At 46.0% G+C, this 288,358-nt stretch overlaps 5 protein-coding genes, 1 long non-coding RNA gene and 2 other non-coding genes across 15 annotated transcripts in view; 2 read left to right on the top strand and 6 right to left on the bottom strand.

Moving 5' to 3' along the window:
* Positions 1–34,921: 34,921 nt before the first annotated feature.
* Positions 34,922–38,162, bottom strand: LOC144892521 (uncharacterized). The gene is made up of 3 exons (XM_078779473.1): positions 36,874–38,162; positions 36,497–36,720; positions 34,922–35,599 (listed from the first exon to the last, which is right to left on the bottom strand). Exons 1-3 carry the CDS (start codon positions 38,143–38,145, stop codon positions 35,065–35,067), a joined length of 2,031 nt encoding a protein of 676 aa, XP_078635599.1. The 5' UTR covers positions 38,146–38,162; the 3' UTR covers positions 34,922–35,064.
* A 20,139-nt stretch (positions 38,163–58,301) lies between these two features.
* TSR1 (TSR1 ribosome maturation factor) lies at positions 58,302–90,856 on the bottom strand. 2 transcript variants are annotated; one of them, XM_068120727.2, is made up of 17 exons: positions 90,695–90,848; positions 86,402–86,505; positions 86,095–86,314; positions 85,515–85,649; positions 82,109–82,382; positions 81,768–81,924; positions 79,381–79,528; positions 71,366–71,575; positions 70,251–70,408; positions 64,869–65,071; positions 64,579–64,735; positions 64,261–64,371; positions 63,907–64,039; positions 63,067–63,183; positions 60,968–61,108; positions 59,274–59,348; positions 58,302–58,977 (listed from the first exon to the last, which is right to left on the bottom strand). In XM_068120727.2, the coding sequence occupies exons 1-17, from the start codon at positions 90,801–90,803 to the stop codon at positions 58,796–58,798; spliced, it is 2,634 nt and encodes an 877-aa protein (XP_067976828.2). In that variant the 5' UTR covers positions 90,804–90,848; the 3' UTR covers positions 58,302–58,795. The 2 variants fall into 2 exon arrangements, with proteins under 2 accessions (XP_067976828.2, XP_067976829.2); XM_068120728.2 differs by lacking the exon at positions 71,366–71,575 and having other exon boundaries at positions 90,695–90,856.
* LOC137430421 (small nucleolar RNA R38) lies at positions 61,793–61,863 on the bottom strand. The gene has a single exon (XR_010985063.1). It is a non-coding gene; the product is annotated as a small nucleolar RNA R38 (small nucleolar RNA).
* On the bottom strand, positions 67,885–67,955 carry LOC137430422 (small nucleolar RNA R38). The gene has a single exon (XR_010985064.1). It is a non-coding gene; the product is annotated as a small nucleolar RNA R38 (small nucleolar RNA).
* A 531-nt stretch (positions 90,857–91,387) lies between the features above and the next one.
* Positions 91,388–216,515, top strand: FLOT2 (flotillin 2). 7 transcript variants are annotated; one of them, XM_078780288.1, is made up of 12 exons: positions 135,458–135,632; positions 156,821–156,902; positions 166,366–166,456; positions 166,976–168,070; positions 183,091–183,214; positions 186,007–186,125; positions 200,810–200,923; positions 201,570–201,689; positions 203,716–203,930; positions 204,281–204,464; positions 210,068–210,217; positions 212,859–216,515. In XM_078780288.1, exons 5-12 carry the CDS (start codon positions 183,100–183,102, stop codon positions 212,895–212,897), a joined length of 1,056 nt encoding a protein of 351 aa, XP_078636414.1. In that variant the 5' UTR covers positions 135,458–135,632; positions 156,821–156,902; positions 166,366–166,456; positions 166,976–168,070; positions 183,091–183,099; the 3' UTR covers positions 212,898–216,515. The 7 variants fall into 7 exon arrangements, with proteins under 7 accessions (XP_078636412.1, XP_078636413.1, XP_078636414.1 ...); XM_078780286.1 differs by lacking the exons at positions 135,458–135,632; positions 166,976–168,070 and adding an exon at positions 91,388–91,489; XM_078780287.1 differs by lacking the exons at positions 135,458–135,632; positions 166,366–166,456 and adding an exon at positions 91,401–91,489 and having other exon boundaries at positions 167,980–168,070.
* LOC144892634 (uncharacterized) lies at positions 119,571–135,285 on the bottom strand. The gene is made up of 2 exons (XR_013623836.1): positions 135,225–135,285; positions 119,571–119,616 (listed from the first exon to the last, which is right to left on the bottom strand). It is a non-coding gene; the product is annotated as an uncharacterized LOC144892634 (long non-coding RNA).
* Positions 216,516–262,793: 46,278 nt separating the features above from the next.
* The window catches only part of RPH3AL (rabphilin 3A like (without C2 domains)), a 791,901-nt gene continuing 766,336 nt past the window's right edge, over positions 262,794–288,358 (top strand). Inside the window, exon 1 of the mRNA XM_078780280.1 lies at positions 262,794–263,015. Coding sequence (XP_078636406.1) covers positions 262,912–263,015 — 104 coding nt within the window. The 5' untranslated portion in view covers positions 262,794–262,911. The remainder of the gene's footprint in view (positions 263,016–288,358) is intronic.
* LOC137429237 (T-box transcription factor TBX6-like) lies at positions 272,997–281,065 on the bottom strand. The gene is made up of 7 exons (XM_068119218.2): positions 280,822–281,065; positions 278,684–278,957; positions 278,431–278,577; positions 278,254–278,324; positions 274,603–274,664; positions 273,950–274,121; positions 272,997–273,843 (listed from the first exon to the last, which is right to left on the bottom strand). Exons 1-7 carry the CDS (start codon positions 281,028–281,030, stop codon positions 273,510–273,512), a joined length of 1,269 nt encoding a protein of 422 aa, XP_067975319.2. The 5' UTR covers positions 281,031–281,065; the 3' UTR covers positions 272,997–273,509.

Here is a 288,358-nt window from a genome sequence, read left to right as displayed (position 1 = left end):
CGGTGGTGTATAAGCATAAGGGTGGTGTATACGCATAAGGGTGGTGGAAAGCATAAGGGTGGTGTATAAGCATAAGGGTTGTGTATAAGCATAAGGGTGGTGTATAAGCATAAGGGTGGTGTATAAGCATAAGGGTGGTGTATAAGCATAAGTGTGGTGTATAAGCATAAGGGTGGTGTATAAGCATAAGGGTGGTGGAAAGCATAAGGGTGGTGTATAAGCATAAGGGTGGTGCATAAGCATAAGTGTGATGTATAAGCAAAAGGGTGGTGTATAAGCATAAGCGTGGTGTATAAGCATAAGGGTGGTGTATAAGCATAAGGGTGGTGTATAAGCATAAGGGTGGTGTATAAGCATAATGGTGGTGTATAAGGATAAGGGTGGTGTATAAGGATGTTGGTGGTGTCCAAGGATGTTGGTGGAGTATATGGGTGAGGGTGGTGTATAAGCATAAGGGTGGTGTATAAGCATAAGGGTGGTGTATAAGCATAAGGGTGGTGGAAAGCATAAGGGTGGTGTATAAGCATAAGGGTGGTGTATAAGCATAAGGGTGGTGTATAAGCATAAGGGTGGTGTATAAGCATAAGGGTGGTGCATAAGCATAAGGGTGGTGCACAAGGATAAGGATGGTGTATACGGGTAAGGTTGGTGTACAAGGATGTTGGTGGAGTATATGGGTGAGGGTGGTGTATAAGCATAAGGGTGGTGGAAAGCATACGGGTGGTGTATAAGCATAAGGGTGGTGTATAAGCATAAGGGTGGTGCATAAGCATAAATGTGGTGTATAAGCATAAGGGTGGTGTGTAAGCATAAGGGTGATGCGTAAGCATAAGGGGAGTGCATAAGCTAAGGGTGGTGCATAAGCATACGGGTGGTGCTTAGGCATAAGGGTGGTGTATAAGGATGTTGGTGGAGTATATGGGTGAGGGTGGTGTATAAGCATAAGGGTGGTGTACATGGGAAAGGGTGGTGCATAAGGATGTTGGTGGAGTATATGGGTGAGGGTGGTGTATAAGCATAAGGGTGGTGGAAAGCATACGGGTGGTGTATAAGCATAAGGGTGGTGTATAAGCATAAGGGTGGTGTATAAGCATAAGGGTGGTGCATAAGCATAAGGGTGGTGTATAAGCATAAGTGTGGTGTTTAAGCACAAGGGTGGTGTATAAGCATAAGGGTGGTGTATACGGGTAAGGTTGGTGTACAAGGATGTTGGTGGATTGTGTGGGTGAGGGTGGTGTGTAAGGATAAGGGTGGTGTATAAGGATAAGGGTGGTGTATAAGGATAAGGGTGGTGTATAAGGATATTGGTGGTGTATAAGGATGTTGGTGGTGCATAAGGATGTTGGTGGTGCGTAAGGATGTTGGTGGTGTGTAAGGATGTTGGTGGTGTATAAGGGTAAGGGTGGGGTGTTAGGATAAGGGTGGTGTGTAAGGATAAGGGTGGAGTGTAAGGATAAGGGTGTTGTGTTATCATAAGGGTGGTGTATAAGCATAAGCGTGGTGTATAAGCATAAGGGTGGTGTATAAGCATAAGGGTGGTGTATAAAGCTAAGGGTGGTGTATAAGGATAAGGGTGGTGTATAAGCATACAGGTGGTGTGTAAGCATAAGGGTGGTGTATAATCATAAGGGTGGTGTATAAGCATAAGCGTGGTGTATAAGCATAAGGGTGGTGTATAAGCATAAGGGTGGTGTATGAGGATAAGGGTGGTGTAGAAGGATGTTGGTGGAGTATATGGGTGAGGGTGGTGTATAAGCATAAGGGTGGTGTATGAGGATGTTGGTAGAGTATATGGGTGAGGGTGGTGTATAAGGATAAGGGTGGTGTATAAGGATAAGGGTGGTGTATAAGCATAAGGGTGGTGTATAAGCATAAGGGTGGTGTATAAGCATAAGGGTGGTGTATAAGCATAAGGGTGGTGTATAAGCATAAGGGTGGTGTATAAGCATAAGGGTGGTGGAAAGCATAAGGGTGGTGTATAAGCATAAGGGTGGTGTATAAGCATAAGGGTGGTGTATAAGCATAAGGGTGGTTCATAAGCATAAGGGTGGTGCACAAGGATAAGTGTGGTGTATACGGGTAAGGTTGGTGTACAAGGATGTTGGTGGAGTATATGGGTGAGGGTGGTGTATAAGCATAAGGGTGGTGTATAAGCATAAGGGTGGTGGAAAGCATACGGGTGGTGTATAAGCATAAGGGTGGTGTATAAGCATAAGGGTGGTGCATAAACATAAGGGTGGTGTATAAGCATAAGGGTGGTGTGTAAGCATAAGGGTGCTGCGTAAGCATAAGGGTGGTGTATAAGCTAAGGGTGGTGCATAAGCATACGGGTGGTGCTTAGGCATAAGGGTGGTGTATAAGGATGTTGGTGGACTATATGGGTGAGGGTGGTGTATAAGCATAAGGGTGGTGTACATGGGAAAGGGTGGTGCATAAGGATGTTGGTGGAGTATATGGGTGAGGGTGGTGTATAAGCATAAGGGTGGTGTATATGGGTAAGGGTGGTGTATAAGCATAAGGGTGGTGTATAAGCATAAGGGTGGTGTATAAGCATAAGGGTGGTGCATAAGCACATGTGTGGTGCATAAGCATAATGGTGGTGTATAAGCATAATGGTGGTGTATAAGCATAAGCGTGGTGTATAAGCATAAGGGTGGTGCATAAGCATAAGGGTGGTGTATAAGCATAAGGGTGGTGTATAAGCATGAGGGTGGTGTATAAGCATAAGGGTGGTGTATAAGGATGTTGGTGGTGTATAAGCATAAGGGTGGCGTATAAGGATAAGGGTGATGTATTTGGATAAGGGTGGTGTATAAGGATGTTGTTTGTGTTTAAGCATAAGGGTGGTGTATAAGCATAAGGGTGGTGTATAAGCATAAGGGTGGTGTATAAGCATAAGCGTGGTGTATAAGCATAAGGGTGGTGTATAAGGATAAGGGTGGTGTACAAGGATGTTGGTGGTGTCCAAGGATGTTGGTGGAGTATATGGGTGAGGGTGGTGTATAAGCATAAGGGTGGTATATAAGCAAAAGGGTAGTGTATAAGCATAAGCGTGGTGTATAAGGATGTTGGTGGTGTCCAAGGATGTTAGTGGAGTATATGGGTGAGGGTGGTGTATAAGCATAAGGGTGGTGTATAAGCATAAGGGTGGTGTATAAGCATAAGAGTGGTGTATAAGCATAAGGGTGGTGTATAAGGGTAAGGGTGATGTATAAGGGTAAGGGTGATGTATCGGGATAAGGGTGGTGTATAAGCATAAGGGTGGTGTATAAGCATAAGGGTGGTGGAAAGCATAAGGGTGGTGTATAAGCATAACGGTGGTGTATAAGCATAAGTGTGGTGTTCAAGGATAAGGGTGGTGTATACGGGTAAGGTTTGGTGTACAAGGATGTTGGTGGAGTATATGGGTGAGGGCGGTGTACAAGCATAAGGGTGGTGCATAAGCATAAGGGCGGCGCATAAGCATAAGGGTGGTGCATAAGCATAAGGGTGGTGCATAACCATAAGGGTGGTGCACAAGTATAAGGGTGTTGTACGTGGGTAAGGGTGTTGGACGTGGGTAAGGGTGGTGTATAAGGATGTTGGTGGAGTTTTTGGGTGAGGGTGGTGCACAAGGATATGGTTGGTGTATATGGGTAAGGGTGGTGTATAAGGATGTTGGTGGAGTAAATGGGTGAGGGTGGTGTATAAGCATAAGGGTGGTGTATATGGGTAAGGTTGGTGTGCAAGGATGTTGGTGGAGTTTATGGGTGAGGGTGGTGTAGAAGCATAAGGGTGGTGTATAAGCATAAGGGTGGTGTATAAGCATAAGGGTGGTGTATAGGCATAAGGGTGGTGTATAAGCATAAGGGTGGTGGAAAGCATAAGGGTGGTGTATAAGCATAAGGGTGGTGTATAAGCATAAGGGTGGTGTCTAAGCATAAGGGTGGTGTATAAGCATAAGGGTGGTGTATAAGCATAAGTGTGGTGTTCAAGGATAAGGGTGGTGTATATGGGTAAGGTTTGGTGTACAAGGATGTTGGTGGAGTATATGGGTGAGGACGGTGTACAAGCATAAGGGTGGTGTATAAGGATAAGGGTGGTGTATAAGGATGTTGGTGGTGTATAAGCATAAGGGTGGTGTATAAGCATAAGGGTGGCGTATAAGGATAAGGGTGGTGTATTTGGATAAGGGTGGTGTATAAGGAAGTTGTTTGTGTTTAAGCATAAGGGTGGTGTATAAGCATAAGCGTGGTGTATAAGCATAAGCGTGGTGTACAATGGTACGGGTGGTGTATAAGGATGTTGGTGGTGTCCAAGGATGTTGGTGGAGTATATGGGTGAGGGTGGTGTATAAGCATAAGGGTGGTGTATAAGCATAAGGGTAGTGTATAAGGATAAGCGTGGTGTATAAGGCTAAGGGTGGTATAAGGATGTTGGTGGTGTCCAAGGATGTTGGTGGAGTATATGGGTGAGGGTGGTGTATAAGCATAAGGGTGGTGTATAAGCATAAGGGTGGTGTATAAGGGTAAGGGTGGTGTATAAGCATAAGGGTGGTGTATAAGCATAAGGGTGGTGGAAAGCATAAGGGTGGTGTATAAGCATAACGGTGGTGTATAAGCATAACGGTGGTGTATAAGCATAAGGGTGGTGTATAAGCATAAGGGTGGTGTTTAAGCATAAGGGTGGTGTATAAGCATAAGGGTGGTGTACAATGGTACGGGTGGTGTATAAGCCTAAGGGTGGTGTATAAGCATAAGGGTGGTGTATAAGCATAAGGGTGGTGTATCAGCATAAGGGTGGTGTATAAGGATAAGGGTGGTGTATAAGCATAAGGGTGGCGTGTAAGCATAAGGGTGGTGTATAAGCATAAGGGTGGTGTATAAGCATAAGGGTGGTGTATAAGCATAACGGTGGTGTACAAGGATAAGGGTGGTGTATACGGGTAAGGTTGGTGTACAAGGATGTTGGTGGAGTGTATGGGTGAGGGTGGTGTATAAGCATAAGGGTGGTGTATAAGCATAAGGGTGGTGTATAAGCATAAGGGTGGTGTATAAGCATAAGGGTGGTGTATACGGGTAAGGGTGGTGTATAAGCATAACGGTGGTGTATAAGCATAAGGGTGGTGTATACGCATAAGGGTGGTGGAAAGCATAAGGGTGGTGTATAAGCATAAGGGTTGTGTATAAGCATAAGGGTGGTGTATAAGCATAAGGGTGGTGTATAAGCATAAGGGTGGTGTATAAGCATAAGTGTGGTGTATAAGCATAAGGGTGGTGTATAAGCATAAGGGTGGTGGAAAGCATAAGGGTGGTGTATAAGCATAAGGGTGGTGCATAAGCATAAGTGTGATGTATAAGCAAAAGGGTGGTGTATAAGCATAAGCGTGGTGTATAAGCATAAGGGTGGTGTATAAGCATAAGGGTGGTGTATAAGCATAAGGGTGGTGTATAAGCATAATGGTGGTGTATAAGGATAAGGGTGGTGTATAAGGATGTTGGTGGTGTCCAAGGATGTTGGTGGAGTATATGGGTGAGGGTGGTGTATAAGCATAAGGGTGGTGTATAAGCATAAGGGTGGTGTATAAGCATAAGGGTGGTGGAAAGCATAAGGGTGGTGTATAAGCATAAGGGTGGTGTATAAGCATAAGGGTGGTGTATAAGCATAAGGGTGGTGTATAAGCATAAGGGTGGTGCATAAGCATAAGGGTGGTGCACAAGGATAAGGATGGTGTATACGGGTAAGGTTGGTGTACAAGGATGTTGGTGGAGTATATGGGTGAGGGTGGTGTATAAGCATAAGGGTGGTGGAAAGCATACGGGTGGTGTATAAGCATAAGGGTGGTGTATAAGCATAAGGGTGGTGCATAAGCATAAATGTGGTGTATAAGCATAAGGGTGGTGTGTAAGCATAAGGGTGATGCGTAAGCATAAGGGTAGTGCATAAGCTAAGGGTGGTGCATAAGCATACGGGTGGTGCTTAGGCATAAGGGTGGTGTATAAGGATGTTGGTGGAGTATATGGGTGAGGGTGGTGTATAAGCATAAGGGTGGTGTACATGGGAAAGGGTGGTGCATAAGGATGTTGGTGGAGTATATGGGTGAGGGTGGTGTATAAGCATAAGGGTGGTGGAAAGCATACGGGTGGTGTATAAGCATAAGGGTGGTGTATAAGCATAAGGGTGGTGCATAAGCATAAGGGTGGTGTATAAGCATAAGTGTGGTGTTTAAGCACAAGGGTGGTGTATAAGCATAAGGGTGGTGTATACGGGTAAGGTTGGTGTACAAGGATGTTGGTGGACTGTGTGGGTGAGGGTGGTGTGTAAGGATAAGGGTGGTGTATAAGGATAAGGGTGGTGTATAAGGATAAGGGTGGTGTATAAGGATATTGGTGGTGTATAAGGATGTTGGTGGTGCATAAGGATGTTGGTGGTGCGTAAGGATGTTGGTGGTGTGTAAGGATGTTGGTGGTGTATAAGGGTAAGGGTGGGGTGTTAGGATAAGGGTGGTGTGTAAGGATAAGGGTGGAGTGTAAGGATAAGGGTGTTGTGTTATCATAAGGGTGGTGTATAAGCATAAGCGTGGTGTATAAGCATAAGGGTGGTGTATAAGCATAAGGGTGGTGTATAAAGCTAAGGGTGGTGTATAAGGATAAGGGTGGTGTATAAGCATACAGGTGGTGTGTAAGCATAAGGGTGGTGTATAATCATAAGGGTGGTGTATAAGCATAAGCGTGGTGTATAAGCATAAGGGTGGTGTATAAGCATAAGGGTGGTGTATGAGGATAAGGGTGGTGTAGAAGGATGTTGGTGGAGTATATGGGTGAGGGTGGTGTATAAGCATAAGGGTGGTGTATGAGGATGTTGGTAGAGTATATGGGTGAGGGTGGTGTATAAGGATAAGGGTGGTGTATAAGGATAAGGGTGGTGTATAAGCATAAGGGTGGTGTATAAGCATAAGGGTGGTGTATAAGCATAAGGGTGGTGTATAAGCATAAGGGTGGTGTATAAGCATAAGGGTGGTGTATAAGCATAAGGGTGGTGTATAAGCATAAGGGTGGTGTATAAGCATAAGGGTGGTTCATAAGCATAAGGGTGGTGCACAAGGATAAGTGTGGTGTATACGGGTAAGGTTGGTGTACAAGGATGTTGGTGGAGTATATGGGTGAGGGTGGTGTATAAGCATAAGGGTGGTGTATAAGCATAAGGGTGGTGGAAAGCATACGGGTGGTGTATAAGCATAAGGGTGGTGTATAAGCATAAGGGTGGTGCATAAACATAAGGGTGGTGTATAAGCATAAGGGTGGTGTGTAAGCATAAGGGTGCTGCGTAAGCATAAGGGTGGTGTATAAGCTAAGGGTGGTGCATAAGCATACGGGTGGTGCTTAGGCATAAGGGTGGTGTATAAGGATGTTGGTGGACTATATGGGTGAGGGTGGTGTATAAGCATAAGGGTGGTGTACATGGGAAAGGGTGGTGCATAAGGATGTTGGTGGAGTATATGGGTGAGGGTGGTGTATAAGCATAAGGGTGGTGTATATGGGTAAGGGTGGTGTATAAGCATAAGGGTGGTGTATAAGCATAAGGGTGGTGTATAAGCATAAGGGTGGTGCATAAGCACATGGGTGGTGCATAAGCATAATGGTGGTGTATAAGCATAATGGTGGTGTATAAGCATAAGCGTGGTGTATAAGCATAAGGGTGGTGCATAAGCATAAGGGTGGTGTATAAGCATAAGGGTGGTGTATAAGCATGAGGGTGGTGTATAAGCATAAGGGTGGTGTATAAGCATAAGGGTTGTGTACAAGCATAAGGATGGTGCATAAGCATAAGGGTGGTGCATAAGCATAAGTGTGGTGTTTAAGCACAAGGGTGGTGTATAAGCATAAGGGTGGTGTATAAGCATAAGGGTGGTGCACAAAGATAAGGGTGGTGTATACGGGTAAGGTTGGTGTACAAGGATGTTGGTTGAGTATATGGGTGAGGGTGGTATACAAGCATAAGGGTGGTGTATATGGGTAAGGGTGGTGTATTAGGATAAGGGTGGTGTATAAGCATAAGGGTGGTGTATACGGGTAAGGTTGGTGTACAAGGATGTTGGTGGACTGTGTGGGTGAGGGTGGTGTGTAAGGATAAGGGTGGTGTATAAGGATAAGGGTGGTGTATAAGGATAAGGGTGGTGTATAAGGATAAGGGTGGTGTATAAGGATGTTGGTGGTGCATAAGGATGTTGGTGGTGCGTAAGGATGTTGGTGGTGTGTAGAGATGTTGGTGGTGTATAAGGGTAAGGGTGGGGTGTTAGGATAAGGGTGGTGTGTAAGGATAAGGGTGGTGTGTAAGGATAAGGGTGGTGTGTAATCATAAGCGTGGTGTATAAGCATAAGCGTGGTGTATAAGCATAAGGGTGGTGTATAAGCATAAGGGTGGTGTATAAAGCTAAGGGTGGTGTATAAGGATAAAGCTAAGGGTGGTGTATAAGCATACGGGTGGTGTGTAAGCATAAGGGTGGTGTATAATCATAAGGGTGGTGTATAAGCATAAGCGTGGTGTATAAGCATAAGGGTGGTGTATAAGCATAAGGGTGGTGTATGAGGATAAGGGTGGTGTACAAGGATGTTGGTGGAGTATGTGGGTAAGGGTGGTGTATAAGCATACGGGTGGTGTGTAAGCATAAGGGTGGTGTATAATCATAAGGGTGGTGTATAAGCATAAGCGATTAAGCGTGGTGTATAAGCATAAGGGTGGTGTATAAGCATAAGGGTGGTGTATAAGCATAAGGGTGGTGTATAAGCATAAGGGTGGTGTATAAGCATAAGGGTGGTGTATAAGCATAAGGGTGGTGTATAAGCATAAGGGTGGTGCATAAGCATAATGGTGGTGTATAAGCATAAGGGTGGTGTGTAAGCATAAGGGTGGTGTATAAGCATAAGGGTGGTGCATAAGCATAAGGGTGGTGTTTAAGCATAAAGGTGGTATATAAGCATAAGGGTGGTGTATAAGCATAAGGGTGGTGTATAAGGGTAAGGGTCGTGTTTTGGGATAAGGGTGGTGTAGAAGCATAAGGGTGATGTATATGGGTAAGGGTGGTGTTTAAGGATGTTGGTGGAGTATATGGGTGAGGGTGGTGTATAGGGATAAGGGTGGTGTATAAGGATGTTGGTAGAGTATATGGGTGAGGGTGGTGTATAAGCATAAGGGTGGTGTATATGGGTAAGGGTGGTGTATAAGAATAAGGGTGGTGTATAAGCATAAGGGTGGTGTATAAGCATAAGGGTGGTGTATAAGCATAAGGGTGGTGGAAAGCATAAGGGTGGTGTATAAGCATAAGGGTGGTGTATAAGCATGTGTGGTGTATAAGCATAAGCGTGGTGTATATGGGTAAGGGTGGTGTATAAGGGTAAGGGTGGTGTTTAGGGATAAGGGTGGTGTATAAGGGTAAGGGTGGTGCATGCGCATAAGGGTGGTGCATACGCATAAGGGTGGTGCATACGCATGAGGGTGGTGCATATGCATAAGGGTGGTGCATACGCATAAGGGTGGTGCATACGCATAAGGGTGGTGCATACGCATAAGGGTGGTGCATACGCGTAAGGGTGGTGCATAAGCGTAATGGTGGTGCATAAGCATAAGGGTGGTGCATAAGCACAAGGGTGGTGTATTTGGGAAAGGGTGGTGCATGAGGATGTTGGTGGAGTATATGGGTGAGGGTGGTGTATAAGGATAAGCGTGGTGTATATGGGTGAGGGTGGTGTATAAGCATAAGGGTGGTGTATATGGGTAAGGGTGTTGTATAAGGATGTTGGTGGAGTATATGGGTGAGGGTGGTGTATAAGCATAAGGGTGGTGTATTTGGGAAAATGGTGGTGCATGAGGATGTTGGTGGAGTATATGGGTGAGGGTGGTGTATAAGGATAAGGGTGGTGTATATGGGTAAGGGTGTTGTATAAGGATGTTGGTGGAGTATATGGGTGAGGGTGGTGTATAAGCATAAGGGTGGTGTATTTGGGAAAATGGTGGTGCATGAGGATGTTGGTGGAGTATATGGGTGAGGGTGGTGTATAAGGATGAGTGTGGTGTATAAGGATGTTGGTGGAGTATAAGCATAAGAGTGGTGTATAAGCATTAGGTTGGTGTATAAGCATAAGGGTGGTGTATAAGGATGTTGGTGGAGTATATGGGTAAGGGGGTGCATAAGCATAAGGGTTGTACATAAGCATAAGGGTGGTGCATAAGCACAAGGGTGGTGCATAAGCATAGGGTGGTGCATAAGCATACGGGTGGTGTACAAGGATAAGGGTGTTGTACGTGGGTAAGGGTGGTGTAGAAGGATGTTGGTGGAGTTTTTGGGTAAGGGTGGTGTATAAGGATGTTGGTGGAGTAAATGGGTGAGGGTGGTGTATAAGCATAAGGGTGGTGTATAAGCATAAGGGTGGTGTATAAGCATAAGGGTGGTGTATAAGCATAAGGGAGGTGTCTAGGCATAAGGGTGGTGTATAAGCATAAGGGTGGTGTATAAGCATAAGTGTGGTGTTCAAGGATAAGGGTGGTGTATATGGGTAAGGTTTGGTGGACAAGGATGTTGGTGGAGTATATGGGTGAGGGCGGTGTACAAGCATAAGGGTGGTGTATAAGGATGTTGGTGGTGTATAAGCATAAGGGTGGCGTATAAGGATAAGGGTGATGTATTTGGATAAGGGTGGTGTATAAGGATGTTGTTTGTGTTTAAGCATAAGGGTGGTGTATAAGCATAAGGGTGGTGTATAAGCATAAGGGTGGTGTATAAGCATAAGCGTGGTGTATAAGCATAAGGGTGGTGTATAAGGATAAGGGTGGTGTACAAGGATGTTGGTGGTGTCCAAGGATGTTGGTGGAGTATATGGGTGAGGGTGGTGTATAAGCATAAGGGTGGTGTATAAGCAAAAGGGTAGTGTATAAGCATAAGCGTGGTGTATAAGGATGTTGGTGGTGTCCAAGGATGTTAGTGGAGTATATGGGTGAGGGTGGTGTATAAGCATAAGGGTGGTGTATAAGCATAAGGGTGGTGTATAAGCATAAGAGTGGTGTATAAGCATAAGGGTGGTGTATAAGGGTAAGGGTGATGTATAAGGGTAAGGGTGATGTATCGGGATAAGGGTGGTGTATAAGCATAAGGGTGGTGTATAAGCATAAGGGTGGTGGAAAGCATAAGGGTGGTGTATAAGCATAACGGTGGTGTATAAGCATAAGTGTGGTGTTCAAGGATAAGGGTGGTGTATACGGGTAAGGTTTGGTGTACAAGGATGTTGGTGGAGTATATGGGTGAGGGCGGTGTACAAGCATAAGGGTGGTGCATAAGCATAAGGGCGGCGCATAAGCATAAGGGTGGTGCATAAGCATAAGGGTGGTGCATAACCATAAGGGTGGTGCACAAGTATAAGGGTGTTGTACGTGGGTAAGGGTGTTGGACGTGGGTAAGGGTGGTGTATAAGGATGTTGGTGGAGTTTTTGGGTGAGGGTGGTGCACAAGGATATGGTTGGTGTATATGGGTAAGGGTGGTGTATAAGGATGTTGGTGGAGTAAATGGGTGAGGGTGGTGTATAAGCATAAGGGTGGTGTATATGGGTAAGGTTGGTGTGCAAGGATGTTGGTGGAGTTTATGGGTGAGGGTGGTGTAGAAGCATAAGGGTGGTGTATAAGCATAAGGGTGGTGTATAAGCATAAGGGTGGTGTATAGGCATAAGGGTGGTGTATAAGCATAAGGGTGGTGTATAGGCATAAGGGTGGTGTATAAGCATAAGTGTGGTGTTCAAGGATAAGGGTGGTGTATATGGGTAAGGTTTGGTGTACAAGGATGTTGGTGGAGTATATGGGTGAGGACGGTGTACAAGCATAAGGGTGGTGTATAAGGATAAGGGTGGTGTATAAGGATGTTGGTGGTGTATAAGCATAAGGGTGGTGTATAAGCATAAGGGTGGCATATAAGGATAAGGGTGGTGTATTTGGATAAGGGTGGTGTATAAGGAAGTTGTTTGTGTTTAAGCATAAGGGTGGTGTATAAGCATAAGCGTGGTGTATAAGCATAAGCGTGGTGTACAATGGTACGGGTGGTGTATAAGGATGTTGGTGGTGTCCAAGGATGTTGGTGGAGTATATGGGTGAGGGTGGTGTATAAGCATAAGGGTGGTGTATAAGCATAAGGGTAGTGTATAAGCATAAGCGTGGTGTATAAGGCTAAGGGTGGTATAAGGATGTTGGTGGTGTCCAAGGATGTTGGTGGAGTATATGGGTGAGGGTGGTGTATAAGCATAAGGGTGGTGTATAAGCATAAGGGTGGTGTATAAGGGTAAGGGTGGTGTATAAGCATAAGGGTGGTGTATAAGCATAAGGGTGGTGGAAAGCATAAGGGTGGTGTATAAGCATAACGGTGGTGTATAAGCATAACGGTGGTGTATAAGCATAAGGGTGGTGTATAAGCATAAGGGTGGTGTTTAAGCATAAGGGTGGTGTATAAGCATAAGGGTGGTGTACAATGGTACGGGTGGTGTATAAGCCTAAGGGTGGTGTATAAGCATAAGGGTGGTGTATAAGCATAAGGGTGGTGTATCAGCATAAGGGTGGTGTATAAGGATAAGGGTGGTGTATAAGCATAAGGGTGGCGTGTAAGCATAAGTAGTGCATAAGCATAAGGGTGGTGTATAAGCATAAGGGTGGTGTATAAGCATAAGTGTGGTGTACGAGGATGTTGGTGGTGTATAAGGATGTTGGTGGTGTATATGGGTGAGGGTGGTGTATAAGGATGTTGGTGGTGTATATGGGTGAGGGTGGTGTATAAGCATAAGGGTGGTGTATAAGCATAAGGGTGGTGTATAAGCATAAGGGTGGTGCATAAGCATAAGTGTGATGTATAAGCAAAAGGGTGGTGTATAAGCATAAGCGTGGTGTATAAGCATAAGGGTGGTGTATAAGCATAAGGGTGGTGTATAAGCATAAGGGTGGTGTATAAGCATAATGGTGGTGTATAAGGATAAGGGTGGTGTATAAGGATGTTGGTGGTGTCCAAGGATGTTGGTGGAGTATATGGGTGAGGGTGGTGTATAAGCATAAGGGTGGTGTATAAGCATAAGGGTGGTGTATAAGCATAAGGGTGGTTTATAAGCATAAGGGTGGTGTATAAGCATAATGGTGGTGTACAAGCATAAGGGTGGTGTATAAGGATGTTGGTGGAGTATATGGGTGAGGGTGGTGTATAAGGATAAGGGTGGTGTATAAGCATAAGGGTGGTGTATAAGCATAAGGGTGGTGTATAAGCATAAGGGTGGTGGAAAGCATAAGGGTGGTGTATAAGCATAAGGGTGGTGTATAAGCATAAGGGTGGTGTATAAGCATAAGGGTGGTGTATAAGCATAAGGGTGGTGTATAAGCATAAGGGTGGTGCACAAGGATAAGGATGGTGTATACGGGTAAGGTTGGTGTACAAGGATGTTGGTGGAGTATATGGGTGAGGGTGGTGTATAAGCAGAAGGGTGGTGGAAAGCATACGGGTGGTGTATAAGCATAAGGGTGGTGTATAAGCATAAGGGTGGTGCATAAGCATAAATGTGGTGTATAAGCATAAGGGTGGTGTGTAAGCATAAGGGTGATGCGTAAGCATAAGGGTAGTGCATAAGCTAAGGGTGGTGCATAAGCATACGGGTGGTGCTTAGACATAAGGGTGGTGTATAAGGATGTTGGTGGAGTATATGGGTGAGGGTGGTGTATAAGCATAAGGGTGGTGTACATGGGAAAGGGTGGTGCATAAGGATGTTGGTGGAGTATATGGGTGAGGGTGGTGTATAAGCATAAGGGTGGTGGAAAGCATACGGGTGGTGTATAAGCATAAGGGTGGTGTATAAGCATAAGGGTGGTGTATAAGCATAAGGGTGGTGCATAAGCATAAGGGTGGTGTATAAGCATAAGTGTGGTGTTTAAGCACAAAGGTGGTGTATAAGCATAAGGGTGGTGTATACTGGTAAGGTTGGTGTACAAGGATGTTGGTGGACTGTGTGGGTGAGGGTGGTGTGTAAGGATAAGGGTGGTGTGTAAGGATAAGGGTGGTGTATAAGGATAAGGGTGGTGTATAAGGATATTGGTGGTGTATAAGGATGTTGGTGGTGCATAAGGATGTTGGTGGTGCATAAGGATGTTGGTGGTGCGTAAGGATGTTGGTGGTGTGTAAGGATGTTGGTGGTGTATAAGGGTAAGGGTGGGGTGTTAGGATAAGGGTGGTGTGTAAGGATAAGGGTGGAGTGTAAGGATAAGGGTGTTGTGTTATCATAAGGGTGGTGTATAAGCATAAGGGTGGTGTATAAGCATAAGGGTGGTGCATAAGCATAATGGTGGTGTATAAGCATAAGGGTGGTGCATAAGCATAAGGGTGGTGTATAAGCATAAGGGTGGTGTATAAGCATAAGGGTGGTGTATAAGCATAAGGGTGGTGTATAAGCATAAGGGTTGTGTACAAGCATAAGGATGGTGCATAAGCATAAGGGTGGTGCATAAGCATAAGTGTGGTGTTTAAGCACAAGGGTGGTGTATAAGCATAAGGATGGTGCATAAGCATAAGGGTGGTGTATACGGGTAAGGTTGGTGTACAAGGATGTTGGTTGAGTATATGGGTGAGGGTGGTATACAAGCATAAGGGTGGTGTATATGGGTAAGGGTGGTGTATTAGGATAAGGGTGGTGTATAAGCATAAGGGTGGTGTATACGGGTAACGTTGGTGTACAAGGATGTTGGTGGACTGTGTGGGTGAGGGTGGTGTGTAAGGATAAGGGTGGTGTATAAGGATAAGGGTGGTGTATAAGGATAAGGGTGGTGTATAAGGATAAGGGTGGTGTATAAGGATGTTGGTGGTGCATAAGGATGTTGGTGGTGCGTAAGGATGTTGGTGGTGTGTAAGGATGTTGGTGGTGTATAAGGGTAAGGGTGGGGTGTTAGGATAAGGGTGGTGTGTAAGGATAAGGGTGGTGTGTAAGGATAAGGGTGGTGTGTAATCATAAGGGTGGTGTATAAGCATAAGCGTGGTGTATAAGCATAAGGGTGGTGTATAAGCATAAGGGTGGTGTATAAAGCTAAGGGTGGTGTATAAGGATAAAGCTAAGGGTGGTGTATAAGCATACGGGTGGTGTGTAAGCATAAGGGTGGTGTATAATCATAAGGGTGGTGTATAAGCATAAGCGTGGTGTATAAGCATAAGGGTGGTGTATAAGCATAAGGGTGGTGTACAAGGATGTTGGTGGAGTATGTGGGTAAGGGTGGTGTATAAGCATACGGGTGGTGTGTAAGCATAAGGGTGGTGTATAATCATAAGGGTGGTGTATAAGCATAAGCGATTAAGCGTGGTGTATAAGCATAAGGGTGGTGTATAAGCATAAGGGTGGTGTATAAGCATAAGGGTGGTGTATAAGCATAAGGGTGGTGTATAAGCATAAGGGTGGTGTATAAGCATAAGGGTGGTGTATAAGCATAAGGGTGGTGCATAAGCATAAGGGTGGTGTATAAGCATAAGGGTGGTGTGTAAGCATAAGGGTGGTGTATAAGCATAAGGGTGGTGCATAAGCATAAGGGTGGTGTTTAAGCATAAAGGTGGTATATAAGCATAAGGGTGGTGCATAAGCATAAGGGTGGTGTATAAGCATAAGTGTGGTGTTTAAGCACAAAGGTGGTGTATAAGCATAAGGGTGGTGTATACGGGTAAGGTTGGTGTACAAGGATGTTGGTGGACTGTGTGGGTGAGGGTGGTGTATAAGCATAAGGGTGGTGTATAAGCATAAGGGTAGTGTATAAGCATAAGCGTGGTGTATAAGGCTAAGGGTGGTATAAGGATGTTGGTGGTGTCCAAGGATGTTGGTGGAGTATATGGGTGAGGGTGGTGTATAAGCATAAGGGTGGTGTATAAGCATAAGGGTAGTGTATAAGCATAAGCGTGGTGTATAAGGCTAAGGGTGGTATAAGGATGTTGGTGGTGTCCAAGGATGTTGGTGGAGTATATGGGTGAGGGTGGTGTATAAGCATAAGGGTGGTGTATAAGCATAAGGGTAGTGTATAAGCATAAGCGTGGTGTATAAGGCTAAGGGTGGTATAAGGATGTTGGTGGTGTCCAAGGATGTTGGTGGAGTATATGGGTGAGGGTGGTGTATAAGCATAAGGGTGGTGTATAAGCATAAGGGTGGTGTATAAGGGTAAGGGTGGTGTATAAGCATAAGGGTGGTGTATAAGCATAAGGGTGGTGGAAAGCATAAGGGTGGTGTATAAGCATAACGGTGGTGTATAAGCATAACGGTGGTGTATAAGCATAAGGGTGGTGTATAAGCATAAGGGTGGTGTTTAAGCATAAGGGTGGTGTATAAGCATAAGGGTGGTGTACAATGGTACGGGTGGTGTATAAGCCTAAGGGTGGTGTATAAGCATAAGGGTGGTGTATAAGCATAAGGGTGGTGTATCAGCATAAGGGTGGTGTATAAGGATAAGGGTGGTGTATAAGCATAAGGGTGGCGTGTAAGCATAAGGGTGGTGCATAAGCATAAGGGTGGTGTATAAGCATAATGGTGGTGTATAAGCATAAGTGTGGTGTACGAGGATGTTGGTGGTGTATAAGGATGTTGGTGGTGTATATGGGTGAGGGTGGTGTATAAGGATGTTGGTGGTGTATATGGGTGAGGGTGGTGTATAAGCATAAGGGTGGTGTATAAGCATAAGGGTGGTGTATAAGCATAAGGGTGGTGCATAAGCATAAGTGTGATGTATAAGCAAAAGGGTGGTGTATAAGCATAAGCGTGGTGTATAAGCATAAGGGTGGTGTATAAGCATAAGGGTGGTGTATAAGCATAAGGGTGGTGTATAAGCATAATGGTGGTGTATAAGGATAAGGGTGGTGTATAAGGATGTTGGTGGTGTCCAAGGATGTTGGTGGAGTATATGGGTGAGGGTGGTGTATAAGCATAAGGGTGGTGTATAAGCATAAGGGTGGTGTATAAGCATAAGGGTGGTTTATAAGCATAAGGGTGGTGTATAAGCATAATGGTGGTGTATAAGCATAAGGGTGGTGTATAAGGATGTTGGTGGAGTATATGGGTGAGGGTGGTGTATAAGGATAAGGGTGGTGTATAAGCATAAGGGTGGTGTATAAGCATAAGGGTGGTGTATAAGCATAAGGGTGGTGGAAAGCATAAGGGTGGTGTATAAGCATAAGGGTGGTGTATAAGCATAAGGGTGGTGTATAAGCATAAGGGTGGTGTATAAGCATAAGGGTGGTGTATAAGCATAAGGGTGGTGCACAAGGATAAGGATGGTGTATACGGGTAAGGTTGGTGTACAAGGATGTTGGTGGAGTATATGGGTGAGGGTGGTGTATAAGCAGAAGGGTGGTGGAAAGCATACGGGTGGTTTATAAGCATAAGGGTGGTGTATAAGCATAAGGGTGGTGCATAAGCATAAATGTGGTGTATAAGCATAAGGGTGGTGTGTAAGCATAAGGGTGATGCGTAAGCATAAGGGTAGTGCATAAGCTAAGGGTGGTGCATAAGCATACGGGTGGTGCTTAGACATAAGGGTGGTGTATAAGGATGTTGGTGGAGTATATGGGTGAGGGTGGTGTATAAGCATAAGGGTGGTGTACATGGGAAAGGGTGGTGCATAAGGATGTTGGTGGAGTATATGGGTGAGGGTGGTGTATAAGCATAAGGGTGGTGGAAAGCATACGGGTGGTGTATAAGCATAAGGGTGGTGTATAAGCATAAGGGTGGTGTATAAGCATAAGGGTGGTGCATAAGCATAAGGGTGGTGTATAAGCATAAGTGTGGTGTTTAAGCACAAAGGTGGTGTATAAGCATAAGGGTGGTGTATACGGGTAAGGTTGGTGTACAAGGATGTTGGTGGACTGTGTGGGTGAGGGTGGTGTGTAAGGATAAGGGTGGTGTATAAGGATAAGGGTGGTGTATAAGGATAAGGGTGGTGTATAAGGATAAGGGTGGTGTATAAGGATATTGGTGGTGCATAAGGATGTTGGTGGTGCATAAGGATGTTGGTGGTGCGTAAGGATGTTGGTGGTGTGTAAGGATGTTGGTGGTGTATAAGGGTAAGGGTGGGGTGTTAGGATAAGGGTGGTGTGTAAGGATAAGGGTGGAGTGTAAGGATAAGGGTGTTGTGTTATCATAAGGGTGGTGTATAAGCATAAGCGTGGTGTATAAGCATAAGGGTGGTGTATAAGCATAAGGGTGGTGTATAAAGCTAAGGGTGGTGTATAAGGATAAGGGTGGTGTATAAGCATACAGGTGGTGTGTAAGCATAAGGGTGGTGTATAATCATAAGGGTGGTGTATAAGCATAAGCGTGGTGTATAAGCATAAGGGTGGTGTATAAGCATAAGGGTGGTGTATGAGGATAAGGGTGGTGTAGAAGGATGTTGGTGGAGTATATGGGTGAGGGTGGTGTATAAGGATAAGGGTGGTGTATAAGCATAAGGGTGGTGTATAAGCATAAGGGTGGTGTATAAGCATAAGGGTGGTGTATAAGCATAAGGGTGGTGGAAAGCATAAGGGTGGTGTATAAGCATAAGGGTGGTGTATAAGCATAAGGGTGGTGTATAAGCATAAGGGTGGTGTATAAGCATAAGGGTGGTGTATAAGCATAAGGGTGGTGGAAAGCATAAGGGTGGTGTATAAGCATAAGGGTGGTGTATAAGCATAAGGGTGGTGTATAAGCATAAGGGTGGTGCATAAGCATAAGGGTGGTGCACAAGGATAAGTGTGGTGTATACGGGTAAGGTTGGTGTACAAGGATGTTGGTGGAGTATATGGGTGAGGGTGGTGTATAAGCATAAGGGTGGTGTATAAGCATAAGGGTGGTGGAAAGCATACGGGTGGTGTATAAGCATAAGGGTGGTGTATAAGCATAAGGGTGGTGCATAAGCATAAGGGTGGTGTATAAGCATAAGGGTGGTGTGTAAGCATAAGGGTGCTGCGTAAGCATAAGGGTGGTGTATAAGCTAAGGGTGGTGCATAAGCATACGGGTGGTGCTTAGGCATAAGGGTGGTGTATAAGGATGTTGGTGGACTATATGGGTAAGGGTGGTGTATAAGCATAAGGGTGGTGTACATGGGAAAGTGTGGTGCATAAGGATGTTGGTGGAGTATATGGGTGAGGGTGGTGTATAAGCATAAGGGTGGTGTATATGGGTAAGGGTGGTGTATAAGCATAAGGGTGGTGTATAAGCATAAGGGTGGTGTATAAGCATAAGGGTGGTGTATAAGCATAAGGGTGGTGCATAAGCACATGGGTGGTGCATAAGCATAATGGTGGTGTATAAGCATAATGGTGGTGTATAAGCATAAGCGTGGTGTATAAGCATAAGGGTGGTGCATAAGCATAAGGGTGGTGTATAAGCATAAGGGTGGTGTATAAGCATAAGGGTGGTGTATAAGCATAAGGGTGGTGTATAAGCATAAGGGTTGTGTACAAGCATAAGGATGGTGCATAAGCATAAGGGTGGTGCATAAGCATAAGTGTGGTGTTTAAGCACAAGGGTGGTGTATAAGCATAAGGGTGGTGTATAAGCATAAGGGTGGTGCACAAGGATAAGGGTGGTGTATACGGGTAAGGTTGGTGTACAAGGATGTTGGTTGAGTATATGGGTGAGGGTGGTATACAAGCATAAGGGTGGTGTATATGGGTAAGGGTGGTGTATTAGGATAAGGGTGGTGTATAAGCATAAGGGTGGTGTATACGGGTAAGGTTGGTGTACAAGGATGTTGGTGGACTGTGTGGGTGAGGGTGGTGTGTAAGGATAAGGGTGGTGTATAAGGATAAGGGTGGTGTATAAGGATAAGGGTGGTGTATAAGGATAAGGGTGGTGTATAAGGATGTTGGTGGTGTATAAGGATGTTGGTGGTGTATAAGGATGTTGGTGGTGCATAAGGATGTTGGTGGTGTGTAAGGATGTTGGTGGTGTATAAGGGTAAGGGTGGGGTGTTAGGATAAGGGTGGTGTGTAAGGATAAGGGTGGTGTGTAAGGATAAGGGTGGTGTGTAATCATAAGGGTGGTGTATAAGCATAAGCGTGGTGTATAAGCATAAGGGTGGTGTATAAGCATAAGGGTGGTGTATAAAGCTAAGGGTGGTGTATAAGGATAAAGCTAAGGGTGGTGTATAAGCATACGGGTGGTGTGTAAGCATAAGGGTGGTGTATAATCATAAGGGTGGTGTATAAGCATAAGCGTGGTGTATAAGCATAAGGGTGGTGTATAAGCATAAGGGTGGTGTATGAGGATAAGGGTGGTGTACAAGGATGTTGGTGGAGTATGTGGGTAAGGGTGGTGTATAAGCATACGGGTGGTGTGTAAGCATAAGGGTGGTGTATAAGCATACGGGTGGTGTGTAAGCATAAGGGTGGTGTATAATCATAAGGGTGGTGTATAAGCATAAGCGATTAAGCGTGGTGTATAAGCATAAGGGTGGTGTATAAGCATAAGGGTGGTGTATAAGCATAAGGGTGGTGTATAAGCATAAGGGTGGTGTATAAGCATAAGGGTGGTGCATAAGCATAAGGGTGGTGTATAAGCATAAGGGTGGTGTGTAAGCATAAGGGTGGTGTATAAGCATAAGTGTGGTGCATAAGCCTAAGGGTGGTGTATAAGGGTAACGGTCGTGTTTTGGGATAAGGGTGGTGTAGAAGCATAAGGGTGATGTATATGGGTAAGGGTGGTGTTTAAGGATGTTGGTGGAGTATATGGGTGAGGGTGGTGTATAAGGATGTTGGTAGAGTATATGGGTGAGGGTGGTCTATAAGCATAAGGGTGGTGTATATGGGTAAGGGTGGTGTATAAGAATAAGGGTGGTGTATAAGCATAAGGGTGGTGTATAAGCATAAGGGTGGTGTATAAGCATAAGGGTGGTGGAAAGCATAAGGGTGGTGTATAAGCATAAGTGTGGTGTATAAGCATAAGCGTGGTGTATATGGGTAAGGGTGGTGTATAAGGGTAAGGGTGGTGTTTAGGGATAAGGGTGGTGTATAAGGGTAAGGGTGGTGCATGCGCATAAGGGTGGTGCATACACATAAGGGTGGTGCATACGCATAAGGGTGGTGCATATGCATAAGGGTGGTGCATACGCATAAGGGTGGTGCATACGCATAAGGGTGGTGCATACGCATAAGGGTGGTGCATACGCATAAGGGTGGTGCATACGCATAAGGGTGGTGTATACGCGTAAGGGTGGTGCATAAGCGTAATGGTGGTGCATAAGCATAAGGGTGGTGCATAAGCACAAGGGTGGTGTATTTGGGAAAGGGTGGTGCATGAGGATGTTGGTGGAGTATATGGGTGAGGGTGGTGTATAAGGATAAGCGTGGTGTATATGGGTGAGGGTGGTGTATAAGCATAAGGGTGGTGTATATGGGTAAGGGTGTTGTATAAGGATGTTGGTGGAGTATATGGGTGAGGGTGGTGTATAAGCATAAGGGTGGTGTATTTGGGAAAATGGTGGTGCATGAGGATGTTGGTGGAGTATATGGGTGAGGGTGGTGTATAAGGATAAGGGTGGTGTATATGGGTAAGGGTGTTGTATAAGGATGTTGGTGGAGTATATGGGTGAGGGTGGTGTATAAGCATAAGGGTGGTGTATTTGGGAAAATGGTGGTGCATGAGGATGTTGGTGGAGTATATGGGTGAGGGTGGTGTATAAGGATGAGTGTGGTGTATAAGGATGTTGGTGGAGTATAAGCATAAGAGTGGTGTATAAGCATTAGGTTGGTGTATAAGCATAAGGGTGGTGTATAAGGATGTTGGTGGAGTATATGGGTAAGGGGGTGCATAAGCATAAGGGTAGTACATAAGCATAAGGGTGGTGCATAAGCACAAGGGTGGTGCATAAGCATATGGTGGTGCATAAGCATAAGGGTGGTGTACAAGGATAAGGGTGTTGTACGTGGGTAAGGGTGGTGTAGAAGGATGTTGGTGGAGTTTTTGGGTAAGGGTGGTGTATAAGGATGTTGGTGGTGTATAAGCATAAGGGTGGTGTATAAGCATAAGGTTGGTGTATAAGCATAAGGGAGGTGTCTAGGCATAAGGGTGGTGTATAAGCATAAGGGTGGTGTATAAGCATAAGTGTGGTGTTCAAGGATAAGGGTGGTGTATATGGGTAAGGTTTGGTGGACAAGGATGTTGGTGGAGTATATGGGTGAGGGCGGTGTACAAGCATAAGGGTGGTGTAGAAGGATGTTGGTGGTGTATAAGCATAAGGGTGGCGTATAAGGATAAGGGTGATGTATTTGGATAAGGGTGGTGTATAAGGATGTTGTTTGTGTTTAAGCATAAGGGTGGTGCATAAGCATAAGGGTGGTGTATAAGCATAAGGGTGGTGTATAAGCATAAGGGTGGTGTATAAGCATAAGCGTGGTGTATAAGCATAAGGGTGGTGTATAAGGATAAGGGTGGTGTACAAGGATGTTGGTGGTGTCCAAGGATGTTGGTGGAGTATATGGGTGAGGGTGGTGTATAAGCATAAGGGTGGTGTATAAGCATAAGGGTAGTGTATAAGCATAAGCGTGGTGTATAAGGATGTTGGTGGTGTCCAAGGATGTTAGTGGAGTATATGGGTGAGGGTGGTGTATAAGCATAAGGGTGGTGTATAAGCATAAGGGTGGTGTATAAGCATAAGGGTGGTGTATAAGCATAAGAGTGGTGTATAAGCATAAGGGTGGTGTATAAGGGTAAGGGTGATGTATAAGGGTAAGGGTGATGTATCGGGATAAGGGTGGTGTATAAGCATAAGGGTGGTGTATAAGCATAAGGGTGGTGGAAAGCATAAGGGTGGTGTATAAGCATAACGGTGGTGTATAAGCATAAGTGTGGTGTTCAAGGATAAGGGTGGTGTATACGGGTAAGGTTTGGTGTACAAGGATGTTGGTGGAGTATATGGGTGAGGGCGGTGTACAAGCATAAGGGTGGTGCATAAGCATAAGGGCGGCGCATAAGCATAAGGGTGGTGCATAAGCATAAGGGTGGTGCATAACCATAAGGGTGGTGCACAAGTATAAGGGTGTTGTACGTGGGTAAGGGTGTTGGACGTGGGTAAGGGTGGTGTATAAGGATGTTGGTGGAGTTTTTGGGTGAGGGTGGTGCACAAGGATATGGTTGGTGTATATGGGTAAGGGTGGTGTATAAGGATGTTGGTGGAGTAAATGGGTGAGGGTGGTGTATAAGCATAAGGGTGGTGTATATGGGTAAGGTTGGTGTGCAAGGATGTTGGTGGAGTTTATGGGTGAGGGTGGTGTAGAAGCATAAGGGTGGTGTATAAGCATAAGGGTGGTGTATAGGCATAAGGGTGGTGTATAAGCATAAGGGTGGTGGAAAGCATAAGGGTGGTGTATAAGCATAAGGGTGGTGTATAAGCATAAGGGTGGTGTCTAAGCATAAGGGTGGTGTATAAGCATAAGGGTGGTGTATAAGCATAAGTGTGGTGTTCAAGGATAAGGGTGGTGTATATGGGTAAGGTTTGGTGTACAAGGATGTTGGTGGAGTATATGGGTGAGGGCGGTGTACAAGCATAAGGGTGGTGTATAAGGATAAGGGTGGTGTATAAGGATGTTGGTGGTGTATAAGCATAAGGGTGGTGTATAAGCATAAGGGTGGCGTATAAGGATAAGGGTGGTGTATTTGGATAAGGGTGGTGTATAAGGAAGTTGTTTGTGTTTAAGCATAAGCGTGGTGTATAAGCATAAGCGTGGTGTATAAGCATAAGGGTGGTGTACAATGGTACGGGTGGTGTATAAGGATGTTGGTGGTGTCCAAGGATGTTGGTGGAGTATATGGGTGAGGGTGGTGTATAAGCATAAGGGTGGTGTATAAGCATAAGGGTAGTGTATAAGCATAAGCGTGGTGTATAAGGCTAAGGGTGGTATAAGGATGTTGGTGGTGTCCAAGGATGTTGGTGGAGTATATGGGTGAGGGTGGTGTATAAGCATAAGGGTGGTGTATAAGCATAAGGGTGGTGTATAAGGGTAAGGGTGGTGTATAAGCATAAGGGTGGTGTATAAGCATAAGGGTGGTGGAAAGCATAAGGGTGGTGTATAAGCATAACGGTGGTGTATAAGCATAACGGTGGTGTATAAGCATAACGGTGGTGTATAAGCATAAGGGTGGTGTATAAGCATAAGGGTGGTGTTTAAGCATAAGGGTGGTGTATAAGCATAAGGGTGGTGTATAAGCATAAGGGTGGTGTACAATGGTACGGGTGGTGTATAAGCCTAAGGGTGGTGTATAAGCATAAGGGTGGTGTATAAGCATAAGGGTGGTGTATCAGCATAAGGGTGGTGTATACGGATAAGGGTGGTGTATAAGCATAAGGGTGGCGTGTAAGCATAAGGGTGGTGCATAAGCATAAGGGTGGTGTATAAGCACAAGGGTGGTGTATAAGCATAAGGGTGGTGTACGAGGATGTTGGTGGTGTATAAGGATGTTGGTGGTGTATATGGGTGAGGGTGGTGTATAAGGATGTTGGTGGTGTATATGGGTGAGGGTGGTGTATAAGGATGTTGGTGGTGTATATGGGTGAGGGTGGTGTATAAGGATGTTGGTGGTGTATATGGGTAAGAGCGGTGTATACGAGTAAGAGTGGTGTATAAGCATAAGGGTGGTGTATAAGCATAAGGGTGGTGTATAAGCATAAGGGTGGTGTATAAGCATAAGGGTGGTGTACGAGGATGTTGGTGGTGTATAAGGATGTTGGTGGTGTGTAAGGATGTTGGTGGTGTATGAGGATGTTGGTGGTGTTTAAGGGGAAGGGTGGTGTATACGGGTAAGGGTGGTGTATAAGCATAAGGGTGGTGTATAAGCATAAGGGTGGTGTACGAGGATGTTGGTGGTGTATAAGGATGTTGGTGGTGTATGACGATGTTGGTGGTGTGTAAGGAATTTGGTGGTGTATAAGGATTTTGGTGGTGTGTAAGGATAAGGGTGGTGTATAAGCATAAGGGTGTTGTATGAGGATGTTGGTGGTGTATAAGGATGTTGGTGGTGTATATGGGCGAGGGTGGTGTACAAGGATGTTGGTGGAGAATGAGCCCTATCTTCCAATGGTAAAAAAAAATCCTTCAAAAAATTCCTGGATCCGGAATAATATCCTGAGCTTCACCAAAAACTAATCAATTCTTCCTTATCCCAAGGGCAATCATCCCACCAACTTTCATCCAAATCCGTTCAGAACTTTTCCAAATATATTGTTCACGTACACACACACACACGGACAGACACGATCGAATGCATTACTCCCTGGCGGGAGTAAAAAGGGTATGGTGAAACGAAACGAGACGATTCACCAAAAAACTCCAAGCCGTGAGCTTTTATTCACTTGAATGCAACTGATCTACAAAAGAGAACACAAAGGCTATTAAGCAAGCATCTCTGAGCACTTTCATTACCATTAGCAAATGTAGACCAGGTCTTGCAACAATCTTACCAACTCGAAGACACAGGAGAGCGGAGTGACCCATCCTTACTCACAGGTGGTATATAAATCCTCCCCACGCGGTACCGGTAGGCGTCGGAATCGCATCATAGGTAAAGTGAAGGAGACGGAGGGCATCGCTCGGATGGAACCATGGAACCATTATATTATATTAGCTTCATGACATTCTCCCCCGTTAAAGTTTCAGGTAGCACGCGGACTATCGATACAAGGTATAAATTGAAGATAGTAGATTAATTAAGCAACCCAGTCCGTGATAGAATTCCCTAACATCCTCATCCGGGATAGAATTCCCTAACATTCCCAAAATTCCCAAATTTGGAATTTTTTCTAACATTCCCAAATTTTTCAAAAAAAAAAAATTTGAATTTTTTTGTGTGAAGGTTAACAGGTGTTAACTGATAGTCACCATGGTGTTTGACGCAGAGAAGTTTGCCGCGTCCCCTAATGAGGCACAGTACCAAGCGTTAAAAAGATCTGAACTCTTGATATTGGCCAAATATTTTAACTTGGAGGTCCGAGCTCATCTATCTATAATTCCATTAATCTCTGTGTGTATGTGTGTATGTGTGTTTGTATGTGTGTATGTTTGTCTGTGACCGCTGTTTCTCGACAACTACCGGTCCGATATACTTGAAACTTGCCAGGTATATTGCTGGGGACCCGAGGATGTGCCTTTTCAAGGTTTGAAATTAATCGGACAAGTAGTTACCGAGCTATGGCGATTTCTTTACCAAACACCGCAAGCCGTTCGCTTTGGACCAAACCATTTCATGTAAATAGAGGGGGGGGTTCTGTGGTCGTTGCGAATGGACCAAACCATTCATGTAAATAGAGGGGGGGGGGTTCTGTGGTCGTTACTGCCACGTGGTTTCAAAGTTTTTTTTTGTTGTTGTTGTTTGCACGCATGTTTTTTTGCACCCACGTACGGGCACGCCCTAGGATGTTTACACACACACACCCCTACACAAATTTTTTTTTTTTTTTTTTTTTGGCAAGGAACGGGCACCCACGTACGGGCACGTCCTAGCTTATATATAGTACGGGCATGCCCTAGTCTATCTATAATTCCACTAATCTCTGTGTGTATGTTTGTTTGTATGTTTGTATGTTTGTATGTCTGTAACCGCTGTTTCTCGACAACTACCGGTCCGATATACTTGAAACTTGCCAGGTATATTGCTGGGGACCCGAGGATGTGCCTTTTCAAGGTTTTAAATTAATCGCAGAAGTAGTTACCGAGCTATGTCCAAAAAACGATTCAACCAATCAGAGAGCAGCGAGCTATCACGTGTGCCGAACGTGGCGAACAGACTCTGCCTCGGATGGCACATTTGAGAGCGTATTCATTTATTTCCCGTCGGCAAACTATGTTGCCGTTAAACTATGTTTTACAACTAATTAAAACTAATTTGCGATTCATCGTAACTGCGATTTGCGACCTTCCGGACAGTCAAATGAGGACGTCACTTCCGGACTTACGTAGCGGCGAGCGGGTGCCATTTGGAGGAGCTGGGAGGACTCAGTCGTGATAGAGTGAGCCTGAGTGAGTATATCAAGACAAGAACAAGATCTAGAAGGAGGTATGTACGGTGCGATTCATATAATATATTGTTTAGTTATCGTCGATGAGGAATTTGGGGGCCCGATTAACTGCAGCGCCATCCGAGCTGCGGCGTCGGGACGATACATTCATTGTACGGTAACATCACGCACTTACGGGCACGTCCTATATATATAGTACGGGCATGCCCTAGTATGAAGAAAGCAGAGATGCAGACATTAGTGGTAGAATCTCTGGCGGGACAAGGAAAATGGAAAGAGGTAGCCTTGGATTGGTTACCCGAGGAAAAAGAAAATGTGGAGCTCCGGAAAATGGAGATGCAACTGCAGAGCTAGGAAAGGTTAAAAGCAGAGGAAATGAAAGCAGAAAAGGAGAGAGCAGAACAGGAACGTGACCTCGAGGAGAGAAGAGCCGAGGAAAGGAGAGTTGAAAGGGAACTCGAGGAAAGAAGAGTAGAACAGGAACGAGAACTCGAGGAGAGAAGAACAGAGGAAAGGAGAGCTGAAAGGGAACTCGAGGAAAGAAGAGTAGAACAGGAACGAGAACTCGAGGAGAGAAGAGCAGAGGAAAGGAGAGTTGAAAGGGAACTCGAGGAAAGAAGAGTAGAACAGGAACGAGAACTCGAGGAGAGAAGAGCAGAGGAAAGGAGAGCTGAAAGGGAACTCGAGGAAAGAAGAGTAGAACAGGAACGAGAACTCGAGGAGAGAAGAGCCGAGGAAAGGAGAGTTGAAAGGGAACTCGAGGAAAGAAGAGTAGAACAGGAACGAGAACTCGAGGAGAGAAGAGCCGAGGAAAGGAGAGCTGAAAGGGAACTCGAGGAAAGAAGAGTAGAACAGGAACGAGAACTCGAGGAGAGAAGAGCCGAGGAAAGGAGAGTTGAAAGGGAACTCGAGGAAAGAAGAGTAGAACAGGAACGAGAACTCGAGGAGAGAAGAGTAGAACAGGAACGAGAACTCGAGGAGAGAAGAGCCGAGGAAAGGAGAGTTGAAAGGGAACTCGAGGAAAGAAGAGTAGAACAGGAACGAGAACTCGAGGAGAGAAGAGCAGAGGAACGGAGAGCTGAAAGGGAACTCGAGGAAAGAAGAGTAGAACAGGAACGAGAACTCGAGGAGAGAAGAGCAGAGGAAAGGAGAGCTGAAAGGGAACTCGAGGAAAGAAGAGTAGCACAGGAACGAGAACTCGAGGAGAGAAGAGCAGAGGAAAGGAGAGCTGAAAGGGAACTCGAGGAAAGAAGAGTAGAACAGGAACGAGAACTCGAGGAGAGAAGAGCCGAGGAAAGGAGAGCTGAAAGGGAACTCGAGGAAAGAAGAGTAGAACAGGAACGAGAACTCGAGGAGAGAAGAGCCGAGGAAAGGAGAGTTGAAAGGGAACTCGAGGAAAGAAGAGTAGAACAGGAACGAGAACTCGAGGAGAGAAGAGCCGAGGAAAGGAGAGCTGAAGAAGAAAGAAGAGCAGGGGAAAGAGCAGAGGAAAGGAGAGCTGAAAGGGAGTTAAAGGAACGTGACATGGAGTATCAGAAGGAACTTAAACTCAAGGAGTTGGAATTAATGGGAGAACGGAGAGAAGTAGTATCCATGCCGGCTAGTTCGACAACTAGTCAGAACACTTGGGATGTTGGTAGGCATGTGAGGCTGGTTCCACCCTTCAATCAAAAGGAGGTAGCCAAGTTTTTTTTTACACTTTGAGAAAGTGGCTCAAATGCTAAAATGGCCTGTGGGGTCCTGGACTATGTTAGTGCAAAGTGTTTTGGTGGGTAAAGCTCAAGATATCTATTCGGCTTTACCGATTGACCAATGTGCAGATTATGAGATAGTGAAGAAAACCATTCTCAAAGCCCATGAATTGGTCAGTGAAGCTTACCGGTAAAAATTCAGGAATGCCAGGAAGAGGGAGAGTGAGACCCATGTGGAGTTTGCCAGAATGAAGGAAACCATGTTTGATCGGTGGTGTGACTCGAAGGAGATTGGGAAAGACTTCAACCTGTTACGACAATTGATCTTGGTGGAGGAATTCAAACAGTGTGTCCACGCAGACATTAAAGTACATCTGGATGAAAAGAAAGTACCAGAGTTGCATGAGGCAGCAACCGTGGCAGATGACTATGCCTTGACACACAGGATGGGGTTCCACAAACCTAACTTCCCGCCTCGAGTTATCCAGGGGAGTTTTGGTACATCCGGTGCGGAGAACGAATATTCATGGGGCGGCCTAGAGATGACTATGAGGATAAATCTGATACCGCGACTTTTATGGATCAGAAGACTACAGTTCCAAGACAGACTTATCTTCCGGGGGGCCCGAGGCAGACCTCGAGTTTTTCCTCCGGGCCTACTTGCGCTTTTTGCAAGAAACTTGGGCATTTGATGTCCCAATGTTATGCCCTGAAAAGGAAAAATCAGGAGCGGAGTCAGACTAGTACAACTCCGAATGCATTGGCCAATGCGAGAAATCGTCCTTGGAGGACAGTGCCTTGTGAAGGTTCCCATGCCAAAGTTACGGCATCACAGAACGACCTTGTTCAAGAGGGTTACAAACCTTTTATTTCAGCGGGGTTTGTGTCACTGGATGGAGACTTAACGAACCAGAGACCTGTTGGGGGTATTGAGGGACACAGGAGCACATCAATCTTTGATGCTTGAAGGCATCTTGCCATTGTCAGAGAAGACGGCAACTGGTGTTTGTGTTCTTTTACAGGGGGTTGGTCGCTATGTTAAAGCTCCTCTTCATGTCATCCATTTAAAGTCTGATTTGGTGTCAGGGCCGGTCACTGTGGGGTTACAAGCCACTCTTCCTGTAGAGGGAATCTCTTTTGTTATCGGGAATGATTTGGCCGGTGGTCAAGTTTCTGGTAATCCAATGTTGGTTGAAAAGCCTAGTATGGAAAATAACACCGCACAGTTAGAGCAGGAGATTCCTGGTATCTTTCCATCCTGTGCCGCGACTCGTGCTATGCGTAGGAAGCGCTATGAAGAGAAGGAGAAGGTACTGACGTCACGCTTTGCATAGGCACTTCTTGTCGAGTACCCTGAAACTAAGTGTCAGCACACACAAGTCATGGATGGAGGCAATGTTGGCAAGCTCTTTGTAGGTGGACTGAACTTTGACACAAGTGAAGATGTTCTGGACTCTATCTTTGGCAAATATGGACCACTCTTGGAAGTGCTGCTGATAAAAGACAGGGAGATGCAAAAGTCGAGAGGGTTTGGCTTTGTCACCTTTGGAAACACAAAGGACGCCAAAGATGCAGAAAAAGATTTGAATGGCAAGGATTTGGATGGTCGGACCATAACAGTAGAGAAGGCAGGCCATGGGCGTCGAAGGGGCTACAGAGGAGGAAAACGTGGAGGTAGTTTCAGGGGTGGCTATGGCTCCCGAGGTGGGAGTAGTAGTTTTGGTGGTGGCCGCAGTCGTGATTACTACGGAGGCTCCCAACAGCAGCAGCGCAGTTTTGGCAACTCTCGACGGGATGACTATTACGGTGGTAGCCGAGATGGGGCCCGCTACTCACGTGACTACAGCACCCGACTCGACAACCGTGATTATGATTTTTATGATCAAGAGAAGAGTTGTAAGCACTGAGTGCTCAGGAGCAGCCAAGCCAATCTCTCTTCTCTCAAATTCTCTAATCTCCCCTTTCTGTTCTGGCTGGAGTTCCCCAAGGTAGTGTTCTGGGCCCTGTGCTATTTCTGGTCTTCATCAATGATCTCTCCGACTCTCTGGAAAATCCTCTCTATCTCTTTGCTGATGACTCCACTCTCTGCCGCTCCATTCCTCATCCCTCAAATGGGCAGTCTGCAGCCTCCTCACTCTCTGCAGACCTGGACAAAATCACAGACTGGTCAAACAAGTGGAACATGTCTTTCAATCCTGACAAATCTCACACTCTTACAATGTCTCTCCGAAAGGACCGACTGGAAAACCCTCCCATCTACTTTCTCAACAATCCTCTCCAAGAAGTTCTGTCGCTCAAGCTTTTGGGTCTCACTATCTGCCATGATCTTTCTTGGGAAAACCACATTTCCAAGCTGGCCTCCAAACCCAGTCACCGACTGGGCATCCTCCGTCGTGCGAAGTCCTTCCTTGGCACACCTGAGCTCCTCACCACATACAAGGCTTTCATCCGCAGCTCAATGAAATACTGTTCCCCCCTCTGGGCTGGTGCTCCTGCCTCACACCTAGCTCGGCTTCACGCTGTTGAGGCCAAAGCTTTCAGAATCATTGGAATCTCCTGCGATGAAGTTATCTCCGAGGGCCTTTCACTCACTCACCGCAGGCAGGTTGGTGGTCTTTCTGTCTTCTACCGACTCCTCTCCGGCCTTGCTCCCCCAGCTCTCTCTGTGCTCTGTCCCCCCAATATACCTTCAGGTCGCACAAGATCTGCCTGCAACCCTCTTATGGTTAAACTGCCAAAATCTAGGCTCTCTGCTCACCTTCACTCTTTCATTCCCCTTTTCTCCTGCCTCTGGAACAAACTCCCCCACTCCCTTCAATCCCAGTCCTCCCTTCATTTCTTTAAAACAGCTGTTCACCACCATCTCTTATCTTCCCCCATCCAAAACCTTCATCTTTTCTACCCCTGCTAATTCACCCCAGAGTCCTTGCAGTGTTCATATGTTTTATACCTCTCCCACCTCCCCCCAAGTCCTCCCGATGTCCCTGCTCTCAAATGTTGTGTTTGTGTCCTTCCCCCTCTCTCCCCATCCTGTCTGCCGCGCCCCTTGTTTTTTGTGTTTTTGTGTCGGTTTGACTTTTTGTGTGATTAATGTTAGCTCTTTCACGAGCCTTGATCTTGTATAAAAAAAAGAAAAGAAAAAAAAAAGCCAAGATTCCTACACGGATTTACCCGTGAACTCCACGTTCCTAAATGCGTCTATGCAGTGAATACTTCCAGGCCTCACCACCCAACCACCATGAAACCTGGCTCTCAGCTCAGCCTTCTTCAAAAAGTGCTATAGATTTGCTTTGCTTTGGATTTTTGATCACATCCCCTTAACCTTCATTCAAAAACTGAAAAATAAAAACCAGAGGTTGATAAGATGGAGTTTGGCTTTGCAGGAGTTCAACTTGGAAATTGAGCATGTAAAGGGCAGGGACAATGTCATTGCTGATGCTTTGTCCAGAGTGAACTAACTTTGGAAATCTCTGTAGGTTGTTTGGATGTATTGTTGCTTTATTTTGGGGAATATTAATTATTGTTGCTCACGTGAATTGATAATTTGAGTGTGAGTTTTACTTTTGTTTGTTAAAAGAGTTTTTGCCTGCAAAGAAAGTTTTCACTTTGTTAAAACTTTCTTTCTTGAGGGGGGGAAGTGTTACGGATTCGTCACTTCCGTTGTTGTGGTTTTCATCCACTGTAAACATTTTTGATTCCATGTACTATTATTGTTGTCGTTTAAGGGAGATAGAGGTCACTATTTTCAAAAGGTAAAAAAGTCAATGTTTTAAATGAAACCGGACGACGACGAAGAGGAAGAGAAGGCGGAGTGAGTGAGTCGGAGAAGAGGTCTAGCTGCTTCGAGGTCTGGAGAAAACGTTGACGAACGGAGGTCACTAGTGAACTTCGGGTTTCCCGGGAAAGGGATTCTTGCGACAGAGTTGTTATCGCTGTGACAGATCAACCTGCGTGTCAGGTTTTGCGGTTGATTCCGAGGAGAATCATCGTTGTGCCATTACGCCTCGAGAATGGGCCGTCGGCCATTTTGACTTGTGCGCGTTGCACATTGCGCAAGGTTTTTCGCTTCGCTTCAACCATTTTCACCGCATCCAGACATTTATCTGGTGTGTGTGTGTGTAACGTGGATTATGAAGGTAAATCTGCGGTTCGCCGATTTGGAGCCATGAACGTCCATACCCGAGGGTGTGATTTCCCAGTCGCCTGGAGGACGCCTTTGGATTTCCCAGTCGCCTTGAGGGCGCCTTTGCTCAGCTTTGGCCACGTGACTGTGACTGTCATCCGAATGGGCTTCTGGTCTCGATTCGACATCGTTCTGACGATTACTGGAGCGGATCGACTTTGGCTTGAAGCCGGAAGCAACTTTGGCTTGAAGCCGGGAATAGAGACATTGGGGAATGTTCTTCTTTTCGCTCACTTGGAGCACAGTGAGTTATATTGTACGAACCTGATGGTACCATCATAGGAAATATATATTGGTTGTACAATTGATTACTATTGTTGTTGTACTGTTATTCTTGTGTGATCTTAATACAATATTTGTTTGTTGGTAACAATTGGTGTGGCTACACCATTGATCTTTGACATACAGAATAACACATCTTTCTGCCGTGACTCCTCTCGGGGCTCGGAGGTACACCGTGACCGGAGTTTGGTGAGGAGCACGTAACATATGTCATAGCAGTAATCAACTATTTCGACCCGCCATCGTGCAATTTTGTCGTTTTTAATACGCTGAGGGTGGTCGTGGCCGAACATAAAAGCCACCGACTGTTGGTCAGTCAGGAGATCAAATTTCCTGCCCAGCAGCAGATGGCACCACCTTCTGACCGACTTGACCACCGCGGCCGCCTCCTTTTCCACTGCCGAATGTTTGCGTTCGGTCGAGGTCAATATCCGAGAGAAGAATGCTACAGGTTGCTTGTTTTGCGTTAAGTGTCGCAGCAATCGCACAATCCAAAGCGTCTGTCTCGACGAGTAACGGGAGGTTATCATCAATGGAGGTCACGCAGGCCCTCGCTATGTTCTCCTTCAGAAGTTGAAAAGCGTCTAGCGTGACCTGCGTCAGAGGGAAGACCTTACTGTCCACCAGAGGTCTTATTTTCTCTGAGTAGCCTTGGATCCATCTCGAGTGGTGTGCGAAAAGCCCGAGGCACCGCCTCAGGGATGCTCGATCACAGGGTGCCGCCATTTCGAGCAAAGGTCGGAGGTGCTCGGCGTCAGGTTTTATCTCCCCGCCAGTCACTGTGTGCCCAAGTATATCGATTGTTTTTGCACCGTAGTGGCATTTGTCACGGTTGAAGGTTAAATTATAACGTTGCGCAACCTCCAATAATCGTTTCAAGTTTGCGTCGTGCCCCTCCTGGGTATGTCCGCAGACTGTCACATTATCCACGTAAACGAAGACATCCTGCAAATTCTCTTTAACCAAGATATCGTCCATGGCGCGTTGGAAGCACGCCACCACATTTGTGATTCTGAACGGGATCCGCCGAAATGGATACAGCCGTCGACGCGATTGGAAGCCAGTATAGGGCCTATCCGATTCCTTGATTGGAATCTGCTGATACGTTGATTTAAGGTCCAAAGTGCTGAAGACCCTGAATTTGGCAACCTCCTGAACAAGGTCTTTGGCAACCTCCTGAACCACTTTGCACAAAAAAGGTGCAAAAACAGATCCCAGCAACCACAGACCAATCAGCCTTCTCCCAATTTATCAGCAAAGACATGGAATCCATCATTGCTTCAGATATGAAATCTTTCATCTTCTCCAATGGCTGGATCTCTGATCATCAATTTGGTTTCAGACCTGGTCACTCTACTCTGGACATGCTGCTTCTGCTTTCTCAACAATGGATGGAGGTCCTCAATGCCAAACAGGAAATTAGAGCTGTCTCCCTTGACATATCACGTGCCTTCAATATGGTCTGGCACCCCGCTCTGCTCACCATACCCTCCTCCTTTGGTGTCCATGGAAATCTCCATGCATGGCTGGCGGACTTCCTCTCTATAGTAAGGGCATTTTATGAGATATTTCACAAATCTGTTAACTAAATTGTTACCAAAAAATTTCTTCACCAATATGTTTGTAAAGGTGTGTAATAACATGTGTTAAAATGTTGAAGTTCAACTCCTGTGGGAAACCCAGAAAAAAAGCTGTTGAATTCGGGTACCGAAAAATTATTTTCGAGAATTTTTATTTTTTTTAATCGGCCCTTAAGTAACTTATGAGGGGTCAAATAAGGGTTTTTCATGATTCTGAGTTGATTGTTAACATTTATATTTTCACTTTTACATTTACACACAAAGTAGCTTTTATTTCACATACATATATAATACTCAAGAGTTATTTCTCATTCACAATGTCAGAAGTTTCAACAGTCATTGTCTATGTCTTCTTCAGACTCAACAACATCATGACTGCAGTTTCTGCATGTAATGCCATTACAGACTCCACAGGCCGAGATGCACGTGACCCCATTCTTCTTGCAGCTGCATCGCCGGTTGCTGCAATCTCCATGACAATTACAGCTCGTGAACTGCAATAGCTCCTCAGGAGCCGTGGGGTCCAGTGTTGGAACTGGCTCATACCCATGCACACCTATTGTCCATCCATAGTCACTGGGGTTCAGAGACATGCTCTGTAGAAGGATCCAGTCCCGGGTCTGCAGGTAGGCACGGAGTGAATGTTGTGCAGCTGCACCCTCTGTTGGAGGTAGAGTCTCTGGTTTGATCACTCCTGCCGCTGCCTTCCTTGAGAACATGTTGTACCGAATTTCACCCAATGTAGTATCTCGTCCATGGTAAATGTACTTGAAAATCGCAGTACCAGCCTGAATCACTGTTTCCTTGGTGGCTTCTGTGTCAAGGAAGATGTCGATGTACTCAGCCACGTCCCCTTCGCAAAACCTTTAAAAAAGCACCAGGACTATGTCAAGTAAAGTATAATGTAAAACAGAAATAAAATTATTATTATTTTTAACATTTATACTATGATGACAATGATTATAATTATTATTATTAGTAGTATTAGTATTATTTGCCGACGTAATAGTAGTATTATCATTACTAGGGCATGCCCGTACTATATATATAGGACGTGCCCGTAAGTGCGTGATGTTACCGTACAATGAATGTATCGTCCCGACGCCGCAGCTCGGATGGCGCTGCAGTTAATCGGGCCCCCAAATTCCTCATCGACGATAACTAAACAATATATTATATGAATCGCACCGTACATACCTCCTTCTAGATCTTGTTCTTGTCTTGATATACTCACTCAGGCTCACTCTATCACGACTGAGTCCTCCCAGCTCCTCCAAATGGCGCCCGCTCGCCGCTACGTAAGTCCGGAAGTGACGTCCTCATTTGACTGTCCGGAAGGTCGCATATCGCAGGAAAGCGAAAGAATCGCAAATTAGTTTTAATTAGTTTTAAAACATCGTTTAACGCCAACATAGCGCCAACATAGTTTGCCGACGGGAAATAAATGAATACGCTCTCAAATGTGCCATCCGAGGCAGAGTCTGTTCGCCACGTTCGGCACATGTGATAGCTCGCTGCTCTCTGATTGGTTGAATCGTTTTTTGGACATAGCTCGGTAACTACTTCTGCGATTAATTTCAAACCTTGAAAAGGCACATCCTCGGGTCCCCAGCAATATACCTGGCAAGTTTCAAGTATATCGGACCGGTAGTTGTCGAGAAACAGCGGTCACAGACAAACATACATACAAACATACAAACATACAAACATACAAACATACAAACATACACACAGAGATTGCTGGAATTATAGATAGATTACCTGGCAAATAGAGTTGTTTTCCCATGACCAGCGATTGCAGAAACCGTATCACACCCCGTGAAGGCGTGACAGAAGAGCAGGTAGCTCTTCTGTGTTTCGGAGAGAGATTCTTTGATCTTTCGGATGTCATAAGAGCCGTTTGATGTGGTTAAGAAGAGTGGATGGTGGCTGTCTGAGCTATGGTGCACCAGCATTACCAGCACGTCTGCATCTTCTGCCCGCACCTGAAAATATAACAACATGTACAAAGCATAATGAACCGTTCAAGAACAGATTTAACTTTTCAACAGTGTGAATTCTCTTATTTTTCAATTACCCCATCTCCCCCCGGGCTCCATCCAATAGTTATACTAACTGAAGACACAAATGGTACTGACCTCAACAGAGCCATCTGAAGCAGCAGCCAATGCCTCTCTCACAATTGAAGTGTCAGCATCATTGTCACACTGCTCCACAGTGATGTGATGTTTTCGGAAGGTTGAAGAGAGAAGGTGGATGAGCTCACTCTTGTTATGAGTGTTGTCCAGAAACTTTGCTCTTGGGGTCCAGTTGGACATATCCGGTCGAATCTGGAGATTACAGCAGGAATTCTTGGTACACCGGATGTGGTCGTGATCTTTTGGTGATCTGCTGTAGCCATCAAAGACCACAATGATCTTCTGGGAGCAGCGGCCCAGATACTGCACGTAGCTCAGGTAACTGTTGGCGATCTCCTGCCAGGTCTGACGTTGTTCCCACTTCACCATGTAGACAAGCCATCCGCCATCAATTACGAGGGTGCAGCAGGGTTGGTTAGTCAAGTCAAGTGGATCAGTTAACGCCTTCAGGCTTGTATTTGAAAAGTCTGCCTTGTTTGCCTTGTTCATCTTCTGATCTTTGTTGCTGAACAGGGACAATGGGAAGGGAGTCAGCTCATACTGTAAGCTTGTCTCAACTGTCATATCCCGCTGGGCGAAAATGATCAGTCGGTTGAACAACTTTAGTGAGTCAAGGTGAATCTTTTTCTCGTTGACCAAGGGAAATTTTCTTAGTGATGACAGGGCTTTTATCTTTGACTTGACATCCATGGTCGACGTCACTGACTGTCCATCCAGCTTGATCTGCATCTCCATCCCAACTTCAGCTGCTCTCTCAGCATTGACTGCGTCATCTCCAGTGCTTGTGAATCCTGTTGAGAAAGACACGAGCAACTCCTTGTCTCTATCGTTGTCGAATGGCTTGATCTCCTCAAACCATTTTAGGACAAGTTCAACTGCCTCTGCATCTCGCTTCATCTGTGTCTTGGCAAGGTCTCTGTGGACTGGAACATGTTTACTGACGTCCTCCTCCATCCGCCGGTTGACATCAGACAGGTGACTGAGGGTGAGCACCCAGCATTTGTGGCCAGAAAAACTGTTTCTCATTCTTCCTCTGCTCAGTCCACCTTGTGACTTGGCTGCCTTCATTAATGTCTGCTCAATGCAAATGTCACACCATGTGCCGGACCACTCATGACTTGAGTAACGGACAACGTGGTTCCCGTGGGCAGTGAGACGTTCTAAGGTGTCTTTGTAAGCAGGCAAAGTTTCTAGTTCCTTCATGAGTTGACAGTACAGCCGTGCGCCCTTGGCATACTGATGATGGCCTGCAGTGGCAAAGATGTGAAGCATCTTGGTAACAATGCAGGACAGATGCCCATTGAAGTCTGCAAGTCGCTCGGTTCTGATAAAGACCTTGATCACATCTACCATGTGGTGGTACTCCACCCAGAGTGCAGGTGTTCTTCCTCCTTTTGCGTGTCGTTTGAAGTTTTCTTCAAACCAAACACTGGCACTACTGGGTCTGAGTATCTGGCTCCCATCTTCCCATCAACCACCTTCTCCATGAAGGTCTTCATGTCACCACGCTCCTCCTCAGTGAAGGCAAGTTTCATGATGTGTTGATAGATGGCTGCATCGATGAGGAGGTGAACACGGATTGCCTTGTCAAAACATCCTCCATCCATGATGTGGTTGGCTGTCGTACTTCCAGGATAGATCAACTGGATCACATCTAGTAGTCCAGAATCTTCCATGATGTTACCCATTGATCCAAGATAAGACTTCAGCAGGTGAAAACCACCCAACCTTGGAATGACGGGTAGATTTGCCTGCTTTATTATATTCACAGCCTTCAGCCAAATCGGAAGATCAAAGGTCACTATAGCGACCCCAGCGCGCCGTATGCACTCTTTCAGAGTGGTGAAGATGGTGTTGAGGTCATTAGGGTCTCCTTCAATAACTGGGAGGAACTCGATCTGTGTGCTCTGCTTTGCATCATTAGCATGGATTCTCTTCATCCAGCCATTCCAGTTGGAGTGTGGGAACTCAGGATCGTTGGCTTTGATCACCCACCCCGCTGCCCAGAGTGTGTCACCTGGAGTGAGGAGTGGCTGATCATGAGCCAGGGAGGAGGAAAGCTCAGCGAGGGGGAGAAACATGATCGCGTTCGTTCCTATCTGTTTCCTGTTCGTAAATGGAATAATCTTTACTTCAGTTCCTCTCAGGATCTTAGCTTTGTCGAGTGCCTTCAACTTCACCCGGGGGAAAGCTGCTGTTGTCTGTGGATCTGGCAAAGGTGGTGCCGGAGAGGTGACTTCGATCCAACCCATTGAGTGAAAGGGAGTGTTTCCGTGAATAGAGACAATGTTTAAATCTATATTGTCTCCAACAAACTGAGTGACTGCAGTGTTTGTTTCCCCAACCTCCATAAAGACCACCTGATCATTACTTGACAATTCACTTTCACTGGCTGGCACTTTGGCTGTCATCACTGATTGATCCTCAAGCGCAGCATCAACTGCAACCTCATCATTGATCTGTTCATCGGTTTCCTCCACAATGGTGTCAAGAGTGCCAGAAGTATCTGGAACATCATCTCCACTCCTACTATTAAGGAAGCAGTATTTGTAGTTTTGTGTCTCCGTGTAAGACTCAGTGTATCCCAGCCGGTGGAACTTGTTGAGCATCCATTTTGACCCAAATCTATGATCAAGTTTGGCAAGCCCCATTTGGTGTGGCAATACTCCAGACCGAGGTCGACAGGCCTTAATAAAATTCTGCCCCCAAACGGCAACTCTTTCGTCTGTCTTGACAATCGGTCTCAAGAACATCTGAAGGCTTGCAGGAACAAGTGTCAGCTGACTATCGATGTCAGTCATACTGTGTGTGGTGGGGTATGACTTTGGACCTAAATCAATCAAGGCAATATCATTGGATATGAACTTGAGTGCCGTCTTTATGATCTGAGTCTTCTCATCTCCATGGTCAAGATTAGCATGATGCCCTCGCAGAATATTGTCGGTGCCATCTTTGAGACAGAGTACATCTGCCCTTCTTTCCTGTGTTGTGAAATACAAGGTGTCTTCGTATTTCTCTAGAAGTTTTATCTTTAGCCAATGCTTTGAATAAGAAAGGCTCTTCTCTGGTGACTGATCAAACTCCTGCAGCTTTTCATGGACTTGGTCCATGTTCATTACCCCATGCTCTAATTCTGAGTCTAACCATTCGCAGAATTCAATAAAAACTGCCTCTCGCTCCTCATCAATACTCCTCTGTCCTCTCTTCCTTTTTCCTTCCTCATCAGTCTTGGACAAACTGTCACCTCTCGCAAACATAAGTTTGCATCGCAAATGGTACAGTGTTTCTTCTGCTACCAAGTCGTTGATCCCTTCCAGGCGTCCAGTGACTTCAGTGCCCCAGTCATCCCCGCGACTCCGTGCTGTCTTCAGCAAGCTTGCCTTCAGTGTATCTGCTGTCAAATTATCTGGCACTCTGTATTTCTTTCTAGCTTGTGCTGGATTATTTTTGTAGAGCTGGGCTGGTTGGTTGCAAAGAATGCATACATCCTTATACAGGAGGTCAACTGACTGTGATCTTCTAGAACTGCAGCCAGTTGATGAACTGAACTCACAAGTAGTGCGTCTTCTCTTCAACTTTGATGACTCTTTCTCTGCCTTTGATGCTTGAGCTGACTTCTTGATGGTTGCAACAAAGTTGTTGTACAGATCATTTTTACACTTCTGGTGGTACCTCAGTTTTCCTTCCTTTTGAGCCTCCTTCATACGTTCCACAACAGTAACATTTTCGACAGTTTCTGCTTGTTTCAATAAAGTTGAGTATCCCTTTGGAGTTGCCTGTATGAGCCTTTCAGCTGGTGTATCCGAGCATGCACAGATGAAGCAATTGAGCACAGGTGGAGTAACGTCTTCATCCATATTGCTAGACTCCATGTCCTGCAAAGTAGAAAATGAGATATATTTAGAAATTATTTTTCCACAAAGGAGTGTCTGTGGTGAAATATAAATGTTAACAATCAACTCAGAATCATGAAAAACCCTTATTTGACCCCTCATAAGTTACTTAAGGGCCGATTTTAAAAAATAAAAATTCTCGAAAATAATTTTTCGGTACCCGAATTCAACAGCTTTTTCCCGGGTTTCCCACGGGAGTTGACCTTCAACATTTTAACACATGTTATTACACACCTTTACAAACATATTGGTGAAGAAATTTTTTGGTAACAATTTAGTTAACAGATTTTCATATGTTTCCCTTACTACTAGTCGTAGTCAACGTGTGGCCCTGAATGGGTTTCTCTCATCTCCTCTTCCTGTTCAGGCTGGAGTTCCCCAAGGCAGTGTTCTGGGCCCTATACTTTTTCTGGTCTTCATCAATGATCTCTCTGACTCTCTTGAAAATCCTCTCTATCTCTTTGCTGATGACTCTACTCTCTGTCGCTCCATTCCTCATCCCTCAGATCGGCAGTCTGCAGCCTCCTCACTCTCTGCAGTCCTGGACAAAATCACAGACTGGGCAAACAAGTGGAACATGTCTTTCAATCCTGACAAATCTCACACTCTTACGATGTCTCTCCGAAAAGACCGACTGGACAACCCTCCCATCCACTTTCTGAATAATTCTCTCCAAGAAGTTCTGTCACTCAAGCTTTTGGGTCTCACTATCTGCCATGATCTTTCCTGGGAAAACCACATTTCAAATCTGGCCTCCAAAGCCAGTCGCCGACTGGGCATCCTCGGTCGTGCGAAGTCCTTCCTGGGCACACCTGAGCTCCTCACCACATACAAGGCTTTCATCCACAGCTCAATGGAATACTGCTCTCCCCTCTGGGCTGGTGCTCCTGCCTCATACCTAGCTCGTCTTCACGCTGTTGAAACCAAAGCGTTCAGAATCATTGGAATCTCCCACGATGAAGCTAACTCCAAGGGCCTTTCACTCACTCACCGCAGGCAGGTTGGTGGTCTTTCCGTCTTCTACCGACTCCTCTCTGGCCTTGCCCCCCCCCCCCCAGCTCTCTCTGGGCTCTGTCCCCCAAATATTCCTACAGGTCGCACAAGATCTGCTTGCAACCCTCTTATGGTTAAACTGCCAAAATCAAGACTCTCTGCTCACCTTCACTCCTTCACTCCTCTTTTCTCCCGCCTCTGGAACAAACTCCCTCACTCTCTTCAATCCCACTCCACCCTCTAGGTCTTTAAAACAGCTGTTCACCACCATCTCTTATCTTCCCCCATCCAAAACCTTGCTCTTTTCTACCCCCACTAATTTCACCCCAAATCCACTTTTTGAAATACCAACTTCTGTCCTGGAAGTCCTTGGTGTCCTTGTGTTTCATACTTCTCCCACCCCCCCCCCCCCTTCCCACGCCTCCTCCCCCCCAAGCCCTCTCCCTCCCACACATCTCCCTGCTCTCAAATGTTGTGTTTGTGTGCTTCCCCTTCTCTCCCCATCTTGTCTTCCGCTCCCTCTTTTTATATATTTTGTTTTGTCTGGTTGATTTGTTTGTGAAATAAATGTTGGCTCTTTCACGAGCCTCGATTCAGTATCCCAAAAAAAAAAAAAAAAAGGTCATCTATTTTCGGCAAAGGAAACGCGTCCAGTTGTGTAAATTTATTTATCGTTTGGCTGTAATCCACGACCAGGCGTTTCCTGTGATTGTCAGAGTGTACGACTAGAACCTGCGCTCTCCACGGCGATCTACTCGGCTCTATAATGCCCTCTCGTAGCATACACTCGGTCTCCTCTGCGATATATGCGGCGTCGGCACGAGTATACCGTCGAGATTTCACGGTTACCGGTCGGCAATCGGACGTCAGGCTGGGAAATAGCGCAGGCGGATCTATGGCCATCTCGGCTAAGCCGCAGACCGAAAGAGTATTCTCTCCGTCTCCCACGCGCATCTCCAACCGGCCGTACCGGCTCAGGAAATCATGACCGAGCAGTACGTCGGCGCACAATTCCGGCATCACCGCGAGTTTCACATCCTCATACAGTTTATCATCGATGACAAGTTTAAGAGAGCAAATGCCTTTGGTGCGTACGCTATGTCCGGACGAAGCCAGGTAAATTCGTCGGGTATCCGAGCCCATTGTCCAGCCATGACGTCGTACCAAAGCGTGGCTGACAAAACTGGGGAACTACCTGTATCGATAAGCCCTTCCACGCGGATCCCTTCCACGAGCACAGGTAACACGGCGTGGCGCACGCCTCGCGCCGTCCATGAGGTGCGCGTACCTGAGAGACTCGAGCCCCGGGAAGACTTAGATTTAGCCGCCCGACACATTTTAGCAAAGTGTCCACTTTTCCCACAATTATGACATTCACAATTTTTGGTGGGACACGTGGAGCGAGGGTGTCTCTTATTGCGACAAAAATAACATTTGGCATTCTAGGTAGAGTTTGCAGCTGCGGCGTTCGGATTCCCATCGTCTCCAGCGATCGGTGCCGGAGCGTCGTCTGGAGATTCCGCGAGTGCCCGTTCGGGCGATGCGGTCGACTCCGGCCGTGCCGCGGCAGCGGCCCCTGCTGTGAAATAGGGTCCACCGCGTGCCTCCGCGCGGGCGGCTGCTTGCTGTAGAATGCGTGCTTTGTCGCACGCTTGTTGGAAGGTCAACGTGGTCTCCTCCAGCAACCGGAGTCTGATGGCCGGCGACGAGATCCCCGCAACAAACGCATCACGCATCAAGTCGTCGGTCTCCTCCGCAACGGTTCGAGCCTCCATCAAACAACCTTTCCCCAGGGGTATCAGCTCCTGGATGTAGTGCTCCTGGCTCTCCGAAGCTTCCTGGCATCGTGTAGCCAACATGTGTCATCCGTACAATGCACTTCGTTGCCGGACATATATGCCACGCAACGTCGCCACTGCCGCATCGTAGGTGGCACAGTGGGATATGTACCCGTAGACCGGGAGGCTGACGTGACAGGTCAGAACCGAAAGCCGCTGTGCTTCGGTGAGATCCGGAACCACCGCGGTGTAGTGCAGAAGAGAGTTGTGCCAAGATTCCCATTGGTCCGCGGCGTTCGTAGCCTGAGGGTCGCCCGAGAATACCTCCAGGTGAAGCAGCTTCTCCATGGCTCCAAGGGTAGAATCCAAGTGAATAAAAATGTGGTAAAACGAAACGAGACGATTCACCAAAAAACTCCAAGCCGTGAGCTTTTATTCACTTGAATGCAACTGATCTAAAAAAGAGAACACAAAGGCTATTAAGCAAGCATCTCTGAGCACTTTCATTACCATTACGCCATTAGCAAATGTAGACCAGGTCTTGCAACAATCTTACCAACTCGAAGATACAGGAGAGCGGAGTGACCCATCCTTACTCACAGGTGGTATATAAATCCTCCCCACGCGGTCGGCGTCGGAATCGCATCATAAGTAATGTGAAGGAGACGGAGGGCATCGCTCGGATGGAACCATTAACTTCATGACAAAGGGGACCCACGGTGCCCAAATAAAAAGGCTGATCCCCGCTCTGCGGGGGAAAAAGATGGTCTCCAAAGGTGGTTCTTTTATTTACTTTTTTTTCAAAATTCGTTCTCGAAGGCTCGTGGAAGATTTGTTTCACACACAAATTAGTCCGTCAGGTACGACCCCAAAATTGAGCCACCGGTACCACTCGGGGTGGCCAAGGTTCATGGATACCATCTGAAAGCTCTGCTATTCAGGAACACATTTCTGCCTGGTAGCAGTCTGAACGTAGCAGCTTTCACCCTGAAATATGATGTTGAAAAGGCCCCCTATTGGTTCGATTTTTAGCAATATGTATATATGTAGTACAGACATACGAGGCTTCCGATGATCACATGTAAGCTCTTGCAAACAGTTTATTTTGAATTTCAGCCACCATACATTACACTGTAATCGTCATCATCAAAATGAAAACTAGAACGGGCACTCGGTAGAGCGCATACCTTCGCCGCAGCTACTGTTCTGTACTTGCCCTTGACCTTGACCTTTGACCCGATTGCTCCCAAAATCTAATCAAATGTGTCCCGTATAATAACCAATCATCCCACCAAATTTCATGCAATTCGGTTGAATACTTTTTGAGTTATGCGAATAACATACACACACACACACACACACACACACACAGACATACAAATCATAACTTTGAGTGAAATACGATCGAGTTAAAAATAGTCAGAATTTGAGCAAATCTGTTTCATTCGTTTGTTAATATGCCTCATCTCTTGACAAATCTGCAATTATAATTTTTTTTGAGGTTGAAATGATCGCGGGAGATTGCGTTATAGTGATGACGTCCTGGATGGACATCTTCTTCTTCAGTCGCGCATAACTTTGAGTGAAATACGATCGAGTTAAAAATAGTCAGAATTTGAGCAAATCTGTTTCATTCGTTTGTTAATATGCCTCATCTATTGTCAAATCTGCAATTATAATTTTTTTTGAGGTTGAAATGATCGCGGGAGATCGCGTTATAGTGATGACGTCCTGGATGGACATCTTCTTCTTCAGTCGCTCATAACTTTGAGTGAAATACGATCGAGTTAAAAATAGTCAGAATTTGAGCAAATCTGTTTCCCAAAATCTAATCAAATGTGTCCCGTATAATAACCAATCATCCCACCAAATTTCATGCAATTCGGTTGAATACTTTTTGAGTTATGCGATTAACATACACACACACAGACATACAAATAAATACACAGCGATCAAAACATAACCTTCCGCTTTTGCGAAGGTAATAACTTGACTTTTCATCAAAATAAATAAATAAATTTCATCAAAATAAATGCACATAATCATGGAAATCATGAGCATCATCAATTGCAGAGGAATAATTAATAAAGATCAAGTTCATCCACATCATCAGCATCATCCTGCACACAACCATGTCCTCTCTTGCAGTTTTGAGGCTTTTGTATGCAGTTTTGAGGCTTTTGTATGCAGTTTTGAGGCTTTTGCATGCAGTTTTGAGGCTTTTGTATGCAGTTTTGAGGCTTTTGTATGCAGTTTTGAGGCTTTTGTATGCAGTTTTGAGGCTTTTGTGTGCAGTTTTGAGGCTTTTGTATGCAGTTTTGAGGCTTTTGTATGCAGTTTTGAGGCTTTTGTATGCAGTTTTGAGGCTTTTGTATGCAGTTTTGAGGCTTTTGTATGCAGTTTTGAGGCTTTTGTATGCAGTTTTGAGGCTTTTGTATGCAGTTTTGAGGCTTTTGTGTGCAGTTTTGAGGCTTTTGTATGCAGTTTTGAGGCTTTTGTATGCAGTTTTGAGGCTTTTGTATGCAGTTTTGAGGCTTTTGTATGCAGTTTTGAGGCTTTTGTATGCAGTTTTGAGGCTTTTGTGTGCAGTTTTGAGGCATTTGTATGCAGTTTTGAGGCTTTTGTGTGTAGTTTTGAGGCTTTTGTATGCAGTTTTGAGGCTTTTGTATGCAGTTTTGAGGCTTTTGTATGCAGTTTTGAGGCTTTTGTGTGCAGTTTTGAGGCTTTTGTATGCAGTTTTGAGGCTTTTGTGTGCAGTTTTGAGGCTTTTGTATGCAGTGTTGAGGTTTTTCTATGCAGTTTTGAGGCTGCATATATAAAAGTTTGAGGCCACATGCATATATAAAATGTTATATGTGCTGCCAACTGGTCAGTAGGAAAAGGTAGCGAAAAACCTGATTTTCTGAAAGTGATGTTTCATGACATCGTCATAGGCCACAAACATATACGTTTCTTAACATGAAGGCTGTGGATTTGACACTGCTACCAGAGATTTTTGTTATAGGTGAGGCAAATGCTTTCAAATGACACCAATGAACCTAGGCCTCCTTTTTGGTACCGATGGACCCCTCTACCTGACGGACTAAATCACGTACTCAGATGCAGAAGGAGACAGCAGACAATACAGAACTTGATATCAGAGAAGCAAGGCTGTTAAACATGGGAAAGTTTACTTTCTGGAACATACTGGTGTGTGGCGGCACCATCTCGTCCTAGTAGCAGAGTTTTTCCCCTTTACACTCAGCGGGGCACCTTTCCAAGAGAAATCTTCCTCCCCAAGGGGACTGAACATGCTCTTTCCACGAAATGTGGAGAGTCGAGCAAGAAAGCAGCACGTCCCGTTGTGATAGTCTTTGATATGACTCCGCTTTGGTTGGAATTGAAAAACCGTCCTCTGAGATTCAAAGTGGATGCACATTGTAAGTTAAGAGTATGTGGTCTGTATTGTCCTGTGGGGGATCTTTCACACTTTGTTCCTTTGTTGTCGAATATAGTTGCGAGTGTATAAGTTAATTTACCTTGCTGTACTTTCTTTAACGGGAGGATGGCCTGGAGATATGCACACTCTCCTCTGAGTCAAATAGTCTGGGTTTGAATGAAGATTGTGACCGTATACGTGAACACGGGAAAGAGCAGAGACATTTTAGCAAAAAATCTGTAAACGTGTACAGTTTATTTGCTAATCCATACAATAGTGTAGAAGGAGCCGGTCTCTTAATCCAGCCTCCATCCATCGTTCGTTCAAGGGGGAACTTATGCCACCAGCCTATCAGATATGTTCCCTCCGGCGCTGGTTGAAAAGAGGCCACCATGTTGTTTATAGACCTTTTCTTCATTCACATAGTCATGTATTGTTGCTCTTTCATGTTTGTAGATACGTATTGGTGGCTGCATTCACTAACCGTTACTATTGTTACTTTGACTTGAATCAAAAATCCATGTCTTTGAAATAGAGACTGAAGGATATGAAACAAGAACAAAAAGACATAAAATGTCGTATAGCCCCCGCCGTGGTTTTAGTAATTTTGCTGTATGGAGTTAAAGGCTGTCAGTCGGCCATCTTTGGTCAGATGAAAAAATAAAAAATCTTCTGCATATGTATACTCATAACTCATGTGTTGTATTTGCACCAAGTTTGAAGAAAATTGGTCCATGCCTGTCCGAGAAATGGATGGGGACACGATTAAGTAACAAAATGGCCGCTAGTCGGCCATCTTGGATCTGATCTGCAAAAAAAATGACGTGCGTATGTAAGCCATAATTCATTATCTGTGTGCCAAGTTTGAACAACATCGGCAAATGCATGTCCGAGAAATGATTGAGGACGTGTTCAACATCAGGTTTTTTTTGCAACTAAAATGGCCGCCAGTCGGCCATCTTTGATCGCATCGTGAAACAAAATGTGTATGCCGTCATGTGTTGTCTTTCTGCCAAGTATGCACAAAATCGGTCCACAGATCCCCGAGATATGGGTGTGGTCGCACGGACGAGACCAAATCCATAAGCCCCCGTTTCGGACTAAGTCTAATGGGGACTAATAAACAGCCTTCCAACATGGCTGGCAGAAATATAAGTGCTGTATAATAATAATCACACATCTGCTATGCGGCTTTTTAAAAATTGTTATTACCTTCGCCCCCAAAGGTGGATGGAGGTTATGTTTTGACCCCTGTCTGTCTGTCCGTTTGTGAACAAAATATCTCAAAAAGTTGTAGACTGATTTGGACGAAACTTGTTGGACAGGTTATGTGTGTGACAAGGAAGAATCGATTCAATTTTGGTGAAGATCCGGATTTGGTGAAGAATTTTTTAAGTGATTCTTCACCATCGAGTGATATGTGAACCCCACATTGACTGGTTCTCGGCATCATGAACCCCACATTGACGAGATTCTCGGCACCATGAACCCCACATTGACGAGGTTCTCGGCACCATGAACCCCACATTGACTGGTTCTCGGCATCATGAACCCCACATTGACGAGATTCTCGGCACCATGAACCCCACATTGACGAGGTTCTCGGCACCATGAACCCCACATTGACGAGGTTCTCGGCACCATGAACCCCACATTGACGAGGTGCTCAGCACCATGAACCCCACATTGACGAGGTTCTCATCACCATGAACCCCACATTGACGTGATTCTCGGCACCATGAACCCCACATTAACGAGGTTCTCGGCACCATGAACCCCACATTGACGAGGTTCTCGGCATCATGAACCCCACATTGACGAGGTTCTCGGCATCATGAACCCCACATTGACGAGGTTCTCGGCACCATGAACCCCACATTGATGAGGTTCTCGGCACCATGAACCCCACATTGACGAGGTTCTTGGCACAATGAACCCCACATTGACGAGATTCTCGGCACAATGAAACCCACGTTGACGTGGTTCTCGGCACCATGAACCCCACATTGACGAGGTTCTCGGCACCATGAACCCAACATTGACGAGGTTCTCGGCACCATGAACCCCACATTGACGAGATGCTCAGCACCATGAACCCCACATTGACGAGGTTCTCATCACCATGAACCCCACATTGACATGGTTCTCGGCACCATGAACCCCACATTAACGAGGTTCTCGGCACCATGAACCCCACATTGACGAGGTTCTCGGCATCATGAACCCCACATTGACGTGGTTCTCGGCACCATGAACCCCACATTGACGTGGTTCTCGGCACCATGAACCCCACATTGACGAGGTTCTCGGCACCATGAACCCCACATTGACGAGGTTCTCGGCACCATGAACCCTACATTGACGTGGTGCTCAGCACCATGAACCCCACATTGACGAGGTTCTCGGCACCATGAACCCCACATTGACGTGGTTCTCGGCATCATGAACCCCACATTGACGTGGTTCTCGGCATCATGAACCCCACATTGACTGGTTCTCGGCACCATGAACCCCACATTGACGAGATTCTCGGCACCATGAACCCCACATTGACGAGGTTCTCGGCACCATGAACCCCACATTGACGAGGTTCTCGGCACCATGAACCCCACATTGACGTGGTTCTCGGCACCATGAACCCCACATTGACGTGGTTCTCGGCAGTATTTTTCCTTTTGATCCCGCCCAAGGGGGCGGGGCCAAAATGAAACCACTCTCGTGCCTTCTTGCCACGTGGCGATCATAACGACCAAGTTTGATGAATATCTGCACAACTGTTTCGGAGAAGATAACGTCACTGACAGACAGTTGGATGGAACCCCCCCCCCCCCCCTCCCGTTGTTTATTAACTCAACTGGACGTTAGGCCAACTACGTGCCAACTCCAGTTGAGTTCATCACATACTGAACTCTCCGGCGTCCTTTAAATATTCGACGTTAACACTCCAGCGTCCACTAATATCAACGATTCTGATCAAACTTGACATGCAGCATCCTTACCCTAAGGACCAGGTTGGTATTACATTTCAGCCCGATCCGTTGAAAAATTGCGAACGTAGGCGACCATTTTGTTTTTGGTTATGAAAACGACGTTAACACTCTGGCGTCCACAAATATTAACAGATTTTGATCAAACTTAGAATGTTTAACCCTTTCCACACAAGGTAGGTTGCTATTGCTTTCCAACCTGATCCGTCACAAAATGGCCGCCATAATGTTTTCAGCTCCGAAACGACGTTGAGACTTTAATGTCCACAAATATTTATGGATTTTGATCAAACTTGGTGTGTGAGACTCTTTCCACACAAGGTAGGTTGCTATTGCATGTCAACCAGATCTGTCGAAAAATGGCCGCCATATTTTTTCAGCAATGAAACGATGTTAATAATCTGGCGTCCACATATACAACAACAACAACATGCATTTTATGGCCATTTTCCCTGCTAGAGCGGGGGTTAGCCTTGCGGTCCCCATGACAATCTTCTCCATTTTGCCCTATTTTCTGCATCTCTCCTTGTTAACCCCCTTGCCCGCATTTCTTTTCCACCATCTTTAGCCAAGTCTTTCTCGGTCTTCCCCGTCCTCTACTTCCTTCTGCATTCATTTCCATCACTCTTCTGAACCAGTCACTTTCATCCTTCCTCAACACATGACCAAACCATCTCAACCTGTTCCTCTTCACAGCATCAATCACAGGCTATATTCCCATCATCTTTCGCAATTCATCATTTGTCTTCCTCTCTCTCAACGATACTCCGCACATCCACCGAACCATTCGCATTTCCACCCTTTCCAGCCTTCGTTGCTGCTCTACATTCATGACCCATGTCTCGCTTCCATAAATCATAACACTTCTCACACATGCAGCATACACCTTTCCCTTCTGCTTCAACGACACTCCCCTCCTCATCAGCACGCCACTCAGTTCCCGAAACTTCTTCCATGCACATCTCACTCCAGCAACCGTTGCCGAGTCTGATCCACCTTCTCCATTCAGCATGTCTCCGAGGTAGCAAAATGTTTTCACACCTTCCAGCTTCACGCCGTCTCCAAGATCCAACTCAACATTTCCTCCATCTGTAGCTCCCTCTGTGCACACTTTACATTTGAATGTAGCTGCCACACTGGGTAATGACCCTCTCAGACCTACATTTTTGATGAACCCACTCAGCGCACATTGTACATTGAATGGAGTTCACTCCGACACCCTTCCTGCACACAGCACATGGCCACTTCCCAGTTCTTTCCACCTCACTACATGCCTTACCACTTGCCATCACCTTCGTCTTTCCTATATTCACGTTCAGACCTTTTGTCTCCATACATTCCTTCCACTTGTTCATCTTTTCCTTCAGTCCATCCATACTTTCCACAAACAACACCAGATCATCTGCATACAACTCCCACGGTAAACCCTCCTTTACGTTCTGAGCCAGCACCTCCATCACAGCTACAAATAGTAGTGGACTTAGTACCGACCCCTGATGCACTCCCACCTGCACCTCAAACTCACCACTGTTCCCGTCCTTCGTCCTTCCAGCTGTGCTCACTCTCTCGTACATTGCCATCACTACTCTAATCAACCATTCCTCCACTTCTAACTTCCTCAATGCCCATGTCAATACTTCGTGTGGAACCCTATCGAATGCTTTCTCCAGATCAACAAACCCAAGAAACAACTTCTTCCTCTTCTCCATGTACTGCTCCTGCAACTGCCTCACAATAAAGAGCGTGTCTGTCGTTCCCCTTCCTGGCATAAATCCAAACTGCATTTCATCGATCTTTACCTTCTTCCTTATCCTCCTCTCCAACACCCATTCCAATACCTTCATTCCCTGCTCCAATAACTTTATCGCTTGGTACGAGCCACAGTCCAGAGGGTCACCTTTCCCCTTGTATAGAGGGACGAGGGTACTCAGTTCCCAATCCGCTGGAATGCGGCCTTCTTTCACCACCAGATTACAGATCTATGTCATTCTCTTCACACCCCAACTTCCTGCTGCCTTCAACATATCTCCCACAACTCCCGTCGGCCCTCCCGCTTTTCTACTCTTCATTGCTTTTATCGCTTCAACTTCCTTCTCAGTTATCTTCCCTGCCGGTCCTAAAACTGGGTCTATGTTGCCATCCCATTCATTCTCTGTATTCAACAGCATTTCCATATATCTTTTCCATCTTCCTTTAATTCCATCTGGGTCCACAACGATTTGTCCCACTTCATCCTTCAAGCAACTCACCCCCATCACATCACACCTCTCTTTCGCTATCTGCTTTGCAATCCTGAATACCGCTCTCTGACCTTCCGAATCCAAGCGTTCTAACATTTCCCTTCATGCCTCCTGTGCCTTTGCTACCTCTTTCTTTGCAGCCTTATTACTTTCATGCTCTGCTTTTCTGCTCCCGTACCTTTCACCTTCTGCCACTGCTTGAACTTCTTCCTCTTCTCGTCAAGCCTCTTTCCAACTTAATCATCCCACCACCATGTTTCCGAGTGCCTCAGTGGTCCTTTTGTCCATCCACATACCTCACCAACGGCTCCCAACAGACTATTTTCATTGACATCCAACCACGTTCAAGCTCAACCACATCATCCTCTACCCAACTCAGCCTCTCTTTTAATGCCTCCCTTACTGTCACCTCTTTCAACCTCCACACCTTCATTCTCGGTTGGTACTTCACCCGCCGAGCTCTCCTCGCACCTTTCACCCTTACGTCGCAGACAACCAAGTGGTGCTGTGAAACAGCCTCCTCCCCGGGATCACCTTTGTGTCCCGGAGGTGCCCTCTATCTCGCCTACGCACCATCAGGTAGTCAACGGTTGTCGTCGACCCACCTGACGTGTATGTAACAAGCTTATTATCCTCTTTCTGGAACTGAGTATTACAAATCAACAAATCAGCTCCATCAGCAAACTCCAAAATCCTTTCACCTTCTCCATTTCTCACACCATATCCGTAATCCCCATGAACTCCCTCAAAACCGTCCATACTCCTTCCCACATGTCCATTTAGGTCTCCTCCTACCACAACAACTTCCTCATCTTTCACGTTTTCCATCAGCTTCTCTATCGCACACCAGAACTTGTCCTTCTCTTCATCGCTCCGACCAACCTGCGGAGCATATCCCCGAGATGACGTTCACCAAGAGCTTTCCAATCATCATTAACCTATCACTCACTCTTGTCACACTCACCACATTGTCTACAAACTCAGAAAACAGGGCACCAACACCATGCACCCTTGCCACACAAACTTGTATTTCTGTCCCTGCCTACCCTTCACCATTCTCACACCACTTCCCTTCCATCTCTTCTCTTGCACACAACATGTCCACTCTTCTTCTGACCAATACTTCCACCACTTCTCCTGATCTCCCTGTCATTGTCCCTACATTCCATGTCCCAAACCTCAGAAACCGATCTCCACTTCGGGCTGTACCCTGCCCATATGTAGTTGTAATTGTCATGGTTCTCTTTTTGAGGCAATGTTTTTATGGTCGGATGCCCTTCCTGACGCCAACCCTCTTTGTCGCCTCTGACGACACGCAGGGATATGGTGTACCTATTCTAACCAGGGTACACAACGGGACGGTGGCGTCCACATATATTGACGAATTTTCATCAAACTTGGCATGTGAGACCAGACCTAATTTAAAGTTGTCCAGTCAGTTCAGTTGAGTTCTGCTTCCCTGGAAGCTCTCGTTTATTACGCTGTGCTCACGAAGTGAAAAGCGAGGTGAAGCATTTATGTGCGTACGTGTCTGCATTTTAAAAATTCATTTTCTCGGCCACCGTTGGTCCGATTGACACGAAATTTTACCATGGAAGCGCCTCTGCCTGTAGAATGTTTTTATTCATAATTATGACGGCATGTCACGTGGTACGGACGCCAGCTTGGAAAAAAGTTACACCTCTATATCTCCCAAACCGCTCAATGGAAAAAACTGAAACATGGCTCATTGTCAAGTACTCACCATGGGGTATAAGATATGTTAATGATGTCACCTGTGCCTTCGTTATGTCGTTATAATTCGACAAGTACAACACGTATCTGAACAATGTGATTTTTTTTTTCTCAGCAACTGTTGGTCTGATGGGCACGATATTTTCACCAGAGGAACGCCTCCTCATGCAGAATATTTTAATGATAATCATGACGTCATAGGTCATGTGGTACAGGCGCCATCTTGGAAAAACCGAAAAATGTTGCACCTCTGAACCTCCAAAACCACGGCATGGAAAAAAATTGAAACATGGCTCATTGTAAAGAACTCCACATGGGGAATCGGTGTTAACGATGTCATTGGTGCCATAATTATTACGTCATAATTCGACAGGGACAACGCTGTGTCTGATCAATGCAACAATTATATACACAAAGAATTAAGTTAAGCACCCCCCCCGTTTTTTTACAACCTCGCACATTACAAGTTTGTTGTCGTCAAAACAGTGTAATATACCCATGATATTGCTATATTTTCTGGAGAAGTGATATTATGGTCACATAAAAACATAACAATCATGCCGTTTTCAATATTTTATTCTGAATAATTTAAGGTGAAATTTTTTGGGAATTTTAGGCATATTTTCACCTCAATTTAAGTATGGAGCTATAGGTCCATCACGGACAGTGTGGATGACGTTTATGTTTTCTAACGTACAGTCATTGTTCTGAGAAGACCTCTAGCGATCTTTGCGTCAATAACGTGTGTAGGACCCACGTGATCGGATCACTGACTCAACCCTACGTCTCATAGACCCTGTAAGCCGTCGTATGCGTTGCTGTGGCAGGTTGTTCCATTCCCGATGTAATGCACGTTCCAATTCATCCAGATTGGCTATTGGAGGGACCATCTTCGCAATTTGTCGTCCCAACATGTCCCAAACGTGCTCGAGGGGGTTCAACCTGCCACAGCAACGCATACGACGGCTTACAGGGTCTATGAGACGTAGGGTTGAGTCAGTGATCCGATCACGTGGGTCCTACACACGTTATTGACGCAAAGATCGCTAGAGGTCCTCTCAGAACAATGACTGTACGTTAGAAAACATAAACGTCATCCACACTGTCCGTGATGGACCTATAGCTCCATACTTAAATTGAGGTGAAAATATGCCTAAAATTCCCAAAAAATTTCACCTTAAATTATTCAGAATAAAATATTGAAAACGGCATGATTGTTATGTTTTTATGTGACCATAATATCACTTCTCCAGAAAATATAGCAATATCATGGGTATATTACACTGTTTTGACGACAACAAACTTGTAATGTGCGAGGTTGTAAAAAAACGGGGGGGGTGCTTAACTTAATTCTTTGTGTATATTAGAGAATATAAATTCATGATGTCATCGCTCACGTGGTCTGGCAGCCATCTCTATATATATAAAACAGTTTGTGTGTGTGTGTGTGTAATGTTACCAATAGACTCCTAAACGAAGAGGCTCACGTACTTGATATTTGGCACAGACATGGCCATTGAGCCTGGGAAGGACATGGCCTACCTAAAAAAAATTATTTCATAATATTTTCTTACCATATTTTTACATCAGCGCATTTCAGCGAGGAATATTATACACGGAATCTGACCGGTGGCAGAGCAGCGCACTGATTCGCTCAGGGCGGTCACGTGATGTTCCTTTGCCGCCATAAACTCACAGTTACGCATTCGCACGTAATTCTGAGCAAAAAGCTATTGCGTTTTTTCACATTTCAGCGAGGAACATTGCCATTCACACCACATAGGTTTTTTTCCCTTTCATCTTTAGATCCATATTTTTTTTCAGCGAGGAATATAATACACGGAATCTGAATCGGTGGCAGAGCAGCGCGCTGATTCGCTCAGAGCGATCACGTGATGTTCCTTGCCGCCATAAACTCACAGCAAGTAGCATAGATTTTAGCATGATTAAGCATAGATAGTAGCATGTTTCACTTAGATTTTTTTCAGCAAGGAATATTATCCACAGAATCTGAACCAGTGGCAGAGCAGCGCGCTGATTCGCTCATTGATGACGATCACGATCACGAATGATGTTCGTGACGCGATCACGTGATGTTCCTTGCCGCCATAAACTCACAGCAAGTAGCATAGATTTTAGCATGATTAGCATTTAGCATGATTTAGCATAGATAGTAGCATGTTTCACATAGATTTTTTTTCAGCGAGGAACATTATACACGGATTCTGAGGCGGTGGCAGAGCAGCGCGCTGATTCGCTCAGAGCGATCACGTGATGTTCCATTCCCACCGCCAGACCATTATATATATAAAACACAGTTTGTGTGTGTGTAATGTTACCGATAGACTCCTAAACGGAGAGGCTCACGTACTTGATATTTGGCACAGACATGGCCATTGAGCCTGGGACGAACATGGCCTACCTCAAAATATTTGACGAGATCCATATTTTTTATTCATATTTACCTCAGCGCATTTCAGCGAGGAACATTAGACACGGAATCTCAGCATGTGCCAGAGCAGCTCGCTGATTCGCTCAGAGCGATCACGTGATGTTCCATCCCCGCCGCCAGACCACTGAACTGAAAATATATAGAATGACCATTGCCATTCACACCACATAGGTGGAGATGCAGCTACCGGGCGCCATCTTGGTTGGCACTCGATGCTGGGCGATGGTGATTTCCGTCATGCGTTTGCACGTAATTCAGAGCGAAAAGCGATTGCGTTTTTTCACCTTTTGTGCGATCGTGTTTTGTGTCGATTTTGTGCGATATGAATTAAACATCTTTGAAACAGTTGTGAAACGTCTTTCCACAACCCTTCCGTAACCGATTGGAGCAGTTTATTGCCGCACAAAATGGCATTTTAACAGTTGTCTGGCTTTTAAAATCTGGGACACGTTCAAAACAAACGAGATCCTCGAAGCGAGTTGGTCGAGTTGTGCTAACCAAGATGGCGACACGGCGGCTACACTTTTCACGGAGTATGAACGTTCTATATATTTTCAATTCAGTGCGCCCGACTCGCTCACATACTTGATTTGTGGCATAGACATGGCCATTGGGCCTTCACGGTGTAATTTGTGCGAGGCTTTTGTCCGAGTGAGCTCGAGTCGAGAGGGCGAATGTACGGGTTGGGAATGTACGGGTCTCCCTTCCCCCGCCCGGCAACGCCGGTACTGGAGGGCGTCACAGGATCGGTGAGTCTCCAAAATCCGCTTCGTGCTGTTGTTGCGAAGATGCAGGACGATGTCGCGATTGTTGTGCTGCTCTCCTCCCATGAGAACTGCAACGTCATTGTTGACTGGCCCTCCCCTTCCCTCCTTCCCCTCCCCCACCTTCCCCTTTACCCTCCCCTCCCGCCTCTCTCCCCCTCCCGCCTCTCTCCCCCTCCCGCCTCTCTCCCCCTCCCACCTCTCCCCCCCTCCCTCTTCTCCCCCCCTCCCTCTTCTCCCCTCCCCCCCTCTCCTCCCCTCCCCCGCCCGGCAATGCCGGGTACTTCTGCTAGTATTAGATAAAAGATTTTAAAAAACTGTTCAAAAACACAAGAGCTGGCTCGCACCAAGTTGACTGCGTATTCTATGAATACCATCTAATTAAGTTTTTGGTTCCTGGGCCACAAGATAAATTATAAAAAATTATTCTGCTGCATTGAGATAGGACCAAAAACAATATATAACATGTTTCAAAACGTTGTGGATGGGTGATGACAAAACTTGGTGCATGAGTTGAGTCGATGCCAATAACAAGCCAATGAGATTTTGGTTAAGGTATAGATGTAAATCCGTCCTGTCAGTGGGATACAAAACCTAAAATCAATTCCACTCCTCCCTCCAGGTCTTTTGAAACAGCTGTTCACCACCATCTCTTATTTTCCCCCATCCAAAACCTTCATTGTTTCTATGCCCGCTAATGCACCCCAAATCCACCTTTTTCAAATTCCAACTTATTTCCTCCTGAAAGTCCTAGTAGTGTCCATTTGTTTTATACTGTGTACCCCACCCCGCCCCCCGCTCCCTCCTCCTTTTACAGATCTACCGATGTCCCGGTTCTCTGCTGTTGTTGTGCTTCCCTCTCTCTCCCCCTCCCTTTATTATACGTTTTATGTGTCTGCTATGTTTTTGTGTTTTATGTGTTCGCACTTACACGAGCCTCGACTTTGTAAACAATATAGGCCATCTTCATGGTTGTTTTGTGGTTAAATTGGCCATTCTCAGGCAAATTTAAGGTTGATTATCATGGGTGTTTGAGTTAAAAGTGGCCATTTTGTGGTGGTTTTGGGTTGAATTGGCCATGTGGTGAAAATGTCTTGCAAGCTTATGAATAAGCCTCCGTCATGTTATCTGCCCTGAAGTAGCTTTGCATTGACCAGGTCACTTAAAGCTCCTGAACAAATAATTTTTAATGCGGCATCAAGTTTCAGACATTTCTTTGCCACATTCATAGCTCAAAATAATCTCTGCTCTCTCTCTCAGGGGAGTTGGACCGTTTTTAAGCTTTAACAAGAGGGGATGCTGTGGCAATACGATATAAAATTGTTCTACCTCGTTAAGGTAAGAGGGGGTTTACAAAATGTGCAAAGCAAAGGTACCTTTAAAAAGAAATTTGTCACTACTGTTCAACAGAAGATATACGATTCTTTCAACATATAATACATACATATGTACAAGAACATATAAATAAATAAATATAGTTGCAACTGACTAAATAAAATATTAATCATCATGACATTGGGTGTTAAAAAAAGGCAGCATTGGATTGGCTGCATATTTGGTTGTTTAATGCAATTGTGAAGATAGACTGCACTTAATTTGTCAAGGAAAGCATTCGCTCAAAAAAGTTTTATCTGCTATCGAAAATTCACAAATGAACTGCATTTCACTTCATCCCTTCCACCGCCTCTGGTGCTGCAACTTTTTCACGTGGATACCAGACCGCAGGAGTGGGAACATGAGGGTCATATGTCCATTTTGGAAAGACTCTTTTGTACAAATTCATGAGCACAGTGTCCTGAGACTTCAGAGAACCGCTGAACACACATTTCATATGGCCGTGGGTACCTGAGAAAGACGGCAACAAAGCTCAATGTCAAAGATAATCAGGCTAGCTTCTCAGTTGAACGAGGTCAAAACTGATTAACAAGTGGAAATATAAAACTTTGCAAAACTTGAATGAAAACTTTGCAAAACTTGAATGCAAACTTTAAAGGACAGTCCACATGGAAAATAAATTCCCTGCTCAACCTGAATTAGTCAGCAAGGATAATTTGGCATTCAAAGGATTTTAATTTTTTTTTGGAACAAGGATTTTGAATTCAAAGGAGCAGCAACAATCCAACGGCAAATGCCTTACTTACCAAGAGGCTCCTTGATATGACCCCTGCGGCCCCACTTGGTCCGAAGCTCAATCGGTTTAAACCAAAGGATATCCTCTGCACACATTAACATGTCAGCAGCAAAAATAAAAATTAGTGCTTGCACAAATTAAAATAAAACCTCAGGTTAAAAAAAAAAACAAGACCGAAAGTCTAACAGCGGCATAGCTGAGCTTCTTTGATGCTTCAGTTGAAGAGGATAGTATGACCTGGGTGGGGATAGCATTAGCAAATAATGCAGGGATAAAAATTTTTTAAATTACTGTAAGTCTCGAAGCTGCTGTCACCAAGGAAGTGAAGAGATTGCATTGAGACACTCCTTGGTTTATTCTATACATTTCAAGTCAACAATGAATGAACCATACACCACTTCAATCGAGTAACTTTGCAGTCACGATAAAGGGATTGCAGTGTTACGAGATTTTTACTTATTATTAACAATATTATTATTATTACGAGCAGGAGTACCCGGGGATGCCGGGGGGAGGGGAGGTGTTTGGTTTGGGAGGAAGCAGGAGAGGGAGTGGTGAGGAAGGGAGTGGGGGGAGTGGAGGGAGGGGGGGGGGGGAGGCCCTGGGAAAGATATACGACATATACATCTTTCGGGGAGGTGGGGAAGGGACGGAGGAAAACTTTACCCGTGCAGAGTGCTTTAACATCAGTGTTGCCCAGGCAAAAAAGGAAATTGTAATACCCTCTGCCACCATCACCAGGTGGTGCGACACATTTACATAGAGAATTTACGCCCCTTTCCTGGTTCCCCAAACCCCCGCATAAGGCCGTGGCCACATAGCCTATGTTACCCCCCAGACAAAGTTGTATTTGTATTTGTACTCCGAGTAAAGTATAAAAGCATTCATAGCTGGAGTACCTGGCGTTGCTCAAGTGAAAACAAAAAAGTTTAACATATTTGAAATGTGGGCATATATAATGGAAAAGCAATTAAATCCAAATCAATTACATCCACCACAAATGTCAAATCATCATTTTACCTTTTCGGTGAATATATGCTGGTGAATGTGCCGTTGATCACGTTTCTGAGTCAAGTATGATGATGTTCAAGAAGAAGGAGAAGCCTTAATTTTTATTTATGTGTTCAAATGTCTGGTGTTTTATTATTTATTTAAGCGAATGTGTACTTGTGTATAACTGTCATTAATCAAAAAGGCTTCGGCACTATGGAGCAACTTTTTTTTTAAATCCAAAAAAACCGAACTTTTTTTTTTCCCCAAAAAGATATTTTCTTTTTTTTGGCCGAAAACACTCCCAGGCACTCACAGATGAACCTCTGAAAGTTTGACAGATTCGTTTAACCATCTCTGAGAAAAATGGCGACAGACCAACAGCTCTCTTACATCGTAGATTATTACGCAAACGTTCCAACTGCATTAAGAAACCTGGGCTAATCTGTCCGAAGTGGCCTGAAGGTGAGGCAAGAAGGCATGAAGCCTCAGGCCGATACGTACTGTCGTTGGAAGACCCATAACGCCTATGCTTTTGATATTTGATGGTCATTTTAAAAATCGATTCGTTTGCATTTCACACTGAATGAAAAACATAAAGGTAAAGTATGGCGATTGTGATATACGATATGTTCGTGAGATTCAACGATATGTTCGTGAGAAAACAAAGTAAGCTTCACCAAAAATTATAGCAAACAAACAATGTCAAATCACCTCGATGGAAGAACATGTATCGGATGACAGCTGTCTTCGGGTGGATCTTGTAGGGATGACCACTCAAGACCACACGCTTTGCAACAATGCGGTCCGGATCTGGTCGCAGAATGGAGCCGGTTGCTACCAGCTCTTGCACACCTAGCCAAAGCAAATTAAAAGGAAATTTGCATCAACTCCACATTAGTTATATCTATCATTTCATGACTCAATTACAACACGTGCACGCACGCACACACTATGTATTTAATGATGTGGATTGTTAAATCTTTGTATATTTGAAGTGTATTGTGTTTGCATTCTGCAAGCAGCTATAACTACAGTAATTCAAGAATGTCATTAGAATGAGCACTTCATTTTCTTTACAGCTAAATTACTTTTTAATGTAAATATGGCAAAAGTTATCATACAAGAGGCGGAAAAGGCACGAGTTAGCTCTGCCAAGAAAACAATTCGAGTGCAATCTCCATGGTCTTGGATCCTGTGACCATGAACAGAGCGAATAATGACGGACTGACTTTTATTTTTGGATATTTTCGGGATTTTTTTTCCTGGGATATTGGCTTTGAGTTGCAACATTTTGCAACCGTTCAGCTTTCTACCCCACCAATAAAGTACTATACATTTATTTGAGAGTCAGTGGTTAGAAATATTGAATATAAATATATTCTCCAGCCTTTCAATGGAATGATAAATCTTTAATTTCTGAAGGCTTTTCTTTATAAGGTGTAATGACCCAAATGGCCAGAGCACTGCAGGAAGAGGAACTCAAATTTGTTTTCATTCAACACAATTACAATTAATGATCTATTGTTCATCATATGTGGCAGCCTCAGTCGAAAACCTATCCACAAAGTTGTATTCAGACAGGGATAACATTAACATCACAGGCATCCACAGTGAGTAAACTACACACAAAACCACTGATGTCTCTAAATGAGGGTGAAAGCAAGTGGGATACCATGCTTTGTTGTTTTTTTTGTAATTATAAGGCAACTAGCTGTTTAGTTTTAATTAATTAAATGAAAAATAACAATTTAATTCAAAAGCGTGCGGGCGCGCACACGCACACGCACACACACACACACACACACACACACACAACAATAAATGTTATTAACAATATGCTAATAACAATAAATAAATGTTATTAACATCTATCTATAATTCCAGCAATCTCTGTGTGTCTGTCTGTGTGTCTGTGACCGCTGTTTCTCGACAACCACGGGTCCGATATACTTGAAACTTGCCAGGTATATTGCTGGGGACCCGAGGATGTGCCTTTTCAAGGTTTGTAATTAATCGGACAAGTACCTACCGAGCTATGTCCAAAAAACGCTTCAACCAATCAGAGAGCAGCGAGCTATCACGTGTGCCGAACCGTTAATGCAATGCAAGCGTTAATGCGTTAATGCAAGGCTTTTCTTTTTTTCCCTCTTCTCTTTCTACTTTTCCTTGCGATTAAATTGCAAACAGCCAAAATACGTTGGCGCTAATTGAATAATTGGCCATTAACACTAAAATAATCGTAACTGCGATATGCCAACTTCCGGACAGTGCAGCCTTCCATGTTGTTGTTGTTTGCAGCAGCTGTTTGCAGCAAGGCAAGGCTTTTCTTTTTTTCCCTCTTCTCTTTCTACTTTTCCTTGCGATTAAATTGCAAAAAGCCAAAATACGTTGGCGATAATTGAATAATTGGGCATTAATAGATAGATAGATAGATATGCGATATGCGAACTTCCGGACAGTGTGCGCGTTACGAGCTGACCGCCATTACGGTACGTAATTCGATTTCTTATGCGCATTATTTCTCCCAATTCAGTCAGAGCGAAGGGCGGAAGCGAAGAGCGTTGTTATTTTTTGTTTACGGGCGTACGGGCGGGGTAGAGCGTACGGGTAGCGTTTTTTTTTTTTTTTGGCAAGGAACGGGCACCCACGTACGGGCAATGCCCTAGTAATAATAATTAATGTTATTATGTGATGTTCATGTGTATACACCCTGTATATATACACCATGCCCTCCAACCCCCTAGCCTTATCATGAGGATTAAAATGCCACAACCCAGCAAGGCCCAAAACTGTAGAATAGGAAAACAAACCGTCAGCTTTATTCTGGAACACGAGAACAGAGCCAGGTGGGTACATTATGGGAGCGTATACAGACATGACCATTGGAGCCTCACTGCGGAAGAATCTCTCGTATTTGTACTTATCACCTGCAGTGGAAAGAGGCACAACACACTCATAAAAAAACAACCTCAATGCACCACACACAATGACTGCACAACAAGGAAAGATTCTCACCGCCTCACCACCCCAACAAAATAAAACACCGTCCATGACAACAAAACCATTTCTTGACACAAAAATGAACTTTCCCTAAAAAAATCAGTGCTGTTACCCATTATGCGAAATCCAGAAATCACCAAAACTCAAAATATCCATGACCCTATACTACGTATACTGCTGAAAGACTTTTTTTTAAAATCACGTAATCCCCTCCCAAAGATTTAATGTTGATTGTGGAAATCTTTAGAATCTTCAATTTTTTTTGTTTTCTGAATATCAACTCCAGGCATCAAGATATCAGCTAATTAGTAATGAATGTGTAAATGACATGATAATCTTACAGGGAGTGATGACTCGATGAGCACAGTTTTTTTTTTTTTTTAACTGTGTTTCTTCTAAAGTTTTAACTTCTAGAGACTTCCACAATCAACATTAAATCTTTGGGAGGGGGTTATGATGGAAGAATGATGAATGATGAAGAATGATGATGGAAGAATGATGATTGATTATGAGGATTATGATGGAAGAAGATTATGATGGAAGATATGTGCAAGTGATGAGCAGTATACTACAACCAATTTTCCCTCGTCGTACTGCAGTAGCTTAGCAATCATTTTATTCAGCAGAGAGAATCCCATGTCACAAGATACCTGGTGTATGCTGGGATAGGATGGGACACGCTCGGAAGCGCCTCCAGGCAACATGGAAGATGAGTTCTTCTTTCGACCTCAAAGGCTCCGTAAATTCAGGATGTTTCCGAACAGCAACATGCATCACAGACATCTGGCAGGCAGAACAGAGGCGGAAGTGCTGATTAATTCACAAGTTTTAAATAATTTCGCAGTTAAAAGCTCATGTCACCAACACATTCTGTTGCAAGTGGAATCTATCATTAAGGAGGATGTTTTAGCAGCAAAGCAAGGCACGAAAAGTTGCATTAATATCCCACAAGATGTCTTAACTATTCCGCCCAAACTATTTAAGTGTAACAACAGAGCATTTACCTTCTGCTCGTGCGGCAGCAACCCAAAGATGACGAGTGGGCTCTTTGCTGAATGGTCCTCCAAAAGGTCAGAGGGCACATTTGGGATGTGAATGGTAACATACCAACCAGGCTGCAAGTTGCAATAAACTAGTTTTAGGGAGAAAGCTATGAATGTACGATTTTCATTTTAATTCAATCACACTTGGTTGCGATAACACAACATCAAAACTCTTCGAGCCCGTTTAAATATTACATATGATGAAATAATTTTCAAAGTTTAATATTACCTCATCAGCAATGCATTGAGATTCAACTAAATCAGTGACACACAACTAACCAGAGCACCCTCAGCTTCTGCCTGTGACCTGAGCACACGTTTGCGTGAAGCGAAGAAGTCACGGAACTGGAATATACGGGCATACTCCATTGGGAGGTTTTCCTTTGGATCCCAAGGAGAGGTGCGGAAGCTCTGCAGGCCACGGTACTTTTGGAAGCTGAAGGTGAAACAAGGTCCAAAGAAATTGGATGCAATACTGTTGATGAAGCAGAATTCATCATGGACATTTATCCAGATTCTTGAAGTACATTGACTACGTATGGCTGAAGACCCAACAAGTCACAACTAACCGGACACGTGCTGACAAGTCCATTGGAGTGTCCATCTCATCTGGGAACATCTCTTCGAGCCGCTCAGCTCGGTAAGCCTCAAGTGCGCAGCGTTCGGCCTCCATGTCCAAATCTTCATCGTAATTATCATCCCGAGCGCTCTCGCCCACAGACATCATGATGTCATCTGTTGCCTCGGAAATCCCATCATCACTTTCTTCACCCTGATAAACACATTCCGGTTCATTATCGATAAGATAAAATAAGAAGAAAAAAACCTCAAAAAAAAAAAAACTATTCCCTCTGACCAGATGCTTGAGACAAGAGACCTCACCGCCACCTCAGCGGGCATTCAAAATTAATAAGAAATTACATTCAGTAAGTGTTAGTACAAGTGTTCTTAAGTACTTTATATAATAATGCATTAAGACCTTCAAAATACAGTCACGTGAAAAAGTAAGTACACCCCATGTAAAGTTTTGACTTTTTCAACATATTTCAACATACAGCTATTTGATCTTCATATCAACAATATTGATAGATAAAGGCGATATAATATAACAAATATCATGCAACATTTACATTTTGTAGTCCATTTACATTTACAACATTACATCCAACATTACATTTACATTTGTCTTAAAGAGAGAATTTTTTTATTTTTTTTATTTTTTACATTTTGTAGTCCATTGTATAATTTAAATAATTTGTTTTAATACTGCATTTAATAATAACTGCATTTAATAATATTATTAAATAATAATAATAAGTCCTGGTATTGGCTTATCGGTTAGGGTGCCGGCTTGGGATCCTAGGATCCTGAGTTAGAATCCCGGTCGATCGCTGAATTAACACCAGGGGGGTTGACTCAGCCTGTCATCCTTCCGAGGTCGGCAAATTGAGTACCAGCTTGCTGGGATGAATGATCCCGGTGTGTACCCCGGTTTAGAATAGGTACACCGTATTCATCGGCTCATCATAAGAGGTGACTAAGGGTTGGCGTCAGGAAGGGCATCCGGCCATAATACTGCCTCAAAAAGGGAACCATGAGGTCATGGGGCCCGCAAGGCTAACCCCCGCTTTAGCGGGGGAAAATGGCCTCAAGACGATCATTCATTCATTGTATAATTTAAATAAACATAAATGCAAATTTCGCATGTGGAAAAAGTACGCACGCCCCTACATTTATCACTACTTCCAATACCTAAAATTAGAATCAGGTGCACCAGCTCAGGTGCAAATGCTTGGAACATCATTAGAGAGGATCTTGGAGGAACCTGTCTTATTTAAACCTCAGACATTTAGTTTGGTTTGCTCTTTGTTGTTGAAGTGTGTGGCATCACTATGCCTAGATCGAAAGAGCTCTCCGAGCCCTTCAGAAAGAAGGTTATAGATGCCTACGAGTCTGGGAAGGGATTTAAAAAGATCTCCAAACAATTTGAAATCAATCATTCGACTGTCCGGAAGATCATCGACAAGTGGAGAAGATTCCAAACAACTGCCAACTTGTTCAGGCCAGGCCACCCCAGCAAGTTCAGCCCGAGAGCAGACCGCAAGATGCTGAAAGAAGTCTCGAAGGACCCCAGAATGTCATCACGTGACCTACAGGTAGCTCTTGCCACTGTTGATGTCAAAGTGCACCAGTCTACCATTAGAAAGAGGCTGCACAAATTTGATCTACACGGGAGGTGTGCCAGTAGGAAACCTTTGCTGTCCAGAAAGAACATCAGGGCAAGACTAAAGTTTGCCAATGAACACCAAGGCAAAGACCAGCACTTCTGGAACAATGTGCTCTGGACAGATGAGTCAAAGGTAGAGCTATTTGGCCACAGTGCCAGAAGACATGTTTGGCGAAAACCAAAGACAGCATTTGACCACAAGAACCGGATACCAACTGTAAAGCATGGTGGTGGAAATATTATGGTTTGGGCAGCTCTGCTGCATCAGGGCCTGGGCAGCTCACCATCATAGAATCCAATATGAATTCTTCATTGTACCAGAGAGTGCTTGAGGATAATCTGAGGCCATCTGTCAGAACGTTGAAGCTCAACCGAAGGTGGACCTTGCAACATGACAATGACCCTAAACATACCAGTAAATCCACCAAGGAATGGCTGAAAAGAAAGAAATGGAGGGTTCTGGAATGGCCAAGTCAAAGCCCAGATGTAAATCCCATCGAGATGTTGTGGGGGGATTTGAAACGAGCTGTGCATGCAAGAAACCCCTCAAACATCGCACAGCTGAAAGAATTCTGCATGGAGGAGTGGGCAAAAATTTCTCCCAGTCGATGTCAGAGACTGGTAGACAGTTATAAGAAATGCCTACTTGAGGTTGTTTCTGCCAAAGGGGGCAATAGCACCTATTAGAGCCAAGGGTGTACTTACTTTTTCCACATGTGAAATTTGCATTTATGTTTATTTAAATTATACAATGGACTACAAAATGTAAATGTTTCATGATATTTGTTATATTATATCACCTTTATCTATCAATATTGTTGAAATGAAGATAAAATAGCTGTAAGTTGAAATATGTTGAAAAAGTCAAAACTTTACATGGGGTGTACTTGCTTTTTCACGTGACTGTATATCAGTAACAAACAATAAATTTAAATGCTACATATTTCTTAAAAATCAAACTAAATACCATCGATAATATAATTAAAACAGCATAAAACATACAAATGTGACAAATCATTGTTGCAAATGGTACTAAAGTGAACAGCCGCCATCACAAAGCGCTGATAAAACAGAAAAAATAAAAAATAAAAATCAAATACACCTTCAACTCTATGACCACGATTGCTGATACTCCTAAAAGCCATGAAATGACGAGGCCCTCCACCAGCCGAGCAACTGATGTCACTGCAGCAAGATGGCACATTTAAATAAAATAAAATAAAGAGAAAACCGTTTCACCATTCGATTTTAGAGGAGCCAAAACTTCAGACTATATATATGTATATCAACATCCATACATATTTTCATTTTTTAAAGGTTGCAGTGCATATTTCTGAAATAAAAACTTATTGCTCATGGAAGGCCTCAGAAAAAGTTTGTCCACAGCATCATATTCAGACAGGGATAACAAAATACATCATAGGCATTCCATTACAAACATGTCACCAATGACATGAAAGTGAAAAACAAAGGCCACTGTCGTCGAATAATTTTCCCAAAACAAATAAGGAAGTCAAAAGTTCTCCTTCAACAAATAAGCTTCAAACAAAGGAAAGGAGTTACTTCAATTGGCTCAAACTACATCCACATTTCATAACACCAACTAAAAACCCTTCTTCAATTTTTCCTTTTTTTGGTTTAAATAAAATGGACTAAGCTTCTTCAGCAACTCCAAAACATCAAGCCAAAGTGGCCGATTTGGCATTCAATCTGGGTACTCTGCTCAATGGTGGGATCTTTTCCAATCCCATCCCATTTACCATGTTGATTTATTAATTTTCCACGAATGTCCATGGAATGTCCACAAGTACAATGGAATCTCCTGTACCTATGCTGAAAGTGATGCATCTCCATTCTACAAGCTCGTCCTTGAGCCGAAAGCCCTTGTCCAGATGATAATTCATAACTGACAATGGTCAGTTACAACTGGCAGGTGATGTATTGTCCAAACCTTTGCAGTTAGGTCCTTCAATATCGCTTTGGCTTTTGTGCGAGATTGATGTGCAATAGTTACTCTCGCCAAATTTCAAAACTGTGCATGATTTGCTATAATTACTCCCGCCAGGGAGTAATGCATTCGATCGTGTCCGTCCGTGTGTGTGTGTCCGTCCACGTGTGTGCGTGTGTGTGAACAAGATATCTGGAAAAGTTCTGAACGGATTTGGATAAAAGTTGGTGGGATGATTGCCCTTGGGATAAGGAAGAATTGATTAGTTTTTGGTGAAGTTCAGGATATTATTCTGGATCCAGGGAAAAAAAATTGGGAATTTTTTTTCTGTTTTACTGCATTGAAGCTTTTATTCTTATTCTTAAATGATGTTTTTCTCCTCTAACTTGGAAAGTTAGAGGAGAAACTCTGACTCTTTCCAAGATATATCAAAATAAATTCTCTGACAGTTAGGGCTTACTTTCTTTTTCATTTATTGTTTTGGGGGAGAGGGGATGTCAAACAAAACGTATTATTCCAAAGTGACCCACGGCGGGAGTATGCGCTCTACTGAGTGGCGTTCTAGTTACAGCATGTGATTAAGAATTTTCACAAAAAGGAAAAAGTTTGGATAGAAGAATACCGAAAAGCAAGACTGAAAGAGGCACTTTTAACCTAATTTCAGGAAAGCTTGTGGAAGAGCAAAAAGACTTCACAAACCATTTGGGAACATCTCTCTCAAATCGTTTGATAAAGTTTTACAAAATGTGAAACCCTTCATCGAGACATGTATCACACCTGAGAAAATGTATTCCACCTGGAGCACAGCAAGAAACCACATTGGAATTTGGCTTGCTTTGTTCCACCAATTGCTCTGTGCTCAAAATTTAGGAAAAACTAACAACAAAAAAAAAACTCCATCAAACTCGGTTACAATAGTGATTCAAGAAAAACAAGTTTAATGCCCAACACGATCCCACATAATTGCATGTTATAAATACAGTCGCACCCTGACATTCGTAGCCCCAACATTCGTGGATTCCACGTATTCGCGTTTGATAAATTACAATTTGCTTCTACATTTGCATCCATGTGTCCTGCGTATTCGTGGTTTTTCACAGGCGCAATTTTTTTTTCACTAACCCTAACCCTAACGAGCCGTGAGCATGACCTCCTACATTTGCAGCCCTGTGATTCACGTTTTCACGGCCACATAATATTTTAGCCAAGCTATAAGCGAACTTCATTGTCCCAACCATTCGCACTGTAAACATAACTTCGCAGAATATCCCACAACTCACACTATAAACGTCGCTTCGCGGGATATCCCACCGGCTGTGTAATAAGTCATCTCCCCCCCCCCCCCCCCCCCCCCCCCCCGTGAGTTACATCTATTCGTGCAATTAGCAGCTGCTCCATACGGCATCATCCGAGCCGTCACACAATGAAAATGCTTCACTTCATTGACCATCTGCTGCATAACATGTTAGGTCAGCGAGTTACACAAAACACTACACTGTATCCAATTCATGCAATTACAACCCCCCCCCCCCCCCCCCATTGACATAATGCTCCGACATTTGCAGATTTTCCTCGACATTTGCGGATTTTCCGCAAACCAGCAACTTCTAGCAACCCCTTTTCCCCATTGAAACAATGCCCTCACATTCGTGAATTCGACATTCGTAGCATTTTAAAGGAACGTATCCCCCGCGAATGTCAGGGTGACTGTAACTGACATTTTCAGCCACAAACGGTGTTCTGGATGAGACAAGTAAAATTTTTATTTTAACTCACCTGGCTCACAGCTTCCACTGCCACATGGTCATCCACATCATACAAGCTGTTTTCATCATCGCTGCATTCGCTTTCTTCGCTGTCAATGATCCATGCAGCCTGATATTCTGAAGTGCCCTTTGGGACTCTCTTTCGAGTCTTTTTGGTCTTGAGTGCATCTGAAAATTTGAAAGAAATTCTTTAAAATATATCTTTATGTATATTATACATAAAATATACATACATACATACATAGCTCTTTTTTGGCACTGGATAATTATGAAATGAAAACTTCTTGCTCATGGAAGGCCTCAGAAAAAGTTTGTCCACAGCGTCATATTCAGACAGGGATAACAAAATACATCATAGGCATTCCATTACAAACATGTCACCAATGGCATGAAAGTGAAAAACAAAGGCCATTTTTGTTGAATAATTGATCAAAACACATAATAATGTCAAATCTAATGAATTGCAAACATATGGGTCCTCTCGTATAATGAGTGTTCTGATGACATGTTTTCGTGACAGCGTGGATTTAATCCATAGCAACTTTAATCACAAAATTCAAAAGAATGTCAAAAAACTTTTTTTTTTCCCAAGAAAAATTCATAAAACCACCACCTTTAGAGGCCATTTTTCCCCGCAAGCGAGGGTTGGCCTTTTTCGGGAACCGTGGTTGTTGTTGTTTTTCGGTCCCCTTTTTGAAGCAATGTTTTACGGCCGGATGCCCTTCCTGACGCCAACCCTTTTTGCCGCCTTTAACGACAAACAGGGAATTACCAGTGAACTGGTACTCAATTTGCCGACCTCGGAAGGATGACAGGCTGAGTCAACCCCCCTGGCGTTAATTCAGCGATTGACCGGGATTCAAACCCAGGATCCTAGTATCCAAGGCCGGCACCCTAGCCGCTAGCCCAACACCAGGGTTATTAACTTTATTAACCTAACACCAGGGTTATTAACTTATTAACAACAAGAAAAATTCATAGCAATTCGTAAAAGTCATAGCAACTTCGAAGACCCATTTACCTCCATTTAACCTTCTCCAGGCATATCATGGAATGTGATGCAGATGAGCTCAGCATCACAACATTCTGGCACCAGTTTAACATCAAGATGCCAAATGATATCACCTGGGATGAAGTCACTTATTGGTGCGTGGAGGAAACTCTGGCCTGAGGCAGTATTTGACTTCAGAGGGCTCACATAGGCTAAAGTCAGCAAAGCAAGGCAACAGATTGTGGACATGGCCCAGCAAGTGGGATTTGATTGAGGAGGTCGACGAAGATGATGTTGAGGACTTGCTTCTCTCCCACATGGAGGAGCTGAACAATGAATATTTTCTGGAGGAGGAGCATATCAGAGAAGAATCAGAATCAAGTCCTGAGGAGGTTTCAAGTTAAACCCATAACGGCGAATGTCATAGCTAAATGTTTCAAGTTGGAAATGAAGCCATGGCCATCTTTGATGAACATGATCCTGACTGCATGAGAAGTTCCAAGGTGCGGAGGGAGATGGAGAATGTCCTGAAATGTTACAAGAAGGTCTACAAACAGAAAATGAAGGCAGCCACTCGAGTCTCCATTATGAAGATCTTCCAAACAAGTCCCAAGCAAATCAGCCTCCATTTCATCTTCTGAGCCTTATACCTCACCTCAACTGGTCAGCTTGCCACATCTGAATAAGTCTGCCAGAAGCAATATGTACTGTATCCAACCCCAATCATGTGTTAAGGATTCGGCACTTCCGTTGTTGTGGTTCTCATCCACTGTAAACATTTTTGGTTGCATGTACTATTATTGTTATTATTTAAGTGAAATAGAGATTACTGTTTTCAAAAGGTAAAAAAAGTTAGTGTTTTAAAAAGAAACCGGAAACCGGATCGGGAACCGGACGAAAAGGAAGAGGAAGAAGGAGAGGAGAAAGAGGCGGAGCGAGTGAGGTCGGAGAAGGAGCCGAGCTGTTTGGAGGTCTGGAGCAAACGCTGGCGAACGGAGGTCACTAGCGAACTTTGGGGTTTCCTGGGAAAGGGATTCCTGCGACAGAGTTGTTATAGCTGTGATAGATAAACCTGCATGACAGGTTTTGCGGTTGATTCCGAAGAAAATCATTAGAGTGCCGTTACGTCTCAAGAACGGACTGTTGGCCATTTTACCTCGCGCCTGTTTTCGGATCGCTCCAGGTTTTTCCCCTCGCTTCAACCATTTCAACGCATCCAGCCCTTAACCTGGTGTGTGTAACGTGGATTTTGAGTGGGAAATTGCGGTTCGCCGATTGGGAGCCGTTGAACGTCCATACCCGAAGGTGTGATTTCCCAGCCGCCTCTTGGAGACCTTTGCCCATCTTTGGCAGTGCGACTGTCAACCGAGCGGGATTCTGGTCTCGATACAACATCGTTCTGACGATCACTAGAGCGTGGATCGACTTTGGTTTGAAGCTGGGACAGAGACATTGGGAATGTTATTTTCGCTCACTTGGAGCACAGTGAGTTATATTGTACGAAACTGATGGTACCATCATAGGAATGATATATTGGTTGTACAATTGATTACTATTGTTATTGTACTGTTATTCTTGTGTGACCTTAATACAATACTTGTTTGTTGGTAACTATTGGTGTGGTTTCAACCATTGATCTTTGACACACAGAATAACACATCTTTCTGCCGTGACTCCTCTCGAGGCTCGGAGGTACACCGTGACCGGGGTTTGGGGAGGAGCACGTAACACATGTTAACACTTATTAAAAAGTAATACATTTTAATGTTTTTTTTATTTTAAATTTATACATCATTTACTGTTTTTTAGAGGTTTTTCTGCAGGTCTTCAACCTTAAAGGGTTGAAATGTTCACCATTGGGAACATAACTCCAATTTTTACATGTTAAATATTGCCCCATAACACGTTATCAGATAATACGGCGTTTCGCAGGAGCTCATCCCCCTCGTTACACAAGGATCTCCTGTACAAGCAATCTAACGAAGCAACCAACATTTTGAAGTGCCCTTTGAAACTCTTTCAGATCTTTAGTGCCTCTGAAAACTTGAAAGAAATTATTCAATATAAACAGATTTTATATGTCAAAGGGAGGCGCAAAGCACCCGTCCCTTTATATGAGGGATCGTTTCTGAATGCAGCTTTTACATGGGGACTGAAAATGCTTTTCTCAGCTTATACTGGACGAAATCGGCTGCAAATTTCAGAAGTAAATGCTTTGTACGTTGAGGTAATATTTTCCAAATTTCAGCAACGTCCGTTTATGCATTCTTGAGTTATGTTTAGAAAACCCTCAAAATCGCGTTGGTGTCCGTCCGTCCATTTGCCCAAAATGTGTTGGCGCTCATATCTCAAGGACTATACATGGAAACTAGCTGAAACTTGGAATATATAATCGGCCAATATGTCTATAGTTAATGGCTTTCAAAACAAATTCCACCTAATTCCATAAAACTCTGAAAATTAAATATATAAAAATTATATATACATAAATAAATATATAAAAATATATATACACTTTATAACTCTTCAAAATATTATTACACAAATCTAATGTGCTGGCCCAATGGCCTAATAGATAAAGCATCAGACTGCCAAGATGGGGATTGTGGGTTCAAATCCCATCTGGGTTGAATATTTTTCCCCCTTACTTTTTCAAGTCTTTTATATCTTCTTGAATAATGAGCAAGTAAACATCTTGTACAATGAGCAAATGCATTTTGTTCGTATTTAAAACGTAATTATTCTGAAATCTGAATTTCAGCATCATTATGAGTATTGTATCACATCAAATTGCTTATTGTATGGAAATCAAGGGAGGTGCAAAGCACCCCTTCCTTTTTTTGGGACTGTTTCTCTGCGTGCAGCTTTAACATGGGGACAGGGAAATTAGTTTCTCGGCTTCTACTGGTATATTGTGTATATATAAATATACATATACATATATACATACTTTATACCTCTTTAAAATATATATATTTTAATTCTAACATGTTGGCTCAATGGCCTAATGGATAAACCATCAGACTCCCAAGCTGGGGATTATGGATTCAAATCCCATCTGGGTTGAATATTTTTTTCCCCCTTACTTTTTCAAGTCTTTTATATCGTCTTGAATAAAGTATTGTACGATGAACAAATGCATTTTGTTCGTATTTAAAATGTATGTTGTGAAAAATGCCAGTGGCATAGAAAAGGCCCCTTTATATGGGATGTGCCATGTGGCAAACTATAGAAAAGAAGGGACATTCTTGGGTAAAATGCCAGGGGCATAGAAAAGGCCCCTTTATATGGGATGTGCCATGTGGCAAACTATAGAAAAGAAGGGACATTCTTGGGTAAAATGCCAGGGGCATAGAAAAGGCCCCTTTATACAAGGGTATGTTCCATATGGCAAAGTATAGCAAAGAAGGGACATTCCATAGCTTGTAGAAAATGCCAAACAATACAAAATAAGGAACATTTAAAAAAATCTCGTGTGCATGCTGGACTACCCTTGTGTTCCGAGGAGAAACCTCGGAACTCGTGTGCATGCTGGACTACCCTTGTGCTCCAGAAAAGTTCATATAAAGGGGCACGCTACATCTGGCAAATAAAATACATTTACTTCTTCATGCAGCTGTATGAATCAAATTGGCACCCCTTTATATGAATTTCACAGAATATAAATATTTGGTTTGTGCATTACTCAACATCAGTTTGTTCAATTGAAGACCCAAGTGAAAGAAGTACTTAGTCACAAAATATCCAAAATTATTAAAGATATGGATTGTTACCATACTGCAGATGGACTTTCTGGTTCTAACTCACTTTGCCCAACAATGTGACAAGTACTTCTTCCACTCAGGTCTTCATTTGAAAAGTATGTTTAAATACACACCACACCATGATGGCAAATTACAGTGAACCCTTATAAAAGACGGGTTTGAATAGCGAATATCACGGTGTTGACCAATCGCGGGCCACCACTTTATGTACCGATTTAGTTATCATAGGGCATGATTTTGACCAATCATGGTTTTTGAGCTGAGTTGTGACCGTTATCTCACACCACTAGCCTTTTGTGTTTCTCACTCACGTTAATAATGCTGTGGAAACATTGACAAAAGTAATTCATTGTTTTTATTTATTCGCTGTTTATAGAGCTGCAGAACAATTAATAAACGACAACGGCAATCGTCGACGGCACGATGTCGACTGATATGCCTCCGCCCACATTATTACGTAATTTTGCATACTTGCAGCAAGTTTAATCTAAATCCCTTCATCTGTTCTCAAGTATCACATTTTTCTTACCTGACATGACCTCTGTCCTTTGATGCCAAAATCGAATCAATTCATCTTTGCACCATATAATCAATTCATCTTTGCACCATATGTACTTAATACCAAGTTTGGTCAAAATCTCATCACTGGTTCACAAGTTAGTTCAGTAACAGACTTTTTACAGGGTAGCCCATCTGGCAGAGCCATCGAGAACAGTTTGTCCGTCTGTATGTATGTATGTATTGTTATGGTTTTTAGAACCTTCACTAGTAAATTTTAGTAAATGTATCCCTTATAAATGTCCCCCTGTAAATATTCCCATCAATTGGCTTGTTAAAGATCGCACCCTAGTTAGTCCATGAACAACACGTAGCGAACCATAGGACCTCTTCGTAGTTATTTCATTATTATGTGTTTCAGTTAAGGATCTGTTCCCAGTAGTTGAATCTGCGTTGCATTAATCAAATAAGAGTAGGCCCAAAGTCCCCTTCAAAAGCGGTGCGAGTGCTTTTCTAACTCCCCACCAGCCGCCATTAGCCATGCGGTCAAGCCGAGAAAGAAGGGGGAGGAGCCACCAGAACAAGGTGTGGCACGTCAGCTCATCATCGGAGGTGGAGTCAGCAAGCCCTTTCCGGCCAACCAGCACCGCGGTGAGCCAACCGGTAGGCATGTTATCAGAGCCGGCGGCTTGATTTCCAACACAGCAATAAAAGCGGCTGCAAGGAACTGCTTAAAGGGTCGGTGAGAAGGCACGAGGGAGAGAGGTGATCCGGCGAGTGGGTCCGTGACGGCGACCACAATACAATCGTCAACTGACATTGTCCGACCGTGTGTGTGAAAACGAATACGTGGAAACGTATACGAATACGAATCGTTCGAATACGTGGAAACGAAGACGAAAACGAATACGCTGTTCGCCTCGAGCCCGTAGCGTGGACTGGAGCGACCTTCGACGCTGCGCACCGGCCCGGACCGCCCTACCCGCTCACCTGCACGGACCCTTCTCCTACGTCCAGTGATTCCTGCCTGCTATTCCCTTGTCGTGTAAGTCTGTTGTCTGCCCTGTTTGTTGTCTGGGATATAATATAAGACTGTTTTAAGGCTTGCCCTGTGGCTTCTTCGTCTTCTGTATATTGCTTTCGTTTCTCCTTTGGTTTCTTTGGTTTTGTAAATATAATTAATAAATGTCTGTTATTTCTTACCCTTTTGGTTTCATTCTTCCCCGATCGCGTTAGTCTTTTCCCCATTGAGTACCTGTGGCGTGATTTTGGCCAAACGCTTTATGATCGGGTTAGTCTTTTGTTAACGGCCCGAGTCGTGGCTCGCTTCGCTCGGCGTGTCCATTACAGTTGCGGCTCGGGCGGGGCTCATTTCCTCGCTTACCGGAAGGCGCTGGTAATTAGGTCATAGGAATAATTGGCCTACTACCCTATTCAGCGCTGACCGGAAGTGGCGAGATAGTTCCAGGACTCGGACGGCCAGCTTAAAAGATGAGGGGATTAAACCCCCCTCGGTAAGGGGAGTGCCGAAACCGAGATCCGTAACAGTATGTATGTATGTATGTATGTATGTATGCATGTCCCCTCAAACGTATACCAATCAGAGCTGAGCATCTGGTCACATGACAGGGTGATGTGATTACGTCTGATGTCATTACGGTGGTGCTGCAGTTGACTCTCCACGCACCGCCATTTTGATTTATATGCCGTTCATGCCGAACATATCGTCGAACCTGTCGTATATCACAATCGCCATGCTTTACCTTTACGTTTTTCATTCAGTGTGAAACACAAACAAACCGATTGTTAAAATGACTATCAAATATCAAAAGCATCGGCGTTATGTCTCTTCCAACAATAAGGTACGTATAAGCCTATGGCGTTATGACTCACCGTCCGCTTCGGACAAATTAAACCCAGGTTTCTTAATACAGTAGTATCGTTTCAGTAGTAATAACAATATTATAGTAAATATAACCATAACACTTTAATCCCAATGTCATGAATGGAAAGTTGATGGATTGAAGCGGTGTAAAAGCAGAAGTAAGGAATTCACTTCGGTTTTTAAAAAACAATATAATTTTCGTAATAATAACGTAACATTATTATCGTAAATCTAATCCTAACACTAATCCCTTTGTAGTGACTGCAACGTTACTGGAGGTTAAATATATGTCTTATATATATTAAAGTAGCAGAAGTTTTGTGTCCGGCCGTCATGCTCAGTCATTACGTATATGATGTCATTACGGTGTAAACACCCGTTCACTTCGAGAGCGGCAGGACAGGTCATTCCTCTTTGGGGTATATAGATTACAGTCTCTCTATGATCGGGTCTCAAGAACATTGGGTGTGTGTTCATTTACCAAGTTTATTGTGGAGAGATCGCCAAGTGGTTTAAACATTTGAGGAAGCACTCCATTCAAAACCCCTAAGGAACGGCTGGCTTGGCATGTGCTAGCTAGCTGCTTGGTAAATGAGCACACCTCCAACCCTTGTGGGGTATATCGATTACAGTAGATCTTCACTCAGTTCTGTAAGTAAAACTTACCTCATGGATGTCTGGGTTTCTCCAAATTTCTTTGTTTGATGTGATAAACAGCATTAGCGACTGTTTAAAAAGCTAATCATGTGTGTTTGTGGTTTATATTTTGCTACGCCGCTGTTAGACTTTTGGTCTTGTTACCGAACTGGACTTCTGACTTTGACCTCTTAAATCCATCATCTAATGTTCATCGTTGCATCCTTAAACATACTTCTACCAAGTTCGAATTGGTTCCCTTCAGCCGTTATGTTATCGCAGTAACAAAAACCTATTGCAGACTGACCATTGACCTATTGACCCAAAAATCAAATCAGTTCATCTGTGCATCATAATACATACTTGTACCAACTTTGGTAATTCCATTGCTGGTTCACAAGTTATTGCGGAAACAGGATTTTTAAGCAGTGAAGACGATTTGATATTTGGCTATGTCCATCAGTCCGTCAAAAATGGAGACACTTTCTAACCCACTGTTTAATTCCAAAGGGCTATAAAGGGTATTTCTAAAGGATTCCAAAGAGTAATTCGACAGGGCTGTAAAGGGTAATTCTACAGCGTTCTAAAGGGTAATTCTACAAGGTTCTAAAGGGCAATTCTGAAAGGTTAAGTTTGTTTCTAGGCTTTGCCTATTTCATATTAAAAATGCCAAAGTGAACCGCTTCCTTTGGACACGGGTGCGATTTTTACCTAAAATGATATCTGACCTCTGACCTCTTGCCCCCAAAATCTAATCAGTTTATCTTTACATTATAATACATACTTGATTCTAAGTTTGATTTAAATCCCTTCAGCCGTTCTCACGTTATTGTGGGAACAAAAACCTATCACAGATGCACGGACAAATCAAAAACATAACGCCTCCAGCGACATCGTTGGCGGAGCCATAAAAACATTCAGATTACTAAGGGAAACTATTTAAGAGATTAATAGGGGAGGAATGGTGGGGGAGTTAAACATATTACAGAAGGGAGGGGGCACTTTTAATCTACTTCTGAAAGTTTACCGTAATCTGCTTCAAGGCATTTATGACTTCATCATAAAGCAGATTTATATTTATTTTACATGTTTATTTCAATTGTGGATTTATTTTTGGTTGCCATCCACCTTCCTCTATTTTCTAAAAGCCCAGGAACCAAACACCCTTTCTCCCCATAAGCCTTTGGTTTTTAACTATCACGGCATTTTCAATGAACGTTACCCCTGGGATATTTCAGGGTTTACTGTATAATGACAGTACACAAAGTGATTGGAGCAATGTCATCAAAAAGAGCAAACATGGTGAAACACCATGGCAAAATAGCTTAGCTCTAACAATCATTAAACTCTGAAAACTGTGACCAACCTGCTTCTTTCATTTCCTCCTCTGTTGGCCACGTTTGCTCTCCATCCATCGGGTCGGGCACGGCTTCAGAAATCAGTGAAGCTTGCAGGGCTGGGTTTGCTGTGGCTACAACACGCTTGCCACTTCCATGACTTCCTTTACCACTCTCCTGTTAGTAGTCATACAGTACAAAAGACATTTTAAAGGCAATAATTCACGACTAATGAAGCTGGATAAAAAAAAAAAAAAAAAAAAAAACAGAAAACCACAAACTCAGGTGGGTAGGAAATTAGTTAAAATATATTTTAAACAAGAAAAAGAGCAATCAGAGATTGCAAACCCTCACCAGGATGTATTTTCAGGGGTTTTTAAGGCTTTTGTGTTAAAACAAATATGGCGGCCGAACCACATGACCGATGACATAATTATTTTTTATATACTAATTTATTCCTAGATTATGCTCAAGAAATTTTATCTTGATTGGATGAAGTTTTGAACTTGTCGAATTATGACGTCATAATGGAGGCACCGTGAAATGGGGTGAATAGGGACAGCAAGGTGAATAGGGACACAAACTGAAAAAAAGTTCGGAAACGTTTTTCGCTGAAAATTGATAACCATACTGATTTGTTGATATTTTGGTTGAAAGTGTTCTCTTGTTTTTTTAAAAAGCAACTTATAGTCCCTATTAACCCCATATATGGGTTAAATAGGAATAAATAGGATTTTTATGGCTGTCCCTATTCACCCCGTTTTACGGGTGAATAGGGACAGTCACGAATACAAAAAAAATAATCATCAAGAAACAATCCTGAGTTTCCAACTTATTGCTAAATTGATAGCTCAGATGGATGCACATAATATGCACCCATAATATAAACCACGGTGTCAATGAAAAAAAATATGGGATAAAAAGTTTCTCCAAACTGTCCCTATTTCTTGATTATTATTTTTTTGTATTAGTGACTGTCCCTATTCACCCGTAAAACGGGGTCAATAGGGACAGCCATAAAAAATCCTATTTATTCCTATTTAACCCATATATGGGGTTAATAGGGACGATAAGTTGCTTTTTAAAAAAAACAAGAGAACACTTTCAACCCAAATATCAACAAATCAGTATGGTTATCAATTTTCAGCGAAAAAAAATTCCGAACTTTTTTTCAGTTTGTGTCCCTATTCACCTTGCTGTCCCCTATTCACCCCATTTCACAGCACCTATGACATCATCATTAACATATTTTATTCTCCATGGAGAGTTCTTTACAATGAACCATGTCTCAATTTTTTCTATTCAGCACTTTCGGAGATATAAAGGTGCAAGGTTTTCCAGTTTTTTCGCTGTTTGTCGTAAAAGGCGACAAACAGGGTTGGCGGCAGGAAGGGCATCCGGCCGTAAAACATTGCTTCAAAAAGGGGACCAACAACAACAAACAACAACCACGGTGCCCGAAAAAAGGCCAACCCCCGCTTCGCAGGGAAAAATGGCCTCTAAAGGTGGTTTATTTTTTATTTTTTTTACTTTCGGAGATATAAAGGTGCAAGGTTTTCCAGTTTTTCCAAGATGGCGGCTGAACCACGTGACTTATGACGTCATAATTATCATCTAAAAATTCTACAGGTGGAGTTGCACCTATGGTGAAAATTTACTGTCAATCGGACCAACGGTTGCAGAGAAAATCATTTATTCTGTGCGGACAAACAAACAAACAGACAGACAGACAGACAAACGGACTCAAATGCAATACCCTCTCCTCTGGCGAGGGTAACCAGCTAACAAGTGGATCATCGAGTGACTCCCAACCTCCCCCCTCTCCCGACCTCCCCCCATTTTTTAACAAGACAAAATAGCAAGAATGCATATACATCAGAAAATACACAAATAATTAATCAATTGGATTTTTGCTTCTTGTAGATAGCTTCAACCAAAATATTTGGTGAAATCAATCAACTTGAAAAAGCCAAGCTTACTCAATTTAAAGGAGGATATCAAAACATGAATCAATCAAGTTCATAACCAGACTCAGTGGCATTATGGTCAGAGCATCTGCTCTTGAGTCTGGGAGGTCAGCAGTTTGTGGCAAGCTACTTCCTTACCTGACACAGCATTTAAAGGAGACAGTACAGGAGAAAAAAAAAACCACAAAGGTTGATTGAACTCCATAGGATGCCCCGCTGAGTGTGGAAAGAAAAGCAATTATGGGTACCAGCGACAAATTGATGACATGATGTCGCTGTTACCCAGAGTGCTCTGGAGTGTGACGTCACTTCCCCCAATGTTAACAGAAGAGTCTGTGTGAAAGTCAAGTGGAAAGTGTTCTTTAATGCATCTGTCTGCATGTGTGATTTGTATCGCAGCTCATCCACGAGCCTTAGAGACTGTATAGTAATTTAAAAAAACTCCTTACCTCCATAGCTGAAACTGCAATATCTTCACATTTCCTGATTATCTGTGGATTGAAGGGAAGTGGGTCATCAAGGGCATCGATCTGGTTCAACTGAAAGTCTCCATAACCGGTGATGTGTATCAAGCCATTCACATCCATAGGGGATCCACGCACGTACCTATGGCAATATGAAGATGCATTACAAAGAGTCTACAAAGTAAACGAGGGGAAAATATTTCACTATTAACTGAGAAAGCAAGCATAATTTTGCAAGGTTAATGCAAAAATAAAGCAGAAATGCAATTTTGAGTATACGTTCTTTTGTGATTTTTTGTTCTTTCAATTTTGAGTTTGTGATTTACCCCGTTATGCAGAGTGTTCCTAAACCTCCAGGCTCAGCTCCAGACTGAAACTCAGTATGATGGGCCAAAAGGTAAGGTCGAGCACGGCGCAAGGAAAGGCAACGCCTTCGCTGCTCCCACGCCTGACGCAGCAACAGCACAGCATCCATTTCCGAATCGAGGTTAAGTGGCGACCGTGTACCAGGAAAGCGTCGATCCATATGGCGAGTAATGTTTCGCCGGGCTTCAGAGCGACGCTTCAGTGGAATGGCTGATGCACCTGGAGTCGCAAGCACTTTGGCAATGGAATGTTGGAGGGACAGGTGCAAAATGGGGCAAGTGAGAGGCAGCAAAGAGTACAAGGCTAAGAATTGGCATTACTTCAACAACAACACAAATGTGACCCAAAAAAAGAATAATAAAAATTTTTTAAAATCACATTTGGCAAAGTAACCTTTCATTCATGAAATTTGATTGTGAATTTGGGGAAAGGAGAGGGATATAAATGAAGACAATTGATATCAAAAAATTCTGCAACTCCGACATAATCACTAGCGGGTAATTCTCAGCCCGCCTTCTCCATATCATAAGACTAGAACTGCACTCGGTAGAGCGCATACCTCCACCAGGGTGAACAGTTTACGTTTTGTATCCCAATGATAGACTGGATCTGGATCCTGTCCTCAATTAAAATTGAATTGGCTTGTTCTTGTCACCTCAACTCGTCCACTAAGTTTTGTAATGACCCGTCCATAACCTTTTGAAATACCATGCTGTATGTCAAAACTTTTTTTTATATTCTCAGATCTGGATCTTCACCAAAATCAAATCATTTCTTCGTTGTCATACGCCCAACCTGTCCACCAAGTTTTGTCTGAATCCGTCCATAATGTTTTGAGATATCCTGCTACATATCCGTTTTTAGCCCTATCTCTCAATGAACAATCCCTAAAAATTCTCAAATCCAGATTGGGATCTTCACCAAAATCTAATCAATTTGTCCATGTCACACACCCAACCTGTCCTCAAAATTTCTTCCATTACTTTTGGAGATATCCTGCTCACAGACAAACAGATAAGATGGGGTGAAAAACAACCTCCATCACCCTTCAGTGGCTGACGTAATAAAGGAAGAGGATTTGCAATACTTGCTACAACCAAAAGTGCCGATATTTCCACTACATGTCAATTTTGGAGTTTCAGTAACATCCACATTTGCTCCATTATAATGAGATAGTAAGATGTACATTTTAAAACATCATACTTCATGCAAAGACAAAAAACCTTTCACAAGTGTAAATCCAAAACACAAGTCCATAGCAAAATACTTACACAGGGATCACTGCATTTTCAGCCTTGTGATTGCAACACTAAATTTGATAAACCCACAAGAAAATGCTCCCATAAAGCTTGGTAACAAAAGTAACTAAGCCCATGTTGTTATGTGTGGCCCAACAAAACCACAGAAATCACGGCAACAAAAATGATAGTCATGGCCAAAAATACTGGCACCCTTGCACTTTTTTCAAACAATGCACCATTTCTTCCAGAAAATTTTTGAAATTAAAAAGTATTTTGGTATCCACATATGTATTTCTTTGGTTTTCAGTGGAAGAAACATAAAAAGCTGAAAAAATTACTAAATCTTAGCTTATTCCACACAGAAATCATAAAATGGCCCGGACAATATTGTTGGCACCTTTTAGAAGTTGTTAGAAATAATTAGATTTCAAGTAGGTGATTCTCCTTTACTTTGGAATTGAACTCGCCTGTAGTGAGTTGCAGGTGCCTGCAATATAAAAATCTCTCATTCAACCAGTTTGAATGGAGAAAAGGAGTCATTCTGCTGTTTCATGTCACTGTGTGTACCGCAACGAGCATGGAGAAAAGAAAGAAAACCAGAGAATTGTCTGAGGAGCTCAGAGACAAGATTGCAGCCAAGCATGGACAACCTCAATGCTACATGTCCATCTCCAGAGACCTTGATATCACTGTGTCCACCGTATGCAATGCTATCAGGAAGTTTAAGGCCCATGGCACTGTAGCCTCCCTGTACGTGGCCGCAAAAGAAAACTTGATCGAAGATTGCAGCGAAGGATTGTTCGAATGGTGGAGAAAGCACCTCCATCAACTGCAAAACAGATTCAAGCTGACCTTCAGACACAAGGAACGATAGTTTCAACTCGCACCATCCGTCGCCAACTCAATGAAAGGAGACCCAGAAGGACCCCACTGCTGCTGAGACAAAGACATAGGAAAGCCGGACTGGAGTTTGCAAAAACACACCTGAACAAGCCAAAATCCTACTATGGACAGATGAGACCAAATTTGAGCTTTTTTGGTAAAGCACATCCTCTCTGTTTACCAAAACACAAAATGAAGCCTTCAAAGAAAAGAACACCTTCCCTACAGTCAAACATGGAGGTTCAATGTTTTGGGGTTGCTGTGCTGCCTCTGGCACTGGGTGCCTTGAATGTGTGCATGGAATCATGAAATCAGGAGATTACCATGGCATTCTGGAGCGCAATGTTCAACCCAGTGTCAGAATGCTGGTTCTCCGTCGAAGGTCACGGGTCTTGCAGCAGGATAATGATCCCAAACACACTTCAAAACGCACCCAGGAATGGTTCAAGACAAAACGCTGGACTGTTCAGAAGTGGCCAGAAATGAGTCCAGATCTAAATCCCATTGAACACCAGTGGGGAGATCCGAAAACAGCAGTTGGGAGAAGGCACCCTTCAAATCTGGGAGAACTGGAGCAGTTTGTACATGAAGAATGGGCCAAACTGCCAGTAGAGAGGTGAAGGAAGCTCATTCATGGCTATAGGAAGCGATTGACTGCAGTTATTTTGTCCAAAGGCTGTGTGTGCTACCAAATATCAAGTCAAGAGTGTCAATAATTTGGTCAATGCCATTTCTTTTTATTTTCTGATTTAAATAGATATATTAAGTTCTGAATCAAAAACAAAGTTTCTATAATGTTAACAGTGAAATAAAGAATCGTGGAGGCCAAATACTTTTGTCAATTTCAACTTGTTTTTAGGGGAAAAAGAAGAAAAAGAACCACCTTTAGAGGCCATTTTTCCCCACAGAGCGGGGGTTGGCCTTTACCGGACAGCTTGGTCCCCTTTTTGAAGCAATGTTTTATGGCCGGATGCCCTTCCTGCCACCAACCCTGTTAGTCGCCTCTTGCAACACACAGGGAATTACCAGTGAACTGGTACTCAATTTGCCGACCTCAGAAGGATGACAGGCTGAGTCAACCCCCCTGGCGTTAATTCAGCGATCGACCGGGATTCGAACCCAGGATCCTAGGATCCTAAGCCGGCACCCTAGCCGCTAGCCCAACACCAGGAAAATTGTGAGTTATTTCAAAAAAGGGCAAAGGTGCCAATATTTTTGGCCACGACTATGTACTGCCACTTACCATAACTTGGGAGGCCCTGAGCAAATAAGCAGGAAAGCGTGCGCTCGCCGGTGGCGTCGCACACTTCAAGTGGGTGCAAGAGTAGCAACAATGTATCGGCTACTTTAGCAGCATCCAGGATGGCATGCAAGTCACCTGGCGATAGAAAGAAGGTGGGAACCAAGAGTCGGTCAAATGTCTATTTTCATTACACAATACCTCAAGTACGATCAAATAATTACTCCGAAACCTAAATTCAGGAAAAAGGTCTCCAAAGGTACAATGCAAGAGAATTCCTCCCACAAAGGAGCACACTCATCCTTGGCCCAATATTTAAATATACTCTCTAGCTTCTGCTAAGAGATTACCCTCTGAGCATCACTCGCCATGATCATGCCATGACCATGACATGGGGAATTTACAATTTTGTTATTAGCACAAATGCATTCCTGCACAACCCTTACCTTTACGTTCAAGCAAAACAAATATCCAGCTTAATGTACCATAGAAAGGACAGCTTGTTATACCATCCAATGGCCTGAATGGAAAACATCAAGGAAACTTGATTGTTATTACGTTTCAGCAGAAATTATTTTCATACTTCCATCTAAGCCGATCACAGAGAATCGCTGCTTGAGACGTGGAAGGAACAGGCCAAAGAAGTGAGGGTGTTGGAGATTTTCGGATAAAACCACCTCCGGCTGACATGTACGCAGCAGTGCGAGGCTTGGGAGGCAGCTCACCGCACCATGCAATGGGATGACAGCAATGAGATGCGGTGGAGAATCACGCCCGCCAAGGTTCCTTTTCTCCATCAGCACCTGCAAAAAAAAACAACAACCTGGCATCAGTAATATAGGAAAAAGAAGAATCACAACCATAAGCAGAAGGATATAAGTGAAACCCACCGCATCCCGCTTGTTGCGTCTGATCGTCTTGGCTCGATGTCGGCGATCATTCTTTCGAAGTTCCTTCTTTATTCTTTTTGTCAGAGTTTTCACTTCTACGCGGCCTGTAGGAATTATAAGCAAATTTACAGCACAAAATAAATGCACAAATTGAATAAGCAAATTGAGAAGCTTGTACATGTATCACAAGCAAGTCCATGACATAAGGAATGTTTGTTTTTTTACCGCGTTACAAGGACATTAGTAGAAAATGATGGACAAATCTATACAGGATATACAATTTGAATCTGGAATCCAAAGATCTTGATCATCTTCCATGTGCTCAGATGAGAAATGAATGCCCATCAGACAACCCCATTTTCAATAAGCTGCTGGTATAATGACCTATGAATACGTGTTTCGAAGTATGTTCTTTACAAAATAGTACAAGGAATAGTCATGTGACCAGGGACGCGTTCCGTTGGCAAGCAGCTTGGCGCTTGCTATAACTTTCCAAATGGCTTGCTTGATTCAATACACTCAAGCAAGCATTCCAACAGAACGGAGCGCTCGGCACAGCTTAACAACATGGCGGTCTGCATGTAAACGATGCTATCGTAGTACTCGAGAAAATGCTCTCGGGGCGTCGTTTTCAGGTTTACTCGATCTGCATGCGACACCTTCCCCGAGCGAATTTATTGTTGGAAGCAGCTCCAGAGTACGAGGAAGAGGGAACGAAAGATAAGTAAATGAAGAGTCAGAAGGAAGAGCCCTTACCAAGCTTATCTATGGATCCTACCATTGTCCATTTTGGGGGGAGGTTTTACATATTTGTACATCTTGAATTAGGATAAATAAATAAATAAATAAAAAGGAGTAAAAACCAAAGTATGAAATGCACGTTTCAATATTTTGTGTACACGTAAATAGGGTATTTATTATGAGTATGCCTCTGAACATTTCATTGGGTAGCGTTTTGAGTCACGAACACGGCGGCCATTTTTAGGTCATCTCATCTCAAAACTCGGAGATTAACTTATAAAATGGGTCGTGATGTCCGGATGTCCGTCCGCAAGTCCGGTGACTTCGTGCTATTTTTGCTACTCCTCCCTTGTCATCTGGATGACTGCACTGAGACTTGACGCATGAATACAAGACAGTCGCATAATCGCTGTAGCTTTGATTTTTCAATTTTTAGTCATGTGGTACGCTCGGTCTAAAGTATGGTACGCTCGGTCTAAAGTATGGTACGCTCGGTCTAAAGTATGGTACGCTCGGTCTAAAGTATGGTACGCTCGGTCTAAAGTATGGTACGCTCGGTCTAAAGTATGGTACGCTCGGTCTAAAGTATGGTACGCTCGGCCTAAAGTATGGTACGCTCGGCCTAAAGTATGGTACGCTCGGCCTAAAGTATGGTACGCTCGGCCTAAAGTATGGTACGCTCGGCCTAAAGTATGGTACGCTCGGCCTAAAGTATGGTACGCTCGGCCTAAAGTATGGTACGCTCGGCCTAAAGTATGGTACGCTCGGTTTAAAGTATGGTACGCTCGGTTTAAAGTATGGTACGCTCGGTTTAAAGTATGGTACGCTCGGTTTAAAGTATGGTACGCTCGGTTTAAAGTATGGTACGCTCGGTTTAAAGTATGGTACGCTCGGTTTAAAGTATGGTACGCTCGGTTTAAAGTATGGTACGCTCGGTTTAAAGTATGGTACGCTCGGTTTAAAGTATGGTACGCTCGGTTTAAAGTATGGTACGCTCGGTTTAAAGTATGGTACGCTCGGTTTAAAGTATGGTACGCTCGGTTTAAAGTATGGTACGCTCGGTTTAAAGTATGGTACGCTCGGTTTAAAGTATGGTACGCTCGGTTTAAAGTATGGTACGCTCGGTTTAAAGTATGGTACGCTCGGTTTAAAGTATGGTACGCTCGGTTTAAAGTATGGTACGCTCGGTTTAAAGTATGGTACGCTCGGTTTAAAGTATGGTACGCTCGGTTTAAAGTATGGTACGCTCGGTTTAAAGTATGGTACGCTCGGTTTAAAGTGTGGTACGCTCGGTTTAAAGTGTGGTACGCTCGGTTTAAAGTGTGGTACGCTCGGATTAAAGTGTGGTACGCTCGGTCTAAAGTGTGGTACGCTCGGTCTAAAGTGTGGTACGCTCGGTCTAAAGTATGGTACGCTCGGTCTAAAGTATGGTACGCTCGGTCTAAAGTATGGTACGCTCGGTCTAAAGTATGGTACGCTCGGTCTAAAGTATGGTACGCTCGGTCTAAAGTATGGTACGCTCGGTCTAAAGTATGGTACGCTCGGCCTAAAGTATGGTACGCTCGGCCTAAAGTATGGTACGCTCGGCCTAAAGTATGGTACGCTCGGCCTAAAGTATGGTACGCTCGGCCTAAAGTATGGTACGCTCGGCCTAAAGTATGGTACGCTCGGCCTAAAGTATGGTACGCTCGGCCTAAAGTATGGTACGCTCGGCCTAAAGTATGGTACGCTCGGCCTAAAGTATGGTACGCTCGGCCTAAAGTATGGTACGCTCGGCCTAAAGTATGGTACGCTCGGCCTAAAGTATGGTACGCTCGGCCTAAAGTATGGTAGTGGTACGCTCAGCCTAAAGTATGGTACGCTCGGTTTAAAATATGGTACGCTCGGTTTAAAGTATGGTACGCTCGGTTTAAAGTATGGTACGCTCGGTTTAAAGTATGGTACGCTCGGTTTAAAGTATGGTACGCTCGGTTTAAAGTATGGTACGCTCGGTTTAAAGTATGGTACGCTCGGTTTAAAGTATGGTACGCTCGGTTTAAAGTATGGTACGCTCGGTTTAAAGTATGGTACGCTCGGTTTAAAGTATGGTACGCTCGGTTTAAAGTATGGTACGCTCGGTTTAAAGTATGGTACGTTCGGTTTAAAGTATGGTACGCTTGGTTTAAAGTATGGTACGCTCGGTTTAAAGTATGGTACGCTCGGTTTAAAGTATGGTACGCTCGGTTTAAAGTATGGTACGCTCGGTTTAAAGTATGGTACGCTCGGTTTAAAGTATGGTACGCTCGGTCTAAAGTATGGTACGCTCGGTCTAAAGTATGGTACGCTCGGTCTAAAGTATGGTACGCTCGGTCTAAAGTATGGTACGCTCGGTCTAAAGTATGGTACGCTCGGTCTAAAGTATGGTACGCTCGGTCTAAAGTATGGTACGCTCGGTCTAAAGTATGGTACGCTCGGTCTAAAGTATGGTACGCTCGGCCTAAAGTATGGTACGCTCGGCCTAAAGTATGGTAGTGGTACGCTCAGCCTAAAGTATGGTACGCTCGGTTTAAAGTATGGTACGCTCGGTTTAAAGTATGGTACGCTCGGTTTAAAGTATGGTACGTTCGGTTTAAAGTATGGTACGTTCGGTTTAAAGTATGGTACGCTCGGTTTAAAGTATGGTACGCTCGGTTTAAAGTATGGTACGCTCGGTTTAAAGTATGGTACGCTCGGTTTAAAGTATGGTGGCTCGGATTAAAGTACGGTACGCTAGGTTTAAATAAAGTATGATACGCTAGGTTTAAAGTATGGTACTTTCGGTCTAAAGTATGATACGCTAGGTTTAAAGTATGGTATGCTCGATTTAAAGATTGGTAAATATGTAAAATTTAACAATTAAAGCAAGCATCACACGCCCTTCCCCCTCCTCCCCGTCCAGAGATCAATATTGTGAGAATTCAGAAATATCCGTTATATAAATTAATTACAAGAGGAAAATGTCATATTAATCTCCCTCGAACGAATGTTTTTGCATGTAATCTGTGCCCAAGGTTTCGATTCCCTCGCCCCCCCCCCCTTCCCACGCCTCCTCCCCCCAAGCCCTCTCCCTCCCACACATCTCCCTGCTCTTCAACGTTGTGTGCTCTCAAATGTTTGTGTGCTTCCCCTTCTCTTGTCTTCCGCTCCCTCTTTTTATATATTTTGTTTGTCTCGTTGATTTGTTTGTGAAGTAAATGTCAGCTCTCTCACGAGCCTCGATTCAGTATACAACAACAACAACACCAAAAAAAAACAAAAAAAAAACGTGAGCTCTCGACGCCATTAGATTACGTTTAACACGTGTAAACGGAGAAGCCACTCAGCCTTGCTTTCCACTCAAAGCGTAACCACGTTCAAATAGCGGATAATAAAAAATAGAATAAACACAAGGCAACGATTGCCAATGTTAAGCTGAAGCAAGAGCGAAGAAAGCTGGATCTCGATGCTCCAGACCACGTGTTCTCCACACAAGGAATGGCCGTGAAGGACCAAACGTAGTTAAAGAAACGGTACATTCGCAACCAGGTCGCTTACCACAATTCATTCTGTCGATGTCTCCTTTGGAGCGATGTTTCCCATGCTTGTGCGACTTGTTTTGTTGCTTCAAAGAGCCCGGCCGATGTCCGCCATCGGGTAACGCCATGATGGCGAGCTGGACAGTGAATGTGAATTGTGAATGCTGAATGGTGTATGTGAAGAAGAAGATTATCTATGGATTGTTTCTTTTCATTACGTATTTTAAAAGTATTTTTAAAATATTTGAAAATATTCGTAAATGCTTTTTTCATTCTTGCTAAACTTTCTGTTTAAATATTTATCACAGGAAGGCATTCATTAAAAAAAAATACAAGGCGAAATTACCAACTGAGCGAGACGACACATCTAAACTATAAATTAAGGTCATACCGACTGAAGCCTAAGATAATTTTTCCTGGAGTGGCGTTTGTGGGTTTTCTGACAAGTAGCAGATTGCATAACTCTTGATAAATCAAAAGGAATATGGAGAAAGAGGATCTATGTGGATATTACTCTGTACTACGGCAATCAAATTAGTTGGTGGACGTTAAAGATCCCACGCATCTTTCGCTAAGAGTGAGCGAGCTATCGCCGGCATCATGAACAAATTACCAATTCCTGCTCTAACCTATATCAGCGCGCCCTCCGCCAATGAAACGAAGAAGAAGAAGAAGAAGAATAGGAAGAGGAAGAATAATAAGGGGAAGGGGAAGATGAGGAAGAAGAAGAGGAAAAGAAGAAGAGGAAGAAGAAGACGGCGCAAGGTGTAGAAGCAGAGGAAGAGAAATAAATTGTGAAGAGGAAGAAGAAGAGGTAAGACAGGCACGCTTCAAGGAGCAAATGAGGACAGCATAAAAATATTCCAGTGAGGCCACTGAGGCGTAACGTCTGTGGTAAAAAGAGACCTCGGGGTGTGTGTGGGTGAGTAGGGGGTACTAGGAGTGCAATTCAGGACACGCAGAATGTATTTATTAGGTTACAAAATAACAGGACTCGACTGGGATCGGACTCGTACTCGTAGCAGCAGTGTAGGAGTAAAACAGAGGCAAGGTTTTTTTTTTTTTTAAAGTGCTGTAGCGAGAGACAGTTTAAAGAGCCTCTCACTTCAGCATTTTCGACGAGTCTCTTGAGGAAAGCAGATGAGTCATGAACGGGATTGACTCCTCCACTGAAATCGACGACATTAAGACTTATCTTACTATAATGGACCTTATGCATTGACGTCACGAAGAACCTAACAACCAAACGCGACGCCATCTTAGAGGGCAAACAAAGGCCCTGACGACGCGTTCATGTGTGAGTCAACTGCGATCGCAACTAATTGCTTCAACTAATTGCGTCAACTAACTGCGTCATCGAATTCCACATGGTGAATGAATCATAAAAATTATTTTTTGGTGAAGTAACAATGGATATAGTAATGTTTGAAATGTTTCTGTAGAAATTTATACACTACATATTTTCTGTGAACAATAAATGAAGCTGCACATGATATGTGTACATATTGTTGCGGGTCTCGAATTACGGCGCTCCCCTTACCGAGGGGGGTTTAATCCCCTCGTCTATTAAGCTGGCCGTCCGAGTCCTAGAATATATCGCGCTCCTTTGCGGGGTTGAGATTGACCAGGATGACTGGTCAACGGGTTCCCAGATACCTTTGCCAAGCTCTCTGCAAAGCAGGGCGATACTTCTGCTCGAGCCATGGACAAGATGGAAGATTGCGAGCGGTTTGGCAATCCGAAGCTCGAGCCGTTAGCAACAAAACTAACCCGATTCTGAGCGGTTCTAATCGTGCCACAGGTACTCAATGGGGAAAAGACAAAGATGATCGGACGAGAGGAAAACCCAAAGAATAAGACGGGTGAAGGAAGAACAAATATGATTTATTAACTACACTACAAGAGGAAACGAAAGGCAGCAAGAATATACAAAAGGAGGAAATAAAAGGACATAGGGCAACCTTATACACTCTTATATAACACGCCCAGGACAATACAAACACACTTACACGAATGGGGTGGTGGTGGTGGGAAGGAAGAGAAGGGTCCAAGCAGATGGTTCCAGGCTCCGTGTCCGCTCCGGTCCGCTCCGGGTCCGCCGCGAAGAATGGCAGGCAGCTGGTGTCATTGGCGCGCGACCGGACCTTATAATTATGTGGGGGACTGGGATGCCGCGTACGTAATCTTCGTGCCAACTCTCTCTCGCCCAACGTTCGTCTCAGAGTGTACCCTCGCGCAAGTCGCTCAAACAACGGGACAATCAATCGAGCGCTCCCCATGCAGTTCGTTCACATCAGCATCCCCCGGCGCAGTCCGTCAAAGGGCTTGGCGCTCGCACTTATATCACGCGCTTGAAAAATCAGGGCCGCCTTCATAGGGCTACGCCCACTAACGAGCTCACCTCAGCCCTGGTTGGTCAGCGAGGGCTCACTGGCTCCACCCTCGACGGCTCGTGGGCGAGGCCACACCTCTTCCCATGGCTCCGCCCCTTCTTTCCTCGAGCCGACCTCGTGTTCAATGGAGTTTGGAGCCAGCGCTAAGGCAGCGACGACGGCAATAAGATTATGTGAGAGCATTAGGAAGGACAAGCCCCACCTGTAGGTGCTACTGGCCCTTTGGAGAGAGAGAGAGAGATTGGGGGCAATTGAAGGGGCCTAGGTTATTTGATTAATACAACGCAGGGTCAAACTATTGGGAACAGATCCTTACCTGAAACACATACTAATGAGATAACTAAAGAAGAAGCCTATGGTGTCCTACGTGTTGCAATATGACCTAACTAGGGTGCGACCTTTGACCTTTACACCAAAAATGGGAGTATTTACAGGGGATTATTTATAAGGGAATATTACATATATTTACAAAGTGGAGGGTTCTAAAAACCACAACACAGCACCCTCATTTCCTCCAGGGCCGTGCCGGCCCAACAGAACTTTAACTTAGTGTGACACTCAGGTGTGGTAACCCTCTACTATTAACTTCACCCTGAGTGCGACATTTTTAAAACAACTAAGTATGTCCCGCCTGCTGCATTGCATCCTATCTATCAGACTCACGCCCACAGAATAACCGAATTACAGAATTAATTTTCAAGCTAAACATTGACACTGGGGAGCATTATTTACAAAGACACTACTTGGTATTTACACGCGAACCCAGGACCTGTCTTTTTGGGAGACAAAAGATGTTTTGAAAAGAGGAAAGGCATGCACTGCACTGCACCGATACCACCAGCACCAACAAGCACCAACATGCACAAAAAGCACCATCCGGTGCACAGTCATCACAGTTAAATAAACGATGCCTTGCGACGTCTGCTCTGCTGGGCCGATGTTCTTGGCTGCTGGGCCGATGCTCCTGGACGACTTCTTGCTTGCTGCCTAGTTGTTACTAAAAAGAAGGCACAAAACGTGTCCCTTTCTTTAATTATGGCCAGCAGGGGCCAACTAAGGTGGTCCACCTGCATGGCTTAGGTGCCACCTTTACCGTGGTCCACAAGCAAGATCTCTTGGCCACAATGGCCGGTCCCCAGCAGAGGTGCCAGGCCTCAAAATGTGGGGTCCATGAATGTGGTGCTCGGCCACAGACCTGTGGTCCATACAGTGGTGCTCGGCCACAACAACATGCAGTCCATAAGTGGGGTACCGGTCCAGGCAGGCAGCAGCGAGGGTGCAGGCACACAACTGCGGACACCTGCGCACTCCCCCCGGGCCCAAAATAAACAAATCCGTGAGTGGGGGAAGGAGGACAAGCAAGCAGCGGGGCAAGATCGCAAGGGTACACATCAACACAAGGTAATGCAGAGGTGAGGTGCACAGAAGTGCGAGCCGAGAAAGCTCGTCCCTACCGTACGCCCCCCCCCCCCCCTGAGCCCCCCCCCTCCCCAACACCTAATCTACCCTTGCCCTTACCCCGTATTTACACAATTTTACAAATTCGTCGCTACGTCTTGTCTTCCCCATATCTCCCCTCTATACCAAATTCGTCATCAATCCCAATTTCTCATTAATCCCTCTATTCCGAATTTACCATCAATCCCTCATAAGGAGGAAGAGATGGAACAATGAGCACAATGTCACCCCCACGTCATGATGCGTCTTACATACCAGACATTTGCACAAACCGGTGGTGTGGAGTCCTGTCACCCTGGTGAGTGGATGCAGATGGTGCGGAGACTTTCAATCCTAACTACCTTCTAAATGACTTTAACACTTTTTACACTACCCGGGGTCTTTCCCTGCCAAACCATTAGCCATTTTACCCTATGTGGTTCTAAAAACTGAACTCCCATTGACCAAACTGTGGTGCTCACCAATTTGGGGTCTCACTCCCCCGATTCTACTCCCTGTGCCCTCTCACAATTTCCGGGCTGGGTCATGTGGCGCCCCCAGCAGGTCCGCTCACCTGCACACCTCTGCCACTGTAGTTGTCTCCCGAGCTTACCTGTTCCTTATCCTAACCTACCTGGGGAAGGCCCTCTGGCGCTCTCACCCCCTACCGCCCTATCTGGCGTCGAGCTACCCGGGTCCATCCTCTGGATCCTCGGGCCCCATTGAACAACTACTGACTCCCAGAGCCTACCTGCGGCCTCACCTGGCCGACATACTAACAGTGGCGGAGTGCCCATTCAATCACACTCACTAACAGGCCACATGCCCAGCCATTCCACTTTACTCATGCACCAATCACAACACTCCTGTGCAACTACCCGCACCACAGATGCCAATATCCAACCACAATTTACCTACTCCCTCTACCTACTTTTAAACTACCCTCCCCGGGTACTCGTGAAGGGGTCCATCTTCCCCATCCACTCCTTTCGCACCAATCACTCCACTCCACGTATTCCACACTACTCACTCCACACCATCCATTCCATACTCCATGTATTCCATACCATTTATTCCATGTAACCATTCTTCATTCACCGGTACTTTCACTTGCACACCTTGTGCCCACACACCTGGTGGCACTTTCACACCTGGTGGCACTTTCACACCTGGTGGCACCTGCACACCTGGTGGCACTTGCACCCTCCTTCCCTCCAGGACCATTCACTCAATACAATACACTCAACTCAATGCACAATCACACCTTTCACAATACTCTGCTCAATCACTTCCTACACACACACTGCATCATCTAATCTACCTGGTTTTCCCTCTAACTTCGTGCTTCCCCCAGTCTTCCCTTATACTATTGCACATCCCACATCGTTAACAACCACTAATCTATTCTGCGTCCCCTCCTACAGGTATAATGTCGCTACTTAAATCTACAGTTACCTATGGTCATCTTTCTAAATTCCTATACATTATAACCTAACCCTCCTGGGCTAGTTTTCACAGCCATACCCCATAAAACTATAGCTCCTTTGCCCCCAGAATGTGAGGGATGGTAAATTTACCATCCCTCTACATCGGGCATCTCCCCCTATCACCCCCAGTCCTCTGGCACTACGAGCCCCCTTCGTTAGAGGTACTGGGTCCTGCCTTGGCATCTAAAGCCGAGGCAATCCACGAGGGCGCCTGCTCGCCGGTGTCGGGTCTTATCCGGTCGGCATGGACGATCCGAGGGAGGGCTCGTGGCCCCATTTTGATCTTAACGACCACGTCACAGACTTGCGACAGGACGACCCCCGGGCCTTGCCAGGGAGAGGTGAGTTTTGGGCACCTACCCTTCCGCCTCCGGGGAGTGAAGAACCAAATCTTCATCCATGGAGCGTACTGACTCCCCTGGCTCCGGTGGTCGTACCTGCGCTTCATCTTGGCCCCCGCCAGATGGAGCTGGCGGCGGGCGAAGGCATGGACCCTCTCCATGCCTTCCTCCAGGTGACGTGCGTAACCCTCCCTCGGCGGTGTATCTGTGGTGTCTGGCACGGGACCGCATAGCAAGTCAGCGGGAGCCCGCAACTCCCGCCCATACATAAGCAACACTGGACTGCATGCGGTGGCCCCGTGCTGGCTAGTTCGGTAGGCCATTAACAAATACGGGAGATGTTCGTCCCAGTCATCCTGATGGGTGGTGGTGAACAAGGCCAGTTGTTGGACCAGTGTTCGATTGAACCGTTCCACAATCCCGTCAGATTGTGGCCGCAAGGGCGTTGTCTGTGTTTTCCTAATTGACAGGAGTCTGCACACATCTTTTAGTAATTGACTTTCAAAATTTCGACCGTGATCGGTGTGCAGCTCCTGTGGAATCCCATGCCGACATACAAATCCTTCCACGAAGGCCTGTGCTACCACCCCGGCTTCTTGGTTGGGGAGGGCATAGGCCACCGGCCACTTAGTGAAATAGTCCATTACAACGAGGATGTAAGTATTACCTTGGCGGGTGCGGGGTAGCGGTCCTAGAATATCCATAGCCACCCGCTCAAGGGGGCCCACACCTGGTGTAATTGAAGGGGGGCCCTCATCCTCCATGCTGGTCCCTTTTTAGCAGTACAGGCGTCGCATCTCCGACACCAGTCCTGGATTTCGCGCCCCATATTAACCCAATAGAACCTCCGGCGGACCCGAGATGTTGTCTTTGTCCTGCCCAAATGGCCGCCGGAGCGGGTACCATGCACCTGTTGTAATATGATGTTTTTGAATTTGTCTGGGACTATCACCAGCCAGGAAGTTCTCTCAGAGGGAATCTCCACCCACTTGCGATACAAGATGTTGTCTTTCAATTCCAGGGTCTGCCACTGAGCCCAATATGCCTTTGTTGGCGCCCCGAGGGGGGTGACCTCTTCCCCATGAGGTCTTTGCCACAATTTGACCCATTCGTACACCGGTCCCAGAACGGGATCCTCCCGCTGGGCTGTGCTCCATGCCAATGTTCCGAATTCTTCATCTGCAGTTAGTGGCAAAATTGGCCCTCTCACCCGGGTTGCACGGACGACGAGGATAGGGGCGGAATCGCCCAATTGCTCCCTCTCCTCGTGTCTCGCACAAAATTTACAGTTTTCCCCCAGACAAGGATGCCGAGAGAGTGCATCGGCATTCCCATGGGTCTTCCCGGCCCTATGGGCCACATTAAAATAGCACTGCTGCAACTTTTCCAACCACCTTGCAATTTGGCCCTCTGGTTCCTTGAACCGAAGGAGCCATTGCAAGGAGGAATGGTCAGTTCGAACCAAAAATTTCCGACCGTACAAGTACGGGTGGAAATGGTTCATGGCAGCCAGCATCACCAATAACTCTTTGCGAGTGACGCAATAATTTCGCTCGGGCCTACTCAAGGCCCGACAATAATAAGCGATCACTCTCTCCACGCCCTCCTGTGTCTGAGACAAAACTGCGCCCAATCCTTCCTGGCTTGCATCCGTGTCCAGGGTAAAGCTCCCGTCACTAGTGGGGTAAGCTAGAATGGGTGCGGATGTCAAAAACCCCTTCAATGCTAGGAAGGCCTCTTGGCACTCCCTTGTCCAATTAAATCTCATCCCCTTCTCCATAAGCCGGTGAAGGGGCCGGGCCATCTCTGCAAATTTCGCCACAAAGCGCCGGTAGTAGGAGCAGAATCCCAAAAATCCCTGCACCTCCTTGAAGGTACGTGGTGCGGGCCACTCCTCTACTACTGTAATTTTGCCTGGGTCTGTTTTTACCCCCTCGCGACCGATAACATGACCTAGATAGGCCACCTCTCTTGCTAACAAAGTGCACTTGCTCGGGCTCAATTTCAACCCTGCCTGTCTGAGGCACCCAAACACCTGGTCCAAATTAGCTATGGCTTGGGGGAATGTTTTAGCATGTACCAGGACGTCATCCAGGTACACCAGGCATGATTGCCATGGCATGCCACCTAGTACATGCTCCATTAGTCTCTCAAAGGTGGCGGGGGCGTTACACAAACCAAACGGCATCACAGTGAACTGATACAGCCCCTTACCTGTGGAAAATGCCATTTTCTCCTTCCCTGCCCTATCCATCTCCACCTGCCAATACCCACTCTTGAGGTCTAAAGTTGAAAACCAATTTGAGCCCGCAACGGCATCGAGGGTATCGTCAATTCTTGGCAGGGAATATGAGTCCTTGAGTGTCACGTTGTTTAGCTGGCGATAGTCCACACAGAAACGCGTGGTCCCATCTTTCTTTTTGACCAGCACAACAGGTGACATCCAAGGACTTCCCGAGGGCTCGATGACACCTGCCTCGAGCACTTTTTCTACCTGCTCGTCAGCTTCCTCCCTCTTGCTCCAAGGGAGCCGTCGGGCAGGCTGATGAATAGGCCGGGCCTCACCGGTGTGGATCTGATGTTTCACCAGGCCAGTACGTCCAATATCCTCGGGGGACAAGGAGAAGATATCCAAATGGGATCCAATTAATTTGTGTAAGGTCTCCCTCTGGGTACCTTCCAACTCTACGCTACTTCGATTTACCATCTCACAAATGGGATCGGGCCAATTCCTATTACTTATTGAAGGCTCCCCCTGGGGCCGGCTCGGCTGGACGTTCTCGCCCCTCACTGCCGTGACTTCCTTAACTGGGGGCAGCCAGCTCCCTTCGTGCGTGGTTCTGCACTAATATTAATTACGCGGACGGCCACCACCGGCCCGTCCGTTTTTACGAGGGTGCGGCCCACGATTAAACCCGGGATGGAATGCGCTGCCACCGGTTCGACCAGGCCGCAGGACTCCTGCCATGTTGGGCGAGCTGACCATCGGGCCGGCACTATGGCCTCGGCCCTCGGAGGGATGGTCACGGCCACAGAAGCCTCTAGCTCCATCCTCTCGGCCATGCTCACCCCCTCCAATGGTAGCTCATCTACTCCCACTTGCAGGGTCCCCCGGCACAAATCGATTTTACAACCGCTGGCAGTCAACAACTCCAACCCTATTAAGCATGGGTCGCACACCTCCGCCACCCAAACTTCTATTTCTCTCTTTACCGACCCCAACTTGAGGGTTACAAAACCACGCCCTATGATCGGGGCCGTTACCCCGGTAGCCAGCTGCAAACTATAATTTTCCAGACGCTGGATTTTATCCCAGGCGTCTGCACTCAAATTAAGGATAACAGGGCTGATGATCGTGGCGCTAGCTCCTGTGTGCACTACGGCATCTACCCCCACGCCAGCAATTTTTCACCGAATTGTTAGGCTACCTGTACCAATTTGGCCACAATGAATGACCTGTCGCGTCAATGAGGGCGCTTCACCATCCCCTACTGCCGAACACGGCCCTGTATGTTCGGCACATTCTAGTTTCCCGGGCCCTGGCGGGGGGGGGGGGGGGGGGGGGGGGTGTCTGGGGTCGGCTGGTCCGACCCGTTTGAGGTGGAGTTGATGGTCTCGGCTGTTGGGGTCCGTCCCGGCATGGAGCTCGACACTCTCGCGCCCGGTGACCCAGCCGACCACAATTATAGCACCTCACCTGGTAAGGTGCTTGCCTCCGGAATTCCAAATTTCCCCCCCTGAATGTCCGAATTGGGGCATTTGATTGTTGCCCACTTTGGGCCACCTCCGGGGCCACCTGCCATGGTTCAGGTCCCGCCAGACGCTGGTTCACCGGCCTCCGGACAATGCTCTCCAGGTCAGGACCCCCTTCGGGGGCGGACCCCCTAGGGGGGCCGCCACCTGTCACGGGTCCTACCTGGCGCACCGCCACGGCATGGCGCTCTCCTCCCTGAGCCAGGGGCCCCGCTGCTTCCCAACGAGCCGCAGCGTCAGCCGCCTGGCTCAAGGTCTGCGGGCACCACATGGCGAGCTGTTGTCGGAGCTCCGGATCCGGGAAGGCCTGGATAAAGTGATCCAGCGCCAGGCTTTCCTGGGAACCCGCTGCCATGTCCGCGTGTGCGATCCCTACTGCGTGGCAAATGTCATGCGCAAGTTCCCCGATGGTCTCCTGGGGCTTACGTTTTCGCTGCACGAGCTGAGCTTTAACAAGCTCGCTCTGCTGTTCAATGCCGAAACGATTAAGGCCGCGCGGAGGGCTGGCAGGGTGAGAGCACCCGGCGGTAATGCCGTCAGCACCTCCGCCGCCACGCCACGCAGTGCCCCCACAAGGTGTACTCCACCTTCGTCCGGATTCCAACCGTTACCCCTACACACATACTCAACCTTCGCCAGGTACGCCCGCAGATCACTCTTGCCGTCATACGGCGCGAGTGGGACCTTGTGGGTGCCCGAAGGCCGGACCCCGTGCGTAGCTCCTTGCGGGGTTAGCGCGAGGCCGAACCGTTCGGGACCCCACAGTACACTATTTCCGGGGGGCTCTCGTGCATCCCCCGTCCCTCTGAAAACTACCCCTGTCAGTGTCGATGCCTGGGTCGCCCCTCCGCAACCCGCTACCCACTCCATACTCACACCCCCTTGCTCACCAATACCCCTCGCACTCCCCATAATCGGACCTCCTTGCACACATCCTCTTTCCACGCACTCCGGACCAGTCACACACCTCACCATTGGCCTTTCACGAATGCCCGGGTCTATACCAACACCCAAGCTCACTGAAACTCCCCTCACACCATATACATTTCCGAACATATCGCAACTCACCTTGGCGCCTGTTCCACGTCGCTCCTCCTCCGCCACCTGCAAACTCTTTATCTGGTTAGCAAGTACATCATCACGATTTGAGCACAGCCCTTGTACATAATCCATCCCTTCCTCCTTCAGCTCCTTCTTAGTTTCCCTCAGTCTCTTCTTAATTTCGCTCACCCCCACTTCCACTTCCTCTAATTTTTGTTTCACCTCGTTTATTTCCCGGTGCGCCCCCTCAATTTCTTCCTCTAATGCTACCTTGGTCGTCTCTATGTGCTTCCTCACTTCTCGTTCTTTCGTCTCCATCGTCTCTACCACCTCCTCCAACCTCTTTGTCAGTCCCTCGTGTACCGTCTGACATTCTTTCTTCGTCGCTATTAGTTCTTTCTTTATCTCCTTCTGTGTCGCTTTCAGCCCCCCTATCACAGCTGTGTTCTTCTCTACCTGTTCCCCTAACTCCTTTTGTCCCACTGTCAGCTGCCCTACTCCTAGCATCAACTCCTCTATACCCTCTTGTAACCTTGCCGTACTCTTTCCCATCTCTCTCTCCATGCACTCCTCACACTGCTTCACCTCATCGCGTACTCCTCCGACCTCTTCGCTCACCCCGCGCCTTATATCCTCCCCCATCTCTCCCATTTCCTTGGTAGATGCCGCCCTCATCTGTTCCAATTCATTCTTTTTGGCGTCCATTTTACTCTCTAGCCCGTTCTTTACCTCCTCTATCTGATCCCCCATCTGTTTGATTTCCCAGGCGGATTGATCCCCTATCTCCCTCAATTTGCCTTCCATCTTATTTTCTAACCCCGTTAACCCATTCTTCACCCCTTCCATTTGGTTCTCCTGGGTGGCCATTCTATTTTCCAATCCCGTTAACACGTCCTTCATCTATCTATAATTCCAGTAATCTCTGTGTGTATGTATGTATGTATGTATGTATGTATGTATGTATGTATGTCTGTGACCGCTGTTTCTCGACAACCACGGGTCCGATATACTTTAAACTTGCCAGGTATATTGCTGGGGACCCGAGGATGTGCCTTTTCAAGGTTTCATATTAATCGGACAAGTAGTTACCGAGCTATGTCCAAAAAACGATTCAACCAATCAGAGAGCAGCGAGCTATCACGTGTGCCGAACGTGGCGAACAGACTCTGCCTCGGACGGCACATTTGAGAGCGTATTCATTTATTTCACGTTGGAAAACTATGTTGCCGTTAAACTATGTTTTAAAACTAAATAAAACTAATTTGCGATTCATCGTAACTGCGATTTGCGACCTTCCGGACAGTGAAGACTTCACTTCCGGCAGCCAATCACAGAACGCGTTGTTGCGAGCCGAGCCGAGCGCGTGCGCCATTACGGTTCGTAATTCGATTTCTTCCGGAGAAAATAATAATTTCTCGATTTCTTATGCGCATTATTTCTCCCAGAGCGAAGGGCGGAAGCGAAGAGCGTTGTTTTTTTTGTTTACGGGCGTACGGGCGTACGGGCGGGGTAGAGCGTACGGGTAGCGTTTTTTTTTTTTTTTTGGCAAGGAACGGGCACCCACGTACGGGCATGCCCTAGTTTCTCCAATTTGGCTACCCACGTCCTCCAATTGGCCCCCTAATCCTCCCAATTTGCTTTCTAGCCCCCCAATTTTGCTGTCTAATCCCCCCAATTTGACTTCTAGGCCCCCAATTTGGCTTCCCAATTGCTCCCCCATTCTACTTCCCATTCCCTCACTATCAGCCCTCATTTCTCCCATCTCTTTCCTTAATCCCCCAATTTGGTTTCCCAATCGCTCTCCCTGATTATCCATCTTATCATTTAGCTTCTCCAGGCTTGCCGTGAGTTGAATCATAAAGAGGTTCATATCTATTGGTGCTGCAGGCTCGGCTCTCGCCGCCATGTGCGAGGTGCCGCCATCTTGTGCTGTCGCGACCACGTGCGAGGTGCCGCCATCTTGTGCGCCTGCAACCCCCTCTACCGCACCTTCTTCAACCTCCTCTTCCATTACTCCCACTGCCTCCCTGGGTTCTGGGTTGACTCTAAGCCCTCTTCTATCTCCCCCACCAGCATCCAATCGCCTTGACCATCCACGGCACGATATAAATTTGGTTGTTAAATACTAAATTTCGGCCGCCCGTAATTTTGACCAAATTTTTAAGATGGATTAAAAAATTTGGTTCGGGTCCAATCCCACTCCCGACACCAATTGTTGCGAGTCTCGAATTACGGCGCTCCCCTTACCAAGGGGGGTTTAATCCCCTCGTCTATTAAGCTGGCCGTCCGAGTCCTAGAAGATATCGCGCTCCTTTGCGGGGTTGAGATTGACCAGAGTGACTGGTCAACGGGTTCCCAGATACCTTTGCCAACCTTTCCGCAAAGCAGGACGATACTTCTGCTTGAGCCACGGACAAGATGGAAGATTGCCGAGCGGTTTGGCAATCCGAAGCTCGAGCCGTTAGCAACAAAACTAACCCGATTCTGAGCGGTTCTAATCGTGCCACAGGTACTCAATGGGGAAAAGACAAAGACGATCGGACGAGAGGAAAACCCAAAGAATAAGACGGGTGAAGGAAGAACAAATATGATTTATTAACTACACTACAACAGGAAACGAAAGGCAGCAAGAATATACAAAAGGAGGAAATAAAAGGACATAGGGCAACCTTATACACTCTTATATAACACGCCCAGGACAATACAAACACACTTACACGAATGGAGGTGGTGGTAGTGGGAAGGAAGAGAAGGGTCCAAGCAGATGGTTCCAGGCTCCGGGTCCGCCGTGAAGAATGGCAGGCAGCTGGTGTTGTTGGCGCGTGACCGGACCTTGTAATTATGCGGGGGACTGGGATGCCACGTACGTAATCTACGTGCCAACTCTCTCTCGCCCAACGTTCGTCTCAGAGGGTACCCTCGCGCAAGTTGCTCAAACAGCGTGACAATCAAACGAGCGCTCCCCGCGCAGTTCGTTCACATCGGCATCCCCCGGCGCAGTCCTGTTACAATCAGCATCCCCCGGCGCAGTCCGTCAAAGGGCTTGGCGCTCGCGCTTATATCACGCGCTTGAAAAATCAGGGCCGCCTTCATAGGGCTACGCCCACTAACGAGCTCACCTCAGCCCTGGTTGGTCAGCGAGGGCTCACTGGCTCCACCCTCGACGGCTCGTGGGCGAGGCCACACCTCTTCCCATGGCTCCGCCCCTTCTTTCCTCGAGCCGACCTCGTGTTCAATGGAGTTTGGAGCCAGCGCTAAGGCAGCGACGACGGCAATAAGATTATGTGAGAGCATTAGGAAGGACAAGCCTCGCCTGTAGGTGCTACTGGCCCTTTGGAGAGAGAGAGAGATTGGGGGCAATTGAAGGGGCCTAGGTTATTTGATTAATACAACGCAGGGTCAAACTATTGGGAACAGATCCTTACCTGAAATACATACTAATGAGATAACTATAGAAGAAGCCTATGGTGTCCTACGTGTTGCAATATGACCTAACTAGGGTGCGACCTTTGACCTTTACACCAAAAATGGGAGTATTTACAGGGGATTATTTATCAGGGAATATTACAGATATTTACAAAGTGGAGGGTTCTAAAAACCGCAACAATATGTTTTGAAGCTGACACAACTGTGACAATAAAACTGCTGCAACTTTATATTACTTGTCATTTTGTTTTGTTTCATGTGCGTATTTAACAATGTGCATCACCAATGCAATAAGGCAATACTGTTGATCCATAAAATAGCACTTCCATGATAATCAGTCCATAGGAACACGGAGTTATAAATAGTTATCTATATATACCTCCGTGCATAGGAACTACTCCTGGACAAACATTTACGAGAGCACACGCAACTTGTACGATTTTGTTCACAGTTGCTTCTGGCGATGTCCCATCATTTATCAGTGTGATGGGAATGCGATTTTGGAGTACAGTATATTTTTGTTTCACCATTCCATTTACCCGTTCAACATGGATCCGAACACAAGAACGTTCTCTGCTCCAGTCAACTTCTACTTTTTCAAGTTGCTTCTTTCCCTTGGTGAATGTGGGCACCTTCACCTCGGCCATCGCTATTCCACAGTATTCATCAACAAAAAAACCACGATCGGCAAGCACAAGATCCCCTGGCATCAGTTTATTCATGAGGTCACTGTTTTCCATTGTCTCAGTGTCTGTTGCTCCCCAACTCCCCCAACTACTTGGGGTCACTCCCCAACACTTGCTTCGGAAGCATATTGAGCCCTGTGGTGTTATACCAATTAGAAACTTTACAGTTGAATGGTGCTTGTAGTTGCTCCACACTTGTGCCCTTGCCAGTAAATCGGACGGCTGCTCTATAAACACTTCAGTGCAGTCAATAATAACTGCACATTTCCTGAAAAATTTTCTGAACGATGACGGCATACTGAGACGTAGAGCGTCACGACTGGGCCAGTGTATCAGCGACTGAGTCTTTACAAAGATTACATCAAGAACGCAGTGGAAGTTTGGTGAAACAGTTGACTGGCTGACTCCGAATCTGTAAGCTAGGTCCTCGTCAAAAATGTTCAATCGCAACTTCATGAGGAACATTAGCACTTGACCAAACTTCGTGAGTTTTTTACACGTTGGGAGAGCACATGATGTAAAAGTGAAGAGTGGCAAAAAAAATTGCCCAAGAAGGAAATCCCGTGTAAAATCGGAGTTTTGCATCGTTGTTCTGAAAGTGTCCTTCCTGCAGACCTTTTGCTCTTATCTTTTCTTCCAGGTCACACACTTGAGTTCTGAGGGCAATATTGTCCTTTTGTAGTTCCTCCACGTTTTTTTCCAGTGCATGAATGTCTCTGAAAGACAGTTCCGTTTGGGTTTCAGTCCCTCTAACAAGTAGTCAGGTTCACTATGTTTTTTCGTTCAAAATCATGGTAGATTAGCAAACCTATACATTTTTGGAAACGTTATTACATGGAAAATCTGAAAATCAATGTTTACATTTGCCAATTCCGACCAATTCGATTCGACCAATTCGACCAATTCGACCAATTCCATTCGACCAATTCGACCATTCGACCAATCGCTTCGATCGACCATTCGACCATTCAACCAATTCGATCGATTCGATTCGATTCATCGAATTCGATTCGATCGACCATTCGACCAATTCGATTTGCCAATCAATTTGACCGACCTTTGCTTGTGTGGAACGGACTGTGAAAACGATGCGGACTATATTGTCGGATACGACACACAGGACAGTGATGACGAACTCTAAATGGCATATTCTGTAATCGTGTATGTTTGATGCCATTGACTGCCTGTGTATATTTTGTCATTGACTGCCTGTGTAGATGTGAAGTTATACCGACTGCATGTGTATATATGATTTTGCTGACTGCCTGTGTATGTTTGGTGATATGAATTATTGTGACACATTTTGATGTTATTAACTGCCTGTACAAAATGATAACATGTATTTGATTATGCAACTTATCGGGAATATAAAGACAGTATTTTGCAATTCAAAACCTTTGATTCGTGTCTTACCATTCCCCATAGCACTAATTTGATACTTTCATTGGATTCCGTGTCCCTGAAAATATAGGTTTAGTATATTTTAAAAAGTTTTTAGGGTAATTAGAGACAGAAATAGAACAAAATATGTATTTTACAGTGGCCATTTTGAAAATCCAAAATGGCCGCCATACAGGTATCTCTCCAAATGTAAACATTGATTTTTAGTTTCCTTATGCTATAACCTTTCCAAAAATGTATAGGTTTGCTAATCTACCATGATTTCGAACGAAATATAATTTATTGACATAGTGAACCTGACTAAAGTGGGATCTGCTCATGAATGGGGCACTGCTCAGGATTTGCATTGTGTAGTTCCAGCAGTATTGCTGCAGTAGCAGTATTGCTGCAGTAGCAGTATTGCTTGCCCTCTGAGAGGGGGCGCACTTCCGTTTCTACGGGTGTGTGACGTCATATGCATAAGGTCTATTCACCAAATGTCTGTCCGTCTGTCTGTTCCCATGTACCGCAAAAACGGCTGAACCGATCGCAACGAAATCTTGGGTGGGTAATCCTGGGACCCCCTGGAGTAAAATAGGCTGTATTGTTTTTCCAAATTTTCCAGTTTTTCCAAACACGATGGAATGATATTTACCGATATGAACAGTGACGTGGCTTTTATTGAAATTCTACAAATACTGTTGAGATTTTGATGATTTGCGTGTGATATGATTTAATGGATGTTTATATAAATCGTTTAAAATAAAAAAGCCTTCCATTTCTGATATTTTGCCTTTTCATTTGGGCCTCCCAATTGAAGCCCTGCCCGAAGGGCGGGTACCGTTGCTTGTAACAAACAATACCACAAATACGGAAGCTGCACCAGTACTAAAATGTCTTGTGCCAACTATGGTGAGGATCACAGTGCAGCCTTTAGGGTTTAAACGATGCCCTGATTTCCAAAGAACTGGCCGGATCCAACATGTTAAAACTGAAGGGAATCTGTGCGATGCTGAGGCTGTTCTAAAGGTTCCCAAAATCAACACCCCAATAACTGAAGTCAGCATAACACCAAAACCTATGGCCGGGTCAAAATATTGACAAAATCGGTGGGACTTCAGACCGAGGCTAAAGATCAAGAATGCCAAACAAACTGAGTGTAATGATCGATGTAGATAGGAAGATTAGCAGAATGGTGTTCATCGGAGTTTATCACTGAAGTAGTAAATTGTGCTGCCCAAGAAAAAAAGATATCCAGGAAAATAAACACAATTATGTCCGCCAACGAAGGTTGGGGGGAAGCGAATTTGAAGAAAAGGTAATGTTTTCACCCATATTAGTTTGTCTGTTTGCTGTTTGTGAGCAGGATATCTCAAAAAGTTATGGATAGATTCGCACGAAATTTGATGAACAGTTTGGGTGTGTGACAAGGACGAAATGATTAGGTTTTCGTGAGAATCTGGATACTATAATGATTTAAGTGATTCTTCGCAATTGAGAAATAGCACCAAAAACAATATTTCGCACAATATTAAAAAAAGTTATGGACGACTTATGACAAACTTCGTGGATGAGTTGGTTAGGTGACAAGAACAAGCTGATTCAATTTTGGTTCAGGTCCGAATCCAGATCCGGCCTATCGGTGGGATACAAAATGTAACTGTTCAGCCTGGTGGAGGTATGTGCTTATTAAGACTGCTTATTGGCGTTCCTGTTTATCTATCAACACAGACATCTCTCTTCAAGTCGTTTGAAGAAGGGTCAAATACTGGAAATGAATGAAAGCAAAGATGGAGGGAGAACTATCCCATGCTCGTCTGTCATAATGAAACCCTCTGGCTGAACAAAGATAAGGCTTTGACCCTCGGAAAACGCTTTTCTAACATTATTGGAGAAATCAATAATGACTCGAAGTTCAAAGCAAATAAGATTCAATTTGCCAGCCACTACAAAACCATAACAATGACTCCTCGCCCTGTAAGCTCCACACTCAATCTGGACTTCTCACTTTGAGAACTCAAGCAAGCAAGTAAAGTCCAAAAATAGTGCTTCTGGTCCTGACCATTTAACCTGAATCATGTTTAATTAAGCACACGGACTATAGGGTGTTAGTAGTGTTCCTTGAACTATTCAACAAAGTCTGGTATTTAGGAAATCTTCCCTGTGACTGGAAACACTCCATTGTCATTCCTCTTCCTGAAGTTGGAAAAGATCCCTCAAACCCAGCCAACTATCGACAGATTGCTCTCATTTCTCGTTAGTAAAACAATGGAGACGATGGTTAATGAACGTTCGGTTTTCTTCCTGGAAAAGAACAACCTGCTGTACAAATACCAAAGTGGATTATAGAGGGACGGTATGCCATTGAGTATTTCTCCATATTCATGAGGCCTATGACTCAGTCTGGAAAGAAGGCCTTCTGTATAAAATACGATTACATCAACAAGGAATCTGGCAGGATGGTCTGATGGATCCAGGACTTTTTGTCCAACATCATTTCAGGTATATTGGAATATGTCTTTAGAACCTGAGAACACTCAGAATAGTCACCGACAAGGTAGGCTAAGCCCTGCCTCCTGTATTCCACATGCTTAATGGCATCCCTCTGTCTAGCTGTGTCAGGGTAGCTGTCTAAGTCCCACTCTATTTAATATGATTAATGATGCAGGCTCTCCCTAAGATATCTGTTTGCGGATGACATTGCTATGTGGATCCAGAGCAGAAACCTACATTTTGCGGCCAAAAAACCACGCTGATAATTGTAGCACCAATCAGTGGACCGAAAAATGTGGATTTTTAATTCCCGGTCCCAAGTTTCATCATTCATCATTTTCACCGGCAAAATGAAGGTCAAGGACATATCATTAACAGTCAGTGGCACTTCCCTCAAAACATCCTCAGATATGTCCTTTTTAAGAATTACCTTTGATTTTGGCCGAATTGAGAACTCCCATATTCAAATAAACTCGCTGCCAAATGTGCAAAAGGCCTTAATATTGTTGCGGTTTTGCGAATAGAGGATAACCCCCCTCGTAGGTAGTTGCACCACAACATGTAGCCTCGCTTTAGTTCAGTTATTTCTTGTAAAATGTAAGCTTAGTCTCCTTTCCGGTGTTAATATGCGTTGAGCAGGCCAGTAAGTGTAGGCTTCGGTGCTCCTTGGGCTGGAACACCACGTGCAAGGGCCTAGAACAAGTCTGGCAGGCCCGAAGGAGGAGCTGCAAGGGGAGTGGCCAGTAAGCGGTGAGCAGCCAATCAGAGCTCAAGGGGAGTGGCTAACAACAGCAGCGAGAGGATGGGCTTGGAACATTCGGGTAAGACTCTGGGGCGGGGTTTTAAAACCCTTCCCCGGCCCCCCCGCACCAGTCACGAGTCAGAGAGAGAGTGCCCCAGTGACCCAGTCGGAGTGAGTGCCCCACTGACCCAGTCAGAGTGAGTGCCCCAGTGAGTCATGAGCCAGTCTACGAGTCACGCAGTGAGTCAGAGAGTGCCCCCGCACCAGTCGGAGTGAGTCTCAGTGCCCGAGTCACCCAGTCAGAGAGAGAGTGCCCCAGTGACCCAGTGGGTGTGATAGTCAGAGCTTCTGTCTAAGCGGTCTGTGCACGAACTCTCCCTGCCCTGCGCTTTGCTGTTGGTTAATCGCGCTTGCAAGGACGGTCTCTCCCGGGGCCACCTACGCTGACGACCTTCCTACCTGGGCTCCCTGCACACATGCCGCGAACACTTCGAGGGCCACGCCCGGCGAGCTGTCCGGAGCGAACGGAGCCAGGACGCGTTTGGAGCGCGTACTTTTCCTTCCTCCTTTTCCCTGCATGAGTGAGTGGGCCCTTGTCCGGGGATTAAGTAAGATTGACGAAGTATCTGCTCTGTGTCTCTTCTCTTTACCCTGATCACTATAATTGTAAATAAACCTGTGTTCTTCCTTCCATTTGACCGTGCACGTCATTTCACACCATTGGCCTAGCATCGCACGAATAAAACCGCTCAAATCGGGTTCAATAGGAATTAACGGCACGGGTCATGTGACACGCGAACCGCTCGGTGTATTAGATTAGCGTGACCCATGTAAGGTCCAGTCCCCATTCTCGTGGCGGCGTGTGTATCAAAGGTACGTAGGGACTCGACCAGATACCCTTCCGCACGCTCGCTACAGGAGTGGCGACTCGGCCCCGTGGACTCGAAGGCGGAAAAGGGTTTAACCCCCCTCTGTACGTTGACAGGCTCGAGAGATCCACAACAAATTGGTGTCAGGAGTGGGATAATTGGACCTAGAGTGCGCTTCACACACTCAAACGAAATTACGAGTGGACGAAATTTAGTTGTTTAAAAAATCAAATTTATATTCGTATAATGGCTGGCCAAGACAGTCAAATGCCGGTGGGTATAATAGACGAGGAAGAATTAATGGCCCAGGACCGGCAGGAAGGGTTGGTAGAAGAGGGAGCAGATGAGGGTGTGGCAGTAGGTAAAGACAATGGCCGCGCCTCGCACGTGGCAGCAGAACCCGAGCCCGCGGGGCCAGTGGACTGGGGCTTATTCATGACCCAAATCAGGGCATATATGATCTAGTCGGGTGAAGAAATGAATAAGATGAATGGGAAAATGGATGCCCAGGGGGACAAATCCACCCGGGAAATGAAAGAGATGAAGAATGGGTTAGAAAACAAAATGTATGCCCAGAGGGACGAAATAAAATAATCCAGGTGTGAAATGGAAAAGATGAGGGCAGCGTCAAAGAGGGATATAAAAAAAATGGGGGAGGACATTGGGCTCAAGCTGAGCGAGGAAGTCACAGTGGTACGCGATGAGGTGAAGCGGTGTGAGGAGCACGTGGAGAGAGAGTTGAGGCAGAGTACAGTTATACTACAGGGGGGTATAGAAGAACTGACTCGGGAGGTAGAAAAACTAACGGTGGGACAGCAGGAATTAAGGGAACAAGTGGGAAAGAATACTGACGTGATAGGGGGGCTGAAAGCAGCACAAAAAGAAATAAGGCGGGAAGTTCTAGCAACAAAGAAGGAATGCAAAATGGTGCACGAGGGACTGACAAAGAGGATGGACGACGTGGTAGAGACGTTGGGAACGAGGGAACGGGAGATCAGGACCCATGTAGAGATGACCAGGGGAGTCATAGAAGGGGAGATTGCGAGGGCGCACCGGGAGATAGAAGGGGTGAAAGAGAAGCTGGAGGAAGTAGAAGAGGGGATGAGTGAAATTAAGAAGAGACGGAGGGAGACCAAGAATGAAATAAAGGAGGAGGTGATGGAATATGTACAAGGCCTGTGTTCACATCGTGATGACGTGCTTGCTGACCAAATAAAAAGTTTGCAGGTGCTGGAGGAGAAGCGTGGAGGAAGAAGCCCCGAGGTGAGTGGCGATGATGGCGGAAATGTGTTTGGTGTAAGGGGAGGTTCGACGAGCTTGGGGGTGCGAATGGACCAGGGCGTTCGTGAAAGGCCCATGGCGAGGTGTGCGACTGTTAAGGAGTGCGTGAAGAAAGAGTGTGCGCCGGGGTGTGCGATAATGGGGTGTGTGAAAGGTGTGTGTGCACCTGGGTGTGCGAGCATGGAGTGGGTAGCGGGTTGCGAAGAGGCGGCCCAGGCATCGACACCGACCGGGGTAGTCCTTAGTGGGACGGGTAACACACGTGAGCCCCTAAGAGGTGGTGCACTATTGGGACCCGAACGGTTCGGCCCCGCGTCAACCCCGCAGGGAGCGGCGTACGGGGTCCGAACGTCGGATGGCCATAAAGTTCCGCTTGCGCCGTACGACGGCAAAAGCGATTTGAGGGCGTACCTGGTGCAATTCGACCACGTGTGTAGGGGTAACGGTTGGGGGCTGGACGAAGGTGGGATACACCTTGTGGCAGCACTGCGCGGCGCGGCAGCAGAGGTTCTGACTGCCTTACCACCGGGTGCTATCATCTTGTCAGACCTCCGTGCGGCACTAATTAATCGATTCGGCGTGGAACAGCAGAGCGAGCTTGTTAAAGCTCAGCTAGCGGTGCAAAAAAGAAAACCCCAGGAGACCATCAGGGAATTAGTTTATGACATTCGCCGTGCAGTGGGGATAGCGCACGCGGACATGGCCACGACCTCCCAAGAAAGCTTGGCGCTGGACCATTTCATCCAGGCCTTTTCGGACCCCGAGCTTCGGCAACAGCTCACCATGTGGCGCCCGCAGACCCGTTGGGAGGCAGCGAGGCCCCTGGCCCGGGGGATCGAGCGCCACGTAGTGGCGGTGAGACAAGTAGGGCCCGTGGTTAGTGGTGGGCCCCTGAGAGGGTCCTTCCCTGAAAGGGGCCCGGACCTGTAGGACATGGTCCGAAAGCTAGTGGACCTGCGGCTAGCGGGATCTGGACCATGGCAGGCGGCTCCAGCGGTGGCATGCGGTGGGCCACTATCAAAAGCCCCAATTCAGGACTACAGGAGGGGCAATTTGGAATTTCGGAGGCACACACCTCACCAGGTGAGGTGTTATAACTGCAACCGGATGGGTTACCGTGCACGGGATTGCAGAACCCCGCACCGGGATGGACCCCGGCAGCCGGGACCATCAACTCCGCCTCGCAAGGATCGGACTAGCCGACCCCAGCCCCCCCCCCCCCCAGCCAGGGCCCGGGAAACGAATATATGCCGAGCATGTAGGGCCGCGTTCGGCAGCAGGGGATGGTGAAGAGCCCTCATTGACGCGACAGGTCATTTATTGTGGCCAAATTGGCAATGGTAGTTTGACAATTCGATGAAAAATTGCCGACGTGGGGGTAGACGCCGTTGTGGACACAGGAGCAAGCGCCACAATCATCAGCCCTGTGGTCCTTGATTAGAGTGCAGACAGTTGGGATAACATCCAGCGTCTGGAAAATCATAGTTTGCAGTTGGCTACCGGGGTAACGGCCCCCATCATAGGGCGTGGTTTTGTAACCCTCAAGTTAGGGTCGGTTAAGAGGGAGATAGAAGTTTGGGTGGCGGAGGTGTGCGACTCATGCCTAATCGGGCTGGACCTGTTGACTGCCAGCGGTTGTAAAATCGATTTGTGCCGTGGGACCCTGCAAGTGGGAGTAGATGAGCTGCCATTGGACGGGGTGAGCACGGCCGAAAGGACGGAGCTGGAGGCTTCTGAGGCTGTGACCATTCCCCCGAGGGCCGAGGCCATAGTGCCGGCCCGATGGCGAGCTCACCCGACCTGGCAGGAGTCCTGCGGCCTGGTCGAACCGGTGGCAGCGCAGTCCGTCCCGGGCTTAGTCGTGGGCCGTACCCTCGTAAAAATGGACGGGCCAGTGGTGGCCGTCCGCATGATTAATGTTAGTACAGAAACACGCACTATAGGACGGGGCACAAAGATAGCCGGCTGCACCCCAGTTAACGAAGTCGCGGAGGTGAGGGACGAGAACATCCAGCCGAGCCGGTCCCAGAGGGAGTCTCTAGGAATTAGTAGGAATTGCCCGATCCCATTTGTGAGATGGTAAACCGGAGTAGTGTAGAGTTGGAGGAGACCCAGCGGGAGGCCTTACACAAATTAATCGAAACCCATTTGGACATCTTCTCCTTGTCCTCCGAGGATATTGGACGTACGGGCCTGGTGAAACATCAGTTATTTCAGTTATTTCTTATTACATGTAAGCTTAGTCTCCTTTCCGGTGTTAGTATGCATTGAGCAGGCCAGTAAGTGTAGGCTTCGGTGCTCCTTGGGCTGGAACACTATGTGCTAGGGCCTAGAACAAGTCTGGCAGGCCTGAAGGAGGAGCTGCAAGGGGAGTGGCTAACAACAGCAGCCAGAGGAGGGGCTTGGAACATTCGGGTAAGACTCTGGGGCGGGGTTTTAAAACCCTGCCCCGGGCCCCCCACACCAGTCACGAGTCAGAGAGAGAGTGCCCCAATGACCCAGTCGGAGTGAGTGCCCCACTGACCCAGTCAGAGTGAGTGCCCCAGTGAGTCACGAGACATTCTACGAGTCACACAGTGAGTCAGAGAGTGCCCCCGTGCCAGTCGGAGTGAGTATCAGTGCCCGAATCACCCAGTCAGAGAGAGAGTGCCCCAGTGACCCAGTGGGTGTGATAGTCAGAGCTTCTGTCTAAGCGGTCTCTGCACGAACTCTCCCTGCCCTGCGCTTTGCTGTCGGTTAATCGCACTTGCAAGGACAGTTTCTCTCGGGGCCACCTACGCCGACGACCTTCCTACCTGGGCTCCCTGCACACGTGCCTGTTGTGGAAAACCAATCAGGTCCACACAACTTTAGTCCAACGGGTGGTTTAATTGCATTTAGATCATAACATCATCCTGTAAAGTAGGAAATACAATAAGTATACGATGTGACATCACATGGGACCATTCATAACATTCAATGCAAGCAAGCTGGATATTCTATGCAGGCGTACCGTTAGCGAGTCTACCAGATGTAACGTGTCACAGGAGAAGTCTCGGAGCACCGTCCGCAGCAGCGGGTCTTATAGTCACGCCCCTAGCGGTGTCAACGAGCAGCGAGCATCACCCCGGGTTCAGTACGAATACGATTTCACTACATTCTCCCCCCCCGTCAGAATTATACGGCAGTGCGGCTAGAAGCGAGTGAGCGTCAGCACGAACAGGGTGGAACATCAGTCGACCCAACCGTATCGGGCCGGGCGGCGAATTTCTCTGCCAGCACGCGCCCGAAATTCCCCGGGAACGGCATCACGTATCCCTGTGTCCCCGGCGTCGGAGGCGCCAACAGGGTCGGGTGACGAAGGGGGTAACTCCAAGTCGTCGGGCCCAGGTAGTCTCGGCGAGGGGAGGGTCGGTAGACTTTCGGCGATGGGAGCGTCGGGAGAGGCCATAGTCTCATAGATGGGTTCGATCGGTTCGTCCGATTCCCTACTTAGGTCGGCGACCCCGCAAGGGGCAAGGTGACGGACGGAGACAGTAGTCTCACGGCCATCAGTCGTCATCACACGAGCATGCTCAGGATTAGCCTGGAGAATCTGCACTTTGTCCACTAGGGGGGTCGTACTTGCTCGCGCGAACCGCCCGTTTAAGGTAGGCCGGCCCGGGCCCAGCGAGCCAACTGGGCAAAGACCGTATACACCCCGAGCTCCTGGGGTGGTGGAAAAGTCGCTCGTGGGGAGTTTGGTTGGTTGCCGTACTCAGGAGAGCCCTGATCGAGTTCAACGCCGCAGGTAGCGACCAAGCCCATTTATCGAGGCCCCGGCCGAGGGTCCGGAGGTTGAGCATGACGGCCCTCCAGATAATCCCGTTGAAGCGTTCGATCTGCCCATTAGCCTGGGGTCTGTACGGCGTGGTGTAACTAGAAGCAATGTTATTTTGGAGCAGATAGCCGCGCACCTCCTGAGACAAGAAGACCGCGCCCCGGTCGGTATGGACATAGGCCGGGTAACCGAACATTGAGAACAAGTTCTGTAAGCATCGCATCACCGTGGCAGCAGTCATGTCCGCGCACGTATAAGCAAAGGGGAATCGCGAGTACTCATCAACGATAGTGAGCAGATAGCGAGAGCCGCTCGACACCGGCAAGGGGCCCTTGAAATCCATCGCCAAGCATTCCCACGGGCGCGTAGCCTTAACCAGAGTCCCCATGGGAGGGTTATAGAAACGCGGTTTGATTTCCGCGCAGATAGCGCAGTCGCGACAGATACGGCGGATATCGTCAATCGAGTATGGGAGATTGCCACACCGCACAAAATGAGCGAAACGCGTTATGCCGGGATGGCCCGCAGTGGCATGCAGCACCCGTAGGCCCTCCAAAGAGGTGATACCCGCGCATGTAGCCGGTCGTGATAAGGCATCGGCGGCCCGGTTATCCTTCCCCGGGCGATATTTGATGGTGTAACAGAAGTCGGCGAGTTCGATATGCCAGCGAGTGATTTTCTCATTCTTAATGCGCTGGGCGTGTAAGGTGTCGTACATGAACGCAACGCTTTGCTGGTCCATGATGATTTGGAAGCTCCGCCTGAGTAAGTACGGGCGCCATCGCCGAATAGACTCGACGATCGCATACGCTTCCTTTTCAATGGACGAGTGTCTCCGCTCAGCGGTGGTAAGAGTCCGTGAAAAGAAAGCCACGGGACGCCCCCCTTGGGAGAGGGTCGCCGCGATGGCCTGATCCGAGGCGTCACTTTCGAGGACGAAAGAGCCGCTCTCGTCGATTGTCGCCACGGCGGCTCGGGCGATGTCGGCCTTAAGGCCTTCAAAGGCCGCCAATGCGGCCGGACTCAGGGGGAAGGTGTCGCAGGCCACGAGGGGGCGAAGTTTCGCGGAGAAACTTTGCACCCATTTGGAGTAATGGGCGAACAGCCCAAGCAGCGCTTCAGGGACGCCCGATCACAGGGAGGGGCCATGTCGAGCAAAGGTCGCAGACGCTCCTTATCCGGAGCGACAGAGCCATGGGTCACGGTGTACCCCAGAAGATCTATCGTGCGTAGGGAGTATTGGCACTTATCCTCGTTCATAGTTAAGTGATACCTCTGCGCGACCTCAAGGAAGCGCTTCAGATTAGCATCATGGTGCCCTTGGTCATATCCACAAACCGTAAGATTATCGAGGTAGACGAAAACATTGGTTAAGTGCTCCCGCGCAACGAGGTCATCCATGGCCCTCTGGAAACAAGTGACCCCGTTCGTTACCCCAAAAGGCAATCGCGTAAATTGGTACAACCGCTGCCCCGACTCAAATGCGGTATAGATACGATCCGCCCTAGAGATAGGGATCTGGTGGTACGCACTACGGAGATCGAGAGTGCTATAGACCGAATACTGGGCCACCTGTTGCACCAGCGCGTCCATCCCCGGAAGGGGGTAGGCATCCAGCTGTGTAAAGCGGTTAATCGTTTGGGAATAGTCGATTACCATGCGTCTGCGATGGGCCTCGCTGCGCACCACCAAGACCTGGGCGCGCCACGGCGACCTACTAGGTTCTATGATGCCGTCTTTCAAGAGCTGAGCCGTTTCGTCCGCAATGAATAGCATGTCTGCGCGAGAGTAGCGCCGTGATTTCACCGCGACAGGGGTGCGGTCGGAGGTTAGATTGGGGAACAGCGAAAGCGGCTGGATGTCCATTTGCGCTAGGGCGCACACCGCAAGCGCGTCGTCCGCCCCCACAACAAGCGTGTCAGGCCCACCAAACTCCATTACCAGACGTCCATGCAGCTTAAGAAAATCGTGTCCTAACAGAATATCAGCACATAATGCGGGTAAAACCATAAGGTGCACATCAGGGAAAACCCGTCCTTTTAGCACGAGTTTCAATCGGCATTCCCCCTTCGTGCTGAGTCGAAGCCCCTGGGAAGCCATGAAGATCCGTCTCGTAGACCTCCAGATCCGCCATCCATGCCTGAGCACAAGTCGCTGGTCGATAAAACTATCCGTAGACCCTGTATCCACCAAGGCCCGAACACAATGGCCTTCGACCATGAGGGGAATAAGGGCTTGAGCCAGGCCAGACGAGGCTGCTGGGAGTGGGACTGAGCCCCCCGAATGGGTCGGACAAGCCTCGCGGGTGGATCCTATGCCAGCAGCAGTTTTGCGGTCGTGGCCGGAGTCTGCGTTGACCATGGGGAATCCATTAACGCCATCAGAGGGCTTTCCCAAGCATTCCGGTGTTTCGCGATTCAAAATCTGACAATTCTGACAGGAAAAGGCCTCCGTAGTATTTGAAATCGCCTTTTGACACTTTTGGCAGAAAAAGGCCTCCGTAGTATTTGAAATCGCCTTTTGACACTTTTGGCAGAAAAAGGCCTCCGTAGTATTCGAAATCGCCTTTTCCGGGGTGAGGGCCACCGTTAGCTCGTGGACGACACGAGGAGAACGTTCCGCTGGGGCTTGGCGAGGCTTCAAAGCCCCTTGCGTGGCCCGGAGTTTGGTCAACGACACGCACTTCGTGCCCGATGGAGGATGAGACGGTGGTGGCTGTCCGGTGACGCCCGCCAAGGACGTCTGAGCGCCCAGGGGCCCGCAGAGAGGGGCCCTCCCCTTCGAAGTCGGGTAAGGCGCCGGGTTTCGGGCTCGGCTCGTGGGCTCCGCAATGAGCCCATTCAAGTTCGCCCGGCCCGCGCGACCGCGACCGCGCGATTCAATGAGCCGCGAGCCGCGTGCCGTTTTCCTGCACACTCTCGCGTAATGTCCCTTTTGTGAGCACAAATGGCATATAGCGTCTCGTGCCGGACACACGAGCCGGGCATGGCGTGGCCCCCCACAGAAAAAGCATGCGGCCCCGCGTAAGGCCTTGGGTCTGGTCGTAACGGCAGCCGTCAGGGCTGGGTCTTCCTCCGGAGCATCCCGGAGTTCCGCGAGCGGGTCCGCGTCCTCGGCGGTAGCACTCTCCGGCCGGGCGTGTAGTGTAGTGCCCTGCAAGAGGCACGTGCGATCATAGGTGTTCGATTGCATCCGCGCTTCAGTGTATACTTTCCCTTGCTCGAGTGCCGTAGCGAAGGTCAGGTCGGTCTTCTCTAAGAGCTTGAGCCTTAGTTCCTGGGAGGAGACCCCTGCAATGAAGGCATCTAAAAGAAGATCATCCTGAGCCTGCGCGGGAGTCCGTGGCTCCCTGATGCTGTCCAGCAAGAGCTGCCGGAGCTCCTGGGCGTAGTGGTCCATCGCCTCGTTGGGTTGCTGACGTCGCGTTTGCAGCAAATATCGTGCATACACCGGGCTTTTTTCCTTTATGTACAGCCGTTTGAGCTCCGCGATGGAGAGGTCATACGTCGCGCATTGAGCGATGGAGTTGTACACCCGGTAGTCGATTTTTGAATGAAGTGTTGCGAGCTTCGCGGCAGCCGTCGGCGCGGTCTCAGGCCCGTCAAAATGATTCTCCAATGTTCTGAGCCAGCGCATCAGTTGCAAGCCACCATCCGGGGCTTGCGGGTCGGCGCAGAACACGGCAACCGTCAGCGTCTTGTTGCCAGCCATGTCGGTAGATCTAAATGCAATTAAGTGTTGTGGAAAACCAATCAGGTCCATGCAACTTTAGTCCAACGGGTGGTTTAATTGCATTTAGATCATAACATCATCCTGTAAAGTAGGAAATACAATAAGTATACGATGTGACATCACATGGGACCATTCATAACATTCAATGCAAGCAAGCTGGATATTCTATGCAGGCGTACCGTTAGCGAGTTGTGGAAGTGTAACTCAGCGTAACTTATTAATTGGCACTGGTAACTTATTAATTAACCTGGTAACAAAGCAGATATATTTTACATGCAAACTCTGTGAAAGACGAGTTTGTAAATGAGTCAGGAATGCGCCCGAACATGATAATCTTTTGTCCACCTGGTCACAGCCCCTGGCTGAAGCACCCCCCTATCGTTTGGTAAACGGAACTCACAACAGGAGGGGAGCGAGCTGATACCAGGACTTGGTACATGCATGACCTCGGGGCACCAGCGGAGAGGGGATTAAAATCCAGTTTGTCCATATAACGGGAGCAAACGTGGAAGTCGGGAGTACTTGCTGCGAGGAGCTCTGACCAACGGGAGTGTCGGAGGAACATCAGCCGAACGAGAAGGACCATGCGAAAAGAGTTAATCTCAGCCATTGAATAATGCGGTATTATTTGGTAAATGGAATGAAGTGAATAATAAACCAGACCTTTTGTAAACCTGTGTCCGGTCATTGGAGTCCTGTGAGTCTCACAGCTACAAATTCTTCAACAATCTGGAGGCACCGCTGGAATTTCGAGTGGACGTCGTCAAGGGTCAAGGTGAGCATGACCTCTTGGGGATCTGTCCATTATGAAATATGAATTCTGAAGATGGAGGATTTGGTGTGTGGGACTGGCGATTGTCCATAGGAAATACAAGGATGAAATGTGTTAAACGACTGTAGCAATTTATTTGTGTTTTTTTTCTCTAAATGATTTCTGTAAATACGTATTTTTGCGCTGGTCATTAAGGGTCTTACTGTGACCTGCGAGCAAACGGAGCAAGCGTGCACCTTGCGACCGTTTGCTTCCAGGACGTGTAAGGCCGGTACACTCGTTTACCCACCCGTACACGTATAAAGTACTTCTTTTTTTTTGCACTTGTTCAAAGCACTCGACTTGCTCGGCGCTCGGCGAGCGACAGGGAACCGGGAAAGGGAATTATATTTATATATATATATATTTCCAATATGGTATTGCGACAAAAAGGCTTATATCTTTGGAAACGACTGGTCGGATTTAGACAAATTAAAACTCGTTCGATCAACAAATAAATTCATGACAGACAATCCCACCTAATGCCGGTCCAGAATTACTATGAAAGATGGCGATTGGAAAAAAAATTGCATACCAACACTCCCTCACTGTCCCTCATTGTCCCTCATGTCCATTCCGGCACCCTGTCTCTTGCTCCCGTTTTTTTCCCTCCCTTTACTTCCCATTGGCGGACGTTTTGCGAGAAGCAAAGCGTTTTGCAGGAAGATAAATAGCATGGGTGAAACAAAACCAGTGCTGTTGTGTTGTTTTTTTTTGACGAAATTTGCCAGATAAATAGCATGGGTGACACGACGAAATGATTGGATTTTGGTTCAGGTCCGAATCCAGATCCGGCCTATCAGTGGGATACAAAACATAAACTGTTCACCAAGGCGGAGATATAATAATAATAATAATTCTGTATTATTTAGTTAACCAGTTTGTGTGAAACCTTAACCTAAATATAAAAATTGATCTGCTTGGTGTTAGTTTAAGGGCTGTTCCAAATTTATCCTGATTATGAGAGATAATTACAGGAAATGGTGTTTGTGAGTAACAACCACCCTCTGGTCGAGGCTCATAGAAGGGGTGATGCTTACTGATTCGGCACGCTTACAATAGGTGTTAATGGTGGGATGTCAGAGGTTTTGGTGTGGGTTAATGTTCACACTGTTTTGGAAAATAATGCTCGATGCAACATGATCCTAAAAAAAGAACCCAGCCCTACATCGAAAGATCAGGAAGGGAAGGAATGGAAAATTTGTCAAGGTTTGAAATTAATCGGACAAGTGGGTCCCAAGGTATGGTCACCGTACTCGCAAGCCGTTCGCTTTGGCTTTGCGAATGGACCAAACCATTGCATGTAAATAGGAGGGGGGTTCTGTGGTCGTTACTGCCACGTGGTTTCAAAGTTTTTGTTGTTGCTTGCACGTGTGTTTTTTTTTGCAAGCACGTACGGGCAAGCGCGTACGTGCGGGCACGCCCTAGTATATATAAATAGAGGTAATATTGAGTTACGGAATTAATTACTTTCAACAATGCAAAGGGTGACAAGATATGAGATTTAATGGGATTTTAATAAGATTTAATGGGATTTTAATAAGATTTTAATGGGATTTTAATAAGATTTTAAGGGGATTTTAATGGGATAAATTGGGAACAGATAGAGAGAGACAGACAGAGAGAGAGAGAACATAGAGAGAGACAGACAGACAGACAGAGAGAGAAACACAGAGAGAGACAGAAAGAGAGACAGACAGACAGACAGAGAGAGAGAGAGAGAAAAGAGAGAAAGAGAGACATAGAGACAAACAGAGATAAATATGATAGTCAGACACATAGAGAGAGACAGACAGACAGACAGAGAGAGAGAGACAGAAAAGAAAGAGAGAGAGACATAGAGACAAACAGAGATAAAGATGATAGTCAGACACATAGAGAGAGACAGACAGACAGACAGAGAGAGAAACACAGAGAGAGACAGAAAGAGAGACAGACAGACAGACAGAGAGAGAGAGAGAGAAAAGAAAGAAAGAGAGACATAGAGACAAACAGAGATAAAGATGATAGTCAGACACATAGAGAGAGACAGACAGAGAGAGATAGACAGAGTGAGACAGAAAGTGAGAAAGAGAGACAGACAGAGAGAGAGAGAACATAGAGAGAGACAGACAGACAGACAGAGAGAGAAACACAGAGAGAGACAGAAAGAGAGACAGACAGACAGACAGAGAGAGAGAGAGAGAAAAGAGAGAAAGAGAGACATAGAGACAAACAGAGATAAATATGATAGTCAGACACATAGAGAGAGACAGACAGACAGACAGAGAGAGAGAGACAGAAAAGAAAGAGAGAGAGACATAGAGACAAACAGAGATAAAGATGATAGTCAGACACATAGAGAGAGACAGACAGACAGACAGAGAGAGAGAGACAGAAAAGAAAGAGAGAGAGACATAGAGACAAACAGAGATAAAGATGATAGTCAGACACATAGAGAGAGACAGACAGACAGACAGAGAGAGAGAGAGAGAAAAGAGAGAAAGAGAGACATAGAGACAAACAGAGATAAATATGATAGTCAGACACATAGAGAGAGACAGACAGACAGACAGAGAGAGAGAGACAGAAAAGAAAGAGAGAGAGACATAGAGACAAACAGAGATAAAGATGATAGTCAGACACATAGAGAGAGACAGACAGACAGAGAGAGAGAGACAGAAAAGAAAGAGAGAGAGACATAGAGACAAACAGAGATAAAGATGATAGTCAGACACATAGAGAGAGACAGACAGACAGAGAGAGATAGACAGAGTGAGACAAAGTGAGAAAGAGAGACAGACAGAGAGAGAGAGACAGAAAAGAAAGAGAAAGAGACATAGAGACAAACAGAGATAAAGATGATAGTCAGACACATAGAGAGAGACAGACAGACAGACAGAGAGAGATAGACAGAGTGAGACAAAGGGAGAAAGAGAGACAGACAGAGAGAGAGAGACAGAAAAGAAAGAGAGAGAGACATAGAGACAAACAGAGATAAAGATGATAGTCAGACACATAGAGAGAGACAGACAGACAGACAGAGAGAGAAACACAGAGAGAGACAGAAAGAGAGACAGACAGACAGACAGAGAGAGAGAGAGAGAGAGAAAAGAAAGAAAGAGAGACATAGAGACAAACAGAGATAAAGATGATAGTCAGACACATAGAGAGAGACAGACAGAGAGAGATAGACAGAGTGAGACAGAAAGTGAGAAAGAGAGACAGACAGAGAGAGATAGACAGAGAGAGAAAGAGAGAGAGACATAGAGACAAACAGAGATAAAGATGATAGTCAGACACATAGAGAGAGACAGACAGACAGACAGACAGAGAGAGATAGACAGAGAGAGACAGAAAGTGAGAGAGAGACACAGACAGACAGAAAGAGAGACAGAAAAAGAGAGAACATTTTTGGGAACGTTTTTCACATTACTTTCCTGCAACATTGAAATAATGTTGTTGTAAAACGTTTCCACAACGTCGCTACAACGTTTCACTTTCGTTGTTGCAACGTTTTGCTCCAACGTTTTGGGAACATTCAAATGTTGTGTTTTGCTGATGCTAATTACCTGAGGTAATTACAGTAATTGCAGTTTCGGTAATTACAGTAATTACAGTAATCATTACAGTAATTGCAGTAATCTTATTACAGTAATTACATTACATTAACTCAGGCACCTGTCGAGTAAGGAAGCTGATATTTGGACATGACACTGACCAAGTGATGTGGCTGTCAAGGAAAATATTGATTTATTGATTAATCATTTAATAAATTAACCCGTTGATTTATAAATGACTTATTTAATTTAAAGTCCTCAGAAATACATCTTCGGATGAAATACTTACAGATTGGTTATGCTAAGAGCCAATTGATTAAGGAAAATATTTTGTGATGGCCATATTGGCAATTTCGTGGCCATATTCGTGGCAACTCAGTTAGTGCCACTGCACCTTTAAAATGCATCCCTGCGTTCATTTTTCGATCGATTGAGTTGAAATTTTGAACACTCGGATCTGGACTGTCGGTGTTAACGACTCTAGCACGCACTCGTCCAATCAGGATGGAGCGGTATGGTCCCCGGATTATCACTGCCCGCAGTTTTAATTAGTTTTACTTTTTCTCTTGGTCATATAATTTTGAAGACATGCATGTCATGATAGAGGAAATGTTTGTTCTGTTAAACGGAATAAATGTTGTTTATTTGTGTGGGTGTGTATTTTTGTGTATTTTGGATATATTTTCACGACTAATTCCAGTTATCATCCTGCAAAAGGTCTGCTCGTTCTTTTTCCTTTGAGTCGTAAATTCCTGTTGAACTCTCATTAAAATGCGGAATTAAGTACGCTGTGTGATGATGGAGATCCTTGATGACGAATCAGGAATAGTGAATGAGCAAACAAATATCACGGATGGTACACCGAATAGGGAAAATGTAGATGAAACCCCTTTTGCTCAGGTGCTGTGTAGCGCTGCACAAAGATCCATATGAGCGGGGCCTGGGTGCTGTGTAATTAGTACACAAAGAGCCAATTACCAGGGTGCTGAATAAACACAAAGATCCATTTTTTGGAGCTGGTTCTCCCGGTGCTGTGATTTATTCAAAGAACCAAAATCTTGTAAGAATTAAGATATGATTTGTCGACATCATAAATACTTTAATATATGTAACGATTTTTGTAACGATCATCCTGCAAAAGGTCTGCTCGTTCTTTTTCCTTTGAGTCGTAAATTCCTGTTGAATTCTCATTAGAATGCGGAATTAAGTACGCTGTGTGATGATGGAGATCCTTGATGACGAATCAGGAATAGTGAATGAGCAAACAAATATCACGGATGCTGCGGCTGGAGCAGGGGAAGCGATTTTTGAATTGTTCAATGATTATTCGATATTGTTATGACTTATTGTCAATAGGTATACTAAGTGGCCATGAGGTAGCCTGTTGCTATGTACAGTTTTATTCTATTGTTGATTATACCACATAGCTGTGGTGATAAAGGAAATGTTCGTTTAAATAGATGATTATGATAGGACCATGACTATAAAATCATGATGATTATTATGAATGATATCATAGGGTTCAAATGCAGAATGCTGCATGAACTTGGGAAAGAACTTTCAAGCCCTATGGGATAAATTGGGTATTACAAGCGATGGAGTTTCAAAATTTAGCATGATTGAAGGAATTTTACAGTCTTATTTCAGGAGTTTTACGAAATTTATATTGCCAAGAGATTTTGGATACTATTAAAAGAAAAATGATGAGATATTTTTCCCAATGAACTTTAATATCTGCCATCCATTTTGGCTGTCTCACGAATGAAGGATGAGTTGCCTTTAGTGGTTGCAAAGAAAATTTGTGGAGACCAGGCAAAATGGGGAAATATGTCAGATATGACCCTAGGACAGGACGGTGATTCATCAATTGACATGAGGTACGAACCCGAGGTGACGACCGATGAAATTCGATCTCAGTCAATGGATGGACCTGTCCTGACATCATTGGGGAAAGGGCTTATGCAAGGAGACATCCAAAATGATTAATTTGATTTATTGATGAATATTGATGAATTAATTGAAATTGAATGATTGATTGAATCTAATTGATTGAATTTAATTGAATAAATTTAACTGAATAAATTGAACTGAATAAATTGAATTGAATATATTGATTGTTTGATTGATGAAAATGCGGTCTCAAGAAAGAAGCTTTGATATCTTTGCGAGATATTATCAATGTGGAGACAACCTGGGAAAATTGAGCAAGGTGGTGAGTTTATATACAGATATATATGTGCGGTTACCATTGTGTGATTTCCCCGTCAACAGAGCGGACACCTGAGGATTCACCCATTTCATACTGACCCTCTGGCTCATCTGCAAATACTGATCTGTGAGATTGGATTGTGCAAAAGCCACGGCTGAGGGAGATTCTCTGGAAATCACCGTGTGAACAGGTGGAGAGACCCTTCCTGGAGGTACGAGTGAAGCTTTAGAGGAACAAACTACAACACATCCAACGCTACTTTGATAAAAGGCAGAATGGGAAATGGAGCCTGCAAGAATACACAAGGACAACCAGAGATTCCACAAAAAAGGTACTTGTACACATCATATGTACGACCGTTATGGTGCAGAAGCTATAAAACAGGTCGAGAATTGGTATTTGTGGACAAAGGGACATGATGAGGAGTTTCCAAGAGATGGTACATTTGAGCGAAGTCGATTGGAAAGATTGGAACAAAGATTGAAAGCCAGGAAGAGACAGAATCTAACGGTAGACTGGCTTGCATTCCATCTTTGGGATGGTGAATCCAGACAACGGGAACAGCAAGAACGGATAACGGATCTAGAACTTAAAATAAAAAGGATACAGGATACAGTGGAGGAGACAAATGCACAACTGCCCTCGAAATTAGGAATGAAAGTGACGGTTGTCCCATCTGATTTCCAGTTGTCTCCCCAAAAAGGACGGTACAGAGAATTTTTTCGTGTTTCAGGAGACAACGAGAGATTGCAGTGGCAACTCAGGGATGTAGAGATGCAGCCCAGCAATACAAATGCACAGGTGGACAGAGCAGGTAACGACAGAAGCCGGTGCTTCAACTGTGGAGAGATGGGACACTGGATAAGGAGATGCCCATATCTGAGCAGAAGACAATTTCAACAAAGAAACCAAGGACAAAGAAACCAAGGACAAAGAAACCAAGATCAAGGGTACCAGTGCTGACCGATACCTCAGACAATGATTAGGCCTTCATTGCGACAAATCCCAAATGACGATTGGCCTCAACAAATTAGATTACTGGACAAACATGAATAACTGTCGATGATTCTTGGGTCTGAAAAGTTTTCGGAGCAAGAATTATTCATTTTTTCTTTTGCTTGGAAGCAAAATGATAATTAATTGATCAAATGCCGAAATTGGATCTTTTATGTTGGGCACACAATTTTAAATTTACAAAGTTGGAACAATTGCTTTGCAAATTTTAAACCAAGGGACAAGGGTCACATGATGATCAGGTGGGAATTTCGGACTATTGTTCCACACGATTGATAAGTCAGTGGTCGACTGACATGTAAATGGGTGTGTAGTCAAATTTGGATAAATTATTGTGGGAACTGAAAGGGTAATTTCAATGTGACATCATAGGGGTTTTCTAAGAATAAACTTTTTGGTCCATTTGTGTATTAGCATTTATAAAAAATTGAAGGACAAATTTTATGAAATTGAAATAAAATTGACACCCATCTTGATCTGTAAATAATAGTTCCAACGCAAACAAATACGCATAATGCATGTGTGTGTGTATTTTTTGTGTGTCAATGTTAGTGTTTTTTTATTGTTTTGTGTATCAATCTTACAAGATTGTTGACACCGACAGTGTGCCTGTCTGGAAATGGATAGTTTTATGTGGATGGGATTGAATATGCAGAGAATCCGTAAAATAAAATAGAAATAAAATTTGATTATGAACATTATCTCGTTTGTCAAGGGAGATGGAATATAAAGATTTGATGTGCTGGGTTATGAGCAGCCATTAATTAAATAGTAAAATTGTGAGTAATTTGGGGATTCCATTTTTGATAGAATTTATATGAGAATAATAGCTATTTATGGATATGAGCTTCATAAAAAGAAATGAGGGAGTACAAAATTATCCAAATTTGGGAGAGGTCTTACACTGACTTCCCAGAATACTCTGCTCATGGATTTATATATATATATATAAACTTGAATTTTATCAGCATATAAATTGTGCTGCATGTATGGATGTGTATTAGGCATAGATGATATGGGAAAATAGTAAAGAAAATCTTGCTGATTTGAACAATTGTGAGTTTTAAAACGGAATGCATTGTGCATCTTAAACCAAGGGGCAGACATGAACGCACTGTTACGTTATTTATACCCAGAACGCGCTGTTACGTGTACCTGCAACATATTTGTTAATCTCGCACACCTATATTGGCATACTGGTGTCAGTAGTACTCACTGGGTGCATAGAAATGGATGAGCAACAGTTAAGGGGGTGTAAAAAACACTTACTTGGATATTTTCTACAAAAGTAGGGGTTTCAATAAGTGGTACCATACACATGGGATTCATCAAATTAAGTTTTGGAGTTCAAACAAAGTCACTGGTTAACAGATGGGAATGGATAGTAAATAAATTCTTCGATGCTGGGTAAATGAAGTGAGATATTACAAAGACTTATTAGAGCTATTGTTCTTCCTTGCAGCAGTGGGAGAAAATTTAGATCCAACATAATGAATCTATAAATGAATGTGATAGGGATAATATCCTCAATTTGTACTAATTATTTGATTGTGGGTAAAGGAATTAAGTTATCGTAGTGGATTGTTAACAGCAGCCTGAAAATGTCCTGAGAGTGTGCATCCATGTAATCAGAAATCCCAGATTTGTTTTTTACAAACAACATTTTGGTAGAGATCTTATGTGGAACACTTCCTTGGTAGATAAAAAACGGTACTGCATGCTGGCAGCCACTTTTGCGGCCAGTTAGGCCAAACAAATTGAGAGGAAATTGTAGTTAAATACGTAAGTTACACATGGCTATTTGAAAAAAAAAAGAAAAAAAAAAAAGGAAATTTGTTGAGATGGGAAACATTTTTCGAAGGTTTATTAAGGTGTTATAATATGACATGTGGCAAGGCAAACTATTGGATGGGAAAATTAGATCTGGCTATAGAATAAATTTATTGACCCCTTGAAGTTAATTCTTCGAATCATTGTTTCACTGGCATTTTTTGTTCAAATTGGAAATAGTTTGGTAGAGCTTTGGTTAAAACCTTTGGTTGCGGTATCTTGGAACGAAATGATAAACCATAGGAGATTGATAAGAATAGAAAAAATATGGACCCAAAATAGAAAGTTGGATTCATGCCCCTCATTGCAAGCAAGCACATGGGGCTAAGATGGACGATCCCACAGAAAATGAGGCTGCACCTAGCAGCCCAGCAGAACATTCAGTGGCAGATAAATGATAGTCGTGATTTACAGTCATTTGAAATACATTTTAACACCCCTTGCATTGATAAACATTACATTTTCAACATGTATTCCTACTTGGGATAGTGACATTTATTTGCCTACATGACATACAATTACCTACTGATATTAATACAACATGAGTGAAAAATGTATCACAACTACACTCATGATCAGGGGATTGAGTTCAACCCCGGGAAAAAGGGGGATCAGGGTAAGACAAATAATCTGATTATGTTACATATTAAGGGATTTTCTTTATTTACCTTTTAGGAAGCTTGTTAGTTTGGTATATAATGTTAAATGTCATCGACATATAACTATGTCATAGGTATGAATATATACAAGGAGTAGCAGACTTGTTTGTTGGTTTAGTAGTTATATTGGCAATTGTTTTAGTGGTGGCTTGCTTGAAAGCCTTAGTGACGGTGTGTTTGAATAAGGTAACCAACAACACGATGATAACGCATGAAGTGACAAATGAGGAAAGAAATGTGGAACCAGAAAAGGAAGACTTTTATGGCGACATAAATACTGAGATTAAAAGATTAAATTAAGTGATGTTGCAAATGAAACAGTAGAATTAAGATAATGGCATAACGACAATGTTATGAGTTGTGTCAATTACAATATCAGTGAACTCATATCACCACGAGTGACACACTGTTAGAAAAAAGAGGGAAAAGAAAAAGTGGAGAGGAATTATGGTAATAATACATTATGCTTAATTTGTTGGTTTGAAAAAAAAATTGTTGTTGGGAATTAGGTATTCCCGTTTGTGATTGTAATCATATACAATGCTATTCTTAGTTTAGTAATAAAATACATACCTGATTGAATATTATTTGTGTGACGCATATAAATGAATATAACTTTTTGTGTTAAGGAAAAACAACAAATTGTTGAATGTGAAACTGTCGGAAGATATACATGATTATGCTGATTTCATGGTAAGATGCACCCTATCTGATTCAGTGTGTGCGGAAAGCAGATTCAGATGTGACTGAGCATAAGGATAAGATGAGATCACATTTTGGAGGGATTGCTAACGGAATTGGGAAGAAGTTCGAGAAAGAAAATTTGTGGCTAAAAAATGAAGTTAATCGTGGCATACACCCTCTTTCTCAAAGAATGATGAAGACATTCTCCCGTGTAACTTGGAGATGAATGCTTACCTTCACCAAGGAAATTTATGTGACCATTTGCCTGGATCACACTGCAACATATGAAAGAAAGGCGATCACTTACTCTTGTTCGAAGGCTTCGAACATTCACCACATCAGAAGTTGCAGGACAACGACATTTTACCTGCAACCTCTGTGAAATGCGGGGACATATGTTATTACTTCACCAACGTCCAGGGAACCAGCATGGAGCTGCAAAAAACGGCTGTGCCCTTGTCACAACAGCTGTGCACGATTCTGCTGGTTGCTCCTGGTAAGGACCATGAATGACCTGAACACCATGGTCCCAACATCATTGTGGATGCATCCGGCATCCCTGTTCCACATCTTGCTGGCCAATCAACGTCACACCAATACTTGCTGCCCACTCACAATGAGGGTGGAGGCAAGTCGACTACAACTGGGTGAAGGCCGTGTTCAGGAATTACTATGGTTTACAGCAAAAAGTGGCAAGAATGCTACAAGGAGAGCAGGGTCAGTCTATGACTCCGCAATGTTACCACAACAGCGAAATCCTACACGAAGTAGTGCAGGAGCTATGAAGACATTAGGAGAAAATGTTTCATACCAGGATTCAAACACAAGTGATCAGCCCTTCCTTTCAAACAAAGTCAACATTTGTGTGGAGGCAAACGTTTTTTACCAGATGGTGCAGATGCTTTACAAAACTTGAAAATGAAGTGAAATTGTTGTATCTTGGTGATGGTGAAGTGTTGTTTTGAAAATATATTTGTGATGCAAATGCAATAGATTGAACGATATGGAAGGAGTCAATGACCAACGAAATGTTTTGTGATTCTTGCAGGATGACGGTGTATGCCCAAGGGAATTTGATTACCAAAGTGATTGATTATTTACTTATACTTGTAATGATGTTTACTTGTAGTGATTGATTATTTACTTATACTTGTAATGATGTTTACTTGTAGTGATTGATTGTTTACTTATATTGATGTTTAGATTAATGGTTAATATAAACAAAAAACAAAAAGATGAGGGAATTGTGGAAGTGTAACTCAGCGTAACTTATTAATTGGCACTGGTAACTTATTAATTAACCTGGTAACAAAGCAGATATATTTTACATGCAAACTCTGTGAAAGACGAGTTTGTAAATGAGTCAGGAATGCGCCCGAACATGATAATCTTTTGTCCACCTGGTCACAGCCCCTGGCTGAAGCACCCCCCTATCGTTTGGTAAACGGAACTCACAACAGGAGGGGAGCGAGCTGATACCAGGACTTGGTACATGCATGACCTCGGGGCACCAGCGGAGAGGGGATTAAAATCCAGTTTGTCCATATAACGGGAGCAAACGTGGAAGTCGGGAGTACTTGCTGCGAGGAGCTCTGACCAACGGGAGTGTCGGAGGAACATCAGCCGAACGAGAAGGACCATGCGAAAAGAGTTAATCTCAGCCATTGAATAATGCGGTATTATTTGGTAAATGGAATGAAGTGAATAATAAACCAGACCTTTTGTAAACCTGTGTCCGGTCATTGGAGTCCTGTGAGTCTCACAGCTACAAATTCTTCAACAGAGTCTACCACATGTAACGTGTCACAGGAGAAGTCTCAGAGCACCGTCCGCAGCAGCGGGTCTTATAGTCACGCCCCTAGCGGTGTCAACGAGCAGCGAGCATCACCCCGGGTTCAGTACGAATACGATTTCACTACAGTGCCGCGAACACTTCGAGGGCCACGCCCGGCGAGCTGTCCGGAGCGAACGGCGCCAGGACGCGTTTGGAGTGCATACTTTTCCTTCCTCCTTTTCCATGCGTGAGTGAGTGGGCCCTTGTCCGGGGATTAAGTAAGATTGACTAAGTATCTGCCCTGTGTCTCTTCTCTTTACCCTGATCACTGTGTAATTGTAAATAAACCTGTGTTCTTCCTTCCATTTGACCGTGCACATAATTTCACACCATTGGCCTAGCATCGCACGAATAAAACCGCTCAAATCGGGTTCAATAGGAATTAACGGCACGGGTCACATGACATGCGAACCGCTCGGCGTATTAGATTAGCGTGACCCGTGTGAGGTCCAGTCCCCGTTCTCGTGGCGGCGTGTGTATCGAAGGTACGTATACCAGATACCCTTCCGCACACTCGCTACGGGAGTGGCGACTCGGCCTCGTGGACTCGAAGCTCGAAGGGGGAAAAGGGTTTAACCCCCCTCTGTACGTCGACGGGCTCGAGAGATTTTTTATTTTTTTATTTTTTTTAATACAAGATCGAGGCTCGTGAAAGAGCTAAAAATATCATACGCAACAATCCGCATCAATATCATACGTATCAAATCTGGTACGACTTGGGGAGCTCATCAAGAAAGTCTCATACTCCGATGCAAAGCCATTATCTGCTCTCAATATGTCTATGGCAGCAAGGCCTTTGGGGGTATGTCCAAAACCAACCACAAAAAACTGGAAGCCATTCAGTCCAAAGGACTCTGTATGAATGTATGGGGAGGAGAGGGTGGGTTTAAAAGCACTCTTCTTGTGTCTGCCCTTGTGGAAGCTGGTAAGATTCCCTTGCCTCTCCGCTGGGAAATTTCCAGTTTTAAATATTGGGCTAAGCTAATTTCCTCCGGGGATAACCATCCTGTTAAAGCTTTGTTTTCAGACACATACAACAACAACACAACAGGCATTTTAGGGCCATTTTCCCTGCTAGAGTGGGGGTTAGCCTGTTTTCAGACACATGTGAATACCAAAAGCTCGACAGAAACTCTGATTCATCTCCTTCCGGACTAGCATGTACGAGGACGCTCAAATAAATGGATTTGGATTCTTTACCTGTAAATCCCGCAAATAAAGTGGCAATTTGGCCCCCTTAGACTCAAGAAGCCTATCGTATCCACCTACCTATATGGGGTAAAACTGATAGGGACAACCCAGTTGTGACATCATGTAACCAGGCAGTCGAATATATATCAACATGGTTTGGGGTCAATCCTTCAGATGGTTGAAAAGAATCCTCACTGGTGAGAACAACTGCTACTATTTGCATTCCAGATGTCAGGTTGATAAAGTCTGTTTGATGGCCATTCGGTATTCTTGGCTCAGGTCTTTGTCAGTTTTGGTTTGATCTGGAGTGGATAATTGACTTTAACCCCTCAGCGCAGTCATCTTTTCCAATCCGCTGAGGCATTGGAGTCCTTACAGTCTGGATGCAGGTACAACCTGGTTCTTGAGGTCATACATCGAATAACAACAACAACAACAACAACAACAACAACAACAACATGCATTTTAAGGCCATTTTCCCTGCTAGAGCGGGGGTTAGCCTTGCGGTCCCCATGACAATCTTCTCCAATTTGCCCTATTTTCTGCATCTCCCCTTGTTAAACCCCTTGCCCGCATTTCTTCTTCCACCATCTTTAGCCAAGTCTTTCTCGGTCTTCCCCGTCCTCTACTTCCTTCTACATTCATTTCCATCACTCTTCTCAACCAGTCACTTTCATCCTTCCTCAACACATGACCAATACATCGGTCATAGATCGAATTAATATCACCAATTGGAAGGGCTTGGTCCTTGACCTGTGCTCAATTTCTGACCATGTGGGCATTGGAGGCAATGAGGCCTGCGGTCAAGCTCTCATGTCAGATTTTGAAACCCAAAACCCTCTGCGACCGTCGGAACTTTTTATGTAATTATGGATGAGATTGAAAAAAATGGCAATTTCAGTGGGAGACCTCCACCAAGGGGATATTCGCTCCTTTAAGGTCCACTCTTTGTTGAATCCTCTGTTTTCTCGAAGAGACCAAGTAATCCTTTATACAGGCTATTTACACAGGATAAGGTGTCACCCTGCGGGCTTCTGCGAGCGATGTAAGTTTCCCGAAGATTTCGAACACCTCTTTATACAACGAGAACGGCACTAAGTAGAGAGCATATCTCCGCCTGGTGAACAGTTTACGTTTTGGATCTCAGAGTAGACCAGAAAATCACAATACAGAATCACATTTAATCAAAATCAATCACAGGAATCACCATAGGTCCAGTCTTTCATACCCGTATCTACTCCTCGTTTTTGGCCATATGACTCAATGGTGAAGAATCACTTAAAATTTTTTACTAGCCGGATCCGGATCCGTATCTTCACCAACATTGAATCGATTCTTCCTCATCACGCACAAAACCTTTCCACCAAGTTTCGTCCAAATCCATCCACAACTTTTTGAGATAACCTGCAATGTATCGTTTTGGCCCCATCTCCCAATGGTGAAGAATCACTTAAATTTTTAAATAATTCTCATATCCGAATCCATATTTCGATGTTCACCAAAATCGAATCGAATCGTCCTTGTCAGACACCCAACAACTCCACCAAGTTTTGTCCAAATCCATCCACAACATTTTGAGATATTGTCATGTATGATGGTGCAAATATTGCCTGTTTTAGTCTGTCGTAGTCTGTCGAGATACCTTACAGATATCCTGCTATGTATCGTTTTTGGCCCTATCTCCCAAAGGTGAAGAATCACCTAAAAAATTCTAGTAGCCGGATCCGAATCCGGATCTTCACCCAAATCATCTCTGCCAAATTTCATCCGAATCCGTCCACAACCTTTTGGGATATTTTGTTCACAAACGGACAGACAGTGGTGAAAACACAACCTCCATCCACCTCTGGTGGTGGAGGTAACAAGGTCCTTTGTAAGGGCGACCTATAAGTATAACTACAAGTACCGTACAACTTACAAGTCTTGCCTTTTCCACTGTAGCCTACGAGATATGCATATGGAGATCAGTTGGTTAGACCTACCGGATATACTATGCCGGTTGAACCATAAGCACCTTCGACTCTGCAAATCGGCTATAAAATTCGTTTAAGAAACGGATCAAACCATATAAAATCTTCCGGAACTTGTCGGCTCCCACGAAGTTGATGTGCGTGGCGTATATAGAGCCTGGCGGCTCGGAAAAAGTCATTTAAACGAAAAGAAGAAGAAGAATCATAAGGAAGAAGAAGAAGAACCCTGAGGCCTCCTGGTAAAGTCGATGAAGACGTGGATTGGGTGAAGGCCGTGAAGCTGAACTGTCATTCGCAGGGTTCAATCATGGGGAACTGTCAGACGGTGGGACCAAATGAGGCGTTGGTGGTTTCAGGTAAACTTGCGACTGAAGGCTTTTTACAATGTTCTGGCGGAACACCAGACAGGAGTATCAATTGATTTTGTCGTCGGGCGTGGCGCCATCACATCAGCTTGATATCGGTTCGGGGCGGAGTACTCTATAGGATTGATCTTTATCCCGGCGTGTAGTGTACACGACGTGATACTATTCATACATCTGTTAGACGGATTTTCTCTATTTCGTTGTAGTCGTGATACGGACGATCCCACGCGCGGAAATCTCGAACAGATTTGCATGCCTTGTCACGTGATCGCTAAGCGCTTCAGTGTTGTGCAATGTGGCGTGAACGGGTTTTTACAGATCTTTGTCTTTGTTGTTGCATTGCAAAACTTGTTTTGGCGGTGTATCTGTATGTTTAGCCAGAGTTTTACGCGCGATTAAAAGAAAAATCAACAAATCTCAATTCCCGGTCACCGAGCGACTCGGCATGATGTTTTCGGTCAAGACTCGATCGATAAACTCCCTTACAACTAAAGTCCATCATGAACATCCAGATTTTGAAAGTTTGCTGTTAAAACGTGCTTTGACTTCTAAGTGAAGTCGAATAGAAAACTACAGGTTTTCTGGTGTGCCCCTCGCTACTGATGGTGATACTCATTATAAATTACTTTACAATAAACTTCAAAGTAAGAGACCATCATGCTTAATATGCAATGGTTGCTTATGCAATCAACCTGTGATTTTTTTTTTTAATGCTCAGTATCAAGCAAGGAAGCAGCACGGAGCATTTTTACCTTTGTCACCAATCCATATCCATATTATATCGTATATCGTATCTGATATACGATATGATATGGATATCCCCGGTGTTGGTTTAGCGGTTAGGGTGCCGGCTTGGGATCCTAGGATCCTGGGTTCGAATCCTGGTCGATCGCTGAATTAACGCCAGGGGGGGTTGACTCAGCCTGTCATCCTTCCGAGGTCGGCAAATTGAGTACCAGCTTGCTGGGATGAATGATCACGGTGTGTACCCCGGTTTAGAATAGGTACACCGTATCCCTGCGCATCGTTAAGAGCGTGACCAAGGGTTGGCGTCAGGAAGGGCATCCGGCCATAAAAACATTGCCTCAACCAGGGAACCATGATTGTCATGGGGCCCGCAAGGCTAACCCCTGCTCTAGCGGGGAAAATGGCCTTAAAACGATCATTCATTCATTCATATATATCCATATCCATATCCATATCCATATCGTATATCGTATATCGCATATCGCATATCGCATATCGCATCCGTATCCATATCCATATCATATTGTATCCATATCCATATCATATCATATATCGTGTCCATATATCGTATGGTATCCATATCGTATCCATATCCATATGGTATCCATATCCATATCGTATATCGTATCGGCCATATATAATATATATATATATATCTATAGATATGGATCCCTCCTATCAGGAATGTGGTATCATGCGCTCTATGCTATGCGCTCTACCGTGACGTACTACTCAAAGTCTGTGGTATCAGTCAGCCGGGGCTCAAACCACCGAGCTCCCAGACTCGGAGTACATGCTCTATCCTGTGTGACCAGGGGTGTGTTCAGTTACTAAGTTTCTTGCAGAGCACTCATCGAGTGGCTTAAGTACTCAAGCAAGCACTGTATTCAAGTGAAATCATTGTAGGACAGGAGGGTGTCCTTTGTAGTCCTATCTTCGAGACAACAGCAGCCGGTCGAGACTCCTCTTAAAGCCGTCAGTCGTTGATGCTTGGACGGTGTCCTCAGAAAGTCCATTCCAAACATTGACTAGCCAATGAGTAAAGAAGGCTGCTCTTATCCTGCAGCACGCCGAAGGCTCTACCAATTTCCAGGAGTGCCCGCGAAGGCGGTTGTCTGTACATGAGGCCGGCGGTTCTTCAAATGAAAGGTTGAGTTCCCTATGCAGTAATTCTGAAAGCTTGATGAAATCACCACTTGGCCATCTACAGTCCAATGGAAACATCCTGATTTGCAAGGCGTTCCTCATAAGAGACAGGAGTTGGAGAGGGAAGCACAACAACAGTCGAGAATGGACATCGGGAGATCTGTGGAAGAGAGGGGACTGGAGCGGGGTACACTGGATAAACAAGATGGACACTACAAGGACTTTCAGGAAGGAAATCGTAATTTGAAGGAGGTGGATTAACGGGGGTAGAAAATATCAATGTTTTGAATGGGGAAAGATAAGAGATGCTGGTGGACAGATGTTTTGAAGATCTGGAAGGAGGAGTGGGATTGAAGAGATTGTTGGAGTTTTTTCCAGAGGTAGGAAAAAGAGGAATGAAAAGGAAGGAGTGTCGGAAGCAATGCATCACCGAGCGTGCTCTGTTTGCTGCCACGTTAGTCTGCATTGAGGCTGACAGTGCATACATTGTACAAACTCTGAGGTAGGTGATGCTGTCAATCATCACAAAGTCAGTTCCACCCAAACGGTATTAAGCCCAGGGGTGTGGTCCGTTAGCAAGTGGCCTACTTACCACTCGCTAAGCCTCTTGCTTGATTCAAAGCACTCAAGCAAGCACTCCAACAGAGTGGAGTGCTCAGCACCGCTTAACAACAAGGTGTTCTCCATGTAAACATTGCTATCATAGTACTCGAGGAAATGTTTTCTGGGGTGTCGTTTGCAGTTTTACTCGATCCTCATGTGACAACTTCCCCAAACAAATTTATTGTATTAGCAATGGCTAAAAGGAGTATTAGGAAGAGTAAGATAAATAAAGAGGGAGCCCCCAAGTTTATCTATGGACCTACCACTGTGCATTCCAGGTAGGAGGATGAAGTGGTTTTGCATGTTTGTAAATTTTAAAGAACTAGGGCATGCCCGTACTATATCTATATCTAAAATTATATCCCCCCCTCTATTTACATGAAATGGTTTGGTTCATGAAATGTTTTGGTCCATTCGCAACGCCAAAGCGAACGGCGAACGCTTTACATGAAATGGTTTGGTGCATGAAATGTTTTGGTCCATTCGCAACGCCAAAGTGAACGGCGAACGGCTTGCGAGTACAGTGACAATCCCCCCGGGGTTTTTATTAGTTTTAAAACATAGTTTAACGCCAACATAGCGCCAACATAGTTTGCAAACGTGAAATAAATGAATACGCTCTCAAATGTGCCATCCGAGGCAGAGTGTGTCCGCCACGTTCGGCACACGCGATAGCTCGCTGCTCTCTGATTGGTTGAATCGTTTTTTGGACATAGCTCGGTAAGTAATTGTCCGATTAATATGAAACCTTGAAAAGGCACATCCTCGGGTCCCCAGCAATATACCTGGCAAGTTTAAAGTATATCGGACCCGTGGTTGTCGAGAAACAGCGGTCACAGACAAACAAACGTACAAACAAACACACAGAGATTACTGGAATTATAGATAGATTATGATAAAAAGTAGAAGTAACAATAAAAATATGAAATGCACTTTTCAATATCCTTTGTGATAGCATAATAATTGAAGATATAGCCACCAATCGTTTTGAATTTGACTACAGCGACCATTTTTGCTAATTTGCTGCAGGTGTTCCATTAGCAAGCGGCTTGCTTACTGTTTGCCAAGCATCTCCCTTGATCGCTTGCCAAGCGGCTTGTAAAGTGGTTTATATGGAAAGGCTGGCTTGGTAAGTGATAGTAGTCCACTTGTTAATGGAACACACCGCAGGTCTGAGGAAAAAAATAATATGGGACACACAGGCACGGGTCATGCGGGCTGCCTTAGGCCCCGTTGCCCATTATGCAGTTATAGGCCCCATTGTGAATGTACGGTAGTATGTTATTGTGGGAAGTGTGCTTTTGTACACTTTATTACTTGCGAAAATCCGATATTTCAAGTATGGGCATATTGGTTGGTCTTGTTTTGTTTATTCATATCCTTTAAATTGTAAGATATTGAATGTATGTTTTTATATCGCCAATATTTGTCCGAATAAATGGTATAAAATAAAAATGAAATGTAAATTACTAAAGTACAAAATTATTTGGTGAGATTTTGATAACTGTATTAAATCCTATGGTATCCATGGAAATCTCCACTCATGGCTTGCGGACTTCCTCTCTGGTCGTAGGCAACGTGTGGCCCTGAATGGATTTCTCTCATCTCCCCTTCCTCTTCTGGCTGGAGTTCCCCAAGGTAGTGTTCTGGGCCCTGTGCTATTTCTGGTCTTCATCAATGATCTCTCCGACTCTGGAAAATCCTCTCTATCTCTTTGCTGATGACTCTACTCTCTGTCGCTCCATTCCTCATCCCTCAGATCGGCAGTCTGCAGCCACCTCACTCTCTGTAGACCTGGACAAAATCAGACTGGGCAAACAAGTGGAACATGTCTTTCAATCCTGACAAATCTCACACTCTTACGATGTCTCTCCGAAAAGACCGACTGGACAACCCTCCCATCCACTTTCTGAATAATCCTCTCCAAGAAGTTCTGTCACTCAAGCTTTTGGGTCTCACTATCTGCCATGATCTTTCTTAGGAAAACCACATTTCCAAGCTGGCCTCCAAAGCCAGTCGCCGACTGGGCATCCTCTGTCGTGCAAAGTCCTTCCTTGGCACACCTGAGCTCCTCACCACATACAAGGCTTTCATCCGCAGCTCAATGGAATACTGTTACCCCCTCTGGGCTGGTGCTCCTGCCTCACACCTTGCTCGGCTTCACGCTGTTGAGGCCAAAGCTTTCAGAATCATTGGAATCTCCCACGATGAAGTTAACTCCGAGGGCCTTTCACCTACTCACCGCAGGCAGGTTGGTGGTCTTTCTGTCTTCTACCGACTCCTCTCCGGCCTTGCTCCCCCAGCTCTCTCTGTGCTCTGTCCCCCCAATATTCCTTCAGGTCGCACAAGATCTGCCTGCAACCCTCTTATGGTTAAACTGCCAAAATCTAGGCTCTCTGCTCACCTTCACTCTTTCATTCCCCTTTTCTCCCGTCTCTGGAACAAGCTCCCCCACTCCCTTCAATCCCACTCCTCCCTCCAGGTCTTTAAAACAGCTGTTCACCACCATCTCTTATCTTCCCCCATCCAAAACCTTGATCTTTTCTACCCCGCTAATTCACCCCAGAGCCCTTGCAGTGTTCATATGTTTTATACCTCTCCCACCTCCCCCCAAGCCCTCCCCCTCCCACATTTCTCCCGATGTCCCTGCTCTCAAATGTTGTGTTTGTGTCCTTCCCCCTCTCTCCCCATCTTGTCTGCTGCTCCCCTTGTTTTATGTGTCAGTTTGTGTCGGTTTGACTTTTTGTGTGATTAATGTTAGCTCTTTCACGAGCCTCGATCTTGTATACAAAAAAAAAAAAAAAAAAAAAAAATCATTCATTTTTTCTGCAGACACTTGATCTCATTTGCAAAAAAAATAATTAAAGCAATTGAACCCATTTATGATACTGCAGCACCCACCTGTCTTTAGAGGAGGATACCACGACTGGAGTAATAACATTTGTCATCATAGCTAAACCTGCTGAATTAAGGCCAGGGGGATTGACTCACCCTGTCATCCTTCCGAGGTCGGCAAATTGAGTACCAGTTCACTGTTAATTCCCTGTGTGTTGCAAGAGGTGACTAACAGGGTTGGCAGCAGGAAGAGCTTCTGGCCATAAAACATTGTTTCAAAAAGGACTATGGTGCCCAAAAAAGGCGAACCCCTGCTCTGCAGGGAAAAATGGCCTCTAAAGGTGGTTCTATATCGGTTTTACCCATATCACTCAGTGGTGAAGAATCAATTAAAAATTCTCTAAACTGGATCCAGATTAGAATCTTCAAAATCGAATCAATTCTTCCTTGTCACACACCCAACCTCTCCACCAAGTTTTGTCCAAATCTGTCCACAACTTTTTGAGATATCCTGCAATATATCGTTTTTGGCCCGATCTCCCAATGGTGAATAATCACTTTAAAATTCTCTGATCCAGATCTGAATCTGGAACTTCACTAAAATTGAATCAGTTCTTCCTTGTCACATTTGCAACTTGTCCACCAAATTTCGTCTGAATCCGTCCACAACTTTTTGAGATCTTGTTCACAGTCAAACAAACAGACAGAGTGGTGAAAACATAACCTCCATCCACATTCAGCGGTGGAGGTAACAAAACACTCATGGTCAACACTCCATGGTTATCGCCACACTTTTTTGTAATCGACTCTCTCTCTCTCTCTCTCTCTCTCTCTCTCTCTCTCTCTCTCTCCCTCTCTCTCTCTGTCTGTCTGTCTGTCTGTCAAGCTATCTCCTCCTAACCGGTTAGACAGAAATTCTCCAAACATGGTAGTTATGATCACCACATGGCAGGAAGGTGCATGCCCAGTATCATTTTTTGCCCCACCCCATGGGGTCGGGTCAAAAAGTGAAATACCAAAACGTGCATTTACTGGCACATTTTTAAACGTATTGTTACATGCTCCTCCCCGACCCCCTGGTCACGGTGTACCTCCGAGCCCCGAGAGGAGCCACGGCAGAAAAATGTTATTCTGTCAGAAATCAATAGGGAAACCACACCAATGGTTATCAACAAACAAGTATTATATTAAAAATCACACAAGAATAACGGGACAATAATAATAGCAATCAAAAGTACAATCAACACATCTTATGATGGTACCATCAGCTAGGATAAGATAACTTACTGTGCTCCAAGTGAGTGAAAAAAACAACATTCCCCGATGTCTCTATGGCTCAAAGGTGATCCCCTCCAGCGAGTGTCAGAGCGATATCGAATCGAAACCCGAACCCCGTTCAGATGACGGGCCCAGTCACTCCGCCGAAACAGCACAGAGGCGCAGGCGGCCGAAGCGGCGCAAAGAGTCACGTGGTCCAAAACCGTCGGCGAACCGCAAATTAATCTTCAAACTCCGCGTTGCACACACACATCCCAGATAGACGTCTGAATGGTGAAAAAAAGCTGACGCGAAGCAAAGAACCGTCGTTGCGTTGAGCAAAGCGCGAGTGTCAAAATGGCCGACGGCTCGTACTTGAGTCGCAACGACCCGGTGATGATTCTTCAGAATCCCAACGCTAAACCTGACCACGCAGGTTTATCAATCCCAGCGATAACACCTATCGCAGGAATTCCTTTCAAGGAAACTCAAAGTTCACTCGTGACTTTCGTTCGACAACGCTCGCCCCAGAGCTTGAAGCGACCAGCTTCTTGTCTGACTTTTTGCCCCACCTTCTTTTCTCTCACCTCCTCTTCTTCTCCGTCTTCCGGTTCCCGATCCGGTTTCCTGTTTCATTTAACATTAACCTTTTTACCTTTTGACAATAATAATGGCTATTTCCGTCAAACAATAATAATAATAATACATAGAACCAGAAATGTTTCAAGTGGATGAAAACCACAACACCGGAAGTGACGAATCCATCCGTAACAGTATTTTAAAGTGAAACTTTATATTTTCATTCAACATTCGGGGGTGCATGAAATGTGTAACGAAACGATTTTTTGGATTTGACCCTCAGTTCAAGCCCCAATGCATAGAAACTGTCTCACAGGGGTCAAAATGGGGAAAATAATTTAAACTGAAAATTTGATATTTGATCATTCCTGGTGCCATCTTTCAACTTTGCTTTAGGTGGGAGTGTAGGGCTTTGCGATGGAGCCTCATCAACTTTACTCTTGTTGTTGTAATTGTTGTGGTGCCTGCTTGAATCTTGTGAACAAGCACAGCTGGCCAAGTGACGTCATTTTCCACCTTGCATGTATCATGTCGAGCAGGGCAATGGTTCCTTCCAATCGGATGAGGGTTTCCACAATTGTTGCAATGTGCTGGTTTTCTGCTGAAAGCAGAGATGTTGGTAATTTCTCGTTGGCATGCATCTCACTGCTATTGGAAGGGGTACTAGACGTGTTCATGGTCTCAGGCCAAGCAAGATTCATTGGCTCGGCCCTGCTCCAGAGCTTGAGACAGTGAACTGTTTATCCTTGGAAAGGAAAGGGGTTCTTTTTTTAAACTCTGGAATGGGTGTACTGTACTTGCAATGATTTGTTCTACGATCCGTTTGTTCTCTTCACTCTTAGAAGCCACATTTCTTTGCCAACAAGTGACAGACTGACAAATGAATCCAATTTTTCACTTGTTTCCTATTTATAATAGCATAGTTTCAGCTGTGACACGATAGTTGTCTACAGGTTCCAATTCTTCAATAAATCAGTTGAATATGTTATCTGGATCCTCCTCCTACGTATCAGTCAGGGTCCATGAGTTGTACATTTGAAGGTTACATTGCTTTACCCGGAGAGCTATGTGTGAAACTTCGTTCTCAGTAGAAATGGCCTTCACAGCGAAGTGCAACGCCATACGTTGTTGGAACAATCAAAAACAGTTAGCCGAGTTCGGAGCATCCCGGTCCATGGATGGCACAGGAGGTCGATGATGGTCAATGTTTCGGTTGATAAGAAAAAAATAATACCGGAAAGACTTCACTTATAACAACAAATTGGCAGTCCAGTTGACGACAAGACGTTTACCGCTGCACCATGTCATGTTTCGACGTTTAAATTAATTGATGGCAAAGATTATTATGAACGATCTGTTAGGTTTATTACAGCCATGCAATAAACAAAAAGCTCAGATCCCTTTCACTTGAGCTGGAAGTGCTCCCTAACACTTCCAAGTCAAACGCACACAAAAATCAGTTGCATTGCTCCCAACCCCATGTCCTCAACCTCTACCTCCCAACCCCAAGTCCTCAGCCCCTCCCTCTCAACCCCAAGTCCTCAGCCTCCCCCTCTCAACCCCAAGTCCTCAGCCCGTCCCTCTCAACCCCAAGTCCTCAGCCTCCCCTCTCAACGCCAAGTCCTCAGCCTCCGCCTCCCAACCCCAAGTCCTCAGCCTCCGCCTCCCAACCCCAAGTCCTCAGCCTCCGCCTCCCAACCCCAAGTCCTCAGCCTCCGCCTCCCAATCCCAAGTCCTCAGCCTCCGCCTCCCAACTCAAAGTCCTCAGCCTCCGCCTCCCAACCCCAAGTCCTCAGCCTCCGCCTCCCAACCCCAAGTCCTCAGCCTCCCAACTCCAAGTCCTCAGCCTCCGCCTCCCAACCCCAAGTCCTCCGCCTCCCAACCCCAAGTCCTCAGCCTCCCAACCCCAAGTCCTCAGCCTCCGCCTACCAACCTCAAGTCCTCAGCCTCCACCTCCCAACCTCAAGTCCTCAACCTCCGCCTCCCAACCTCAAGTCCTCAACCTCCGCCTCCCAACCCTAAGTCCTCAGCCTCCGCCTCTCAGCCCCCAGACCTCAGCCTCCGCCTCCCAACCCCAAGTCCTCAGCCTCCCAACTCCAAGTCCTCAGCCTCCGCCTCCCAACCCCAAGTCCTCCGCCTCCCAACCCCAAGTCCTCAGCCTCCCAACCCCAAGTCCTCAGCCTCCCAACCCCAAGTCCTCAGCCTCCGCCTACCAACCTCAAGTCCTCAGCCTCCACCTCCCAACCTCAAGTCCTCAACCTCCGCCTCCCAACCTCAAGTCCTCAACCTCCGCCTCCCAACCCTAAGTCCTCAGCCTCCGCCTCTCAGCCCCCAGACCTCAGCCTCCGCTTCTCAGCCCCAAGTCCTCAGCCTCTGCCTCTCAGCCCCAAGTCCTCAGCCTCAGCCTCCGCCTCTCAGACCTCAGCCTCTCAGCCCCAAGTCCTCGGCCTCAGCCTCTCAGCCCGAAGTCCTCGGCCTCCGCCTCTCAGCCCCAAGTCCTCGGCCTCCGCCTCTCAGCCCCAAGTCCTCGGCCTCCGCCTCTCAGCCCCAAGTCCTCGGCCTCTGCCTCTCAGCCCCAAGTCCTCAGCCTCCGCCTCTCAGACCTCAGCCTCTCAGCCTCAAGTCCTCGGCCTCCGCCTCTCAGCCCCAGGTCCTCGGCCTCTGCCTCTCAGCCCCCAGACTTCAGCCTCCGCTTCTCAGCCCCAAGTCCTCAGCCTCTGCCTCTCAGCCCCAAGTCCTCAGCCTCCGCCTCTCAGACCTCAGCCTCTCAGCCCCAAGTCCTCGGCCTCAGCCTCTCAGCCCTAAGTCCTCGGCCTCAGCCTCTCAGCCCTAAGTCCTCGGCCTCAGCCTCTCAGCCCTAAGTCCTCGGCCTCAGCCTCTCAGCCCTAAGTCCTCGGCCTCAGCCTCTCAGCCCTAAGTCCTCGGCCTCTCAGCCCCAAGTCCTCGGCCTCCGCCTCTCAGCCCCAAGTCCTCGGCCTCCGCCTCTCAGCCCCAAGTCCTCGGCCTCCGCCTCTCAGCCCCAAGTCCTCGGCCTCCGCCTCTCAGCCCCAAGTCCTCGGCCTCCGCCTCTCAGCCCCAAGTCCTCGGCCTCCGCCTCTCAGCCCCAAGTCCTCGGCCTCCGCCTCTCAGCCCCAAGTCCTCGGCCTCCGCCTCTCAGCCCCAAGTCCTCGGCCTCCGCCTCTCAGCCCCAAGTCCTCGGCCTCCGCCTCTCAGCCCCAAGTCCTCGGCCTCCGCCTCTCAGCCCCAAGTCCTCGGCCTCCGCCTCTCAGCCCCAAGTCCTCGGCCTCCGCCTCTCAGCCCCAAGTCCTCGGCCTCCGCCTCTCAGCCCCAAGTCCTCGGCCTCCGCCTCTCAGCCCCAAGTCCTCGGCCTCCGCCTCTCAGCCCCAAGTCCTCGGCCTCCGCCTCTCAGCCCCAAGTCCTCGGCCTCCGCCTCTCAGCCCCAAGTCCTCGGCCTCCGCCTCTCAGCCCCCAGCCTCAAGTCCTCGGCCTCCGCCTCTCAGCCCCAAGTCCTCGGCCTCCGCCTCTCAGCCCCAAGTCCTCGGCCTCGGCCTCCGCCTCTCAGCCCCAAGTCCTCGGCCTCGGCCTCCGCCTCTCAGCCCCAAGTCCTCGGCCTCGGCCTCCGCCTCTCAGCCCCAAGTCCTCGGCCTCGGCCTCCGCCTCTCAGCCCCAAGTCCTCGGCCTCGGCCTCCGCCTCTCAGCCCCAAGTCCTCGGCCTCCGCCTCTCAGCCCCAAGTCCTCGGCCTCCGCCTCTCAGCCCCAAGTCCTCGGCCTCCGCCTCTCAGCCCCAAGTCCTCGGCCTCCGCCTCTCAGCCCCAAGTCCTCGGCCTCCGCCTCTCAGCCCCAAGTCCTCGGCCTCTCAGCCCCAAATCCTCGGCCTCCGCCTCTCAGCCCCAAGTCCTCGGCCTCCGCCTCTCAGCCCCAAGTCCTCGGCCTCCGCCTCTCAGCCCCAAGTCCTCCGCCTCTCAGCCCCAAGTCCTCGGCCTCCGCCTCTCAGCCCCAAGTCCTCGGCCTCCGCCTCTCAGCCCCAAGTCCTCGGCCTCCGCCACTCAGCCCCAAGTCCTCGGCCTCCGCCACTCAGCCCCAAGTCCTCGGCCTCCGCCACTCAGCCCCAAGTCCTCGGCCTCCGCCACTCAGCCCCAAGTCCTCGGCCTCCGCCACTCAACCCCAAGTCCTCGGCCTCCGCCTCTCAGCCACAAGTCCTCGGCCTCCGCCTCTCAGCCACAAGTCCTCGGCCTCCGCCTCTCAACCCAAGTCCTCAAACTCCGTCTCTTCACCTGGAGTCTCCAAACTCTGTCTCTTGACCTAGAGTCCTCAAACTCAGTCTCTTCACCTAGAGTCCCTGTATATACAGAGTTAGGCCATGACGTGTCCGGGAAATTCTGTACACATGGTCTGTGCGCGCCATTCAGCGTGAATATATCGATTCTGTTCTGTGAGAAAATAATAAATATGATTTAGGAGTCCCGGAAGGCGAGAGAACGAGGCCATTCGTAGGGTTCGAAGATGGTTTATTGTAACAGCAAGATCCAGCACACTAAACTCGAACGGAAGTCGGCACGCTTATATAAAGCCAAAAGCCCTCTTCGGAGGGCGTGGCTCCGGCAACCGCGCGTGCGTCACGTCCGCACAACCACAAGTCCAACAGGCCCGTGCACGTGTATTATGCCCAAATAAGGTAATCACATAAGGTAACCGCCACATACGTCCCCCCAGAATGCACTCCACGGGCCTATGCGTAAGCCGAGGCGACCGAGGGGCTGGGCAAGTCCTCGGGGGAGGCTGCCGAGGTTCCTCGCGGGCCTCCCGAGGTTGCAGGTCGCGGGTGCAGTGCCGAGAAGGCTCGAGCGGTGCACGCGAAAAGCGGGTGAGCCAACCGAGGGGCTGGTCAAGGCCTCGGGGGAGGCCGCCGAGGTTCCTCGCGGGCCTCCCGAGGATGCAGGGTCGGAGAAGTAGTTGCGGTTGTAGTTGTAGTTGCGCGAGGGTGACAAAGCAGCCGTTCCGCCAACGTCGATGCGCGCGAAGGTGACGAAGCAGCCGTGCCTTCGGAGGGTCTTGGTCGGCTCGCCCCTCCGGTCGTAGAGGAGGAGCCGAGCGCGGTGCGTGAACCTCATAGTCATGGCCGTCGTCGTTACCGAAACTCAGGCATTTCGAAACGGCGCCCGAAGCCGTGCGGGAGAAGCCGGCGTCCCGAGCTTAGGTGGCTTCCCTGGCTAGGGCGCGCTTGCCGTGTTCGTTCGCAGCCCCCGAATCCGTTCGGGGGCAGTCGGAGGTCACCAGTTTAGGAGTCGCGGAAGGCGAGAGAACGAGGCCATTTGTAGGGTTCGAAGACGGTTTATTGTAACAGCAAGATCCAGCACACTAAACTCGAACGGAAGTCAGCATGCTTATATAAAGCCAAAAGCCCTCTTCGGAGGGCGTGGCTCCGGCAACCGCGCGTGCGTCACGTCCGCACAACCACAAGTCCAACAGGCCCGTGCACGTGTATTATGCACCAAATAAGGTAATCACATAAGGTAACCGCCACATGCGGTTGCCTGCACATAAGGTAACCGCCACAATGACATGATTACATGGTGATTTTGGTAGCAAAATATGAGAAAAACGTCAGCACGGGAGAGAGACCTTTTTCTTGATGGCCAAATACAATTTAAATGCAGTATCTGTTTCATTGTTGTTGTTTTTTCTCCTTTATAATTATTTATTTTCTTCACTCGTTCCTCATGTTCATTGTGTATCTTTACCTCCGCCACCAAAGGTGGATGGAGGTTATGTTTTCACCCCTGTCTGTCTGTCCGTTTGTTTGTGAACAAAATATCTCAAAAAGTTGTGGACGGATTCCGACGAAATTTGGCAGAGATGTAGCGTATGTGACAAGGACGAAATGATTAGATTTTGGTGAAGATCCGAATTCGGATCCGGCTACTCGAATTTTATAAGTGATTCTTCACCATTGGGAGATGGGGCCCAAACAATACATAGCAGGATATCTCAAAAAGTTGTTGACGGATTTGGACGAAACTTTGTGGACCGGTTGGGTATCTGACAAGGACGATTCGATTCGATTTTGGTGAAGATCTGAATATGGATTCGGATATGAGAATTATTTAATTTCTTCAGTGATTCTTCACCATTGGGAGATAAGGCCAAAACGATACATAGCGGGATATCTTAAAAAGTTATGGATGGATTTGGACGAAACTTGTTGGAAAGGTGTGGTTGACGAGGAAGAATCGATTCAATTTTGGTGAAGATCCGGATCCGAATCCAGCCCGTAGAAATTTTTTTCAGTGATTCTTCACCATTGAGTGATATGGCCAACCAGGCGGAGGTATGCTCTCTACTGAGTGCCGGTCTCGTTTTCGATCTGTATTTCTATCACTTTTGGCTTTCACTTCTTCACCTTTTTATCTACTTGTTGCATTTCTCTGGCCCTTCTTCATTTTCCGTTTCCTGTTCTCTCCCTACCTTAAAATTTATTTTGTGGACATAGATTAAGTTGCATTAACAGAATAATAAACTAAAAAAAAAAACATATCATCATCTTGGATTCAGGCAAAGTTTGATAAAGTGCAACAGCCACAGTGCTGATCATATGCACACTGGGTGGGGCACAGCAGACACGCCGCTGTGCTTGCCGCTCCACACTAGGCAAGGATAGATAGTCCTACTGTCATGCTGGTGCTTCACACTTCACAGGGAAGGTGATTCATCAGTGCGCGTGCCATCCTTTGTTAAGCCGTGTGTTCCGTCTACCATTATTAGTTGGTGTATGTTAAAGATCCCACTATGTGCTTCACCAAGTGTAGGCAAGTTATTACCGGTTATCACCGACTTAACACATTACAAATTCCTGCCCTGACTAACTTGTGGGAAGGCAATGGCAAATCACCTAGTACAAGTATCACCTTTGCCAAGCAGCCGAAGACCTGCCTTCAAGCAGAGCACTCGATCAATGTTCTCAAGCTTTTTATTTTTATTATTATTATTTTTTCTCTCTTTCATTCACAATTGTTACCTTTTCTAATTCTCTACTCTCTTGAAGGTGTGCGCATCTGGCACGAATGATGTGCCTCCCATTTCTGTCTTTCACTTTCCTTCTTTCACTTTCCTTCTTTCACTTTCCTTTTCACTTTCCTTTTCACTTTCCTTTTCACAGCGTTCTGTCACTACCTGTGTTCTACTCACTCGCTATGTACACCTCAAATCGGGCACTTGTCAGTGTAAACCGTTACCTGCACATTACATTTCATTCTGCCGCTGCGATATGTTTTAAGGTTAAATCAATCCTATCTGATCGTATGCTTATTCTGACGCATTGGAAGAATATAATCTCCTTTAATGGCGCAGAGAAAAACAGGTTGATTAGGAAAAGGACACGTTATGCTTTACACACAATGGAAACAGGTTGGGTATGCCACGCTCCATGGAAACAAAATCTTACGATAATTCACCAAATGTCCGTCCGTCTGTCTGTCTGTCTGTCCATCCATTCGAAGGTACCGCAAAAACGGCTGAACCGATCGCAACAATATTTTGGGTGGGTAATCCTGGGATCTCCTGGATTAAAATAGGCCATATTGTTTTTCCAATTTCAGCTTTGGCCTCCAGCATTTTCAGGTTTGGACTCCCGCATAACGTTATTTTCCCAGGTGCCGCACAAACGGCTGCACCAATCGCTGCACCGATCGGACTCGGTGACCTCGGACAAAGACCTTTTAAAGGACATGGGTCGAATCGCTGCTTGAGAGAATGCCAACCCCCTCCCCGCCATCACAGCCGTCTCTCCAACTCACAATCCCACGAGATATGCGGAAAGGACGACCCAAAACCAATTATCTTCTTTTTGATTAGTATATAAACATCATTAAAAGTAAATAATGACCTCGGCCAAAGTTCAATCGACGTGACTTTAATCTCTACATGAGAGAATTCCACATAGCTATTTGGGCGGTGTATACGCTAACAGATCGCTGTCTCCATCGATCTTGCCAAGGCCGTAACACCTATCGGCTCAAAATCCTTTTAACTGTTGACATGGTAGTTTTTACAATGAAAGAAACATTAACAATGTTGTTAAAAGTTTCTTTTGTGATTGGAGTTATGTTGTTTGGAATGAAAAAAGAGATATCGAGTTCAAGTGAATGACGACATGCCGTGATGGTTTCCACTTTCTAAACGTGAACTTCGCGGATCACCATATGCAGATTCGCCACGGACCCACGATTGATGTTTCTATACGTGAACGTACCCGTTTGTTTGCGAACGGGTACGTTTTTCATGGAAGTCCTTCACGAACTTACTGTCCATGTCTGATGTGCGATTGAGGGTGCTGCAGGAATGTGGAATTTATTGGTTTCATGCTTTAGCATTCGCCATTTCTGCATTGCCCGTTTGCTTCTGGCCTCCCACCCGTGCGTAGCACAGGTGTCTCACTTGTAGTTTCTAATTGCAAATTGTCATGACTCTATATACAGTGACTCTATCTCCACCCACCCTCCTCCCACAACCCTCACCAAGCCTCAAACTCAGTCCCCCAACTCTGTCCCATCTTTGCTCTCTGACCCTCCCAACCCCAACTCTCTCCTCTCTCCTACTCCCCACCTCCCGCTCATAAAAGCAATAGGGCACTCCCACATCGATCATGACATCTTTCTCCATTAACGCAAAGAAAAAGCGGAATATTTAACTTTTTCCTCTTCCCTATCCAATCCACTATCATGCCATCACAGAAACCATGATTGAAACAGCAACAGCATGGCTCTTACATGTTATGGTCCATCACGGTCGTCTGTCCAACTCGCAATCCAATGAGAAATGCAGAAACTCCATGGAATTACAACTCTCAAGTGACCAGGAAGAGCCTATTTGTGTCAATAACGGACCCTAAATCGATTATCTTCTCCTTGATGTACAGTCACGTGAAAAAGTAAGTACACCCATTGTAAAGTTTTGACTTTTTCAACATATTTCAACATACAGCTATTTGAACTTCATTTAAACAATATTGATAGATAAAGGTGATATAATATAACAAATATCATGAAACATTTACATTTTGTAGTCCATTGTATAATTTAAATGAATATAAATGCAAATTTCGCATGTGGAAAAAGTAAGTACACCCCTACATTTATCACTACTTCAAATACCTAAAATTAGAATCGGGTGCACCAGCTCAGGTGCAAATTATTAGAACATCGTTCGAGAGGATCTTGGAGGAACCTGTCTTATTTAATACTCAGACATTTAGTTTGGCTTGCTCTTTGTTGTTGAAGTGTGCAGCGTCACCATGTGCAGATCAAAAGAGCTCTCTGAGGCCTTCAGAAAGAAGGTTATAGATGCCTACGAGTCTGGGAAGGGATTTAAAAAGATCTCCAAACAATTTGAAATCAATCATTCGACTGTCCGGAAGATCATCTACAAGTGGAGAAGATTCCAAACAACTGCCAACTTGTTCAGGCCAGGCCGCCCCAGCAAGTTTAGCCCGAGAGCAGACCGCAAGATGCTGAAAGTAGTCTCGAAGAACCCCAGAATGTTATCACGGGACCTACAGGTAGCTCTTGCCACTGTTGATGTCAGTGTACGAGTCTGCACAAATTTGATCTACATGGGAGGTGTGCCAGGAGGAAACCTTTGCTGTTCAGAAAGAACATCAGGGCAAGACTAAAGTTTGCCAATGAACACCAAGGCAAAGACCAGCACTTCTGGAACAATGTGCTCTGGACAGATGAGTCAAAGGTAGAGCTATTTGGCCACAGTACCAGAAGACATGTTTGGTGAAAACCAAAGACAGCATTTGACCACAAGAACCTGATACCAACTGTAAAGCATGGTGGTGGAAATATTATGGTTTGGGGCAGCTTTGCTGCATCAGGGCCTGGGCAGCTCACCATCATAGAATCCACTATGAATTCTTCATTGTACCAGAGGGTGCTTGAGGATAATGTGAGGCCATCTGTCGGAAAGTTGAAGCTCAAGCGAAGGTGGACCTTGCAACATGACAATGACCCTAAACATACCAGTAAATCCACCAAGGAATGGCTGAAAAGAAAGAAATGGAGGGTTCTGGAATGGCCAAGTCAAAGCCCGGATCTAAATCCCATTGAGATGTGGTGGGGGGATTTGAAACGAGCTGTGCATGCAAGAAACCCCTCAAACATCGCACAGCTGAAAGAATTCTGCATGGAGGAGTGGGCAAAAATTTCTCCCAGTCGATGTCAGAGACTGGTAGACAGTTATAAGAAACGCCTACTTGAGGTTGTTTCTGCCAAAGGGGGCAATACCACCTATTCGAGCCAAGGGTGTACTTACTTTTTCCACATGCAAAATTTGCATTTATGTTTATTTAAATTATACAATGGACTTCAAAATGTAAATGTTTCATGATATTTGTTATTTTATATCACCTTTATCTATCAATATTGTTGAAATGAAGATCAAATAGCTGTATGTTGAAATATGTTGAAAAAGTCAAAACTTTACATGGGGTGTACTTACTTTTTCACGTGACTATATATATACAGTACACATCATTAAAAGTAAAATATAGCAAGGACCAGTGGAACCTCAGTAGTAAAAGCCCTTGCTCGAGAGAATGCCACATAGTTTTTGGGGTGGTGTATAGGCAACATACCGCTGCCTCAATCGCTTATGAAAATAAAAAAGTAACCTGGGATTGAAGCAAAAACATGGCCACTGCCTATGTGCATATATAATACATAATGGTTATATAGCTCGGATAGATTCAATTACAGGGGCCCGCCCATAGCCTGACACCAGAGGCCTGAGGCCTATAGCCCTATACATACTGTGGCCTTCACAAGGCCCATGACTCCTGTCAGCCCCAACCTTTTTATATTCCTGAAGTGGCTTCCATTTTTACATACATTATTTCTACATTCGTTCAGATAACTGGGTGTGGTTTAAAACCAGGAACAACTAATCGACTCCCAGTACTTTCCATGACCCTCGTGTGATTTTAAAGATTCATCCAGGCTCTTGCAAGGCTTCTTGAGCGACAAGACACGTACAGTGGCTTTAACCAGCTACCAGTTCTTGACTTTGTTCTTTACCCCTGCATCCCTCCCCAGGACTGTCGGCAGAGGTCTACCTCACTACCCACTAGTTACTCGTATGGACCTAACAAACGTTTCTACTTCTTGTGTATTTTCTTCCACTAGCGGCGTGGCAGCATTCTGCCTTCCGCCATTTCGGACCACTGTTGCTGTGGAAGATTTACTTTTATGTGTCTTCCCGGGGCATTTTTATTTCACTCTTGTTCACCACTCGTGCCAGCCCACGGTATTTGTATTTTCTCTCGCTGAAACTCAACACTTTGCGACACATCTTCGCACCAAAAGCCTCTGGCGCAGAGTTGGGGAGCTTTTGCTGATGCTGAATCTCGAGGAATCTCGAGAAGTTCTTTTGTTTCACTTTTAACAGTCGCTTTTGTTATTGTACACTCAAGGGAAAACTTGTAGGGAGGGCATGGTGATTGTGAATATGACAGCTCCAAAGATGTCTTGTTTCACATATCACCAAATGGCAGCTCGTATTATTATCTCACCTGGAACGAAGTTCAGGGGAGCTTATGCGATCGCGTCCGTCAGTCCGTAAACACTTGAAACTTCTCAGAAACCGTTGATGGGATTGTGACCAAATTTGGCACGAATGATATTTGTTGTTGTGATTAAAGTTTGTTCACGGCATTAAAAAAAATCAGGGTCTAAGGGGTTTAAGCGGGTCTACCGGGGGTCAATGTGGATCCAGGTTTTGACCCCCCCCCCCCACCCCCCAAAATAGTAATTTGCTGTTTCTTTGAAACTACTCACTATTTCGATGAAACTTTACCACAACCTTCATCACCCGCGATGTACCAAAGTTTGTTCACGGCATTGAAAAATCTGCCCCTTTAGGGGTCTACGGAGGGGGGAGGGAGGGGTTGCCCTCCAAAATCAGTGTTTGCTTTCTTCTCAGAAACTACACATGCAATTCTGATGAAACTTGACCACAACCTTAATCACCTGTGTTGTACCAAAGTTTTTTCCTGTCATTTAAAAAATCGGGGTCGAAGGTGGTCGATGGGCGAGGGGGAGGGGCTTGCCCCCCAAAATAGGTATTTGCTTTTTTCTCAGAACCTACACACACAATTTTGATGAAACTTCACTACAACCCTCATCGTCTGTGATGTACCAATGTTTGTTCAAGGCATTGGAAAAATTGGGGTCTGAGGTACACGGGGTGGGAGGGGGGGGGGGGGGGGAGGGTTAGGGGTTGCCTCCCAAAATAGGTATTTTTGTGTTTGTTTAAAGTCTTATGATTATGTTCGTATGATTCTACATGCTGTCCAGTCTTCTAAAAGCCATTCAAATTGTTTTAAAATACCTTTAGTCATTGTAGTATACTGTTTAATATACCAGGTGAGCGCCAGGGGTATTGCCCCTATGTTCTTTTGGGATACACTTGTGGGTGGAGTCAGGCCAGCTGTGTCCAACCAATTTGTGTATAGAAGTGTTACACACACATGGACGGACGGTCAAACAAGGAAATTATTATATCTTTACTATAATTCAACAAATGTCCGTCTGTCTGTTCGAAAGTACTGTAAAAACTGCTGAACCGATCGCAAAGATATTTTTGGTGGGTAATCCTGGGACCCCTGGGAGTAAAATAGGCTGTTTAGTTTTCCCAATTTCAGATTTGGTCTCCAGCATTCTCAGGTTTGGACTCCCGCATAACATTCGCGTTCGCATAACGTTCATTGTGACGATGTTCTCATTGTGACGATGTTGTGACGATGTACGTGTTCACGGTAGTGTTTGACGTGACGGTGTGAACGTAATTTCGTAATGTTTTTCGTTTCGTAATCCTTTAATGAACGTTTAATGTTTAATGAACGTTTAATGCCCTACGATGTCCGGGGCCGCACGCGCGCTACACTGGACGGGCCAGCGTGTACCTTGTCCTTTGCCGTCAGGCTCGGGTAAACCGCTGAGCCCCATCCGTGATGGGGACTGGGGCTTGAGACAGTGTCCCACGAACAAGGAATTCCCAGTAAGCGCGAGTCATCAGCTCGCGTTGATCAAGTTCCAGGCCTTTGTACACACCGCCCGTCGCCGCACAAACATCACAATGAAACACAATCAAAATTCACAGTGATATCAACAGTGATGTGGCTTTTATTGAAATTCTAAAGATACTGTTTTGATTTTGATGATTTACGTGTGATATGATTTGACGGATGTTTATATGAATCGTTTAAAATAAAACATTTCTGCCTTCAATTTATGATATTTTGCCTTTTCATTTTGGCTTCCCAATTGAAGCCCCGCCCGTAGAGCGGGTACCGTTGCTAGTAGATAAAACTGAACAATGCGTTGTTTGTTTGTCGTCAACCGTGATGTAAGCCTCACCCGGTGGTGGTGGCAGAGGATATTACAAGTCAGCTGTCGAGAGGACTTGCAATGTTGTGCTGTGCACATGGCATAGTGCAAGTTACTGATCTCTGTCAGAGGAAGGGGGTATGACTCTCCGGTAGGGAATGGGTGTTTCCTCCGAGTACCATCCTGGGATTCCCTGCCTCTTGCACGGAAGCACATCAGGTCCATCCATCAGGTTTTATTGCAATTCAGCATATACTTTATTCGGCAAATAATTCACATCCAAAATCCACCCGAAAGTGTTCGTAAACTGCTCGTGAGATATATAATTTGAGAAGTGTCATATGTTTAGGTTTATTCGTTTGACTTATTTGCATTCCTAAACCACTGGGCAGAATGAGTTCAACACCGGTGGTTGGTGTGTGTGTGTGTGTGTGTGTGTGTGTGTGTGTGTGTGTGTGTGTGTGTGTGTGTGTGTGCGCGCGCGCTCTTTTGTAGCTGCCCTCGACTAAAGGGGTCAATTGATTTTAGGCATGCTTTCAGATTACTATCACGATATTTTGTCATCCAGCACACCTTTTGTTTATCTTTGATGTGGCTACCTTTTACTGTCACGGGCATTTCTGTTTTCAGGTGGGTGCTGTGGTGCTGATAACAAGAAATATGTCATTGGTGGCTGGGCTTGGGTATGGATGATGGTGTCAGAGTCTCAAAGGTGAGAAATTTTTCCATAGTTGAGCATGTTTCTCTTCATTCTGTTTCTCTTCCCTGCTCCTTCCCCTCCCCCTACCCCCCCCACCCCCGCCACCCCCACGCCTCTTTTAATGTTTGTTGCTGGAGTTTATGTTTGACGTTGAAGGATTGTGAGAGAGATTTCATTGGAAATAAACTTGATACAGAATGCATTTATAAAAAATAAAAGTACAGTATCATTGTAAAATGATACCAGAACTATTTGAACAAGGCAGAGATTTCTTTTTTTAAATCACAGGCGAGTCAAATATAGTAAGGGGCTACAGATCAATCACCTATGGTTGGGGATCTAAGGGCCGCCGAGGCCCCAGAAGCTGATGGTGTCTCGAAGTTTGGACGGGCAATCTCGGCATATTTTGTCTCTAAAAATTCTGGTTTTAAGTGGTCTCGCCAGCTAATGTTTCTTATTAATATTGATGGAAAAATATGCTTTCCAGCTAATTCCTGACAATTGCACTTCATCAGTGTGAGCTTGCTTGATAAAAATTATGTAACTTAAATGACTGCAAGAAATTCTTAATGATGGTTAAAATAAACACAAAACTACATGTATTCTGGATATTCTTCAGCAGACAGTAGCAAGTTGAATGTTTCCAGCGTTTATACAGCAAAAGTTATGTTATCCGGCACCTATGGGACTTTTCCTTTGCCGGTTAATCAAATATGTCGGTTATCTAAATGTTACATAGAATGGTACAAAAGAGCAGCTTATTAAACTTTGCTTGTGGAAATATAGATTAAATAACATTATTACAGTTCAGTATAAACGTAATTACCACTGAATTATGCAAAACAATAAGGTACTTGTATTATAAAACATAACTAGTCTTTTGAAGTTTATGGACGATCTAAAGTGTCAACATCCACTTTCTCAGACTCATCGGGTTCATTATCTCGTCAAACTCGAGAGGCTTTCTTTTGAACCATTTCCTTATGTCGGACTGCTGCGTGGTTGTTTGCTTCGTGCTCATTAAATGTTCTTGTATGAGGTGCAGCTGCATCACTTCCTGGGTGCTGTAAGCTTTCTGCCTTTCAGAAAACTTCACAAGTGTATCAAGACCTTTATCAGGGGTGTGTGTTCCATTACCTGTCAGTTTGCTATCACTTGCCAAGCCAGCCATTCCTTGTCCACCATTTTGGCACAGTGCTTGCTTGAGTGCTTAAGCATTGGCCCTGACAAGCTGATTGGTAATGGAACGCACCCCAGCATTAGGGGGGGGCCTGGGGCATCAGTCACTTCAAGTTTTTGAAAAAGTTTGATTTTTGGTACCATTTTGAAGCTTAGGGTCTAAGTAAGAATTTTGGTCCGAGTGGACAAAGATCACATGGAGTCTTCATACATTCCCGCCATTTTCCAAGATGGCCGCCATCAAAATCTAATACTGACAATATCTCGGAAACTAATCAACCTAGAAACATGAATTTGGTGTCTATACCTAGGTTTTCATGGTCAAGGAATCCAATAAAACCATTTCTGACTACATCAGAGTATTTATTTGTCCCGAAATGGTAAATTACACAACAAACGTTATAGCAGAATTTAGCAGAATTATGCATGTTAACAATTAAGCACATACGAACGTAAATTCTATAAAATACCATGAATATAAACCGAACATTCTATTTTCATTGTTCTTAGTGATATTTGATTGATTAGGTAAGTGCAACTAAAAAATCATTACTCATTCTCACAACCATCATGGTCATTTAGTTGGGACATTTGCACTTGCATAAACGTGAGCACTTCAAGTCAGCTTTTTTGCACTTGCATGACGAGCAAGGTTTTGTGCACGTGCATTTTACGTCTAGATCAAACACATCCCTGGCAAGGGGCAACGTGGTCCAGATGGGAACCAGTTGGCCATCTTTTTCCATCCACTCGTGCGCTGTAGTCCAGATGCTCGCCTGGAAGACACTCCTTTTGAGATGTTGGTCCAGCGCATCACTTGTAGGGGGTATTCTTTCCACATCCCTAGTCCTGTGACAGAAAACCCTCATTCGAACAAGGTCAACGTTGGTGTCATCAGTGATAGGTTCGTTGGAGTACATTTTGCAAACAAAGTGACTCACCACTTCCCTCAACTCTGGCGATGTAAGAAACGGGGTGCTAGCAATTGTCGCAAACTCACTCAAGAGGGGTGGAACCTCATCTTTCCGCTTGAAGCAGTATCGCTTGCCCTTGAATTTGAAAGCTGACGTGCTGTCTGATCCAGTGAATGCATGAAAGAGAGCCAAGGCTTTGCACGTTGTCACACCCAAACTTGAGGCAATGTTGTTGAGGGAGATCATTTTGACTGTCTTTCCTGCTTTGAAAGAAATCCAGATATCTGACTCCGGATTCACCGCCTTGATGTGGTGGAAGTTACACAGAAGTATTACGACAACGTCTGTGTCGCCAGTATAGACCATTCCCAGTGATGAATATTGGAGGGCATGAAGAAGATGTACCAGGACACGAGTGTCTGCCTCCTCATGATTACATCGTCCCATGGGCGGTCCATTCCCTGCATTGAGGACTTGGTCACCAGAAGTGATATAAACCTGTTTGCCATCTTGGAATGGTGTTTGCACAATGCTTGTTGACAGGAATGAGAAGAGCTCTTTTTTATTTTCGGCATTAGCCAAAAAGTTTTGCCAGTTTCCAGGCACTTTGGCAGAACCAGATACTCGCTGTCGTGTGCCTGTTCCTCGCTTTTCTCTTGTGGTCGCTTTGATTGACATTGTGCGATACTGATCCCATACAATATCCACTCTCGCTGCTCTTTTCAACTCATGCTGGATTCTTGGGCAGAATACTTTGGTGAAATATTCATCAAATGTTTTGCCTTGGACAGTTGTGCCAGGAAGAGAGTGGATCAGTGCACCACCATCAATAACGATGACCCCATAATCATCTGGTGCGACGAGCTCCTCATCCGCGGATAGTCCGGTACTTGCACTTGCTTCCATAATGCACGCCAATAAATCTGACTTGGTGCAAGAGTTGATGGACCCATCAGAAGCCAGTGCATCTGGTGATGAGGAGGATTCGTGACGGAAAAATTCCTCCAAATTTCCACCCCGGCTATCAACCATAATGAATGCTTGTCCATACAGCTCTGTATGTTGTTTGAAGTGCTGCACCTTCTTCTGAAGTGCTATCTTTTTTCGAGTTTTCTCCTCATGGAACAGCAGCAAGTTGTTTTTCTTGATCGGAGCTGCCAGAGGTACATCATTTGAGTCCAGCACATTCTTCCGAAAGTGGTCATACTGCTCTTGTCCTCTAGATTCTAAGACACGGACCGATGTGGCGGCAGACTTGTCAACACACACTTTATTGTCTAATGTAACTAGTTCTGCACTACTCTCTTCAAAGGGATTCCCTCTCCTTTGCAGCACATCCATGAGATTTGTGACATGACGCCTAAATCGGTGCTGGGATGTACTTCCTTCCTCGTGATGAGGGAGCTCTTGATCTTCGTCGTCATCTACATCAGTGAATTGCTCTAGAACACGGCTAATTTCTGGACCAGTTGCAATCCAGCGTTCTAGCATCTCAGGGTTCTCTGTGATCCCGATCACTCCCCCAACCCCTTTCACCCGTTTGTTGGCCTGCTTGTGTGCTTGATCAATCGGAATGGAAGAGTAACGATGATTGCTTCGACTTATTGCCCAGTGACCTGCTTCAAACTCCTCTTGGATGCTAGATGGAAGACTTTCAAGGTCTCTGATGAATACGGGAACCCACCTTGCATAATTCTGGTGATCAAGTGCAAAGAACAGAAGCACAAGGTTTTGCAGAGTAGCCACCATAAGTTTGAACTTTCGCTCTCTCTGTGATCTAATAAACATGAAGATGAGCTGTTCGTACTTGTGAATGAGTAACCAGAACTGCACTGTTGGTTTCTCTTTGCAAGCTACAGAGGCACAGTCGTCGAAGGTCATTTCACTTCCGCCGTCCTCATAGGCTCGTTTCAGTAGACTATCGAGCACCACAACAGTAATCTGGTGAGCATACCGTGTTCTCATTGGATCATTTGCTCTAAAGTAAGATGTCGCTGCAGCTACTGTCAAGGCAATGCCAGCCTCTGCAAAGGCTTCAGGCCATCCAGACCCTCGTAGGAAATCTCCCATAGTCGCCCACAAAGCCATTTCGATGTGGAGCCCTCCCAACATCACCAGAAACGTATCTTCTCCAAAGAGTTCAGGAAAGGTCCATTGCATTTTCTTGGCAATATCAAAGAGTGGCTGGTCCACTGCCATGATTGGGATTTGCTGTGGGTTGAGGAACTCGGTTGTTTTCTTGACCAGGTCCATTCCATGTCGAATCATTTTTGGTGTAGCTGCTTTATCACGGAATAGTGGTAGCATGGCTTCAATACATTTCTCTGTTGATCCCACAGCATCCGATCGAGAATCATGATATGCCGACCACATAATTGGAGGAACAGTTTCACTTTCAAATTCCATTTGCATATTTTCCTGCACCATTTTCATCCAGGCCTTTTCATGGTGTTCCTCCTTGTCAAATGACGCCATGGACTGTGGCTGCACGTCTTTCACAGGAGGTTGGGTGACAAGATTCCGGCTCATAGGTGGAACAAACGTGTACAGAGGAGGCAGCATTGGTCCCTTGGTGCTTGATGCTCGTCGATGGAAGTCGATTTCTATAGGTTCTTGGTCCAGCCCTGGGTTTTCTACTGAAGGAAACTGAAACATGGAGATACCTGTTCCATGAAATGAGGATGTGGCTGTTCTGGACGTAGGATTGTGATCTAGATTGTCAAAGGCTGCAACCGTAAAAATCTGCTGACGAAGGTTGCTAGGACAGACTATATCAGCGTTGGCATGTGCTCTTTCAGCAGTAGCTTGTGCATATCCAACTTCAATGGTAAGCACTCTCTTATATGACACGCTAAGGCAATACTGATGTAGCAGTTGTACCAGTTTCTTGCTCCTTGTTTGGGAATGCAGTTTTAAGGCCAAAAACACTGCAAGAGGAGGCTCACATCTCCAGTTTGCAGGAAGAGAAGTGATGTTCAACATGGTTAGTTGACTCATGGAGAGAACTGTCCTGGAATTGTCTTGCATAGGAGATGATTTAGGACCAGTAAGCAGTTGACGAAAGAAATATTTCAGCTTTGTTGGAACAGCAGATTCCTCACAACCTTCAGGAAATGACCCCTTGAAATTCCCATCTGGACCACGTTGCCCCTTGCCAGGGATGTGTTTGATCTAGACGTAAAATGCGCGTGCACAAAACCTTGCTCGTCATGCAAGTGCAAAAAAGCTGACTTGAAGTGCTCACGTTTATGCAAGTGCAAATGTCCCAACTAAATGACCATGATGGTTGTGAGAATGAGTAATGATTTTTTAGTTGCACTTACCTAATCAATCAAATATCACTAAGAACAATGAAAATAGAATGTTCGGTTTATATTCATGGTATTTTATAGAATGTACGTTCGTATGTGTTTAATTGTTAACATGCATAATTCTGCTAAATTCTGCTATAACGTTTGTTGTGTAATTTACCATTTCGGGACAAATAAATACTCTGATGTAGTCAGAAATGGTTTTATTGGATTCCTTGACCATGAAAACCTAGGTATAGACACCAAATTCATGTTTCTAGGTTGATTAGTTTCCGAGATATTGTCAGTATTAGATTTTGATGGCGGCCATCTTGGGAAATGGCGGGAATGTATGAAGACTCCATGTGATCTTTGTCCACTCGGACCAAAATTGTTACTTAGACCCTAAGCTTCGACCTGGTACCAAAAACTAAACTTTTTCAAAAACTTGAAGTGAAAATGAAAATTTGTTCATGGTGGGAACCCCACTACATTGGCCCAAGTGATATGTTCAGTTGAAAAGTCTCCTTTTTCTGAGTCGTATTCTTGTTCAACTCCCTTCTGTGGATTAACAACACTGTCAATGATTTTGGGGTCACTCATAAGTCATAACATGGTCTACTTCACACCACTCTTCAATTTTGGCATTGGTAAAACTTTGAAGTGGATTATCGTCACTTGCGTCACCATACTGGAAATTTATTGGATCGTGATCAGCATACTTTTGTTCTCCTGACGATCTGATATTGTACTCGCACATCAATGCGTTTATATTGTCTCCTTTCTCCAGTCTGCTACATATACATATATCAATGTTCTGGTTGATTGTGAGAACATTCCTTTTCCTCTTTCTACTAGTACTGCTCGACAGGGTAACAGCATCCATGATGTTTTGGAAGGTGAACTTCTTCTCTCCCTGAGTTTTCACCTGCATGTTCTACCCAAGATTTGGGAACATGTGATTGGTCTTTGGGTGGAGAGAGCCAGATGTCATGGTGACGATTAGGACATGGATTTGTTCCCCCTTTTTTTTCTTCTTTTTTTTGGGGGGGGGGGGGGGGGGGGTACGTTGAACCTTGACTCAGGAAACCTCACTGAAGGGTTTGAAAGCGAGGAAGTGAATGCCTGACGTTTTGAGAAGCCAGGATATTTTTGTAGCACCTCGGATGGTGTGAATTTTTGACGAATGGAAGCGGCTCTTGACCCATGAGGCTGCAACAGAAGGTCATCTAGAGAAAGGCCTCATTTTCACAGCTGATGCCAGGTCGACTCTGTATTGCACGATTTTTTTTTCCTGTTTTGATGGAGTTATAATTGTTGAGTCCGCTGTGTGATTGTGTGTGAACAACCTGGAGATCCCTCTCGTGCCGGTTCGTAGAATGTACTGGTTTGTAAAGTGACGGATAACACAGCTTTTAATGCATTTGCTTTTCAAATAATGTGAAAGATGCAAATAGACTGTCTGCACAGTTATTCCAAAGAATACATTGTACTAAATAACAGAAATTATATGGAAATTATTTGATATCATCTTGATATAAACCACAGTTCGTATATTCACAAGCTGACAGCTCCAAGTCTAAAATGTCTTTGTGCAAAACACCAGTCATTCTTTGTGCATTACAATATGCAGTGTCCACCTTTGCTCACTGTTATCAGCGTCTGTGATTGTCATATTTAAGGCAACGAGGCTTCATCCATAATGAGGTAAGATTCTTCAGAACTCTCCGTTTCCCTGGAATCTGAATCTGCACATTCTAGCTCCTCAGCTAGCAGCAGCAAGACGTCCATTGCCTGTTTGACATCTTACTTTAACCTGTCCACCTCTTCATCTTTCTCACTCATTTTAGGCTGGCAGTGTAGCTTAAAGGTAAACGCACTCCTCTGAACTGTCTCGCATTAGTTTGAATCCCGACCCAGATATAAACGGTCATTCTGGTGTTTTGCAGGCGGGGTATATACATACAATACATCAATGTGTGTGCCGTCCCTCGGATGGACATGAAACCGGGTGTCCCGTCTGCCACCATTCTTCTGTGGACGTTAATAATACCAAGCTTTCCTTCGCAGAGAGTATGCAAACTATTCTCGGTGCCATGAACATATTCCAAATTCCTGCCCTGACAGCTGCAAAAGCAATGCCAAACCACCCTGCACTGCCAAACCACCCTGCACAGCCAAACCACCCAGCATAACCCATGTAAAGAAAACGTCCAACAACATAACCTATGTCACTCTTCATTTAATTGATTGATTTGCTTGCTGTCTGCAAACTTGCCCCACTAGTATTACATCCAATGCCCACAGCTGTATGTACAAACCGTTCAATTGTTCTCGACCAAAGCAAAAAGCATCCATAGTTAAAATTAAATATATTTTGGCTATATTCAATCTCGCATGTTGTACGTTTTGGCTATATTCAATCATTCAATCTCGCATTAAACTGAAATATTCAACAACGTTAAAGCTCTCATTGCAACAGTACTGTATTACGCCCTTGACCTCAGAAATCGTGTGGGCCTTTTTCACGACTTGTGATTGTAAGGCGTTAGGAAAAGGCAAAGAGCTTACCGCAATACAGGAATAGCTACACTGACAGTTGACACAGAATGAGACAGGAAAGTTTGTTTAACAACAGCAGTGTTCTGTATAGCACATTTGTCAAAATTAATGACACTTAAATATATATTTTTAGAGCACAGATTGATGCCAAAAATTACCCCCTGCCAACTTGTAATGAAATTTGAACAAGGGATATATTTTCATATTTACACCATTGATAATTATCATATGTATTATAACTTGTCTTGGTTGCTAAGAATAACAAATATTGTCAACAGCTAGTAATATAAATTCATCCAGCACAAAAGCATTTAGTGGGGTTTATTTTAAGTTTGAATAACTTTCAGTACATTTTATTATTTTTAAGCATTGGTGTCGTACACCAAATATGTGGTGCTTTGGGGTTTGGTTGTTTCCCAGAGCCTCGTGGGGGTGAGGTGGTGGTGCCACAGTCATGTCAGATTATTATGTAGTGTCCAATATGGAACTTCCATTTACACTTTCAAAGATCGAAGAGCATTCTGGGAGAAGATCTGATTATGAACTGTACGTTATCCCTGATTTGTTCACCATATTTGCAGTCGAAAATGGCTTTCTTTCAAAATAATTATATTGCATTGTAAACATTTCATAATGACCTTTTACCTTACGAGATGTCATGGTTGTGCACCGAATGAATCATTTTGGAGATGTTTTGACATTGTGAGAGGGAAGGCTATTCTTGATGGGGGGAGGGGGGGGGGGGGAAAGGGAGAGGGATGGGCGACGGCATTTTATTAGTCACGTGTTTTGTTTTGTTTTAAATGGGTGGGGGAGTCATGCAAAGCGTCACGGTGGGGGAGGGGAGAGGGGATGGAGGATGTCAAAAAAGACTCGTGTTTGTGTGTACAACATATTTCGTGTACGACACCTAGTCTTCTTCGGTCGTATGCAGCACAAGGCTGCTGGGTAGACTCATTGGCTGAGGGTGCAGCTGTGTCGCTGATGCAATTTCATGCTCTCTGCTGGTTAGGGCAGTTTATAGCTGGATGACAGTTTATAGCTGGGTCGGGATTCAAACCTCGGCGAGACAGATTAGAGGCGAGTGTACGTACCTCGAGGCCATCCTGTCGGCCGTTTCAAACGCAAAGTGACAAAACCATATCATGAACAAAAAGTCACGTAAATCTGAAAATTTTATAGTTGGTTCCATTATTTTAGAATATTTGCTTAGTGCCAGCAAAAAACAGCAATCTGCATTTTTGATGCTGTGCTTTATGAACAGTGGAAAAAGGCCAGGTAGGTTTCTACCAGAAAAAAAAGAAAGGTGCTTACATTTCGTTGTCAACACTGTTGGAGCTGTATTCCTATGGCTCATTGTAAAATATATCGTTTATGAGCATTCTACTCAAAAGAGTAAATATAGTTTATTATCAATTACACAACATCGGTATACAATATTGCAGTGATACTTCGTGCAAGGATGTTCGGTGCTTAAGATTTTGGGTTTCTCACATGTTTTTGTTTTTCAACTGAATGGTTCCATGGCAGGCTTACACTGGAGGTGATGACGCTGAATCCCCAGTGTGACCAGGTGGAGACTTCTGAGGGTGTGCCCCTTTCAGTCACTGGGGTTGCACAGGTACTGCAGTTGTTTCTCAGTTGACCTGGACTGCACAAGGATGTATTTAGGCTAACGGTCGCATCTGGTACTTCAATCACAATTTGACAAAGTTATCTAATCTAACCATAAGTTGATTTTGTACCTTGAATGTGGATTATGTCCCAGCTGGTTGCGCGTGTTACCAAGTCGATTGGTCACTTCGTCATGTATATACTCTGACGAGGCTCTACATTATTGGATGTCGTGTCTTGGCTCTGTGATCCAAGTTAGCAGAAAATCGTTTTGGGAAAAATTTGCTTCAAACGAAATTAAAATGAAAACTTTGATAGAAATGTTTTTTGCACTTTTTTGAGAAAATTTTATTTTTCATATGACAGAAAAAATGATGTGTTTTAAGATAGTCCTATACTTTTTATTTGGAAATATTTTGCTGTCATTTGAATTCAATGCATTTTTTTCCCGACATCACGCATTTAAATTATCATGACGGTTTGATCGAAGTAATAATTTTGTTTTCAACTTTCTTTTTTGCCCAAGATACTTTTGGTGGTGGAGAGGAATACGGCTTTTTTCCAATAAATATCAGCTTTACTGATGGCCATAGCGCCACCCACGCAAAGGGTGAACCTATTAACGTGTGTTGTAGCCACTTGACAGCATGCAAAGCAAAACCAATGTGACGTTACTCTAAAGTCTAAACGAATGACAGCATGCAAAGCAAAACCAATGTGACGTTACTCTAAACGAATGATTGCAAAAATGAATATGGTGCGGTGAATCGGACAAGTATTTCCTGCTGTTCTTTCCACCGATCGATGAGATTTTTGTTTTTCATTTTGACTTTCAATTATTTTTCATAAAATTGATCTTTTTGTCGTTATTTTGTAACTCTGCATTTGAAAATCCTTCAAGTTTTGGAAATTTGTCTACTTTACTTTTGGAACAAAAGTGGACACCAAGTACGAAGTGCATCCATTTGCAGTCCAGGCCACTTGAGAAAATGGGACAGCCTCTGATGTTTTGACTTGACTTTTTCCCCTCGCTATTCCTCACTTGGCCTACTAGCTTTGTGTGTGCTAAGAATGTTGCTGACTTGGTCTTGCTTTTGAGAATGTCTTGCTTTTCTCCCATCTCTCCCTCAAAAAAAAATCAAGTTTACCTGCAAAAAATTCCATTGTGGAATAAAATTCGACTGAATGATTACTGTCGTATTTTTCATGAGGTTTTTGACTTTCAGATTCCTCCGTATTTTTCTGGATTTCTTAATGTCGGATAGACAGATTTGCAGAGGGAAAAAAACATCCTGCTTCATTGCTGTAAAATGCTACAAAAACGGAATATGTACCTACCTTGTGGTGGGAAGGGGGAAAATTGTGACAAAAAATGCAAGCCATAAAACCAGCAACATTCATAGCACAAGTTTCAACTGGTGTACGACAGGAAATGCAGGTTGGAAGAGGATTCCTTTCCTTCTTGGTGCAATGGTTTCCTTGCCATTGTTGCACGTTCAATGCTCTCTGCTAACAGCCTGTACTTCCCAGGATTTCCCTAGAACTCATCACGCTGAATCCGTACTGTGAGGATGTAGAGACGGCTGAAGGCGTGGCATTGACAGTCACTGGGGTTGCACAGGTAACTTAATTTGAATTTGGCCCTGTTGTTGCAGCAACCCTTTGCATCTTCATAAATTGCCCATTCCTAACCACGCAAGCAAAACTTTTCTGGGGGTTAACATTCTTAGATCCTAAATTTTTTTGTATTAACGTGGCACATTTTACTTTGCTAACCTAAACAATGTGAGTATATATTTATCAGTTTGGAGCTCACCCAAGAATTTGGTAACTAACCACATGGTTATTTAGCAACAGCGAAAATGCCATTCACTTTTGTGTGTGTGTGTGTGTGTGTGTGTGTGTGTGTGTGTGTGTGTGTGTGTGTGTGTGTGTGTGTGTGTGTGTGTGTGTGTGTGTGTGTGTGTGTGTGTGTGTGGTGTGTTGTGTGTCAGTCAGTCAATTTTAAAAAGAAACATTTCTTGCCTAATGCGAGTTAGCACAATTTAAATTGATTGATTTTATGGAATAAAAGTTAATACGAGTATGTTTACTGCTGTATGAAACTATTAAGATTCAATTTTTTTGGGTAAATCCAGGTAATCAAACAATGCAGTATGCATGCGGAATCAGTAAGTATGACAAAAAGTAAGTATGGGGATAACACCTTAATATAATGCACAGGTATTTAAATGTTGAAAGTCACTCAAAATAAAATAACAATGATTACTAGAATCGCCCTTGGTAGAGCGCATACCTCTGACAGGCTGAACAGTTTACGTTTTGTATCCCATTGATAGGACTGATCTGCATCCTGACCTGAACCAACATCTAATGGACTTGTTCTTGTCACCTAACCAACTCAACCACCAAGTTTTGTCATAATCATTGGGACTGACACAATCTGTCAATTTCCCGACCCGGATCTCGGTCAACGATACATTATCTCTTCTAGACTTGATTTTGACTAACTTCCCTGCTCTCTACTAACAGCCTGAATGTTACGGTTATGACTAAATGTCTGCTGTTCTTCTTCTGCTCCAATCGGTTCATCTGATCATTTCCTTGTTAAAGTGGACATCTCTCTGGCCATTCTCAGAGAGCCTCCTCAGCGTCGACGAGTCTGGCATTTCACTCATGCCGACTGGCATGGTCTTCAAGCAGTCAACAATCATCTGGACTGGTCTCCCATTTCTACCGCCTCTGACATAAACTCTTCCTGGGAATTCTTTCAAAGTAAACTGCTCTCTCTCATGCACAGATTTATCCCATCTCGTCTTCAGTTGTCATACCCTTCCTCCCGTCCATGGTACACAGAATCTTGTGGTGAGGCAGTTACCCTGAAACAACTGGCCTTCACCTCCTGGAAGGCAAATCCAACGGAAAGCAATCTCATTTCCTTTTACAAAGCCCAGCACAAGTGTGTGTCTACCCTCAGGAGAGCCAGGAAACAATATCTCTCCACTCTCAAGACTGAACTCTCAAACCTGTCTTCCTCCTCCAAATCTTGGTGGCATCTGATCAAATCTGTTTTTGGTGTTTGTTCCCCCTCCATCCCCTCCCTTACCTCAAACGGCTACACAGCCGACTCTGCACGTGAAAAAGCTGAATGCCTCAACTCTGTGTTTACCTCAAAATTTTGTGTCCCAAACCCATCTCTCTCTGTACCCACCTTACCCAGTCGAACCCATCTTCTCCTGGAATCAGTGTCCTTCTCTCCTGACAAGGTGGAGAAGTTTCTGTCAAACCTCGACTCTGATTCTGCAACCGGACCAGACGGCATCAGCCCACGGGTTTCTAAAATCCTGCTCTGTCGCTCTATCTCACTCTCTCTCAATTCGCTTCACCCTCTCTTTTGCTCAAGGTCATCCACCATCTGCTTGGAAAACAGCCAATACCACTTTACATAAAAAGGTGCAAAAACAGATCCTTGCAATTACAGACCAATCGGCCTTCTCCTAATCATCAGTAAGGTCATGGAATTCATCATCGCTTCTGGTATTAAATCCTTCCTCTTCTCCAATGGCTTGATCTCTGATCATCAATTTGGATTCAGACGAGGTCATTCTACTCTGAACATGCTGCTTCTACTGTCTCAACAATGGATGGAGGCCCTCAACACCAAACAGGAAATCAGAGCTGTCTCCCGTGACATATCATGTGCCTTCGATACGGTCTGGCACCCCGCCCTGCTCACCAAACGCTCCTCCTATGGTATCCATGGAAATCTCCACACATGGCTTGCGAACTTCCACTCCGGTCGCAGTCAACGTGTAGCCCTGAATGGAATTCTCTTATCTTCCCTTCCTGTTCAGGCTGGTGTTCCTCAAGGTAGTGTTCTGGGCCCTATGCTTTTTTTGCTTTTCATCAATGATCTTTCAAACTCTCTGGAAAATCCTCTCTATCTCTTTGCTGATGACTCCACTCTCTGCCGTGGCCAGACTCCACCCTCGGATCGGCAGGCAGCAGCCTATTCACTCTCTGCAGAACTGGTCAAACAAGTGGAACATGTCTTTCAATCCTGATAAATCTCACACTCTCACTATGTGTCTCTGAAAAGACCATCTGAAAAACCCTCCCATCTACTTTCTCAACAATCCTCTTAAATAAGTTCTGTGACTCAAGCTGGTGGGCCTCACCAACAGCCATGATCTTTCCTGGGAAAACCACATTTCCAAGCTGGCCTCCAAAGCCAGTCAGCAACTGGGCATCCTCCATCGTGCGAAGTCCTTGGCACCTTTAAGCTCCTCACCACATACAAAGCTTTCATCCACAGCTTGATGGAATACTGCTCTCTCCTCTGGGCTGGTGCTCCTGCCTCACACCGAGATCAGCTTCACATGGTTGAAACCAAACCATTCAGAATCATTGGTATCTCCTGCGATGAAGCTGATTCTGAGGGCCTTTCTCTCTCTCACTGCAGGCAGGTTGGTGGTTTTTCTGTCTTCTACCGACTCTTCTCTGGCCTAGCTCCCCCAGCTCTATCTGTGCTGTGTCCCCCAAATATTCCTGCAGGACACACAAGAACTGCCAGCAACCCTCTTCTGGTGAAACTGCCAAAATCAAGACTCTCTGCTCACCTTCACTCTTTTATTCCTATTTTTTCCTGCCTCTGGAACAAACTCCCACACTCTCTTCAATCCCACTCCTCCCTCCAGGTCTTTAAAACAGCTGTCCACCACCATCTCTTATCTTCCCCCATCCAAAACCGTGATCTTTTCTACCCCCGTTAATTCACCCCAAATCCACCTCTTTCAATCTCCTACCTCATTCTTGAAATTCCTGGTAGTGTCAATTTGTTGCTCTCTCTCTCTCATGCAATTTGTTTTATACCGTGTACCCCTTCCCTCCCCCTCCCCCCACTGCCTGCCCCCCTCTTCCTCCATCCCTCACCCTTCCACAGATCTCCCGATGCCCCTGTTCTCTACTGTTGTGCTTGTGTGCTTCACTCTTTCTCCCCATCTTGTCTCCCCCTCCCTTTATTGTTTTATGTATCCGTTTGTTTTTTGTGTTTTATGTGCTAATGGGTTTTTAATGTGCTAGCTCTTACACGAGCCTCGATCTTGTCTACAAAAAAAAGAAAGGTTCGTCCAACAACTTTTTGAAATAGGCTGCTTTGTATCATTTTTGGCCCCATCTCTGTGGTGAAAAATGTATTTAAAAAATAAATAAATAAATAAATAATCATATCAAATCGATTCGTCCTTGTCGCACACCCAACCTGTCCACCAAGTTTCATCCAAATCCGTCCATAACCTTTTGAGATATCCTGCTCACAGACAGACGAACAGGGGTGAAAACATAACCTACATTATGTTTTGACATAACCTACGTTCATAACCTATGTCATAACCTACGTTATGTTTAAGGTGAAAACATAACCTACGTTCACCTTTGGTGGCGGAAGTAATAAATGATAAATGCAAGAATTTAAGCCTACTTCTGACGACCTTTTATTTCCCCTGAAACTCAGAGATATACGGTCTTGTTGATATCCAAGTTTCAGGAAAAACACTTTTGCACCCGCTGGTGGAAATATCATCTTTTGAAGACATTTAAACCCTATATTTTAAATTGTATTTCTCTGATATCCCAGATAACCCATATTTTTTGACAAACCTGACATAAAAATTTGAAGTTCTTTTTTAAGATGCAATCAACAATATTTGGAGTTTGCAACAAAAATGAAAATTCACAAAAGGCATCTACTTTGCAAATTCATATGCAAGTAAGTCGTAATATATTTAGAAAGAAGCAATGATTTCAAAATTCGATTTTCAAAAAAAGAATTAATTACTTATACTTATTTAAAAAAGAATTAATAAGGAGGTTAATAATATTCAATACCAGTTATCTATTAATTTATGGAGAAGTGATAATGATAGTTTTATCATAAGATGCTCATTTGATCAATTGTTCTTCTGGATATCTTTTCACTTTCTACTATTCGCAAAGTCTTATGTAAAGTTTCAACACAGTATTGCATAAATGTGTTCCTTTTTAAGTACGCAACATGTTTGGCTCATGGAAGAGTGTACGGTGACAGATGGTAAGAAGGCAACCTACTGACAGTGCTGCCACAGGTGGACACAAGAGGGGGAATGAACGAAGTGGAAAGAGAAGAGGAAAAACAGTGACTTGTAAGGAAGAGGGTTGGGTTAGGTTAGGCAGCATTCATGGGGGTAGAAATGATTGCTCGTAGGGATGGGAGATGACATGAGATAGTGTTGTATCGCCAGCTTTGAAGCCCGGCAGGGAGTACTGAAGTTGAACCACCTTTAACCACAAACGGGAAGGTGGAGAAAGGAACAAAAGAGTAGAGGTGCTGGATCATTTCCAAGTATATTTCTTATAATATTAATTGTATTGATATAGCATATTTTGCCTGTTGGATACAAGGCACTTACATTTGTAGACGTTTATATGAATCCAATACGCTTGTATTTCTTATTACCCCACACATGTGAAGGGAAGAGCTGTGTTAAGCAATTGGTTCATTTCCGTCCGTTCGTCGGCTGTCTACAAACGTCAATTCATGATCGAGGAAGAACTTATTTAAATTGAATGTTATCTTTTGAATATTATTCGGGAAAACAAATCTGCCATTTAACAGTACTTTGTCTCTGAATTTGTCTCGGAATTTGTGTGCAGAGAGGAAAGAGAATTTTTTTTTACTCCTGTCTGCCTGGCAGTGAAACAAAATTGAAAATCTTTTCAAATGGGAAACTTGCTGTTTTTAAGGACATCATAAAGGAAACCTACAACATGTATGAATAACGAATGTATAGTTAGATAGGGTGGTGTAATAGACGATGCATCAACGGCGATAAAATGACGGTAAATTCCGGAATTTATTTATATAACTTTTATAATCTTTATTTCATTTAAATGTAATTATATACTTGAACACTGTAGAACAGAAAACGCCTTCTTTACACTTCCAAGAACCTCCAGTTTTGCAGTACTTGTACATGATCTATACTCTATAGGGTCATGTATAACACTGCTTCAATCGTACTAAATTCCAGAATTTTTTTTTTAACGAGCTTTAAAATCATTATTTTATTAAAATGGAAGTTTATATTTGAACACTGGGTGGGTATCATGTTCGATGAATCCTCGAGTATTTCTAAGTGATTTTAAATCTAAAGTAAGAAAAATTACTTGGTTTAAACTCGTCTCAAATATTACGATTACTGTCGTGAGTCGTAAAATTGACAATTTCTAGAATTCTTGGGTGAGCCATAATCGTTGTATTTGTAATACTAACGTGCATTTAGTTTCTAATTGAAATTTGATCATGTGAATTATTGTTTTTTCAACTGAAAGCGAGGGGAAATTCATCTTTCATTCTAAAACCACAACCAGAGAATTGATTTTATTCCACCAACATATTTTGGCTATTCTGGTAGGTAGCATCTTTTTTGTCCCCTTGTGGCTGGCTAAGACTTGCATTTCCTCTAGTTGTTTTGTTTTCCCTCTGTCAACAGATGTGCAATCTGCAGTATTTATTCCAGTCCCATTTGATTTGTGGGATCTTTAAAACTTCTCATTAAATACATTTATGCATCAACATGTACTTTACTTCATCTAACTGTATTTTGCTCACTTTATGCATCATTAAACATACCATGACCCTCTTGCCTGAAGGTTGCACATCATGTTGTGCTCGTACTGCTTTGACAGCAGTTGAGGGCAGTTATTACAGTAGGGCCTTGCCGTTCGTGGATTTGCTCTATTGTGATGAATTTATTGCGGTAAGGTTTGCGGATTGCGGTCAACACGCTCGAATAATCGTGGGTTGGCAAACTATTTTCCACTTTTATTCACCTGATTAACATGGGCCATTAACACATTAACCCCCTGAAGCCCCCAACAATATTATCTCCATCAACTTGTCTTTATCGTCACAATCATCAACATCGCCATCACATTATTGCATAAAGTTTATCATCATTAAAGGGAAGCTTCATGATCTTCATAACTCAAAAAAATTAACTTTATTTTATTTTCTTAATACAGGAAAATAATACTTTATTTTATGTTAGAAATTATTATTTATGAAAATAAACAGCACAAAACAATGCACAAACATGTTAATTAAAGGTTCAGTTTGGCAAAAAGCAATGACAAATTTTAAAGTTGAAGTCCCTAACCCTATTTTTCCCCATTACTCCTTAAGTTTGCGTGTCGTGGATTTACAGTTCACAAGGATTTTCAAAAATGTATCCCCCGTGAATGACAAGGCCCTCCTGTATTCTATAACTGCCCTGATGTGTGTTTATTTCATTCCTTTATTTTTATTGCTTTTATATCATTGAGGCTTCTGGGAATCTGATCTGTTTGATGTGATGTGGTAAATCTTGGTATCCAATGGAATATCTCTTTTGCTCATCACTGGTCAGCCTTGGTGTTGCGGTCTTGAATCTCATTCACAGCATGTGTACTGCTGCTGCCATTTAATGCATGAGTTTGTGATTCTTACTGCTTAAATTGGTGATTGTTGGGGGCATTTGCAAGAGTTGCTAGCGCATCACATGGATGTAAATAAATGTAGCACTCATGTAAATGTACATTTGCATTCGTGTTATATTTGCATTTACACAGGCAATCTTGGTCACTAAAGATTGTGCATACATTTTGGGACATACAGTGCCCTCCATAAGTATTGGAACAGTGAAGTCAAATTTGGAATTGTTGCTATATACTCAATACATTTGGATTTGAGATCAAAAGATGTTTTGAGGCAAGAGTACAGAAGGCCAGCTTTTCTTTATTTGTATTTCTATACATATATGCTTTACCATTGTGGAACAATAGCACCCTCCATCATCGGTAAGCACAAGTATTGGAACAAATTAATTTAAAGTAAGTTAAAATAGTATAATAGTTAGTATTTGGTTGCATATCCCTTTCATGTAATAACTGCATCGAGCCTGTGACTCATTGACATCACCAAACTCTTGTTATCTTCCCTTGAGATGCTTTACCAAGCCTTTACTGCAGCCATTTTCAGTTGTTTGTTTTGGGGGGTTTCTGACTTTAGTCTCCTCTTCAGCAAGTGAAATGCTGCTCCATTGGATTTAAATCAGGAGATTGGCTTGGCCAGTCTAAAAGCCTCCACTTTTTCCCCCCGATGAACTCCTTGATTGCGTTGTCAGTGTGTTTTGGGTCATTGGCTTGCTGCATGGTGAAGTGCTGCTCAATAAGTTTGGAGGTGTTGTCTTAATACATAGGCAGACAAAAAATTTCTGTACTTACGAGTTAATGCTGCTGCTGTCATCATTAGTTACATCAATTAATTTGAGTAAGCCAGTTCCAGAAGCAGCCATGCAAGCCCATGCCATGATTCTCGCTATACCTCCACCATGCTTCACGGATGAGGTCAGATGGTTTGGATCAGATGCAGTTCCTTTCTCCACACTTTCACCTTTCCGTCGCGTTGGTGAAGGTTTACTTGGTCTCATCTGTCCATAAACTTTGTTCCAGAACTCTACTGGTTCACCTCTGTACTTCTTGGCAAATTATAATCTGACCTTTCTATTTAGTTGCTGATTAGAAGCTTTCATCTTGACCTTTGATCTGCACTCTGCAGAGGTAGCCTTTGTAATTCTGTTGTTGAAGTCTTCTGCAAATGGTAGATTCTGATACTTTCACCCCTGCACTCTGTAGGTTGTTGGTGATGTCACTGACAGTTGTTTTAGGGTTTTTCTTCACAGCTCTGAATTTTTTTTTCTGTCATCAACTGCAGTTGTTTTCACAACTGCAGTTGATGACAGAAAAAAAAATTCCTGGTTGATGTCTTGACGAACCTGGTTGATGTCTATTGCTAAGAAAACTAGTGGTTTATTTATCTTTTTCAAGATATTCCAAATTGTTGTATTTGCTATGCCAATTCTTGTGCTATGGTTGCAATTCAATTCTTCTGTTCAGTCAACTTCAAAATTGCTTGCTTTTTTTCACAGGCAGGTCTCTGCTCTTAATGTTGGTTTATGCCTACTGACTCCAACGGCAGACTCCAAAAGCAAAAGCAATGGCTTAAACCAAGACGAGACATTTACAGATCTTGTGTGAACAATCAATGAAAAAAGAAACACCTGAGCAAAAAGAAACACCTACCTGTCAGTCATTTGTTCCAATACTTGTGCTTGCATAAAAAGGGGGGTGGGGAGTAGGGTCCAAAAAAAACAAACAAAGGAACATATTTTCTTTTTCCACAAGGTTATTTTTATTCCTTTACTAGACGACCCATGACCCGTTGGGTCAATGTTATTATATATAATTAAGGGGTTACCATGGTTACAGTGGGGGTCAAAGGTCAACCTATGGCGAAGATATATAATTTTCTCACACTTTCTAATAGAGAGGCAAAATGCCATATAAAACTAAATTTACTGGTTCTAATTGCTTATACTTATCAATCCTCACAAAGAAGAGCAGTTTTTAGTAATGAGCAGTGAGGAGAAGACCCCTCAGCCAATGATGCCACCCCGCAGCCAATGATGTGACCCCTCAGCCAATGATGCCACCCCGCAGCCAATGATGCCACCCCAAAGCCAATGATGCTACCCCTCAGCCAATGATGTCGCCCCTCAGCCAATGATGCTACTCCTCAGCCAATGATGTCGCCCCTCAGCCAATGATGCTACCCCTCAGCCAATGATGCTACCCCTCAGCCAATGATGCTACACCTCAGCCAATGATGTCGCCCCTCAGCCAATGATGCTACACCTCAGCCAATGATGTCGCCCCTCAGCCAATGATGCTACACCTCAGCCAATGATGTCGCCCCTCAGCCAATGATGTCGCCCCTCAGCCAATGATGTCGCCCCTCAGCCAATGATGCTACACCTCAGCCAATGATGTCGCCCCTCAGCCAATGATGCTACCCCTCAGCCAATGATGCTACCCCTCAGCCAATGATGCTACCCCTCAGCCAATGATGCTACCCCTCAGCCAATGATGTCGCCCCTCAGCCAATGATGCCGCCCCTCAGCCAATGATGTCGCCCCTCAGCCAATGATGTCGCTCCTCAGCCAATGATGTCACCCCTCAGCCAATGATGTCGCCCCTCAGCCAATGATGCCGCCCCTCAGCCAATGATGTCACCCCTCAGCCAATGATGTCGCCACTCAGCCAATGATGCCACCCCTCAGCCAATGATGCCGCCCCTCAGCCAATGATGTCGCTCCTCAGCCAATGATGTCGCCCCTCAGCCAATGATGCCGCCCCTCAGCCAATGATGTCGCCCCTCAGCCAATGATGCCGCCCCTCAGCCAATGATGTCGCCCCTCAGCCAATGATGTCACCCCTCAGCCAATGATGTCACCCCTCAGCCAATGATGCCGCCCCTCAGCCAATGATGTCGCCCCTTAGCCAATGATGCCACCCCTAAGCCAATGATGCTACCCCTCAGCCAATGATGTGACCCCTCAGCCAATTATGTGACCCCTCAGCCAATGATGTGACCCCTCAGCCAATGATGTGACCCCTCAGCCAATGATGTGACTCCTCAGCCAATGATGTCACACCTCAGCCAATTATGCCGCCCCTCAGCCAATGATGTCGCCCCTCAGCCAATGATGCCACCCCTCATCCAATGATGTCGCCCCTCAGCCAATGATGTCATCCCTCAGCCAATGATGTCACCCCTCAGCCAATGATGTCGCCCCTCAGCCAATGATGCCACCCCTCAGCCAATGATGTCGCCCCTCAGCCAATGATGTCGCTCCTCAGCCAATGATGCTACACCTCAGCCAATGATGCCACCCCTTAGCTAATGATGTCGCCCCTCAGCCAATGATGTCACCCCTCAGCCAATGATGCTACACCTCAGCCAATGATGCTACCCCTCAGCCAATGATGCTACCCCTCAGCCAATGATGCTACCCCTCAGCCAATGATGCTACCCCTCAGCCAATGATGCCACCCCTCAGCCAATGATGCTACCCCTCAGCCAATGATGTGACCCCTCAGCCAATGATGCTACACCTCAGCCAATGATGCTACCCCTCAGCCAATGATGCTACCCCTCAGCCAATGATGCTACCCCTCAGCCAATGATGCTACCCCTCAGCCAATGATGCTACCCCTCAGCCAATGATGCTACACCTCAGCCAATGATGCTACCCCTCAGCCAATGATGCTACCCCTCAGCCAATGATGCTACCCCTCAGCCAATGATGCTACCCCTCAGCCAATGATGCTACCCCTCAGCCAACGATGCTACCCCTCAGCCAATGATGCCACCCCTCAGCCAATGATGTCGCCCCTCAGCCAATGATGTCGCCCCTCAGCCAATGATGTCGCCCCTCAGCCAATGATGCTACACCTCAGCCAATGATACCACCCCTCAGCTAATTATGTCGCCCCTCAGCCAATGATGTCACCCCTCAGCCAATGATGCTACACCTCAGCCAATGATGCTACCCCTCAGCCAATGATGCTACACCTCAGCCAATGATGCTACCCCTCAGCCAATGATGCTACCCCTCAGCCAATGATGCTACCCCTCAGCCAATGATGCTACCCCTCAGCCAATGATGCTACCCCTCAGCCAATGATGTGACCCCTCAGCCAATGATGCTACACCTCAGCCAATGATGCTACCCCTCAGCCAATGATGCTACCCCTCAGCCAATGATGCTACCCCTCAGCCAATGATGCTACCCCTCAGCCAATGATGCTACCCCTCAGCCAATGATGCTACCCCTCAGCCAATGATGCTACCCCTCAGCCAATGATGCTACCCCTCAGCCAATGATGCTACTCCTCAGCCAATGATGCTACCCCTCAGCCAATGATGCTACCCCTCAGCCAATGATGCTACCCCTCAGCCAATGATGCTACCCCTCAGCCAATGATGCTACCCCTCAGCCAATGATGCTACCCCTCAGCCAATGATGCTACCCCTCAGCCAATGATGCTACGCCTCAGCCAATGATGCTACCCCTCAGCCAATGATGATGATGATGCTACCCCTAGATGACCCATGACCCGTTGGGTCAATGTCAGTTTGAATAGATATAAGAATAGAAATAAAGCGAACGCTGGACATCAGGGAGATTATTTGGGCCAGCAAGCCATAAGGCTCACCTCTCCAGCGTTCTAAATCACTTACCTGTGACACGTGATTTCGGCCCTTATCTCCGATCACGTTGACGGAAATCACCACAGCATATCGTCAAGATCCCTCCAAAAGGCTCGCCTTTGTCACATACATCACGCAACGTGCGATCCACAGCCTCGAAACTCTCTCTCCTGATCATAGGACACTCATCCCACACGATGAGTTTTGTACTTCGAAAGAGGTCTGCGATAGTGGAATTTTTATCGATGTTGCATACGCCATCTTCCCTCGGTGTCAGAGGGATTTGGAACCTTGAGTGCGCTGTTCTTCCACCAGGCATGAGGGTAGCAGCTATGCCAGATGAGGCCACCGCAGGGGCAACTTCTCCACTCGCTCTCACTTTAGAGAGAATCAGGTTAATAAGAAACGTCTTCCCTGTGCCTCCAGGCACGTCAATGAAAATCATTGATGACTGATTCGTGCGGATGTTGCTATTCGCGTCCATAGACGTGAGGTGTGATTCGTTGTCCGCGTCCGTAGCGCCGTCGGAGGGTTGATACGACATTCTTCCTGCAAATAGTATTGTGTTTGTGCCGATCATCAAATGACAAATAAATTACATTGTGAAAATTAAAGATTTCAAATAAACCTATTTAAAGTGTATGCGCATATAAATAATTTTAAAAATCGAAGAAATATCTCTCGGTAATTTCCTGAAACATATTTTACTTCCGGGTAATAATGTTGAATGAAATGATGAAGATATATACTGTATGCCTGTTATTTTAGGCGGTGTATTTTCGTATATCAACGTGGCGCGATTTTAAAAATATATCTCTGCAATTTCCCGTGTGTGCGTGAATGTTCTCAATTATTTCTTTTACCGAGTCTAAAACCATCGATAAAAATGAAATCAGATGGCGACTTAGATTGAAGATAAAGGCGTGAAACAGACTCAATGGCCTTGAAGATACAAGCCTTTCAGAATTCATTTCGTTCTATAAACGGAAACTTTCATCGGATTTTCTTCCCGTTTTTTTTCAACCGAGTCTAAAACTATGTTAGTGACTGTGAAAAATGAAATGATATATCGATTTTGATTTGAAATAAAACTGAGAGAGAGAGCAAGACACCACGGGCCTACAAAACAGGCCTCAAAGCTATGCGAGTTAATAAAATGGTGGATATTACTACTCTCTCAAAGGGGTAAGCCACGCCCCCGGACCGATCGAATGTTACATACAAACACGCAAGATTTCAATTTTATAATTATATAGATACATAAATGAAAAGCACACAATTTCTTTCACAAAAAACAATATTTAGGGGTCGCCCCATGTTGCACTCATAAATCAGAGGTCCCATGTAGCATAAAACAATCATTCGCTTGAAAAACTATGACAGAGCTGCCTTTGATGGAGTGGGGAGCTTTTTTGTGTGATTTGCCACTGGTCGAAGAAGGAACTGTTTCTGTTCTTTGTCTTTCGTCAGTGTCTCGTATTTTTGGATCAGGTTGATGCCCGTTCTGCCGTGTCGTTTACTACTTTCATTCGAGAGGACCGATTCCAAAGTTCGTTGAAAAAAGTATCGTCAGTCCACTGTCTGGGGGGTTTCTTTAGAAAAGATTGAGATTTGGCTTTTCCCCCTTCCATCAAGACGTCAAAGAAGGAATTGGTCCTTTTTGTCACAAGGTCTTCCATCTTCAGGTCTTCCACTTCATTTGTGATCTCTAGACATCGAGGAAGGCCGGGTAACTGAGAACGTTGTAGGTTCCAGACCATCCTTTCTTTTGTCTTCGTGGTCACTGTCATTGAAAAAGGCTAGGGCAACTAGGTGCTCTGAGAAACCAAAGATGTCTGCAAAGGCCGCGGACGCTTTGCTGGCCACAATCTGATTGGGGAAAGTCTTGACAGAAGTTGAATGTCATTGTAGGGGGCTCCAATTCCAAGGAGTGCTTCGTACCACTGCCTGATGTAAACGAGACTCACGAACAGAGCCAAATCGGTTATGCTCCTGGCTGCTCGTGGTGTCAGCTTGAATTGAGCTTGGAAAAAGTGTCTTCAATGCATAAATCACTTTCCCCACCCATCGAGCATGGTGTGTTGGTCCAGGAGCTCGAAATGAATAGTTTCACTCCACCAAGGAATAAGAGAGATGGGCGCAAACATTCTTGATAATGAAATTTTTAGTATGGGGCGGCCTCTAAATATTCACCACTCAAGCTCAAATTTTACACACAAGTAAATCGACACTAGTGGACAAAAACAGCATATGTGGAGAAACGATTTGACTAACTTCGTTTTTTTGGACCACCCTAGCGGGGAAGAATGAACATAAAGTGCTGTTGTTCTAAAATGGTAAAACATATATGTATAGAAATACCAAGGAATAAAAGATGACCATCTGTACTCTTGCCTCATATTCATCTTTTGATCTGAAATCCAAAGTTATTGAGTATATAGCAAGAATAACAACTTTGACTTCACTGTTCCAATACTTATGGAGGGCACTGTATAAGACACAGCAAATGTGAATGTGTAACATATCCTCTTGAAAGAGGCTTCCTTTTGTGACATCATTGTTGGACTTTGAAACTGGATGGCTATGTTGAGGAAGTTAAAAATGAAGGTTTTCAATGGCGTTTTTTTTTTTTTTTTTTTTTTTTCCCCCAGTTTGTTTTTGTGTTTTCTAACACTAACAACATTACAGAGGCATTTGTATTCTGGGAAATGACCCACTGACCTGATCAAAAGCTAATGTATAGGAATGAAATGAAATGTTACATTGATTACTGCAAAGTTTTGATTTGCACTATAGTAAAGCCTCCCCCTATAGGATAGAGGAAGGCTTATGCCTGTTGTATGTTTGTTTCTACAATTGGTCTGCTTGGCCTTCCAAGATGTTCTTGTATCATAATAGTGTATGTGCACTGAAGTTGTACACCTGATATTTGATTAGAGTCCTTGACCTCCTTTTTTCAGATTGTGACCTAATTAACTAAAAACACCTATTTGATCATAACTTGAATACTTTTCCTCTGATTTTCATGGATAGATTGTAGATGGGTCACATGTTCTTAATTAACACACTATCCCTAAATGTTGACGGTCAAGGTCATATGGTGTTCGAAAAGATATGGCCATAATTGGATCGCGGGCGCTGGGGGGAGGCTTACTCTTGGCGATCGCTTTGTGATTGCACATATCTCGTTTACTGGCAGTAGTCCTTAAAATTGCATCAGATTGGCACTTTCCTTGATCTAGCCTGCCCCTGCCCTAACAAAATGTATGTTGAAATACTGCCTTAATGAAGATATGCAGTCCTGTTTCCCAATTTTAAATATGGGTGAAGTTAACAGGTTGCCATCCTTTTACTCCTCCATAAATGTATGCAGCTTTGTGTTTAAACTATCTTGGCAAAGGTAATGCAGCATTTATATGCATTTTCATTTTTGATTCATTGGGTGAGCTCCAGTAGTGTTGCTGCCTGCATTTGAAGTCGCACATTTTATTTGTTTGCCTCATCATCCTTAGATCAAGGTGATGACAGAGCAGGAGTTGCTGGCATTGGCATGTGAGCAGTTCTTGGGGAAGACTGTCACAGAGATCAAGACCGTGGTGTTACAAACCCTTGAAGGGCACCTTCGTTCCATCCTTGGTATCCCTTGTGAAATCTGTTGTATTTTTAACGTGGCTTAGGGGACAATGTTCTTTCCAGCTTTAACTTCTATAAGAACAAAGTTATAGGAATAAAGTGTTGAAGATATTTTATACCACCACAATCACATATATCATATGTGGGAGAGTAGCCAAGCTTTTGTTGTTAGGTTGGTAGTGGTGGGCAAAGGTTTAATCTGGATCCATTTTGATTATGGTTCAGATTTTGCTTTTTCCTGTTTGTTGTCCCTCGTCACTCAGCGGAGCGAAAGGGGGACTATGGCTTTCCCCTCCGTCCGTGTGTCCGTGTGTGCGTGCGTGCGTGCGGACGTGCGTGCGTTCGTAAGCGAAGGACCGCATTCGAATTTGGTGTGTGGGTGCAACCCACGTAAAAAATCAATATGGCCGCCGCCATGTACGTCTGATGCCATGTATGTCTGAACCTAGTAACCTGCATATCTTGAAAAATAAGCGAAGTACCAACTTCTAATCTGGTGTGTGGGTGTATCTAGGCATAAGGAAGAACGCTATTGAAAATTGGGTCGCCACGTCAAAATCCAAGATGGCCGGCGCCATGTATGTCTGAACCTTGTGAGATGAATATCTTGAAAAATAAGCGAAGTACCATCTTCTAATTTGGTGTGTGGGTGTATCTCGGGATAAGGACGAAGGCTATTGAAAATTGGGTCGCCACGTCAAAATCCAAGATGGCCACCACCATATATATATGTCTGAAACTTGAGTGAAATATCTTGAAAAATAAGTGAAGTACCAACTTCTAATCTGGTGTGTGGGTGTATCTAGGCACAAGCAAGAACGCTGTTTAAAATTGGGTCGCCACGTCAAAATCCAAGATGGCCGCCGCCATGTGTCTGCTGCCATGTATGTCTGAACCTTGTGAGATGAATATCTTGAAAAATAAGCAAAGTACCAACTTCTAATTTGGTGTGTGGGTGTATCTCGGCATAAGGAAGAACGCTATTGAAAATTGGGTCGCCACGTCAAAATCCAAGATGGCCGCCACCATATATATGTCTGAACCTTGTGAGCGAAATATCTTGAAAAATAAGCGAATTACCAGCTTCTAATCTGGTGTGTGGGTGTATGTAGGCACAAGCAAGAACGCTGTTTAAAATTGGGTCGCCACGTCAAAATCCAAGATGGCCGCCGCCATGTATGTCTGAACCTTGTAACCTGCATATCTTGAAAAATAAGCGAAGTACCAACTTCTAATCCAGTGTGTGGGTGTATCTCGGCATAAGGACGAACGCTATTGAAAATTGGGTCGCCACGTCAAAATCCAAGATGGCCGCTACCATATATATGCCTGAACCTTGTGAGCGAAATATCTCGAAAAATAAGCGAAGTACCGACTTCTAATCTGGTGTGTGGGTGTATCTAGGCACACGGAAGAACGCTGTTTAAAATTGGGTCGCCACGTCAAAATCCAAGATGGCCACCGCCATGTATATCTGAATCTTGTGAGATGAATATCTTGAAAGATAAGCGAAGTACAAACTTCTAATTTGGTGTGTGGGTGTATCTCGGCATAAGGAAGACCGCTATTGTAAAGTGGGTCGCCACATCAAAATCCAGGACGGCCGCCACCATATATATGTCTGAACCTTGTGAGCGAAATATCTTGAAAAATAAGCGAAGTACCTTCTGGTGTGTGGGTGTATCTAGGCATAAGGAAGAACGCTATTGAGAATTGGGTCGCCACGTCAAAATCCAAGATGGCCGCCTCCATGTATGTCTGACCCTTGTGAGCGAAATATCATATCATAGCATGTTTTCTGCGTGTTCCACTTTGTCAACTCGCATCACTTCCCCGACGGGGCACCTAGGCGTAACGCTTGTTGTTTTTGTCTGAGCATACAGCTCCTTATTCTGTGATTCCAAGTTTAAACTAGAACAGCACTCTGCCAGGCTGAACAGTTTACATTTTTTTATTCCACCGATGGGCTGGATCTAGATCCGGACCTGAACCAAAATCTAATCGCTTGTTCTTGTCACCTAGCCAACTCATCCACCAGGTTTTGTCATAACTCGCCCATAACCCTTTTAGCTCTCGTGCTACATATATCGTGTTTGGCCCCATATCACAATGGTGAATAATCACTTTAAAATTATACCAGCCAGTTCTGGATCTTCACCAAAATGTAAGAAATTAGGCCTGGTTGCATGAACTCCCTTGACCTTAAGGAAAGATTTCCCTTAAGGTACACTGTAAGTCCTTAGTTATGCAAATGAGTTCAAACTGACATCAATCCAAACAATGAATCATGACTTTTCTTACAATGTATAAAACCTGGGTAACTTATGAAAGGTTACTTCTAATTGTGGTGCAGAGTGGTTGATGATAAGCGCAAGTGGGGTGTGTGGGACTCCCTTAGCTTTAAGGGAGGATTTAAATGGATAACTTTCTCTTAAGGATGCTTTATGTAATCAGGTCTTAGTCCTTGGCACACACCCAACCTGTCCACCAAATTTCGTCCGAATCTGTCCACAACCTTTTGAGATAGCCTGCTCACAGACAGACAGACAGACAGACAGACAGACAGGGGTGAATACATAACCTCTGTTCACCTTAGGTGGTGGCGATAATGATGTTCATTATTGTTTTATCCATATACACTGATGTTCTTGTAATCTATACAAATGTACACTAATGGGAAAAGGGTGCTCTGGTTTGGTTTTAGTCACCACTTCCTCCATGGGAAATGCTATTTGAGTGTGATTCATTATTCTGACCCATTGTTTGTAACACCGGGGAGTTTTCTCTTGTGCCAGGAACACTCACCGTTGAGGCGGTATTCCAGGACAGAGACCAGTTTGCCCAGCTTGTGCGGGAGGTTGCATCGCCAGATGTAGGCAGGATGGGCATCGAGATTCTAAGCTTCACCATCAAGGCAAGTCTCACATAGCAAATTTTGTATTGCTTTCACCAGCTTTTTTTTTTTTTTTCTATGGGAATTAAAGATCAATCCTTTATTTGCAATGCAGTGAAATGAACTGGCTAAGTGCCAGTCTGTTTGCAAAAACATGGTCACCTCCACCTTGTGAAAGATTTGTCAAATATTTAATGGTTTCAGCAACGTGATCTTTGCATTTTGGGCAGGCATCTTCAACACTTTGCACTTTACCTCCGCCATTGAATGTGGATGGACGTTGTGTTTTCACCACTGTCTGTCTGTGTCTGTTTGTTTGACTGTGAACAAGATATCTCAAAAAGTTGTGGACGGATTCGGCCGCAATTTGGTGGACATGTTGCATATGTGACAAGGAAGAACTGATTCAATTTTGGTGAAGATCTGGATTCAGATCTGGATCCGAGAATTTTTAAGTGATTCTTCACCATTGGGAGATGGGGCCAAAACACATATATATATATATATATATATATATATATATATATATATATATATACATATATATATGTATGTATATGTATACATACGTATATATATATATATATATATATATATGTATGTATATGTATACATACGTATATATATATATATATATATATATATATATATATATATATATATATATATATATATATATATATATATATATATATATATATATATAGTGAAACCTTGACTTACGAGTTTAATTCGTTCTGTGACCGAGCTCGTAACTCAATTTGCTCGTTTCTCAAATTAAATTTCCCCATTAAAATGCATTGAAATGCTATTAATCCGTTCCAGCCCGCCAAAAACCACACCAATTTTTTTTAAAATATACAGTATATATAAAAATATCTCGCGCTTTATATTTCACCTGTATGCAGCATACAAGTTGGCAGGATGGCCTGGACTGGAGGTACGCACACTTGACTCTAAACTCCAGCCTGGGTTTGAATCCCGACCCAGCTATAACCTGTCATGTCGGTGTTTCACAGGCAGGGTGATTCATCAATGTGTGTACCGCTAAACTGGGCGCCCCGTTTGCGTCCCATTAGTTGTTGGATGTTAAGGATCTCACCGTGTTTTCCACAAAGAGAAGGCGAGCTATCGCCGGCACTCTGAACAAGTTGTGGCCTGGCATGCTCTTCTCCTCTGCCGTTATATACGTCCTCCTCAGCATCTTTTTCCAGAAGAGCCCTGTCTCGTCACAGTTGAAGATTTGCTGGGGGATGTATCGTTCGGCTTCTATCAGTTCGGCAAAAGTTATAATAAAATCTTCAGCTGCCTTCACATCCGAGCTTGCTGCCTCACCATGCCTGACGACGGAGTGAATGCCGGTCCTCTTCTTAAAATTATCAAACCATCCCCGACTGGCTTTGAATGACTCTTCCGATGCCTCGTCCGTTGATGTTCCCGCCGTCTGCTGCACCAAATCCCCGTAAATGTCTCGGGCCTTCTCACACATGATGCTCTCGGTCACGGTATCTCCTGCGAGCTGCTTCTCCGTCAACCACACAAACAACAACTTCTCCATCTCTTCATGGATAGAGGTCCGGAGCTTTGAAATAATCGTAACGCCCTTGGCTGGCGTTATAGCCTTTATCGACTCCTTCTGCTTCAAAATCGTACATATCGTAGAAGTACTACGATCGTACTGCCTCACCAAGTCGACAACACGCACACCTCGCTCATGTTTTTCGACGATTGCGTGTTTTATATCCAAGCACATCATCCTCTTCTTCTTCTCAGTACTGCCCTTGGCACTCAATTTCTTAGGACCCATGGTTAAAACTAAGAAATTTTCCAAAATAACCAAAATGCGAAAACAAAGCAGCAGCGATATACGGCAAAGATGCTTGCACGGCAAGATAAATACGTGACCGGAACCCACCTGGTGGCGGGTGGCGTAAGCTCGTAACTCAGATCTCGGCTCGCATCTCAAAGCAAAAAACCGCCCGAGCGACGGCACGTATTTCGGAAAACTCGTAAGTTGGTGCACTCGTAAGTCAAGGTTTCACTGTATATATATATATATATATACCCAATTATATATATCAGGATATCTCAAAAAGTTGTGGACGTATTTGGACCAAACTTGGTGGAGCGGTTGGGTGTGTGATAAGGAAGAATTGATTTGATTTTGGTGAAGATTCGAATCTGGATCCAGATCAGAGAATTTTTAAGTGATTCTTCACCACTGAGTGATAGGGGCAAAACCAACCTATAGCATGATATCTCAAAAAGTTATGGACGGATTTGGATGAAACTTGGTGGGCAGGTTAAGTGTTTGAACAGGAAGAATTCAGTCAATTTTGGTGAAGGTCCAAATCTGGATCCGCATACGATAATTATTTAATTATATAGCACGATTCCCTAAAAAAATTTTACACTGATTATGACAAACCCAGCTGGATGAGTTGGTTAGATGACAAGAACCAGCCAATTCTATTTTGGTTCATGTCCGGATCCAGATCTGGCCTATCAATGGGATACAAAGCGTAAACTGTTCAGCCTGGCGGAGGTATGCGCTCCACCGAGTGCCATTCCAGTTTAAACTGTCGACCCTCCCTCCTCTCTCTCCCTGATAATGTAGCTCATCCATGATGTTCAACTAACGGGACGATAGATTTAGGGGACTACGGGCGATGGATAGTGAGGTGCCATCAGAGTTTGCATCTCCTCAGCAAACCCTTGCCCATGACAGCTTTGCACTAACGTATATCTTGCTTTTCTTGAAGAAACGTTAACACCCGTCTACTGGAACCTCAGCTAGGTATTTCGCAAGATCTCTACTGGATCATTATCTGTAATGTAGAAAACGCACCCCGAGGTACGTACCATCACCTTTGGAGAGTTTGGGCTTTCTTCCTTGATCTGTCTATTTCACCTTCGGTGGTGATTGGTTAGCGGCAGAGCAAGATTTTAGGACCCGTGGGCTGATGCTGTCTGGTCCAGTTGCAGAATCAGAGTTGAGGATTGACAGAAACTTCTCCACCTTGTCAGGAGAAAAGTACAGAGTCCAGGAGCAGTTGCGTACAACTGGGTACGGTGGGTACAGAGAGGGATGGGTTTGGGACACAAGATTTTTAGGCAAACAGAGTTGAGGCATTCAGCTTTTTCACATGCGGAGTCAGCTGTGTAGCCGTTTGAGGTAAGGGAGGGGATGGAGGGGGAACAAACACCAGAAACAGATTTGACCAGACGCCACCAGGATTTGCAAGAGGGAGACAGGTTTGCGAGTTCAGTCTTGAGAGTGGAGAGATATTGTTTCCTGGCTCTCCTGAGGGTGGTCACACACTTGTTTCGGGCTTTGTGAAAGGAAATGAGATTTCCTTCCGTTGGATTTGCCTTTCAGGAGGTGAAGGCAAGTTGTTTCTGGGCAACTGCCTCGCCACAAGATTCGGTGTACCATGGACGGGAGGAAGGGTGTGACAACTGAAGACGAGATTGGAAAATCTGTGCATGAGAGAGAGATTCATTTTGGAAGAATTCCCAGGATGAATTGATGTCAGAGGCGGTCGAGATGGGAGACCAGTTCAGATGATTGATGGCTGCTTGAAGACCGTGCCATTTGGCCTGAGTGAAATGCCAGACTCGTTGACGCTGAGGAGGCTCTCTGAGAATGGCCAGAGAGATGTCCACTTTAACAAGCACATGATCAGATGAGCCGATTGGAGCAGAAGAAGAGCAACAGACATTTGTAGGGAAGTTAGTCATAACCAAGTCTAGAAGAGAAGATGCTCCGTTGACTGAGATCCGGGTCTTGAAATTAACAGATTGTGTCAGTCCCAATGAGTCGCAGAAGTCCTTTGCTGAGGAGCCATGGCTGGTGAGAGAGGTACCCACACCCAGCCAACTGGCATGGTGACAATTGAAATCGCCACATATGAGGAAGAGAGAGTTGGGATGTGTAGATAGAAGTTGGTCCATATTATCAGACAGCGAGATGTAGATGGAGTCATCACTGTTTGGTGGACGGTACAACACACATATGAACAAAAGATGGGAGTGAAGGGGAAGCCGTAGCCAGAGGTACTCCTGTGGGTGAGGTGGAGAGAGGGCAGTGCAGGGAGAGTGAGGAAGAGAGTTTTTGATAAAGATAGCAACCCCATCTCCAGGACGAGGCTCAGGTCTATCATACCGGAGGAGTGAGTAACCCGGAGAGATATTAAGGAATCAGAGACATCCTGAAGGAGGAAAGTTTCTGTTAAGCAGATCAAGTCTGGTTTGTCAGAAGCAACCTGTATGGAGAGATCAGTCAAGTTTGAGCGAAGGCCCTGGATGTTTGAGGTCCATACCGTTAATGGAGAGGAAAGGGGAGCATTGGATACCGAACAGGGGGGTGGGGGGGGGGAGGGTAGGGTAAGATGTGGAAGAGGTAGGGAGAGCTGTTTGTTGATAGTGTGTCAGAGATTTCAGAATAGCTAGTAGAAAGGGATGGATGAGGCGGACAAAAGATTTGATGGTGATTGGGTGAGGCACAGTGAGGTGTTGTTTGAGGGGGGGGGGGGCAGAGCAAGGAAGAAGGTTGGGGGAGATGGAGGTCAGAGTTGGAAGGGGGAAGAAGTGGGGAGGACATTTTGAGGAGGAGGGGTGAGGGGAGAATTGGAGAAAAAAGGAGGGTAGGGAGATTTGAAGGGGAGGGGGGAGTTTGGGAGGGGACGGGTGAGGGGGGAGTTTAGGAGGGGAGGGGCGGGGGGGTTAGGAGGGAAGGGCAAGGGGGGAGTTTGGGAGGGGAGGGGTGAGGGGGGAGTTTAGGAGGGGAGGGGCAAGGGGGGAGGATTTGAAAGGGATGGGTGATGGAGATTAGGAGGGGAAGGGCAAGGGGGGAGTTTGGGAGGGGAGGGGCGAGGGGGGAGTTTAGGAGGGAAGGGGCAAGGGGGGAGGATTTGAAAGGGATGGGTGATGGGGAAGATTAGGAGGGGAGGGGTGAGGGAGAGTTAGGAGGTGAGGGGGGAGTTTAGCAGGGAAGGGGCAAGGGGGGAATATTGAAAGGGATGAGTGATGGGGAAGATTAGGAGGCGAGGGGTGAGTTTGGATTTTAGAAAGTGTTGTACGATTAATGGGAAACGAACATTTTTTGCAAAATGAGTTTCTTGTGATTTTTGAGTCAGAGATACGTTTGAAAACGTTGGAGGAGGGTTGGAATGCAGGTGAGTTTAGGGAATGTAGGAAGGAGGAACTGTCAGATGGAATTTTTTTTTGAAATGAAGAGATTTGGTGAGCAAGTCAAAAGCAACCTTTTGAAGAAGAAGAAGAAGAAAGATGTGTTATAATATACGACAGAATACAGCACTTCAGGGGAAAGTTTAAATATTTTAAAACTAAACTGTGAAAACTATCTTGGGAAATGGGGGTGAAACACGTGGTCGAAGAACGAACGAACGAAGAACAAAAGGATTTTTTTTTTTTTTGAGTTAAGATTTTAAACAAGGAAGTATGGGGTGAAAAGACTGGGAAAAACTGAGAGAACGAAAGTAAATGGACCACAATCGACCGCTGAGAGAAAACAAAGCCTCAAGGTCGGAAACTTAAAGTACTTGGCCGCAAAAAACGCGGCACGAAATAACCGACTATTTTATACAGGTATGAACGATTTACACCGAGAAACTTCCTAGGGACCCACAGTAGGTACACACACCGAAAGATAAATACAGTTTTGACAAAAATACAAACGGGAACAATTACTTAACTTTGATAGCGTGGAGAGCGTGGACAGCTTCGAAAAAACGTCAATATTGTACTGCAATGCATCCATATGTGATGCATCCATATACGATGGGAAAGCAACAGACCTTGTGCATCAGCCTCATTGCAGATTCCAACTAGAACAGCACTCAGAGCGCATACCACCGCTCGGCTGAAGTTTATGTTTTGTATCCCACTGATGGGCCAAATCCGGATTTGGACCTGAACCAAAATTTTATCGGCTTGTTCTTGTCACTAAACCAACTCGTCCACTAAGTTTTGTCCAAATCCGTCCATACCTTTTTAAGATATCGTGCTATGTATCGGTTTTAGTCCTATCTCTCAATGGTGAAGAATCACTTAAATAATTATACTAGCTGGATCCGGATCTGGATCTTCACCAAAATCTTATAATTTCGTCCTGGTCACATACACTACCTCACTGCCAAATTTCATCCAGATCCATCCATAACCTTTTGAGATATCCTGGTATGTATCGTTTTTTGGCCCTATCTACCAATGGTGAAGAATCACTTTTTTAAAATTCTAGTGGCCGGATCCAGATCTTCACCAAAATCTAATAATTTCTTCCTGGTCACATACGCTACCTCTCTGCCATAATTTTATCCAAATCCATCCACACCTTCTTGTGATATCTTGTTCACAGAGAGACAAACAAACAAACAGACAGACAAACAGACAGGGGTGAAAACATAACCTCCATCCACCTTCGGTGGCGGAGGTAATAATGTTGAGAGCTTTAGATTCCACACAATCCAGGAGAGACAGATGGCATCCTGGGGCATGAGCCCATAGAGAAGAGCAGCAATCCATTGAGCTCCGGACAAAGATCTCATAGACTGTGAGTAGTTCTGCTTTTCCAACGAAAGACTTGGATCGACAGAGAATCCCTAGTCTTCTGGTGGTTTTGAAGGCCAGCTTTGCTATGCGGTTGGCCCAGGAGAGGTCATGACTGATGGTGAGACCTAGAAGTTCAAGAGACCTCTACCAGTGGCTGACCATAGAAATAGAGAGATGGGTTAGTTTGAAGATTCTTCCAGAGTAATAGAGTGAGACAGGGAGATTTCCCAAAATTGAAGAACCTGTTGCACTTATCAGGCCAGTGTATAATCGATTTCAGATCAGCATAGAGTGACATGTACAGCTGCAGTCTCCCGAGTAGAGGGATGGTGTACTGTATGACACAATGCGAGTCATCCGCAAAAAGGCAGAGAAAATTTTTCAGAGCACTGGATAAGCCATTGACAGTACCTTCAGAAAGTATTTACATCCCCTTGTCGTTTTTCAAATTTTGTTGTGTTACAGCCTGAATTTAAAATGGATTAAATTGAGATTCTTTGTCATTGTTCTACACATTATCTACAGATCTACTTCCAATAGCATTATCTACACACCCCATAATGCCATTGGCATTTTTCTTTCAGAATGTTTTTTACAAATCAAATAAAAATGAAAAGCAGAAATGTCTTGAGTCAATAAGTATGCTTCAGGATGGACACGTACACGTTGCGAGACTTGTGGAATAAACAAAAATTGCCCTCGGTTGGGTTAGCTTTCCATGTTGAGAAAGTAAGCTGATTGACTGTAACCGAAACTGCCTCTCCACAGGATTCAGTCTCCCAGGGGTGAGAGGATGGATACGATAGCCACAGGCAGAGATTGGATAAACTGGTGCATGAGAAAAAGTTGGCTTTTGTGGAAGTATTCTCAAGGGGAATTAATACACAGAGCTCGTCGTGAGCAAAATGCAGGCGAGTAAGTGATCACTCCTGAAAATTTTCTCCAAGGCGAGCAGAGGTGTGATTAAATTTAAGAAGAAGTAACTCCATATAAGCAATAAGACAAAAAGTTGTTTAATCTATGGAATTCACAGTCGTTTTATTTGTCAAATTGTAGCCAAATAAATCATGAGGACAGGAGTATATGACAGAGACAAAAAGTGAACAAATCGATACAGAACACTATTGACATAATGTCGTCGTGGCCAAAAATATTGGCACCCTTGCACTTTTTTCAAATAACTCACAATTTTCCCTAAAAATAAGTTGAAATTGACAAAAGTATTTGGTCTCCACAATTCTTTATTTCACTGTTAATATTACAGAATCTTTGTTTTTTGAGTCAGAACTTAAAATATCCTTTTAAATCGAAAAAAAAAAAAATGGCATTGACAAAATTATTGACACCCAAGACTTAATATTTGATAGCACAAAATATTTGGACAAAATAACTGCAGGAACACGCTTCCTATAGCCATGAATGAGCCTCCTACACCTCTCTACTGGCAGTTTGGCCCACTCTTCTTGTGCAAGCTACTCCAGTTCTCCCAGATTTCAAGGGTGCCGTCTCTCCCAACTGCAGTTTTCAGATCTCCCCACAGGTGTTTAATGGGATTTAGATCTGGACTCATTTCTGGCCACTTCAGAACAGTCCTGCGTTTTGTCTTGAACCATTCCTGGGTGCTTTTTGAAGTTTGTTCGGGGTCATTGTCCTGCTGCAAGACCCATGACGTTCGACGGAGACCCAGCTTTCTGACACTGGGTTGAACATTGTGCTCCAAAATGCCTTTGTAATCTCTTCATTTCATGATGCCATGCACACATTTAAGGCACCAAGTGTGAGAGGCAGCACATCAACCCAAAAACATCACTGAACCTCCTCCATGTTTGACTGTAGGAAAGGTGTTCTTTTCTTTGAAGGCTTTACTTTGTTTTCTGTAAACATGGAGATGATGTGCTTTACCAAAAAGCTCCAATTTGGGTCTCATCTGTCGATAGGACATTCTCCCAGAAGGATTTTGGCTTGTTCAGGTGTGCTTTGGAAAACTCCCATCAGGCTTTCTTATGTCTCTCTCTCAGCAGTGGGGTCCTCCTGGGTCTCCTACCATAGAACAACCTTTCATTGAGTTGGCGACGGATGGTGCGAGTTGAAACTGGCGTACCTTGTGTCTGAAGGTCATCTTGAATCTGTTTGGCAGTTGATTGAGGTGCTTTCGCCACCATTCGAACAATTCTTCGCTGCAATCTTCGATCAAGTTTTCTTTTGCGGCCACGTACAGGGAGGCTACAGTGCCATGGGCCTTAAACCTCCTGACAACATTGCATACGGTGGACACAGGAACATCAAGGTCTCGGGAGATGGACAATGTAGTATTGAGGTTGTCCATGCTTGGCTGCAATCTTGTGTATGACCTCAGACAATTCTCTGGTTTTCTTTTTTTTTTCTCCATGCTCACTGAGGTACACACAGACACAAAACAGCAGAATGGCTCCTTTTCTCTATTCAAACTGGTTGAATGAGTGATTAGCTCACCTGGAACGAAGTTCAGGGGAGCTTATGCGATGGCGCGTTGTTCGTCAGTCAGTCAGTCAGTCAGTCAGTCAGTCAGTCAGTCCGTCCGTAAACACTTGAAACTTCTCCGAAACCGCTGAAGGGATTTTGACCAAATTTGGCACAAATTATATTTGTTGTGTTGTGACTAAAGTTTGTTCACGGTATTAAAAAAAAAATCGGGGGTTAAGGGGGTCTACCTGGGGTCAAAGTGGATCCAGGTTTGACCCCCCAAAATAGGAATTTGCTTTCTTCTCTGAAATTACACATGCAATTCTGATGAAACTTAACCACAACCTTCATCACCCGTGATGTGACTTCACCAACATTTGTTCCAACATTTGTTCCAACATTTGTTCCAAACCAACATTTTTTCATGGCATAAAAAAAAAAATCTGCCCCTTTGGGGATCTAGGGGAGGGGGGGTTCCCCCAAAATAGGTATGTATTTGCTTTCTTTTCAGAAACTACACATGCAATTCTGATGAAACATGACCGCAACCTTAGCTTGTTCCTGAAATTAAAAAAATCAGGGCCTAAGGTGGTCTATGGGGGGGGGGGTTGCCCCCCCCTCCCCCCAAATAGGTATTTGCTTTTTTCTCAGAACCTACACACACAATTTTAATGAAACTTCACCACAACCTTCATCATCTGTGATGGACCAATGTTTGTTCAAGGCATTGGAAAAGTTGGGGTCTGAGGAGGTGGACAGGGTGGGGGGTGGGGGTGGGGGGTGTTGCCCCCCAAAATAGGTATTTTTGTTTTTTGTTTAAAGTCTTAAGATTATTTTGGTATGATTCTCCATGCTGCCCTGCCTTCTAGCAACCATTGAAGTTGGTTTAAAATACCTTTAGTCAGTGCAGCATACTGTTTGTTCTACCAGGTGAGCACCAGGGGTATTGCCCCTATGTTTTTTATATTGCAGGCACCTGCAACTCACCACAGGTGAGCTCAATTCCAAAGTAAAGGAGAATCCCCTGCTTGAAATCTAATTATTTCTGTCAACTTCTAAAAGGTGCCAATAATATTGTCCGGTCCATTTTAGGATTTCTGTGTGGAATAAGCTAAGATTTAGTAATTTTTTCAGCTTTTTTTGTTTTGTTCCACTGCAAAACAATGAAATACATATGTGGACACCGAGGTTTTTTTATTTCAACAATTTTCTGGAGGAAACAACAACACAACAGGCATTTTAAGGCCATTTTCCCTGCAAGAGCGGGGGTGAGCCTTGCGGTCCCCATGACAATCTTCTTTCTGGAGGAAATGGTGCATTAATTGAAAAAAGTGCAACGGTGCCAATATTTTTGGCCATGACTGTACATACATATACATACATACACATACACACACATACATATACATACATGCTTGAGCTACATACATGTTTTGAGCTTGTACACCCATATTACAGAATTAAATGGGATCACCCTAATTTGGTCACTGTCAAAGAAATTACATTTACAGAATAAATCAGGCCAGCCCAGGTGTGTGCTTGACCGACTGTCTTATAAAGACAAAGAAATACAAATAAATTGATGGATGTGTTCTTCTTTTTTTCCCCACCTGTGGAACCAACTTCCACATTTTATTCAACTAGCAACAGTACCCGCCCTATGGGCGGGGCTTCAATTGGGAAGCCCAAATGAAAAGGTAAAATATCAGAAATTGAAGACTTTTTTTATTTTAAACGATTCATATAAACATCCGTTGAATGATATCACACGCAAATCATCAAAATCTAAACAGTACATGGCTAAACAGTACATGGACGATCACGTACCACGTACGTCTCGCGTCTCGCTCGCTCTCATGTTGTCCCGATAATGATCCTTCCGCAGGTTCACCGACGGAAACCTTGTTACAACTTTTACTTCCTCGAAAGTCTAGACAGTCAAGTTCGCTCATCTTTTCGGTGCACCGGCATGAGCCTATTTTAGGTACACCGGCATGAGCCTATTATACATGAGGAAAACTAAATAGCCTATTTTACTCCCAGGGGTCCCAGGATTACCCACCCAAAATATCTTTGCGATCGGTTTAGCAGTTTTTACAGTACCATCGAACAGACAGACGGACATTTGGTGAATTATAGTAAGATGTCATTCTGCCCTCCAGGTCTTCAAGACAATTGTTCACCACTATATCTCATATCATCCCCAATCCAAAACCATGGTCTTTTATACCCTCGTAAAACCCCCTCTCCACTTCAATCTCTCCTCCTTCCAAATGTCCATTTTTTCCCTCCTGGGAATTTCCTTCTGTATCCATCTTGTCCACTCCATGCATCCTTTTCTGCCCTTCATTCCTCCCCACACCCATTGTTTGTCTAATGGTCCCTCGAGCTTCTCCTTCAACTAAGCTGTCGGTGTCCCCTCCTTCTCTCTGCTGTTTTATCCTGATTCATTTAGTGTACTAGCTCTTTCACGAGCCTTGACTCTACTTAAAATAAACAAGACCGAAAGTCTAACAGCGGCGTAGCCGGGCTTGTTTGATACTTTAGTTGAAGATAGACGTAATGACGTAGTGTGACACAAAACTGCCACTACTTTAATATATAGAAGATAGTCATGTGAAAAAGTAAGTACACCCCATGTAAAGTTTTGATTTTTTCAACATATTTCAACATACAGCTATTTGATCTTCATTTCAACAATATTGATAGATAAAGGTGATATAATATAACAAATATCATGAAGCATTTACATTTTGTAGTCCATTGTATAATTTAAATAAACATAAATGCAAATTTCGCATGTGGAAAAAGTAAGTACACCCTTGGCTCTAATAGGTGCTATTGCCCCCTTTGGCAGAAACAACCTCAAGTAGGCGTTTCTTATAACTGTCTACCAGTCTCTGACATCGACTGGGAGAAATTTTTGCCCACTCCTCCATGCAGAATTCTTTCAGCTGTGTGATGTTTGAGGGGTTTCTTGCATGCACAGCTCGTTTCAAATCTCCCCACAACATCTCAATGGGATTTAGATCCGGGCTTTGATTTGGCCATTCCAGAACCCTCTATTTCTTTCTTTTCAGCCATTCCTTGGTGGATTTACTGGTATGTTTAGGGTCATTGTCATGTTGCAAGGTCCACCTTCGGTTGAGCTTCAACTTTCCGACAGATGGCCTCACATTGTCCTCAAGCACCCTCTGGTACAATGAAGAATTCATAGTGGATTCTATGATGGTGAGATGCCCAGGCCCTGATGCAGCAAAGCTGCCCCAAACCATAATATTTCCACCACCATGCTTTACAGTTGGTATCAGGTTCTTGTGGTCAAATGCTGTCTTTGCTTTTCGCCAAACATGTCTTCTGGTACTGTGGCCAAATAGTTCTACCTTTGACTCATCTGTCCAAAGCACATTGTTCCAGAAGTGCTGGTCTTTGCCTAGGTGTTCATTGGCAAACTTTAGTCTTGCCCTGATGTTCTTTCTGGACAGCGAAGGTTTCCTCTTGGCACACCTCCCATGTAGATCAAATTTGTGCAGCCTCTTTCTAATGGTAGACTCGTGCACTTTGACATCAACAGTGACAAGAGCTACCTGTAGGTCCCGTGATGACATTCTGGGGTTCTTTGAGACTTCTTTCAACATCTGGCGGTCTGCTCTCGGGCTGAACTTGCTGGGGCGGCCTGACCTGAACAAATTGGCAGTTGTTTGGAATCTTCTCCACTTGTAGATGATCTTCCGGACAGTCGAATGATTGATTTCAAATTGTTTGGAGATCTTTTTAAATCCCTTCCCGGACTCGTAGGCATCTATAACCTTCTTTCTGAAGGCCTCAGAGAGCTCTTTTGATCTAGGCATGGTGACGCCGCACACTTAAACAACAAAGAGCAAACCAAACTAAATCTCTGAGGTTTAAATAAGACAGGTTCCTCCAAGATCCTCTCTAACGATGTTCTAATCATTTGCACCTGAGCTGGTGCACCTGATTCTAATTTTAGGTATTTGAAGAAGTGATAAATGCAGGGGTGTACTTACTTTTTCCAGATGTGAAATTTGCATTTATGTTTATTTAAATTATACAATGGACTACAAAATGTAAATGTTTCATGATATTTGTTATATTATATCACCTTTATTTATCAATATCTATCTATAATTCCAGTAATCTCTGTGTGTATGTGTGTGTGTCTGTGTGTGTGTGTGTGTGTTTGTCTGTGACCGCTGTTTCTCGACAACCACGGGTCCGATATACTTGAAACTTGCCAGGTATATTGCTGGGGACCCGAGGATGTGCCTTTTCAAGGTTTGAAATTAATCGGACAAGTGGTTCCCAAGGTATGGTCACCGTACTCGCAAGCCGTTCGCTTTGGCTTTGCGAATGGACCAAACCATTTCATGTAAATAGAGGGGGGGGTTCTACCGTACTCGCAAGCCGTTCGCTTTGGCTTTGCGAATGGACCAAACCATTTCATGTAAATAGAGGGGGGGGGGGGTTCTGTGGTCGTTACTGCCACGTGGTTTCAAAGTTTTTTTTTGTTGTTGTTGTTTGCACGCATGTTTTTTTGCACCCACGTACGGGCACGCCCTAGTTGTTGAAATGAAGATCAAATAGCTGTATGTTGAAATATGTTAAAGTCAAAACTTTACATGGGGTGTACTTACTTTTTCACATGACTGTATATTTTAACATCCAGTAACTTTGCAGTCACTACAAATGGATTACTGTTACGATTACATTTATTATAATATTAACATTACGGTATCATTATTACGAAAATGATATTACTATAAAAAAAAAACCGAGGCTAATTCCTTACTTCCGTGGTTACGCAGCTTATCATCATCGATTCATGAACCATACACCACTTCAATCCATTAACTTTCCATTCACGACATTGGGATTAAAGTGTTGTGGTTATATTTACTATATTATTATTATTGTTACGGAAATGATACTACTGAAACAATACACTACTGTATTAAGAAACCTGGGCTTAATTTGTCTGAAGCTGTCTGAAGGTTAGGCATGAAGCCTAAGGCCTATATGTACCGTATTGTTGGAAGAGCCGTAATGCTGATGCTTTTGATATTTGATGATCATTTTAACAATCGGTTTGTTTGTGTTTTACACTGAATGAAAAACAAAGGTAGAGCATGGCGATTGTGATGTATGACAGGTTCGACGATATGTTCGGCCTGAACGAAATTGGAATTAAAATGGTGGTGTGCGGAGTCAGCCGCCGTGCCACCGTAATGACATCAGACGTAATCGCATCACCCTGTCTTGTGACCAGATCCTCAGCACTGATTGGTATACTACATTTGAGGGGACATACATACATATGGACAGACAAACACTGTTCTAGACAGCTTTGCCCTATGGGCTACGCTGTAAAAAAAATTTAAAAATGAGCGACACATTACCCACTCCAAACAATTGCAAGGTGAGTATAAGGTGTGCGTGAGCGATTGCAGGCCATTCATGACTCGTCATATACTCTGATCTACATTCTGCATTTTGTACCCAGTTTTTCCTGTTTCCCTAATCGTTTCCAATACTATTTTTTTTTTTCCATCAACATCCACAGACAGCAGAGCTGAATTTTCTTTGTATGAATGCTCCTGCTGTTTGGTTCTTCTTCCTTAGAGTGGGCTATTCCTACATTGTCTATAATGGTGGCTCATCCACTTTTGCAGGACGTGTTTGACAATGTGCAATACCTGGCTTCACTCGGTAAGACACAGGCTGCCTTAGTGAAGAGAGATGCTGAGATTGGTGTTGCTGAGGCTGAGAGAGATGCAGGGATCAGGGTATGCCATCTTGCCCATCCTCTTATCCTTTTTTTTTTGTTGTTTTTCAGCAAATACCAAAAAATAAATTTTATTGATATGACAAAGTAACATTTAACCTGACTTAAGTTTCTGCTTTTAATTGCATATTAATGGAAAACGAAATTCAAATTTTCAGAAAATTATTACCCAGATCTGATTATTATTATTAAAATAAATACACCATATTCTTGTATAAAAAGCTGCAGTTGGTCAGTAAACCCCATAAATGTGAAACATTGCTGTTTATGTGATAATTGCTGAATTACTGAAATTGTGATTTCCTGCTGATTGATGCATTTATTTATTTATTTTAACATAAGCAGGTGAAATTAATAATTTCACTGATCAGACATTGCCAACCTCATTTTTGAGCTTAATTTATTTTTCATTTGATGCTGCTAATAATAATTTGGATTTAAGGAAAATTGTTTCTAAATAAATAATCTTTCAGCGCCAAGCCAATTTGGAGTTTAACAATAGAAACTGTTATAAAATGCCAAATCCACAATAACCAGTCGCAAACTTGATTTAAAAAACCCAGCATGTGGAAGTACCGCATTTTTCACCGTGACCACTACTGTGATGTGGTTGCATGTTCACGGTGTTGCAATGATTTTGTCAACAGGAGGCTGAATGCAAAAAAACGATGTTGGATGTGAAATTTGACTCCGATACCAAAATGGCCAACTCCAAGCGAGAGTTTGAAATGCAGAAAGCTGACTTCGACCAGGAGGTTAACACTAAGGTGGGTGGCCTGTTTATTTCGTGTTTTTTTTTTTGCAATAACCCTGTGATGATCTGAAACTTAAGATATCTTCACTATAAATATTAAAACAGTTCATTGGTTTTTCCAAAATATTGAATGTTGTCATTGACAGAAATATTTGACTGATGTTTTTTGGAAAAATTAAGGTTCCTGGAAGAGCAAGATGACAGGGCAAAAAGGCAATGTACTGGCAGTCTGGTAACAGGTGGATGCAATGGGCAAAGGAATGAACTAGAGAGAGGGAGACAGAGACACAAAATGAATGAACGAACGAGAATACACACGCACACACATGCAGAGTCAAAATGGACGTGACATGGTTTGCCACCTTCCTCTTGCCTGGGACAGAGAGGACTGAGGGCTGCCTCAAATACATCAGTTTCAAAGGCAGTGAAGACTGACTCAGAAACAGCAGCTTCAATGAGACGAGAGATGTGCATGAGGTGCCCGGTATCATGTCATCCGACAAGTGCTTTTGACGTGGCGTGGCCCTGTAGCTTGGCAGGAATTGTAGCCCCCGTGCTGTTGGGAGGGTAGGGTCCGAGCTTTTGCGGACCTCCTGTTGCAAGGCCCCGACCATTGAGGATGAGAGAGATGGGAACTAGAAACGAGTCAAGTACAATAGCCTCGATGGGAATGAGAACCGAGCCATGCACAGCAGCTTTGGTGACGCAAAACACAGCGTGTGGATCATCTGGTACGTGACCTGGCCTTCCAACTTGTTGGCTTTTGCCTACTCCATCATGCTGAGAACGAAAACCTGAGTTTTGGCGACTCCCTTGTTGCCATGTTCTGCCTGCATGGAGAGCTTGGTGGGATCCAGTATTGTGCCGAATAAAACAGCTTTGTTGGCAGCTTTGGTGGGGGGAGGGGAGCGCCCGTAGTTGTGCCGATCGACATGCGTTTGAGACGCGGCCTAGCCACCTGGGCTTGTCTAGCGGCTTGCTGGGTTTTGCGGACTCTATCCCGTCAGGGAGGGATGAGACCGAGATAGATGAGACCGAGATGGCTTGTTCCACGAGTCATGTGTGGTTCCTTGTTGAGGTGAAGATGGATGCTTCAGTACCAGGTGTGAAGCCCTCCTTCTATGCTGCATGCAGCGAGCTTGGTGAGCAAAGCAGGATGCCAAGCTGTCAAGTTCCTAAGACATGTCCAGGGAATATGCTCCTGTCTTTTTGTTTGAGCACTATTGCTGAGAAGGAAGCAGGAGCATATTCAAAGTTGTGACCGAAAGGAAACTGACACTAATGGTTAGATATTATGATGACTTTGAAATGAGGAAATAATTGATGCTTGCAGTAACGATTAATTTAATTACTCTGCTAAAACTTGCAGTAAATCTACTGGTCTGTAGTCCAGAGGATATGTTTTTGCACCCTTCTTATAAGTGGGAGTAATGTTAGCTGTTGTCCAGGTAGAGAGAAAGCATTAAGAGGTAAAAGACAGGCTGAAGAGAGTAGATTGAGGAGAAGAAGCAAGACAGCAGGGCAAGATATGAACACGGAAACTGATCTCGGCCCGTCATCAATACAGTGTGAGCTGAACAAAACTTTCTCTCTCTCTTACCTGAGAAGGTAGAGTCCAGTATATGGCGGCATAAGGTAGTGCCTACAGTTTAGATTGAGCATAAGAGACCAAGAGGCAAATACTGAGTTGAGACGAGACATTCTGCCTTTTCTCAAGCAGGATCTGCGACAAGGCCATTTGAGGGGGGTCGGGGGAGTGATTTGAGGGGCCGTATGAATTAGAGAGAAATATTGGTGAATAGTGATTTTTCATTTTGTTTACTCAAATGTTTTTTGTTTGTTTGTTTTTATTATAAGTATTTGCTATTTTGATAAATTTAGTCAACGTATTTGTCTTAACACAAGAGACTTCTGCAATTATTGAATTTTTTGACTTCATTCATAGTTCACTTCAACTTTTGAAGGAGCTTCCTGTTTCCAACTTTTGAAGGAGCTTCCTGTTTCCCCTCGCATCCTTGCTTTTCTGGCTTCTTCTGTAGAAAGCTGATGCTCAGCTGGCTTACGAGCTTCAATCTGCACGGGAACAGCAAAAGATCCGGCAGGAAGAGTGCCAGATCGAGGTTGTTCAGCGGCGTAAACAGATAGATGTGGAGGAGAAAGAGATTATGCGTAAGCAACTTGAACTGGTCTCCACTATCCGCTGCCCAGCCGAAGGCGAAGCCTATCGCGTGCAACAAATTGCAGAAGGGAAAAAGTATGTGCGGTGTCGTTATTCAATTGACTTAAGTTTTTGTGCATTTGGTTTTCAAGATTTGCTGTTTTCCTTTTTTGTTTCGATTGAAGTGCAGATGGTGGGTGTATTTGAAGTTGACTTGTTAAATTAGACATATGTTTGTGATTTGCATACTTTATATGCCAGGCCATATATCGGAGAGTTTTGTCACAGTTGTTACGTTTGTACAAACTAGTATACCTCCTATATGTTTCAGCATGTATTGTTTCTTTTTTTTTGGGGGGGGGGGGGGGGGTGGGGGGTGGGTGAAGAGTGGAGAGGCTTTTTTTCTCTCTATCATTTAATATTGCCGTTCCTTAATTTGCACACAGATCACAGTGTGTAATGCTGGCGCAGGCCGAAGCTGAAAGTATTCGTAACATTGGTCAAGCCAATGCCGGTGCCATTGCGGCCTTGGGCAAGGCTGAGGCAGATGGCATGCACCTTAAAGCAGCCGCATATCAAGGCTATGGCAAGGCTGCCGTCACTTCCATGGTGCTGGAGTCTCTGCCAGAGGTAAGGTCTCTCCTTGGTCTTGTTTGCTTTGTATATTTTATTTATTCTGTTAGCAACACTGCTCGAATGAGCCTCTATGCCGGATTATTTGAGCCAAAATGCAGAATGTTAATGTGTTTCTTTTACCTTGTTGCTAAATATGGCAACATTTTAAAGACAATTTGTTGGATATGATCTTTTTTTTTTTTTTTATTGCTCAGGGGACTGGGGAATTGGGTGGAGTGGAGGGGAATTTTTATAGGGTGACCATTCCTGTGCAACACCTCAACAATGAGCACTCTTCTATGGCATTACAATTAATTTGCTGTTTAGAGCAGAATTGAGGGCGTGTACGAAACAGGCCATCACACTTGCACGTTAGAACTGATTCGACTGTGTCTGTGTGATAATACTACTTGGAGGTTGCTCCACTTTATTGGAAGAAGAAGAAGAAAAATGCAGAGGGGCATAAAACACGTGACTTCTGAGTTCCCTTGCGGGGTGGGGTTGAACAGAGTTGCAATAAGACTGTGGGGTGAGGCCTTTATGTTGCCTTGTGATAACATTATAAAACTGCACAGCAACCTTGAGAGAAGTTTGGGAATGGAATAATATTGGAAAAGTGTCAGATTAGCATTGCAGAATATCTATCGTTTGTATTTGAAAACAAAAGATATTGATGAAACAGCTATACAGTTTAAAAGGAGCTGTGCGTGTTTCACCCATTAGTTGGACAGTTCGTCTGACCCACCCACAATTTCTATAAACTTCAGCCGCCAATATTGGAACCCTTTAAAACCCTTTAGGATTACTCTTTCAAACCCTTTAGAATTACTGTTTCGAACCCTTTAGAATTACTCTTTAGAACCATTTAGAATTACTCTTTAGAACCATTTAGAATTACTCTTTAGAACCATTTACCATTTAGAAACCTTTCACTCAAGTAGCGCTTTTACTGCGGAGGTTACGCAGGTTTGGTATTATTACATGTTCCGCTCTTTCATACATGTTCCGCTGTTTCAACATGGGAATGCCAGTTTGCTTGTATGAGCAGGAGGATGGTGAGAGTAAATATGGGACAACATGGAGGGTTCGGGGGTGAGTTGGGGACTTTTGGTTAGGAGAAAGAGGGGCTTGAAGGTTTGAGTGTGGGGAGGGAATGGGGAAGGGTGAGGTCTTGGGGTATGGGGGAAGGAGTAGGAGAGCAAGGATGGGATAGAGTTGTGAGGGGGAGGCTGAGGCTTTTTTTATTGAGTTGTCAGAGTTGCACGTGTGCGTTTACTCACAGTAAAAATGTAATTATTTGTGTGTCATTGTCGAGGGTTGGGGGAAGGGTGATGTAATCGATCATCTTGTAGGTTGTGGTCGTGCTGGCTGGTGGTGGTGGTTTCGTAGGCAGCCTGTGGCTGCTTGGCTGAATTAATTTTCTGGAATGCACAGCTCTGCTGCTAATGCATTGCCCCCTGTTACCAGAAAGCTGGTACTCATTTTGCTGACTCCAGAAGGATGACAGGTTAAGTCAACCAACCTGGTGTTAATTCAACGACGTGATAGGGGCTCAAACTCAGGACCCTAAGATCTCAAGCCAGCCTCCTTAACCGTTAAGCCAACACCAGGCACCTTACAGGCAATGTGGTAGTGTTTCTGAAAGGGGCCTGAGTGACCAGAATAAAACCTTTGTTGATGGTAGGGAAAGAGAATCAATTTGGAATGTTGGTACGACTGAAGGTAAGACGTATTACACGTTCACTGGAAAGTTAAGCAATATAATCTCTGCCATTAAAAAAAACCAAACACGTGATTGTTGTTGATATGATTTATTTTAAATGTGAGATTGTGGTGCACAACTAAGGTGTAAATCCCTGGCAGAAATAAATACTGATTGTCCATTTAATTGTGACGTAATCGCATAATGTTGCGTTGTGGTGAATGTTATTTCCACATTGGCAAACCATCTCGACACCGAAGTATGTCGACCTCCAGCAGCAATCACTGCATAGAGGTCCAGGGAATGTTTGTAATACTTTGGGCAGTTTGAAACCGATTGTTTAGAATTTAGATGAATCGTGTGAATGTATCGGCCCTTTGTGCCGGTAGTTATTCTGGGACGTCCATTTCGCATACCTCTTGATAATGTCTTCTGAGGTCATAAATAGGTACTCCTCACTTAAAAGAGCCTTGCAACAAGGCTAATGGAAGACCCTGCTTCAAGGTGTCCTTTGATTTAATTCCTCATTTTCTGACAGATATGGCATTGGAATGGATTAAGGAACGTAATCCGTGTTATTTTTTAATTTTTTGAATGATGCACACGGTGTCTCACAAAGGCTGTTTCAAATTTGTTCAGAATGCCTCGTGTCGCCTCTAAAACGTTGTGTGCATGAGTTGTTGAACATGTATTTCATGACAATTAGTCGTGGCCAAAAAGATTGGCACCGTTGCACTTTTCAAATAACTCACAATTTTCTCTAAAAATAAGTTGAAATTGACAAAAGTATTTGGTCTCCACAATTCTTTATTTCACTGTTAATATTACAGAACCTTTGTTTTTGATTCAGAACTTAATATATCCTTTTAAATCAGAAAATCAAAAGAAATGGCATTGACACCCTAGACTTAATATTTGGTAGCATAGCCTTTGGACAAAATAACTGCAGTCAAGTGCTTCCTATAGCCATGAATGAGCTTCCTACACCTCTCTACTGGCAGTTTGGCCCATTCTTCTTGGGCAAACTGCTCCAGTTCTCCCAGATTTGAAGGGTGCCTTATGCCAACTGCTGTTTTCAGATCTCCCCACAGGTGTTCAATGGGATTTAGATCTGGACTCATTGCTGGCCACTTCAGAACAGTCCAGCGTTTTGTCTTGAACCATTCCTGGGTGCATTTTGAAGTCTATTTGGGGTCATTGTCTTGCTGCAAGACCCATGACCTTCGACGGAGACCCAGCTTTCTGACACTGGGTTGAACATTGCGCTCCAAAATGCCTTAGTAATCTTCTGATTTCATGATGCTATGCACACATTCAAGACACCCAGTGCCAGAGGCAGTACAGCAACCCCAAAACCTCACTGAACCTCCCCCATGTTTGACTGTAGGGAAGGTGTTCTTTTCTTTGAGGGCTTTATTTTGTTTTCTGTAAACATGGAGATTATGTGCTTTATCAAAAAGCTCTAATTTGGTCTCATCTGTCCACAGGACATTCTCCCAGAAGAATTTTGGCTTGTTCGGGTGTGTTTTGGCAAACTCCATTCGGGCTTTCTCAGCAGTAGGGTCCTCCTGGGTCTCTTACCATAGAACTCCCTTTCATTGAGGTGGCGACGGATGTTGCGAGTTGAAACTGTCGTACCTTGTGTCTGAAGGTCAGCTTGAATCTGTTTGGCAGTTGATTGAGGTGCTTTCTCCACCATTCGAACAATCCTTCGCTGCAATCTTCGATCAAGTTTTCTTTTGCGGCCACGTACAGGGAGGCTACAGTGCCATGGGCCTTAAACTTCCTGACAACATTGCGTACGGTGGACACAGGAACATCAAGGTCTCTGTAGATGGACTTGTAGCCTTGAGATTGTCCATGCTTGGCTACAATATTGTGTCTGACCTCCGCAGACAATTTTCTGTTTTTCTTTCTTTTCTCCATGCTCATTGCAGTACACACAGTGACACAAAACAGCAGACTGACTCCTTTTCTCCATTCAAACTGGTTGAATGAGTGATTTTCATATTGCAGGCACCTGCAACTCACCACAGATAAGTTCAATTCCAAAGTAAAGGAGAATCACCTTCTTTAAATCTAATTATTTCCAACAACTTTTAAAAGGTGTCAATAATATTGTCTGGTCCATTTTAGGATTTCTGTGTGGAATAAGCTGAGGCCGAGAAAAATATATTTCCGGTCTCTGGTCAGCGCGCGTATCGATTTTGATCCTGCGCATCAACAATTTTTTTTTTTTCAAATTTCCAATGGCACCTACAACAGCGCGTGCCTGTTGTTGCGGAGCCGGCGCGCTACCTCGGGAAATACGTGTCTGTGAGGGTCGCCATTGGTATCGACGTTCGCGCACGGTTCTCCCCTACAAAACTCCGTTTAGTTTGTCCAGATCCAACCAGCCGTTCCAAAGATATGAGTAGTTTTGTGTGCCGTGCCGTCATGAATCCAATCGGCTGGATATTGTCATTTATTGAAACGAAGACGTTCTTTGTCCGGTTCGTGTGAAGCAACCACAAGGCCGAGAGAGCTGCGGGTGGTCTCGTTAATTAGGCCTGGGTCCTATCTCATTTGTCATGAAGTTGTAAGTGTTTGTGATAATCTGGTGGACTGGGAGAAGAGATTGTGGGAGACCATCGGCCTGTTAGACCACTTGCGCATGCGCAGTGTTGACACGATCGACGCATTGGAATGTTTGACGGTACGGCGAGGAGATCTCGAGAACGAAATGGCAGTCTATAATATGCTTGAAGAACTTAATGATTTTCAGAATAAATACATTTTAAAATAACTTAAGCTTGTGTTCATTATTTACAAAAAGGCCTACCAGTCCCATTGGCTGTCTTTAATTTCTCTCTGGACGGCGCCACGGCAGATGAGGAGGACCGCAAGGCATGAGGACACAAAAAACAGCACCTTTATATGTGCAATCCAAGCTTTTCAAAAAAAAAAAAGGAAAAAAGAAAAACCGCATCGCCGCATCAATTCTGGAACTTTGGTCTGACCAGAGACCAGCAATTTATTTTTTCGGCCTAAGATGTAGTAGTTTTTACACTTTTTTTTTTTTTTTGGTTCCACTGCAAAACAAAGAAATAAATATGTGGATACTAAGATATCTTTTTAGTTCAACTATTTTCTGGAAGAAATGGTGCATTATTTGAAAAAAGTGCAAGGGTGCCAATACTTTTGGCCACGACTGTACCATATGTGAAAATGGGCAATCAGATGTTCTGCACATCCCTCGTGCCAAAAAAAGGCACTTGGAATTAACACTGGAACAGTCCTACATTATCAATCCCACATGTTCGTTTTTTTTCATTGCTGGGAGTTTATTGTGGATTCTTTTTATTTACTTCATGAGCAAATGGAGCACATGACGCCTGATTCTCATCATGTTGGCCGCTCTGGTTTTCATAAAGTAAGCTTTCTTCACAATTTCACTAGTTTGACTATTTTATAGCACTCTTTCTTTTACTTCATAAAACTCAAATCAAAATGTGATCTTGGTGGTCTTGGATGAATACTTGAATCCTTTGAGCTTAGAGTATTGACTGTACACAAAATCTATGGTTTTTCACCTAATTTATTAAATATGCTTATTTTATGTTCTTTGTAAATTCATGCCAAAATATGCTGTCATGTAATGTTCTGGTCTTGCTTGTGATGTATGTAATGAGCTCTTCTGTTAAGCCTTTTGTCACTGTTAGTGTTTTTGATTCTGCATGCTGATCCAAGTGCTCATAGGAAAATACCATGAAGTGTGTTTTATTTGCAAACAAGCCATTCAGTGTGCAATAATTGTCTCGTATCCCCAAAGAAATGGGAGAGATAAGTTCATATTCAAAGATTTACACCATCTCCAGTAATATGCATAAAACGCTTTGGTTCTACATTGACAAATTTGTTTTCTTCTTCTGGGTAGTTTGCAGGCAAAGTGGCTTCACCATTGTCACGAATCGATGAGATTGTGATATTGGGTAGTGATGCGACCAGAACGACAACGGAGGTGAGCCGTCTAATTGCAGAATTGCCAACCACCGTCCACGCCCTAACGGGCATTGATCTTTCAAAGGTAGGATATTTGTCTTTCATCGTAATTTTTAAATAACCTAATTTGTTTTTCCACTGTATTGCATGAGGGTGAAAAGGTTTGTTGTATCTTTTGACTAATTATACAAACTCGAGGCACTTTCTTCCTTTGAGAGCGGCTACGAGGAGTCATGTTATTATCTTTATTATTATTATCACGACCAGAGTAAACCGTCTTATGGGTGATCTTGTACCAAGCGTGCAACACATTCTTCCCTTCTGAGACATCCCTTTATTTGGGCCGCAACAGACCACTGCCTCAATCACTCCTGAAAATAAAATAAATTAGAACACTCTTCGACATCATGACGTCGACCGATATGCCTCCGCCCACATTATTACATCATTATAATACTTGTACCAAGTTTGATTTAATTCCATTCAGCTGTTCTCAAGCTATCACATTTTTACCTGACGACCTCTGACCTTTGACCTATTGACCCCAAAATGTAATCAGTTCATGTTTACATCATTATACATATCTGTGCCAAGTTTGAATTGGATCAATTCAGCTGTTCACAAATTATAGACATATTACAGACTTTGACCTACTGACCCCTAAGTTCGAATCAATTAATCTTTACATCATTATACATACCTGTACCAAGTTTGAATTTGATCACTTCAGCTGTTCTCAAGTTATACACCGAAAACAGACTTTGACCTATTGACCCCTAAGTTCGAATCGGTTAATCTTTACATCATTATACATACCTCTACCAAGTTTGAATTCGATCACTTCAGCCATTCTCAAGTTATAGACATATTACAGACTTTGGCCTTTGCAATCTTGACCCCAAAATCGAATCAGTTCATCTTTGCATTGTATATACTTATACCAAATTTGGTCAGAATCCCATCAGTGGTTCACAAGTTATCGTGATAACAGGATTTTTACCTAACATGACCTCTGACACTTTGGCTTTTGACCTCGTGTCCGCAAAATCGAATCGGTTCATCTTTACCTCATTGTACATACCTGCACCAAGTTTAACCAAGATCCCGTCAGCCGTTCTCAAGTTATCGTGGTAACGAAAACCTATCACGGACGGACGGAAGGATGGAGGGATAACCTGAAAACAATGACTTCGGCGACTTTGTCGACATCAAAGAAAACAATTATTGGATCTGGATCTGGATCTTCACCGAAATCTAATCATTTTGTGGTGTCGTATATCCAACCTCTCCATCAAATTTAGTCTGAATCCATCCACATCTTTTTGAGATATCCTGTTCACGGACAGACAGGGGTGAAAGCATAACCTCTGCCCACCTTTGGTGGCGGAGGTAATAAAATCGTACAATTTAAAGTACCTTTATATGAATGTACAAAATATAACATCTTCTCAGGGAAGTGATGTGCCCGAAGAAAAAGCAACCAGTTCCATGGAAAAATGACATTTGAACAAAGTGATTTGCTGTTATCAATGTATTGAATACGCATATCATTAAATACTTGCATCTTTAAATAAAGGGTACCTGGAACAAAGTTGTTATTGATTGATGTGGTGTTACGATCACTGGAAATGATCCCTTTCCCCTGGAGCACTCCATAAGGCTTGGACATGCACTGCCCAACCCCCCATGGATTGTTTGTGCCTTGTGGGCTTTATGGAAAACTATTTACCGGTACGTTAAATATGGTAGCTTTGGAATTGGTGCTACATGTGGATGTAAAATATATGAAAGAACTGTAATTGCAGACATTACAATTAAACTTGCAAAAAAAATAAAAAAAGCTACCTCATTTTTGACTACCTTGATAATTTACGGTAACTAACCTGCCCCCTGTGGTTATGTCACGGGCAGTATGGTAAAATACTGTATCGTATAGCCCGCAGTTGGCATTATTGTAGCTTTTTTTTTGCGTGTAATCCGTGGGTTATTTGCATGAAAATACGGTACTCGAATTGACGGTGTAGAAATTTAACCGTTACTATACAGGTGTACTATTACTATACAGCCTGGTGTTGGCTTAGCGGTTAGGGTGCCGGCTTGGGATCCCAGGATCCTGGGTTCGAATCCCGGTCGATCGCTGAATTAACACCAGGGGGTTGACTCAGCCTGTCATCCTTCCGAGGTCGGCAAATTGAGTACCAGCTTGCTGGGATGAATGATCACGGTGTGTACCCCGATTTAGAATAGGTACACCGTATCCCTGCGCATCATAAGAGGCGACTAAGGGTTGGCGCCAGGAAGGGCATCCGGCCATAAAAACATTGCCTCAAACAGGGAACCATGATTGTCATGGGGCCCGCAAGGCTAACCCCCGCTCTAGCGGGGAAAATGGCCTTAAAACGATCATTCATTCATTCGTACAGGTGTACATATCTACACAAGTATTTGTAGAATTATTTTGCATTCCATGATTGGCATTTTGTGTATCCATTTTACAGTTGAATCGAAAATCGTACCATGTGGGCTTTTAGTGAGTTGGGTGGTGGGAGGGAGTGAGGGGAGCAGTTTACAAAGCATAAGATTGATGTAAAAACAACTTTTTTTCTCAAATGGCAGTCATTGTAAATGTATCTGGAGGAAAGCTTTAATTTAGACAATTTTGGTTTGTGTAAAATGGCCCTATCCTGTATGTATTCGGACTTCTCATATTTTTCTTTATTTTGTAGGCTCCTCTGATGCAGAAACTTACGGGAGCCCAAGCATAGGGCGGCAACACAGCGACTACAACATTGTACGATGCTGCTTACAGTACATGTTACTGTTCAACATCTTTGAGTTTGATATACTTGCATTTAGATCCTGTGTTTGTGGTCAGTGGTTGAGCTTTTGGGCGATATTTGAAGATTCTCGGTTGATTATAATAAATTATTGTGCTATATTTTGCTGAGGCTGACCATATTGGGAAATGTGACTTAATCCAGGTGCCCCCATTTTAAATGTTCTTTATGGGAGTCTTTCCATACAATTATACCTCTGTACACATCCCATACCCTCTGCTGGTTCCATACAATAACATAAACTACCCTTCTACCTCTGCTTGGTTTCCTTTTTCACTGACCTAGCTAGCTGGCACTTGTATGTCATGTAATATAAAATCATTTTGTTGTTTAGCCTCGAATGTACAACTGTCAAACAATTTTCCTTTTCATAAATTTAATTTTTTAAGCCTTTGTGTAGAAGGACATGACTTAACGTTTCTTGATGTTTCTATTTTGCATGTTAAGTAATTTAAATCTAGCAGTCATTTTTCTCGATCACTAAAATGGTGTGTGTAGTATTCTAATGCGGAAAAAATGTTCCAACTTTAAAACTCTCATTTCATCTTCTAACATTTCTGGTTAGGTATGTATTAGGTGTACCAGAAAGTAATACCGTTTTTTAAACTGTGTGCACAGCTTAAAAAACGACATTACTTTTTGGTACACCCAATACTTCGTTGGTTGAAATTAATTTGTTGGGAGTTTGTTTTTGTTTTTACATAAATATTTTCCCCTCCACTGGATTGAGCAATGCATCCCATTGGCCATTGTAAATGTCACCATCATATCACACACCATAGCCTATCGACTCTAATCAGAATCTACGAAGTGGAAAGAGTTAGGCAGAAAAGGAAAATGATTGTCCAGTTCTTAGCGAGAGGCCATGCTGGAATTGGGGATGAAAAGGTAATTTTTTACTTTTGAATAGTTTTTTTTAAAGTGATCGAGTAAAAGTTGATATTAAAGTTGCCTCCCTTTTATACCATATAAACAAAATTATTTACTCTGTTTTGCGTGGAAAGTGTGTCCTCGTTTGACCAAAGCTAGTTGCTGCAGCAAATAGTTAATCTGCACGTTGACTCTCATAGACATTAGACTAACAAACAGGTTTCCTTGAGTGCTTTTCATAAATTATCGTGAAGTACTTTACAGAGACACAAAAACTTACAAAAACGTGACGTCGCAAGTTGGTGATGTGCAAGATTCCAAAGTAAAATCGTAATCTACAGAGGCCTGTTGTCAAGAACATTTATAAAATGGTGGTTTGGTGGAGACATTCACGAGGTTTGGGTCACTACAACCACTCCAAACTGTCCAGTTCAACTGTTTGATAGTTTGCTTGTAATGCCTTGCTTTCTTAAATGGGAAAAGTTTTTTTTTTTTTTGTGGGTGTTTTGTAGGATCGAATTAGTCGTGTTTACTGAATTTTCGTGTTTAACATGTTATTTTCAGCACTTTGTGGAAGTTAATTGAAGCAGCTGTTTTTAACGAAAATAAGCCACCAGTGGTTTTCTGTTAATTTTTTTTACCTCCGCCACCAAAGGTGGATGAAGGTTATGTTTTCACCCCTGTCTGTCTGTTTGTTTATGTACAAGATATCTCAAAACGTTGTGGACGGATTCAGACGAAATTTGGCAGAGAGGTAGCGTATGTGACAAGGACGAAATTATTAGATTTTGGTGAAGATCCAGATTCGGATCCGGCTACTAGAATTTTTAAGTGGTTGTTCACCATTGGGAGATTGGGCCAAAAATGATATATCGCAGGATATCTCAAAAAGTTATGGATGGATAATTTTGATTAAATGTGATTCTGTATTGAGGTTTTAAATTTTATTTGTTTTGTCAAATGCAATTTGCATAGAAGTTTTTGAACCACTGCATTATTATTATTTTTATTATTATTGGCACATACTGTGATGCCCATCAATGTGTCCTGGAGGCAGGGTGGCAAGGTATTGTGGGGGAGAGGGGGGGGGGGGGGGTGGCGGGAAATGATGTCAAAATAGAATGACCTCAGAAGCACCAACAACATCCATGGACTGAGCATTCACTGAAGATTGCAGAAGGAATTTCAAATATGCAAACAGTTGTACTTGTCTAAAAAAGCCATTGGTCTTGACACAGTGGCCAATATAATATTATTTCTTCTACTTTGTTTAAACTTTAAAAAATATATATATACTTGTACAGTCGACTTGCCAATTAGAATGGACATGTTCTGGACTTGATATGAATTGATAATAATTGTTGAGGATTATTAAATTCTTCCTCATCTTAACGTGTGTTAAGTGTTTGCATCCTGCTGCAAAACCCGTAGCAGTGGTCTGGACCGTCTGTCTGGACTGTCAGTGGTCTTTTTAAAAAGGACTGTCTGTGCCTTTGTCATTTTTCCGACCTGTACTATCTCACCACTTCGTGAAACCATTATACATTGTGGGCATGGCTAACTGTCTTACGATTCTGCTTGTGGCATCTAAATTTGCTTCAGTCCTATTCCGTTCAGCCCAATTCTCGATTCTACTTTTCTCGATGTTCGCCATACCTGATGATGTCATTGTATTCCATTGGGCAGTGCTGCAATAGTTCTGTGGATTTATATCCTATGAAATTCCATCACCATTCTTTGTTGGATATATCCACTAGGTTTGGCATAAAATCATTCAAATAGTACTTGGGCCTCTATTAATATTTTATTATACAGTAAAATACGAGCATCTGAGATAGGGTCACTTACAAGACCACTGTATGTGGTACAGTACACTGCAAACGATAACATAACATTAACAGAAAAGCTCTGGGTCAATGGACAGTAATTAAGTTTGGTATAGAGCATCTACAATCTTAATTTCTATGAGTCGATCAGCATAATTTTTGCAGGTAAATGAAATATTTTTCGTTTAAAAAAAAATAAATTTCCCTACACATTGGGCTAAGTCCAAAAAAGTTTTTATCTCCATTGGCATCAAGAGCTTCTGGAGGTTTTGATACGAGTGTTTAACTCAATGCGCAGTAGCATAAGCAAATGGATGAAGTTTTGATTGCTGTATAGTCATCGTATTCGGTACAAGTAGGTTCAAGCAATGCTTCCAAAGTAGAAGCAATACAGTCGTAACAAATAGTTTTTCAAATTCCCCCCAAAAAATTCAAGCTTTTCAAATTGGCAAGAATGTTCTACATGTGATGGTACTCTATAAATATTGCTTGATGTGAATTTGCAAGCATTCAAATTGGTTTAAGTCGACTGCAATAGCATGCTATTTAAGTGCTCTTAAATTTGTATTTTTATCATTTCTAAATAGTTACTTCATGTTTTCTTTGTGCCATTTGATATTCCCACTAGCTTTATTGCATGTAGTGCTAATTGTACACTAATTTGTAGCATGAAGTGAGATTCTAAAATGATTTCTGATTCATTTGATGCACTACAATGTGTATGGGGGAAATTTCCTTTGGCAGTATCAACAGTACCAGATTTGAAGAAATATTATAAACCTTAATTTTGTGAATGTCTATGAAATCTCTTTTCACAGTTTGTTCACCATTAAAGCTTATAACCATCATGCATTGGAACTTTGTCTCTACTGTTTAATGCCAGACAGTCAGAGAAGACCTCGGCTAGTTGTATAGTGCAGGGGATATGAGGAATGTAAATTACATACAGCACTTTTGCAGCGATGACTGCTATGGGTATTTTTGGGTAGATCTTCCAGCTTTGCACAGAGAGATGGTGAAATCTTTGGCCATTCTTCACGTCAAAATTGCTCTAGTTCTGCCAAGTTTGATGGGATCGTCTTTGGACTGCAATCTTCAAGTCTCAGCATAAATGGTCAAATTGGTTCAAGTCAGGACTTTGACTGGGCCACTTACGAACATTTATTTCCTTCTTATTCAGCCACTCCAGTGTGGCTTTAGCATTGTGCTTTGGATCATTGTCCTGCTGAAATGTGAATGTCCTACCCAGTTTCAGATTCATGACTGACTCAAGCAAGTTTTCATCAAGGATTCCCCTGTACTTTGTGCCATCCATTAGCCCTTCTACCCTGACAAGCTTGCCAGTCTGTTGATGAAAAGCAGCCCCATAACATGATGCTGCCACCGCCATGCTTGACAGTAGGGATGGTGTTGACAGGGTGATGTGCAGTTTGGCTTGTGCCAGACGTAACGCTTTGAATTTAGACCATAAAGATTTTCAAAAACAAAACATTTCTCCACATACCTGCAGTATGATTAAGATTTGAGATGTTTTTTTTCCCCCAAACTCCATACGAGCTTTCAGGTGTGGCTTTTTCAGTAATGGATTCTTTCTTGCCATCTGTCCATGGAGGCCAAATTTGTGAAGGTAAAAACAGCTAGAAACTTAGAAAAAACAAGGAACTTCAAAAGTGCCAACTATAGTACGAGTATGTGGAGACCAGGAGAGCTCTCGGGAAGGCGAACCTGTGTAAAAAGAGGAACATGGTCAGCCATCAATCGCAACGTGATGCGAGAAGCTTCCCGAGCTGATAAGTTATTAAGCACTTTGGCATTAATGCGTATAGTTAATAAACAAATTGCAATGTATCAGTAAAAGTTTATAATTGAAAAAGCTGGACTTGCTAGTAGGTAGTGCCGACGTTTCGGTGAAAATCCACTCACCTTGGCCCCGGAATATGTTGAAGTGAAGAAGAATCTTGAAAATCGTCATGTGACCTCCACCGTTGGTAAGATAAACCAGTCTGTTGACCAATCCGGGCATCCCATGACGATTGCAGACGATGTGGGAGAGATGTAATAGTCTTGTCCCACGTCCGTGACAGATTAAATCGCAAACCGCCTTTTTGTTGAGAGAGAGATGGTGATTCAAATATTTCCCAAATGGATTCCTTCACACCACAAGCAAACCACGTTTTTTTCTCTAAGATGACCTGTTTGTTGGTTTGTCTGTCTGACTGCTTGTCTGTATTTATCTATTTGGCTGTGCGTCTCTGTTTATAGATTTATCCGTCTGTATTTATCTTTGTCTCTTTGTCTGTTTATCTATTTGTCTGTCTGTTTATTTATTTGTCTGTTTGCCTGTCTGTCTATTTGTTTGTTTATATATTTGTCTGTCTGTATTTGTTTATATATTTGTCTGTTTGTGTCTGTCTGTATCGATTTGTTTGTCTGTTTTTCTGTCTGTCTGGTTATCGGTTTGTCAGTCTGTCTGTTTATCTGTTTATGTATTTGTCTGTCTGTGTCTTTATCTATTTGTCTGTCTATTTGTCTATCTGTGAATACCTTATTTCAAAAAGAGTTGGACAGATTAGGCCAAATCTTGGTGGACAGGTTGGGTGTGTGACAAGGCTGAAGATAGTCAATTTTGATGAAGATTCGAATGCGTATCCGGATCAGAGAATTATTTAATTTTTTAATTATTCTTCATCATTGAGTGATTGAGTGATTAATTATTCTTCATCATTGATCTGCCTGGTGGCTTAGCGGTTAGGGTGCCGGTTTGGGATCCCAGGACCCTGGGTTCGAATCCCGGTCGATTGCTGAATTAACACCAGGGGGGCTGACTCAGCCTGTCATCCTTCCGAGGTCGGCAAATTGAGTACCAGCTTGCTGGGATGAATGATCCCGGTGTGTACCCTGGTTTAGAATAGGTACACCGCATCCCTGCGCATCGTACGAGGCGACTAAGGGTTGGCGCCAGGAAGGGCATCCGGCCATAAAAACATTGCCTCAAACAGGGAACCATGATTGTCATGGGGCTAAGCCCTGCTCCAGTGGGGAAAATGGCCTTAAAACGATCATTCATTCATATTCATTGAGTGATCGGGACAAAATATATATATTATTAGGGTCATATCCAGGACTCCCGTGACCATGGAGAGCATAAGTTCGTTTGAGGATGGATTTTGGTACTTTGGGGTATTTAGAAAAAAAATGAGCTCCTATGTCCCTTCCAAAAGTGGGCTAAGTCCACCAGAAGGCAAAATCCAAAATGGCCGCTGGCGGCCATCTAGGAAATTACCAAATTACATATCTCGAGTAAAATAACTTAGACATGAAATATGTGTCGTTTTTTACTAATTCAATGACTAGGGGTCCATTCCAGTGGTTATTTTTTCATTTCGTGGTCATCTTCAATGTGAAATCCAAGATGGCCGCCAACAGCCATATTGAATATATGAATATTTCACATCTTTTGAACCAGTTAACGTAGGAAGGCGATTAAGGTATTGTTTTCAAGTAATTATATGGCGGGAAATTCATTCCAGGTGTAACTTGTCGACTTGGAGGTCATCTTCACTATGAAGTCCAAAATGGCCACCAGTGGCCATCTTGGAAAAAAAACAAATCTTGAGTGAATTAACATACAGGCATTAATTATTAAGTGTCTTTTTGACTACAAATTAAATCCAGGTGTTACTTGCCCATTTTGAGGTCATCGTCAGACCTGAAAATATGATCTAGGTTGTTTCTAACTCATTTTTATGGTCATTTTTCCAGCTCATTCAATTTTGAAAAGAATATAATATGTTCAGCATTAATCCAAAATGGCCACCAATCTGAGAGTTATTTACTGTTGGATTGAAGCATCTTGAATTTTGACACCCAATTAAAATTTAACAGCCATCATGTTAATGCGCGCAAGCTGTTTGTTCCTACACTGTATATATCACCTTACTGATCATTTTAATCTGAGAAGAGTACAGCCAATGTTTCAAATTTCAATATTTAAAGAGTTTTATGCATCGCTTTCAGATTCAGAAGTGTCATCTGATGTTTCTGAGTCACTGTCCGTTTCACAAGACTATTCTCCATCAGAATCAGAGTCGACGTTGTGGGGGCTCGCCTCTTTTGGTTGTTTTGTATGGGGTGACACCCTGCATTTCAGTCACAAAACCCTTTAGGGTTGCAGACACTTCCTTTGAGTTCTTTACCCTCTCAGTAGCCAAGTTCCGCTTAATTGCTTCTGATGCCGGTTGTACATACATCATGTTTGTGCGATGTAGTCAGGTTCACTATGTCAATAAATTATATTTCGTTCAAAATCATGGTAGATTAGCAAACATATACATTTTTGGAAAGGTTATAGCATAAGGAAACTAAAAATCAATGTTTACATTTGGAGAGATACCTGTATGGCGGCCATTTTGGATGTTCAAAATGGCCACTGTAAAATACATATTTTGTTCTATTTCTGCCTCTAATTACCCTAAAAACTTTTTCAAATATACTAAACCTATATTTTCAGGGACAAGGAATCCAATGAAAGTATCAAATTAGTGCTATGGGGAATGGTAAGACACGAATCAAAGGTTTTGAATTGCAGAATACTGTCTTTATATTCGCGATAAGTTGCATAATCAAATACATGTTATCATTTTGTACAGGCAGTTAATAACATCAAAATGTGTCACAATAATTCATATCACCAAACATACACAGGCAGTCAGCAAAATCATATGTACACATGCAGTCAGTATAACTTCACATCTACACAGGCAGTCAATGACAAAATATACACAGGCAGTCAATGGCATCAAACATACACGATTACAGAATATGCCATTTAGAGTTCGTCATCACTGTCCTGTGTGTCGTATCCGACAATATAGTCCGCATCGTTTTCACAGTCCGTTCCACACAAGCAAAGGTCGGTCAAATTGATTGGCAAATCGAATTGGTCGAATGGTCGATCGAATCGAATTCGATGAATCGAATTGGTCGAATGGTCGATCGAAGCGATTGGTCGAATTGGTCGGAATTGGCAAATGTAAACATTGATTTTCAGATTTTCCATGTAATAACGTTTCCAAAAATGTATAGGTTTGCTAATCTACCATGATTTTGAACGAAAAAACATAGTGAACCTGACTAATGTGATGTTCCACCTCCGGTGAGAGGATCATTCTTGAAATCGTCATTATCAATGATGGCGATGGCAGGTTTTCCTTCTGCTATCTCATAGGGGCATATGGAGAAAAGTTGCAGGTCGTGCGCTGCCCACACATGAAGAAGTAGGACATCTGCAGAGCTGATGCCAATGCCATCTTTATGGAGGATGTCTACCAGCTCCTTGTTTTTAGTGAGCCCATGTCGTGTCATACTCAGGTTTATGCTGCATGTTGTCCGACGGCCAGTGACATACTGTGTCATGGCTTAGGAGAGTGTTTCGGGGCTTAAATCGATATCACTTTTCCCTGGTTTCTTCAACCAAGTTACTAGCTGTAAAAGCAACTCATTGAGGTTCTCTTTCTCCTCCAGCTCTGCAACATATGGGGGCCAGGGAACTGTTTCTGTGTGACAAATGTGCTTCCTCATGCGGCTGGCTACATTCTTGACCAGCTGTTCATCACTGACGCCAATGGAGTGTATTGCCGACTCAATGTAAGTGCCGCCAGCTGAAGTGTCGAATACAAATTCACTCACGTTTCGTTGAGAGCGGGCATGAAACCCAATTTTACTTCCAAACTCACGGATTAGAATCTCCTTGATATAACTGGATTTTGTACTGGATACTGGATAGCCGAAATTACCCACAATGTCTTGGTAATCGCAGAGCAGACCTTGCAGGGTTCGAATCTCGTGTTCCCCAAATATAACGTCTCGAACATGGTGGAAGAACATGATCTGCGCCTCTCGCAATTGAACATTCTGCAGGTGAAGCCGCCTTTCATCATTAATCTTATTGTTGGTGATGTACTTGAGCCAGCAGCGATGATGGTATCGTATCTCAACTGCAAATGGGTCAGGTGTGGCGTCAATCAGTTTGAGAATGCAATCTCTCATGTCCATGTCGTCTAGTAACACTGTATTGTGGCATACACGAAAGCCCACTGGCGTGGTGACATCATTCCGCGCACCAAGTGGGCGGCGCCACGCCCGAGGGGTAGGCGTGGCCTCAGGATATACACCGGGCACGCAGCCCGGAGCGCGCCAGTGCTACAGTGACCTCTTTGAATAAAGAACATCAAACTTACCGCGTTGTCCGCTTCCTCCTTGGTAGCAAGTCACGCGCGTAGCACCGCGTGCTAAATTGGTGACCTCCGACATTCGAGTCGGCCGTCGCTGACTACCCGAAACCGCTGCAACAATGGCTACCAACGCGGTCTCCATCAAGCTCCCCGGATTCTGGGAGTCACAACCCGAAGTTTGGTTCCTGCAGGCGGAAGCCCAGTTCCGACTTAGAGGCATCACGGTGGACGAGACCATGTACTGCCACGTGGTCGCCACCCTCGGGCCTGGCACGGCCACCCGCGTCGTATCGGTCCTAAGGGATCCACCTGCCGACGGCAAGTACGAGGCGGTCAAGCGTCTCCTCCTCGCCACGTTCGGCCTTACGGTGGACGCACGGGCCGATCGCCTCTTGGACCTCCCCGAGATCGGGGACACGCGACTGTCGGTCCGTATGGACCATATGCTGGCGCTCATGGGTGACGAAACCCCGAACGCTCTATTCCGGGCGTTGTTTCGACGCCAGCTGCCAGCACGAGTCCGCCTCGCTTTGGCTGGTTCCGCGTTAACGGAACCCTGTGCGCTCACTGCCGAGGCCGACGAATACTACGCGGCTTTGGCCACGCAGGCGAGTCTTGGCGCGGTTGCTGCTCCCGAGGCTCCCGAGGCTTTCCCCGATGCACCGCACCTCGTGTCCGCCGCCACGCCCCGACCACCACCGCCGCCGCCGCCGCGAAGAAAACCGCGGCCTCCGACGCCGCAGCTGCCCGCCTGGTGTTTCTTCCACGCCAAATTTGGCCACGAGGCTCGGCAGTGTTGCCCGCCATGCTCATTCGGCAGGTCGGGAAACGGGCGAGCCGGCGCTCGGTGGCAACGGTGAGCGTCGGGAATTCCAACAGCCTTCTGTACATAACGGACACCTTGTCCGGGCGCCGTTACTTGTGCGATACGGGAGCGCAGGTGAGTGTCGTTCCTGCCGGTACGTCCGACAAGCACACCGCGGGCCGAGGTCCCGCGCTGCTTGCGGCCAATGGTACGTCTATACGCACGTACGGAAAACGCTGTCTCTCCCTGCGGTTCGGAGGTCAGGTTTTCCGTTGGTCGTTCGTTATGGCCGACGTGCCCATGGCACTGCTCGGCGCGGACTTCTTATGTGCTAATGGATTACTGGTCGATGTAAAGCACAGAAGGCTTGTCCAGGCTGAGACGTTCAGCTCGCTCGCGTGTGCGCTGCCCGGCTCGTTGAGCAGCTCGCCGAGCGGCTTGCTGAGCAGTTCCGTTCCGGCCAGGTTCATCTGTACGCTTCCGGCAGCGGACGAATTCGCCCGCCCCCTCGCGGGTTTTCCGGCCCTCACGCGGCCGACCTTCTCGGCGGGGACCGTCAAGCACGGGGTGGAACACCACATCCCCACTGCCGGGCCACCGGTCTACGCCCGGGCACGCTGCCTCGAGCCGGCGAAGCTCGCGGTAGCGAAAGCGGAGTTCGCTACGCTTGAGCGGCTCGGCATCGTGCGGCGCTCCGAGAGCGTGTGGGCATCCCCGCTCCACATCGTGCCCAAGCCCGGCGGGGGATGGCGACCGTGCGGGGACTACCGGCGCCTCAACGACGCCACCACCCCCGACCGCTACCCCGTCCCCCACATTCAGGACTTTTCCGCCCGCTTGGCGAATATGTCCTTCTTTTCAAAGGTGGACCTCATACGCGGTTACCATCAGGTCCCTGTCAGGCCGGAGGACATCCCGAAGACGGCTGTCATCACGCCATTCGGGCTTTTCAAATTCCTTCGGATGCCCTTCGGTTTGAAAAATGCGGCTCAGGCGTTCCAGCGCCTCATGGACAGCGTCTTGCGCGGCTTGGATTTTTTGTACGTCTACCTGGATGACATCCTCGTTGCCAGCGCGTCCCGTGAAGAGCACCTACACCATCTCCGCACGCTCTTCGAACGTCTGGGCCAGCACGGCCTGATCGTGAACCCCGCCAAGTGCCGGTTCGGTGTCGCTGAAATCGACTTTTTGGGGCACCGCGTCACCAGGCACGGGGCCGTCCCCCTACCGGCCAAGGTGGAGGCGGTGAAGGGGTTTCTGCGCCCCCGCACGATCAAGGGGCTCCAGGAGTTCCTGGGCATGGTAAACTTTTACCATCGGTTCCTGCCCCGCATCGCCCAGCTCCTGCGCCCCTTACACGAGGCCCTTCGAGGGAAGCCAGGCAAAGGTGACGTTACCTGGACCGAGCAGATGGACGTGGCGTTCTCGGGCGCGAAGCTCGCCTTAGCCAACGCAACCATGCTCGCGCACCCGGCGCTCGATGCACCGATCGCCCTTACCTCCGACGCCTCGGACTACGCGGTGGGTGCGGTGTACGAGCAATGGGTGCATGGAGCTTGGCAACCGCTGGCGTTCCTCAGCCGGCAGCTTCGCCGGCCGGAACGCCATTACAGCACCTTCAACTGCGAGTTGCTTGGGCTTCACCTGGCGGTCAGGCACTTCCGCCATCTGTTCGAGGGGCCGTGCGTTCACGGCCTTCGTCGACCACAAGCCGCTGGTTTTCGCGATGGGCAAGGTCGCCGAGCCGTGGTCGGCCCGGCAACAGCGTCACCTGGCGGCCGTGTCCGAGTACACGACGGACATCCGGCACGTTGCGGGAAAGGACAACCCGGTGGCCAATTGCCTTTCCCGGGCCGTCGCCCACGCAGTCCACCTTGGCATCGACTATGCCCGGATGGCAGCGGACCAGGCCGCCGACCCCGGGGTCCAGGCCCTGCGGACCGCCGTCACGGGCCTCCGCGTCACCGAGGTGCCCTTCGACAGCGCGGGCACGGCCCTCGTTTGCGACGTCTCCCTCGGGCGGCCTCGCCCCATCGTGCCCGCAGGCTGGCAGCGCCAGGTTTTTGACGCCCTCCACGGCCTGTCCCACCCGGGCACGAGGGCCTCTCAGCGGTTGGTCGCTGACAAGTTTGTCTGGCATGGCCTCCGGAAGGCCGTCCGTGGCTGGGCCAGGACGTGCCTCGCGTGCCAGCACGCAAAGGTGCACCGACACACCCAGGCCCCCTTGGCCCCATTGATGGTGCCGGAACGTCGGTTCGACCACGTTCACGTGGACCTGGTGGGACCTCTGCCCCCCTCGCGGGGTTTCACCCATGTCCTCACCATGGTGGACCGCACCACCCGGTGGCTGGAGGCCGTGCCTTTGGCGGCGACGACGGCGGCAGACGTCGCACAGGCGTTCATCGCCACCTGGGTCGCCCGGTTCGGCACCCCCTCGGACATCTCGTCCGACCGTGGCCCCCAGTTCACCTCGGAGCTCTGGGCCGCGGTCGCGCAGGGGCTCGGGGTCCAGCTGCACCGAACCACGGCCTACCACCCCCAGGCCAACGGCCTGTGAGAGCGATTCCACCGCTCGTTGAAGGCCGCACTCCGGGCCACCCTCCGCGACGGCGGCTGGGTCGACAGGCTCCCTTGGGTCCTGCTGGGCCTCCGGACGGCGCCCAAGGAGGACCTGCGCGCATCCGCGGCGGAGTTGGTCTTTGGACAACCGCTGCGGGTGCCGGGCGAGTTCCTCCCCGACCCCACGGCACCTTGGTCCGCGGCGCAGGAGCGTTCTGCGCTGCAGGAGACCGCCCGGAGGTTCGCCCCGGTGCCGACGGCGCACCACGGGCACCCTCCTACACACGTCGCCCCGGAGCTTCGCACCGCGGAGTACGTCTTCTTCCGGCACGACGCCCACCGGACACCACTGCGGCCCCCGTATGACGGGCCTTTCCGCGTGCTGGAGACCGGGGTGAAACATTTCACCCTGGACATCGGCGGCACTCCTGACCGGGTCTCCATAGACCGCCTCAAGCCGGCCCACCTCGACGTGGACCACCCACCGCCGGTGGCTCGGCCCCCGCGTCGGGGCCGCCCCCCTGCGGGCGGACCCCCGGCACCGCCCAGCACCGCAGGCACGCCGCCCCCCGGTCCGGCACCCATCCCGGGTACAGCCGGGGGCATCCCACCTGGCATCCCTGCACCCCGGACGCCGCCGGTCGCCAGAGGGCGCTTCGGCCGGGACATCCGTTTGCCCCGCAAACTGGCCCTCCAGGTGCGCGGGAATTCTGGGGGGGCGCGTGTGGCGTACACGAAAGCCCACTGGCGTGGTGACATCATTCCGCGCACCAAGTGGGCGGCGGCCACGCCCGAGGGGTAGGCGTGGCCTCAGGATATACACCGGGCGCGCAGCCCGGAGCGCGCCAGTGCTACAGTGACCTCTTTGAATAAAGAACATCAAACTTACCGCGTTGTCCGCTTCTTCCTTGGTAGCAAGTCACGCGCGTAGCACCGCGTGCTAAAGTATGCTGTTTAAACATGTTCCAAGCCTTTTCTTGATTTAGAAGATACAAAGTATTTAATTTCCGTCCAGGATGCGTTTTGTCTTCTGGACGCATGCACCAGACACGAGCTTTTATCATGTAGATGCCCTATACTCGAACGTAGACGTTTCGGTGAAGGAGCTGGAGGGGGATCAGCAGCAGCAGATTTCGGGGTCTCGGACGCAGACGTAGATTCACTGCACACACAGGGAAAAAAACAACAAGGTATTGAGTTCATGTGTGGTGGTAACAACTAGCAAACACAAGATCAATTGAGGAAATCCAAACCCAATAAAACAGCAGGGTTGATCAAAGAGGCAAATGCAGACACAACAAATGAAGTTCAATTGTCAAAATTTTGCAACTTCAATTATGCATAAAAATGCGTAAGTATAAAGAAAACATGAAACCAACAAACTCAACGAAATAAAATAGTGAGCTGGAACTAGTGTGAACAAATAAGCAGGAACTGTTCTCCAAGCACAAATAGCAGAAAAGGTCAGGGCAAAACAAGGCCAACAGGTAGCAGTATTTAAAGACTGCCTGCAGAACTGCAACTTTAGGGGTTACCTGCTTTGTTCACGATATGCAGATTTTCGCTTTTGAGCTTGCTGGAGCTTTCTCTTGCTTGAAATAGACAGGTAACATTCCTTGTGCATGGAAAGACCTTCGTGTCCCTTTTCCCAGTTGACACTCTCATACACCATGCCAAACCTATCTAGGCCCCTCCAATTAGCTGCTTTTTCACGCAAGCTTTGCCACTTTCCACTGGAAATCCCATCAAGTGAGTCTTCCTGATCAATATGATCACCACATTGCAACACATTGAGGAGGGGGGTTGCTACTTCTGCTACTGGTTGATTCTTCAGACATGTTAGTCTGAACTCAGTTAATTCTGTTATTCAACAAATAGTTGGGATGTGATGTGATGACTGATCAGTTGTAGTGGTAGTCGGTGGTCTTTTGCTAGCAGAAATCCAATGATCCTGTGACAAAATAAACAGCATAATTACTATAATAGTAAAAAGCTACAAAATTTCGGAAGATGGGACACATTCAAATATTCAATATGGCCGTTGGCAGCCATCTTGAATTTCATGTTAAAGATTACCACAAAATGGGAAAATAACCACTGAAATGGAATCCTTGTCATAAAATAAAGAAAACACCATAATTCATACCTGTATGTTAATTTACTCAAGATTTATGTATATTTTAAAAAATATTTCCAAGATGGCCGCTGGCGGCCATTTTGGTTTTCATGCTGAAGATGACCTCCAGGTCGGTAACACCGGGAATGAATTTCCTGCCATATAATTACTTGAAAACAATGCCTTAATCGCCTTCCTACGTTAACTGGTTCAAAAGATGTGAAATATTCATATATTCAATATGGCTGTTGGCGGCCATCTTGGATTTCACATTGAAGATGACCACGAAATGAAAAACTAACCACTGGAATGGACCCCTAGTCATTAAATTAGTCAAAAACGACACATATTTCATGTCTGTAAGTTATTTTACTCAAGAGATATGTAATTTGGTAATTTCCTAGATGGCCGCCAGCAGCCATTTTGGATTTTGCCCTCTGGTGGAGTTCGCCCACACTTTTGGAAGGGGAATAGGAGCTCATTTTTTTCCTAAATACCCCAAAGTACCAAAATCCATCCTCAAACGAACTTATGCTCTCCATGGTCACGGGAGTCCTGGATATGACCCTACTATATATATATATATATATATATATATATATATATATATATATATATATATATATATATATATATATATATATATTGTTGCGGAGATGAGGACTGTATTTTTTTGATTGTGTGCTGTATTATTATTATTATTGTTTATTCTGCGCCCCCCTACCTCCGGAGCTGTGTAAAGGTGAAAGGGCATCCCATAATTAGTCCACAAGCATACACATCAGCCAAATAATAGAATACCCCTGTTTGATAGTTATCTCTTATTCTGTGTTTTAGAGTAAGGCTGTGTCTCCCATTAATTGAAGTACTCCATTGCACCAGTGAAAGAGAATAGATCCCCTTTCATTCCCATCCCCAAAATGTCCATTTCCTTTTACATCCCCTCTCGTGATTGCCAACCCTCGATTGCCAATTACCTCCCCTCCAATAACCGCCATTGACCACGAGGCAGGGTCGGAGAAGAAAGGCGTGTCTCCACCTCGTCATAGAGGGGAAGAGGGGCGTGCCCGCCCGTCGTCATCAAGGGCGGAGCGAGAGGGTCGCGTGACCAACCAGGGCCGAGGTGAGCACACCGATGGGCGTGTCAGGAAGGCCGGCGGCTTAATCGCCGGAGGCATTATAAAGGCACGCACGCAGGAAGCAAGTGAGTTGGTCGTCAAGGGAGAGTCGGTGAAGAGTCAGAGTCAGTCAGTGGAGTCGGTGGTCAGTTGGTTGCGTTGGTTGCGGTGAGGAGTCGGTGGTGGTGGTCAGTTGGTTGCGTTGGTTGCGGTGAGGAGTCGGTGGTAAAGAGTGAGTGGACCAAGAAAGAGTTGAGGGTTTGGACCAGACGAGTCGGACAAGGCCTGGCAAAGCACGTGACGTCCACAGCAGCCACAACAGCAGCTTGGGGGCCTGAACGGCGGTTTGGAGCAGGGCCGTGAAGGAACGGCGGCTGCTAAACGCGCCGGTTGTGCTGCAGGACCCCCTTGGACCTTCCTCTCCCTCCAGCCATCCACCTCCTGCCATTCCATCCTTCTTGTGTACGTGAGTTTGTTCTGTTTGTTCTGTCCTGGGTTAATTAAGTCTGTATAAGCTAGTATTTTCACTGTGTCACCTGCGTCTTATGTGCTTGTAAATAAACGTGACTGCTTTCTTTTTGCTTATGTGTGTAAATAGTCAATAAATTCAGTAGTATTTCCAAACCTTTCTTTGCCTTCGTTTTCCTCTTTGCATTCGTCGTTTTAGTCTTTTCCCTCATTGAGCAGCCGCGGTGCGATCTGGTCAACGTCGGGTGGAATCGGGTTCTAATCGGGGAGTAACTGTTCGGTCGCGGTTGGACCATCCGCTCGGCCCATCATACCATCTAAACCGCGATCAGTAACAATTGGTGTCAGAAGTGGGATTCGGGGCCCGAACCAAATTTTTAAAACATTAAAAAAAAAAAAAAAATTGGTCAAAATTTGGAGCGGCCGAAATTTGTTTTGTTTTACAAAACCTGAACTTTGAAATCGCGCCATGGCTGGTCAAGGCGACGGGATGCCGGTGGGAGAGATAGAGGGGTTAGGAGTAACCCAGGATCAAATGGAGGGGAGCAATGAGGAGGCGGTTGAGGGAGTATCAGACGCACAAAATGGCGGCCTCGCGCACATGATTATTGTGGCGCCAAATTTAGCCACGCCCGTGACCGTAGCAGCGCCGCCGATGGATTGGGGCCTATTTATGGAACAAATAAAGGCGCTCATGGTCCAGACAAGTGAAGACCTGAGGAATGACTTGGGAAACCAAATGGGAGTAATGAGGGACGAAGCGAGGGGTACCGGTGAGAAGTTAGACAATAATTTTGAGGGGTTAGACAACGGGATAAAAGAGGTAAAGAATGGGTTAACGGGGGTGGAAAATAGAATGGCTGCCCAGGAGAATCAGTTAGAGGGGGTAAAAAATGGGTTAATGGGGTTAGAAAATAGGATGGAGGACAAATTACGGGAGATAGGGGAGCAATCCGCCCGAGAAATTAAACAAATGGGAGAGCAGATAGAGGAGGTAAAAATCGGGGTAGAAACCAAATTGGATGCTCAGAGGGATGAATTGGGACAGATGAGGGTGGCATCTACAAAGGAGATGGAGGAGATGAAAGAGGAGATACGACGAGGTGTGAGTGAGGAGGTTTCGGGGCTGCGCGAGGAGGTAAAGCGAGGTGAGAAGCGTATGGAGAAGGAGGTGAGGAATAATACGGCTAGGTTACAGGGGGGAATAGAAGATCTGACGGAGGAGGTGGAACAGCTGACGGAGGGACAAAAAGAACTAGTGGAGCAGGTTCAAAAGAACACTGCGGTACTAGGAGGGTTAAAGGCGACACAAAAAGAAATTAAAAACGAATTAATAGCGACACAGAGGCAGTGTCAGATGGTACGTGAGGAACTGACAATGAGGGTGGACGAGGTGACAGAGATAATGGAGACAAAGGACCGGCAGGTGAGGATGCACATAGAGACGGTCACGGTAGCCTTAGAGGACGAACTTGAGGAGACGCACCGGGAAATAAAAGAGGTGAAGCAAAAATTAGAGGAAGTGGAAGAAGAGGTGAGTGAAATTAAGAAGAGACGGACAGAAACTAAGAGAGAAATAAAGGAGGAGATAGCGGAATATGTACAAGGTCGGTGCTCAAATCGTGATGTCGTGCTCGCTAACCAAATAAAAAGTTTGCAGGTGGCAAAGGAGGTGCGGAGACGAGGTACGGAGGTGAGTGGCAATGTATATGATGTGAGGAAAGCTTCAGTCGGCTTGGGGATTGGTTTGGATCCGGGTGTTCGTGAGAGGCCGTTGGTGAAGTGTGCGACAGGTCTGGTGTGCGAAAAACGAGGTGTGCGAGAATGTCCGACCATGGGGTGTGTGAGGAAAAAGTGCACGCCAAGGAGTGAGTGTGCTGTCGAGAGTGAGTCGGTCGTAGCGCGTGTGCGAGGGGGTACATGGAAGCGAGGTGTGGTGAGAGTTACAGAGGATGTAACGAAAGAGTGTGCGCGAGAGGATGCGCGAGAAAGGTGTGTAACGGACGGGTGCATGAGGAAAGAGTGTGCTGTCGAGAGTAAGGGTGAGTGCGCGACCGAGAGTGGAGGTGAGAGTAGTGAGAGTGAAACGGAGCGTGAGTTGGTTATGACAGGTGAGCGAGGATGTACACCTGGAATGGAAGGATGCACACCTGGAATGGTAGAGCATGTGTGGGAATGCACACTTGAGTTGGTCGTGAGGCACGTGGTTGGGTGTGCGGGTGAGAGCACACCTGTGGTTGTCACAGAGGAGGTGACCGAGGAGGGGCGCGAAGAGGTGTGTTGGTGAGGTGTGCGAGCGACGAATGTGTGCCAAGGTGTTCGGTGGTCAGGTGTGTGACCAAGTCGGTGAGCGGAATGAGTGTACCGAGGTGTGTAAGGAAAGGTACGAGGAGCATGGGAACAGCTGGAGGTATGAGCAAGAAAGGGGTAGCGTATGCATGTAAGCATGCAGGTGAAGCATCGACGGTAACCGGGTTAGAGGTTAGAACGACTTATAGCCGAATCGGGCCCTCGGTGCGCGTCGGGCAGCTTCGCGTGCCGCGAGGACCAGCGGGGATCCGAACCACGGCGGTTTCGAAAGAACCGCCGTACGCGATCCACGCTGTGCCTCGCTTGGAACGGCTGCGTCCGGGCTCCACTAGGCGGAGCGGGCAGCCCGATAGGAAGGGTCGTCATGGCGACCACTTTCTATTGAGACGTGCCGGCAGGTCGAGATCGGGACATTGGATGGCTCCACGCCGAGGTGGTGCGTGGGATCTCGGCACGGGTAAGCCCCCGTCCCTGCACCGAGTGCCGGACGCATCCAGCCGCCGGCACCAAAGAACCCGCATTCATTGCTCGGCTGTACGAAGCCGAGCTTTAGAAGGGAATTGGCGCACCGAGAGGATGTAATAAGTAGACGGGTGATGATGATAGTAGTGATTTGATACGAAATTTATAATAGTGGGTAGAATTGGCAGTAAATGGAAAATTTTTGATTTGTGGAATTTGGATGTGCAAAATTGATAGTAGGACCTCCCCGATGTGGTGGGATGGCAAATCCACCATCCCTCACAGATGGTGGGGCAAATGCGCTATAGTTTATGGGGTTGATGGCAGTGAAAACTAGCCCGGGAGGGTTAGGATATATTGTGTGTAGGGATCTAGCGAAGATGACATTAGGTGACGTTAAGATTAGTTAGTGACTGATACCTGTAGTGGGGACGCAGGTAGATTAGTGTGGATTATAATGACGAGGGAGCGCAATAGTTTAAAGGGACGACTGGGAAGCGCAAGTTTCAGAGGGGAGTAGTTAGCTGAGATGATGCCGTGTGTTTGAAGATTGAACAGATGTGATTGAACAGGTGTGATTGCACAGGTGTGCAACTGAACAGGTGTGTGGATCAGTGTATGAGTGAGTGATGATGATGTGTATTGTGATGACCAAATGGTCCAGGAAGAAAGGAGGGTGCAGGTGGCACCAGGTGTGAGGGCACAGGTGTGCAACAGCAGGTATGGAGAATGGTAGTGTGGAATAAATGGAGTATTGGAATGGATGGTCGTGGAGTGAGTATGGTGGAAATTGTGGAGTGGAGTGGATGGTGCGAAGGTGTGAATGGGGGAAGAGTGGACCCCCATCACGGATACCCGGGGCGGGTAGTGTAAGTGTTAGGTAGAGGGTACAGGTAAATTGTGGTTGGATATTGGCATCTGTGGTGTGGGTGAAAGAATGGTCTTTGGATGGGTGCATTAGTGTTGTGGAAATGGCTGGGCGTGTAGCCTGTTAGTGTGTGTAGTTGGTTGGGCGCTCCACCACTGTGAGGATGTCGGCCAGGTGAGGCCGCAGGTGGGCTCTGGGAGCCGGTAGTAGTTGTTGTGGATGGGGCCCGAGGATCCGGAGGACGGACCCCGGTAGCCCAGTGCCAGAGGGCACCGAGTGGGGTGACAGAGCCAGGAGGGGCTGTCCCCAGTTAGTTAGGTTAGGGTGAGGAGCTAGGTAAGCTCGGGTGGCAACTACAGTGGTGGAGGTGTGCAGGTGGGTAGACCTGCTGGGAGAGCTACACGTCGCAGCCCAGAAATTGTGCGAGGGCACCGGGAGATGAATCGGGGGAGTGAGACCCCAAATTGAGAAGTACCACAGTTTGGTCAATGGGAATTGGTTTTTAGAACCCATAGTGTAAGTTGGCCAATGGATTGGCAGGGAGAGACCCCGGGTAGTGTAAAGTGTGTTAAAATCATTTAGAGGATAGTTAGGAAGAAGGATCTCCTCGCACCATCTGCATCCACTCACCTGAGGTGACGGGTACTCCGCACCATGCCATGTTTAATTATTTTTGATGCAAATGTTTTGGATTGTGAGACGCATCATGACGTAGGTGTGACATTGTGCGTAATACCATCTCTTCCTCCTTATGAGGATTGATGATGAATTTGGTGATGGCAAATTTTGAAGTCGAGGGATTGTGGAGACGAATTTGGTATAGGAGAAATATGGGGAAAACGTGACAGTAGTGACGAATTTGTAAATGGGTAGATTTTGTAAATATGGGGTAAGGGCAAGGGTAGTGTAGGTGACAGGGGGGTGACGTACGGTAGGGACGAGCTTTCTCACTTCGCCCTCCGTACGCATTTCGCCTTGCATTGCCTTATTGATGTGTACCCTTGTGACCTTACCCCTCGCTCATTTGTCTTTCCCCTTTTGTCTCCCACATGACCTGTGCGCCGTTGGGCGCCGAGGGGAGCGTGCGTGGGTCGGCCATTGTGCGCCCGAAATTCCCAGAACCAGCTGTCTGCATCGATGCACCACATTATGGACTACATGCCTGTGGCCGAGCACCACTTATGGACCCCATGGGTTGGGGCATGGCCCCTCTGCTGGAACCGGCCATGAGGGCCCGAAATCTTGCTGGCGGACCTTGGCCACAGGGCACCGATGCCCCACAGGTGAACCACACGTAGTCGGCCCTGTGGGCCATAAATAAAGCAAATAAAAAGGACACATTGGGCACACTTTATTGAAAATAGGCCGCCAGTAAGAAAATGAAAGAATGACAACATCTGGAAGACCAAATAATAATAACCAGCAGAGGGAGCCGAAGAGCAAGAGATCACCTGCAGGGTTAGGGGTTGTTGGTTTATTTTTATTGATGAACAATGGTGACTGCACCGATTGGTGCTTGAGGGTGCTTGTATTGGTGCGTTTTTGGGTGCTTTAATGGTGCATTGATGCAGAGCAGACTGTCTCCCCCCCAGAAAGAACAATCACAGGTCCTGGGTTAGTTTTGTAAATAAAAATAGCGTCATTGTAAATAATGCTTCCCACCGTCAGTGTATAGTTTGAAGACCATTCCGCAATTCGGTTAACTGTGGGCGTAAGTCTGTTAGGCAGGGTGCAATGGAGCAGCGGGACACATTTATTTATGTTTTAAAACTGTCGCACTCAGGGTCAGGTTAAAAGTAGAGGGAACTACACCTACGTGTCACACTAAATAAAAGTTGTAGGCCCGGACCGTGCCTAAGAGGAGGAGGGTCCAGTGTTGCGGAGATGAGGACTGTATTTTTTTGATTGTGTGCTGTATTATTATTATTATTGTTTATTCTGCGCCCCCCTACCTCCGGAGCTGTGTAAAGGTGAAAGGGCATCCCATAATTAGTCCACAAGCATACACATCAGCCAAATAATAGAATACCCCTGTTTGATAGTTATCTCTTATTCTGTGTTTTAGAGTAAGGCTGTGTCTCCCATTAATTGAAGTACTCCATTGCACCAGTGAAAGAGAATAGATCCCCTTTCATTCCCATCCCCAAAATGTCCATTTCCTTTTACATCCCCTCTCGTGATTGCCAACCCTCGATTGCCAATTACCTCCCCTCCAATAACCGCCATTGACCACGAGGCAGGGTCGGAGAAGAAAGGCGTGTCTCCACCTCGTCATAGAGGGGAAGAGGGGCGTGCCCGCCCGTCGTCATCAAGGGCGGAGCGAGAGGGTCGCGTGACCAACCAGGGCCGAGGTGAGCACACCGATGGGCGTGTCAGGAAGGCCGGCGGCTTAATCGCCGGAGGCATTATAAAGGCGCGCACGCAGGAAGCAAGTGAGTTGGTCATCAAGGGAGAGTCGGTGAAGAGTCAGACTCAGTCAGTGGAGTCGGTGGTCAGTTGGTTGCGTTGGTTGCGGTGAGGAGTCGGTGGTAAAGAGTGAGTGAGAGAGTGAGAATGAGTGAGAATGGTAAGACACGAATCAAAGGTTTTGAATTGCAGAATACTGTCTTTATATTCGCGATAAGTTGCATAATCAAATACATGTTATCATTTTGTACAGGCAGTTAATAACATCAAAATGTGTCACAATAATTCATATCACCAAACATACACAGGCAGTCAGCAAAATCATATGTACACATGCAGTCAGTATAACTTCACATCTACACAGGCAGTCAATGACAAAATATACACAGGCAGTCAATGGCATCAAACATACACGATTACAGAATATGCCATTTAGAGTTCGTCATCACTGTCCTGTGTGTCGTATCCGACAATATAGTCCGCATCGTTTTCACAGTCCGTTCCACACAAGCAAAGGTCGGTCAAATTGATTGGCAAATCGAATTGGTCGAATGGTCGATCGAATCGAATTCGATGAATCGAATTGGTCGAATGGTCGAATGGTCGATCGAAGCGATTGGTCGAATGGTCGAATTGGTCGAATGGAATTGGTCGAATTGGTCGGAATTGGCAAATGTAAACATTGATTTTCAGATTTTCCATGTAATAACGTTTCCAAAAATGTATAGGTTTGCTAATCTACCATGATTTTGAACGAAAAAACATAGTGAACCTGACTAATGTGATGTTCCACCTCCGGTGAGAGGATCATTCTTGAAATCATCATTATCAATGATGGCGATGGCAGGTTTTCCTTCTGCTATCTCATAGGGGCATATGGAGAAAAGTTGCAGGTCGTGCGCTGCCCACACATGAAGAAGTAGGACATCTGCAGAGCTGATGCCAATGCCATCTTTATGGAGGATGTCTACCAGCTCCTTGTTTTTAGTGAGCCCATGTCGTGTCATACTCAGGTTTATGCTGCATGTTGTCCGACGGCCAGTGACATACTGTGTCATGGCTTAGGAGAGTGTTTCGGGGCTTAAATCGATATCACTTTTCCCTGGTTTCTTCAACCAAGTTACTAGCTGTAAAAGCAACTCATTGAGGTTCTCTTTCTCCTCCAGCTCTGCAACATATGGGGGCCAGGGAACTGTTTCTGTGTGACAAATGTGCTTCCTCATGCGGCTGGCTACATTCTTGACCAGCTGTTCATCACTGACGCCAATGGAGTGTATTGCCGACTCAATGTAAGTGCCGCCAGCTGAAGTGTCGAATACAAATTCACTCACGTTTCGTTGAGAGCGGGCATGAAACCCAATTTTACTTCCAAACTCACGGATTAGAATCTCCTTGATATAACTGGATTTTGTACTGGATACTGGATAGCCGAAATTACCCACAATGTCTTGGTAATCGCAGAGCAGACGTTGCAGGGTTCGAATCTCGTGTTCCCCAAATATAACGTCTCGAACATGGTGGAAGAACATGATCTGCGCCTCTCGCAATTGAACATTCTGCAGGTGAAGCCGCCTTTCATCATTAATCTTATTGTTGGTGATGTACTTGAGCCAGCAGCGATGATGGTATCGTATCTCAACTGCAAATGGGTCAGGTGTGGCGTCAATCAGTTTGAGAATGCAATCTCTCATGTCCATGTCGTCTAGTAACACTGTATTGTGGCATACACGAAAGCCCACTGGCGTGGTGACATCATTCCGCGCACCAAGTGGGCGGCGCCACGCCCGAGGGGTAGGCGTGGCCTCAGGATATACACCGGGCACGCAGCCCGGAGCGCGCCAGTGCTACAGTGACCTCTTTGAATAAAGAACATCAAACTTACTGCGTTGTCCGCTTCCTCCTTGGTAGCAAGTCACGCGCGTAGCACCGCGTGCTAAATTGGTGACTTCCGACATTCGAGTCGGCCGTCGCTGACTACCCGAAACCGCCGCAACAATGGCTACCAACGCGGTCTCCATCAAGCTCCCCGGATTCTGGGAGTCACAACCCGAAGTTTGGTTCCTGCAGGCGGAAGCCCAGTTCCGACTTAGAGGCATCACGGTGGACGAGACCATGTACTGCCACGTGGTCGCCACCCTCGGGCCTGGCACGGCCACCCGCGTCGTATCGGTCCTAAGGGATCCACCTGCCGACGGCAAGTACGAGGCGGTCAAGCGTCTCCTCTTCGCCACGTTCGGCCTTACGGCGGACGCACGGGCCGATCGCCTCTTGGACCTCCCCGAGATCAGGGACATGCGACCGTCGGTCCGTATGGACCATATGCTGGCGCTCATGGGCGACGAAACCCCGAACGCTCTATTCCGGGCGTTGTTTCGACGCCAGCTGCCAGCACGAGTCCGCCTTGCTTTGGCTGGTTCCGCGTTAACGGAACCCTGTGCGCTCACTGCCGAGGCCGACAAATACTACGCGGCTTTGGCCACGCAGGCGAGTCTTGGTGCTGCTCCCGAGGCTCCCGAGGCTTTCCCCGATGCACCGCACTTCGTGTCCGCCGCCACGCCCCGACCACCACCGCCGCCGCCGCCGCGAAGAAAACCGCGGCCTCCGACGCCGCAGCTGCCCGCCTGGTGTTTCTTCCACGCCAAATTTGGCCACGAGGCTCGGCAGTGTTGCCCGCCATGCTCATTCGGCAGGTCGGGAAACGGGCGAGCCGGCGCTCGGTGGCAACGGTGAGCGTCGGGAATTCCAACAGCCTTCTGTACATAACGGACACCTTGTCCGGGCGCCGTTACTTGTGCGATACGGGAGCGCAGGTGAGTGTCGTTCCTGCCGGTACGTCCGACAAGCACACCGCGGGCCGAGGTCCCGCGCTGCTTGCGGCCAATGGTACGTCTATACGCACGTACGGAAAACGCTGTCTCTCCCTGCGGTTCAGAGGTCAGGTTTTCCGTTGGTCGTTCGTTATGGCCGACGTGCCCATGGCACTGCTCGGCGCGGACTTCTTATGTGCTAATGGATTACTGGTCGATGTAAAGCACAGAAGGCTTGTCCAGGCTGAGACGTTCAGCTCGCTCGCGTGTGCGCTGCCCGGCTCGTTGAGCAGCTCGCCGAGTGGCTTGCCGAGCAGTTCCGTTCCGGCCAGGTTCATCTGTACGCTTCCGGCAGCGGACGAATTCGCCCGCCTCCTCGCGGGTTTTCCGGCCCTCACGCGGCCGACCTTCTCGGCGGGGACCGTCAAGCACGGGGTGGAACACCACATCCCCACCGCCGGGCCACCGGTCTACGCCCGGGCACGCTGCCTCGAGCCGGCGAAGCTCGCGGTAGCGAAAGCGGAGTTCGCTACGCTTGAGCGGCTCGGCATCGTGCGGCGCTCCGAGAGCGTGTGGGCATCCCCGCTCCACATCGTGCCCAAGCCCGGCGGGGGATGGCGACCGTGCGGGGACTACCGGCGCCTCAACGACGCCACCACCCCCGACCGCTACCCCGTCCCCCACATTCAGGACTTTTCCGCCCGCTTGGCGAATATGTCCTTCTTTTCAAAGGTGGACCTCATACGCGGTTACCATCAGGTCCCTGTCAGGCCGGAGGACATCCCGAAGACGGCTGTCATCACGCCATTCGGGCTTTTCAAATTCCTTCGGATGCCCTTCGGTTTGAAAAATGCGGCTCAGGCGTTCCAGCGCCTCATGGACAGCGTCTTGCGCGGCTTGGATTTTTTGTACGTCTACCTGGATGACATCCTCGTTGCCAGCGCGTCCCGTGAAGAGCACCTACACCATCTCCGCACGCTCTTCGAACGTCTGGGCCAGCACGGCCTGATCGTGAACCCCGCCAAGTGCCGGTTCGGTGTCGCTGAAATCGACTTTTTGGGGCACCGCGTCACCAGGCACGGGGCCGTCCCCCTACCGGCCAAGGTGGAGGCGGTGAAGGGGTTTCTGCGCCCCCGCACGATCAAGGGGCTCCAGGAGATCCTGGGCATGGTAAACTTTTACCATCGGTTCCTGCCCCGCATCGCCCAGCTCCTGCGCCCCTTACACGAGGCCCTTCGAGGGAAGCCGGGCAAAGGTGACGTTACCTGGACCGAGCAGATGGACGTGGCGTTCTCGGGCGCGAAGCTCGCCTTGGCCAACGCAACCATGCTCGCGCACCCGGCGCTCGATGCACCGATCGCCCTTACCTCCGACGCCTCGGACTACGCGGTGGGTGCGGTGTACGAGCAATGGGTGCATGGAGCTTCGCAACCGCTGGCGTTCCTCAGCCGGCAGCTTCGCCGGCCGGAACGCCATTACAGCACCTTCAACTGCGAGTTGCTTGGGCTTCACCTGGCGGTCAGGCACTTCCGCCATCTGTTCGAGGGCCGTGCGTTCACGGCCTTCGTCGACCACAAGCCGCTGGTTTTCGCGATGGGCAAGGTCGCCGAGCCGTGGTCGGCCCGGCAACAGCGTCACCTGGCGGCCGTGTCCGAGTACACGACGGACATCCGGCACGTTGCGGGAAAGGACAACCCGGTGGCCGATTGCCTTTCCCGGGCCGTCGCCCACGCAGTCCACCTTGGCATCGACTATGCCCGGATGGCAGCGGACCAGGCCGCCGACCCCGGGGTCCAGGCCCTGCGGACCGCCGTCACGGGCCTCTGCGTCACTGAGGTGCCCTTCGACAGCGCGGGCACGGCCCTCGTTTGCGACGTCTCCCTCGGGCGGCCTCGCCCCATCGTGCCCGCAGGCTGGCAGCGCCAGGTTTTTGGCGCCATCCACGGCCTGTCCCACCCGGGCACGAGGGCCTCTCAGTGGTTGGTCGCTGACAAGTTTGTCTGGCATGGCCTCCGGAAGGCCGTCCGTGGCTGGGCCAGGACGTGCCTCACGTGCCAGCACGCAAAGGTGCACCGACACACCCAGGCCCCCTTGGCCCCGTTGATGGTGCCGGAACGTCGGTTCGACCACGTTCACGTGGACCTGGTGGGACCTCTGCCCCCCTCGCGGGGTTTCACCCATGTCCTCACCATGGTGGACCGCACAACCCGGTGGCTGGAGGCCGTGCCTTTGGCGGCGACGACGGCGGCAGACGTCGCACAGGCGTTCATCGCCACCTGGGTCGCCCGGTTCGGCACCCCCTCGGACATCTCGTCCGACCGTGGCCCCCAATTCACCTCGGAGCTCTGGGCCGCGGTCGCGCAGGGGCTCGGGGTCCAGCTGCACCGAACCACGGCCTACCACCCCCAGGCCAACGGCCTGTGAGAGCGATTCCACCGCTCGTTGAAGGCCGCGCTCCGGGCCACCCTCCGCGACGGCGGCTGGGTCGACAGGCTCCCCTGGGTCCTGCTGGGCCTCCGGACGGCGCCCAAGGAGGACCTGCGCGCATCCGCGGCGGAGTTGGTCTTTGGACAACCGCTGCGGGTGCCGGGCGAGTTCCTCCCCGACCCCACGGCACCTTGGTCCGCGGCGCAGGAGCGTTCTCCGCTGCAGGGGACCGCCCGGAGGTTCGCCCCGGTGCCGACGGCGCACCACGGGCACCCTCCTACACACGTCGCCCCGGAGCTTCGCACCGCGGAGTACGTCTTCTTCCGGCACGACGCCCACCGGACACCACTGCGGCCCCCGTATGACGGGCCTTTCCGCGTGCTGGAGACCGGGGTGAAACATTTCACCCTGGACATCGGCGGCACTCCTGACCGGGTCTCCATAGACCGCCTCAAGCCGGCCCACCTCGACGTGGACCACCCACCGCCGGTGGCTCGGCCCCCGCGTCGGGGCCGCCCCCCTGCGGGCGGACCCCCGGCACCGCCCAGCACCGCAGGCACGCCGCCCCCCGGTCCGGCACCCATCCCGGGTACAGCCGGGGGCATCCCACCTGGCATCCCTGCACCCCGGACGCCGCCGGTCGCCAGAGGGCGCTTCGGCCGGGACATCCGTTTGCCCCGCAAACTGGCCCTCCAGGTGCGCGGGAATTCTGGGGGGGCGCGTGTGGCGTACACGAAAGCCCACTGGCGTGGTGACATCATTCCGCGCACCAAGTGGGCGGCGGCCACGCCCGAGGGGTAGGCGTGGCCTCAGGATATACACCGGGCGCGCAGCCCGGAGCGCGCCAGTGCTACAGTGACCTCTTTGAATAAAGAACATCAAACTTACCGCGTTGTCCGCTTCCTCCTTGGTAGCAAGTCACGCGCGTAGCACCGCGTGCTAAAGTATGCTGTTTAAACATGTTCCAAGCCTTTTCTTGATTTAGAAGATACAAAGTATTTAATTTCCGTCCAGGATGCGTTTTGTCTTCTGGACGCATGCACCAGACACGAGCTTTTATCATGTAGATGCCCTATACTCGAACGTAGACGTTTCGGTGAAGGAGCTGGAGGGGGATCAGCAGCAGCAGATTTCGGGGTCTCGGACGCAGACGTAGATTCACTGCACACACAGGGAAAAAAACAACAAGGTATTGAGTTCATGTGTGGTGGTAACAACTAGCAAACACAATATCAATTGAGGAAATCCAAACCCAATAAAACAGCAGGGTTGATCAAAGAGGCAAATGCAGACACAACAAATGAAGTTCAATTGTCAAAATTTTGCAACTTCAATTATGCATAAAAATGCGTAAGTATAAAGAAAACATGAAACTGTGGCGGACACAAAAGCCCACTGGCGTGGTGACATCATTCCACGCACCAAGTGGGCGGTGGCCACGCCCGAGGGGTAGGCGTGGCCTCATGCTATACACCGGGCGACCAGCCCGGAGGAGTTCAGTGTTACAGTGTAGTCTTACAATAAAGACGTTTATATGTTACCGCTTGTCCGCTTCCTCCTTGCTCACAAGCAGCGCGCGTAACGCCGCGCTTTACTGGTGACCCTCGACGTTGGATCTGCCGTAGCGATCCTTCCGAACACGACGCCATTGCAATGGCCAACGACAAGGCAATGGCGATTAAACTTCCCGAATTTTGGGAGGCCCAGGCCGAAGTCTGGTTCGTTCAAGCCGAAGCCCAATTTCAGCTTCGGCGCCTCACCAACGACGACCTGCGCTACTGCCATGTCGTCGCCTCCCTCGGGCCCGGCACGGCCGCTCGAGTTGTGTCCGTCCTTCGCCACCCACCGGACGGCCACAAGTACGAGGCACTCAAGCGGCTACTCCTAGCCACGTTCGGCCTCACGGACGACGCACGGGCCGATCGCCTCCTGGATCTCCCCGAGCTCGGTGAGACGCGCCCGTCGGTCCGAATGGACCATATGCTGTCACTGTTGGGCGACGAAGCCCCCGGTTCGCTATTCCGGGCGCTTTTCCGTTGCCAACTTCCAGCGCAGGTTCGCCTCGCGTTGGCCGGGACCGGGCTAACGGAACCCCGAGCATTGGCGGCCGAGGCGGACAAGTACTTCGCCGCTTCGGACACGCGGGCGAGCATTGGCGTGGCCGTCACGGCCTTCGACGCTGATGTTCCACAGCATCATCTTCTACAGCACGCTGAGGTTCAACAGCATGCTGATACGCACCTCGTGAACGCCGCCACGCCCCGCCCACCGCCGCGGCTAAAACCGCCACCGCGGGGAAACCCGTCGACTCCACCGGCCTGGCGGAGCCAGCCGCGCTCCTCCAGCTCCACCACCTGGTGCTGGTTCCACGCCAAGTTCGGCCACGAAGCTCGGCGGTGTCATCCGCCGTGCTCCTTCAACGGGTCGGGAAACGCCCGGGCCGGCGCTCAATTGTGGCGATGAGCGCCGGCCGTTCGAGCAGCCTGCTGTTCATAATGGACACCTTCTCCGGGCGCCGTTACCTGTGCGACACGGGAGCACAGGTGAGTGTCATTCCCGCCGGCACGTCAGACAAGCACGCCGCGGGTGGGGGCCCCGCGCTGCTTGCCGCGAACGGGACGCCCATCCGTACGTACGGAAAACGCTGCCTCTCTCTGCGGTTTGGAGGGCAGGTTTTCCGATGGACGTTCGTCACCGCCGACGTGCCCATGGCACTGCTTGGCGCGGACTTCCTGTGCGCTAATGGGCTCCTGGTCGACGTCAAGCGCAGACGGCTTGTCCAGGCCGAGACGTTCAGCTCGCTCGCATGTGCGTTGCCCAGCTCAACGAGCGGCTTGCCAAGCGGCTTGCCGAATGATTCGGTTCCGGCCACGTTGGTCTGTACGCTTCCGGCAGCGGACGCATTCACCCGCCTCCTCGCCGGCTTCCCGGCCCTCATGCGGCCCACCTTCTCGGCGGGGGCCGTCAAGCACGGGGTGGCCCATCACATCCCCACCGTCGGGCCACCGGTCTACGCCCGGGCACGCCGCCTCGAGCCGACGAAGCTGGCGGTGGCAAAAGCGGAGTTCGCTACCCTGGAGCGACTCGGCATCGTTCGGCGCTCAGAGAGCGCTTGGGCGTCGCCGCTGCACAACGTGCCGAAGCCCGGCGGGGGGTGGTGACCGTGCGGGGACTATCGCCGTCTCAATGACGCCACGACTCCCGACCGCTACCCCGTCCCCCACATTCAGGACTTTTCCGCCCGTTTGGCGGGCAGGTCCTTCTTCTCGAAGGTGGACCTCATACGCGGCTACCATCAGGTCCCCGTCAGGCCGGAGGACGTCCCGAAGACGGCGGTCATCACGCCATTCGGACTCTTCGAGTTCCTGCGCATGCCCTTCGGTCTGAAGAATGCGGCTCAGGCGTTCCAGCGACTGATGGACAGCGTCCTGCGCGACTTGGATTTTGTCTACGTCTACCTGGACGATATCCTCGTCGCCAGCGCGTCCCGCGAAGAGCACATACGCCACCTCCGCACGCTCTTCGAACGCCTGGGCCAGCATGGCCTGATTGTGAACCCCGCAAAGTGCCGGTTCGGCGCCGCCACAATCGATTTTCTGGGGCACCGTGTCACCAGGCACGGAGCCGTCCCCCTGCCGGCCAAGGTGGAGGCGGTGAAGGGGTTTCCGCGCCCCCGCACGATCAGAGGGCTGCAGGAGTTCCTGGGCATGGTGAACTTTTACCATCGGTTCCTGCCCCGTATCGTCCAGCTCCTGCGCCCCCTGCACGAAGCTCTCCGAGGTAAGCCGGGCAAAGGCGACGTTACCTGGACCGAGCAAATGGACACGGCGTTCACGGGCGCGAAGCTCGCCTTGGTTAACGCCACCATGCTCGCGCACCCGGCGCCCGATGCACCGATCGCCCTCACCACCGATGCCTCGGACTACGCGGTGGGCGCGGTGCACGAGCAATGGGTGCGTGGAGCTTGGCAACCGCTGGCGTTCTTTAGCCGGCAGCTTCGCCCGCCCGAACGCCGTTACAGTACCTTCGACCGCGAGTTGCTCGGACTTCACTTGGCGGTCAGGCACTTCCGCCATCTGCTCGAGGGCCGGGCGTTCACTGCCTTCGTCGACCACAAGCCGCTGATCTTCGCGATGGGCAAGGTCACCGAGCCGTGGTCGGCCCGGCAGCAGCGTCACCTCTCGGCCGTGTCCGAGTACACGACGGACATCCAGCACGTCGCGGGGAAGGACAACCCGGTTGCGGATTGCCTTTCCCGGGCCGTCGCCCACGCAGTCCACCTCGGCATCGACTATGCCCCGATGGCAGCGGACCAGGCCGCTGACCCCGACGTCCAGGCCTTGCGGACCGCCGTCACGGGCCTCCGCGTCACCGAGGTGCCGTTCGACGGCGCGGGCGCGGCCCTCTTGTGCGACGTCTCCCTCGGGCATCCTCGCCCCATTGTGCCCGCGGGCTGGCAGCGCCAGGTGTTTGACGCCATCCACGGCCTGTCCCACCCGGGCGCGAGGGCCTCCCAAAGGCTGATCGCCGACAAGTTCGTCTGGCATGGCCTCTGGAAGGCCGTCCGTGGCTGGGCCAGGACATGCCTCGCATGCCAGCGCGCCAAGGTGCACCGGCACACCCAGGCCCCGTTGGCCCCGTTCACGGTGCCGGAACGCCGGTTTGACCACGTCCACGTGGACCTGGTGGGACCTCTGCCCCCCTCGCGGGGTTTCACCCACGTCCTCACCATGGTGGACCGCACCACCCGGTGGCCGGAGGCCGTGCCCTTGGCGTCGACAACGGCGGCCGATGTCGCGCAGGCTTTCATCGCCACCTGGGTCGCCCGGTTCGGCGCCCCCTCAGACATCTCATCCGACCGCGGCCCCCAGTTCACCTCGGAGCTCTGGGGGGCGGTTGCGCAGGGGCTCGGGGTCCGGTTGCACCGAACCACGGCCTACCACCCCCAGGCTAACGGCCTGTGTGAGCGATTTCACCGCTCATTGAAGGCCGCGCTCCGGGCCACCCTCCGCGACGGCGGCTGGGTCGACAGGCTCCCCTGGGTCCTGCTGGGCCTCCGGACGGCGCCCAAGGAGGACCTGCGCGCATCCGCGGCGGAGTTGGTCTTCGGGCAACCGCTGCGGGTGCCGGGCGAGTTCCTCCCCGACTCCACGGCACCATGGTCCGCGGCACAGCAGCGCTCCGCTCTGCAAGAGACCGCCCAGAGGTTCGCCCCGGTGCCAACGGCATGCCACGGGCACCCACCGACGCACGTCGCCCCGGAGCTTTGCACGGCGGAGTACGTCTTCGTCCGCCACGATGCCCATCGGACACCACTGCGGCCCCCGTACGACGGGCCTTTCCGCGTGCTGGAGACCGGGGCGAAGCACTTCACCCTGGACATCGGCGGTACTCCTGACCGCGTTTCGGTAGACCGCCTCAAGCCGGCCCACCTCGATGTGGACCATCCACCGCCAGTGGCCCGACCCCCACGTCGGGGCCGCCCTCCTGCGGGTGGACCCCCGGCACCGCCCAGCCCCGCCGCCACGGCGCCCCCCGGTCCTGCACCCATCCCAGGGGCAGCCAGGGGCATCCCACCTGGTATCCCTGCACCCCGGACGCCGCCGATCGCCAGGGGGCGCTTTGGCCGGGTCATTCGACTGCCCCACAAACTGGCCCTCCAGGTGCGCGGGAATTCTGGGGGGGCGCGTGTGGCGGACACAAAAGCCCACTGGCGTGGTGACATCATTCCACGCACCAAGTGGGCGGTGGCCACGCCCGAGGGGTAGGCGTGGCCTCATGCTATACACCGGGCGACCAGCCCGGAGGAGTTCAGTGTTACAGTGTAGTCTTACAATAAAGACGTTTATATGTTACCGCTTGTCCGCTTCCTCCTTGCTCACAAGCAGCGCGCGTAACGCCGCGCTTTAAAACCAACAAACTCAACGAAATAAAATAGTGAGCTGGAACTAGTGTGAACAAATAAGCAGGAACTGTTCTCCAAGCACAAATAGCAGAAAAGGTCAGGGCAAAACAAGGCCAACAGGTAGCAGTATTTAAAGACTGCCTGCAGAACTGCAACTTTAGGGGTTACCTGCTTTGTTCACGATATGCAGATTTTCGCTTTTGAGCTTGCTGGAGCTTTCTCTTGCTTGAAATAGACAGGTAACATTCCTTGTGCATGGAAAGACCTTCGTGTCCCTTTTCCCAGTTGACACTCTCATACACCATGCCAAACCTATCTAGGCCCCTCCAATTAGCTGCTTTTTCACGCAAGCTTTGCTACTTTCCACTGGAAATCCCATCAAGTGAGTCTTCCTGATCAATATGATCACCACATTGCAACACATTGAGGAGGGGGGTTGCTACTTCTGCTACTGGTTGATTCTTCAGACATGTTAGTCTGAACTCAGTTAATTCTGTTATTCAACAAATAGTTGGGATGTGATGTGATGACTGATCAGTTGTAGTGGTAGTCGGTGGTCTTTTGCTAGCAGAAATCCAATGATCCTGTGACAAAATAAACAGCATAATTACTATAATAGTAAAAAGCTACAAAATTTCGGAAGATGGGACACATTCAAATATTCAATATGGCCGTTGGCAGCCATCTTGAATTTCATGTTAAAGATTACCACAAAATGGGAAAATAACCACTGAAATGGAATCCTTGTCATAAAATAAAGAAAACACCATAATTCATACCTGTATGTTAATTTACTCAAGATTTATGTATATTTTAAAAAATATTTCCAAGATGGCCGCTGGCGGCCATTTTGGTTTTCATGCTGAAGATGACCTCCAGGTCGGTAACACCGGGAATGAATTTCCTGCCATATAATTACTTGAAAACAATGCCTTAATCGCCTTCCTACGTTAACTGGTTCAAAAGATGTGAAATATTCATATATTCAATATGGCTGTTGGCGGCCATCTTGGATTTCACATTGAAGATGACCACGAAATGAAAAACTAACCACTGGAATGGACCCCTAGTCATTAAATTAGTCAAAAACGACACATATTTCATGTCTGTAAGTTATTTTACTCAAGAGATATGTAATTTGGTAATTTCCTAGATGGCCGCCAGCAGCCATTTTGGATTTTGCCCTCTGGTGGAGTTCGCCCACACTTTTGGAAGGGGAATAGGAGCTCATTTTTTTCCTAAATACCCCAAAGTACCAAAATCCATCCTCAAACGAACTTATGCTCTCCATGGTCACGGGAGTCCTGGATATGACCCTACTATATATATATATATATATATATATATATATATATATATATATATATATATATATATATATATATATATATATATTGTTGCGGAGATGAGGACTGTATTTTTTTGATTGTGTGCTGTATTATTATTATTATTGTTTATTCTGCGCCCCCCTACCTCTGGAGCTGTGTAAAGGTGAAAGGGCATCCCATAATTAGTCCACAAGCATACACATCAGCCAAATAATAGAATACCCCTGTTTGATAGTTATCTCTTATTCTGTGTTTTAGAGTAAGGCTGTGTCTCCCATTAATTGAAGTACTCCATTGCACCAGTGAAAGAGAATAGATCCCCTTTCATTCCCATCCCCAAAATGTCCATTTCCTTTTACATCCCCTCTCGTGATTGCCAACCCTCGATTGCCAATTACCTCCCCTCCAATAACCGCCATTGACCACGAGGCAGGGTCGGAGAAGAAAGGCGTGTCTCCACCTCGTCATAGAGGGGAAGAGGGGCGTGCCCGCCCGTCGTCATCAAGGGCGGAGCGAGAGGGTTGCGTGACCAACCAGGGCCGAGGTGAGCACACCGATGGGCGTGTCAGGAAGGCCGGCGGCTTAATCGCCGGAGGCGTTATAAAGGCGCGCACGCAGGAAGCAAGTGAGTTGGTCGTCAAGGGAGAGTCGGTGAAGAGTCAGAGTCAGTCAGTGGAGTCGGTGGTCAGTTGGTTGCGTTGGTTGCGGTGAGGAGTCGGTGGTGGTGGTCAGTTGGTTGCGTTGGTTGCGGTGAGGAGTCGGTGGTAAAGAGTGAGTGGACCAAGAAAGAGTTGAGGGTTTGGACCAGACGAGTCGGACAAGGCCTGGCAAAGCACGTGACGTCCACAGCAGCCACAACAGCAGCTTGGGGGCCTGAACGGCGGTTTGGAGCAGGGCCGTGAAGGAACGGCGGCTGCTAAACGCGCCGGTTGTGCTGCAGGACCCCCTTGGACCTTCCTCTCCCTCCAGCCATCCACCTCCTGCCATTCCATCCTTCTTGTGTACGTGAGTTTGTTCTGTTTGTTCTGTCCTGGGTTAATTAAGTCTGTATAAGCTAGTATTTTCACTGTGTCACCTGCGTCTTATGTGCTTGTAAATAAACGTGACTGCTTTCTTTTTGCTTATGTGTGTAAATCTATCTATAATTCCAGTAATCTCTGTGTGTGTGTACGTGACCGCTGTTTCTCGACAACCACGGGTCCGATATACTTGAAACTTGCCAGGTATATTGCTGGGGACCCGAGGATGTGCCTTTTCAAGGTTTCATATTAATCGGAGAAGTAGTTACCGAGCTATGGCGATTTCTTTACCAAACTCCGCAAGCCGTTCGCTTTGGACCAAACCATTTCATGTAAATAGAGGGGGGGGATTGTCACCGTACTCGCAAGCCGTTCGCTTTGGACCAAACCATTTCATGTAAATAGAGGGGGGGGATTGTCACCGTACTCGCAAGCCGTTCGCTTTGGCTTTGCGAATGGACCAAACCATTTCATGTAAATAGAGGGGGGGGGGGATATAATTTTAGATATATATATAGTACGGGCATGCCCTAGTAGTCAATAAATTCAGTAGTATTTCCAAACCTTTCTTTGCCTTCGTTTTCCTCTTTGCATTCGTCGTTTTAGTCTTTTCCCTCATTGAGCAGCCGCGGTGCGATCTGGTCAACGTCGGGTGGAATCGGGTTCTAATCGGGGAGTAACTGTTCGGTCGCGGTTGGACCATCCGCTCGGCCCATCATACCATCTAAACCGCGATCAGTAACAATTGGTGTCAGAAGTGGGATTCGGGGCCCGAACCAAATTTTTAAAACATTAAAAAAAAAAAAAATTTGGTCAAAATTTGGAGCGGCCGAAATTTGTTTTGTTTTACAAAACCTGAACTTTGAAATCGCGCCATGGCTGGTCAAGGCGACGGGATGCCGTTGGGAGAGATAGAGGGGTTAGGAGTAACCCAGGATCAAATGGAGGGGAGCAATGAGGAGGCGGTTGAGGGAGTATCAGACGCACAAAATGGCGGCCTCGCGCACATGATTATTGTGGCGCCAAATTTAGCCACGCCCGTGACCGTAGCAGCGCCGCCGATGGATTGGGGCCTATTTATGGAACAAATAAAGGCGCTCATGGTCCAGACAAGTGAAGACCTGAGGAATGACTTGGGAAACCAAATGGGAGTAATGAGGGACGAAGCGAGGGGTACCGGTGAGAAGTTAGACAATAATTTTGAGGGGTTAGACAACGGGATAAAAGAGGTAAAGAATGGGTTAACGGGGGTGGAAAATAGAATGGCTGCCCAGGAGAATCAGTTAGAGGGGGTAAAAAATGGGTTAATGGGGTTAGAAAATAGGATGGAGGACAAATTACGGGAGATAGGGGAGCAATCCGCCCGAGAAATTAAACAAATGGGAGAGCAGATAGAGGAGGTAAAAATCGGGGTAGAAACCAAATTGGATGCTCAGAGGGATGAATTGGGACAGATGAGGGTGGCATCTACAAAGGAGATGGAGGAGATGAAAGAGGAGATACGACGAGGTGTGAGTGAGGAGGTTTCGGGGCTGCGCGAGGAGGTAAAGCGAGGTGAGAAGCGTATGGAGAAGGAGGTGAGGAATAATACGGCTAGGTTACAGGGGGGAATAGAAGATCTGACGGAGGAGGTGGAACAGCTGACGGAGGGACAAAAAGAACTAGTGGAGCAGGTTCAAAAGAACACTGCGGTACTAGGAGGGTTAAAGGCGACACAAAAAGAAATTAAAAACGAATTAATAGCGACACAGAGGCAGTGTCAGATGGTACGTGAGGAACTGACAATGAGGGTGGACGAGGTGACAGAGATAATGGAGACAAAGGACCGGCAGGTGAGGATGCACATAGAGACGGTCACGGTAGCCTTAGAGGACGAACTTGAGGAGACGCACAGGGAAATAAAAGAGGTGAAGCAAAAATTAGAGGAAGTGGAAGAAGAGGTGAGTGAAATTAAGAAGAGACGGACAGAAACTAAGAGAGAAATAAAGGAGGAGATAGCGGAATATGTACAAGGTCGGTGCTCAAATCGTGATGTCGTGCTCGCTAACCAAATAAAAAGTTTGCAGGTGGCAAAGGAGGTGCGGAGACGAGGTACGGAGGTGAGTGGCAATGTATATGATGTGAGGAAAGCTTCAGTCGGCTTGGGGATTGGTTTGGATCCGGGTGTTCGTGAGAGGCCGTTGGTGAAGTGTGCGACAGGTCTGGAGTGCGAAAAACGAGGTGTGCGAGAATGTCCGACCATGGGGTGTGTGAGGAAAAAGTGCACGCCAAGGAGTGAGTGTGCTGTCGAGAGTGAGTCGGTCGTAGCGCGTGTGCGAGGGGGTACATGGAAGCGAGGTGTGGTGAGAGTTACAGAGGATGTAACGAAAGAGTGTGCGCGAGAGGATGCGCGAGAAAGGTGTGTAACGGACGGGTGCATGAGGAAAGAGTGTGCTGTCGAGAGTAAGGGTGAGTGCGCGACCGAGAGTGGAGGTGAGAGTAGTGAGAGTGAAACGGAGCGTGAGTTGGTTATGACAGGTGAGCGAGGATGTACACCTGGAATGGAAGGATGCACACCTGGAATGGTAGAGCATGTGTGGGAATGCACACTTGAGTTGGTCGTGAGGCACGTGGTTGGGTGTGCGGGTGAGAGCACACCTGTGGTTGTCACAGAGGAGGTGACCGAGGAGGGGCGTGAAGAGGTGTGTTGGTGAGGTGTGCGAGCGACGAATGTGTGCCAAGGTGTTCGGTGGTCAGGTGTGTGACCAAGTCGGTGAGCGGAATGAGTGTACCGAGGTGTGTAAGGAAAGGTACGAGGAGCATGGGAACAGCTGGAGGTATGAGCAAGAAAGGGGTAGCGTATGCATGTAAGCATGCAGGTGAAGCATCGACGGTAACCGGGTTAGAGGTTAGAACGACTTATAGCCGAATCGGGCCCTCGGTGCGCGTCGGGCAGCTTCGCGTGCCGCGAGGACCAGCGGGGATCCGAACCACGGCGGTTTCGAAAGAACCGCCGTACGCGATCCACGCTGTGCCTCGCTTGGAACGGCCGCGTCCGGGCTCCACTAGGCGGAGCGGGCAGCCCGATAGGAAGGGTCGTCATGGCGACCACTTTCTATTGAGACGTGCCGGCAGGTCGAGATCGGGACATTGGATGGCTCCACGCCGAGGTGGTGCGTGGGATCTCGGCACGGGTAAGCCCCCGTCCCTGCACCGAGTGCCGGACGCATCCAGCCGCCGGCACCAAAGAACCCGCATTCATTGCTCGGCTGTACGAAGCCGAGCTTTAGAAGGGAATTGGCGCACCGAGAGGATGTAATAAGTAGACGGGTGATGATGATAGTAGTGATTTGATACGAAATTTATAATAGTGGGTAGAATTGGCAGTAAATGGAAAATTTTTGATTTGTGGAATTTGGATGTGCAAAATTGATAGTAGGACCTCCCCGATGTGGTGGGATGGCAAATCCACCATCCCTCACAGATGGTGGGGCAAATGCGCTATAGTTTATGGGGTTGATGGCAGTGAAAACTAGCCCGGGAGGGTTAGGATATATTGTGTGTAGGGATCTAGCGAAGATGACATTAGGTGACGTTAAGATTAGTTAGTGACTGATACCTGTAGTGGGGACGCAGGTAGATTAGTGTGGATTATAATGACGAGGGAGCGCAATAGTTTAAAGGGACGACTGGGAAGCGCAAGTTTCAGAGGGGAGTAGTTAGCTGAGATGATGCCGTGTGTTTGAAGATTGAACAGATGTGATTGAACAGGTGTGATTGCACAGGTGTGCAACTGAACAGGTGTGTGGATCAGTGTATGAGTGAGTGATGATGATGTGTATTGTGATGACCAAATGGTCCAGGAAGAAAGGAGGGTGCAGGTGGCACCAGGTGTGAGGGCACAGGTGTGCAACAGCAGGTATGGAGAATGGTAGTGTGGAATAAATGGAGTATTGGAATGGATGGTCGTGGAGTGAGTATGGTGGAAATTGTGGAGTGGAGTGGATGGTGCGAAGGTGTGAATGGGGGAAGAGTGGACCCCCATCACGGATACCCGGGGCGGGTAGTGTAAGTGTTAGGTAGAGGGTACAGGTAAATTGTGGTTGGATATTGGCATCTGTGGTGTGGGTGAAAGAATGGTCTTTGGATGGGTGCATTAGTGTTGTGGAAATGGCTGGGCGTGTAGCCTGTTAGTGTGTGTAGTTGGTTGGGCGCTCCACCACTGTGAGGATGTCGGCCAGGTGAGGCCGCAGGTGGGCTCTGGGAGCCGGTAGTAGTTGTTGTGGATGGGGCCCGAGGATCCGGAGGACGGACCCGGGTAGCCCAGTGCCAGAGGGCACCGAGTGGGGTGACAGAGCCAGGAGGGGCTGTCCCCAGTTAGTTAGGTTAGGGTGAGGAGCTAGGTAAGCTCGGGTGGCAACTACAGTGGTGGAGGTGTGCAGGTGGGTAGACCTGCTGGGAGAGCTACACGTCGCAGCCCAGAAATTGTGCGAGGGCACCGGGAGATGAATCGGGGGAGTGAGACCCCAAATTGAGAAGTACCACAGTTTGGTCAATGGGAATTGGTTTTTAGAACCCATAGTGTAAGTTGGCCAATGGATTGGCAGGGAGAGACCCCGGGTAGTGTAAAGTGTGTTAAAATCATTTAGAGGATAGTTAGGAAGAAGGATTTCCTCGCACCATCTGCATCCACTCACCTGAGGTGACAGGTACTCCGCACCATGCCATGTTTAATTATTTTTGATGCAAATGTTTTGGATTGTGAGACGCATCATGACGTGGGTGTGACATTGTGCGTAATTCCATCTCTTCCTCCTTATGAGGATTGATGATGAATTTGGTGATGGCAAATTTTGAAGTCGAGGGATTGTGGAGACGAATTTGGTATAGGAGAAATATGGGGAAAACGTGACAGTAGTGACGAATTTGTAAATGGGTAGATTTTGTAAATATGGGGTAAGGGCAAGGGTAGTGTAGGTGACAGGGGGGTGACGTACGGTAGGGACGAGCTTTCTCACTTCGCCCTCCGTACGCATTTCGCCTTGCATTGCCTTATTGATGTGTACCCTTGTGACCTTACCCCTCGCTCATTTGTCTTTCCCCTTTTGTCTCCCACATGACCTGTGCGCCGTTGGGCGCCGAGGGGAGCGTGCGTGGGTCGGCCATTGTGCGCCCGAAATTCCCAGAACCAGCTGTCTGCATCGATGCACCACATTATGGACTACATGCCTGTGGCCGAGCACCACTTATGGACCCCATGGGTTGGGGCATGGCCCCTCTGCTGGAACCGGCCATGAGGGCCCGAAATCTTGCTGGCGGACCTTGGCCACAGGGCACCGATGCCCCACAGGTGAACCACACGTAGTCGGCCCTGTGGGCCATAAATAAAGCAAATAAAAAGGACACATTGGGCACACTTTATTGAAAATAGGCCGCCAGTAAGAAAATGAAAGAATGACAACATCTGGAAGACCAAATAATAATAACCAGCAGAGGGAGCCGAAGAGCAAGAGATCACCTGCAGGGTTAGGGGTTGTTGGTCTATTTTTATTGATGAACAATGGTGACTGCACCGATTGGTGCTTGAGGGTGCTTGTATTGGTGCGTTTTTGGGTGCTTTAATGGTGCATTGATGCAGAGCAGACTGTCTCCCCCCCAGAAAGAACAATCACAGGTCCTGGGTTAGTTTTGTAAATAAAAATAGCGTCATTGTAAATAATGCTTCCCACCGTCAGTGTATAGTTTGAAGACCATTCCGCAATTCGGTTAACTATGGGCGTAAGTCTGTTAGGCAGGGTGCAATGGAGCAGCGGGACACATTTATTTATGTTTTAAAACTGTCGCACTCAGGGTCAGGTTAAAAGTAGAGGGAACTACACCTACGTGTCACACTAAATAAAAGTTGTAGGCCCGGGCTGTGCCTAAGAGGAGGAGGGTGCAGTGTTGCGGAGATGAGGACTGTATTTTTTTGATTGTGTGCTGTATTATTATTATTATTGTTTATTCTGCGCCCCGCTACCTCCGGAGCTGTGTAAAGGTGAAAGGGCATCCCATAATTAGTCCACAAGCATACACATCAGCCAAATAATAGAATACCCCTGTTTGATAGTTATCTCTTATTCTGTGTTTTAGAGTAAGGCTGTGTCTCCCATTAATTGAAGTACTCCATTGCACCAGTGAAAGAGAATAGATCCCCTTTCATTCCCATCCCCAAAATGTCCATTTCCTTTTACATCCCCTCTCGTGATTGCCAACCCTCGATTGCCAATTACCTCCCCTCCAATAACCGCCATTGACCACGAGGCAGGGTCGGAGAAGAAAGGCGTGTCTCCACCTCGTCATAGAGGGGAAGAGGGGCGTGCCCGCCCGTCGTCATCAAGGGCGGAGCGAGAGGGTCGCGTGACCAACCAGGGCCGAGGTGAGCACACCGATGGGCGTGTCAGGAAGGCCGGCGGCTTAATCGCCGGAGGCGTTATAAAGGCGCGCACGCAGGAAGCAAGTGAGTTGGTCGTCAAGGGAGAGTCGGTGAAGAGTCAGAGTCAGTCAGTGGAGTCGGTGGTCAGTTGGTTGCGTTGGTTGCGGTGAGGAGTCGGTGGTAAAGAGTGAGTGGACCAAGAAAGAGTTGAGGGTTTGGACCAGACGAGTCGGACAAGGCCTGGCAAAGCACGCGACGTCCACAGCAGCCACAACAGCAGCTTGGGGGCCTGAACGGCGGTTTGGAGCAGGGCCGTGAAGGAACGGCGGCTGCTAAACGCGCCGGTTGTGCTGCAGGACCCCCTTGGACCTTCCTCTCCCTCCAGCCATCCACCTCCTGCCATTCCATCCTTCTTGTGTACGTGAGTTTGTTCTGTTTGTTCTGTCCTGGGTTAATTAAGTCTGTATAAGCTAGTATTTTCACTGTGTCACCTGCGTCTTATGTGCTTGTAAATAAACGTGACTGCTTTCTTTTTGCTTATGTGTGTAAATAGTCAATAAATTCAGTAGTATTTCCAAACCTTTCTTTGCCTTCGTTTTCCTCTTTGCATTCGTCGTTTTAGTCTTTTCCCTCATTGAGCAGCCGCGGTGCGATCTGGTCAACGTCGGGTGGAATCGGGTTCTAATCGGGGAGTAACTGTTCGGTCGCGGTTGGACCATCCGCTCGGCCCATCATACCATCTATACCGCGATCAGTAACAATATATATATATATATATATATATATATATATATATATATATATATATATATATATATATATATATATATATATATATATATACGTATATATATATATACAGTATATATATATGTATGTATATATATATATAATTATATATATATATATTATATATATATATATATATATATACATATATATATGTTGGAACCCATCTGTGGATCGGTCCCATCGGCCGATGGGTCTGACCCGTTTGCGGATCCGCAGATTGGCGACCCATCTGTGGATCCGCAAACGGGTCAGACCCATCGCTGAGGGCCTCATAGAATCACATAGGGCCTCATAGAATCACACTGAGGGCCTCATAGAATCACATAGGGCCTCATAGAATCACACTGAGGGCCTCATAGAATCACATAGGGCCTCATAGAATCACACTGAGGGCCTCATAGAATCACATAGGGCCTCATAGAATCACACTGAGGGCCTCATAGAATCACATAGGGCCTCATAGAATCACACTGAGGGCCTCATAGAATCACATAATGCGTTATTGTGTTTATATAATTGACAATGCCCCGATTACGAAGCCACACCTTCATCTTTAGCTTTGGGGTGATTAAGGCATGCCAGGAATTGCTATATAAACAATGGAGAGCTGAGTCTGCCAGTGCCACCAGCGAAGTAGACCAGCGTTTTTAAATGGAGCGACATTATCTTATTTTTATCTTATCGACAACCGGTTATCGACAAACCACATGTCACGGACTGCTTTATAAACATTTATGACATCAATTGCTTATTTTTCGGTTCAAATAAACATACTCATCCACCATTGATGCATACACATTCCTTCAAGGTGAACAACACATCCGCAGATGGCGATATATATATATATATATATATATATATATATATATATATATATATATATATATATATATATATATATGTATATATATATTGTAACGGTTTTGAGAAGTGTAACGAATTTGAGAAGTGTAACGGTTTTTGAGAAGTGTAACAATTTTGGAGGAAGTGTAACGAATGTAAAAAGTATGGTTTTGTTATGTGTAACACCCTCGTAATGTAAATAATGGTCGCAGCCGTCCTCCTAGTTAATTCCATGAAACTTACACACAGGCCACGATATATCTTTTAAAATAGTGTATTTCCTTATTCTATGTAGGCTAAATATGTGTTTCCCACTAGATTGACTCTGCATTGTATCAAACGAAATAAGCGTAGGCCCTTCCAATTTCCCCAATCATCTCCGCTCTCCAAAGTTCCTTTCAAAAGCGGTGCGAGTGGTGTTCAATCCCGCAAGCCGCCATTGCCCATGTGCTCATCTCGGAGAAGAAAGGCGTGTCTCCACCTCGTCATAGAGGGGAGGAGTGAGCCAACCCCACTTGGCCAACCAGCACCGCGGTTAGCGACCCGGTAGGCGTGCCCTCGCAGCCGGCAGCTTGATTCCGCCCCGAGTGATAAAAGGGACTGGAAGGGACTGCTTCACCAGATGACCTGGGAGATGAGCGAAGAGGTGACATACGAGAGGAGCGGTGAGATGCGAGACGCTCCAAGCCAAAGAGGAGAGGTACTCGGAGAGGAAACCAGCGTTGGAGAGACGCGCTGAAAGGAGGGAGACGGCTCCACCAGAAGGAGAGGAGCAGGTGTGCCCGAGCCAGCGCGTGACGTCTACAGCATCGGCAGCGGATACGCGACGGAGGGTTTTCCCACCAAAAACGCGAGGAATTGAGAGCTGCTGCCTCCGACCCTGCCTCCCTCTCCAGCAATCCACCTCAAGCCCTACCTGCCTGCAATATCCCCCGTGTAAGTGTGAACGTCGTCTGTCCTAATCGTTGTCTTGGGGTTAAGTAAATTGAATAGAACTAGGGCATGCCCGTACTATATCTATATCTAAAATTATATCCCCCCCTCTATTTACATGAAATGGTTTGGTCCATGAAATGTTTTGGTCCATTCGCAACGCCAAAGCGAACGGCGAACGCTTTACATGAAATGGTTTGGTCCATGAAATGTTTTGGTCCATTCGCAACGCCAAAGCGAACGGCGAACGGCTTGCGAGTACAGTGACAATCCCCCCGGGGTTTTAATTAGTTTTAAAACATCGTTTAACGCCAACATAGCGCCAACATAGTTTGCCGACGGGAAATAAATGAATACGCTCTCAAATGTGCCATCCGAGGCAGAGTGTGTTCGCCACGTTCGGCACACGCGATAGCTCGCTGCTCTCTGATTGGTTGAATCGTTTTTTGGACATAGCTCGGTAAGTAATTGTCCGATTAATATGAAACCTTGAAAAGGCACATCCTCGGGTCCCCAGCAATATACCTGGCAAGTTTAAAGTATATCGGACCCGTGGTTGTCGAGAAACAGCGGTCACAGACAAACAAACAAACACACAGAGATTACTGGAATTATAGATAGACTAGGGCATGCCCGTACTATATATAAGCTAGGACGTGCCCGTACGTGGGTGCCCGTTCCTTGCCAAAAAAAAAAAAAAAAAAAATTTGTGTAGGGGTGTGTGTGTGTAAACATCCTAGGGCGTGCCCGTACGTGGGTGCAAAAAAACATGCGTGCAAACAACAACAACAAAAAAAAACTTTGAAACCACGTGGCAGTAACGACCACAGAACCCCCCCCCCCTCTATTTACATGAATGGTTTGGTCCATTCGCAACGACCACAGAACCCCCCCCTCTATTTACATGCAATGGTTTGGTCCATTCGCAACGCCAAAGCGAACGGCGAACGGCTAAATCGCCATAGCTCGGTAAGTACTTGTCCGATTAATTTCAAACCTTGAAAAGGCACATCCTCGGGTCCCCAGCAATATACCTGGCAAGTTTAAAGTATATCGGACCCGTGGTTGTCGAGAAACAGCGGTCACAGACAAACACACACACACACAGACACACACACACACACACACACACACACACACAGAGATTGCTGGAATTATAGATAGATAAGCTAACGATGCACTGTGTGACTGCTTCTTCCATCCATTGCTGTAAATAATTTTGGTCGCTCTTTCTTTTTGCTTGTGTGTGTATAATAAATCTGTTCTTCCTCCGTACTCTGTCTTCTTCTCTTTTCCTTCTCTTTCGGTCGCTTTAGAGGTTTCCCGATTGAATATCTGTGGGGCGATCTGGTCAACGTCGGGTGGAATCGGGCCAATTGGGGATCCTGTAACGGTCGCGGTTGGACCATCCGCTCGGCCCATCGTAACATCAAAACCGCGATCTGTAACAATTGGTTGTCAGGAGTTGGATTCGGACCTGGGACTAAATTTGTTAGGCCCAAATTTTGGAACACCAATTGTGTTATTAAGTAACAATTGGTGTCTGGGAGTGAGATTCGGGGCCTGAACCAAATTTTTAAAACATCTAAAAAAAAAAAATTTGGTCAAAATTTGGAGCTGCCGAAATTTGTTTTGTTTTACAAAACCCGAATTTTGAGATCGCGCCATGGACAATCAAGGCGATCGGATGTCGGTGGGGGAGATAGACGGGTTGGGGGTAACCCAGGACTTAGGGGAAGAAAGGGAGGAGGAGAGCAATGAGGAGGCGGTTGAGGGGGTATCAGGCGCACAAAATGGCGCTCTTGCGCACGAGGTTGGGGCAGCTGCGGCCGCACCCTTGGTACTACCAACGGTGGCCCAAATGCAAGCCTTCATGGCCCAATTCATGGTGGAAATGCAGAAAGAAAACGACATTATGGAACAAATGGAAAACAGAATAAGGGCTGATAGTGAAAAAATGGAAGACAGAAGGAGGGGTGATAGTGAAAAAATGGAAGACAGAAGGAGGGCTGATAGTGAAAAAATGGAAGACAGAAGGAGGGCTGATAGTGAGCGATTGTTAAACAAAATTGAAGCAACAACGAACGGAATGAGGGCCGATAGAGAGGCAAGGGAGCAGAGGGACAGAGACCGCAAGTTGGGCGAAAGGGTCCCAGGGGTGCACGACGAGGTAACGCGGGTCGAAAAGCGCTGGTTGAGCGAAGCGGAGGAAAGCGCGGGTACAATGACGGGGGTAGAAATCGCGACACGGGGTTTGGAAAAGCCGGCGACCGATGAGGTAGAGGGAATTTTATTAAAGCCAACGGTCGTCGAGGTGAGTACAGAAAAAGCGGAAGTGGGCATTGAAATTGAAGAGATGACGGAGGTAGCCCGGGAATTGCAGGGAGAAATGGAATATGTGCAAAGTCCCTGCTCACATCACGATGCTGTGCTTAATCCAAATGGACGTTTGCAGGTTTTGGTGCAGGGAGGAAGAAGAACCCCGAAGGTGAGACGTGCTGTTGTGTATTGTGCTGGGAGATTTTGTAAGAGGATGTTTAGCGACAAAAGAATTGTCGCGCGCTTGGGATCGAGGAAGCATCCGGGCGTTGGTGAAGGGTCCCGTGTGAGTGGAAATGGCACGCGTGTGAAAAAATAGTGTGCGTCAAGGGGTGAGCGTGTTACGAAGCGCGAGTGTGATACCGAGTGCGAGCGAGAATGCACGTCGGGGTGTACGGAGTGTGACACGAATAGTGAGTTGGTGATGGCGCAGGTGCGAGAGGGCACATCGGAGCGCGAGTGTGAAACCGAGTGCGAGCGAGAATGCACGTCGGGGTGTACGGAGTGTGACACGAATAGTGAGTTGGTGATGGCGCAGGTGCGAGAGGGCACATCGGAGCGCGAGTGTGAAACCGAGTGCGAGCGAGAATGCACGTCGGGGTGTACGAAGTGTGACACGGAGAGTAAGGTGGTGGTGGAACGTGTGCGAGGAAGCACACCTGAGTTGGTGGTAGCGCGGGTGTGGGAGAGCCCATCTGAGCGCGTTAGTGGGTGGATGCCAGAGTGCACGCCCATGGTGAGTGTTACGGAGGACGTAACGGAGGAGAGGTGTGCGCAAGAGTGTGCGCGAGAGGTGTGGTGTGTAACAGGGAGAGCGTTGGTGGAATGTACGGACGGCGTTGGAACGCCAGGTTTTGTGAGGGTGAAAGGGGTAGCGTATGCGTGTGAGCATGCAAGTAAAGCATCGACGGTAACCGGGTTAGCGGTTAGGGCGACGGATAGCCGATGCGAGCACTCGGGGCGAGGGGTGCTTTGTTGGGTGCGAGGCCCGGCGCGGGTCGATGCTGCGTCGCTTCTCTTCGAAGCGTCATTGCCGATTCGGGCTTGGCCCCGCCCCGCACGGTCGAGTCCGGGCCTTGGCGGGCGAGGTGACCGGTCCGGTTCAAGGGCGTGTGGGAGGAAGTGGAACGGTGCCCCCTCGTGGGGACGGGGTTCCGACCGGGGGAGATTGAGCCATCGGGCCCGGGACCGCAAGGTGCCGCGCCGAGATGGTGCGTGGAATCTCGGCCCAACCAAACCACCTCCCTTGAACCGAAAGCCGGATGGATTCAACCTGCAGGCGACCAAACCACCCAAATTCATTGCTCGGCTTTACGAACCGAGTTTAATGATGTCACGACGCACCGAGGCAAGGATATAGTGGACTGTGATGATGGTGATAGTGATAGTGATCGTGATTTGATACGAAATTTATAATAGTGGGTAGAATTGGCAGTAAATGGAAAATTGTTGATTTGTTGGATTGGGATGTGCAAAATTGATAGTAGGACCTCCCCGATGTGGTGGGATGGCAAATCCACCATCCCTCACAGATGGTGGGGCAAATGCGCTATAGTTTATGGGGTGTATGGCAGTGGAAACTAGCCCGGGTGGGTTAGGATATATCGTGTGTAGGGATCTAGCGAAGATGACATTAGGTAACGTTAAGTTTAGTTAGTGACTGATACCTGTAGTGGGGACGCAGGTAGTTTAGTGTGGATGATAATGACGAGGGAGCGCAATAGTTTAAAGGGGCGACAGGGAAGCGCAAGTTTCAGAGGGGAGTAGTTAGCTGAGATGATGCCGTGTGTTTGAAGATTGACCAGGTGTGATTGAACAGGTGTGATTGCACAGGTGTGCAACTGAACAGGTGTGTGGAGCAGTGTATGAGGGAGTAGTGGTGATTGCGTGTTGTGTTGACCAAATGGTCCAGGAAGAAAGGAGGGTGCAGGTGGCGCCAGGTGTGAGGGCACAGGTGTGCAACAACAGGTGTATGTGGCTGTGTGGAATAAATGGTAGTGTGGAATATCTGGAGTATTGGAATGGATGGTTGTGGAGTGAGAATGGTGGAAATTGTGGAGTGGAGTGGATGGTGCGAAGGTGTGAATGGGGGGAGAGTGGACCCCTATCACGGATACCCGGGGTGGGTAGAGTAAGTGTTAGGTAGAGGGTACAGGTAAATTGTGGTTGGATATTGGCATCTGTGGTGCGGGTGAAAGAATGGTCTTTGGATGGGTGCATTAGTGTTGTGGAAATGGCTGGGCGTGTAGCCTGTTAGTGTGTGTAGTTGGTTGGGCGCTCCACCACTGTGAGGATGTCGGCCAGGTGAGGCCGCAGGTGGGCTCTGGGAGCCGGTAGTAGTTGTTGTGGATGGGGCCCGAGGATCCGGAGGACGGACCCGGGTAGCCCAGTGCCAGAGGGCACCAAGGGGTGACAGAGCCAGGAGAGGGCCTTCCCCAGTTAGTTAGGTTAGGGTGAGGAGCTAGGTAAGCTCGGGTGGCAACTGCAGTGGTGGAGGTGTGCAGGTGGGTAGACCTGCTGGGAGAGCTACACGTCGCAGCCCAGAAATTGTGCGAGGGCACCGGGAGATGAATCGGGGGAGTGAGACCCCAAATTGAGAAGCACCACAGTTTGGTCAATGGGAATTGGTTATTGGACTTCCGTTTCCGGTCCAGTCGTGAGAGGATGCTGGCGTCGCTTGCTCGCCGCTTCTCTGACTGGACCATTGTCCGTGTCTTGCTTTCCTGGTGGTCGTGGCGGATTTTTGGCCATTGAGTCTTCCTCTGCGCGGTCCCGGCTCTGCTCTGCTCTGCTGCTCCTGGCTTCGCCTGCTCGGCTCCTTCGCTATTTCCTCGGGTTCACTCTCGTGGGTTGTGCCGCCCATTGTTTGCGGCGGCGGTGGTGGCGGTTTGCCGCCGTGATCTTGATTAGCAGCGGCGGTCATTTGCCGCTGCATTTGCCGCTTTGCCTCCTCAACCTTGGCCTCGTGCTCGTCTCTTCGCTCCTGTCTGCCCTCTGCATGGTCCCGGCTCTGCTCCTGGCTTCACCTGCTCGGCTCCTTCGCTGTTTCCTCGGGCCCACTCCCGTGGGTTGTGTCGATTGTTTCGCCTCCTCACCCTTGGCCTCGTGCTCGCTTTGCCTTCGCTCCTGCTGGCATGGCTCTGCGGTACTCCGCCGCAAGGCTTCTCCTGCTTAAAACCCGCTCCACCCCATCATGCATCTCTGCAATCAAATCGAATGGACTCCTGCGTCGACCCAGGTACATTCACCGTGGCTCCGGTCGTAAGTTTGTTTATTTACAATCAGGTCACTCCATCCCCATCCTCTGGTCGGCTCAGCGCACTCCCACTCATCGTCCCAACACACCTGGTCACAACAACGCACAAAATCGCACCTCCTGTCTGCGAACCCTGGCCAAATCACCTGGATTCATACCCGCCGTACAAAACAACATCAAGCTCACCCTGTTCAATACCCGGTCCCTCAACAACAAATGCCTCATCCTGAACGACTACATCCTGGAAAATAAACTGGACTTTCTCTGTCTCACTGAGACCTGGCAACAACCACTGGACTACTACACGCTCAACCTCACCACACGCAATGGATATTCTTACATCAATAAACCACGCTCGGAGGGCCGAGGTGGTGGAATTGCCGTTATTCACCGACAAGACATCAAGACCAACCTCATCTCCATCTCATCTGCTCCATCATTTGAACACCTGGCTTTTAAACTCTCTGGTCACACACAGTCAGTCATGGCTGTTGTCTACCGCCCTCCCAAACCACACCCATCATTCCTGTCTGACTTCTCCTACTTTCTGACCCAGCTATGTTCCCTCTCCCCCTCAATCCTCCTCCTTGGTGATTTCAATATCCACATGGACTCCACTGACTCCACGCTAACCACTGACTTCACTGATTTACTCACCTGCTTTAACCTCACTCAACATGTCAACTTTCCTACCCATAACCGTGGTCACATTTTGGACCTTGTCTGCTCTACTGGACTAATTTTGCACCATCTCTCTGGCTCCGACCTCACTCTCTCTGACCACCTAGCCATCACTCTGACCATCAACATCCCCACCCCAGCACCAAGGCATTATCGCACTATCAACTTCCGTAAGCTAAACGCTCTTTCACCTGCCTCATTCTCATCGACCCTCTCTGAAAAAATGTCCACTTCTCCCTTCGTTGACCTCCACACCCCTTCTGACCTCACTGACTACTACAACCACACTCTCTCCTCCTGCCTTGACCAACTTGCGCCTATAAAAACCAAAACAGTTTCTTTCACCCATTCTGCTCCCTGGTTTACCCCTGAACTCCGCCTGATGAAAACTCGTGCTCGCCAACTTGAAAGACTCCGCAATAAAACAGGTCTCACAGTTCACTCCCAGGCCTACAAGGACCACATACAACACTATAAAGATGCCCTCTCCCGCGCCCGCTCCGCCTACTACTCTCAAATTATCCACTCTGGCTCCGGAAACCCAAAAGCACTCTTCTCTACAATAAACAAACTCCTCAGCCCCCTGAACACCACCACCCAGTCATTCACAATAGACAACTGCATCTCCTTCCTTTCATTCTTCCAACGCAAAATTGAAAACATCTACAACAGCTTGACCACCGCCGCACCCGCTCCCCCTCAAACCACCTGCCCCCCCTTATCCTGCCATCCCCTGTCTCAATTCTCCCCAGTCTCCCCTACTGACCTCTCTGAACTCCTCATCGGAATGAAAACTGCCACCTGCACTCTTGACCCCATCCCCTCCAGCTTTGTCAAGGCCTCCCTTCCTGCTCTCTCTCCACTTATCATTGCAACAATAAACTCCTCCCTGTCTACAGGCATCGTCCCACCATCCCTCAAAATTGCTGCTGTTACCCCCATTCTGAAAAAACCTGGACTAAACCCTGACACCCTAAATAACTTCAGACCCATCTCCAACCTACCCTTTCTGTCAAAGGTTTTGGAACGCTCTGTAGCCACTCAACTCAAACATCACCTCTCTGCCAATAACCTGTATGAAACATTCCAATCCGGATTCCGCTCCAACCACAGTACTGAAACTGCTCTCCTCAAAATCACCAACGACCTTCTCCTCTCCTCTGACGCTGGCAACCTCAACATTCTCATCCTCCTCGACCTCAGCGCCGCCTTTGACACCATCGATCACACCATCCTCCTCACCCGACTTGAAACCACCTTTAACATTACCGGCACTGCCCTCTCTTGGATTAAATCATACCTCTCTGACAGACGTCAGTTCATCTCCATCAATAACTGCAAATCCCCCACTGCTCCCCTCCCCCAAGGTGTCCCCCAAGGTTCAGTTCTTGGCCCCCTCCTCTTCATCCTTTACCTGTCCCCCCTCGGTCACTTAATCCGCCGTCATGGTCTCCAATTCCACTGCTTCGCCGATGACATCCAGCTTTTCATCTCCACCAAGTCCATCTCCACCGCCACCCACTCTATCCTGACAAACTGCATCACTGAAATAAAATCCTGGCTTCAAATCAACTTCCTCAAACTTAACTGTGATAAATCTGAAATAATCATCATTGGCCCAAAAACGCTCACCAAGTCCACCCATAACTTTGCCCTCAACATCGACGGTTTCCCAGTATCCACCTCCCCTCACATCCGGAATCTTGGCATCATCTCTGACCAAACCCTCTCCTTCGACAAATACACTAAACAGATCACAAAGACAGCCTTCTTTCACCTGAAAAACATCGCCCGTCTCCGTCCATCCCTCTCCTCCGTGGCTGCAGAAACCCTCATCCACGCCTTCATCACTTCCCGTCTGGACTACTGCAATAGCCTCCTTTATGGTTCACCCTCAACAATCACCAATAAACTCCAATACATTCAGAACTCCGCTGCCCGTCTACTCACCCATTCCCGGACCCGTGACCACATCACCCCCGTCCTTTACAAGCTTCACTGGCTCCCCATCTCCCAGAGAATCCAGTACAAAATCCTCCTCTTGACCTACAAAGCCCTCCATAACCTGGCCCCATCCTACCTGGCTGACCTCCTCTCCAGACACACTCCCACCCGCAACCTCCGCTCTGCTGGTACCAACCTCCTGACCCCCCCCATCCGGACCAAATTTAGATCCTGGGGGGACAGGGCCTTCTCCATCGCTGCTCCCACCCTCTGGAACTCGCTACCTCACACCATCAGAGACTCCTCCTCACTCACCACATTCAAAACATCACTCAAGACCCACCTGTTCAACACTGCATTCGACATTTAACCCACAGCATCTAACCCCTGACTATCTCCTCTCTTTCTCCCTCCTTTGTGCTTTGAATATTTCCCTATTGATTCTTCTTTTTTGCAATTGTCTTTATGTTTTGCTATGCATTATGTTTTGCACTCTGTCAAAGCGTCTTTGGGCTTCCTGAAAAGCGCTATATAAAATAAATGCATTATTATTATTATTATTATTATTATTATTATTATTATTATTATTATTATTAGAACCCATAGTGTAAGTGGCCAATGGATTGGCAGGGAAAGACCCCGGGTAGTGTAAAGTGTGTTAAAATCATTTAGAGGATAGTTGGGATGAAGTATCTCCTCGCACCATCTGCATCCACTCACCTGAGGTGACAGGTACTCCGCACCATGCCATGTTTAATTATTTTTGATGCAAATGTTTTGGATTGTGAGACGCATCATGACGTGGGTGTGACATTGTGCTTAATTCCATCTTTCCCTCCTTATGAGGATTGATGACGAATTGGGTGATGGCAAATTTTGGATAGAGGGATTGTGGAGACGAATTTGGTATAGGAGAAATATGGGGAAGACGTGACAGTAGTGACGAATTTGTAAATGGGTAGATTTTGTAAATATGGGGTAAGGGCAAGGGTAGTGTAGGTGACAGGGGGGTGACGTACGGTAGGGACGAGCTTTCTCACTTCGCCCTCCGTACGCATTTCGCCTTGCATTGCCTTATTGATGTGTACCCTTGTGACCTTACCCCTCGCTCAATTGTCTTCCCCCCTTTTGTCTCCCACTTGAGGACCTGTGCGCCATTGGGTGCCGAGGGGAGCGTGCGTGAGGTGGCCATTGTGCGCACGAGATTCCCAGAACCAGCATGCATTGCGTTGATGTACCACTTTATGGACCGCTGTTCTGTGGCCAAGTACCACTTGATGGACCCCAGGTTCTGGGGCAGGGCACCTCTGTTGGAGACTGGCCATAGTGGCCAGGGAATCTTGCTTGCGGACCTCGGTAAGGTGGCACCTATGCCAAACAGGTGGACCACCCTTAGTTGGCCCCTGAGGCCCTAAATAAAAATGAACACAAGTTGTGCTTTATTATTATTTCCAAGTAGGCCGCATGAAGCCAGAAGACGTCGGGAAGAACATCGGCCCAGCAGAGAAAGAGAAGACCACCACCAGTTGTTTTGTTGTGTTTATTAAGAACCATGGTGACTGTGCACCGAGTGGTGCTTTGTGGTGCTTTGTGGTGCTTTTGGTGCTTTTGGTGCTTTTGGGTGCTTTGGTGGTATTGGTACTGGTGCATCGATGCAATGCGTGCTGTCTCCTCCCTCCCAACAGGAATTTCTTTTTCTTGTTCCCTAAAAAGAAAAAAGAAAAAACCACAGGTCCTGGGTTGCGTTGTAAATAAGAAATCACGTCATTGTAAATAATGCTCCCCACCGTAAATGTATAGTTTGAGAATAATTCCGTAATTCGGTTAGCTGTGGGCTTGAGTCTGTTAGACAGGGTGCAATGCAATAGGGGGCCATACTTATTTGTGTTTTAAAATTGTCACACTCAGGGTCAGGTTAATTGTAGAGGGAATTACACCTACGTGTCACACTAAGTTAAAGTTTTGTAGGCCCGAGTCCGGGCCTGAAGAAAGGAGGGTGCAGTGTAACGGTTTTGAGAAGTGTAACGAATTTGAGAAGTGTAACGGTTTTTGAGAAGTGTAACAATTTTGGAGGAAGTGTAACGAATGTAAAAAGTATGGTTTTGTTATGTGTAACACCCTCGTAATGTAAATAATGGTCGCAGCCGTCCTCCTAGTTAATTCCATGAAACTTACACACAGGCCACGATATATCTTTTTAAATAGTGTATTTCCTTATTCTATGTAGGCTAAATATGTGTTTCCCACTAGATTGACTCTGCATTGTATCAAACGAAATAAGCGTAGGCCCTTCCAATTTCCCCAATCATCTCTGCTCTCCAAAGTTCCTTTCAAAAGCGGTGCGAGTGGTGTTCAATCCCGCAAGCCGCCATTGCCCATGTGCTCATCTCGGAGAAGAAAGGCGTGTCTCCACCTCGTCATAGAGGGGAGGAGTGAGCCAACCCCACTTGGCCAACCAGCACCGCGGTTAGCGACCCGGTAGGCGTGCCCTCGCAGCCGGCGGCTTGATTCCGCCCCGAGTGATAAAAGGGACTGGAAGGGACTGCTTCACCAGATGACCTGGGAGATGAGCGAAGAGGTGACATACGAGAGGAGCGGTGAGATGCGAGACGCTCCAAGCCAAAGAGGAGAGGTACTCGGAGAGGAAACCAGCGTTGGAGAGACGCGCTGAAAGGAGGGAGACGGCTCCACCAGAAGGAGAGGAGCAGGTGTGCCCGAGCCAGCGCGTGACGTCTACAGCATCGGCAGCGGATACGCGACGGAGGGTTTTCCCGCCAAAAACGCGAGGAATTGAGAGCTGCTGCCTCCGACCCTGCCTCCCTCTCCAGCAATCCACCTCAAGCCCTACCTGCCTGCAATATCCCCCGTGTAAGTGTGAACGTCGTCTGTCCTAATCGTTGTCTTGGGGTTAAGTAAATTGAATAGAATAAGCTAACGATGCACTGTGTGACTGCTTCTTCCATCCATTGCTGTAAATAATTTTGGTCGCTCTTTCTTTTTGCTTGTGTGTGTATAATAAATCTGTTCTTCCTCCGTACTCTGTCTTCTTCTCTTTTCCTTCTCTTTCGGTCGCTTTAGAGGTTTCCCGATTGAATATCTGTGGGGCGATCTGGTCAACGTCGGGTGGAATCGGGCCAATTGGGGATCCTGTAACGGTCGCGGTTGGACCATCCGCTCGGCCCATCGTAACATCAAAACCGCGATCTGTAACAATATATATATATATATATATATATATATATATATATATATATATATATATATATATATATATATATATATATATATATATATATATATACTGTATATCATGATATTTCAAAAAGTTATGGATGGATTTGGACGAAACGAGGTGAATGAGTTGGTTAGGCGACAAGAACAAGCCGATTAGATTTTGGTTCAGGTCCGAATCCAGATCTGAGCTATCCGTGGATACAAAACGTAAACTGTTCACCTGGCGGAGGTATGCTCTCTACCGAGTTCTGGTCTAGTTTTTATTGTACATGGCTCCTTTCCTAAGCCATCTCCAGGCACTGCATAATGTCATTGCCGGGCACCGAAGGGGACTCGGCAATGACGCACGCTGAAAGGGAGTACTCAGTTTTCACTGGTTGTTTGTTACTTGCCGGAAAAGATTCCGGCAAGTATGTTGGTTGGTTGGTTTGTCTGTCTGTCTGTCTGTTTGTCTGTTTGTTCGCAGTACTACCTCTACACCGTTGCACGTAGAATCGCCAAACTTTACATACATATTTGTCTTGCCCTGGAATAGACTGTGCCCAATTTTTAACTTTCTCGGCCCAAGGCCTCCATTATGACGTCATAATTCGATAATTCGACAAGTACAAAACTTCATCCAATGAAGATGCAATTTATTGAGCACCATGTCGGTATAAACTGGTAGAGAAAAAAAATATGATGACGTCATCGGTCACGTGGTTCGGCCGCCATCTTGGGGAAAAACAAACTTTGCACCTCAAAATCTCCGAAAGTGCTGAATAGAAAAAATTGAGACATGGCTCATTGTAAAAGAACTCTCCATGGGGAATAAAATATGTTAATGATGATGTCATAGGTGCCTCCATTATGACGTCATTATTCGACAAATACAAAACTTCATCCGATCAAGATGCAATTTCTTGAGCGCCATGTCGGCATAAACTGGTGGAGATTTTTTTAAATGATGACGTCATAGGTCACGTGGTTAGACCGTCATCTTGGAAAAACGGAAAAACTTTGCACCTCTATATCTCCGAAAGTGCTGAATAGAAAAAATTGACACATGGCTCATTGTAAAGAACTCCATGGTGAATAAAATATGTTAATAATGATGTCATAGGTGCCTCCATTATATCGTCATAATTCGACAAGTACAAAACTTCATCCGATCAAGATAAAATTTCTTGAGCATAATCTAGGAATAAATAAGTTTAGAAAAAATGAGGTCGTCATCGGTCACGTTTGGCCGCCATATTTGTCCAAAATGGCCGATTTTTAAAAAAGTACATTCCGGCAAGTCCTCGGTCTCTGACCGATTTTGCATTTTCTTGTTTGTTTGTCCGGGCGATATCTCAGCCATCATTTGAGCTAGAAAGCTGAAATTTGGGCACAATAGTTAGTAAGTACTTTTTCAAAAACTGTATTTTTTGTTTTTTGATTCATCAATTAATTGATTAGTTACTTCATTATTATCGATTCATTAAGTACTTATTTATTTCCTTTCTCTTCTGGGCAGAATTATCTCAGGCACCTTTTGAATGAGGAAGCTGATATTAGGACATATGATAGTGACCAAGTGATTTGGCTATGAAGGCTATTTTTGATTTATTAATTAATCAATTCATCGATTAATTAATTATTCGATTAATGACTTACTGAAATACATTTTTTAAAGTTACAGATTCGGATGAAACGGTGGTGGTTTAGGTATTCTATTAGCCAATTGATTAATTATTTAATTATTTTATGATTATTATTTATTTATTTTCATTATTAATCACATTATTAATCATTGAATTCTCTGGGCAATATCTCAGGCACCTTTTGAGCTAAAAAAAAAAAAAAACCACCTTTAGAGGCCATTTTTCCCCGCAAGCCGGGGTTGGCCTTTTTCGGGAACTGTGGTTGTTGTTGTTTTTCGGTCCCCTTTCTGAAGCAATGTTTTACGGCCGGATGCCCTTCCTGACGCCAACCCTTTTTGCCGCCTTTAACGACAAACGGAATTACCAGTGAACTGGTACTCAAATTAGCCGACCTCGGAAGGCATGACAGGCTGAGTCAACCCCCCTGGCGTTAATTCAGCGATTCGACCGGGATTCGAACCCAGGATCCTAGGAATCCTAAGCTGGCACCCTAGCCGCTAGCCCAACACCAGGGCTTTTGAGCTAGGAAGATAATATTTGGACACGACAGTGTCGACAAAAGAGTGATGTGGCTCTAAAGGATATTTTTGATTTATTGATTAATCAAGTAATCGATTATTTATTGATTCATAAATTATAAATTTTTTCCAATCAATGGCTTATTTAATTAACTTTCAAAAAGTTACAGCTTCGGATGAAGTACTGGTGGTTTAGGTATGCTATTAGCCATTTGTATGAGAAAATATTTTATGATTATTGTTTATTGATTTTAAATATGCAATTAATCAATCAATTGTTGTACATCCCTCCCTCGCAATACAGTCTCCATGCGCTGCACGATGGTATTGCCGGGCGCCAGAGGCGGCAATGACGAGCTGGAGGCTTTTTATTTATTTGGCATGGGGGCGGTGTACTTTGCATGTATCTGTTCTTGTATTATTTTATTTTTGGTCTCATTGGTATTTGATGGCAAATGAAGTCAAACAAAACAATGAATTATGTTCAAACGGAAACGTATAATCCATGAATAATCACAATTGTTTTGTCTGGTGACCCGACATATGACACACTAGAGTACTAGACTCACCAAATCGTTTTCCCCTCATTTTGTCCCCGCCACGTTCAGATCTACTAAAGATCTCCTCCCCCTTCACCCCCCCCCCCCCCCCCCCACAGCACCCTCCATCCAGTCGGACATTTCAAAGTGATCCTTCCTGTGCACACCCTCCTTCAAAAGTGCCAGCCGCCTCCTGCTCGCACTTCACCTGCACTTCCTCATAGTAATACCCCTGTAGTTCCTCTCTTGATGAGGTGGGAGGGAGTGGAACAGCTCCTCCGGGTCATCCTCCCCCAACCGCCATCAGCTACCCAGCTACCCTGCCCGGAACATTTTAAACTTGTATTTGTGCCGTCGTTGCGTTTGGAAGGTTTCAATTCACTTCGCGAAGTATTCGAAATATTCGAGCGTGTGTGATGGTCTTTCACACTCGCCAATAAGCCGGCTATCCTGGGTTCGAATCCCGACCCGGCTAATAACTGTCATCCCGCACGCCGGTATTAGTTAGTGCATGCTAAATATCCCACGATGTCGTTAGCGAAGAGTAGGCGAACTATCTCCGGCACCCTGCCATAACTACTGCCAAGGCAATGGCAAACCACCTACTGCAACCTTTACCAAGAAACTTCTGAACTTGCCATCGGATTAAGCACCAGAATACGATGAATCGTCTGTAGTGGGGCCGACGTGACGGTTACAGACCAGTGAGGTCGTGGAAATGGCCTCTGTGGCCAATTGAATGATCAAACAGTGCAGATTTGGAATGTTGGCCGTTACCGGTTGGTCTATTGGGTGTTCCAAAAATCTCTGCTGGTTTGCATCATTGTGAGGGTGCTGCAGATCCGATCCCCATTTATGTTCGGACATGAATTTGTAACGTTTTGATACCAAATTGAATTTTAAATGATTATATCGAGTGTGGTGACCTTCAACTTGTACACTGTACTTATACAAGCTGTACTTCAACTTGTACAACTTGTACATGTATCGCATCTTCCAGGGTATAGACTTTCACTGTCCAGGACCTCTGCCAGTCTGCCACCTGTTTCAACCTTATTAAGCTGGCATGTTTCTCACGATAACACGAGGGCCATTCAAAAAGTTCTAAGAACGTCATACTCACAATTGTCCAAGCCGCACCAAAAATGGTACAACAAGGCATGTAGGGATAAGTAAATAACTATTTCCGACAAATCATAATTGTTTATAAATTGAAAAATGACTTTCCGTGTCTTGTGAGCATCTCGAGCCGAGAACATTTTGAACACCTTGTTTGGTGGTTTGAACACCTTGTTTTGAAGGTATGTGGTGTACCTTGTCTACTTTACAAATTTCCATGTCCCATTCCTGATCAGCACAAGTTAAAGACCAAGTACATCATTCATATAAAGGCTTCAACAAAAACAGGTGATTGTCTTATTTACATCTTTAATTAAAAAATAGATTGCACATTCTCGTAGTCAAAGCAAAAATGCATTTACAGTCTTTTTCCACCAAAGAAATCTCTATAATAAATTACATATAAATACAGTATTCGTGGAGGTAGATAAACTACCGCATGTAAACATTTCAATATAACCACATTGGAGTCGTCTCTGATTATATCAAGAGGGAGAGGGGCGGTTGAGGGGGGTTCATTGAGAAAAAAAAAACGCGCAATGGATGAATGGGGAAGATGAGATGAGAGTGAAGGGGAAGTGGAGTGTGGGAGGAGTGCAGAGAGGAGGGAAAAAGCTTCGGAAGCAAGGGAAGGGAAGAGCCATATTTGGGACATATGGAGGGAGTTGAAAGGAGATTTGCAAAACATTTGCATACGTAATAAATATATGAACCCACATTCAATGAATAATTTCCCTCATTCACGTCTCTTGTCCATGGACGACACATCCCACCTCTGTCGACCAATATTCGTGACCAGTATTACGTGATGAAGATTTAGTATTGCCAGCTTGGCCACTGGTACTCGCAGTCGTAGGTGAATGGTGGTGGTTGTTGATGGTAAGGGTGGTACAACCGCCGATCGTAGAAAGCATTGTAAGGATGTAGAAATGGAACGGGCGTGCTAAAGGGGGAGCCACAGTAGGACTCGATTCCAGGCTGTTGTTGTTGTTGTTGTTGTTGTTGTTGTTGTTGTTGTTGGGGCCAGCCTCCAGTTGGCCACCCCATTGAAACCGTAGTGTCTGCTGCTGCGCTGACGGAAGTGGAGACCAGGCCGCGAGTGGAGTCAGGGGACTCCGAGGAGGGACTCAAATCCGTGATGTCGGTGGAACTGTGAGATCAGAGAGATGCAATGTCCAATTAGCTCCATTATCTGGCTGGGCTACTCCAAAATCAGGTCAAGACACTCAAAGAGACTTGACAAGTCCAACGCCTACCTTGTCGGTGTGGTGTTGGCATCAGGTCCGTATAATTGGCACGGTTCCGGCATGCTCATCGTCACCCAGTTCCCTTCGAGTTCAGGAAATGATGCTGGGCAGATGGATCCCAAAGATGGCTCCGTGCTGTGCGGCTGCGCCACCGGAGATGAGCATACCCGCTTCGTCGATTCTGAGTGGGAAGGAAATCGATGCCGGCATTTGAGATTGTGCGGAGACAAATGGAGGAAATGAATTTTTTGCAAGGCTGGTTGCCATACACCGAAATCAAGATTGCAAAAAGTTAGGACTTGGGGGCCATACTTTTATTAACGTACATGTTGTAAATTTGCTACGATGCATGTATATCATATCATTGTCGAAAATTTGTACCACGTGACGTCACATGATTTGGTACACATAAGGGGCAGGAGATGGTGTCGAATTGAGAAAATGAAAGTGGAGAAAAGGAAGACAAGGGAAGATTATAGGAGAAAGAAAGAAGTTTGGGAGAGTGTCAAAAGAATGGGAGAAAAGGAAATAATTTTGGTCTAATGGGATGGAATGGGTCTTCCACCATTTTTGTGTGCATGATGCATGTACCGAGCCTCCAATTGTGAAACCAAATTACAATGAGGGCATGATGTACAAACCGATGAGGTGAAAGGTCTTACCTTTTTCATCGCTATTTTCTTCATTCATTTTTTGTTTCTTTCGTTCTTGCTTTGAACATAACCTAGAACGGGATGGAAAACATGATTGCAAACTTAGGGAAGGTGATCTGAGATGATTACATGGCGCTATTGTTTCAGCAGTCTCCCAAAAGCCCCCTATTAACACTCCCTAAGCCCCCTCTTAACCCTCCCTAAACCCCTCTTAACGCTCCCCAAGCCCCTTCTTAACCCTCCCCAAACCCCCTCTTAACTCTCCCCAAGCCCCCTCTTAACTCTCCCCAAGCCACCTCTTAACCCTCCCCAAGCCACCTCTTAACCCTCCCCAAGCCCCCTCTTAATGCTCCCCAAGCCCCCTCGTAACGCTCCCCAAGCCCCCTCTTAACCCTTCCTAAGTCCCCTCTTAATGCACCCCAAGCCTCCTCTTAATGCTCCCCAAGCCCCATCGTAATGCTCACAAAAGCCTGCTCTTAACCCCCCTAAGCCCCCTCTTAACCCTCCCTAAGCCCCCTCTTAATGCTCCCCAAGCCTCCTCTTAACTCTCCCCAAGCCCCCTCTTAACTCTCCCCAAGCCCCCTCTTAACTCTCCACAAGCCACCTCTTAACCCTCCCCAAGCCCCCTCTTAACCCTCCCTAAGCCTCCTCTTAATGCTCCCCAAGCCCCCTCCTAATGCTCCCCAAGCCCCCTCTTAATGCTCCCCAAGCCCCCTCTTAACCCTCCCCAATCCCCCTCTTAACCCTTCCTAAGTCCCCTCTTAATGCGCCCCAAACCCCCTCTTAATGCTCCCCAAGACTCCTCTTAATCCTCCATTAGCCCCCTCTTAACGCACCCCAAACCCCCTCTTAGCTCTCCCCAAGCCCCCTCTTAACTCTCCCCAAGCCACCTCTTAACCCTCCCTAAGCCCCCTCTTAATGCTCCCCAAGCCCCCTCTTAATGCTCCCCAAGCCCCCTCTTAATGCTCCCTAAGCCCCCTCTTAACCCTTCCTAAGTCCCCTCTTAATGCTCCCCAAGCCCCCTCTTAATGCTCCCCAAGCCCCCTCTTAATCCTCCCTAATTGTTAGCTCTTTCACGAGCCTCGATCTTGTATACAAAAAAAAAGAAAAAAAAAAGAAGCCCCCTCTTAACGCTCCCCAACAACAACAACAACATGCATTTTAAGGCAATTTTCCCTGCTAGAGCGGGGGTTAGCCTTGCGGTCCCCATGACAATCTTCTCCATTTTGCCCTATTTTCTGCATCTCTCCTTGTTAACCCCCTTGCCCGCATTTCTTCTTCCACCATCTTTAGCCAAGTCTTTCTCGGTCTTCCCCGTCCTCTACTTCCTTCTACATTAACTTCCATCACTCTTCTCAACCAGTCACTTTCATCCTTCCTCAATACATGACCAAACCATCTCAACCTGTTCCTCTTCACAGCATCAATCACAGGCAATATTCCCATCATCTTTCGCAATTCATCATTTGTCCTCCTCTCTCTCAACGATACTCCGTACATCCATCGAACCATTCGCATTTCCACCCTTTCCAGCCTTCGTTGCTGCTCTACGTTCATTACCCATGTCTCGCTCCCATAAATCATAACACTTCTCACACATGCAGCATACACCTTTCCCTTCAGCTTCAGCGACACTCTCCTCCTCATCAGCACGCCACTCAGTTCCCGAAACTTCTTCCATGCACATCTCACTCGAGCAACCGTTGCCGAGTCTGATCCACCTTCTCCATTCAGCATGTCTCCGAGGTAGCAAAATGTTTTCACACCTTCCAGCTTCACGCCATCTCCAAGATCCAACTCAACATTTCCTCCATCTGCAGCTCCCTCTGCGCACACCTTACATTTGAATGTAGCTGCCACACTGGTTAATGACCCTCTCAGACCACTACGTTTTTGATGAACCCACTCAGCGCACATTGTACACTGAATGGAGTTCACTCCGGCACCCTTCCTGCACACAGCACACGGCCACTTCCCAGTTCTTTCCACCTCACCACATGCTTTACCACTTGCCATCACCTTTGTCTTTCCGATATTCACCTTCAGACCTTTTGTCTCCATACATTCCTTCCACTTGTTCATCTTTTCCTTCAGTCCATCCATACTTTCCGCAATCAACACCAGATCATCTGCATACAACAACTCCCACGGTAAACCCTCCTTTACGTTCTGAGCCAGCACCTCCATCACAGCTACAAATAGTAGTGGACTTAGTACCGACCCCTGATGCACTCCCACCTTCACCTCAAACTCACCACTGTTCCCGTCCTTCGTCCTTACAGCTGTGCGTGCTCTTTTGTACATTGCCATCACTACTCTGATCAACCATTCCTCCACTCCTAACTTCCTCAATGCCCATGTCAATACTTTGCGTGGAACCCTATCGAATGCTTTCTCCAGATCAACAAACCCAAAAAACAACTTCTTCCTCTTATCCATGTACTTCTCCTGCAACTGCCTCACAATGAAAAGCGCATCTGTCGTTCCTCTTCCTGGCATAAATCCAAACTGCATTTCGTCGATCTTCACTTTCTTCCTTATCCTCCTTTCCAACACCCTTTCCAATACCTTCATTCCATGCTCCAATAACTTTATCGCTCGGTACGAGCCACACTCCAGAGGGTCACCTTTCCCCTTGTATAGAGGGCGAGGGTACTCAGTTCCCAATCCACTGGAATGCGGCATTCTTTCACCACCAGATTACAGATCTCTGTCATTCTCTTCACACCCCAACTTCCTGCTGCCTTCAACATATCTCCCACAACTCCCGTCGGCCCTCCCGCTTTTCCACTCTTCATTGCTTTTATCGCTTCCTCAACTTCCTTCTCAGTTATCTTCTCTGCCGGTCCTAAAACTGGGTTACTCTCTATGTTGCCATCCCATTCATTCTCTGTATTCAACAGCATTTCCATATATCTTTTCCATCTTCCTTTAATTCCATCTGGGTCGACAACGATTTGTCCCACTTCATCCTTCAAGCAACTCACCCCCATCACATCACACCTCTCTTTCGCTATGTGCTTTGCAATCCTGAATACTGCTTTCTGACCCTCTTCCGAATCCAAGCGTTCTCCGAACATTTTCCTACATGCCTCCTGCGCCTTTGCTACCTCTTTCTTTGCAGCCTTCCTGGCTGCCTTATAACTTTCATGCTCTGCTGTTTCTGCTCCCGTACCCTTCGCCTTCTGCCACTCTTTGAACTTCTTCCTCTTCTCGTGAATCCTCTTTACAACCTCAACATCCCACCACCATGTTTCCGAGTGCCTCGGTGGTCCTTTTGTCCATCCACATACCTCACCAACGGCTCCCAACAGACTAGCCCCCAAGCCACCTCTTAATCCTCCCTAAGCCCCCTCTTAACTCTCCCCAAGCATTATTGTCCACCCAGTACATCCTTCCCTACCCCTCATTCTTCCCCACATTCCTTACTTGTCGAAGTCTTCCTCTACCTTGTCCCTCAACCCTGCTATTGGTGTGTTTCCCCCTCTCTTTCTACAGTTCCTTTTGTTCTGTTACATCCTAATCCGTTCTCTGTTCTAGCTCCTCCATGAGCCTCGACTTTATATACAAAAAAGTCCATGCAGGACAGAAATTAAATACAAGTGTGATAAGTCCCCCAATTATGCTTCAGGTTAAAGTGAGACAGACAGACATACACACCTCTTGTGATTTCGTCCATCTTTGCGAAAACCCTTGGCGTAAGGGTTGTGGTCAATCTTCAGCGACGCGATCTGCAAAGGAGACATGACATTACTCATCTGGAATTCTCGACAAAGATGTTTGCACAATTTCACTTCGGGATCCAGCGAAGACCCAAGATAAGACCAATGTTCTCACTTTGCTATTCTGATAGGCTGTGACAGCGATGAATTCGGTCTCTGGGAACACGAAGGTGGAGGCGGCAGGTGAGGACAGCAGGTGACCATCACCGGCTGGGATAACGTGGATCCGTGGCTGGTACTTGTGCATGGAATGCAGAATGATCTGGAAAAAACAAAAATGGACGTAAAGTTTGTAAAGTTCTTTTGAAAGTGTTTTTTCAATTCATCAGTTACTCACAGCAAAGAGTCGGGACAAGGATAAAACTCACATAGCCGTGCTGATCCGTCATGTTGTTGGTGACCTTGACTTTGAGGAAGGAGATTGGTGCTCTCATCCAGTGTGCGCCACTCGCTGGTGAGTCCGGGTGGATGTATGTTCGGCTAGGCAGGGCTGGCTCAGCAGGACCTATCACCTCCCAGGAACCTGCCTCTGCATGCCACTTATACTTTGAGCCGTCGGCAGGGATGAGCTCCAGTAAGAAGATGTAGGACGCCGCTGGATCAAGGCCCTTGGCGGCCAGCCGGCACTGAGGAAACATCCGCCTAAAGAGAGAAAGAGGAGAGAGATGGAGAGATCGATACATTACTCTACTTTGTTATAATTATTTTGTACACTGCTCCTTTCTTTCCTATTCCATCTCCAGGCGCCGCATGGCGTCATCAAAGGGGCCCGGCGATGACGTGCGCCAAAAGGAAGTACTCAGTTTTCACTCTGTTTGTTTGTTGTACTCCGCTCCTTCCCTACACCATCTCCAGGTGCTGCATGACGTCATTGCCGGGCACCGAAGGGGGCTCGGCAATGACTCACGCTGAAAGGGTGTACTCAGTTTTCACTCTGGTTGTTTGTTTGTTTGTCCATGCAATATCTCCGCCATCCTTTGAGCTGGGAAACTGCAATTTCAGCACAATAGTGAGCAAGTGCTTTGGCAAAAATGTTATTTTTTATTTTTTGATGAATCAATTAATTGATTGATCACTTAATTATTATCGATTTATTAATCACTTATTTATTTTCTTTCTCATCTGTGCAATATCTCAGGCACCTTTTGAGGTCGGAAACTGAGATTTGGACACGACAGTAACCAAGTGATTTAGTTGCAAATGGTATTTTTGATTTATTGATTAATCAATTAATCGATTAATTATTTAATTATTCGATCAATGACTTAATTATTTTTCAAAAAGTTACAGATTCGGATGAAACGGTGGTGGTTTAGGTATGCTATTAGCCAATTGATTAAGAAATTAATTATTTTACAATTATGATTTTATTTATTTTAATTATTGATTATTTATTTTCTTTCTCATCTGGGCAATATCGCAGGCACCGTTTGAGCTAGGAATCTGATATTTGGACATGACAGTGACCAAGTGATTTGGGTATAAGCGGGTATTTTTGATTTATTGATTAATCAATTAATCAATTAATTATTGAATTTTTTTCTATTAATTACCTAATTAATTAATTTTGAAAAAGTTACCGATTTGGATGAAGCAGTGGTGGTTTAGGTATGCTATTAGCCAACTGATTAAGAAATTAATTATTTTATGATTATTATTTAGTTATTTTTATTATGCAATTAATCCATCAATTATTGTACACCGCTCCCTCCAATTCCATCTCCATGTGCTGCACGGCGGCATCGCCTGGTGCCAAAAGCGCAAAAAGCAATGTCGTGCGCTGGAAGATATATTATTTATTTATTTGGCATGGGGGCGGTATACTTTGAATGTATCTGTACTTGTTTGCTTATTTTTTCAAAATCAACTACCAATGTACTTTTCTCCATCACACCCCAAATCCTTTAAGATAGATATACCAGTGAATGTTCCGCATATTAAAGTTTGTTAATTAACTTGAGGGGGTGATACCTACACAATTGTGATGACGGTCGAATAAAGGCTTGTGAGTCACTGTTTCACTCTCTAGACAAAACCAAACCACCTTTCATGGCAAGCTCATTAAGTGGCAACAAGGGTGGCATACTTTCCCTCATGGTCCCCTGTACTGTCTTTCCCTCGTGGTCCTCCTGTGCTGTCTTTCCCTCGTGGTCCCCCTGTGCTGTCTTTCCCTCACGGTCCCCCTGTACTGTCTTTCCCTCGTGGTCCCCCTGTGCTGTCTTTCCCTCGTGGTCCCCCTGTGCTGTCTTTCCCTCGTGGTCCCCCTGTGCTGTCTTTCCCTCGTGGTCCCCCTGTACTGTCTTTCCCTCGTGGTCCCCTTGTACTGTCTTTCCCTCGCGGTTGTCAGCTCTTTCACGAGCCTCGATTCAGTATACAAAAAAACAAAAAAACAAACAAAAAAATACTGGCAGCTGGAAAGAAGGCATAACTGGAGCTATTTCTCAATCATTATTATTATTGCCCGAACCCGTGCTTCACCCGCCAGTGACCATGATCCATCACTCACCTGCCAGACTTTGTGATGATCATTTCAGTTCCGATGCTGTGGAAGTCTTTCCACAGTGTCGCGTTCTGGAGGGTCAATCTGATGTCATTCGCATGCGGTTTCTCAGTTGCGTTAGTAGGCAGGGAGGCAGGTGGTGGTTGGGCATAGAGCGGGAACGGGCAGTCAAACTGAGGACGACGTGTCAGACGCCATTCTGCAGGAGGAGGCATACGGATCCAGCATAGTCATAATTAAACTCAAGAACTTTATCAGATACCATGATATATATAGAGAGAGAGAGAGAGAGAGAGAGAGAGAGAGAGAGAGAGAGAGAGAGAGAGAGAGAGAGAGAGAGAGAGATAGATAGAGAGAGAGAGAGAGAGAGAGAGAGAGAGAGAGAGAGAGAGAGAGAGAGAGAGAGAGAGAGAGAGAGAGAGACAGAGACAGAGACAGAGACAGAGAGAGAGAGACAGAGACAGAGAGAGAGAGAGAGAGAGAAAGAGAAAGAGAAAGAAAGAGAGAGAAAGAAAGAGAGAGAAAGAAAGAGAGAGAAAGAAAGAGAGAGAAAGAAAGAGAGAGAAAGAAAGAAAGAGAAAGAAAGAAAGAAAGAAAAAGAGAAAGAGAGTCAATTCGTCAATTCTGCCTAATCAGTTTCTTGGCTGTATGGATATACAATCCTGGACGGGTCGCCACTCCGACCTTTGGGCAGGGATTTGTAATTTTGGCCATATTGCCGGCGATAGCTTGCCTACTCTTCGAGAAGGACACGTGAGATCTTTAACGTCCACCAATTGATGCTGGTAGACGGCACGCGCATTTAACGTCCATCCAAGGGACGTCACACATTGATTCATCACCCTGCCCATGGAACACCGGGATGGTAGTTTATAGCTGGGTCGGGATTTGAGCTCAGGCTAGACAGCTTAGAGACAGGTATGACTACCTTTCGGCCGTCCTGCGAAGCCATGTACTTTATCAAAATCATTGTTATATTTGATCTGATAAAGTTCACAGTCTCAGACACAAGAAGTTCACAATAAGTTCGCCATGTGGAAATTGGACTCAGTTGGCATCACATGCTGTACAATTTATTGAAATAAGCACATTTCCTTATCACAAGTTTGGCGAGAAGTTTGAAACCTTATAGTATTTGATGGTCTTCATTTTTGGTCAGAATATTTGGCTTTCCTCGCTTAACTGCAATTCATTCCTCAATTGGACTTCCATTATCAAGTAAACTTGCCAAAAGTTCACAAAAGCTCCCAAACAATCACAATGCAGGTACAGGTATCGATACTATAAGGACCACCGAACTCACCGCCATACTGTGCTGCTTCGTTGATGCTTTGAGGGTACATGGCAGCATGAGGCGTCGTGAGTGATGCAGGAGGTGCTAGTGCACATGGACTGCGGCCCAGGTAGTCACACGAGGAGAACATGACTCTTACTCCGTCTCTCGCTCACACAGTACAGGCCGAGTGAGCCGTCAGGGGTATTCTGGCCTGCACGAGTCTGTGCTGGACATTTATATACCCCAGGCAGGCCCTTTGAAATGGAGCTTAATTTTGCAAATGAGATGGAATTCCCTCCATGGAACCGCCTGGCCCACCCACCCCTTTCCACCACCCTCGGAACCCACCGCCGCTTACCACCTCACGCATCGCTTTCCAGTCTCCTAGTTCTCCTGGACCCCCACCGATTCCACGGGAACGTCTCCCTTTGGTTACATTAAGGACTTGCCACCTTCCAGGCCCAAATGAAAACTTTTCCCACAGTCATATAACGCCGCTTCGCACCAGCACCATAAGGTGATCATGTGCTGCAACAGGACGGTGGCCCGTGTGTGTGCATGTGTGTTGTTGACGTGTTGGAAAGTGTGGATCAGGGTGTTGGGTTACACTCAAGCAGTTTTCTCACACTCAGTGTGAAGCCATTTTGTTTCTGTAGCATCGTTGTTTTGAAATGAGGAAGACCTAAATTGGGGGTATACCTCAAGTGTTCCTTGTTATTTCACCCACCACCTAAGGTTAGGTTCTCCTCTCATTCTCTTATTGGAGGACTTTGCACAACAATCATACGCAGGACAAGAAGGGGCATTCATGGAGGGCGTAGAGAAATCTACGGTAACCGGTGTACAGCACCAGCACCACAAGTGGATTTGAATTTCTGGATTTTCTTTAACATCCTATATCTGGTGCTGGTGTTGGGTTGGATTTGAATTTCTGGATTTTGTTTAACATCCTATATCTGGTGCTGGTGCTGGGTTGGATTTGAATTTCTGGATTTTGTTTAACATCCTATATCTGGTGCTGGGTTGATGAAATGGAGGGGGCAATGGACAAAGTGTCTCAAATTGCTGCCCTAAAGGCAGATGGTGAGTCCGTCTCCTGTTCACACCTCTGTGTCAAACGCTTTGCACCGCCAGCCGATGCTTTGCAAAATGACCGCCTGGTGTCCACCCATCCACCCATCCACCCAGCAACTTTTCCCACCCGGAACCCCCAGCGTCTCCCCCATCCGCAGGTACTCACAGTGCGGTGCAAGAAACAGAAATTTCAATGGTAATCGGTCATCTTCAGACGATGAAGATGCATTGAATCCACATTATGAACTTCATCAATTGCAGCGAGCGGGACTTTAATATATCCAATCAAGAATGTCAAATGTCCAATCAAGAATGTCAAATGTCCAAATCAAGAATGTCAAATGTCCAATCAAGAATCTTGTCAAATGTCAAATCAAGAATCTTGTCAAATGTCCAATCAAGAATGTCAAATGTCCAATAAAGAATCTTGTCAAATGTCCAATCAAGAATGTCAAATGTCCAATCAAGAATCTTGTCAAATGTCCAGTCAAGAATGTCAAATGTCCAATCAAGAATGTCAAATGTCCAATAAAGAATCTTGTCAAATGTCCAATCAAGAATCTTGTCAAATGTCCAGTCAAGAATGTCAAATGTCCAGTCAAGAATGTCAAATGTACAATCAAGAATGTCAAATGTCCAATAAAGAATGTCAAATGTCCAATCAAGAATCTTGTCAAATGTCCAGTCAAGAATGTCAAATGTCCAATCAAGAATGTCAAATGTCCAATAAAGAATCTTGTCAAATGTCCAATCAAGAATCTTGTCAAATGTCCAGTCAAGAATGTCAAATGTCCAGTCAAGAATGTCAAATGTCCAATCAAGAATGTCAAATGTCCAATCAAGAATCTTGTCAAATCCAATCAACAATATCTAAGAAATACAATGCCTTTCACATAATGTGATCCTTATATCGATCATGGAGCCAGGATTTAGAAGAACCCTCCAGCTCCTCCATTCGAGAGACTCCACGAAGGTCCAATCAGGGCTCAAAGTGGCTTTTGTCATGATCTCTTACAATGGAAGACCATTTTTAGTGTTTATTGAATACCTTATTTATCGTGGGTCCAAGTTCAATGGAATGTGTTGGGCAAAACTGGTCCCAAAATACCCTTTGCTCCCATTGTCTTGTTCAAAAGCTCCATGGGACTTGTCCAGGTGTCTGTGTCAAAGAAACCTGCAGGACGAATGGGAGTACAAGAGAACGAATTACGAACTTTGTAATTCAAACAGCAATATTATTAAAAAGTCTTGTTGTTTCTAAATCATTGTTCATTAACTTATTTTCTTTATGTTTTATTGACTTGATTTAAATTTTTTGCTTTAATTTACTTTATTTACAACTTCTTTTTCAAGTTTTCAATTTAGTTTCCCAATTACATTTCGCACCCTGAATGAAAAAAAATCTTCAAAATATTCAAGAAAAACAAATATCATTGAAACGAGGTGCTCATGACAGTCGATATAAGACTGCGACCTCGATTTTTTTCTCCCATATACAGGTATGTAGAATAAGTCTATGGGGTCGTCAGGATGACCGAGAGCCCTGGGGTATGCACACCATGCACACATTTGAGCTGTCTAGCCGATAAACTCTCATCCTGGTGTTTCACATGCAGGGCGAGACATCAATGTGTGCGCCGTCCACTGCAGGGAGGGCGAGTCTGCCAGCACTGAAGGTGTTCCTGGACGTTACAGATCTCTTTTGTAAAGAGTAGGCGAGTTATCACCGGCAACTTGAACCAATTACAAGATTCTGCCCCAACTGACTGCTGGGCAGACAAATGCAAACAACGAAACATAACCAAATCAACCCGCATAACCAATCCAACCGACATAACCAATCCATCCGACATAACCAATCCATCCGACATAACCAATCCATCCGACATAACCAATCCAACCGACATAACCAATCCATCCGACATAACCAATCCATCCGACAAAACCAATCCATCCGACATAACCAATCCATCCGACATAACCAATCCATCCGACATAACCAATCCATCCGACATAACCAATCCAACCGACATAACCAATCCATCCGACATAACCAATCCAACCGACATAACCAATCCATCCGACATAACCAATCCAACCGACATAACCAATCCATCCGACATAACCAATCCAACCGACATAACCAATCCAACCGACATAACCAATCCAACCGACATAACCAATCCATCCGACATAACCAATCCAACCGACATAACCAATCCATCCGACATAACCAATCCAACCGACATAACCAATCCAACCGACATAACCAATCCATTCGACATAACCAATCCATCCAACATAACAAAACCACCCTGCATAACCCCACGACCCGGCATAACCAATCCATCTGATATAACCAATCGATCCAGCATAACCAATCCATCTGACAAAACAAAATCACCAAGCATAACCACACGACCCGGCATAACCAATCCATCCGATATAACCAATCCATCCAGCATAACCACACGACCCAACAAAACCAATCCAACCGACATAACCAATCCATCCGACAGAACCAATCCATCCGACATAACAAAACCACACTGCATAACCACATGACCCGGCATAACCAATCCATCCGATATAACGAATCAATCCAGCATAACCACACGACCGAACATAACCAATCCATCCAGCATAACCAAACCACCCGGCAAAACCAAACCAAACCACCCGGCATAACCAATCCACCAGCATAACCAAACCACCCAGCACAACCAATCCATCCGGCATAACCACACCACCCGGCATAACCACACCACGCGGCATAACCAATCCATCCAGCATAAACACACCACCCGGCATAACCAATCCATCCAGCATAACCACACCACCCGGCATAACCAATCCATCCAGCATAACCACACCACCCGGCATAACCAATCCATCCAGCATAACCACACCACTCGGCATAACCAATCCATCCAGCATAACCACACCACCCGGCATAACCAATCCATCCAGCATAACCACACCATCCGGCATAACCAATCCCTCCAGCATAACCATACCACCTGGCATAACCAATCTATCCAGCATAACCACACCACCCGGCATAACCAATCCATCCAGCATAACCACACCACCCGGCATAACCAATCCATCCAGCATAACCACACCACCCGGCATAACCAAACCACCCGGTATAACCAATCCATCCGGCATAACTAATCCATCCAGCATAACCAAACCACCCGGCAAAACCAAACCAAACCAAACCACCCGGCATAACCAATCCATCCGACATAACCAAACCAGCCATCACAACCAATCCATCCGGCATAACCAAACCACCCGGTATAACCAATCCATCCGGCATAACCAATCCATCCAGCATAACTAAACCACCGGCAAAACCAAACCAAACCACCCGGCAAAACCAAACCAAACCACCTGGCATAACCAATCCATCCGACATAACCAAACCAGCCATCACAACCAATCCATCCGGCATAACCAAACCACCCGGTATAACCAATCCATCCGGCATAACCAATCCATCCAGCATAACTAAACCACCCGGCAAAACCAAACCAAACCACCCAGCAAAACCAAACCAAACCACCCGGCAAAACCAAACCAAACCACCCGGCATAACCAATCCATCCAGCATAACCAATCCATCTGGCAGAACCAAACCACACGGCATAACCAATCCATCTGGCATAACCAATCCATCCGGCATAACCAATCTATCTGGCATAACCAAACCAGCCAGCATAACCAAACCATCCATCATAACCAAACCATCCAGCATAACCAATCTATCCAGTATAACCAATCCATCCAGCATAACCAAACCACCCGGCATAAACAATCCATCCAGCATAACTAAACCACCCGGCATAACCAATCCATCCAGTAGAACCAAACCACCCAGCATAACCAAACCATGCAGCATAACCAAACCATCCATCATAACCAAACCATCCATCATAAACAAACCATCCAGCAAAACCAATCTATCCAGTATAACCAATCCATCCAGCATAACCAAACCACCCGGCACAACCAATCCATCCAGTATAACTAAACCATCCGGCATAACCAATCCATCCAGTATAATAAACCACCCGGCATAACCAATCAATCAGCCAAAACCAAACGACCCGTCATCACCAATTCATCCGACATAACCAAATGACCCGACACAACCACACGATCCGACATAACCAATCCATCCAGCATAACTAATCCATCCAGCATAGCCACACCACCCGGCATAACCAATCCATCCAGCATAGCCAAACCACCTGGCATACCAAACCACCCAGCATAACCAATCCATCCAGCAAAACCAAACCACCCAGCATAACCAATCCATCCAGGATAACTAAACCACCTGGCATAACCAATCCATCCAGCATAACCAAACCACCCAGCATAACCAATTCATCCAGGATAACTAAACCACCTGGCATAACCAATCCACCCAGCATAACCAATCCATCCAGGATAACTAAACCACCTGGCATAACCAATGCATCCAGCATAACCAAACCACCAGCATAACCATTCCATCCAGTATAACCAAACCACCCGGCACAACCAATCACTCCAGCATAACGAAACTACAAGGCACAACCAATCCATCCAGTATAACTAAACCAGCTGGCATAACCAATCCATCTGGCATAACCAATCCATCCAGTATAACCAAACCACCCGGCATAACCAATCCATCCAGTATAACTAAACCACCCGGCATAACCAAACCATCTAGCACAACCAATCCATCCAGTATAACCAATCCATCCAGCATAACCAAACCACCCAGCATAACCAATCCATCCAGTATAACTAAACCACCTGGCAAAACCAAACCATCCAGCATAACCAATCCATCCAGTATAACCAATCCATCCAGCATAACCAATCCATCCAGCATAACCAATCCATCTGGCATAACCAATCCATCCAGTATAACCAAACCACCTGGCATAACCAAACCATCCAGCATAACCAATCCGTCCTGTATAACCAATCCATCCAGCATAACCAAACCACCCGGCCTAACCAATCCATCCATCATAACCAATCCATCCATCATAACCAACCCACCTGGCATAACCAATCCATCCAGCATAACCAATCCATCCAGTATAACCAATCCATCCAGTATAACCAATCCATCCAGTACAACCAATCCATCCAGTATCACCAATACATCCAGCATAACCAATCCAT

This window comes from Myxine glutinosa, chromosome 6 (assembly GCF_964187855.1).
Source record: "Myxine glutinosa chromosome 6, kmMyxGlut1.1, whole genome shotgun sequence".
In the NCBI taxonomy this organism is placed as follows: domain Eukaryota; kingdom Metazoa; phylum Chordata; class Myxini; order Myxiniformes; family Myxinidae; genus Myxine; species Myxine glutinosa.
Note: the sequence above shows the minus strand (reverse complement) of the source record. Positions and strands in the feature narration are given on the sequence as shown.

What these genes read in the sequence shown, in the direction of transcription:
- LOC144892521 (XM_078779473.1), bottom strand. Translation starts at nt 38,145, where the DNA reads ATGCTTCACATCTTTGCCACTGCAGGCCATCATCAGTATGCCAAGGGC. An exon ending in CTTCAGATGGCTCTGTTGAG is followed by an intron (nt 36,721 to 36,873) that starts GTCAGTACCATT and finishes TTATATTTTCAG; the next exon opens with GTGCGGGCAGAAGATGCAGA. An exon ending in AAAACAACTCTATTTGCCAG is followed by an intron (nt 35,600 to 36,496) that starts GTAATCTATCTA and finishes GCTTTTTTAAAG; the next exon opens with GTTTTGCGAAGGGGACGTGG.
- TSR1 (XM_068120727.2), bottom strand. Translation starts at nt 90,803, where the DNA reads ATGGCGTTACCCGATGGCGGACATCGGCCGGGCTCTTTGAAGCAACAA. An exon ending in CAGAAGCTGAGGGTGCTCTG is followed by an intron (nt 64,372 to 64,578) that starts GTTAGTTGTGTG and finishes TGCAACTTGCAG; the next exon opens with CCTGGTTGGTATGTTACCAT. An exon ending in TCATATCAAGGAGCCTCTTG is followed by an intron (nt 58,978 to 59,273) that starts GTAAGTAAGGCA and finishes CGTCTTTCTCAG; the next exon opens with GTACCCACGGCCATATGAAA.
- LOC137429237 (XM_068119218.2), bottom strand. Translation starts at nt 281,030, where the DNA reads ATGCCTCCTCCTGCAGAATGGCGTCTGACACGTCGTCCTCAGTTTGAC. An exon ending in TGACGGATCAGCACGGCTAT is followed by an intron (nt 278,578 to 278,683) that starts GTGAGTTTTATC and finishes TGTTTTTTCCAG; the next exon opens with ATCATTCTGCATTCCATGCA. An exon ending in CAGCCTATCAGAATAGCAAA is followed by an intron (nt 278,325 to 278,430) that starts GTGAGAACATTG and finishes TCTCCTTTGCAG; the next exon opens with ATCGCGTCGCTGAAGATTGA.
- FLOT2 (XM_068120718.2), top strand. Translation starts at nt 135,584, where the DNA reads ATGGGGAACTGTCAGACGGTGGGACCAAATGAGGCGTTGGTGGTTTCA. An exon ending in CAGTCACTGGGGTTGCACAG is followed by an intron (nt 168,071 to 183,090) that starts GTAACTTAATTT and finishes CATCATCCTTAG; the next exon opens with ATCAAGGTGATGACAGAGCA. An exon ending in TGCTGGAGTCTCTGCCAGAG is followed by an intron (nt 204,465 to 210,067) that starts GTAAGGTCTCTC and finishes TCTTCTGGGTAG; the next exon opens with TTTGCAGGCAAAGTGGCTTC.